This window comes from Brachypodium distachyon, chromosome 4 (genome assembly GCF_000005505.3).
Source record: "Brachypodium distachyon strain Bd21 chromosome 4, Brachypodium_distachyon_v3.0, whole genome shotgun sequence".
Lineage (NCBI taxonomy): Eukaryota > Viridiplantae > Streptophyta > Magnoliopsida > Poales > Poaceae > Brachypodium > Brachypodium distachyon.
Window position 1 is genome coordinate 46,267,082 of NC_016134.3, and position 243,793 is coordinate 46,510,874.

The 243,793-nt window shown below is 46.9% G+C and overlaps 35 protein-coding genes, 2 long non-coding RNA genes, 1 other non-coding gene and 1 pseudogene across 64 annotated transcripts; 20 read left to right on the plus strand and 19 right to left on the minus strand.

The window, feature by feature from the left end:
- Nucleotides 1–12,295: 12,295 nt before the first annotated feature.
- Nucleotides 12,296–13,474, plus strand: LOC100829637. The gene has a single exon (XM_003576988.4). The coding sequence runs from the start codon at nt 12,450–12,452 to the stop codon at nt 13,161–13,163; it is 714 nt and encodes a 237-aa protein (XP_003577036.1). The 5' UTR covers nt 12,296–12,449; the 3' UTR covers nt 13,164–13,474.
- A 4,881-nt stretch (nt 13,475–18,355) lies between these two features.
- Nucleotides 18,356–19,227, plus strand: LOC100842698. Its single transcript, XM_003578848.4, has one exon. It carries the CDS (start codon nt 18,507–18,509, stop codon nt 18,924–18,926), a length of 420 nt encoding a protein of 139 aa, XP_003578896.1. The 5' UTR covers nt 18,356–18,506; the 3' UTR covers nt 18,927–19,227.
- A 2,045-nt stretch (nt 19,228–21,272) lies between these two features.
- LOC100842392 (phosphoinositide phosphatase SAC7) lies at nt 21,273–34,000 on the plus strand. Of its 4 annotated transcripts, none has more exons than XM_024463556.1 (19): nt 21,273–21,507; nt 24,224–24,597; nt 24,676–24,767; nt 24,987–25,044; nt 27,285–27,341; nt 27,441–27,474; nt 27,598–27,678; nt 27,819–27,925; nt 28,061–28,147; nt 28,287–28,364; nt 28,772–28,842; nt 28,924–29,022; nt 29,777–29,876; nt 30,979–31,087; nt 31,176–31,248; nt 31,768–31,861; nt 32,103–32,195; nt 32,450–32,516; nt 33,500–34,000. In XM_024463556.1, exons 2-19 carry the CDS (start codon nt 24,235–24,237, stop codon nt 33,628–33,630), a joined length of 1,794 nt encoding a protein of 597 aa, XP_024319324.1. In that variant the 5' UTR covers nt 21,273–21,507; nt 24,224–24,234; the 3' UTR covers nt 33,631–34,000. The 4 variants fall into 4 exon arrangements, with proteins under 4 accessions (XP_024319324.1, XP_003578895.1, XP_010238703.1 ...); XM_003578847.4 differs by lacking the exon at nt 21,273–21,507 and adding an exon at nt 22,747–22,903; XM_010240401.3 differs by lacking the exon at nt 21,273–21,507 and adding an exon at nt 22,968–23,313 and having other exon boundaries at nt 24,679–24,767.
- Nucleotides 34,001–34,487: 487 nt separating this feature from the next.
- On the minus strand, nt 34,488–37,483 carry LOC100829945 (pentatricopeptide repeat-containing protein At2g13600). Its single transcript, XM_010240403.3, has 3 exons — nt 35,241–37,483; nt 34,970–35,104; nt 34,488–34,879 (listed from the first exon to the last, which is right to left on the minus strand). The coding sequence occupies exon 1, from the start codon at nt 37,452–37,454 to the stop codon at nt 35,691–35,693; it is 1,764 nt and encodes a 587-aa protein (XP_010238705.1). The 5' UTR covers nt 37,455–37,483; the 3' UTR covers nt 34,488–34,879; nt 34,970–35,104; nt 35,241–35,690.
- An 877-nt stretch (nt 37,484–38,360) lies between these two features.
- On the plus strand, nt 38,361–42,983 carry LOC100843003 (ACT domain-containing protein ACR12; the record flags this gene model as incomplete). Its single annotated transcript, XM_024454666.1, has 10 exons — nt 38,361–38,626; nt 39,789–39,840; nt 40,270–40,383; nt 40,508–40,602; nt 40,980–41,058; nt 41,181–41,240; nt 41,435–41,490; nt 42,205–42,310; nt 42,388–42,456; nt 42,555–42,983. Coding segments are annotated over 10 exons (960 nt in total), but the record flags the coding sequence as incomplete, so codon positions are not given.
- A 1,565-nt stretch (nt 42,984–44,548) lies between these two features.
- LOC100843609 (pentatricopeptide repeat-containing protein At1g22960, mitochondrial) lies at nt 44,549–48,265 on the plus strand. Of its 10 annotated transcripts, none has more exons than XR_002959900.1 (3): nt 44,549–46,842; nt 46,914–47,030; nt 47,507–48,265. XR_002959900.1 is itself a non-coding variant. In XM_024454415.1 (3 exons), the coding sequence occupies exons 1-2, from the start codon at nt 45,221–45,223 to the stop codon at nt 46,801–46,803; spliced, it is 1,482 nt and encodes a 493-aa protein (XP_024310183.1). In that variant the 5' UTR covers nt 45,086–45,220; the 3' UTR covers nt 46,804–46,842; nt 46,941–47,398. The 10 variants fall into 10 exon arrangements, 4 of the variants coding, with proteins under 4 accessions (XP_014757280.1, XP_014757279.1, XP_014757281.1 ...); XR_002959901.1 differs by having other exon boundaries at nt 47,610–48,265; XR_001407362.2 differs by having other exon boundaries at nt 46,941–47,030.
- A 2,004-nt stretch (nt 48,266–50,269) lies between these two features.
- On the minus strand, nt 50,270–52,190 carry LOC100843916. Its single transcript, XM_003578852.4, has 4 exons — nt 51,786–52,190; nt 51,464–51,675; nt 51,109–51,376; nt 50,270–50,762 (listed from the first exon to the last, which is right to left on the minus strand). Exons 1-4 carry the CDS (start codon nt 52,176–52,178, stop codon nt 50,454–50,456), a joined length of 1,182 nt encoding a protein of 393 aa, XP_003578900.2. The 5' UTR covers nt 52,179–52,190; the 3' UTR covers nt 50,270–50,453.
- Nucleotides 52,191–52,767: 577 nt separating this feature from the next.
- LOC112268595 (wall-associated receptor kinase-like 10) lies at nt 52,768–57,147 on the minus strand. Its single transcript, XM_024454414.1, has 4 exons — nt 56,127–57,147; nt 54,702–55,259; nt 54,328–54,480; nt 52,768–54,234 (listed from the first exon to the last, which is right to left on the minus strand). Exons 1-4 carry the CDS (start codon nt 57,013–57,015, stop codon nt 53,003–53,005), a joined length of 2,832 nt encoding a protein of 943 aa, XP_024310182.1. The 5' UTR covers nt 57,016–57,147; the 3' UTR covers nt 52,768–53,002.
- A 1,209-nt stretch (nt 57,148–58,356) lies between these two features.
- Nucleotides 58,357–66,862, minus strand: LOC100830554 (wall-associated receptor kinase 4). Of its 2 annotated transcripts, XM_024463587.1 has the most exons (5): nt 65,841–66,862; nt 61,599–62,138; nt 59,910–60,068; nt 59,037–59,827; nt 58,357–58,934 (listed from the first exon to the last, which is right to left on the minus strand). In XM_024463587.1, exons 1-5 carry the CDS (start codon nt 66,787–66,789, stop codon nt 58,596–58,598), a joined length of 2,778 nt encoding a protein of 925 aa, XP_024319355.1. In that variant the 5' UTR covers nt 66,790–66,862; the 3' UTR covers nt 58,357–58,595. The 2 variants fall into 2 exon arrangements, with proteins under 2 accessions (XP_024319355.1, XP_024319354.1); XM_024463586.1 differs by having other exon boundaries at nt 58,357–59,827; nt 65,841–66,855.
- A 3,837-nt stretch (nt 66,863–70,699) lies between these two features.
- LOC100830864 (wall-associated receptor kinase 2) lies at nt 70,700–79,706 on the minus strand. 2 transcript variants are annotated; one of them, XM_010241207.3, is made up of 5 exons: nt 78,723–79,706; nt 73,961–74,497; nt 72,224–72,376; nt 71,351–72,141; nt 70,700–71,248 (listed from the first exon to the last, which is right to left on the minus strand). In XM_010241207.3, exons 1-5 carry the CDS (start codon nt 79,669–79,671, stop codon nt 70,910–70,912), a joined length of 2,769 nt encoding a protein of 922 aa, XP_010239509.1. In that variant the 5' UTR covers nt 79,672–79,706; the 3' UTR covers nt 70,700–70,909. The 2 variants fall into 2 exon arrangements, with proteins under 2 accessions (XP_010239509.1, XP_024319356.1); XM_024463588.1 differs by having other exon boundaries at nt 70,700–72,141.
- Nucleotides 79,707–83,117: 3,411 nt separating this feature from the next.
- LOC104584788 lies at nt 83,118–90,344 on the minus strand. The gene is made up of 5 exons (XM_014902426.2): nt 90,322–90,344; nt 89,765–89,985; nt 83,778–83,856; nt 83,518–83,633; nt 83,118–83,392 (listed from the first exon to the last, which is right to left on the minus strand). The coding sequence occupies exons 1-5, from the start codon at nt 90,342–90,344 to the stop codon at nt 83,361–83,363; spliced, it is 471 nt and encodes a 156-aa protein (XP_014757912.1). The 3' UTR covers nt 83,118–83,360.
- Nucleotides 85,100–86,437, plus strand: LOC100844217 (CEN-like protein 2). Its single transcript, XM_003578853.4, has 4 exons — nt 85,100–85,364; nt 85,465–85,526; nt 85,690–85,730; nt 85,817–86,437. The coding sequence occupies exons 1-4, from the start codon at nt 85,164–85,166 to the stop codon at nt 86,032–86,034; spliced, it is 522 nt and encodes a 173-aa protein (XP_003578901.1). The 5' UTR covers nt 85,100–85,163; the 3' UTR covers nt 86,035–86,437.
- Nucleotides 90,345–96,569: 6,225 nt separating the features above from the next.
- Nucleotides 96,570–102,947, minus strand: LOC100831171 (putative F-box/FBD/LRR-repeat protein At5g56810). Its single transcript, XM_003576992.4, has 5 exons — nt 102,739–102,947; nt 102,380–102,492; nt 97,373–98,197; nt 97,119–97,271; nt 96,570–97,023 (listed from the first exon to the last, which is right to left on the minus strand). The coding sequence occupies exons 1-5, from the start codon at nt 102,815–102,817 to the stop codon at nt 96,643–96,645; spliced, it is 1,551 nt and encodes a 516-aa protein (XP_003577040.1). The 5' UTR covers nt 102,818–102,947; the 3' UTR covers nt 96,570–96,642.
- A 1,218-nt stretch (nt 102,948–104,165) lies between these two features.
- Nucleotides 104,166–105,160, plus strand: LOC104585185 (annotated as a pseudogene).
- Nucleotides 105,161–108,761: 3,601 nt separating this feature from the next.
- LOC112268761 lies at nt 108,762–110,976 on the minus strand. 2 transcript variants are annotated; one of them, XR_002960203.1, is made up of 2 exons: nt 110,819–110,976; nt 108,762–110,250 (listed from the first exon to the last, which is right to left on the minus strand). It is a non-coding gene; the product is annotated as an uncharacterized LOC112268761 (long non-coding RNA). The 2 variants fall into 2 exon arrangements; XR_002960202.1 differs by having other exon boundaries at nt 110,426–110,976.
- Nucleotides 110,977–123,347: 12,371 nt separating this feature from the next.
- On the minus strand, nt 123,348–130,487 carry LOC112268705. Its single transcript, XM_024454667.1, has 5 exons — nt 130,345–130,487; nt 128,010–128,086; nt 125,396–126,294; nt 125,104–125,301; nt 123,348–123,488 (listed from the first exon to the last, which is right to left on the minus strand). The coding sequence occupies exons 1-5, from the start codon at nt 130,485–130,487 to the stop codon at nt 123,348–123,350; spliced, it is 1,458 nt and encodes a 485-aa protein (XP_024310435.1).
- Nucleotides 130,488–134,006: 3,519 nt separating this feature from the next.
- Nucleotides 134,007–137,118, minus strand: LOC100845134 (sialyltransferase-like protein 2). Its single transcript, XM_014902758.2, has 2 exons — nt 134,368–137,118; nt 134,007–134,333 (listed from the first exon to the last, which is right to left on the minus strand). Exon 1 carries the CDS (start codon nt 135,656–135,658, stop codon nt 134,435–134,437), a length of 1,224 nt encoding a protein of 407 aa, XP_014758244.1. The 5' UTR covers nt 135,659–137,118; the 3' UTR covers nt 134,007–134,333; nt 134,368–134,434.
- A 154-nt stretch (nt 137,119–137,272) lies between these two features.
- Nucleotides 137,273–138,675, minus strand: LOC100832074 (putative F-box protein At1g65770; the record flags this gene model as incomplete). The annotated part of the gene is given in 2 exon segments (XM_024454668.1): nt 137,273–138,014; nt 138,016–138,675. Coding segments are annotated over 2 exon segments (1,242 nt in total), but the record flags the coding sequence as incomplete, so codon positions are not given.
- A 460-nt stretch (nt 138,676–139,135) lies between these two features.
- On the minus strand, nt 139,136–143,792 carry LOC100832372 (probable purple acid phosphatase 20). 2 transcript variants are annotated; one of them, XM_003576996.3, is made up of 2 exons: nt 143,348–143,792; nt 139,136–140,526 (listed from the first exon to the last, which is right to left on the minus strand). In XM_003576996.3, the coding sequence occupies exons 1-2, from the start codon at nt 143,528–143,530 to the stop codon at nt 139,327–139,329; spliced, it is 1,383 nt and encodes a 460-aa protein (XP_003577044.2). In that variant the 5' UTR covers nt 143,531–143,792; the 3' UTR covers nt 139,136–139,326. The 2 variants fall into 2 exon arrangements, with proteins under 2 accessions (XP_003577044.2, XP_010238710.1); XM_010240408.2 differs by lacking the exon at nt 143,348–143,792 and adding an exon at nt 140,612–141,385.
- A 1,238-nt stretch (nt 143,793–145,030) lies between these two features.
- Nucleotides 145,031–146,427, minus strand: LOC100832688. The gene is made up of 2 exons (XM_010240410.3): nt 146,314–146,427; nt 145,031–146,005 (listed from the first exon to the last, which is right to left on the minus strand). The coding sequence occupies exons 1-2, from the start codon at nt 146,425–146,427 to the stop codon at nt 145,259–145,261; spliced, it is 861 nt and encodes a 286-aa protein (XP_010238712.2). The 3' UTR covers nt 145,031–145,258.
- Nucleotides 146,428–146,460: 33 nt separating this feature from the next.
- On the plus strand, nt 146,461–149,511 carry LOC100832996 (purple acid phosphatase 22). Of its 4 annotated transcripts, none has more exons than XM_010240411.3 (6): nt 146,461–146,622; nt 146,796–146,868; nt 146,999–147,242; nt 147,932–148,801; nt 148,896–148,984; nt 149,097–149,511. In XM_010240411.3, exons 1-6 carry the CDS (start codon nt 146,517–146,519, stop codon nt 149,311–149,313), a joined length of 1,599 nt encoding a protein of 532 aa, XP_010238713.1. In that variant the 5' UTR covers nt 146,461–146,516; the 3' UTR covers nt 149,314–149,511. The 4 variants fall into 4 exon arrangements, with proteins under 4 accessions (XP_010238713.1, XP_010238714.1, XP_003577046.1 ...); XM_010240412.3 differs by having other exon boundaries at nt 146,486–146,622; nt 146,995–147,242; XM_003576998.4 differs by having other exon boundaries at nt 146,486–146,622; nt 146,796–147,242.
- Nucleotides 149,512–149,608: 97 nt separating this feature from the next.
- On the plus strand, nt 149,609–153,007 carry LOC100833312 (tetracycline resistance protein, class H). 2 transcript variants are annotated; one of them, XM_003576999.4, is made up of 14 exons: nt 149,609–149,928; nt 150,036–150,147; nt 150,240–150,352; nt 150,459–150,581; nt 150,686–150,870; nt 151,019–151,094; nt 151,180–151,266; nt 151,397–151,477; nt 151,561–151,593; nt 151,707–151,760; nt 151,922–151,963; nt 152,070–152,148; nt 152,235–152,305; nt 152,404–153,007. In XM_003576999.4, exons 1-14 carry the CDS (start codon nt 149,758–149,760, stop codon nt 152,530–152,532), a joined length of 1,356 nt encoding a protein of 451 aa, XP_003577047.1. In that variant the 5' UTR covers nt 149,609–149,757; the 3' UTR covers nt 152,533–153,007. The 2 variants fall into 2 exon arrangements, 1 of the variants encoding a protein (XP_003577047.1); XR_002966122.1 differs by lacking the exons at nt 151,707–151,760; nt 152,235–152,305; nt 152,404–153,007 and having other exon boundaries at nt 151,397–151,673.
- A 1,225-nt stretch (nt 153,008–154,232) lies between these two features.
- Nucleotides 154,233–157,519, plus strand: LOC100833620 (tetracycline resistance protein, class A). Its single transcript, XM_003577000.4, has 14 exons — nt 154,233–154,637; nt 154,740–154,851; nt 154,936–155,048; nt 155,152–155,274; nt 155,374–155,549; nt 155,644–155,719; nt 155,806–155,892; nt 155,977–156,057; nt 156,141–156,173; nt 156,272–156,325; nt 156,465–156,506; nt 156,627–156,705; nt 156,787–156,857; nt 156,972–157,519. The coding sequence occupies exons 1-14, from the start codon at nt 154,425–154,427 to the stop codon at nt 157,092–157,094; spliced, it is 1,383 nt and encodes a 460-aa protein (XP_003577048.1). The 5' UTR covers nt 154,233–154,424; the 3' UTR covers nt 157,095–157,519.
- A 7,674-nt stretch (nt 157,520–165,193) lies between these two features.
- LOC100833929 (cytochrome P450 94C1-like) lies at nt 165,194–166,959 on the plus strand. Its single transcript, XM_024455288.1, has one exon. The coding sequence runs from the start codon at nt 165,225–165,227 to the stop codon at nt 165,867–165,869; it is 645 nt and encodes a 214-aa protein (XP_024311056.1). The 5' UTR covers nt 165,194–165,224; the 3' UTR covers nt 165,870–166,959.
- Nucleotides 165,876–166,858, plus strand: LOC112268706 (cytochrome P450 94C1-like). Its single transcript, XM_024454669.1, has 2 exons — nt 165,876–166,775; nt 166,832–166,858. Exons 1-2 carry the CDS (start codon nt 165,876–165,878, stop codon nt 166,856–166,858), a joined length of 927 nt encoding a protein of 308 aa, XP_024310437.1.
- A 2,331-nt stretch (nt 166,960–169,290) lies between the features above and the next one.
- LOC100845441 (cytochrome P450 94C1) lies at nt 169,291–171,199 on the plus strand. Its single transcript, XM_003578857.3, has one exon. It carries the CDS (start codon nt 169,399–169,401, stop codon nt 170,953–170,955), a length of 1,557 nt encoding a protein of 518 aa, XP_003578905.1. The 5' UTR covers nt 169,291–169,398; the 3' UTR covers nt 170,956–171,199.
- A 10,290-nt stretch (nt 171,200–181,489) lies between these two features.
- Nucleotides 181,490–182,767, minus strand: LOC112268707. Its single transcript, XM_024454670.1, has one exon. It carries the CDS (start codon nt 182,765–182,767, stop codon nt 181,490–181,492), a length of 1,278 nt encoding a protein of 425 aa, XP_024310438.1.
- A 1,899-nt stretch (nt 182,768–184,666) lies between these two features.
- Nucleotides 184,667–186,442, plus strand: LOC100845740 (protein BUD31 homolog 3). 2 transcript variants are annotated; one of them, XM_003578858.3, is made up of 4 exons: nt 184,667–184,794; nt 185,294–185,397; nt 185,506–185,693; nt 186,091–186,442. In XM_003578858.3, the coding sequence occupies exons 2-4, from the start codon at nt 185,304–185,306 to the stop codon at nt 186,244–186,246; spliced, it is 438 nt and encodes a 145-aa protein (XP_003578906.1). In that variant the 5' UTR covers nt 184,667–184,794; nt 185,294–185,303; the 3' UTR covers nt 186,247–186,442. The 2 variants fall into 2 exon arrangements, with proteins under 2 accessions (XP_003578906.1, XP_010238716.1); XM_010240414.3 differs by having other exon boundaries at nt 184,708–184,848.
- A 250-nt stretch (nt 186,443–186,692) lies between these two features.
- Nucleotides 186,693–190,658, minus strand: LOC100846354 (IQ domain-containing protein IQM3). The gene is made up of 9 exons (XM_003578860.4): nt 190,228–190,658; nt 189,810–189,924; nt 189,603–189,668; nt 189,272–189,360; nt 189,025–189,112; nt 188,112–188,258; nt 187,895–187,987; nt 187,566–187,667; nt 186,693–187,472 (listed from the first exon to the last, which is right to left on the minus strand). Exons 1-9 carry the CDS (start codon nt 190,428–190,430, stop codon nt 186,948–186,950), a joined length of 1,428 nt encoding a protein of 475 aa, XP_003578908.1. The 5' UTR covers nt 190,431–190,658; the 3' UTR covers nt 186,693–186,947.
- A 4,685-nt stretch (nt 190,659–195,343) lies between these two features.
- On the plus strand, nt 195,344–196,734 carry LOC100821155. Its single transcript, XM_003578863.3, has 2 exons — nt 195,344–195,647; nt 195,744–196,734. The coding sequence occupies exons 1-2, from the start codon at nt 195,416–195,418 to the stop codon at nt 196,514–196,516; spliced, it is 1,005 nt and encodes a 334-aa protein (XP_003578911.1). The 5' UTR covers nt 195,344–195,415; the 3' UTR covers nt 196,517–196,734.
- Nucleotides 196,735–196,896: 162 nt separating this feature from the next.
- Nucleotides 196,897–203,795, minus strand: LOC100820853 (protein DA1-related 1). Of its 3 annotated transcripts, none has more exons than XM_010240418.3 (12): nt 203,410–203,795; nt 202,980–203,133; nt 201,850–201,937; nt 201,050–201,284; nt 200,114–200,234; nt 199,959–200,042; nt 199,249–199,368; nt 198,934–199,146; nt 198,783–198,845; nt 198,554–198,669; nt 198,121–198,179; nt 196,897–197,478 (listed from the first exon to the last, which is right to left on the minus strand). In XM_010240418.3, the coding sequence occupies exons 2-12, from the start codon at nt 203,097–203,099 to the stop codon at nt 197,159–197,161; spliced, it is 1,539 nt and encodes a 512-aa protein (XP_010238720.1). In that variant the 5' UTR covers nt 203,100–203,133; nt 203,410–203,795; the 3' UTR covers nt 196,897–197,158. The 3 variants fall into 3 exon arrangements, with proteins under 3 accessions (XP_010238720.1, XP_010238719.1, XP_010238718.1); XM_010240417.3 differs by having other exon boundaries at nt 203,348–203,795; XM_010240416.3 differs by having other exon boundaries at nt 203,227–203,795.
- Nucleotides 203,796–205,084: 1,289 nt separating this feature from the next.
- On the plus strand, nt 205,085–206,489 carry LOC100846659. Its single transcript, XM_003578861.4, has 2 exons — nt 205,085–205,435; nt 205,511–206,489. The coding sequence occupies exons 1-2, from the start codon at nt 205,171–205,173 to the stop codon at nt 206,278–206,280; spliced, it is 1,035 nt and encodes a 344-aa protein (XP_003578909.1). The 5' UTR covers nt 205,085–205,170; the 3' UTR covers nt 206,281–206,489.
- A 2,725-nt stretch (nt 206,490–209,214) lies between these two features.
- On the minus strand, nt 209,215–209,799 carry LOC112268708 (putative F-box protein At3g16210). The gene has a single exon (XM_024454671.1). The coding sequence runs from the start codon at nt 209,797–209,799 to the stop codon at nt 209,215–209,217; it is 585 nt and encodes a 194-aa protein (XP_024310439.1).
- A 543-nt stretch (nt 209,800–210,342) lies between these two features.
- LOC100835149 lies at nt 210,343–213,979 on the plus strand. Of its 4 annotated transcripts, none has more exons than XR_002966149.1 (6): nt 210,343–210,550; nt 212,020–212,098; nt 212,222–212,517; nt 212,813–213,122; nt 213,204–213,281; nt 213,356–213,979. It is a non-coding gene; the product is annotated as an uncharacterized LOC100835149 (long non-coding RNA). The 4 variants fall into 4 exon arrangements; XR_002966148.1 differs by having other exon boundaries at nt 212,029–212,098; XR_002966151.1 differs by lacking the exon at nt 210,343–210,550 and adding an exon at nt 210,577–210,703 and having other exon boundaries at nt 212,029–212,098.
- Nucleotides 213,980–221,655: 7,676 nt separating this feature from the next.
- LOC100835458 (serine/threonine-protein kinase D6PKL2) lies at nt 221,656–226,070 on the minus strand. Its single transcript, XM_010240419.3, has 2 exons — nt 225,489–226,070; nt 221,656–223,059 (listed from the first exon to the last, which is right to left on the minus strand). Exons 1-2 carry the CDS (start codon nt 226,001–226,003, stop codon nt 222,093–222,095), a joined length of 1,482 nt encoding a protein of 493 aa, XP_010238721.2. The 5' UTR covers nt 226,004–226,070; the 3' UTR covers nt 221,656–222,092.
- A 2,614-nt stretch (nt 226,071–228,684) lies between these two features.
- Nucleotides 228,685–231,495, minus strand: LOC104581336 (probable glycosyltransferase 3). The gene has a single exon (XM_010240420.3). The coding sequence runs from the start codon at nt 230,381–230,383 to the stop codon at nt 229,007–229,009; it is 1,377 nt and encodes a 458-aa protein (XP_010238722.1). The 5' UTR covers nt 230,384–231,495; the 3' UTR covers nt 228,685–229,006.
- Nucleotides 231,496–231,576: 81 nt separating this feature from the next.
- Nucleotides 231,577–231,649, plus strand: TRNAA-AGC. The gene has a single exon. It is a non-coding gene; the product is annotated as a tRNA-Ala (tRNA).
- A 311-nt stretch (nt 231,650–231,960) lies between these two features.
- LOC100821454 (RING-H2 finger protein ATL67) lies at nt 231,961–235,153 on the plus strand. Its single transcript, XM_003578864.4, has 2 exons — nt 231,961–232,681; nt 234,481–235,153. Exons 1-2 carry the CDS (start codon nt 232,350–232,352, stop codon nt 234,884–234,886), a joined length of 738 nt encoding a protein of 245 aa, XP_003578912.1. The 5' UTR covers nt 231,961–232,349; the 3' UTR covers nt 234,887–235,153.
- A 647-nt stretch (nt 235,154–235,800) lies between these two features.
- On the plus strand, nt 235,801–237,056 carry LOC100821764 (stress-response A/B barrel domain-containing protein At5g22580). Its single transcript, XM_003578865.4, has 2 exons — nt 235,801–236,125; nt 236,606–237,056. Exons 1-2 carry the CDS (start codon nt 236,007–236,009, stop codon nt 236,820–236,822), a joined length of 336 nt encoding a protein of 111 aa, XP_003578913.1. The 5' UTR covers nt 235,801–236,006; the 3' UTR covers nt 236,823–237,056.
- Nucleotides 237,057–243,793: the final 6,737 nt, after the last annotated feature.

Consider the following 243,793-nt stretch of genomic DNA (forward strand, 5'->3'; position numbering starts at 1 on the left):
CAGGACGATGATGCACGGCGGCGGAGGGGTGGGGAGCAGGCCGGGGAGAAGCGCCGCGGCGGCCATGGCCATCGCTCGCTCAACGGACGCCATCGACGGAAGATCTAGCTTCTTGATCGAAAGAAATGTAGTGCTCGTAGCCAGGTGGTCGAATTCTCGACCGATCTTCGGTGAACGAAGGGATCGATCGATCTGATGGGCCGTGGGAATTGAGGTGGCTGCATATTTATATGTTTCCCGGTCGCTCCGAGGGAGTACGACGGCGCCGGTGACCCCGTGCTGGACTCGGAGTCGGAGACGCCAACGCGGAGCGCGCGGGGTATCGGTTGAAGCCTAGCCGTGTTAACTGCCGCAAGTCCGAAATGGATTCCATGCGCTACTCCGCCTACGGCCCGTGAGCATGGCGGTGCCGATCTTGGCGAGCAGCGGACAAAGTAAACTCTGAATCTCAAGCTAATGCATGCGGACAAAGTAAAATATGATCTTTGCAGAAACAAACACGCGAGTAAACACTTTTACTATTGTAAGATTGCAGTGTTTAGATGGAGAACGGTATTCAGTAGAAACATCACAAGAAACTTGCTGCGATTTCAGCAACTGTATGTGTGCAGTGTGCTCCTGAGTTCTGAAACTGCAGAACAACTGCAGCAACAGTTCTACAGACAGGAACTCTGTACTCCCTCCAAAACAGTGACAATTATTTAGGAACGGAGGAGTATTACTCTAACACAGAAACCTTAGTAACTTTTACACATTTCCGTACATATAGAGCTCTCCCTCTAATTGTATTACTCTACACAGAAAATGTAAGAACTGTCCCTGAAAATCCTAGACCGAATTCTTTTGAGACTTACGACAAAGTAATACACAACTCAACTAGCCCAGATGTGATAATAGATAGTTCATTAGTGTCACAATAATATGTCATGACAGACACCTCTCAAGGAATACAAATGCCAAACACAATGTTCGACAGACAATGATAATAGATACAGGTCCAAGCCATCATACGGCTCAGTCCTTATACCTTTGCTCCTATCGGTATGCTCGGGATTGTGCTAGCTGCTGCTGTACAATCTCCAAGTACCTCTGCCGGACATATGGGGGCAGCATCTGTGGTTCTACTCGGGGAGCTGTTGTATACTGTCTTGTTTGGAGGATTTGCTGTGGCCGCTACATCAATGTCTGTCGTGGAACTAAATAAACAGAATATACCTACCCTTGTGTGGGGAAGTTTCTGGACCACTGAGGTTAAGACATCTATCGTTATCTGCTTGGTGATCTCTGTTGCAGTGCTTGCAACATGGAGCTTCATATTCCCCTACCCAAAGGTAGTTCCAGTTCTTTTGCAGTTGCTACATGGAGTAGTTTCATACATAAGTGCATGTTACCACATCATCATGCCACTCCAATGACAGATTGGTCATGTTTTGTTCACACTGATCATACATCATATGGTTCAAATTTGATACTATTAAACACCCACATCAGTTTATTATGGTTCATGAACGATTCATCAGGTGGCTCATTGCTAGCGTTTCCCTTTTGTAAACTTGGTCTAATTTGCAACTAAAAGCCATTGTAGAACCCTTGGATTACCAAGGGTGTCTAGTAATAAATGTTATAGATTTTGTATTCTAACATATCCATGCTGGACCACCATGTATTCGACACTGAGCTTTCCCACCAACTTTCTAGATCAAGTTGCGATAATCATACTCTTCTTCGCAGTTTCTCAGATTCTGGCTGCCTGCAAGAGAAGGACAAGTGAAGTTGATTGCTCAGGCTGCATTGGAGAAAGCAAAGAAAGCCGCAAAGATTGAGATAAAAGCTGCCATGGATGCCGAGTAAGCAGCCGTTGCTGCTGAAAATGACCTACAGGCTGCACAAGTCTTCCTCAATAGGACTATTGCAGCAGAGGAAGAAGCTAAGGATCAAACAGAAACTGCTAAGAATTTTGCAAATGGTGCATTGAAGCATGCGTTGGCTGCTCAACGATCTTGCTTCGCTGCAGCAGGCCATGTATCATCTGCCGAGGAAGCATCGGTTAGAGCTTGGCTCGAGCCCCAAGAGCCCCAAACTCGCTTGGATGTATACGAGTACTTTCTTTTGCGCTGGACTTGGACAGTTGGACCTCCACAGAGGAACCATGCATGGGTTTGGATTGCCCTTTGTTGCAACAAATAGATGTTTGACATATGTACGTATAATACCTATGCATATTTACAAGAAATTAAGTGGTGCATATTACAAGTATAAATTGATGCTCTCTGCCTTCACTTGTGTGGGAAGAACCACGCTGCCCTCAATCTATCGCCGATATGCAAACTATCAGACGGAATGAGATGACACGTGTTGTCCCTTAAGTCGTACACACCGCAGCTTGTAGGAGAAGAAGCTGCTTTTAGCGGTACGGTTGGATAACACACATGTTGACCACGAATAATTCTCAGGAAGTATATGTGATTTCCTCGCAAATAGTCGGCATGAGCAGACGCAGGAACGGCCTTTGAGTAATTAATTATCACTAACGAATAGTGCCTAATCACCCAAGTTTGTCACTCGGCACCACCGAGACATCTCCAAATCTGTCTGGAATACTTGGAACTCGGTTGTTTTGACAATCACCTCAGGGGTTTCCCACATGGTCATACTGAAATCATCGTCGACGCAGCATCGGGCGACCATCAACAACAATCCACCGGAAACCACAAGGTATCGCTGGTCTGCGTTCCTGATGCCGCCGTCAGCAATCACTTGCTTGGGAGGAGAAACCCTTGGCTCCCCGGTGCTTCTGTCCACGCTAACCTCATGTTCAAAGAGTTGTCCCTGACCGCAGACAGCGTAAACCTTTCCTTGGTGGACGGCTATACTGAAGTAAACGACTGGATCGTGTGGAGTGCTTGTCCATGTTGACACCGACCATGAGGATGAACCCGGCCGGCAGCACGCGATGAACATAGGATCGGGGGATCCGTCGGCGATTCTCGCGACGATAAGGTCACTCGAGCATACAATGAAATTCCAAACGGCAGTGCAGGGTGGTAGCTTCATTATGGCTCCTGAGAGAGGTTTTTTTATCAGGAACTGGAGCTTAAGCGCATCGACTCCACCGACGCGCCGTGTGGCATGTCTATAGTGTAATAACCAATTGTCGGAGCAGCCAAGGCACAAGGGTATTTCTTGGGAGTCGAACGGGAGCCGGTGCAGCTCGCCGCCGGGGAAGGGCTGGAAGGTGCCCTCGAAAAAGTTGAGCCACGGTAGCGCCCGGGGCAATGCTGGGGACTGCTCCTGTGAAGCGTGGTGCCATTGGCGGCAGACGGAGCCGAAGCGGACGCGGTCGGTGAGTGAAGACATGCGGACGAGGACGAGGCCCGCGAGATCCGACGGGAGGTCTGGCCATGGCGACGGAGTAACTTGTGTTGTTGTTCGCGGCGGCGGCGGAGGAGTATCTTGTGTTGTTGCTGTTGGCGGCGGCAAAGTCGGGTGTTAAATTTGGACTATGGCGATCTAAACTCTGTTGCCAACCGATCGATCCTGGTCGATCAGAAGTTTGAAATTTGAAATTTATATATGGGCCATGAGTAACTCCTCGTCTCCTAATCCTGGTCGGCCGGATATGGCCAAATCGGTTCAAAGTCAGGAGCGATATTAATCACGGCGTATTTATCCTACCCGTTTATCAGTACCGTGTTTGTCCTGGAATCCTGGCTCCGCCACTTCAGCGAAGCGATCATTAGTAAGTGCTACTCCAGTTATAACATTATAATGCCAAACACGAGAACAAATGTCAGACCTAAACCACATTACATACTCTGTAACTAAAACGCGCGGGGAGATACAATTACAACTTCAATCCCCCGATCAGAAGTTCAGAATACAACCAGCACCTAGTTCTGAAGCTTGACAGCTAGCATCGATCCAAGAACAAATCGATCGATGAATGCTGTACTACGTCTTACAAATTAAGATCGATGAGTGAGTGCACACGATCAAGCGGCTACGACCTAGTGTGCTTGCACGAACGCCGGCACGGGAAGAACGCCGGCGCGGCGAGGGAAGAAGGCCGGCATGGGCAGCATGCTCGGCTCCGGCGAGGCCACGAAGCTCGGCCCAGAGAACACGGGTTGCGCGCGCGCCGTCGTCGCGATCATCTTCTTCGACGTGGTCTCGTCCTCTTGCGCCTTCTTATCGACGGCCGTCTTCTTCTGCTCCTCCTGCCCGGCGTCAGGATCAGGCTGTGCTGCTGCCCGGGGCTTCTTGTGCGCGTCCCAGCGGTCGGCGGAGTCCGCGCGGCTGGGCGGCCTCTTGTTGCTGTCGTCGTACATCGTTGAGGAGGAGGACGTGCTGCTCGTGATGGGCTTCTTCTTCTTCTTCTTCTTCTTCTTCTTCTTCTTCTTCTTCTTCTTCTTCTTCTTCTTCTTCTTCTTCTTCTTCTTCTTCTTGATGTCCCAGCGCTCGACGGAGTCCGCGCGGCCTGGGCTTGAGCTGCCGCACGAAGACGAGGCTGGGCTCCCAGGCTTCTTGCCGTCGTTCTTGTGCGCGTCCCACCTCTCGGTGGCGTCGGCGCGGCCGGGCTTTGGAAACTTGGGGTTAGAAGCCGCCGGCAGGATGATGATGCACGGCTTGATGATAGGGGTCGGGAGCAGGCCGGGGAGAAGCGCCGCGGCGGCCATGGCCATCGCTCGCTCGCTCAACCGACGCCATTGATCGAAGATCTTCTTGGTGGATGCAAAAGCAAGACAAGCGGGCGGGGATGAGACGGACGGTGGCCGGGGAACGATCGAACAGATGATGGATTTGATGGGGCTGTAGGAACTGAGTCGGGTCCATATTTATTTGCTCGCCGCTCTCGGAGAGCGAGCAGAGCAAGGGCTGCGTACTGCGTTCATCTGCCTGCCGCAACTCCGATATGTGCTCCATTTCGGAATCAGGTAAAGGCGGCCATTAGATTTTTTAAGTCCGAATCCGTCCGACGGCCGTGCGGGGCTGGCAAATAGCGGCATCAGAAACAGTGCTCGGTTTGGGCTAACTGCACGCTCTCGGTCTCGGTTCGACTTGAGAAGCAAGAATTACTAATTACTGAACGCGTTTCGTTGAACGAGAAGTGGCCCGCAATGGCATGCGAGGCGAGGTGACAGCTTTGCACGTTTCACTGAAGAATTTTTCTGCAACGAGAACTTTCAGAGGATGCCCAATGTCTCTCAGTTTTACTGAACTTTTCTTCACTGAAGAATTTTTCTGCCGCTTCAGTTGCCGGTGTGCCATCTTACAGTTTCTGTGGTACAAAGGGGGTTTCCTCTCACCGCAAGACGCCGTGCCGGAGCGGCTTGGCGGCCTCGAGCCGGCCCGCGGCAAAGGCATGGCTTGGCAGCGTGAGACCCGCCGGAGACGCGCCGTGGCAATGGCATGGCTCGGCGGTGGTGTGCCACAGCGCTGCCATGGTGCGTCGAGGCGGTGTCGTTCCAGGACGCGACGGAGGCATGGCTTAGCGAAGCCATGGCATGGCTCGGCGGGGGCGTGTCGTGGCAATGGCGCGTCATGGCAATTGTGTGTCATGTCGTGGTGGTGACGCGGCACGGCGGTGTCGTGCCGAGAAGCGGCGAAGGCAAGACTGGGCAAAGTGAAGGCATGGCGATGACACGGTTCAGCGTTCATATGACGGGACCACCGAGAAAAGGCATGAAGATTTAATGCGAAAAGATGGGACTACCCCGGGGCTGTCTGTGGCGCCTGGTGGCAAAACCATAACTTGCCTAGGGCAAAATTGTAACTTCACAACAAGACCATCGAGGGATTGAATTTTTTTAGAAAAAATATTGTTCATTGAATTTGTCCGGGGTCCGATCTCTTTGCCAACGTCTGTCCTTGGCGCATCTTGGGCGACCGAGTACTCATCCGGTAGTGCCAAAATTTCACCATCCAGACCCATGCCTGCCGACAGTTTCTTTGCCAAGGAATCAAGAGAAGATCGTGATTGCGAAATAATTACAGGGATGTTCCTGCGAGATCAAAAGTTTCCAGGTACCTTCCAATAAAAAGAGATACATTTCCAGGTGTTTGTGGAGGGCGCAATTATTTTAGATGCTTGGGGTGGTTAATTAGCATCAAAGCCTGTTGATCAACTTATTACGAAAAAATGTATGAATGATTTTTTATATGTGAAAATAAATCATGGCACCTTTCATGTGCCACTGAATTGATGAAATGCAAAAAAAGAAAGTTTACCGGGACTCATTGCCTGAGAAATAAGAATTTGTCGGTCGATGACATGAGCTGTCAGGTTGACTTTGAGATTCACATAGCGGTCTTTATAATATATTTTGTTGTGCTTTTGATGTAGATGGACGGTCTGAATTATCGACTAAGAAATGGTATATACATTCGAGGGAGCGTAACTATCCAGTATTAAAGTTTAGGGACTGAATTTCTATACGATTATTGCCGGAACTAATTTAGAACGGCTAACATTGGAGGGACCAAAAATGATTTTTTATAAAATACTTTAAGGAAATTCAAATACGTGCATACTGCATACGCTGCTATCTGTTATCCAAATTGGAATAATAGATCGGACTTATAGATTGCACAAGCACATCAAAACTCAAAAGGAACTTATTGCAATTTCAAAAACTCTATGCGTGCTTTTGTTTTCTGAAATTGCAGAACAGCTCGAGGTACTAGTTCGACAGTACACATAAACTTCCTGAAACGAGAGATTGTTGCACATTTCAGTACATAATGAGCTTTTCCCCCTCTAGCAAAAACTTTGGATTACTCTACATAAAACAAGTGCTAGTTAACATTAAAATTGTCAAACGCGAGAACAAATATCAGATCTAAACCAGATTACAGACTCTGTAACTAAAAAGCGGGGAGATACAACTTCAACTTCAATCCCCTGATCAGAAGTTCAGGATACAACCAACACCTAGTTCTGAATCTTGACAGCATCCAAGAACAATTCGATCGATGAATGCTATTGCTACCTATTACAAGGGAGTTAGTGCACGCGACGCGATCAAGCAGCTACCTAGCGTGCTTGGACGAACGCCGGCAAGGGAAGAACGCCGGCGCGGCGAGGGAAGAGGCCGGCATGGGCAGCATGCTCGGCTCCGGCGAGGCCACGAAGCTCGGGCCAGAGAACACGGGAGGCGTGCGCGCTGCCGTCGCAATCATCTTCTTCGACGTTGTCTCGTCCTCTGGCGCCTCCTTGTCGACGATCGTCTTCTTCTGCTCCTCCTGCTCGCCGTCAGGCTGTGCTGCTGGCCGGGGCTTCTTGAGCGCGTCCCAGCGATCAGCGGAGCTGGCGCGGCTGGGCGGCCTCTTGTTCCTGTCCCACATCTCGCACGACGGCACCCGTCCGGGGTTCTTGCTGCTGCTGCTGCTTGCCAGAGTTGAAGACGAAGAAGACAAAGTGCTGCTGCTCCCGGGGATCTTCTTCTTGTTGATGTCCCAGCGGTCGACGGAGTCGGCGCGGCCTGGGCTTGAACTGCCGAACGACGATGCAACGCTCCTGGGTTTCGTCGTCTTGTCGTCCTTCTTGTGCGCGTCCCACCTCTCGGCGGCGTCGGCGCGGCCGGGCTTAGGAAACTTGGGGTTGGAAGCCGCGGGCAGGATGATGACGCACGGCGACGGCGTGATCATCGAAGGAGGGGTTGGGAGCAGAGCGGGGAGGAGCGCCGCGGTAGCCTTGGCCATGGCTCGCTCGACTGAGAACGCCATCGATGTTGATCTTCTTGATTCGTGAAATGCGAAAACCTAGCGAGTAGAGGTGTTTGATCTCCGGGGAACGAACGAAGAGATGCCGATTTGATGGGGCTGTGGGAATTGAGTTGGGTGCATATTTATTTGCTCTTGCTGCCGCACGCCCATGAGCTAGAGGCCGTCTCGGACTAGGAGGATTGCCACCGACGTTCCATGGAATCCGAAATGAGCCCCAATTCGTTCGGATTACCTTGATTCAATTCCTTCGGCAGTTGCGTACTTGCTTGGATTTGGAAGACGAAAACGGTGGGAAGACGTACGGGGAGAAGGCGCTTACGCCGCTGGACCAAATAGAAATAGGAAGGCGCAGAGGCCGGGCCAACTATTGGGCCCGATAGAGCGGAGATATATGGGCCTCAGGCCCATGGGAAGTAAGTGTTTGTTCAACAAAAATAAATTAGGACGCTGTTCGCTCAACAAATTAATGCGGTGTTCGTGTTTGTTCAATGAACCAATCGATGAATATACGATAATGTGAAGTGAACCAATCGATGAATATACAATATATGATGGCATGTGGCATCTTACTATCGAACTTTGAGGCATGTACGTCATCGAGATGTATATACGGAGTAGATGATGTGAAGTGAAGAGGGCCGCGATGGATGATGAACACCTCAAGTTATTAGCAAAAGCCTAAAAAAATTCACATGGATTATAATTAGCTAGCATACATATATAGATGCATCGATCAACATATCTAAACTGAGTCACGGCTACAAGTGTCGGAGGCCCGTCATCAGTGATGACGGGAAGAAGTTGCACAATGTCATTGTGTGTCGTGAAAAGGCGCCGCGGCGACGAGACTCTCCCGCTCCACGTGTCCATCGACAGGTTGTGGCGCCTGCTGGGCATTCGCGGCGACGGCGGCGCTGGAGAGCCACAACACCATCCGAAGGAAGAGCCTGATGCCGCCGTCCGAGCAGGAGCTCGTGGATTACGACAGCAAGAGCAGTGGCTGCCAAGGCGGCGAGGCCAGCGACGCCTCTGACTACGTCATAAAGAACGGTACATGGGAAGGAATGACATGCATATATATGCTAGGCCACCGCTACGTCACCCGTCGACTTGGGCATGCAGGCGTTCGAGCGGGTCATGCTCTACGACAAGTTCCAACCGCTGCAAGCAGTTACGCATGGGCCCGTAGTGGTTCCCATCGCCATCGGAAACAATGCCACCAGCTTGGAGGACTATGCCTATGCCGCCGGCTTGTACCTGAGGCCACGTCGAAGTGACATTGATTACGAGATGCTGCTCATTGGCTGCGGCTAGGGGTGGAGCCATAAATTCGGCACCCGGGGGGCTTGGGGGGGGCGGCCAACTTAGATTACTGGAAGTTGAGGAATTCTTGGGGAGAAGGCTGGGAGAGAAAGGTTACGTGATGTTGTCGCGCTACTCGGACAAGCTCGAGGCTAACCTGGGTGGGGGTGCCAGATTTAAAGAACTAGATGACGATGTCCCACACATTGTTGCGGGAATTTTCAGTTAACATGAGTAAAATTGAGTAGCAACGAAAGAGTATTCAAAATTGGAAGCACATAACGAAATTGTATGAAATATTCTTTACTTCACGGATGTTTAAAACTAACAAAATTTAATGGGAACAAAATGTGACAAAATGGAGTAAATAAGAGAAGATCTCTGCATGTAGAGGATTGGAGGAGGCTTACATGTGGGGCCCGATATTAAGAAAAACTGCAAACAGGCTTAACTCGTTAATTTAGGCTCATTGGTACATACTGACTATAAAACTGTGATTTTTTGGACAAATTAGCAAAAGAGGTGGCTCCCTGAGAAGATGGCCCCGAAAAGTGTGGTTTCGTGAAATTTACTACTGTATCTAAGTCGTTTGATTTTTAGTAAGAGATAGGTCGATTGCTCGGTCGTTGGATCTAAATTGTGTTTTAAGATTTGAAAGGAAGATGAAAAAGGACAGGGTGTATATGGCACTTAGATATTAATTCGATGGTTGTGATACGTCGACTGAGATTTAAGTTTTTTTTTCTTAAAATTCAAGCGACCTAGATACATGCAACCACAGTTTAACGTGTACCAACTGCTTATGTGTGTACTGCCGATGGTGTCCCACTGCCAAGTGCCGACTAGGAACTACGAGTAATCAAAATGGATTGCGTCAGGTGCTGCTGCTACGTACATACTCCCTCCGTTCACTAAAACCACGACAAGTGTTTAGAAACGGAGGGAGTAGAAACTCAAATTCTGCAAACTTGCAAGCAAACAGTATTACAATATCTCATCGAAATTGGCACCAAACTCAACTGAAGAATGGAACAAATGAATATAGAACGTCAATTACAAATCTAGCTACAATTAGATCAGCTGGCGCATGGTAATGCTGCGATACTGCGATTCGTACAGGATGAACATACCGCAAAGTACTAGTATTACAAGCGTTGGGCGCACGAGATCAAGCGGCTAGCTAAGCTAGTGTAACTGCAGGATCGACATCGACGGCAGGTCATGAATCTTGCCGGCGGCGCGGCGAGACAAGAAGGTCGGCATGGGAAGCATGCTGGGCTCCGGGGAGGCGACGAAGAAGCTCGGCCCAGAGAAGAGCACGCGACGATCCACGAACCACGGCGCCGCCGTCTCTTCCATCTCCATCAACATCGTCTCGTCCTCCTCCTCCTCCTCCTCCTCCTCGCTCATCTGCTGGGCCTGGGCCTGGTCCCCCGTGCGGCTCTCGGCGTCCGAAACCGCGTCGCGGGCGGTCGGCTTCTTGTGCGCGTCCCAGCGGTCCGCCGACGACGCGCGGCTGTCGCCGGAGATCGACATCGAAGAAGGCGACGCGCTGCCGCTTCTGCTGCTGCTATTGCTGCCGGGGATGACCTTCTTCTTCTTGTTGATGTCCCAGCGCTGGCAGGAGTCGGCGCGGGCGGGGCTGGTGCTGCCGCACGAAGACGATGCAGGGCTCCTGGGGCGGTTCTTGTGCGCGTCCCACCTCTCGGCGGAGTCGGCGCGGCCGGGATTAGGATGCTTGCGGTTAGAAGCCGGCGGCGGGAGGATGACGATGCACGGAGTGATCATCGCGCTCCTCGGCGGGGTGGGGAGCAGGCCGGGGAGAAACGCCGCGGCAGCCATGGCCATAGCTCGATGCTCAGCCGACGCCATCGATCCAAGATCTCTTCTGGATCCAAGAAATGGAAACGATAGGGCTCGCTGGCGCGGGGGAGAAGAGGTGCTCTGGAAGTATCGTACGATCGCCGCCTTGCCGGGGACGAGGGGATGATCTGATGGGCTCTCAGTATTTATTGCCTTTCCACCCCGATCAGAAATGGGACGGCGAGTCCGACTCGAACAATGCCATCTCCCTCCCGCCGGACTCGGAAGCGATCGTTGCAGCAGAGAGCAACGGCCGCGACTCCGAGATGTTGTTCGTTTCGGATTCAGGATTCTCTGCTTCATGCTTGTTCGGTTTGGAAGAAGAGGACAGTGAAAAGACGCAAAGGGAGAAGGCGGTTAATTTCGGAGCGCAGAACCGAACGGGCCTTGGCCCAAGAACAGACGGGCCGGGAGAGAGCGAGGGGCCGGTGACATGGGCCTCGGGACAACTAGAAACGTTTAGGGTCTTCTCGTTCTGAATTTGAAGTAAAACGAGTTTCCCTCAAAAAAAAAAGGAAAACGAGTGTTCATCGTCTTTAGCCAAAAGAAAAACACAAACATACAGGATTATGATTGCTTGGTGGATTTAAGCTTCAGAAACAATTTCGATAGTACAGTACGGTAGATGTGATAGGCGATCTGCTAATTGACCAGTGAGATAAAAAGAAATGTATATGCGATGCTGACACAGCTGATTAAATCGTACTCCAGTACCCAGTAAGAACCAAACTTGGTGCCCTGCTTTTTTTTTGGGTCCATTAAAACCATGTACTAGTAAGGAAAGGAATTTGCAATCACGGGACGAAAGAAGATGACGTTATGCATGATGACACATCGACACGACTCACGACTACGGCTCGACTCTGGTTGATTGGTTTTGTTTGGTGAGGTCATGAGAAAATTGAGAAGAAGTGCTGCACACTCTCATCGTAAACTGCGGGGATTCACACACAGGTTCAGGACATGGCCGCTGCTTGGCGCGCGGAAGCGTCTGTAGGCTGCGGGACAAAGCGCCGGAGAAGATTTCCTTTTTCTATATATATAAACCTGCCGTTAATCTCAAGGCTGTGTGCCAAGTGCCAACTGCTTTAATCATCGGTAAAATCGTCTTCCACAAAACTAAGACATCTGCAAAGTTGTCACTTAGAAGACTCTCGGTTAAATAATCGGTAATGATGGTGGTTCTTGATGTGGAACCGAAAAGTTGTTACCTAATTACAAGGCTCTCAGTTAAATGAACTACGTGTTGTATGCAAAATTCCAATGAAAAATTATGTATAATTTAGATGGAGCCTGAAATCTCCCGTCGCAAGAAAAAGGATCCTTGAACCACCAAAGGAAAGGAAAAGAAGACGAGAAAATGACCCGTACGCAGATACGCTCACGCTCCTCGCAATCGCGACGCAACAAGTCAACAACCCTTCCGAACAAACAGAAGCACAACTCCTTTTCAAACTCCCAAACAGAAAGCCCCCACGCCACACGCCGCCGACCACCGAGGAAAGGAAACGTTCCCTCCCCATCCAAACCTTCCGCCGCTGCAACATCCCCGCCCCTATATGGCTGCCGCCGCCGCCGCACGCGGCCTCGCCGGCGACCCGCCGGGATCGACCCTCCGCCGCGTCGGCAACGACGACTGCGGCGCGTACGACCGCGACGACTCCCTCAAGGAGAACACCAACCCCAAGTGCGCCATCGCCGTCAAGAGCAGCCACCCCGCCGGCGGCGGCGGCAACTCGCAGCGGTTCTCCGGCAACCTGAAGCCGACGGCGGCGCCCATCATCGGCGTCTCCGGGAAGTTCTCCGTCGGCGGCGGGGGCCAGGGGTGCGCCCGGCGGCAGCGCCCGCCCGCCATGTTCCCCAGGAAGGCCAGGACCGGCGGCGGCGGGCGCAACCCGAAGCCGGCGGTGCCCGAGCCCGGGTCGCCCAAGGTCTCCTGCATCGGGAAGGTCCTCTCCGCCTCCGGCCGCGAGCGGGGGGCGCCGCCGCCGAAGGAGAAGACGAGCGCTGCCGCGGGCAGCGGCGGCTGCGGCTGCTGGGGAGGCGGGTTCTCGATCCGCCGCAGCCGCTCCAGGAAGAGCGCCGTGGAGAGCGTCGACTGGTCTCCGGCCCCGGGTCTCCCGCGGGCGTACGTGGCCCGTCGGAGTGAGGCGGAGGCGCCGCCGTCGCCGGCGCTGGGAGGGATGAGGCGGTTCGCGTCGGGGCGGCGCGGTGCGGATTGGGCGGCTGGGATGGAGGAGGGCGGACGCGTGGCGAGATCTGGGCCGTTGTAGTTCGTTGCGGTGAACACGAGAAGATAGCTTGAAGCACATGGATGGCAGTTTGGTTTGGCGTGGCTTTCTCTATCTGTTGGTTGTTGCTGTGCTTTCGGGGGTAGCTGTGGCGTGTACATGATCAAATTAGGTCTCCAAATTACCTTGCGATATTTTAGTTTAGTTCGGTAGAATTTACTCTGTTTCGTTATGATTGTTTTTGGCTTTGTTTCCGGTACTGTAAAGTTTCAACCTGACGAGTTTTAAAGTGCTTGAGTACTGGACGGCTCGAGCCTAGGCTTGTTAAGATTCGCATTTTGGTTATACTCTAATGCTTAGATTAATTTAAAAGTAACACCTGGTTGACGGTTTCGATCTTCGTTGCGTGAAGCAAACCTAGTTTGCAAATCATATTGAAAAAGCTTTGTTGCGGATTGCGCTAGGCCGGCTATATATGCTGATTAATTGCTCCCGACTGTACGGTGCTCTCCGTAGACGTATACGTTGCTAGTTTTTGTCATTAAAAAATGCACCATTGACACAAAGTATGAATCTGCCATCTTATGAAACTTTGAATTCAAATCAAACCCATAGCTCGAAAAAAAAAACATAGACCGATTCAATTTCGAATTAGAGTATGAATTTGACCCACCATTGAAACATACACTATATCTATCCCATTTTTTTCTCATGTTTCAAATTAGAATTTGCAATTGCGCTGCATCGAAACATACACTATATAGTGTCAACGCCATGGTTTATTTTTCAAAAAACAAATGCGATTTAGCTTTGAGAGCAACGGGTAGCTTGTGTTGTGACCGGGGTAGATACATTGTCAATTTGCCATTCTATATCTTGAGAACGTGTCCTGCTCCGTCCACAAATAAGTGTACATCTAGTTTTGTCTTAAGTCAAACTTTTTAAGGTTTGACCAACATTTTAGAAAAAAGTAGCAATACACATGACATCAAATTGTTATATTATGAAACTACTCCATTTCAAAACGGATCTAATGATGCTAGTTTGGTGTCATAAGTATTGCTACGTTTTCCAATAAAGTCGTTCAACTTTTAATATCTTTGACTTAGTACAAATCTAAAAGTACATTTATTTGCGGACGGAGGGAGTATTTCGTTTTTTAAAGTAAGATCGTCCACCGGTATAGGTACTCTACGAGGAACTCTTTGACTGGAGTGTTACACAGAATGTGTTGCCATTCATATCTGTCGGCGAGGTTCGCCGAAAATGTGTTGTTCCACGCATGAATTGCTAAATCGATGATTTTTTTTTTGCTGTATGTACATACTGTGCCCACAAGTCTTTTTTTTTTTTTGCTGTATGATTGTTTTTTTTTCACAAGTCACGAGTACTATTAACATTGTTGCTTGAATGAATTCCATAGCACATCTCAGGTTCCTTTTTTTTAGATCAGGCACGTCTCAGTTTCCATAAAAGCTGCTTTCGCCATAGCACATCTCAGTTTCCTTTTTTTTTTAGATCAGGCACGTCTCAGTTTCAGGCGCTGGTACAGCAAACATACATAGGGCCCATTATAGCTATGGCCGAAAGAAGGCCGCCCTCTCAGACCAGCCCATTTCGTTCTCAGCTCGTTGGACCTGTGTGGCCGACTTGCAAAAGAAAAGAAGAAAAAACGTTAGCTAGGTTGCCTTCGCCTCCCTCAAACCCTCACCACCGGCCACGCATTTCTGCGAGTTTCCTTAATTAATTTTACCGACATAAATTTGCCTGGTCGTGCATGCTAGCCAGTCCACTAGCAATGCATATGAAACACACGCGATCTGAAAAATACAGAAACAAGAATCCAAACAGAAGGATCCATATACCCATGAGGACGGTGCACGGTCGATTAATTCGGAAAGATGGAAAACGAGACGCACCACGCGTGCCGAGATCGAAAGAACATGACACCAGACGACACTGATTCCCGTCCACTTTACACGGACAGAATCTCTCTCTGTCGTTTCACCCAAATCTCTGTTCTTCGTCGACGTACGACTGCCCCGGGCGGGGGCCAAGTTGTTGCATTGCCTGCCCGAGAGGTAACGTCGATCGGGACCTTTTGTGTACTCTTGTCGTGATAAACAAAAGAAGCCAGTACTAGCATGCATACTGTAATGTCAGTGAGTCGACAATCGTAACCATCCAATCAATTTTTTTAATCTATCAAATCTACATTAATTTTACATGAATCTCAATGATTGAATCAAAAAGTTATGATCATCGACTAAGAGATAGTTAATTCTCAGTCGTCTCAGAAATAGCAAAACCGTACCGTAATATCCAGCATCAATCGCCTAGGGAGACTAATATAACTGTACTTTACGACCTTTTAGGATGGATGGATAGCCCACAATTTGCCCAATAGATCAACAGAGTCATGTACTCTATTGCCCAATCGTCTGGATCTGTATTAAGTAGTTGCACGATCAGAGTAAAAAAACAGGCCACGATTTTCTTGTTCGAAGCAAGCTAGTAGCACGCACGCGCGAGAATCTATGTGGGCGCATACGGCCAAGCGCGACCTCTGGACCGACGGAGCGCGCACGTCGTGGTCCGGCCGTCGTAGCGCTAGCTCTCGACGATGGCGACGTGCGTGATAGTGGCGCCTCTGCATAGTCTTTGCGGCGGTGCCGCCCCGCTAGATCTCTCCAACGATCGAACCATCCAGCGCCGGCGGCTTTGGTCATGCATATATTCGTACGTGAGCGGCTGCGTCACGGCCAAGGCACACCGGCCCGCCGGCCGGCCGTCTCTGTCCCGGCAAGGAATTAAAAACAGGGTTCTCCGGTTCTGCATGCACGCGTGCGCCGGCTAAATTTTAAAAGGCGTTCAACACGGGTAGGGAACCGGATTAACACGAAAGGCGAATTGAATTTGGGTCCTATGCATGCACCAGTCACCGGCTAGGTACCGACCATGCGCCGTCTACAACTGCTTGGCTCGGTGGTAGGGGTTGATTTTTACTGGCTAGCTAGCTAGGAATGTATGGTCATTAGCCATTCATTGGTAATCTTCTCCTTGGATAGTCCACTCCACTAAGGGACTCTTTTCTGACTTAATTAATCATGCAATGGCATATTGCCTAGGTTTCCAAGAAAGAAAAAACATGTATGCTGGCTATCGCCTTGACCAAGTCTGTTTTTGCCAACGAGATTTACATATAGGGATTTTTGTGAAATAAAAAAAAGGTCTTATGGCATATATAGGGACCTAGCTAGATTGCCTTTGTATCATCCCAGTCCTTTTTTTTTTGAAGAAACTTTTTTTTTCATTTTTTTTAAGAAACATCCCAGTCCTTATGAGTTATGACAAACAAGAAACACGGTGTTGTGGTGGCTATAGCCTATAAACGACGTACGTGCTTACTTAATTTGGAGGGCACAAGTACTGCGATTAATTACCCACTTCCTAAAGGGTTTGAATTGGTCCTCTAGATAGTTTTGACTGGCCTAGCTAGTTAGTGCACGATCACTTTATTGTCCTGCCTGTGATGATAACAAAATCCCTGTGTGTTAGCTGCAAAAAGGGTCACATAATACATAGTGCGCATGCACGCGCACTAGCTAGCTAAAGAGATAGAGAAGAAGTGTAAACAAAGGAAAGAGCAAGAAAGATGACAGAAAGGAGGATCCTAGTGGGGTTTCAGAATGTGCTGATGGCTACTGCTTGATGTGATCGATGGGAGGGAGGAGAGAGAGATCGACCGTGACACACACGCGCTTTTGTTTCCTTGCTCTAGATTCAACCTAGCTAGCTCGATCTCTGCTTACGTCGTGCCAACGAGAAAAACGGCTCATGCATACATGCATATCCTCGTTACTCTACTCCTCTTCAACGTTTCCAACCGTACGTTACTGTGTTGTGTAGTCTTTTGGATGCACGTTTTCTTAGATGATACGATTAATTGATGCAGAGGCCAGGGATCATTTCCTCTTTTCGACATTTTTTAGATGAAAAGGGCCTCGCCCCTGTTCCACTTATCTCATACAAATGAAACATGGTTCTGTCTTCAGCGTTTTACACAGAAGATATGTTAATTTCATGCATGCGTAAATTAACCAAATAACTTGCACACGTGTAAGGGTTGATATTTAATTTGCACACACATATTGCTGATTAAACTTGTACTCTTTATTTACTTTCATAAAAATTCGATGAAGTACCAAACTTGTATATATCGCTATAATGGTATAGATATTGTTGAATGTTATGGTGATCAACCAATTTCCCACCTCAAACAAAAAGACCGTGTGAAAAACACGCGTAACACACGACAAAGATGCACGGTGGGATCTACAGGGGAAACTACTAATTAAAGGCAAAAACTTTGTTGGTGTGCAATGCAATGTTTTCATGGGTTGGTTGTTATCATTACTTGTTAGTGCCTAATGGAGGGGGGTTGTTTTCGGCCTGTCCGCCATACTTACCACCAGTATACACGCACTATATGTTTCCATGTTATTTCATGTTTCAGCTGCAAAGTCTAGTTGGCAACATGCAAACGATTCTTAGCTCCACCAGACTCTAGCACAATCACACAAATGGAGTAGGCATGCCCCCAAAATGTTGGTCGGGCCCCATATGCACCCTAATGTTTTGTGATCTCATCCTTACATGTATACAACTAACTATACATGCTTGGTATGTTATTGCAGAGTGCCGACTTCAGTTAGTTCCCTCGTATAAGCTCTTAAATCAATAAAATTTGGTTGTGTGCATCATTTTGATTCAGAAGTCGGGAGTTTCAACCTCTTTTTCGAAAGAAAAAAAGTTAGTTCCCTCGTAGCAAAGCATGCCCCCATTTTAATTTGCCCCATAAATCTAGTTTTGTCATTTGCAATTCAAATTAAAAGCATGAGTTGATTGACTCTTCCATACAAATTGTCGTTCGAGATCCAAGTCCTAATAACCAAAGGAAGTGCCAACCGCGGTCAAGGACTCAAGGGACAGCATGGAACAAAATAAAAAGAGCAGCTAACAGGTGGCATGCTTGCTTTTATGTATCTTAGGAGGGCAGTCCTTCACTTCACTTAGCTAGGTAGGCCAGTGCTGTTTTCAAAATAAGAATAAAGAATTTGTCAAAAGAAGAAGAAGAAGAATACAAAAAGGCCAGTGGCATTTCCTGAAATAAGCTCTTAAATATTTGGACATTCTCTACAAACACTTCTTTAAATAGAGCACCACACTCGTCTGTCCAACCCCCCACTTACACAGACACACACTCATAACACAGAGGCGCACTTGCACTTGCGAATTGCAATCGTTCCACTGCGCGTGCCTCCGGAGCCTCGTAGCTCATCACCAGTCATATTCTCGCAGCTCTCAGCTCATCGCGGGCTGGCCATGGGGAACTGCCTTGTGATCCAAGACAGGAAGGAGATCAAGGTCATGAGCATCGTCGACGAGGAGATCCTCAAGGCGCTGCCGCCGCCAATAAGCTTCCCCTCAAAGGGCGCCGTGTTCCCGCCGTCGTCCCACGGCTTCTCCGGCACCGGCTCCGATGACGCTGCCGAGAAGAAGGCGCCTTCTGCTGCTGCCGCCGATGTCCCGGGCGCCATGGTGAGGGTAAAGCTGGTGATCAGCAAGCAGGAGCTGCGGAGGATGCTGGGCAAGGACGACCAGGCCAGCTTGTCCCTGGACGACATGATGGCTCTCATGAGAAGAAGAGCAGAGCAGGAAGAGCAGGAGAGCAGTTGCTGCAGAGGGTGGCGCCCTGCCTTGCATAGCATACCTGAAGGCAGCGTGATTTGTTCTACTAGCTAGCTAGCACATGGAATTAAACTATTTTGGGAGCTAGCTAGCTGGAATAAGTGCACATATATATGTGTGGATCCTTAATAAGCATGAGAAAGATGCATGTTTATGTATAGATTACATGTGGATAGATAGAGCGAAGATGGACCCTGCCGCCGGTAGATTTGCTAGGAGTTTTGAGATAGGGATTCTCTTCATCTTGTCTTTTGTTGGTTGCATGCGTGCATGTAAGACGAGGTAAAGATAGTCCTGGAAATCAAACAAGATCTTATACATGGAACACTCGTGATTGTCAAGCTTAATTTTCTTTGCCATGTGGACTAAAAGTGGAGATGATCTAAATAATTTGCTACTACTTGTTTGAGTTTTGTTTATCCTTTTTTTTTAAGGGCAAAGACGGTCAATTCCCGTCATTCGATTAGATAGAAAAAGAGTTCTGTACAAGGCGCCCTAAGCAAGGGCACTGAGATACAAAAGGGAGGAGTAAAAGAAGTAAAAAAGGAAGGCAAAAGCCTAATCTCCCGGGTCGTTATAGCACGCCCGTATGCTGCCCTGGATATCCTCCCAAATAAGATGGGCCACATCGATGGCCGGCAGCGCGCGATGTTCGATGAAGATCGATCATCTTAATTACATGTACTTCATCGATGGTGCAATCGACATGAGTAACTAGTTTGCTGTTCTTTATTTATTTTAAAAAGAACTTGCATGTAAGTGGTGGGATTAATTATACACAAACTCATACTTGCTATTATTTAAGTCAACTTGTACCAATCAAGTGCACCAGACTCATTTCCTAAACAATCTTTATCTATTATTTAAGTCAACTTGTTTTGCAATTTAATTAGAAAATGTTGAGGAAAAACAAACCTTAAAATATGTCCGCAACCTAGCGAAGCTTGCTGGTACTCTAGAGCACCAGCGGCTGAAATGGCTACCACAAGCTAGACACACTTTGCCCCAATACACACAGATGAGAAGATCCATCTAGAGAAGCCGCCCCACTTGGTCTCGACATCACTCAACACCCAATGATCCGACGACCCATATTCTTCGACATAAGGACCACAGAAGCACCAATCGCAACAACGCTTTTCCAAGCTCACGCAAAGACAAGCAACAATGTTCCTCTCCATTGTGCCCTCTACAAGTCAGCTTTGATTTTGAAAGCATTCCTCGCAAAGAGAAAGTTGCAAAGGCTCGCGCGCACCACTATAATCGCTGAAGAGTGTGCAACACAAGTCATCCTCCAGAGTCGTTGTTATCGTCGTCCCATTGACGATGCTACACCTCTAACTTCATCACAACGGCGAAACGGTGCATAAAAGACCCAACCAATATGCAGGATAACGACAACGGAGCCCATCTCTATACATAGATGACTGAACCAAAAATAAATTTTATGGGACATGGCCTCGAAGTCATAGAGGCTTGCGTGAGGGTGAGGCCCCTCCCTAAATTGTTAAAACTTCGGTGAAACTAGAATAAAAACATTATTGGTTATAAATTGTTCGGTCCGGTTCACAAACAAAGCGAAAATATTAATGAAACTTGCAAATCTTATAGTGAAACTGAAGTAAAAATCTATAGATAAAATTTAAAATATTCAAATTTCATTTTTATTATACTAAAATTTCAGACAACCCCCCCGCCCCCCCTATCAAGGCTAAAAAAGTTGAGCGAGAATTGAATGCACGATCACACACTTGGTTTCAGCTCTTTTCTGTGTTCTTATTTTTCTGCAGGGAAAGCTGAGACCAATTAAGCTTGGGTAGGGCCACGGTGGAGGCGTGGTATGTGCGTGTTCTAGAGATTTGAGTGGAGGGATTAACAATAATAAGAGTGTATAGTAGTACTTTGCAAGAGGACTGAATCAAGAAAGATATTTTCCACGCTCCAATTAACGAGTCCTTGCATGTCATCGACAAAATCTGGTCGTGATCATACATGGATGATGGTGGATGATTCTATCCATCTATTTCATCCGTCCACTAATTAGGTCAGTGAAGGTCTGAAGGCGACATCGAGTCAACACCATGTTGTTAGTGCTTCAGTTTTTTTTTAGAGCAAGTTCGTGCTTTAGTTGGTCCTTAAGCAACGGAGAAGATGTTGGGCTGAGCTGGGCCGTCTAGTACAATCCGTCTTGAACCATCCGCCAAGGCATATCGAATTACTATTATTTTAAGCGGGCTTAGCCCATCTGCCACAGTTCGATGTAGCCCAATTTTATCCCCTAGTTTCCTCCAGCCCATGTATTGCGCCACTAAGCCTGGGCCTGCCGACAAAAAATAAAGGCCCTACGGAGAAAGAGATCGTGCTCGTGCGTGCGTGCCAATTGCCATGCTGCCAGCGCAGAGCCCATCCGCCTCAAATCTCGATTCTTCAGCCTCAGAACTCGGAAAGACTCCGTCTCCGTTCCGTTCGGCAACGTCGGCCGGCTGCTGCCCCGCTCAGCTCTCAGCTCAGGCGACCACGCCGGCGGATCCGGACTGTGTCAGATCGTGAACTCTATCCCATCCGTCTTCGCGCCTTCTAGGGGACAGGCAGAGGCGCCACAGCTGCCCGACCAATTCAATCCATCCACCCCGAGGTACGCCGGGCGAATCCCTCCTGATGCTGACACCTTAGCTTCGCTGTGCTTGTGCTTGGATCAGATGGGGATTCCGACGAGTTGGAACAGGGTTGGGTGCCGGCGCGGATGCCGCAGTGGTTTAGTTCCACCAAAAGCTCAGGATAGTCCCCGCGTGCGCGCGTCCGGAAGTCGCGATCCATTACGAGCCGCGCGCCTTTTCGTTTCCGTGAACAGCTCAGGATGTAGAATGGGGATTGATTTTTCGTACTGTACTATTTCACAGTATATATCATTTGCTAGCTATCGGTTGATTGTCAGCTTGCCTGATCCTGATCCAAAATTGACCTATAGGGTCAGACAGAGAACCAGATTACTCGTTATTGACGGAGGACGGACAAATTTTGATGTAGGACGAATTCCTATCCTAACTTCATGAGTTAATATAGATGTTACATTTAATATTTTTCTAAGTTTACAAAATATGTTTTAATAAATTTGGTTTTTTCAGACTTTTTATGATGCATTTTTTTATTGTTACATATTATGATATATCGTTTACTGATATTTATGTTAATTATTAATTTTCATCATATTATATGTGAAATCAATCATAATTGAAAGATCGTAATACAGATATCTATAACATAGAATATACAACAATTATTATGATTTGCAAACAGTTCTTCGGTGGGATGAACAGATGATCAACAACTCAAATCTATCGTCTACACAATTTGAAACATAGTCACGTGAGTCTGTCAAAATCAGAACTCATAAAACAATAATACACCACGTGGGCATGATTATCATATCAAATGTAATTAAATAAGATGATTTCTCTATCAATTTTCATTAAGCAAGAAATACGAGTAAATGTATAACAGTTAAGACACCAATGAGCAATGATACATGGACATCAACAATAGATAGCCAAAATAACTAAGAGCGCAGACGTCGCGTCTCCCGAAGAACCTGTCTTTGCAGGTTATATTGTTGTCGATTGCGCAAAGTCACGTTGGAACGCCACACACACCATCTCACACGGTCGTTGAAGACTGGCTGCCGAGTGCAGGCGACAATTGACCCGTGTCATTGCCTCCTACGACGTCTTTCTCAGACCCTGTTCAAATGCATAGCTTGGCAAGTCGTCGATTCAGAGTTAAATTAATCGAAATTTTGCAGATTTATTTTATATAAAAACACAAATGCAAAATTTAAAAGACCAAACAAATGTACATCTAGTAAGCAGTAAGGATTTAATCATTTGTCTTAGAATTAATCCTGTCTCCTTGCCGAGCGACCCTCGCACCGCGGATCGGACCTCGCTGACTTTGGGTGGCAAGCGCCGCCACTCATCACGCTGCCGAGCGCCCGAGCCCCCTAGCTCGTCTTCCTCCGAGCGCCTCCACCGCAGGTTACTCTCCCCTTCGATTCTCTCGCTCCCGACCGTTTCTCCTCCCATCACCCCACGAACGGATTCCGCCCTTTAGATCCCCGTTTCATAATCTTCCCCAATTCGTAACTGAGGCAAAAATCAAGGTAGGGCGGCCGCCCTACCTTGCCCTACTGGGTCCTCCGCCCGTGTTCCTCATGGCCCGAGATCTCCAGTACTAGCGGTCGGTCTGCCTAGGTGCTCAATGACTGCAGGCTGCCTCCTTTCCACGCTTCCACCATCTGTGAATCGCCGTTTGAATAGCAGGGTTCAAGGCAGTAGATCTCTTCCTCTGCAGCTGAATTGTGTTTCCCCCATTGCCTCCAAAGCGATTTTGACCTGGGGCATGGATCGCAGCTTGTTCAGCCGTCGTACAGTTGTCCATGCCCAAGGTCCAGTTTATTTAGCACTAAAGGTTCTGACATTCTGTTGTTATGGATTATTTACTACCTCTGCTCCAAAACTGATTATGTTTAGAAAGCACACAGTCAAAGTTCTCTATCTTGGACAACTAACTAGTAAAACAACTGTATATGTTGGCTAGATAGAACTCGTGTCATTAGATTTTCATGAAAATACTTAAGCATAATCGTTTATGAATATTTGCTTATATATTCATCCAAAATTAATAATCAAAGTTGCATACTGAGTACTGTGAATAGTAAATTACATCATCTATTTTGGAAGGGAGGGAGTATTTTAGCAGAAAGCTTTAGTTCCGTAAACACCATTGTGACCTTTTCTCTTCTGCACACCACCCACAATTATTTTGTTGTTCCAAAATTCAATCAGACTCCTGACTTCCCATTCCTCCATCAAATTTAAACTTAACATGTTAGATGGTGTGGAAAAATCTGTTAATTATGATATATCAAGCATACTTTGCTAGTCATATTGATGGGGAAAATTTACTTTGAGGAGATTTTAGGTAGAGACAAAGCAGCAGATACAAAAAGAAGAGGAGCATGAAAGGAAATGGAAGAGAGTGGAACAAATTGTATTTAGGCTAATATGTCGACGCTTGCATTTCTTTTATTCTTTTAGTTGAAATCAATTTAATGAATAGATGACATCAGGATTATCTAATTTGAGACGAACAATATTTTTTGGTGGTGTTTAGTGCAGAAGTAGTTACACCGTGTTTTAGTGTAACCCCATGATTTGTGGTTGTTTTCTTAATGTATCCTCATTATTTTAAGGGTATGATCACATTGTAGAGCATTGCATTTATCAACCTTGTTATTTGTATACATATTGTTGTTCACTAGACTTGCCGTTGGTGGTACTTTTCATTTATTTCAGGGTTCCCTATCATGGATGCGGCAAATGATGCAAACCCGTCATCTAAACTCCACACAAGACTGAGACTCTGGGAGTTTACTGACCGTTATATATTTGAACCAATTGATGGCCTTGCTGACTTGTATTTGTCAGTTAACCGGTCCAGTGGATCAATGAATTTAGTAGATGAGTTGCCACCACGTAGCCCCTCCACGAATCCTAAAGTTCGCACAGTGTACGGTGTGATAGGTGCGCTGAAACTTGCAGTTGGATCGTATTTTTTGGTGATCACCGACCGTGATTGTGTGGGATCCTACTTGGGACATGCAATTTTTAAAGTGACTGGACTAAAAGTTCTCCCATGCAATGACTCACTGAACACATCTGCTGAGCAGGTTTAACGATGCTTATTTGCTACAGTTATATTATTTTCATCTGTATTACATTTAAACATCCTAGTAAACTGTTGACAGAAGAAAATGGAATCAGAAATTTCGGAACTCATGGATGCTGCAGAGAGGACTATAGGCCTCTACTTCTCCTACGATATCAACTTAACACTTAAGTGAGTATTTTACTGCCAAAACATTGTCACCGACGCTCTGTGTCTTACAGTGGAATCACTTAGCTTTCTTCTGCAAAGATGATTAGTGTCCTGGCATTTTCTCTTTCTTCATGATTATAATCCAGACATGCTATGTTTCATTTTATTTTTCAAACAGATTTACTTTTGTTCTATGTTTTTACTGTAATTGACATTATATCTTTGTCCCTGCTATTCCAGTTCGCAGAGGCTATATGATCTAGGTGACGAGTTCAAATCACGTCCTCTTTGGAGACAGGTTTGCCTCCTTCACATTCCTTGTTTTTTTGAGGGATGCTTCCTTCACATTCCTAGTTCTAGAGTTTGCTTACACATGGAAGACCTGATCTGTTTTTCACTCTTTCTTATAATATGTGAGCCTTTGTTGCTTATCCGTTAATTCTAGATGTGTATAATTTTTTTTTCTCGAACACGCCGAGCGGCATGTCATTTTCATTAAGAAGAAAGCGCAAGAAGCGCGAGTACAAACAAAGGCAACAAAAGGTGAGACCCAACGGGCTCAAAAGAAGAAAAAAGAGAGAACGGAAAAAAGGCAAAGCCACTATACAGGGAGGAGGGGGGGGGGGAGAGCCTAAATCCGGAGGTCGCGCATGGAGGGGGAGGTGATTTAGTGCGCGTGCACCAGCGGCACGCCACAGATCAGCCTCCACAAGGATGTCCTCGACGAGCCGAGAGACCACCGGTCTAGTGCCTTCAAAGATGCAACCGTTCCGAAGCTTCCAAAGGCGCCAAAGGGAGAGAGTGAGGAGTGAATGTGCAGCCTTTACTTTACCCCTGAGCCTCCAGGCGCCCGCCGCAAGCCAAGTCTCCAGGGACTCCGAGGGGGACGGGAGGCAGCAAAGGGCATTCGCCTTGGAGAAGACCTCATGGAGAACCGACTTCGAAAAGGGGCAGTCCATAAGGAGGTGCGACATGGTCTCCGGAGCTTGGTCGCACAAAGGGCAGCGAGCGCAGAAGGGGAGGTTACGCCACTCCAAGCGATCTGCTGTCCAGCAGCGGTTGGCGCGGGCAAGCCAGAGCCAAATGCGACATTTCAGAGGTGCCCAGCACCTCCAAATCTGAGTCCACGTCGGGGAGACAGGACGATCTTCGAAAAAGTGAAGATAGGCAGACTGCGCAGAATAGGTGCCGGAAGGCGACCAATTCCAGCGGAGCACGTCCTCCTGACCCGGGGTGAGAGCCCTGGCAGCGAGGGAATCGGCAAGACTCAGGAATTCCGCCACACCCTGGGCATTAAGAGGGCCCGAGATGTCTTGGATCCAAGCAATCCCAAGAAGACCGTCCCCACCGTGCGCCGTCTGGTGATCCGGCGGTGAACAGCGGCAAACACGACCGGGGCCAGCGACTCAATTGAACGACCGTCGATCCAACGATCAGTCCAAAAGAGAGTAGAACGACCATCGCCAACGACCGAGGTGCAAGCCTGGCGAAAGAGGTCAAGGACAAGCAGGCTAAAACGGATGCGGAAGGAGGCCCAAGGCTTGGAGGGCTCAGAACGTTGCAACCAAGGCCAATGGAGCTGGAGGGCGGTGCTCACCAGATTTGCATTCCGTACACCCAGCCCGCCAAGGCGGGTAGGCAAGCAAACCTTGTCCCAAGCCATGGCGCAGTGACCACGTTGCGCATCCGAACGACCTTTCCAAAAGAAATTCCGTTGCTTTTTATTGATGGCATCGCCAAACCACTTAGGTGTGTCAATGGCCAACAAAGTGTGCACCGGAACCGCCGAGAGCACCGATTTAACAAGAACCAGGCAACCACCACGAGAAAGCATCCCAGCTCTCCAGCCCGCAAGCTTGCGGTCCATCTTGTCAAGGATAGGCTGGAGATCCTGACGACGGAGCTTGGAGATGGAAAGGGGAGCGTGAGAATGCTGCTTTCTGCCTGTCTCACCTTCAGCTATCAGTATTCAGTATACACATCTGATGTAGAATTAGGAAGATGGACCTAAAACTGAACTACATTTAATTCAGACTTCCAAATTTATTATATATCGATCAATTGATTCTGATGTTTATAAATAATTGGACAAATTAATAACCTTACTTTCATGCATGGAAATGGACGTCCAGCAACTTGTATCTACACAATTTGTCACGTGAATACCTGGACTTAGAAGTTTGCCACTCTATGATTTGCAAGCTGATCAAAGTAATTGCTGTATCACTAATCTCTGAAATTCTTAGTATGGACTCATTTAAAATGTTATGGTGCAGGACAAAAAAAGAAGGACTCACATCACAAATGAAATTTACTTCAGCTTTCTAAAATAGACAATGAAACTTTGCATAATAGCTTTTTTTTTACCTTTTTAATATAAACTCTAGCGCACACTCCAGCAAAATGTAATCTGTGAACGGCTTCACAGTGCTTATGAACTGCTTGTACTAAACTTGTGATATTTTGAACATGATGAAATAAAACTCGTTTGCTTCTGTAACTATGTATGCACAGATCAATGAACATTACTCTTTTCAGGCAGAACCAAGATTTTTATGGAATAGCTACTTGTTGGAACCTCTAATTGAAAACAAAGTAAGACCAGTTTTGCCATTTGCTTGTTTTTCAGTTTCAAAAGAGTTAGGAACTGAAATATCTGTGGAGTATTTGATTGATGCCTTTTTCCCTTGACAGCTGGACCAGTACTTATTACCAGTCATTCAAGGCAGTATCCTTCTCTTATCTTGGCATTTACACCGTGTCACTGCCAGATATATAAGATGATATATTTTTATTCGAAACTCGAACCTTTCCCGATAATGTGAGTTGCTGTGACTTAACTAAATGCCAGGTTTTCAGAACATACATGCAGAAGTTGGGTCAGAGAAAGTAGATGTTACACTGATTGCACGTAGGTGCACGGGGAGGATAGGTGAGATTTATTGCTACTGATATACATTTTAATACATGTAATCAGTTCATACTTATAATGTCCTATCCAAATTTGTTGGTCTTCAGAACCCAATGCCCTATGATCAAATAGTATTTCATGAGGTTATTTTTTAACTGAAGGTACTCGTATGTGGAGACGGGGAGCTGATCCAGAGGGTTATGCGGCAAATTTTGTTGAATCAGAGCAAATAGTGCAATCAAAAGGGTATACAGCATCATATGTACAAGTAAGTTTGTTCAGACATTTACAAACAATCTTTCTATTTACCGTTCCTTTAATTTGTGTGCTATAGTCTTCATCAGTTGGTTGTTAAATAATTTATCTGACCACCTTCAAATATCTTGAATTATATGTTGTGTAGGTTCGAGGTTCGATGCCATTCTTGTGGGAGCAGATCGTTGATTTGACATACAAACCTAGCTTCGATGTTGTTAGACAAGAGGAAGCGGTGAACTTTCTCAACTTATGCTTTGTTCTGTGACCTTGTTGGTGTACAACACTATGTCTTTCAATGATCTTGTTAATGTGCAATGCAAGCTACGTCTTTCCTGTTAATTTGTCTTGGGTCTCTTTTCCTTGTTCTTCAGCCTCATGTACTTGAGCGGCACTTCAATGACTTGCAAAAGAAATATGGAGCGATATTGGCTGTTGATCTTGTCAATACGGTATGCACTGTGCTCTTGGACTTCTATCTTAATCTAGTGTTTTGCCCAAACCAAGAGGCATTTGCTTCAGAAAATGCCATCGCATGTTGGTTCTGCTCGTCTTTAAGGTGTATAGGTTACAAAATCAGAACAAATCCACCACTTTAAGGATTTGTCATTATGCATACTTGCATGTTATTTCTTTGTTTGACACATTTTATTCTTTGACATAGAATTAAATTATTCCTTCCAGCTTATGTTGCATAGCTTCACTTTGTTTAATACTTGATGAAATGATTACTGACCGATGTCTTTGGGACAGAGCATGACTTTCATATTCTTTTCTAACCATACCAGCTTGTTGACTTTATGCTATTTTCCTGATGTTCATCCTGTACCTCTCTTAATGCCTATATGGCTATATGCAGCATGGTGGTGAAGGGCGCCTCCGTGAAAGATATGCAAAATCTATCGAACCTATTCTCAGTGAAGATATAAGGCAATGATTTCTTTTGCTGTTTGTACCCATATCCAATCGTGTCTTAGTAGATACGTGTGTATCTAAGTTTGTCTCTTTCAGATATGTGCATTTTGACTTCCATCGTATTTGTGGTCATATTCACTTCGAGCACCTTTCTCAGCTGTATGATCAAATTGAGGATTATTTGAAGAAACACAGGTATATTGCTAGAAGATACAATATTTTGTGTTCCATGACATACTAATAATTTTGTACATTGTATTTTGATTTTACTTTTCTTCCATTGCATCTAGTTCTTTTATTTTCCTGCAATCAGGCAATGACTTAACCATTGAGAGGCTCTATGCTCCTCACCCCTTCCTTGAAAATTGGACAAATATTAAAGCATGATTTTAGGGTTGATATGGTCTCTTTCCTCCTTGAGCTGTTTCAAGGCACTACTCATATTGCTTTTATGTACTTCCTAGCTCACTGGTAGGTGTTATTAAGTTCCCAGCACTCACTTTTAAAAATGCGTAAGCTATTTGTGGTGCTTGATTCTTGGTTGTATAATATAAAAAGTGACACAATCATACCCATAAATCCACAATCTTTCTTTTTCTACTTAACTTCGAAGGTTTGAGTATTGGTTGCAGCCTTCGAGGCACTAGTGCGCATTAGAGAGCTATTCCGTGGATGTTATATTTGGAAGAAAAAAGAAGAGTTCCTAGCAGCGTAGGAAAAATGAAGTGCATATAATCTTTTGTGTTAGCCATACTCTTAGTATTGTCTTGTATAGTATTGTCTTGTATAGCTGTTTGAGATATCTCCGTCTTAAGAAAAGGAATGAAAAAGAAAGAAAATCTGAGATCCGATGTACCATGTTTCCTCATGCTTTATCATCAGAGGTTCTTATACCTTTGGATGGTATAATTTCCTTCTCATGGGTATTGCTAATATTGTTGTGGTAAAGGTACTTCCTATTGAATGATAAAGGCGAGAAGATTCAGGAGCAGGTTGGCACTGTCAGAACAAATTGTATTGATTGTTTAGATCGTACCAATGTAACTCAGGTACATGATTCCAACTTCCAAGTACAGATTTATATATTTATCATATACTCCCTCCGTTCCTAAATACTTGTCGCTGTTTTAGTGCAAACTTGCACTAAAACAGCGACAAGTATTTAGGAACGGAGGGAGTAGATCTCAATTTTAACAGTAGGTGTTGGTACCCAGTAACACTCCTATTAATTAGTTTCTCTTGACTGCAGCATTATAGTCACATGCACTTTAGTTTCTCGAACAACTTCTATTTCTCAATGCGTAGGATCAAGGATATTGACAGGATTCAGGAGAGGTGGGGGGTAGGAATAGGAAACTTTTGAACCATTTAGCCAAACAGGGTTTTATGCAGAACTCAAGCAAATTGGTTTTGCACAATCTAATGCTCAAAAGTTTAGTATTTGCTAAGTGCATGGTGTACCAACATCCTTTATCTAGGTAGAGGCAATTCTACGGTTGTAGGCAAGCAATGCAATTCTAGAAATGTAGAAGCACAAACTAAAGACGAGAGAGATAAGCACACAAGGAGACAATAATCCTTTTCTTTGGGTGATCGGCTTCTTTGCCGGTTTTCCCTTGTCCACATTGAGGAATCTCAAAAGAATTGACCTGGCTAAGGCTGCGCTTCCTCCACCACAGAGGTGGCGAGGATTAGGATGGTTCTTCCAATCAAGCCATCTATTTTCCTAAACAGTTTAATTACTTACCTAGGGTACAAATTAATTGTTTGATATACTACCTATTAGCTAGGTAGATTATACTGGGATTTATACCCATAATTAGGAGATACCTCTTTACAAAGAGGCCACTGTTATCATATTAATATTTCCATTTCTATTTCCAATTCTGACGGTCTAACCAACAAGTTTCCAACAAGTTGCTAGACAATCCCTTATCCCTGCCATTGTGGAGCACCTAATTCCATGACAGCGTCACACTGCTTGGCTCATGGACTACTAGTCCATTATATGTACTTTTATCTTGATCGATCCTTCTGTGATGAACCATTAGTCCATTACTAGTGCTCTCTATTAGGCTTTATTTTTCTTCCTCAGCTGAACTTCAGTTCTTCACCTGAACTTTGTTGATAATCTTTAAAATAACAAAACAGAGCATGATCGGGAGAAGAATTCTGGAAAGCCAACTTCAACGAGTAGGGGTTTTTGGTGTTAACGATACTATAAGCAAGTATCCAGCTTTTGATGCAAGCTACAAAGTTTGTGAGTATTATGTGTTTTTACTGACCTCGGTTCTTCTCATTTAGTCATTTCTTTATTTATATCTCTGAATGAAAAAATTGTTTTCTAGTGTGGGCCAATCATGGAGATGCAATAAGTATTCAGTACTCTGGAACTCCTGCTTTGAAGGGAGATTTTGTTCGGTAATTCCCTATAGACTGATATTTGCATCTTATTGTTACGTGCATTACATTTACATGTATTCCTAACCTTAGTTCCCCCCTTTTAGAAATACTAGGAACTACGGAGTACTTTGCATTTTCATCACAAAAAGGACTAGTAATTTCCACCTTGATTATGTTCACAGCTGAACCACTGTTACAACAAATCTCCATACCTGTTTCACCATGATAACGGGCAACTGTAAAGATATTTTGTACTGGTCTGTAGTGCAAACTATCCATCATTGTGAAGTAGGGCCAACTCTCCGTCGCCACAACAATGGAATACCCTTTTAGAGTCTCTTTGTTACTGTCAACCTATTAGTAAAACAGGGCCCGCGAGAGACTGATAGTGTTTTGTTAAGTGATATGCTTCTGTTTTCGGCACTCTTCTACTTAATTCATGCTCTTGATTTTTTGCACTTTGATTTTGTGATTGAACATAGTGGTGATAAATAGTGTGTTCTCTATATTTACATTTGTTTTATTTTGGTCTATAAGGTACGGGAAGCGAAGTGCCCAGGGAATTTTAAATGATCTCCAGTATTCACTTGCTAGATACTACTTGAACAACTTTGCAGATGGGACAAAGCAGGTATACAGCTGACTTTGTATGCATGCGAGACTAATGTGGCTTTGACTGTACCCAAATAAATTCAGGGCTGAAACTTTAGAAAGGGCCTGGTTGACCAAACAAAGCATCCTCTATAATTTTTCATTTTGCTACAGTTTACAGTTTCAATAACATGCAGGCATCATTTGTTGAGCCATCTTCCAATAAAAAAACCAAACAAGTTTGCTGGTGCGTCATTATGTATTTATTTTTGTCTTCACAGGATGCCATGGATCTTCTTCAAGGGCGTTACATCACATCTGTTAGTCGGGACATCGCAGCTCCAAGCAAAGCAGGATCTCTAGAGAATTATGCGGTGAGTACAATTTTGCAATAGCTTGCTGCTCTTACATATGGAGTTATCAGAATGTGAACTTGTTTATTGGAAATGCCCTAGTATTGATCAGCTTTGGATTATTAATGCATTTCCCTGATATGCACATGAATGCAGACACTTGGTACTAACTTTAATATATAGTTATGCATGGGAAATAGCTGGACTTTCTGAAATGGGTTTCATGTCTTTCCCAACAAAACGAATGTCTCACTCGTGTGATTCACCCTTTACAGTCCGCTCGTCTTGCTTTTGCGTTGGTTTCGGGAGCATTTATGTTCATGATGATGTCTCTAAGACAAGGTAAGATTTCCGACTCTGCTGAAACAAACATACTTAGGTGTTTTCAATAAATCATGCCCGTTAGTGCTCTCTAAGATTGCTTGCATTCTGTCAAGGAGTAACTTTATATGTCTGTTTTTCTGTTTACTCACCAATGTTTACTTACGAAAACCCTACTGGTTGCAAAGGTCAGCGCTCAAGGTTTGCCACTAAAATCAAACAATCAATTTTCCCATAAATTTCCCTAACATATACCTCTCAGTACAAGTCTCGGTGGCTTAATATTTTGTTCGCACTAGTAATGACGAGTATGCTCAGTATTCATTTGCAATAGACCGAAATCCAGTTTGGGCAAGTTTCATCCAGTCCTTCTTTCGTTGCACCGGATTATTAGTAGAGTCGTGCTATTACTGCAAACCCGTATGCTCAATTAGCTCAAGTACTGCCTCCAACTGTGCCATTTGTAAATGCTTTTTGCAGACGGTCTTGAATATTCTAGACATTTGTGGATGGCCTTGAAAGTTTTAGACAGTTTACCATTATAACCATCCTTGATTTAACTAGTGAAGATATTGCAGGCCAATGTAAAAGCACACATTTTCCTGTGTAAAAACCATTAACTCGGAGCACTATGATTTGCTATATTAGCCCCTCTCCCTTGTTTTTTTTCGTGCAAGCCTGAAGCCACAAATGAGAAGATTTTCCCATCAAATTTTGCAGTACCATAGTTCATTCCCACATATATATGTGGGCATGTTTTCAGATTTTTTTGAAACTTGAAAATACATTTTTGCATTGTTTTGATAAAGGGAGTACCAGAATTCCGTAGCCAAAAATCCCCTCTGCTAAAGCATTCTCTGTATGTTTTGTATCACAGTTATAGCTATCTTATCTATGTTAATTGCATTCTGTAACTGAATTCTGCTGGTTGATTGCAATAAAAGTGTTACGTTTATTCATGGAAAATGCATACAGATAATAACCCTACTGCAATATCTTTGCAGCTCGGAATGATGGTCGCCATTTGTTGCTGTCAGTTCTGTGGGCTGGTCTTTGTATTGGCATCACACACTTTGTTAGAACCAATGGCCGGGTGTTCACAAACCGACCTCGTATTTATCAGTCACGCCATTGATGGAAGCAAATGTACAATTTTGAGTGCCAAGTGCGCTGCCTGATAGATTATGATCATTCATCAAACAATGGCAGCACCTATTTCTAATTATTGCCCTTTCTTTTCTCATGAATATCATGTTTCATATTTGTTGTTCCTTTATGTTCATAATGGATTGTCGGTCAGTAATCAGCTGTTGCTAGTTGCTGCAATCACTTCCAATATTCAGACATGAGCTGATATTTACAGCATATCTTGTTATGCTGAAGCTGAGTTAGCTGACCTGTTGCAAATACATTATTTCTTCTTTGACCAGCCCTTGTATATTGTGTAATAATAATGAAACATTGTAAAATTGTGTACAGTACAAAGTGCCATCCTTCACGTTTCATATTCTGTCTGTGTATGTTGAGCTAGCTTATAAATACATGAGAATGTATGGCTTAGCACTTCTCATGGATCTTCTACGTGTGCATATGCCTATTCATGCACTTTTTCCAACATCCACTTATTAAGAAGCCTTTCCTGCCTTTGTTGGCGAGTGCGGCTGTGGAAGTCTTCTGCCAGTGGTGTTTTGCCGGCATAACTCCCATGCCAGCAGAGCAGTGAATCCAGCTCCAGGTTCACTGTGCTTCCAGCTTCGCCCACATCGACTCATTTGAGTCCTGGACTGCCTCAGAGAGGCCAGGTTGTATTGCTGCCAGCAGCACAGCTGCAGAGGCATCCACGGATGGAGATTGCTGTGCGCAGCAACCGCATGCAGTCCAGCAATGGCGTCGGCAGGCTATCTTTCAGTAAACTTTAAAGGTTTGCTATTCTTCTTTTCTTAACAAGAAGTTAAGAAAATTAAACTTTAAAGGATTTTTTCACCCTGTACATATCACAATCATCAAGCTCTTTTCCAGAAACTGACCAACAAGAGTCAAACGGTGTATCATGTACTGGCTTTTAACAGAGACAATAAAACCAGTGCTATGTACAACAATACACAGGACAATTTTCGTCCAATGTAGGTAAGGAGGGTGAAAGAAAAACATATGAGCATGTGGGCATTCTCTGTGCGTACTAGTTAGGGAAAATCCAACAAAATTATCGAATGTTGTCGCTTGAAAGGGCACTATGAGATGGTATTCTTTTAGAAGACATGAGCTCCCATTCTCACTGGGGAAGATGGCCAGACCCAGATTTTTGCTGATAACATTCAGATATGTCAGACCTCACAAAGATGGAATGCGCATACAGCATCAATCACGTCGGGTTCCTTCATGAGCTGCAACATTGTTCATGATTGAGTTCTCGTATATTTTTAGGAAAGAAACCTAGCCCTTGACAAAATGTTTGAAGAAGTTAGCTGAATTACCTGCCGGTTACTACACTGTGACCAAGCTGTCCACTGGAACGCCTTCCTCATGATAAACACTTTGTTTCTTGTCAGAGCAAGCGTAATAGTGCATGCCTCCCTCCACCCACAGGTAACCAGGGCAACATTCTGCAACTGCAACATAAACAAAATCAGTGAAACAGCTTTGATCATAGACATTGCAGTCACAAGTCACAGCTACATCATTCAGTAAATCTATCTGAGCAAAAGGTTGTGCATAAATACTCTTGTGAGACATACTATCACTCACTTGTTCGTCAGGAAAATTGACTTGTTTGGTGGCATGCTGAAGCGGTGAGTAGGGAGGGCCCAAAAATGGGACAAATCATACTGGTCCTGCTGAGGTTTCAGGATGGCAATGGGGCGGGTCTGGACGGGTCGGCCAGATCCATATCCATGGATCGAAAACCCGCTCCATATCCGCGATCCATGGGCTGGATATCCATGGATATCCACATTTTGACTATCCATTGCCATCTTGACTGAGGTTTGCTGTCTCAAGTGCAGCACAATAAAAAAATTAGGCTCCAAAGTCCCTTTTGCTGCATCATGCCACAAAAACTGGAACACTTCGCCATTTCAAGGATGCTGAAGCTGAAGGCAAAGCAGCAAACCTTGCCTGGCATGCTTCCTACAGCAGTCTTGTTGCAGTGATGTTTTGAAAGACAGTATGCCGCCCTCAGCACAGTGCAAGCTGGTTTTAGACAGGACCCACCACAATCCTCATATGATCAAAAAGCTTGTCCAACATGCCGTATATCTCATTTGCCTCACAGTGGGACGTGTCATCAGCAGTGAACATGTGTTTTGCACTCCGCACCTCGATCCAACTGTAAGCTTGGTCCTTCCTCAGACCCTTCCCCTTCATGAGGGTCCTGACACGGCGGGCATCATCCCACTGACCTGCCGCTGCATAAATGTTTGACAACATGACATAACGACCACTGTTCCCAGGCTCCAACTGGAAGAGGGACTCCGCCACTTTCTCTGCAATCTCGATATTACCGTGAACACGGCATGCACCAAGGAGCGCTCCCCATGACCCAGTTGTACCTGGACCAATCCTGGATGACAGGTCTTTGATGAGCTCGCTTGCTTCTTCCAGCTGATGGTTCCGACCAAGAGCATCTACGAATGAGGCATAGTGTTCAGCCCTTGGTTCAACACCATGGTACTGCATTGATTCAAGGATCCGACGGCCATCAGAGACTAGACCAGCATGACTGCAAGCCGTCAGGACAGCAAGGAAAGTAACATAGGTTGGCTGTACTTCAGCTTCAAGCATCCTCTGGAACACGGCAAGCGACTGTTTTCCCTGGCCATTGTGTGAGAACCCTGTCACCATGGAGTTCCAAGAGATAAAGTCCCTCTCACGCATCCGTTCGAATATTACCATGGCCGTCACCATGTCACCGCACTTGGAGTACATGTCAATGAGGGCGTTGTGGATGAAAATGTTGAAAGGGTCTGTACCGATGCAGTGGCGTAAGATGAAGCCATGCACCTCCTTCCCTCGTGTAACAAGCCCGAGCTTGGCACATGCGCCCAGATATGACACCAGAGCGAACGGCGTTGGTGCCATCCCCTTGCCCAGCATCTGTCGAAAAAGTTCCAGAGCAGCATCCTCCTCCCCATTCTGCTCGTGCCCAGAGATGAGTGCCGTCCATGCAATCGTGTCCTGGTCCGGCATCATGTCAAATACCCGCATTGCTTCATCGAGGTTCTTCGCACGGCAGTACCCTGCTATCATTGATGTCCAAGAGACCGTGTCCCGGATGCTCATCTGATTGAACAACATTCTGGCGTCCTCCATCCTCCCAGCCTTGCTGTAGGCGTCCACCATTGCATTGGCCATAATGACCGTCATCTCCATCCCCGACACCACTACCGCGGCATGCATCTCTCGGAGCGGTCTTACAGCCCCGATCCCAGCACACGCGCTCGCGATGCTGACCACCGCAAAACGGTCGACGGCCACCACCGGCCCCAAGCACCTGTCCCTGGCCAACCGGGCGAACACGCGGAGCGCCTCCGCTTGCCGTCCGTGCCGCGCGAGGGCCGAGATGACGGTGTTGTAGGAGACGACGTTGCGGGAGGAACCGGGCATTGCGTCGAGCAGGCGCAGGGCGTCCGGGAGCGTGGCCGAGCCGCGGGAGAGCGCCGCGAGGAGGTTGTTGTAGGAGTGCGCATTCCTGTGTGGCAGGTCTTCGAAGGCCGCTCGGGAGGCGGCCGGGGATGGGAGCGTGGCGTAGAGCTCGACGAGGCGGTTGGAGAGGAGGGTGTGGTGGGTGAGCGCCGTCTTGACGAGGAGCGCGTGCGCTGCGCGACCGAGGTAGCGGAAATCGCGCGAGGAGATGGCGCGCTCGATGAGAGGGAGAACCGTCGCGACGCTGACGCCCGCGGCGGCAGCGGCAGGAGGTGGAGCCGGGGGCCATGGCGGCGGGTGCACGGCGCGCCGCCGCATGCCGGAAGCAGTTGAGCAGCGGGCAAGGCCGGGCCGCCGGCCCATATGGTACCCATGCTGCCCAATGACAGCTAGTCCTTCCCGGGCCACGAGTGAAACGGGTAACACGATAAAGCTGTGGCCTGTGGCCCGTAAAATTCGAGGGCTGGGAAACTCGCGACTTGGGTCGGAGACTCGACAGGAAGGCCCATTTACAGCCTATTAGACAGACGTCCTGCAGCATCTCTTTTGCGGCAAACAGCAGCACGCCAATGGTTTGTTGTTGTTTTGTCTCCAGAAGAATCATCATCCGGCTCAATCAGTGATCATCCGTGGTTGGTCAAGAGTTCTTTAGACGATCCGTCCCCTCGGAGCTCGATAAGCATACTTAATACAATACAAATGAAGGGGCCAAGCCGTTTGCACACGCAATCCCTATCCCTACTATTTTGGTGAATCGGAAAAGGCTATGGGTCGATCGGTTTTGCAAATGGAAAGCGCTCGATTATTAGAAGTAGAAAACGAAAAATGTGACCCGATCTGTGTCTTCGATATGGTCTACGCACGTCTCGATGGAGTAGCATTATTTTTACCGGAAGCAGTAGAAAATACGAGCTGCTAAATCTGGGTGGACTGGCTCCAACTACGCCTGCTGCTTGTCTGCTGGTGTGTCGCGGTCGGTTTGAGCGATTGCAAGCCGTCAAAGCGTCCCAAAGGTCAGCATCAATCCAAGGCGATGTTTGCCTCCCGTAGCACGCACCGCGACGACGACACGAGTAAGTTCGATGACGTAGCACGGCAGCCGCACTAGCGTAGAAGTTTGGCAATTGGCACGGCTGCCGGGGCCGGGCCAAAGGCAGAAGCGGCCTGAGCTGGGTACGTTTTGTGGCGCAAGAAAACAATAACCCGATCCAAGTGGGCGCGTGAAAAAGAATCCCACGTCCCACTCATCGCCACGCCCGCCGCCCGCCATTCTTTTTTCTCTTTCTCCCTTCCCTCCCCCCCTCCTTCCCTTCTCACCAAACCGCGGCTGCGAGTGAGCCTGCCCAGTCCAGTCGACACGCCGACGCCATGGCGCTCGCCACCTCCCACCACAGCATCCACCTCGCCCGCCCCGCCGCCGCCGCCGCCGTACCCTCTCGCCTGACGCAGCTGGGATTCCTCCGCGTCGGCGCCTCCCGATCTCCCACGAGGTGAGACCGCGCGATCTGCTCTGTCTTCCTGTACTCCGATCCTATCCATGCTCTGCTATCTGTTTGTCTGATTCGGCTCGAATCTACGACGCGAGCGGCTGCCGCTTCTGAATGAGGGCGGAGTTGAGTGCTGCCACCCGGTTTGGGGACTTGGAACGGGATTCGGTTGATTGATTGATTGATGAATCCCGTTTTTCGTCGCTGCGGCTCCACTTTTTTCTTTCTCTCGGTTTGACTTGGCACCGGGGATGCCGCTTTGGGGGCATGGATTGCTGCGTTTTCATTAATCGGGCTTTAGATTTGTTGCCTCAAATGGACGATGCCCTTGGGATGTGCGGTTCGGCGTCCGTCTCCGTTTCGCGCGCTGGTCACTTGCTCGTTGGATTGGTTCGCTCAGGTTAGGGCTTAGGGGAGGAACGGATGCTTTCGTTGACTACAGGGTAGTTCCGGCGGCTGTTCCTAGATGAGTACATGCTACTGTACCTGACTGGTTCGTGAATCTGCAATCATCATGTAACTTTCAGGTGCTGTCGGATTAGACTAGACATGATTTTGATGTGCTGTATGTATTTTAACAGTTACTGAAGCATCGTTTCATTGTTCATGTTCAAGTATTCAGGTCTGTTACATATCTACATCTGGTGTCACTAAATTCATCTGTGAACGGGGAGATACGAGGGGATATCCAATTGGAAGTTTTAGCAGGATATTAGGCGCCATTGGATTCAAGTGACAATAAAACCTACTTTTGTGCCTCCTATCGAGAGAAATTTTATGCCATAGCTTGCAGCTTTTTATCCACATCGTATTATTAACACAAAAGTAGAAAATGCAACTAAATTTCTGCTCTCATTTCTTATTAGATGTAAATGAATAAATGGCGGGAGATGACCAATTTCACGGCATAATGGACTTCCGATCATGTGTCTTTTTTTCCTCTCTAATGAACATTTCTTCATTTTAAGATTCTATGTGCTCATCAGTCATCACTACAGTCAACCGAGCGGCAATTTTCAAATAAATCATGATACCGTTCCGAGTTTATGACGCTTTTAATTATTTGGTCATATTGACTATGAAGCCACTGTCCTCTGCAGTATGTCAGTGTTCTGTCCTAAAAACTTTCTATGTGCTAATACCTTCAATCTTGCTATCTTTATAGGATTGTTTGCCAATCTATCAACTCAGCTAACGTGTTGGGAGCTTCTTCGACGGTATGTCTGCATACTTACGTCTCTCATATAACCACAATTTGTGGAACATATCGAATGTGGCACCATATTATGTTCTTCAGCCCTTCTATTTTGCATAAGAAAACATGTGCCTGAGACTCGTGTTTCTGGGCAATTAAATCTGGATCTAGAACTCAGTCTACCAATTAGATCTCACTGCACAATTTATGCGCCTGAGGGCTGATGTGAATCAAATTAGTCCTCGGATCTCAGGTGTCAAAATAGGACTGAATATGTCAGTAGGTGTTTAACATTTCACTAATTCAATGTATGGATATACTCAAATGATTAGGTTTTGTATTTTAAAGTGCTTCTTGTCCATCGTTTTTTTTACATGGTGACTTCTAATATTTGAACACCTCCATGTGATAACTTCTATCTTGCATTTTAATAATAATAATTATATTGCAGATAGCTGATGATGCAGTTCCCCAACCAGTTGTCCTGATAGATCAAGACTCAGACCGTGATGCAACCATCGTTCAGCTGAGTTTTGGAGATCGTTTGGGGGCACTACTTGACACGGTATGCATTTTCTTATGCCTCAATGCCTTTTTTCTGGTCTTTCTTAAGATATACTTTTATGATCTATAAGTTATAGTTTTGTTTTATCTGTAAATTATTTTGTCCTGGTGTTCACTGTTTGCAGATGAAGGCACTCAAGGACCTGGGCCTTGATGTGACGAAAGGAAGTGTGGCAACTGATTCGTCTGTCACACAAACAAAGTTCCACATCATGCGATTGTGGGTGCATGCAACTTTCCGTTTGGTGCATTTTCTTATACATCGTTTAGTTGTTTGTTTGCACTTGGAGAAGTAAAAGACTAAAGAGGGTATTCGTACCCGTGATGATCACTTTTTGAATGCCACACTTTGCTCAACTGTGCAATGCCCACATATTATTACTGATATTTGTATCTAGCTGCCTTGTGATCCTCTCTGAGCTTACCATTAAACACATTACAGATGCATTCATTGGATCCATGCTTCAGTACTTTTCAGTTTCAGACACACATTAGTTTTTCAAAATATTTCTTAGAAATTGCACTTGGTGATTATCGTGCGAAAATGGTTATAGTGATCTGGTCATGTTCTGACTGGTTTTCTGTTTTCATATCCAGGGGGCGTAAGGTTGAGGACCCTGACATGTTAGAAACAATACGTCTGACCATCATTAACAACCTTCTGCAGTATCACCCTGTATGTTTCAGAGTTCAAATCCTTTAATTGTGTTTTGGAGTTTGGGTGTAGGTAATTTTAGACCTGTTATCATTTAATTGAATTAAAGTAAATAATACATTGTTCTTGCAATATGCATATAGGAATCAAGTGAGAAGCTAGCCATGGGTGAATTTTTTGGAATAAAACCCCCTGAGAAGAAGGTGAGTTCTGTAGATGTTCTCATCCTGCTAGTTCAGCACCTATGCTGATCATACTTCTGCTAGCATATTTAGTCTTAGAGATGTGTTTTCCTCAGGTGTTAGCTTAGCACACTGGATACCTTAAAACAGTTATGCTGTTATTTTTTTGTTCCTATAACTTTAGCAGTTAATCGATTATTCGTTCTTTATGGCAGGTTGATGTTGATGTTGCAACACATGTAATTGTTGAAGATGATGGACCAAAAAGAAGGTTTGACACTGATAGCTTCTAATGATTGTTTGCTCTTTGTTTATGATGATTTCAGGAATGGTGACCACTTAGTTGTCATGCTATTTGGCACAAGATGACGTTCCATATAAGTTAGTTCTATGGTATCCGCATGTATGGTTTTATGTGAGCCACACTATACCTATACACTGGGCAAGCTAAATTCACCTGCATATAATTGCTATCATACATATTGGACATACAATGGCATCCCATCTATGTTCAAGGTTTCCACATGTGTGATTGTATGTGTACCATAGCAGTATTCCTACACATTGGACAAACTAAATCTCTAGCAATCATCCGCTAATGCTGCCGAACTAAGATCCACTTAATTGTTACCTGGTGTCATACTGGAGGGTTTTGTTTGTATGGGCATGAACTGAACTTTCTCGAGGCCTAACAAGCTTGTTGAGTAATTGAAATTTTGAATCTCGGACATCCTCCAAGTTTACACAGATATACTAAGAATTGACATTTGTCTTCTGTCAAGGCATGTGCCTCTTCAGTACATGTAGGCCGTGCGTCTCTCATAGGTCACCTAAACTAACTGGTCTGGTCAACTCCATACATTAGAAAATATGTATTTTTCTTGGTAAGAATCACATCTAATATAACTGAGTTATCTGTTTCTCTTTCTTTCACCGTACAGTGTGCATCATATACTCCTCATTGATGTTAGTTGAACATGTGCAGCATGCTTTACATAGAGACAGCTGATCGGCCAGGCCTACTCTTGGAAGTAATCAAGATTATTGCTGACGTAAACATTGATGTGGAGTCAGCTGAAATTGATACTGAGGTATTGCCGGTTTCTATCCCTTTGTTATGGTAGTCACCGAAGACCCCTTCTTAATTCATGTCTGATGTCTTACTCAGGGCCTGGTTGCCAAGGACAAGTTCCATGTGAGTTACAGAGGTGCAAAACTAAACAGCTCGTTATCTCAGGTATTCCAACAACTAGATTAGTGGTTTTTAGTTACCTTTGATCACCTCAGCAGCATGGCACCTCATGTCTCTTGAGTCTTGACAGTTCCATTTTACAGGTGCTGGTTAATTGCTTACGCTATTACCTCCGGAGGCCCGAGACCGACGAAGACAGCTATTGATTCTTGTGGAGTGCATGGGCTCCAAATTACAGACCAAGAACTCCAGCTCGTCTCGAGTTCCTGTCTATTAGCCCTATTATTTCTGTTGTAAGAAAAAATGTGGCACACCTGTTCCCAAAATACATTTAAACTGGGCTCTGCGATGCAGTTCGATGTTTTGTGGTCGGACCTGGGAGCTTCAGTGGCCGTTACCCCCATTGATTTCCTACAGTAGAGAAATCACATTGAGAAGGTCTTAACGTGTTGGGTGTGGTGTGTAAGTTCACAGTCTGATCCATGTGCATGTAAAATACCAGGATACGTACGTGTTGGATGCTTTCGTCTTTGTTATACACAAGAATTTGCAGCAACATGTGTCGTTTATCTGATCCAGAGCTCCTCTGCACGCTTTAATTTTTCTTTTTTTTGAGAAAACGCAAAGATGCATATAAGAAAGAGAGTTATGTACAAGTCCAAGAGGGCAACGTCCAGAGATTATAACGCGACACAACTAGGTGCTCGCTGGGAGCTGCTTTAATTTCGTTTAGAAAGTGTGGTTGCAAGGTTTTAAATAATGTTCTGCAAAACAAATTGCTCATATGTGCGGGGTATACTCTACGTGCTCGCAAATTAATGTTGAGTTTATTTGTGGTCTGTAAAAAAGAGAGTGATGATGGGATCAAACAGTAGCTATGTATGCACTAATTTTTGTCTTTTTTTACACGTACTAATTTTGTTTTGTACTAGTATATAACTAAAAAAGGAATGTTGTGCTCCTCCAATATTTGGTTCAAAAAAAAGGTTGAGGTATGATTTTCAATATCAGTTTTGGAAATATTTGTGCCCCAACTGAAATTCAGTTTTCTTTTCTGCGGGATGACCAAATTTTTTTGCTTGAAAAAGACTGAGATCTAACCAAAATTTGAGGGATTTTTGAAATATTTAAATTTATTTGAAGTGATGTATTACTAAAATGGTTGAAATGTCTTGCGTAAACACAATTATTTCGCCATCCATTGAAATGACTGAAACTTCTGAAATTTCAGTAATTTTTGTTGTTGAAAGTGAGAATCTCCTACAATGCAACGTTGGTTCCTCTTGCGAACCATGCTAACTCATTTTTATCGCCATCGTCTCCCCTACACCTTCAATTCACAAGGGTGTTTCCCTTCCTCTTTCTCGCCTTAGATGTAGAAGTTGCGGGTCTGGATTATGGATGCCTCTTGGCCTGCCTCGACGCGGTGCCCATTACTTGTTCGGCACCATGTGTGAGCTCGCCGATGTTGGTCGCTATCTTCGCCGTCGCTATAGATTGTTGGTCAAAGCCCTACCTCACCTCTTACTTCCCCTTTCTCCCCGTTCCCTTCTTGTCCCTCTCCCCCTCGAGGCAGCGATGAAGCTCCTCACGCTCCAGTCTAACTGGCGAGAATCGGTCACGTGCTAAGACCTTTCTCGACACATTTATTTCAAAGTTTTAGGGTTTCTCAAACCTTTTAAAAAAAACACATGATATTTTCTACCTCTATTCGGCATTAGTGGTGAAACCATCCCTATCTTATGTTGCTACGAGACCGAACACCAGAATTAACATTTGGATACAATTTGTTAGACCATGTTGCTCAAATTAAGAGGCTATAATAACCAAATTTGTCACGGAGAGGACACATATTTGTAGCACTCGACCTTATATATTTTCGTACTCGCTTCATGTTAGAAATCTCCTATAATTTAAGTGCTACGTTTTGGATCTAGAAGACTTGCAAGCAAGTGTAGCTCGAGTTAAACTGCAAAGGTGCTACTACTCCTCTATTAGAAGTGTGATTGTCTGAGCCGGTACATGTACGAATCTCTATTCATTATAGTAATGGACAATTTTCCTTAATACAATCCCATTCCCGGAAGAGTCCATCCAAAGTTCAGTTATTACGAACACACCCTCCCAAACTCGTATGCAAAAGAGAGAGGCCACGCAGCCCTCTTACGAACCGCATCGAACTCCTTTTCGCCGCCGCCGCAGCCATTCATGGCGGGGCGCCGCCGGGGAGGATTCGAACATTAACCCATGCTATTCTCCACCCTGCCCTGCAAATCCCAAGCTCCTGCGGCCGCCGCCGCCGCCGTAGCAACTATCTCCAGCCCCCGACTCTCGTCCTCGTCGCCGGCGCTTATCCCTCCGCCGCATCACGACGACAACCCATTCGCGCCACTCCTCACTTCCGATCCCCCTCTGCCGGATCCGCTCCGTCGGGTTCTCGCCACGGGCGACGTCCACGTCGCGCTTCGCGGCCTCCCGGGCCTCGCGCGCCAGCTGTTCCGGTGGGCGGAGGGCACCCCGCACGGCTTCCCGCGCTCCGCCTCCGCATTCGCCGCCGTCCTATTCCCGCTCGCCGAGGCTGGCCACAACCGCGCCGTCTATCCCGTCTCCCTCCGCGCTCTCCACCTCGGACTGCTCCTCCCCCTCGTCTCTCTCATCCTCACCTATCCACTCTCCCCCACCTCCCACCAGCTCCTCAACAGTCTCTTACGCATGTCCACCAAGTTCTCGGCTGAATGCCAAGCTCAGAAATCCGTGCCCGCCAGCTGTTCGACGCAATGCCTTTCAGCCTTCCAAGAGATGGCGCGTCATGGCGTGGCCCCTTTCGTCAAGGAGTGCAACTGTGTACTCCGTGTGCTGCGTGATGCGGCCAGGTGGGATGACATGCGTGCTGTGTATTCAGATATGCTCCAACTTGGGGTTGAGCCGAGCATTTTCACATACAATACATTGCTGGATTCTTTCTGTAAGGCAGGGAGGATGGATCAGGCTGTCGCGCTGCTCAAGGATATGGAGGCCCGAGCGGCTGGGTGCTTGCCGAATGATGTTACGTACAATGTTGTGATTAATGGCTTGGCCAGGAAAGGTGAACTGGAGAAGGCGGCTCAGCTGGTTGATATAATGCGGCTGTCCAAGAAAGCATCAGCCTTCACGTATAATCCACTTATCACTGGGCTCTTAGCAAGGGATTTTGTTGAAAAGGCTGGAGCTTTGCTGTTGGAGATGGAGAATGAGGGCATTGTGCCAACAGTGGTGACATACAATACATTGATTGATGGGCTGTTTAAAACAGGAAATGCGGAGGCGGCACAGGTGAAATTTGATGAAATGAGAGCAAAGGGTTTGCTGCCAGATTTGATTACATACAATTCTCTAATAAATGGATATTGTAAGGCAGGGAATTTAAAGCAGGCACTTTGTTTGTTTGGTGATTTGAAGCGTGCAGGGTTAGGACCAACAGTTTTGACATATAACATCCTTATAGATGGTTATTGTAGATTAGGTGATTTAGAGGGGGCTAGGAGACTCAAGGAGGAGATGACAGAGGAGGACTGCCTGCCTGATGTTTGTACATATACTATTCTTATGAATGGTTCATGTATGGTGAGGAACCTTGCTATGGTAAGGATCTTCTTTGATGAAATGCTGAGCAAAGGATTAGAGCCAGATTGCTTTGCTTACAACACGAGGATTTCCGCAGAGCTGACTATAGGTGCTATTACCAATGCTTTTCAGCTGAGGGAGGAGATGATGCTAAGAGGAATTTCTTCTGATACAGTTACATATAATGTACTTATTGATGGATTGTGTAAGACTGGTAGCCTGAAAGATGCATATGTGTTGTGGATGAAGATGGTCACTGATGGTTTACGGCTTGACTGTGTCACATACACTTGCTTGATTCATGCACATTGTGAGAGGGGGCGCCTAATAGAAGCAAAGAATATTTTTGATGGCATGGTTGCAAGTGGTTTGTCACCCTCAGTTGTGACCTATACTATTTTTATTCACACATATTGTAGAAGGGGAAATCTTTATTTGGCATATGGTTGGTTTCGGAAGATGCTGGAGGAAGGAGTGGAACCCAATGAAGTAACATATAATGTTCTCATGCATGCACTTTGCAGGATGGGGAGAACTGAATCGGCTTATCAACATTTTCATGAGATGCTGGAGAGGGGATTGGTGCCAAACAAATACACATACACTCTGTTGATAGATGGGAGCTGTAAAGAAGGTAACTGGGTGCATGCTATAAGGTTGTACTGTGAAATGCATCAGAAAGGTATTCATCCAGACCATTGCACACATAATGCCTTGTTTAAGGGATTTGGAGAAGGCCACATGTATGATGCAGTTCAATATCTGGAGAATGTTGTTTTGGGTACATAGGTCGGTCTTCAAGAAAGGATTATCTTGGCGGAAAATCCTGTAAGAATTCCCCCCTATATGTGTATTTTCTTCATCAGTTGTTATGTATTTAATTATGCTTTTTTTTCCAGCATATCTTGATTTTTGTTTTCAATCAGGAGATGGCAGATTGAACTTGGGGCAACAGTCTCTTGATAATGGATCTGGATGCTTGCCAAACAGATACTTAAGCACAATTGCACAAACAGGTCCTTCTCTTGCTGCATGTACTTCGTGACAGTTTTCCCTTGGTCATATTGAGGTCATGGGGATACCATTCTGCCCCCATTAATTTCTTTAGATAAGGCTTAATGGGTATCTCGTGACTGTGCATCCCAAATACCTACTATCTCAAAAGTGAATGGCTATGGGTCTTTTGGACTGGGCTTTCAACAATAACATATAGCGTTTCTCTTGGTAAGAACCTACCAAGAATTTTGTAAAATGAATAATCCTTGTACCACATATTCACAGACAATTTTGCCATAGACATCTGGCACATAGGTTGACTTGTCAGATATGTAACAGCGTTCCCATTCTTTGCATAATTAAATGGAGTTTTTCTTCTTAATGATAACTATGGTGGGTGAAGTGGAATTCTGTCTCAACTTTCAATTCCCAACTGTCGTGGCCAAAATGGGTCTACTTATTAGACTAAACTACAGTGGAATTACTTGTGTTTCAGTTAATTGGCCAAACCACATAAGCATTTGGTGTTTCAGTTATTTGTCCTCTAAAGCCACTGCACACTTCCCTAAACCACTGGTGGATTTCGGAATGCTAGCCAGGAGGGGACTGCTGAACGATGGCAACTGTGTTCTGCTCATTACATGATGAAACCGTCGATCATCTTTTGGTCCGCTGTGGAATCAATAACATAATCTGGGGCGGAATTGCTGCCTTGGAAAGGTCTACAAGCCTGCACTCCAAGGCTATGGTGTGGCTCAGTCCTCGGTGGATTTAGTCCAGAAAAAATGATTTGCAGAAGAAGCAGGAGGGGATTTGACTTCTTCGTCCTGATGATAGCCTGGGCAATTTTGAAGAAAATGAACTTCACAGTGAACAAAGCCTGGTCATTCAGCAGCTAAGGATGACATTCAGGATTAATGCGCTGGGTGGTGTGAGGTGACTGAGGTCGGTTCTAGGGATGATCAATAGCTTCTTCTCAGTGACCGGGTAGAAATTATTTAGGCGAGTAATTCCCTAGCTAGCCATGCTTTTGTACAGTTTACCTTTTGTTTGTTTATTGTTTCTTTCCATGGCTTGCTTCAATCCAAATCTGGCGGATTGTTGCTAGGTTTGGTGCCGAAGTTGTAAGTGTTGTTTCCCCTAATCCCATGACATGCCGGCCTATTGCATGTTCTCTAAAAGAAGTTGTAGGTGTTATTTGTGGTATGATCTACTGCACCTGAATTATATCTCTTGGAAGACTCAAATAGTCAAATTCTATCCAACTTCTACTCCTGCAACATTCCGAAGGATAACTGCGTCCGTAAACCTGGGGTCATCCATGCTGTTGGTAAGTTGCATCCATGTTCTGTTTCTCCTGAAGTACTACTGAAAAATGATTTTATTTCATAGTGAGAATTTTTTCATTTGATCTGATCTTATCATATTCATGTTTGGTACACCATACACATATATATTATCAATCTATGGAGTAATCTACTCCCTCCGTTCCTTTTCTAGCTATATCGTAAGTCAAACTTCATAAATTTTGACCAAGTTTATAGAGAAATGTACTAATATCTACAACATCAAATAAGTATACTATGAAGATATATATCATGACGGATTTAATAAAACTAATTTAGAGTCGTAGATGTTGGTAGATTTTTCTATAAACTTAGTTGAACTGAACTTTTAAGAAGTTTGACTTAGGAGTTAGGGAAAAAAAAAGCTAGAACATCTTATAAAAGGGAACGGAGAGAGTATTTCTGAAGGCCATGTCCTGTTTCTCCTACTCCCACACTTGAAGGTCGAATAGATCTGATGTGTTAAAGGCTTATATCAGTTTTTTGTGGAATTGCTGTAATTGTGTTATGGTTTTATATTTCTATATTAATTTGATACTGTATGCACGGATGCACCCTCTTAGGTTGACTGTACATGATCTTAGCTACGTTAAATTTGTTTGAATTATGCGTTTACATCGTTTCGAATAAAAAATAACAATTCGTCTAAATTAAACTAGAGAAGAGTTATAGGTAAAATGCGCACCTTCATTATTAGAAGTGATGTATATTTAACAGTTATACATGTGCCTCATGGGCAACCTAGGCTGGTATGAAATTTCAAAATTATATTCCTAGTTTCATCCTTGAACTTTTGGAAACTTATGTTCTCATTTTCCCCCAAAATTTTAGAGTTTGTGTAGAAACCTTGTTTTCCAGTGAAACCTTTAACACGGTTTTTTTTCCTTCAGACTTTGTTCCGTCATCCATGTGCTTTAATTGCATTTTGAAAAAAAAAATCATTGGCTAGTATTTATCTTACTATTATTTATGTTCCTGTTTGTAGATAATTCCTGATCTCTTGCATAAGTATGGCAAGCATATGAATTCCAGGCTGGTTTATTTATTTATTTATTACTCCTGCTGTAGCAGCAAAACATGATTTTAATAGCAGATGAAGCATTTGTATCCCGATGTTCTTATGCAGACATGGTAAACGAGTAAAAAAGTGAGAAACTGTGTCTTGATGATGGATTATTACAGTTTATTTTGTTATCCATAGTAACATACCTCTTTGTTTTGTAGGTTCAAATTTCTACCTATTTTTTTTTATACGTGAATATATTTGAAAAACTATAACAGAGGGTTTAAAAAACCAATAAGGGTATCAGTTTTTGTTGCTACTGGATAGGATTATTTGCCTGACTTTTTTGCCTGAAGCTCAGAAGTACTCCCTCCGATCCTAAATTGTTGTTGAAATATTACATGTGTTTAAACACTTTTTAAGAATAGATATATCCATATTTGGGCAAATTTGAGTCAAGAATTTAGGATCAGAGGGAGTATTATTGTAAGATTGTGTATATGAATGTTAAGATGTTAATTATATGATGTTTGTTAGAACAATAACGCTGCACGTATTGTTTCCTAGATGATATCAAACCACATCTTTAATCCTTGCAATGAAAACCAGTGTGGATGAGACTGCATATAAGTCATGTATTTGCCGGTCATATTTTGGCATCCATACATGTACTTTATCCTGACGTGCCTTCAGGTTTCTCATATGGTCTTTGGTCTGTTTTCTCTTCTAACAAAAAGAAGGAATGCTATATTGCTATGCTCATCTGGGCTTTTTGTGATGTTGTCTAGACCATAACTGGAGATAATCAGAACATCCCTTTTTCATCGGATTTTTAAGAAGTTTCCTTGATGCCATCTACAAGAGGTGGCATTATATGCGCTCTTTATATCCACTATTTTTTGACTCATGATTCATGAAACAATCAAAGTAAGGGATAAGTAAAATACAATAGTTTAAAGTCAGCAGGTGAAATTATGGTCTATCATAGTATCATCTGTTGAATTGGTTCCAATTTGGTGCCCAAGGTATAAAACTTAGGGAAAACACTTTGAAACATCTGCAGTGCTCAGCAGTTCTAAGGTGAGTCTTCACTGTCATACACCGGAGGCCTCTTCCCCTACCAAGAGTGCCTTGATGATTTTGTCGGTCCATCCATCTACCAGCATGAACATATGTCCACCTTCTGGTACTTCATGATACTGGATCCATGGGAGCTTCTTGGAGATGTACCGCTGCAGCTCAACCAGCACCAACTTATCTTCGTATCCTTGCCAGATATGTACAGAACCCTCATTTGTAGGAAATGGATTGGTAATATTCATTGGATCAAACTCCCAATTTCCGAAAGCAACAAGTAGATCACGATGTATTGATTCATAAATCCCTTGCTGCCTTGATTTATTCTGAAAAGGAAGGCCAAAATAATGTTATGCCTGCAAATCTGAATAAGCTTGAGATTAAGTTTGAATGTACTTATTCCTTTATATAGTACTCCCTCCGTCCAACAAAAGATGTCTCAAGTTTGTCAAAATTTGAATGTATCTAGACATGACTTAGTGTATAGATGCATTCAAATTTAGTCAAAGTTGAGACATCCTTTGTTGGACGGAGGGAGTATCTATTTCCTCAAATTGCATGTGTATTATTTGTCGCTATGTACCAACTCCTTTGGATCTGAGTGTTGCATTTACATATCTCTGATTTAAGTGGTCAGTGACATAATTGAGGCATAATTGTGATTTAATTTACCTCAATGATTCTTGGCATTGCCATCATTTTCTGAATGACCTCCACATCATGCTTGCTAAATATTTCAGGATGATGCATAGCTGCTGCAGAAGAAGGGAACCATTTCTGGGTCATCCACAGGTACAGCAAGTAAGGCGCATTGTGTGCGATCCGAAGTGTCCTCTGCTCTGGTACAATCAGCTTCTTGAAGGCTTGCCTGGACACCTCTGCTGGGAAAGAAGGCCACCAGTAGTTGATAACTGGCACAACTAGCGCAGCTCCTGCGAGCCTGCACTGACAGCAGATATGGAGCTTTACAACTCTGAAAATTTACCGATTTTATTAACATGCATATGGCTGTAGTTTCTGTTCTTGCCTGTGAGGTATATATTGGAGGCATCCCCAAACTGAGTATCCTCCCATTGATACCCCCAGGACATAGAACTTCTCTCCAAGGTCCAGCTTGTCGGCGAGCTCCTCTATATCCAGTGCCTCACTCTTGACATTCCTACCAGGGTTTGGGTCACTTTCCCCATACCCTGCTCTATCAAATGCAACTAGGTAAATTCCCAGGTCGTCCACGAGCTCCTGAATTATAGCAAAGAAAGAAACCCTTTAAGTAAAATAAGGAAGAAACAAACCAAGTGTCCACTTTTCAGTAGATTTCAATCTAATTGTACTGAGCTCTCTGCCTTTACCTTTGAGACAGGTGAGGGGAAGTCCTTGGTGCTATCAAATGCATGGACTGTGATAATCTTGTACTTGGCCTTGTCCCTCTGCACTCCGTCTTCCCGGTACGCAAGGTACCTTCCATCCCTGAGCTTGATCCTGGGAGATGTCACGGGAGGTCCACCCGCCGAGCCGCACAGTTTTGGAGGCGGTGGCCGGAGAATTGCCTGGAAGGCCCAGCCAAGCAGCACCACCGGAAGGACGACGAGCAATCTTGGAGCCATTTCTCCCAGATCCCAGTACAGTGCTTTCAGGTAAGAGATGTCTATTGTGAAAGTATCTTTGTGTGGCGGGGCAAACCTGACCTGCAATGTGGGCAAACCTGACCTCAATCCACTCCACCGGTAGTGTCTGCCCATCATTGCACGGACGCACGCCCTGGGTTGCTTTCTTTATTGTGGAGCCATTAACTTTTTGGACCCATCACTTCATTAAGCAAACAGTTATCACCTCCACATTTTCTAAGTAGACCCAGATGAGAATTGTTGCACCGAACGTTTTCATCCTGGTGGGTGACGAGGTGCTCTCGGGGATTTCGTCTGTTGCTCTGAACGTTTTCATCCTGGTGGGTGACGAGTAGCTCCAATTTTATTCCTTGTTTGTTGGTGGTGGAGCCGAGTCTTTGATCGATCGAGTTCGCCGGGAGTAAGCCGCATCACGTTCTGGAGCTGTTAACATGACAACATGTTGGGCTCCTTGCTTAATGGAGTCATTCGATGGAAAACAGGGTTCCATCCTCTGTGTTCTGACTTTTTTTTTTGTCGAAAACTAGTCATGCCAGGTGCTGATGCTTTGTAAAGTTTGAAGTTCCAGCAACATACAATATTGTCTTGACAAATTAAATTAGAATATCACGCCTCAATCAATCAGAAACCTAGTGGTATTTGGATCCATTGGTAATAGGTGGTCTAGAAGACTAGAATTAGTAGCGAACATACTGAAAACAGTACAGAAAATACCATACTGCAATTAGGTTATCACAAGGGCATAACCATAGATGATAGAAGTAAACACACAAAATATTCTGCAAATATACTGTAAAAAAGCTTTACAGATATGCGGGAACATATAAGAAGCGATGTTACATACTCTCCTCTAAATGGAACAACATAACACAATTCTCCAAAGAAAATATGGCAGACTAAAATGCGTCGTATATATATAGCAAGTAGCCTTGCATATATGGTTAACGTGGCAAACTCGCGAAATCTTGCTCCAAACTGTACCTTCCAGATATGCATGGAAGTGTTAAATCAACATTCTTGACAAAATTGGTCTGTTCATGGGAGCTACTGGCATCTGGGCACAGAACAGGCTCAATCTCCCCACCCTTCCTGGGGACAATTTGGCTCCTTCTTAACCTTGTAGTTCTAAGGATTTGCAACCTCACTTCTACTTCTTTCATGGTAGGTCTCTTCCCTCCTTTGGTTCTCAAGCATGCTTCTGCCACTGAGGCAATCTCATCGATTTCTTGTTGGTTTGCTTCCTCAACGACTTGGGGATCTATTATTTCCATGATAACTCCTTGCTCAAGTCCCTCCAAAAAGTAATGAGACAAACTTTGTTTTTTATCTTGGCTGTTAATAAAAATTGGCTTCTTTCTTGTAAGGAGCTCCACAAGTATTACCCCAAAACTATAAACATCACTCTTTTCGGTTAGTTCACCAGTGTGGTAGTATTCCGGGTCCAAGTAACCAAATGTGCCTTGTACAATTGTCACCACACGAGTCTCATCAAGTGATAGAGATCTCGAAGCGCCAAAATCAGAGACCTTTGTAGTGAAGTTTCCGTCTAGGAGTACATTGGAAGACTTGACGTCTCTATGAAAAATTGGTATTGCGGCAGCCGAATGTAGATAAGCAAGAGCACTCGCAGCTTCCGATGCAATTCGTATGCGATCATCCCATGAAAGCAAGCATTTGACACTTAGATCGCTGTGAAGAAGATCATATAAAGTGCCATTCGAGATGAATTCATAGACCAACAAAGGAACCTCTACCTCGAGACAACAACCAAAAAGCTTCACCACATTGCGATGGATGATTTGGGTTAGGATGGCAACCTCGTTGATGAACTGGTCTATCTCAACTTGCTCCACCATTTTGGACCTTTCAATGGCAACTACACGTTGATCAGATAGGATACCTTTGTAAACCGTGCCGTGTCCTCCGCAACCAAGAACACGAGTGACATCAAAATTATCGGTTGCCTTGTCTAATTCCTCCAAAGAGAATATCTTTGTTTTATCCGTGACACTTTCGTCTAAGATTAGTTGTTCCAAGAGTAGGCCTTGGTTTTTCTTGAAGTGTGCCTTTCGAACTCTCTTTTGTAGACCTCTTTTCCACTTGTTCACGGTTGCAATTGCCCCCAATGCAAGAATTGTTGCTACAAGACCACAACCAATTCCAATTGCAATACCTACACATCCAAGGGAGAAGCCGTAATTACAAAAGAACTATCGCATTTTGCAAAATGTAACCATATTAGCTAAGGTAACTTGGTATGACTTACCGAGAATAAGATTGCGTCTCTTAGCTGACGTCACACATTTCCCTTTCATTGGATTGAACTCTTCTCCATGAGTGCAACCTTTGCAACTATGCCCACCAGGGTAATTTTGGCATGTACCATTGCAAATATTTGGTAGTAAGCACTCGTTGATATCTATAGATAATAAAGAAAGTGAGGATCATATTTTTTGGGTAGCTAGGAAACGTTGTATACTAGTATTCCTCTGTTTCTAAACTAGATGATGCCCTGCGTGTTGTGTCAAAAATTTTAGTTAACAATACGTGAGTGAAATGGAGTAGCAACAAAGAGTATTCAAAATTGAAAACATATAATGAAATTGTATGATAGCCAAGTTGCATCGCGTGCGTATATACCTGTGCATCCGTCTGGTGTGTATGGATTTCCTTCGTAACCTTCAGAGCACTTGCAACGGTAGCCAAGCTGCATCGCGCTATTCACACGGGTGACATTAAGACAGCCGCTGTTGGCACTGCGGCAGGCATATGTGTCACTGAGCTCTTTGTTCATCGCCACAGGACATGTGATGTTGGTGACCGCCCACCACATCTTCATATTGTCTTCTTCGATGAGATCCAAGAGGTCTTCCAGAGGGTGGTCAGTTTCTTCCGTAATTCCCTCTTCTGCATCAAAATGTAGTTCAACCTCTGTATTGTCGTCGTATGATCCCGAGCTGTCCAGGCCCCTCATAAAGCTGTCCAGGCCCCTCATCTTTATGCTCAGGTAGCCTTCGTTCACCGAGATATTGGCTACTAGATATTGTACCCCTCGATCAAGAATTGTAACGTTTCTAGTACAGTTAAGTCGAAACTTTTCAAGAGCGTAGCAACCTTGTTCAATCCCGAACGGGAAGGGAATTCTTGTGTTCCCACATGATCTCTTGCATTTTCTTCGTTTTGGATTGGGGTCGTAACCTGCTCTAGGTAGATTGACATTGAAAGTAAGATTAGGATTTATGGTAACAAGCAATGCATACTTGAAAACTTGAAGAAAATTATTGAGCTCTCCATGATACCTACACATACATATTTTCCAGGAAATATACTAGTATGCAAATTCTTCATGGCAAAGCAAGATTCTAGAGACTAGAATTTTGCCGTGAACTTAAAATATGATTATTTGCAAAACATAAAAGAGACAATAGACACATAGGAGTAAGATCACAACACAGTAAAGCAGCGAATATACCGGCTGTCGGATCTAGCTCCGAGATTTGCGCCAACCCCTTTATTCCCCTGTACTCCCCACACGTGATGTCCTATGTGCGCATGGATCTCAAAGCAACATCGGACGGCATGGAGGGTACCGGTACCGATATATAAGAGATTACCCACAATACAGTATGGCTGCATTCTTTTCGGCTTCCAGGACCAGTTCTCCTAAAATCTGTCCTCACCTAGCTTATTGGAGAAGCCGCCTCTCAGATTTAGGAGTGAATTCCATTTTTTACCCCCTCTTTCAAATTTTTTGACACAGTCTACCCCATTTAAGGAAATTTCCAAAATTATACCCCATTTAACCAAACCTTTGCCACTAATTACCCTTTTTAGCAAATTTCCCCAAATCCCACGTTTTATGACAGGCATGGCCCACTTTTCAGGCCTAGCTGGCGTGCCACGCTGGCCTTCGGGGTCGAACCGGCCCGGTTCGTGCGGTTCGGGTCGGACGCTGGTTGGGTCCTGGGTCCCTGACCAAGTTCTTTTTTGTGTGTGTATGGAAACGGGCAGGGTAACACATATGGATCCCTGTTTATGTGAGAGAGAAAGGATCGATGGACTAACCTCCAGTGCAGCCGTCAGAGATGTATGGATTCCCTATGTATTGGCAAGAACACCAGTAGCCTCCTCCAGGTAAAGGTAATCCATCTTGGCAGTTGCTATTATTGCTGCATGCATATGTCGATGATTTCAGTCGAGCGCTTTCACAACTTGGTTGGTCCATCACAGCCAAGTCGAAATATACCCCTTCTGCAAAGTTTTCGCCTGACAGGAAAAGCTTCACTCCAGAGGGGAGCTCATCTGGTTTAGGTAAGGTGCTACTGATGCCATCACGGAGGCGGCCAATTCTGATCGCAAGGGCTCGCTGCCTCTCTTTCAAACTGATGATGCAGCAGGCCACCCCGTTGCAGCTCATGACGTTGTTATCCGTCATGCCGATCTTCTCCATGGTCTCCTTATCGTCCGAGCAAACGGTGATGCAGGAACCGATGATGTCGTCGGTGCCATGATCGAACAAGTAGGCGTCCACGCCACAGCCAACGACGTACAGAAAGGTTGATTCGTCGAGAGTAAGGCCCTTGACAGGGGTCTCCCATGACACATTATAGGTGTCCACGCCTGGTCTCATGTCGAAGCTGAGGTCGACGGAGACCTGAGCGTAGTTGTAGCCTAGATCCTGGATCAGAGCAGTAGTACTAGTAATGTTGGTGTTGCCCAGAAAGAGCTTGTGGTTGTGGCTGCAGGTGAGCTCGAAGCCTTGCCGGAAGCAGCCCGGCCCTATCCCGAAGGGATACACGATGTCGACTTGTCCGCATCGGGACGGGCAGCGGGCCAGCTCGGCAGCGGAAGGGACATGCAAGATCCCACCACTTCCTGCGGTGGCCGAGGCCGATGCTCGCGGGGCAACAGCAGCAGCTGCCAGGAACAAGAGCAGGAAGGAGATGGAGCTCATGGTGTGTTGCTCCGGCCGGCCACTTCGTCAGCTAGCCAGCTAGTTAGATTTTGCCCGTGGTTTGCTTTTGGTTCAGTTGCTAGCAGCTAGCACAACTCTCCGCTCATATTCACAATGACTATATATAAAATCGGTTTTGATATTGAAGACTCGTCCTGTTTTTTAATTGGAAATCAGTCGACGTTTTTGGCCATTGAATTTTAATCCAACGATAACATGTAGATGTAGAAGAGGAGAGCGTGAAGACGATGACGTTCAGATCTTGATTCAACGGTTCTGATGTGTCGACTGGGATTTAAGCTTTTTTCTTAAAAAACAAACGCATACGCACGCACGTCCACTGGCTGGTATCAAACCACTAATTCTCAGTTGCGTCGTCGGCACGGTTGCTGTTGAGTGCAGCCTGAGTGCCTGAGTCGTCGACGCGTGGAATATAAAAAAGCCTACTCCTTTCAATTCATATTATCTGTCTCAAATTTGCCCAAATATGATGTATCTATGTTTAAAAAACGTCTAGATACATGTAATATTTCGCCGAGTGATATGGGTCAGAAGGAGTAGCTTGCTTTTACCTGGTCGTACGTGGTCATCGACCGGCGTTCGCGACCCGCGCGTAGACCGTGTTCAACTCGTCGCCGGCCCTGTTGCTGTTGGGGTGCATGCACAACCTTGCAGGCTTGTCGCTGGCTGCAAGGAAACCCTTCTTTTTCCGAGATCCCACAAGAACCGCCCTCCTTTTTAAAAAAAATAATTAACCATGGGTCTGCTAAACTACCTTTATTCGCGTGCAATCTTGATGGCGAGAGTGCTAATTGCAACACAGACGTCACACAGTTGAGGAGATTTTTTTTTCCTTTCGGAAAAGTAACGGACTAACGGTGGGGAGCCCTGGACTTGTCGCTTGCGTCCTGAAGCTGAGCTGGGTCTTCTTGTCTTATTCTTTTGTTGAGAATCAATTGGGCCTTCTCCTTATCTTGTTGGGCTGCCCATGGATCATTTTTGGAGTAGAAAATCCAGGGACCTGCACATGGATCATGGGGATTGCTTTCTGGAGAAGTAGAACATGTGTGTGTTCTAAAAAAAGAGTAGAATATGTGTGTAGCACAGACATACACATATGGGCTGGGACTTTCCCTCAAAAATAGAAAAAAATAGGCTGAGACTTCTGAAAAGATTTTTAAAAGATCGTTAGGTATCAATCCACTAATAATTCTCGATCAGTCGCAGGCCCCGTCCGGTTTCTATGCAGTGCAACCTGGGTGCCTGAGTCGTCCCTGATGTCTCAGTAAATCAAAAATGCTTATATTAGTATTCCGAACCACTAGTAATGGGTGGGCTGGATTGAATAACGAAATTAATTAGTGGAAAACACTACTAAATACCTTACAAGTAAACAGCTAAAATGTATAGTCTATATATGTACCGTCAATAAGTTTACAAATGTACTGTAGGAATATATAAGAAGTGCCGCTACAGATGACATACACACTCATTTAAATGCACAACATAACACAAAAACTAACTTGTATGAATCATAGGAAGTAATTGATCCTCTTGTTGCATACATGGTCTGACGATGGTCAGCGGGGCAAACTGGCGAATTCTTGCTCCAAACTGTACATTCCAGACATGCATGAAGATGGTACATCAATGGTACCTGTATAGTTGGTATGTGCATCAGAGCTATTGGTATCTGGGCACAAAAAAGGTTCAATCTCTCCACCCTTCCTTGAAGCAAGTTGGTTCCTTCTTAGCCTGGTAGTTCTAAGGATTTGCAACCTCATTTCTACTTCTTTCATGGTAGGCCTTTCTCCTCCTTTGGTTCTCAAGCATGCTTCCGCCACTGAGGCAATATCATCAATTTCTTCCTGGTTTGCCTCTTCCACAACTTGCAAATCCATTATTTCCATCAGACCTCCCTGCACAAGTCTCTCCACAAAGTAATGAGACAAACTTTGTTTTGTACCTACATTATTAATAAAAATTGGCTTCTTTCTTGTCAAGAGTTCCACAAGTATTACCCCAAAACTATAAACATCACTTTTCTCCGTTAGTTGGCCAGTGTGGTAATACTCAGGATCTAAGTAACCAAATGTGCCTTGAACAATTGTCACCACATGAGTCTCATCAAGTGACAGAGATCTCGAAGCTCCAAAGTCAGAAACCTTCGTAGTGAAATTTCCATCTAGGAGCACATTGGAGGACTTGACATCTCTATGGAAAATTGGTATCGCAGCAGCTGAGTGGAGATAAGCAAGAGCACCTGCAGCTTCTACTGCAATCCGGATGCGATCATCGCATGAAAGCAAGCATTTGACACCGAGATCGTTGTGAAGAAGATCGTACAATGTGCCATTTGAGATGAACTCATAAACTAGCAAGGGGACCTCAGCCTCGAGACAACAACCAAAAAGCTTCACCACATTGCGATGGATGATTTGCGAGAGAATGGCAACCTCGTTGATGAATTGGTCTATCTCAACTTGCTCCACCATTTTGGACTTCTTGATGGCCACTACATGTTGATCAGATAGAATCCCCTTGTAGACCGTGCCATGCCCTCCACGACCAAGAACACGAGTGGCATCGAAGTTGTCGGTTGCCTTGTCTAATTCGTCCAAAGAGAAAATCTTTGTTTTATCTGTGGCGCCTTTGTCCAAGATTAGTTGTTCCAAAAGTAGTCCTTGATTCTTCTTAAAGTGTGCCCTTCGAACTCTCTTTTGTATGCCTGTCTTCCACCTGTTGACGAGTGCATTTGTACCTAGTGCAAGTATTGTTGCAACAAGGCCACAACCAATTCCGATTGCAATAGCTATACATTCAAGTGAAGCCGTAGTTACGAAAGGATTATGCAATTTTATGAATTGTAATAACTTTAGTAAGATATGACTTACCTACAATAAAATGTCGGTTGCGTCTCTTAGTTGACATCACACATTTCCCTTTTGTTGGATCAAACTCTTTTCCGTGAGCGCAACCATGGCAGCTATAGCCTCCAGGGTAATTTTGGCATGTGCCTTTGCAAATATTTGGCATTGTGCACTCATCAACATCTGGAAATTATACGGAAGTGAGGATAATATATCTATCCTTATTCTAGGTAATTAACTTTCATGCCTTAGTAATGTTTTGCAAGTTTGGGTCACACTTTGGAACGACGTATGTGGGACATCGTATAAGATTAATCATATATCATGATATATACCTAGCAGGCAGAGGCCTCAAATTAATGCTTGTATAGGGGCTGTGGACCCATGTGGTTGCGAGCCCCACCCTTTGCAAATCTTTGTCTTGCAGAAATATATTGTTGTCAAATATATATTTACGTAGTATCTATAAAATTATTTGAAGTGGCATGACTCATTTGGGAGTTTTTGAGTCATAACCCAGATGGTGCCATGTCCCCGTTGGATATCACAGGTTGTTCGATGGCAACTCAACAGTTCTCAAATTCTCTTCATTTAGTATCTATGTAAATACTAAATATCAGAAAAACTACACTTATCTGATATAACTATATAAAAAAACTACACTTTCGAAGAACTCTTTGCAGAATCGGAATGTTTTCACAATAGTTACCTAAAAACATTTAGTAGAACTACACTTTCTAATTTTGCCTGAAAAGTATAGGTAAATACAGATATAGATAAATATATGTACCAGAATTGAAAAGTATAGGTAAAATAAAGATACTTCGTTGTACTTTTGGCAAAGGAAGTGTAATTTTGGGGTATTTACTCAATGTAATACATACTCCATCGAAGCTCTAGATGAAGCAAAAAAAGTATGTTAGTACAAGCTCTAGCCCTGCCCTGTTCTTCAGAGACGGATAAAAATGGTATTGGTCCAGAACCCCTCGCATTTCATTAACTCTTTCACACTCTCAGATTAATCTATATATATGCTGCTATGCAGTCATGCAATATATAACAATAAGAACAGTAACCGTCATAGTACCAAACTAAATGGCATACACTTTGAATTTACTTGTGCTAGCTAAATGCACGTGGGTTGCTACAATTTATTTTTATTATTTTGCACAAGGTGCTTCAATATAATGCGCTCTTGTCTTCTGTTTCCAAATTTTGTGCCGAACAACAATTATCTCAAAAAATATACATCAATCCAGTCAGTTTTAGTAAAAATACCGTAATGCATATCTACCATATTGAATGGGTGCAATTACATTCATATTATAACAATATAGGGAATATTCTTAGTGGAGGGAACATACGACCACCAACTTCAGATATTTATAGGAAGTAAAGATATATTAAGGTATGAATCCAATAGAACAACATGTAAAATATTTTGTCACAAATATATTATATTAAAGAAGATTTTGAACTTCTAAACGAATATACGTCCATTTATTATTAGTATGTTGTGTTATATGACAAATACATGCATATTGCAAATGCATAATCGAACAAGTTCAGATTTTGCTTCACTTGTACCACGATCGGGACAATTCTCATGCATTGTGCCACCGAATAAAGACCAGTTTCCTCTGCACGTACCTTTCAATGGGGCACTACTGCAGCAATTTTGAACTGAAAGGCACAAGAAGTTAATTTACATACCTGTGCATCCATGTGGCGTATATGGATTTCCTTCATAGCCTTCAGAGCACTTGCAACGATAGCCAAGCTGCATCACGCTATTCACGCGCGTGACATTAAGACAGTAGCTGTTGGCGCGGCAGGCATAAATGTCAATGTACTCCTTGCTCATGACCATTGGACATGTGAAGTTCTCAACAGCCCACCACATCTTCATATCGTCTTCTTTGATTAGATCGAAGAGGTCTTGAAGAGGGTAGTCATATTCTTCCGTCATCGTCCCATTTTCAGCCAGGGTCGTAGCTACCTCTAGTTCGTCATTGGAGTTCGAGATGTCCAAGAACTTTGTCTTTCTGACACTGAGATACCCTTCATTCATTGAGACATTGTCTACAAGATATTGTACCCCCCGATCCAGAACTGTGATATTTTTTTCTGTACAGTTAAGTCGGAACTTTTCAAGAGCGTAGCAACCTTCTTCAATACCGAAAGGAAAGAGAATTCTCGTATGCCCACATGATCTCTTGCAATTTTTTCTTTTTGGATTGGGCTGGTAACCAACTACAGGTAAATTAATTAACAGACAAAAAAGAAATATGATTAGGAGCATGAATGAGAGTTTAAAATGGGGAATGCTATATATACAAATAATAGTTTAAAAAATGTATCTACAATTAGATTGGATACACAATATGCCACAGGACACCATTATTTTCCAGCTTTTGCCAAAAAACACTACCGGATAGCGTGTTTGTCCAATATCATTACAATTCCGTGGTCACACACGCCTGGTCTAAAACGGAAATTTGCTACAACACAATTCCGTGTGTACTCTCAAACCTCGAAGTGTTAAGTGGACGTTTTCCTAGATCTATATATTTCAATTATAGATGTAGGGGAGAAAATTAACTCCATCAAAAATCTATCATCAAATGGCTATGCCTAAGCCAAACAGTTGGAAGAAATGTAAAGAAAAGTGAAAAGAAAAGTCAAAGAGGTTGAACAGTTGAAGACAGAGCCCACATGACATTCAACAACTGCAGAAACTGAGCACTATTGCTGAAAACTCAAATCGAAGAATTTCAGTTTTCAATCTGGTACTTCAGCCAAGTTCATTTTCAAGTCTCTAAAAGTCATGAATTAACAAAGCCTTAATAATGAGAATGGCCCGGTTGAAACAATGGCCTCAGCTAGTTTAGGAGGAGGTTGTGTTAAGGCTAGCTACTTCTGCTCCACGTGTCTCGATTCTGTTGATGTGGCGTCAATGTAGAAAATCTTATACAGTCTTTCAGAAATTGGGAATCACAAAGAACAATTCATTATGAAATACTACATATAAAAAATATGGAATATTAGTAAATTAAATAGGCAAAAAATGTAAAATTTAGAGAATATAGAAAAATTCAAGAAAACCTAAACAATAAAAAAAATGTAAATTGGGGGGAAATCAAAAAATTAGCAAAACGTTAAGTCATTTACATGAATAATTTTGGAAACATCCATGAATTACCAGGTGCCCCCTTAATTTCTTTTTAATTATAGGGCATATAATTTGTTTAATCAAGACAAGCCTTTGACGAGCAATTACAACATTAATAACCAATTGATGTGAGAAAATTTGGTACATAATGACATTCTTTACAAGATACTTACTAATTAGAATAAATATCACAAAACCCCTATAATCTCACAAACTTTAATGCAAAACTACACCTTTTGGAATTTTTATCACATAACCCGTATTCATGGACCGAAGTTTAGTGGAAAACCTCTAATCTCGTCGGCAGCGCGGCTAACAGCAAACTGACAATGGGTCCCACTTGTCGTCCTCAGAAACGAAAATTGGGTTAGGTTAACGCGGTTCAGTCCGATTCTCGGCCGGTTATGTGCCGATTTGGGTGGGCCTGAGGCAGGTATAAGTAGAGAAATATGGCATGTGGTAGGTTAGATATGAGAGAAAGAGGTGGCCCTTGGTCACTACCTTCCCTCCATATAAGCTTCTGGCCCGCCCGAATTGGCCAAAAAACGAACCTGCAGATCGCACTCATTAATCTAAGCCATTTCTTGTTTCCGAGGCTGACAGGTGGGACCCAGTGTCAGTTTCACTGTTAGCCGTGTCGACAACGAGATCAGGGGTTTTCCTCTACACTTTGGTCTACAAATAGGGGTTATGTGATAAAAACCAAAAGGTGTAGTTTTTGTGTTACAGTTCGTCAGATTATATGGGTTTTTGTGATATTTGCCCAATTGATTATTGTTATTTTGCATCACATGAACCACATACTTCTGGAGTAGCTATTCGCCAAAGACTTGTCTTACTTAAGGAAATTAAAAATATAAAATAAATGGAGGGAGTACAATGGAGAGGCTAGATAAACTATATTAAGTCGACAACACTAAGACTAGGGGCAGGGGCAATATATTCCTGAGAAGACATTTTTTAATATTCAGAATATATGTGTTTCTTCTAATCTATTTTTATTTTTCCGAAAGAAATGATTTTTACTGTTTTCCTATTACATTATATGAGTTTTCTAATTTTTTTTATTTTTTTTCCAACTTTGCATACTGAGTAGGTGGGTAAAATTGTCTACATGCAGGGCCATGTCAGCAAAATCACACGTGGCACACGCGCAAGCCAATAAAACCACTGATGAAACCAAATTATATTAAGGTGTGTAAAATAGGTGAACATTTTACATAATCTATGACTATAATTTAGATGGCTTGTAGGGTTTGGGGAATGAAAAGTGAACTGTTGTCATAAGGGCAACTCCAGCGACGCGACCCAAACGGACCGCTTTTTGCGTCTGTTTTGGTCCGTTTTGGTCGCGGGATGGACAGAAAAAGGCCCAGTCCGGACTTCGTCCATTTGGATCAGGTTGTGCGTGGACGTAAATTGGGAATAAAACATAGTATTTTTGGGATGAACACAACATGAACCCTAATTTCCTCATTCCAAACATGAACACAACATGACATTAAACATAGAATAGATGCTTTTCATCGTCCTCGTACACCAGGGGTCATCGGGAGGGGAAACAGGAGTACATTAATTATACGAGGGTGGGTTGTGAACCATTTTGGAAAACTAATAAACTAATTCCCAATGTTGTGCACGTTCGACGAGAAGGAGGAAGGAGGAGACGCTGACGGATCCATATCGCCGGCGGGGAAGCTAGGGTTTTGGGGATGTGGTGGGGTGGGGAAATGGGGCCGACTCAGTCCCACTAAAAAAATGGGGGTGGGTTGTTGGGTCGCTAGCAAGTGTCCCTTGAAATGCGAAAGGGTTTGACCTAGCCAGATGAGCAGACCGTGCGGTGGTCCGTTTCCCCGTCCGTGGAGACGCAAACCTGACTCAGATTTGGGGCCGGAATGCGTCTCGGCGGACCAAAATATGGACCGCGGTGCAAATGGGCCGCCCCGCTGGGGACGCGTTTTGTCCGTTTCGGCCCGAACGGACCGCGCCGGCCCAAATGCGTCGCCCTGCTGGAGTTGCCCTACTTCATGTTATAGTTGAAACAGTTTGGACTTCAGGCTTGAAAACTGAACTTTTGCTTCTTCTTTTTTCGCGCAAAAAAGAGTAAATTTCATAGAACCATAGGTTTTGAGGCAGGCTTCTCAACAAGCCGCCACTTTTGCTAATTTGTCCGCAAAACCACACGTTTTGTGTTCAATTGTCTTACTTCACCCAAAACAACGGTTTAAGCGCAGTTGACTGTATTTCTTACTTGTGGGTCTCGCATGTCAGATGCCACGTCTTTTTCATCGGACCCCTTGCCTTTTTCGTTTTTTTCCCTCACCCTCTCATCTTCTTCTAGCATATAAGAAAACAGCCCCAGGAAAGAAAGCCGTCTGTGCGCGCGGTGGAGGCCTCCTCCGACCAGGGACGATGAGCGGGCGGCCGGCGGCCGGTGGCGTAGCGGAGTGGCAGCAGGGGGCTCGCTCCGACGCAGCTTTCTTTCCCGGGCATGGGGGTTGTTTTTCTCCGTGCTAGAAGAAGAGAGGATGAGGAAAAAAACAAAAGGTCAAGGGGTCCAATGAAAAAACGTGACATCTGATATGCAGGACCCACATGTAAGAAATACCGTTAACTGCGTTTAAACCGTTGTTTTGGGTGAAGTGAGACAATTGGACACAAAACGTGTGATTTTGCGGACAAATTAGCAAAAGTGGGGGCTCATTGAGAAGCCGACATTAAACCTATGATTCTGTGAAATTTATTAAAAAAAACCGCTGGAGTGTAGGGATTGAAAAATAGACCTGTGCATCCATCCACGGTGTAAGGATTGCCTTGGTTTCTGCACCAACAACTGTAGCCTCCTCCAGATTGTCTATCGACGCATGTGCTTTTGTTGTTGCAGGCATAGCTTGATCTATTCATTTGGGCACTTGCACAGCTCCGTTGGTCCGTCATAGCAACCTCGAAGTGCTGACCCTTTTTTGTACCGTTTATCCGATTGGAGTAAAGATCACTCATCTGAAACTTGTACTCTTGTGATAAGAAAACCTTCACTTTGGAGAGGACTCGATCATCTGATTGTGCCATGGTATTGCCACTGCCATCACGGAGGCGGCCAATTCTGAGCGCAAGGGCTCGCCGGTCCCGTTTCAAACCAATACTGCAACAGCCCTTCCCGTTGCACCCCATGCTCGAGTCCACAGGATCGCCCAGCGCGTCGGCGTCATCCTTCTCCATGGCCTCTCTGTCGTCCAAGCAAATACTCATACAAAAACCGATGATATCGTTGGTGTCATGATCGAACAAGTAGGCGTCCACGCCACAGCCAACAACGTACAGGAAGCTCCGTCCGGAGATTGTAACTCCCTCGATAGGGTCCTCCGGCCAAGACAGGTTATAGGTGTCCATACCTGGTCTCATGTCGATGCTGAGATCAACGGAGGCCTCAACAAACTTGTAGTATAGATACTGGATCTGAGCATTACTGTTGCCTAGAAAGAGCTTGTTGTTGTGGCAGGTGAGCTCGAAGCCTTGCCGGAAGCAGCCCGGCCCTACCCCGAAAGGATACATGATGTCGACGTCCCCGCATCGGGAGGGGCAGTGGGCCAGGTCGGCAGCGGTAGGGATATGCATGAGCCCACCCCCGCCAACGGCGGCAACTCCGGAGGCTGCCGCAGCCGACGATCGCGATGCCGCAGCTGCCATTGCCAAGCACAGGAGCAGCAGCGGCAGAAAGGACTTGGATCTCATCGTGGCTAGCTGTTTTCTTCTTGCTCGTGGCTCTCTTTTCCAGTGTCTGTGGCGGGAATTCAGTGTTACTTATACATGCAGACGGAAAGGTATTTACCTGCAGCTTCTGGCATGCACGGCTCCGTTCAGTCATGAGTTAATAAATGTAGGAAGTCGGCCCATGCAGTAACCCCGTTCAGATCTTACTGTGTCATCCCTGCCCGGACGGCCGGGGTCGTCGGCAAACGCGACCGGCGGTCGTCGCTGCCGGACCGCAGCGGTCGACTGTGCAGCCTGGCTGATCGACGGCCACAAGGAATTAAATGGGGTGTTTAATTCCCTCTTCTGGTTGATTATAACGTCGTGGCTGAGTGACGAGTCGTGGAAGTCGAATTACCCTGTTCTGCAGGCAAATTAGCCTTGCCAGCGACAGTACTTATTGCAGACATTCATGGCCAGGCATTGTTAGCTGGTCGCTGGTCAGATCAGGGATTCCTTTTCCACATGAAGAATAACTGACTGTCTTGTTTTTCTGCGTGGAATTGTGGAAAGACCTGCATTGGCATTGGCGGATAACCGGCTCTCAGGCACATTGCCTGCCACGTTCAGGCATCTCACCCAGCTCAGCGTCATCACCCTGTACAACAACTCGCTTGAGGGGCCCCTTCCGGAGGAGCTGTTCGAGATCAAGAATTTGACAGTGATCAACATCTCGCACAACCGGTTCAACGGCAGTGTTGTCCCTCTTCTGGGATCGAGCTCCCTCGCTGTGCTGGTGCTCACGGACAACAGCTTCTCTGTCTCTGCCTCTCTGGCATCATCCCAACAGCAGTTGCACGGTCGAGGAATATGGTCCGCCTCCAGCTGGCTGGCAACCGGCTCGCCGGTGCAATCCCGGCTGAGTTGGGCAACCTGACGCAGCTCAAGATGCTTGACCTCTCATCCAACAACCTCTCCGGTGATATACCGGAAGAGCTCTCCAACTGCTTGCAGTTCGGCCCGCTACGTCAGAACTCTCATCCAACAACCTCTCCGGTGATATACCGGAAGAGCTCTCCGACTGCTTGCAGCTCGGCCCGTTACGTCAGAACTTTAGCTTATCGCTCACTGTAAAAAAAACGGATTTGCTTGGTATCAGAGTAAATTAGATTAAATTGTTCCTCCAGGTAATCTATTATTGTCGCATGCATATGTTGATGATTTCAGCTGAGCGCTTTCACAATTGTTCCGTCATAACCAAGTCGAAATCCACCCCACCGCTTGTCCCTGGTTCCTCCTGAGTCCTGACCCGAGGAATAGCCCATCGGAGACGAGTAATATTCTGACAAGAAAAGCTTAACTATAGGTAAGGCTGGTCCATCACAGTCAAGTCGAAATATACCCCGCCTGCAGTCTCTGGTTCCACCAGACCCGAGGCATCACCCATCGGAGACAAGTATTCGCCTGACAGGAAAAGCTTCACTTGAGAGGGAAGCTCATCTGGTTTAGGTAAGGTGCCACTGATGCCATTACGGAGGCGGCCAATTCTGGTCGCAAGGGCTCGTCGCCTCTCTTTCAAACTGATAACAGCTACGTTGTTATCCGTCACTAGCATGGTCGGGAAAGATCTTAAACGTCATTATTTTGTATTGCTATACGGCTTACATTTAGGCCGTTAGAAAAACATGATTAATCAAACCCCATTATATTTAGAAAAGCAGAATTAATCGATCACAACCCCTAGATGTACGGAAGTACATTTGTCAAATTTGTTGTCAATTTGAGATAATCTTTTATATGTATGTGAATTTATATTGAACTCAAGAACTGAGGTTGGATCACGATTAATTGATTGTAGGTGATATTAGCTTAGTATTTGTAATTAAAATTCAGATCGCCCTCCATTTGCTGGTCTTGACCAAACAGTTGATCACGCGTGATATATGTCTAAACAAAATTATGTTCACATGCAGAATTGGTAGATCGGTTGTCTGTACTGATAGCCGTGTGTATACCAAAATATATTAGTATGTGGGGTTTTCGTGATAATAAATTATAATGCAAAATTAAGGTTTTACATGATTATTCTATCGATACTCATTAAAGTATAGATCATTTGAGCTATTTTTTTGAGAAACACCTATTGGTGTGGTGGTGGAGTTATGGGTGCATTACTCCATCCACCAAGTTTAAATCATGGTGCTCACAATATACTTTAGGGGTTTTTCCTACAGTCTTCCCTCAAAAAAATGGTTTATTGCTTCTTTGTAGCAATATTTGATAAGATCGTGTTTGGTTCGCTAGCGGATCATTCAGTCATACATGATGTTATTAGTTAGTAGCCAGGCTTAAAATTTAAGGCCAAGTTCCATGCAATCATTTTTCTTAGAATTAATATACATACGATCTGAAACCACGTAAAAAATAAAATATTGTGTCATATTCAAAACATGATATACTTCTGAACTTCTAGTTGCAGTGTGATTAGTTTATTTTAGTTTTCTCAATGTACCTTTTTTTAGCTCTAACTATATAGCGATGCATTCTGCGAACTTTACTTGAGTATATATGTGTAGTGCGGTCTACTAATTTTGCGTTTGTAATAACCAATAATGCTTGTGCTATAGCACATACAAATGACACACATGCCTGTCATTTATTTGTTGTGATTTTGAACTAATACAACTATACATACATACATACATACATACATACATACATACATACATACATACATACATATATATATATATATATATATATATATATATATATATATTATAGGTGTATTTTCCGGCTCAAAGAAAAGACGCATCATATTAGTCCTAGATGGTCTTCGTCCCTTCTTAGAATTTGATGGTTCGTTTAATACATGTCGTCCGGGACTCGGTTTCACTTTTCTTTTATACTCCCTCCGTCCCGTATTAAGTTATCTAAATTTGCCCAAATATGAATGCATTTATACCCAAAAAACGTCTAGCTAGATACATGTAATATTTCGTCACTTAATATGAGACGGAGGGAGTACCAAAAGTTAACTATTCTCTCCGATCCATATTACTTGTCGAAATATTACATGTATCTATACGGTTTTCAAACATAGATACATTCATATTTGGAGAAATTTGAGACACATCAGTAATAGGGATCGTTTCTGTTTGAGAGGCCACGCGTCACATGTCTTTTTACCGACGTGTTTCACATTTTTTTATTAACAAAAGCCAAAGCTAACGACCTAACGTACCATGCTGTTTGGGCTGGGTTGGACTCAGCTGGTCATTCGCGACTACTTCAGCCGTGTGGCCTTGCCGTGATGCGCGTGGTCACCCGCGATCAACCTAATTTGATTCGGGTTTTTTTAAGCCACGATCAACGAAGCGTAGCAGCGTAACATCTATGTACGGAGTAACGTTTTTTGTGGCTCTTATATCTCAGATCCAACGGACATAATAATTTTGATGACGTGGATCAACGTGATACCTCCCCTCGGTACCCCTCATAATGATTTTAGTATATAATAGATGCCCATCTTCTCCGTGGTCGCTTTATCGTCCGAGCACGCGATGATGCAGGAACCGATGATGTCGTCGGTGCCGTGATGGAACAAGTAGGCGTCCATGTACGCCACAGCCAACGACGTACAGGGCCTTGACAGGGGTCTCCCATGACACATTATAGTTAGTTCCGGCTGCTGCTAGTTAGATTTTCCGCTCATCTTCGTAATGACTGTATATGTAATATAAGCGCACCTTCTAGTTCTTTAGGTATCAACCCACTAATTCTCGATCAGTCGTCGGCCTGGCCGGTACGGTTGGTTGCTATGAAGTGCAGCTGAGTGCCTGAGGCGTCCGACTCGTCCCTGACGAGTCTCGGTAAATCAAATGCCTGGGGGGTGAATAACAAACTTACTGGAACAAAATAGCTTACTACCGTCAGGTACCTCGAGGGTGTATGAATCAAAGATAAACATAGGGTACCACTAAACAGCTAAAATAATTTACATATGTACCGTCACAAAGTTTACAAATGTATCGTAGGAATACATAAGAAGTACAACTACATGAGATACGTACTCATTTAACTTGCGCAATATATATAACACCAAAACTAACATGTATGCACCGATCATAGCAAGTAATCGATCCTGTTGTTGCATATATGGTCAGCGGGGCAGGCTGGCGAATTCTTGCTCCAAACTGTAAATTCCAGAGATGCATGAAGATGGTACGTCGACGGTACCGGCAGAGTTGGTACGTGCATCAGAGCTATTGATATCTGAGCACGGAAAAGGCTCAATCGCTCCACCCTTCTTTCGGGCAAGTTGGTTCCTCTTTAGCCTAGTAGTTCTAAGGTTTTGCAACCTCATTTCTACTTCTTTCATGGTAGGCCTTTCTCCTCCTTTGGTTTTCAAGCATCCTTCCGCCACTGAGGCAATATCATCAATTTCTTCCTGGTTTGCCTCTTCCACAACTTGCAAATCCATTATTTCCATAAGAACTCCCTGCACAAGACTCTCCACAAAGTAATGAGACAAGCTCTGTTTTGCACCTACATTATTAATAAAAATTGGCTTCTTTCTTGTCAGGAGCTCCACGAGTATTACCCCAAAACTATAAACGTCACTCTTCTCCGTTAGTTGGCCAGTGTGGTAGTACTCGGGATCTAAGTAACCAAATGTGCCTTGAACAATTGTCACCACATGAGTCTCATCAAGTGACAGAGATCTCGAAGCTCCAAAGTCAGAAACCTTCGTAGTGAAATTTCCATCTAGGAGCACATTGGAAGACTTGACATCTCTATGGAAAATTGGTATCGCAGCAGCTGAGTGGAGATAAGCAAGAGCACCTGCAGCTTCTACTGCAATCCGGATGCGATCGTCCCATGAAAGCAAGCATTTGACACCGAGATCGTTGTGAAGAAGATCGTACAATGTGCCATTTGAGATGAACTCATAAACTAGCAAGGGGACCTCAGCCTCGAGACAACAACCAAAAAGCTTCACCACATTGCGATGGATGATTTGCGAGAGAATGGCAACCTCGTTGATGAATTGGTCTATCTCAACTTGCTCCACCATTTTGGACTTCTTGATGGCCACTACACGTTGATCAGATAGAATCCCCTTGTAGACCGTGCCATGCCCTCCACGACCAAGAACACGAGTGGCATCGAAGTTGTCGGTTGCCTTGTCTAATTCGTCCAAAGAGAAAATCTTTGTTTTATCCGTGGCGCCTTCGTCCAAGATTAGTTGTTCCAAAAGTAGTCCTTGATTCTTCTTAAAGTGTGCCCTTCGAACTCTCTTTTGTATGCTTGTCTTCCACCTGTTGACGAGTGCATTTGTACCTAGTGCAAGTATTGTTGCAACAAGGCCACAACCAATTCCAATTGCAATACCTATGCATTCAAGTGAAGCCGTAGTTACGAAAGGATTATGCAATTTTATAAATTGTAATAACTTTAGTAAGATATGACTTACCTACAATAAGGTTGCGTCTCTTAGCTGACATCACACATTTCCCTTTTGTTGGATCAAACTCTTTTCCGTGAGCGCAACCTTTACAACTATACCATCCAGGATGGTTTTCGCATGTGCCTTTGCAAATATTTGGAATTGCACACTCATCAACATCTGTAAATTAATATGGAAGTGAGGATGATATACGATCAATGGCGGATATACTCGTATGATTTTTGCTGGGGTGGCGTAACTTTTCCGCACGGCCGCAAATACAATTGACTAACTTGATTGGTAAATTGAGAACCACGTGAAAACTACAGAATTGCAAAACTGAAAAGGGGTGGGTAGCTCTCAAGGGGTGACCTCTGCGTCAGTGCCGTTCCGACTCCACGACCTGGGAACGTGAAGAATCGATTGTGAGACAAGTTCACCTTGTGATGCTGCTACTGGACCGTGTATCTTGTTTGGGCTGGCCCTTAGTAGTTTTTCTTTCTTTTCTTGATATTCTATGATATTATATACTGTTTGAGCTGAATTGGTGGGCCTCCTTCCACCCTGTTGGATTCGCCCCCTGTATGTCGATCCATGAAGCCTTGCTCTCTCTTTCATTTAATATTTGTTATATCATTAAAAATTTCTATATGACAAATTTGTCTATACAGGACGACATTATTGTTATTTAACCGACAATCTCCATCTCTTATGCATGTTATCTTCTAATGTACTTGTGGGTTTTGTTTCTGGGCATTACTCCAGCGGAAAGTAGACATGCCTATGATTATGGCCACATGTACTCAAGTGGAGTGAGCTCTCAAGGAGATTTTTATCCACAATGGGTGGCAGCATAATCTTCGGCTAAAAGCTCCTTAGTGCTTTTCTTGTTCGTTGTATTAAGATTTTTACTTTTTCTTATCGTTCGGTTTTGTTGGGCCGTGTGCATCTTGCTATGCAGAGGCCGGGTGCAAACTTGTTTGATGTATCTTCTTGATGCGATTTTTAAGTTCAATAAAATCTCCTTTTATCTAAAAAAAACATAAACTTTTAAATTTGCCAATAACTATCTTAGAACTATTGGAGATGTCTTTCCTAGTAGTACATGTTATAATGACGTTGACAAACGTACATGCTTATTGCAAATGCAGAGTTAAACAAGATAAATATGAGTTCAAATTTTATTTCAGTTGCACCACGATCGACACAATTACCAACATACCACCGAATAACACGCTGATTTCCTCTGTATATACCGCTAATTGTGGTTCTACCGCAGTAACTGCAAGGCACAACAAGTATGTATATGTATGTACTGTTTTTTCCCCCAAGCCCCCGCGTCGCCTAACCTAGGGCGGCGCCCCCAAGCCGCCGGCTCCTCCCCTCCCCTCTTGCTATGCAGAGGCCGTGTGCAAACTTGTTTGATGTATCTTCTTGATGCGATTTTTAAGTTCAATAAAATCTCCTTTTATCTAAAAAAAACATAACAATTAAATTTGCCAATAACTATCTTACAACTATTGGAGATGTCTTTACTAGTAGTACATGTTATAATGACGTTGACAAACATACATGCTTATTGCAAATGCAGAGTTAAACAAGATAGATATGAGTTCAAATTTTATTTCAGTTGCACCACGATCGACACAATCACCGACCTACCGCTGAATAACACACTGATTTCCTCTGTACCGCTAATTGTGGTTCTACCGCGGCAATTTTTAACTGCAAGGCACAACAAGTATATGTATGTACTGTACGTACCTGTGCATCCATTTGGTGTGTATGGATTTCCTACATAGCCTTGAGAACACTTGCAACGGTAGCCAAGCTGCATCGTGTCATTCACACGGATGACATTTAGGCAGTCACTGTTGTTGCTGCGGCAGGCATAGCTGTGACTTAACTGTTTTGCCATCGGACAGGTCATGTTTTCGACAGCCCACAACATCTTCATATCATCTTCTTTGGTTACATCGAATAGATCTAACAGTGGACGGTCAGATTCTTTCATCGTTGTCCCATTTTTTCGTATGGCAACTGTCTCTTCTTCTTCTTCGTAGTCATAGGAGGTCAAGCTGTCTATGAACTTTGACTTTCTAACATTTAGATAGCCCTCGTTCACAAAGATATTCGCCACAAGATATCGTACTCTGCGATCGAGAAATGTGACGTTTCTTGTACAGTTAAGTCGGAACTTTTCAAGAGCGTAGCAACCTTTTTCAATACCGAAAGGAAAGGGAATGCTCGTGTTCCCACATGATATCTTGCAATTTTTCCCTTTGGGATTGGGCTGGTAAACTGCTCCAAGTAGATTGACAACCACATAAGAAATAAGTTAGGAGAATGCATACTTTAAAATGGGAATTGCTATATATATATATATAGAAACAGTCAGAGAAAAATTATATAGAAATGGATACGGTACACAATTAATGTGTGTGTATGTTTTTCATCACTGGTGTAATGTTTGCTATAGAACTATAAAGAAATAATGTGCTGTAAATTTTAATGGAGTACCCGTGATAGTAACGGCGCGGTTACATGAAACAACTGATTAATTCAAAATGTTTCACTAGTTTAGGAGAGGAAGATAACTTGAATCAGAACCAAGCTTGCTTGAGGTAGTTAGTCGGTGTTTGTGTCTCACCAGGCGGATTATGCGTTAACTGGTACTTCCTCCGTTCTATAAAGATTGGCACGGTTTTGAACTAGCTCTAGTGCAAAGTCGTGCCAATCTTTATGGAGCGGAGGGAGTACGTCAATAGTGAGATGTCAGTGATGACTCAGAATCTGATCTTCTACTCCGTATGTATAGTACGGGTCCATATAAGGGTGTTGCTAGGGATAAAAATCTGCCCCACAAAGGGGGGACGGCAAAGTCTAAAGCCAAGACGTCCGAAGAAATGCAGTACAAGAATAAAAGGAAAAGTCAATAAAAGAAAAGACAAAGCCCAAAAGGCATTCTAGCCCATTAGTGGGAAGAAGACACATCGTCCTTCCACCAAAACTAAAATGCCTCCAATTTACCTTTCCTAGCCTCCATGACAAAATTAATTGGGACATGTGTACATGATCTTGTTCCTACAAACACCCCTAGGGTCATTTTGTAATCCATAACTCAGATTAGCAAAGAGCACACACTTAAACCAAAGCTTCTTGAGGAAACTTTTGCTAGAGAGTGTAAGACTGAAAATGGACCCTTTTATTTTTCTCAAGTTAGAAACTCATTTATTTTTTTACCAAAGTAAAGGAACTCATTTTGATTAGCAAGGAGGAGAAATAAATACCTCCATTCAAAGACGTTGGCTCAAGTCCAAATCAATCCAAATGATTCTCCATTTTGGAAGGACGTGCGCTACGAGGGCTAATTAAGCAGGATCTTCTTGGGGAGAGGAGTGTTTGAGTTGCATAGTGGCGCATAAACACAATTTTGGGAGGATACATGGCTAGGAGATAGGCATCTCAACAAACAATATCGCGGGGTTGGATGCGGCTCCCATAGCCCGCATTATCACCGGCCTTACGTCACCTGAGCTCATTCTGATAATGGGTAATTTTACTATATTGTGCATACGAGGCATTCCATTGTGGCGAAAATTTTCAGAATGGTACCCCAAACATTACTTCTTGCTGTTGGGTTTGCCCAAAGATCAATCACATGAAGACGCACAAGAACCCGACAATCACCGGATTATGGCCAAAGGCACCTGTGGATCGACTTATCTCTATTAAGATGGATGACGAATAAGATGGATTTTGGTGGAAGCTAACGTCTTTTGCTACTTACTCGGTACTAAAGTACCCCCATCACATATTAAGTGACTCAAATTTAACCAAATATGGATGTATCTATGCCCAAAAAGCGTCTAGAGACATGTAATATTTCGTCAATTAATATGGTACGGAGGGAGTATGTTGATTATTGGGTCAACACGTGGGGGGGGGTGGTGGTGGTGCCCATCAAGAAAATAATTTGGAAACTCAAAGTCCCTCTCAAAATTAAGATAGTAGCTTTGCAGACGGGCTTGTTTGGCTTGGCGGTTTTGCTTGATTTCTCAAAGGTGGGGCCCACCTATCGGATGCCACGTCGGCCCCAACCTAACCCGACCCGTTAGCCTGTGATTAAACCCTTCATCCTCCTTCTCACTCCCGCAAGTTTTCAGGGCCGACGTGGCGTCTGACAGGTGGGCCCCACCTGTAAGGATTCAAGTAAAACCACATGCATACACAACCGGTTTCGGGTTGGCCGAGACAACTTGACTCAAAAAGTGTGGTTATGTGGACGGATTTTCGTTAACTGTGGTTTAGCGACACGACTGCCCAAAAAAGTGTGGTTTTGTGAAATTTACTCTTTTATTTTATTCAAGAGTAAACTTCAGAAAACCACAAATTTTGGGGCAAGAAGTGGTCGAGAGCGGATGAGGGGGAGGCCGTCAGGGAGGAGAGCGCATGGCGATGGAGGGCGGCGACGTGATGACTCGCGGCGGTCAGGGAACGGATGGCGGAGGAGGTGGACGGCTTAGGCGCCGGTGGGGTTACGATGGCGATCTGCATGGAGGAGCGAGCCGATCAAGGGGCTGAGCCGCTCAGGGTGGAGGGAAGCTTGTAGAGCCCGGCTTAACGGGCTATCGTTTCGGGTTTGTCCGACGTGTCACCTGACAGGTGGGCGCGGTATGTAAGAAAAACTATCAAATTGCCTAAACTCGTTATCTTGTGCTTGTTGTTACAATGTGACTGAAAAACTGTGGTTTTCGTGACAAATCAGCAAAAGTGGGGGCTGCATAAGAAGATTGCCCTGAAATGTGAGGTTTTGTGAAATTTACTCTTTTAAAAACTTAATGTTGTGATGATTGTCGCGTCCATCAATCGATGTAGAGCCGAGAAAGATGACGTGGCATCTTAGTGGTGGCCCGGGTTGTCGAAAACTCTATCAAGCAGCTAATTATCGAGATTAGGGTTTTCTGAGACCAGTTGCCCAAAAAAATGTGCTTTTGTGAGACAGCTGCCACAAAAATTGTGGTTCCATAAAATTTACTCCAAAATGAATGACAAGAGAGCCTAGTCTCTGAAACAGAGCAAGGGAAACAGACAGAGAAAAGAATGTGCGACGAAGTGCAGGTCCAAAAACACTACCATTTCCGCAACATAGGAGCCTAGTTAATTTGCAATTCGTTGAGATCCTACGTAAGCAATTGCCAATTTGTTTGATTGCTGGCATCACCATGATGTCGCAGTGACATCATCAAATGCAAATCCGTTTACCTATCCCTTCGGTCCTAACGATTAGCGTCACGGCGTCCATATCGGCACCGTTCTACCCGATTAGCCTCAAAAGTTTTTGTATCGGCACCATTTTAGATAGGTATGTTTGTTTAAATCTAAGTAGTTCTAGTCGAAATCATCTATACGATCAAGGGACTCCGTACAATCATCTTTCATAGTATCCTCAAATTAATATGGGCCCTTCATTTCTTTGCACCGGATGGCTGATCTCAACTGGTACTCCAACTTGAGTAAGATGAAGTACCGTGTGAAAAAGCTACGGAGTAATCTGAATTTAGGGGTAAAAACGTAATTTCAAAGGCAATTAGCCAGAATGCTCATAACGCTGTTCATACATCCAGTACCTAGGTTAGATCGAGGCTGCTACATAGAGATTCGACTTGATCCTAGTTAACAGTTCACAGAAGGTGCCGCCGGCGACCATGTTCTGCCTGCAACGGAGGGTCAGGTTTTCAGTTAGTTAGCTCTAGGCATGAATTAATGATTGCCAGGCCACGGTTCGACCAAGCTGCGGCGATCGACGCAGTCACACGGTCATGAACAGGGTATGCATCCCAGAGCCAGATCTCTCTGGAGCTCCACGCATCTCACACAGCGGCCGGGGCGGCAAGGTGGACGCGCACACACGGGGCCAGCGAACAATAGGGTGCACCTGCGATAGAGCGCGCATGCGAGGAACATCTTCAACAGCGGCGGCGTGAATGAGATGAAGATGTGGCCGGCGGCGGCGAGCGATTCTGTTACCCTTTCAGTTGAACGGTCAGATTTGACTGGTACTACGATTTCGTCGGCAATTAGATGTAAACACGAGAGAGAATGACTAAACTACCCTTTCAATTGAACGGTCAGATTTGACTGGTACTCCCATCTACTCCAAGGGAGTACCAGGGTACCGTAAAAATTCCCTAAATAATTTGGACAAATAACTATTTTTCTTTTTTACCGGCGAATCGTTTTTGTTTGGCCGTAATCCTTGCCAATTGGAGGCTGAGCAAGGGGTTTTATATAAAATTGTGTTCAAGCGATGGGTTTGATTTATTCTCAGCCGTACGATAACTTTAAATCAATATAATTTCTGCTACTTTAATTAGATATTAGATTAAGCTACCTATTCTTGCAGGAAAAACATCTACCTAAGCACCTAAATTAATCAGATCAGTTTTTTTTATGTAGAGTACGTCTTTTGGAAAACAAACACATTCTGTTTTTGTGGAACAGGGAGCGGGGAAAGTGAGATGACCTGGAATGCAGCCATCTGCAGTGTAAGGATTATTGCGGCCTTGGTTTTGGCACCAACACGAGTAGCCTCCTCCATGTGGGCTATCTTCGCAGGTACTTCCTCTGCTGCATGCGTAACTTGATTTTTCCATTTGGGCGCTTTTACAATTCGGTTGGTCCGTGAAAGCTGTAAGGAAGATCGCCCCTTCTTGGATCCCGTGTATTCGACTCGAGTAAAGATCACGCGTCTGAAACCAGTACTCTTCTGACAAGAAAAGTTTCACTTTACGGAGCAGTTGATGATGTGCTTGCGCTTTGCCATCACGGAGGCGGCCGATTCTCAGAGCAAGGGCTCGCCGGTTCTGTTTCAAGGCAATGCTGCAGCAGCCCTGCCCATTGCACATCATACTCGAGGGCGCAGAATCTCCCGCGAGCGCATCATCGTCCTTCTCCATGGCCTCCCTGTCTTCCAGGCAAACGCTCATGCAAAAACCGATGAGATGGTTGGTGTCGTGGTCGAACAAGTAGGCGTCCACGCCACACCCAACCACGTACAGAGAGTTATATCTGTAGAGAGTAAGGCCCTTGACAGGGGATTCCCACGACACGTAATAGGCGTCCCCACCTGGTCTCATGTCGACGCTGAGCTCAACGAAGGAGGCCTCAACATAGTCGTAGTGTAGCTCCTGTATCTGAGTAGTACTGTTGCCTAGAAAGAGCTTGTTGTTGTGGCAGGTGAGCTCGAAGCCTTGCCGGAAGCAGCCCGGCCCTATCCCGAAAGGGTACACGATGTGAACATCCCCACAACCGGGGGGGCAGCGGGCCAGCTCGGCAGCGGTAGGGACATGCAAGATCCCACCCCCGCCAACGGCGGCGACTCCGGAGGCCGCCGCCGCCGCCGCCGATCGCGGCGCAGCAGCTGCCATTGCCAAGCACACGAGCAGCGGCGGCAGAAAGGACTTGGATCTCATCGTGGCTGTTTTCTTCTTGCTGCTGGCTCTCCTTTTTTTTAGTGCCTGTGGCGGGAATTCAGTGTTACTTATACATGCAGACGGAAAGGTATTTACCTGCAGCTGCTGGCATGCACGGCTCCGGTCAGTCATGAGTTAAATGAAGGAAGTCGACCCATGCAGTAACCCCGTTCAGATCTTACTGTGTCATCCCTGCCCGGACGGCCGGGGTCATCAGGCATACACGACCGGCGGCCGTCGCTGCCGGACTGCAGCGGTCGAGTACTGTGCAGCCAGGCTGATCGATAGAGCCACAAGGAATTAAACGGGGTGTTTCCCTCTTCTGGTTGATTAACGACGTCGTGGCTGAGTGACCAGTCGTGGAAGTCGAATTACCCTGTTCTGCAGGCAAATTAACCTTGCCAGCGACAGTACTTATTGCAGACATTCATGGCCAGGCGTTGTTAGCTGGTCACTTGGTCAGATCAGGGATTCCTTTTCCACATGAAGAATAACTGACCGTCTTGTTTTTCTGCGTGGAAAGACCTAAAGGGCGTGTTCTTCACGTCCAGTTAGTGGTAGATGGGATACGCGAGGCTCTGTTACACCGTTCCAGAGAGTTTGTTTCCCCCCGTTTAGTAGTGATTTGAGATCAGTACGTGCTTGTAAGCTCTGAACCCCTCTTCCTTTTCGTCTCTTTTATCTGTTTTTAATGTGTTCTCCTCGGTCGATTATCTCGACCTCCTTTGGCAACAAATGACACCCGATGACCATTTCGTAAATAAAATTTTGGCAATAAACTAACTTAAAGCGGAAACTTTTTTGGCAATAAACTAACTTAAAACCGGTTAAGTTGCTACATCGTTCGACTCTTCAGTTTCTCACGTGTAGTAACTTTTATTTTTGAGGGGTTCACGCGTAGTAACTTGTTCCTTTTTTTTTGTAGGGAATGTAGTAACTTGTTCCTGTACGTATACACAGAGACACGGGCCGGACGAGGAAAAAGAATAGGCCAGCAACAAACAAAAAAAAGGAACAGACGACATAAATTGGATCAGTGCAAAGGCGAACAGGCAGGCAACAAGAAGGCCGATCCACAAGACCGCAAAAAAGCCCAGTAGAAACAAAGGGAACCCAGGCCCGCAGCCCACGACTCACGAATCTAGCTTTAGAGAGGAAACGGCCTAGCTGTGAAAGAGACGACTGAGCTCTAAGACGACTGAGCTCTAAGATCCTCTAAAAAAAAAAGCTCTAAGATAATCTCCGATTCTCAACAAAAAAAAAAGATAATCTCCTATAAAACGTCACGAGTTTTTTTTTCTTTTTGATAGTACAGGAAGTAACTCGATTATTATTGACGAGTTTTGGTCTCCCCTCTTCGTACCGAGTTGCAGGGTAACAAGTTGTCAGAGACGCTGTTACACAGTCGTCCTGAGATGTTCGAACTCTTGGCCATGACTCAGATCAGTGGACGTAAACAGTGGTAAAGAACAGAGGCGTGCGCGTGGTTGATATCAGAAAATTCAGAACCACATCATCATGCGAAGTTACCACGTACTACTACACCCTCCTCCATGAATGACTGCATAGCCGAGTCTTTTAGCCTGCAAGTAGTGTTAGTGCAAGTAGAACTAGACACGGAGAAGACTAGTCCAAAGCTAACCTTTTTGTTTTGAGAATATTTTAAAGCTAATAACTGGGAGAAGAGATTTCCGGAGAAAGGTGCGCATAAACTTGAAAGATGTGCTTGAGCAATACTAAAAAGTACCCAAGGAGAACTGGACCAGATTCTAGATCCTCTAAACCCTAACTCCAAACTCTAGTTTTTTTTCCTGTGTTTTTCTTTGTTCGGTTTTTCGGCCCGGAGTCACTTCTTCCGCAGTCGAATTCTTTCGACCGTTTTTGGTAATAAATAACCTGACGATGGTCGTTTCGTCGAAAGAGAAAGGAAGAACTGGACCAGACGAAGAATCCTCGTTGTTGTCATGGACCCAAATACGGTCCAGAACAATAGGCTTCTTTATTATACACAGGAGACCCAGAACTCGAAAAAAATTGTACAGTAAAACGATGTAAACTGGCATGACTATGCTACGAACTATGCTACGGAGTACACAGGAACAACTTTCGCACACGTTCTTTAATGAGCGATGAAAATGCATTTGAACCAGCTCTGAACCTGGACAAACAGCCTCTCTGTAGTAACCTGGAGACTTCGATTCTGAAAGATTATTTAATGAACGATGAAAATGCATTTGACATTTCTACTAGCAGTTGGCTTGCCGACAAGTGGGGTGAAAAAAAATTATTTTCATGACTCTTGGCCATTGACCATCACAACCATGAACTAAATTCACACGGAACTAACCCCCCAGTGGCCGTTGTCAACCCAGGCAGTAACAACTTAGTGATATCTTGTATGCTCGGATGCTGACTCACACTCAATCAAGAGGTGACACATTGACCCATGGAGATTCTATGGAACATGATATCCTCCCGCTGTAGTCTCACTGTCATCATCTGAGTATCTCATTGCCTCCCCAAATTGGCCCACAATGATCCTCCACCAATGTGCATTCATGTGTTACTTACCACTCTCCATGTTGAGCGCTTGACGATTGGCGGGCGGCTTCTTTTTGCTGAAGCGATCCAAAGGTGTCGGGTAACGGTTATGACAGCAAACAGAAAACATCTCCATCTGCATGGAGGCAAAAAAGTGGTTATTGCGTCGAAGGAATACACAAAACTCACTTCTGAAGTAGAATGGTCATAAGCATTTTTGTCCATTATAAGTTCATGGTCTTGTAGAAAGCAACTAGCAAATTAAGTTCTGAGACAACCAGACTTGTACCTACAGATGACCTTGCAAGATAAGTACCGTTTCAAATAGGCCAAATGGCACTGCTTGAAGGAGACTAGGGTTTTAAAAAGGTGATTCAGACATGGATTTGCATGTGAGAATTAGAGGGGATGAGAGATAGCAAATACAAGAGACATTTCTTCTTCATTAGTTCAACAGAAAACACATGGCATCCTTATAAAGTGGATGCTTATCTGCTTATGCCCTTGACATTTCTCAACACAATTTGACTCTTAGGTAGACCTTTCCTCACATAATTGGACTTTCTTACCAAAAGAATAATACAATCGATTTCCTAATATACTTTTCCATAATATCTCTTGGACTCTTTCCTATTCTGTTCCTCCAATTCTTTTGTTAAAGACGTCTCCTTCCTTTCCCCAGGCTCTTGGACTCCTTGTGCGCAATCTTCTCTTCGCCTACTTGGACTCCACAAGCTCCAATCGCAACTTGTACAAGCTGCTGCCTGCTGCTGTCCTTTTCCAATACGTGAGTCAGCATACCAAACGAGAAATGTACGTGATAGGCCTATAGCTTTTCATAGGGGCCTAGTATTGCTTTTTCGTTGCACATCAAATGGTATGCTGAAGCATGCAGATTTTACCCATTTTTCTAGTAACTTCATTTTTAACAAAGGACAGTGCAAAGTTCTGAGATCAGTGGAAATGAAATAATTAGATGTAAAAGAAAAACCAAAATCACTAAACATGATACATCTGCCACAAAACCAGATCCTGTTGGGATTTCATGGAGACACACTGGTTACCATTGGTTGGAATAGCTACTAGATTCCACTACTTCACCTAGGTGTCAAGCAACTATCATGGCATCAGAATGGAGCAGAAAAATGTCACACACTGTACTTGACCCCACTACTTCTACCTGCACAAATGTCAAGCAGGCATGATGGCACTAGACCAGAACATAGTAATGCATAAAGCTGTACTTGGCTCCACTACTTATGGAAATATAGAAAAATATTTTTTAATGCCTCAATCAAGATGAACCTGTGACAATTTTATCGTTGAAATGACATCTCAGCACTAGACAGCACCCTACACAAATAAGTGGTGGCGGCATAGCATTCCATTCCTTTATTCTCTTCCACGGTGTGTTCCGTATACTCCAAAGAAGAGAATAAACAGATAATAATGGTAATGCAGACGGTATCACAGTTTGAGGAAAGATTCTAATTCTGACAGCAATTAAACTCAACAACAACTCCCTTTTTCCTTAACAGAAAAGGAATCAGTTAAATGAGGCTTACCTAAACAAACGACGCTGCCCAGAAGAACATTTAAGGGTGAAGAGGCTTCCACGTGGACAGTGCAGCACGTTTCTGTCCACTAGATAACATAAAAATATAGTAATACTTAGAAAACAGGGGGATAAGAATATCAGAAAGCCAGCACTTAAATTTCTGCAAGTAAACATCAAATGAAGTATGCACAAATGAATTGATAGTTTAGGAAAGCATCATTCCAAAATGTTTTATTCCCTTTCTTTTTCATTTGCTCCACGAGGGCATACTTCCTTAGTTGCTACGAATAATTACGCCTGGATATGCTTTAAGAACTAAGGTGTTTTTTTGTGTGCTCTCCAGAAGATTTTGCTGCCATGTCACTGTAATTTTTTTGGAATTTCTCATATGTTTTCCTTTGGAAAACTACAGAAATAATGATCCCAACAAAATGAAAATGTGCAAAACTAAGCATCAAAATCTGCAGGATACATTGTCATGTAGACACTACAGATGGGAGGACTGGCACTTTTTCCTAGCTAATATAAGATAGTTCAGTAACATAATCTTCAGAGACCCACTTGCATGAAGGTGTCTTATGTTTCCTAAAGAAATAACATGGAGGTAGTGATCTGCAATATCTTTTCAGAGGACTATATGGTGGGAAACCATCAACTTGTTTCATTTCAACCAAGACAAAAGATAATATACTCCCTCCATTTCACAAAGGTTGGCGTATTTTGCTTCGTTAAGACAAGGCTTTGAGCAATGATAACTCTATTAATATGTGTTTTTCCATACATGAAATTTATATCAGTAGATTCGCCTTTAAAAGTTCTTGTGAATAATCATGATTTCGTATCATAAAAGTTACATATTAATAGAGTAATTCTTGATCAAAGCCTTGTCTTAACGAACCAAAATATGCCAACCATTGTGAAATGGAGGGAGTATTTATCTAATAAATGTCCGTATCAATAACAAAAACAAAACTGAAAGAGGTATGCTAACAATGAAGATCAAAGAATTGTGCACCTTTGTATTTTTTATCATTCATATCTGATTCTGGTGAAAAAAGTGTTATTACCCCTAGAACTTGGAAGAAGATACATGAAATATTAATTGCATAGGTTCTATGCGCAACTGTTAGAGAAGAAACAAGACCATTGGTTGGCTGTCTTGGAAAAAGTGGTTAGATCCTTTCTGTGGCCTTTTCAGTTCTTTCCACGCATACCCAACTAAAAAGGGACACATACCACTCATGTCTCACATTTGCATTTGAGCTTACACATGAAGCAGGATTCTTGAAGCTATAAATAGAGCCGCGTACTCTAGCAATGGCCAATAAGCAGCCCAAGGCACAACCAGTCAGAGCATTCACTGTGCAAGATACAAATATTTGCCAAATCAACTATGTCTAGGTCTGTGGAGCCTCTTATTGTTGGTCGGGTGATTGGAGAAGTTCTCGACACATTTAACCCGTGTGTGAAGATGGTAACGACCTATAACTCCAATAAGCTTGTCTTCAACGGCCATGAGCTCTACCCATCAGCAGTTGCATCTAAACCAAGAGTAGAGGTCCAAGGGGGTGACTTGCGATCTTTATTCACATTGGTAGAGTGCACTGAACTCAATTATGGAACTCCATATTCAACTTCTAGTACTTTTTTACTTGCTTTGTCTTCCCTAATGGCCATAACTATTCATAATTCAGGTTATGACGGACCCAGATGTGCCAGGACCAAGTGACCCATACCAAAGGGAGCACCTTCACTGGTAATCTTCTGCACAGTTATTTCCAATGGATGCTTACTGATCAACTAAATATTAGTATGTGTTGCTAAGCAAGATAGCAACACAGCTTGCATTTATAAAAATGTGTAATTTCCTGAGCACTTTTATTGGGAGTCATTTTATCATGCCGTTTACACTTACACAGGATTGTTACTGATATACCTGGGACAACTGATGCTTCTTTCGGTAGGTCCTTCCTCTGAGATTCGAATTGGTCTATTCCATGTTCTCCATTTTTGAACAAATAACCATATATACCTTTTGAATTGCAGGACGGGAGGTAATAAGCTATGAGAGCCCAAAGCCCAACATTGGCATCCACAGGTTCATTTTTGTGCTCTTCAAGCAGAAGCGAAGGCAGACTGTAACTGCACCTTCCTTCAGGGATCATTTCAACACCCGTCAGTTTGCTGAGCAGAATGACCTCGGCCTCCCTGTGGCTGCTGTCTACTTCAATTGTCAGAGAGAAACTGCTGCCAGGAGGCGCTGAAGATTCCAATTCATGTTGTCCCAGTTATAACAAATAAAGGCCTTTGGAGTTACGATCTTGTTTCTGAAGTCAATGCTCCTCTGCTACATTACTAGCTTGTGAACCTACGCATCTTTACTACATTATTTGCTCATAGATCTACAAAGAATCAAATGCATTTTGCAGATTGTATTGACTAGATTGTTTTGTAAGCAGTAAGATCGCCCATCATGTTGACGAATGCCTGTATACTGGTGGTCCATGCTTATGGTTCCAAGTCGTGTATAAGCCAGTTGTCACTGAAACCAGGTCAGGTAGACAACCCCAACTGGCAAAAGGTTTTATCTACCGTATGTCGCTTGTCAGCTCCATGTTGCACGCACCTTTTCTGATATGCAATCTCCTGTAACCGGACTTTGTTAGATATTGTTCTTTCACCTAGTAGAACAATGTAGGGCCTGCTAACTGTATTTCACTGCCCCTATAATCTAATAGACATGATATAGAATGGAGATATCCAATAGATATGATATAAAATGGAGATATCCAGCGTATCTAGATGGTTACCCACTAGAAATGCTAGAAGCATGTAGTGGGTTTTCCACCTATTTTGCCTTCAGAATGTCCTTACACCAAACAACAAAAACAACCATTTCATATGCATACATGCACATTGCATAATAAATGACCCTTCTTTCCACCATCCTCTAGAATTATTGTACACATTAATTATTTGCAACACACTAACCAATCGTCTGCCACTACAACATAATCCCAACAATTATACTTGTGTTATTTGCTCTGTGTACTGTTGGGAGGTTGGACCTCCCAATAGTATTTGCTGGTTGGGAGTGGGAGGGAATAATCTCTGAATGAAAACACCTCACAAACAGAAGAAGAAACTGGACTATGAGGCATACGCTACCACCCATGACTATGCTTTGACTGAAAACTAACATCTCCAGCTCAGATTCAAGCAAACATTGTTGTTTTATTACTTAATTATTTTGGCCCGCCTAACTAGGCTCAGTGCACAGTTCAGGGCCTAACCATATAACCTGGTTATTTTATTACTTAATTGTTTTGGCATATTGAAAAATCCTAACCTTACCATGTGGGAGGCGTTTTACCAGTCTGACAGTATGGATCAATCCTGACCTAGCACATGTTGAAGGAGCCATTAGAGCAACCAGTTAATTTCAATTACTACTGTCTATGGGGCATGGGCCAATTCATCCTGAACCCAATTGACAAAAGATGATCAGGTTGACCTCAGCCTATGCATGTTTTATGGTCTGCAACTTTCAGTGGCTTCGGTGCAGATTACAGACTTAAAGGAAGGAAGTATATCAGCACGGAACATTTGCACAAAATGATACACTGAACACCTTATTGAAAACTAAGGAGGTAAAAAAGTGCAGGAAATAAAATGAGGAACAAAATTAACATAGAAAAGAATAATTGCCTGTAGGATTTACTTATCAAAATCAACTAAGCCGAAAGTCTCACACAGCTATGAGGTACAATAAAATACGCAGTAGAATTGCTCGTAGGATTTACATATCAACATTTTGATTACATAAGCTAAATATCTTCACATCTAAAAGAAGAAAATATGATCTGCCTACATTTCCAGATTTGTCTTACTTATAAACATCTACAATTTGAGCCCATCAAACAAGTGATGTGCATGTGCTCCACTCGCTCTTGAGAAAAGTTCTAGGTTAAACAAATACTCCCTCCATCCAGAAATAAGTGACTTGGATTTGTATAGATTCTTATACAAATCCAAGTCACTTATTTCCGGACGGAGGGAGGAGTAAACGTGGCGTTTCCAATCTCAGTCATATTTACTAAATAAGTGGCTAAAGGTTTCGATCAATGATGAAGCCAACACTAAAGAAAATCAGGAAATGTTATCCTAGGTGAGCATTTAAACTTTTTATGAGGGTCACATCAATGCGAATCATAAAATTCAATAAGATAATATTGCAGGAATCAAGCCTCGATAAGTTGGTGGGAGCCATGGTTGTTCATCCAATTGTGAAGATTCAGTTCTTCGACTCGGATGTGGGTGATTTCTCCTTCTCATTTGAAAAGATACCTAGTTCATCCCAAGTATTCTCTTTTCTCAATAAGATAATCTTTGCAAGTGTCAAAATTGAATTGTACAAATATATCTACAAAAAGGTTTCAGTTAAGAAAATTAGACATGCCAAGTTTCACCCTATCAGCAATGGTAGTTGGCTGTGACATGGCACATCACTTTTTAGTATGTACTTACTATGTAAAAGCGCCGATGAATCGCAAAACATTCTTTTAACTTGCAATCAAGCTTGGGCCATGCCGATAAAGGAAAGCACAAAATATGAATCTCACAAAATTTTATGGAGTGGCAAAGCTTGTTCAGCTGGTATGGCGGTTTATCTCAAATCACACACAACATATTCTTTTTTCTCGAACCCGCACCTAAGTGCGTGCCATTTTCATTAGAAGAAGCGCCAAGAAGGCGAAAATACAAAGCCAAGGGCCAAAAAAAAAAGATTAAAAGGCAAAGGCCTCCCAGAAGGTGCCACAACCCAGGGAAGCAACAAGAAAAGAAAGGTAAATACTGAAAAGCTGTACACTAGGCTACACCGGCGGGAAGCTAGTCGCCGGGGTGGGGGGGGGGGGTGCATCTACATGCACTCTGGAACTCAAATTTTGATCCAAAATGAGGAGTCCTACAAGGCTAAAAGAGGCACGCCCAATTCTTGCATGGAACTGAACTCCAATTTTCTGACTAACCTACAGGGTCGTCCAAGTTTTATTGACTGCATCCATAGCAGCAAGTATTGTGGATACAAATAAAATTACTATTGACAGTATGAGACACAGATGATATTTCAGGTGCCCATGATCAGAGTTTGCACTTTGCAATGTTTGCCTGTTCTGTTAGATGCCAGCAAAAGATCAATATGCACAAAGGCTACAAGGAGATTTACGCATAGGTCACGTGGAAACATAATGATAAGGATCCCACAGGTCATATACTCATATTCTAGCAGCTTGTCTTTTGTCGTATACATTCTTTTCAGCGTTAGTGCATGAATAATCAACAACTATATATCTCTAAAGGGTATAACTGTTCGCTCAACTATACTGGTCCCTTTCTTCTTTGTGATCTCTATCTCTATAATATCCCTATCCCACATCTTATCTCTATCCCCAAATCCAAAAAAAAAAACTGGATTAGACTAAACCCACCAATCATTTCCCATTCCCATCAGCCTTCAGTACAACCGGCACGACACCTAGATGTATATATTCCTTTTGTATGCCAGACTCACAGTTCAAGAAACAACGTTTTTCATGATTCAACGTTTGTCTCTATCTGGTATTGTGCATAATTCCCTTCAGAGAAACATCTACAACACCACAGCTGTGAACTTTAGGGATTCCAATTTCTGTACAGCATCACGCACATAGCCACCTCACCTAGAACAGATCAGTGGTAAGCTAGTAGCTAACGACATTTCACAATATTTTATGAAACGTAGAAAAATATTTTTATTTAATTTTGGTCGCTGGACTGAGCTGAGATAGAGCCACAGTAAAACAAGCACAGCCCGCAATATGTTCCAGAGAACAGGAAATTTGCTAAACCAGCGTCCTAGGTTAAGCACGAAACAGGAGCAGGCAGCGGAAGCGAAGCGAGAGGAACTAATTTCGGGGCTCGAATCCGAACAGAGGGGAGCCAGGGAATCCTCACCAGCGACCTCGTGTCGGCGGTCATACGGCAAAGCTGCGTCTTCGAAGCCGGTGCCTGGGATTGGAATGTTGGATGGAGGCGTCACCGGGGATCCCGCCGCCAGCGCGAGGTCACCGCCGCCGCAAAGGCTAGTCGCCGAGCAGCCCCCGAGGATGAGGGAACCAAACCCATTTCGTATAGCTTGGGCTGAGGCCCGGTCTAATCGACTGGGCCCGTCTTCCCTTTCCAATTTCTTGGGCAGTCATACATGGCCCAAAGGCCCAAGGCCAGCTTTCCCTACCCCTTCGGGCCTCTCTCTCCTTTTTTCCCTTCCTTCGGCTTGCGGCTTCGGGACTCCATTTCGGTTTTCGGAGACGCGCCAATGGACGATCGTCTTCGGCGAGGGACAACCGGAGAACGCGTTCTTCGACTCCGAGTCCGAGGCCGGGACGTTGTCTCGTGTCTCTGCACATAAATATGCACCCAACCCAATTCTCCACAGCCCATCAAAGTTCAGAGATCATCTGCCCGTTCTCCACCGGCCGCCTCCTCCACGCTTGTGTTGCGTTGCATTGCACCCATCAAGAAAGATAATCGCCATGGCGTCCGTCGAGCGGGCGCTGTCCAAGGCTGCCAAGGCGCTTCTCCCCGGCCTGCTCCAAACCCCTCCGGTGAGCACGCCGTCGCCGTGCATCATCATCCTGCCGGCGGCTTCCAACCCCGGCCGCGCCGACGTCGTCGAGAGGTGGGACGCGCACAAGAACAATGACCGGCCCAGGAGCCCTGCGTCGTCGTGCGGCAGCACCAGCCCAGGCCGTGCCGACTCCTGCGAGCGCTGGGACATGAACAAGATCAAGAAGATCAACCCAATCAGCAGCAGCAGCACATCATCTTCTTCGACGTCGAGCCGGGGAAGCAGCATGATCTCCGGAGAGAGGTACAAGAGGCCGCCCAGCCGGGCGTTGGGACGCGCACAAGAACCCACGCGACGCACTTCTGACGCCGAGAGCCAGACGGGCGAAGAGGCGACCAGCAAGGAGGAGGACGAGACAACGAAGATGGAAGAGACGCTTCCCGTGTTCTCTGGCCCAACGTTCGTTGCATCGCCGGAGCCGAGCATGCTTCCCATGCCGGCCTTCTTCGCTCGCCGCGCCGGCATCAATCCTCTGCCGGCGTTCAATTCGTGCAAGCACACTAGTTACCCGCTTGTTCGGATTTATCTTGTACGCGCTACCATGCGCCTGATCTAATTGTATTCGACGCGCTATTATTCAATTGTTCAATTGAGTTGATGCTTTGTTCTGTATCGATCTTAACTTTCAACAAACATCTGGTCGCGTTTGCCATTTCTGGAAGTGTTTTTACTCGTCCGAAATTCCAGGTCCAATAACTACCGGTTTTTACCACTGTTTGATTGCAAATTTGCAGCATTTGAGTTTTGTATGTAGTTGCCGCACCTGAAATGGTCAAGAACATTTATCTTGAATCGGGTACAGAGATTTCGCTCAAGTATTAGAATGGTCAAGAGCATTTATTTTCAATCACATAAATTTTTTTTTTTCTGAAAATACACATCAATACTAAAACAAACAATTTGTCAACACATCTCTATTTTCACAAAAAAAATCATGAAAACTAATTGGTTGTTCAGGTAAAATTGTTCATTCATTCATTCTAAAAGTTATATTTGTTTATAATAATATTCAGCTTAAATGAAGAAAGAGAAAGAAAAAGGAGAGAATAAGAAATTTCTCAGAAATCGAATTCATGACCTGTCATCTAGATTTCTTCTTTGGAGAAACATTTTCCATCTTCTTTAAAGGCAAACCGTCACGGCTGATTCTATTACACGGCAAAATATATCCATAAGAAAATCAGTGGGCTCAGCCAGCCTCACACACACACACATGATGGGATAACTGTATCGGAAATTTTATATGCAACTTGTGTGTTGTTTTTGAGTGTTTTTTTTGTTGGATCTGGGTCATGCCTTTTTACTTGTTTACGTCAGCCTTTATCATGTAATTCACCAAATGTTTTTAGTTTGGCGGAGCTGTCGTCGTGTTGTTATGCAAGGTCGGCAATGACAGTTATTCTTGGCATGTTTCATGATGCTTCGAATGAACTTTTTGCTAACTGGTTTTCCACTAAGTGATTCATATTTCGTTAGCTCACAATATACTGTTTCTTGTGCTACATATTGCAGATGAAAGGCTTAATGATATTGTTGGAGGTGCAAATTGTGTCGCCCCAGAGGCTCTACAGCGATCATACAATATAGAAGCAGACATTTGGAGTATAGGTGTAACCCATGTTTTAGGTGGTCAGTTTGTGGCACGCCTTGTGTTAGCTGTTCTGATTACGTCTGCTGGATCATGTGTTCAGGTACCGTCTACGATGTATGAAAGTTCCCGTTGCTGCCATTCAGCGTACATGTTTCTAATTTATAGACTACTGTTAGAACATCTCCACTCGGTCTCCCATATTGCGTCCGGCGCTAGGCCATATGGGGGGTGAAGGCGCACCCTTTTCGTTTGAGGCCCAGCCGCGACCCCCAAACGGCAGCTCCAAAAAATACAATTCAAAGTTTTGCCTCCATTTCACAGGCCGGCTCAAATCACCAAATCGTCCAAATTCATCACAAGTCTCGACGAACAAAATAACATCAAATTTAAATAAAATAGTGGGTGTCTGATAATCCTTTTATCGTATCACAGAGGATTACTTTTGAAGTCAGTGTACGTCTTCTTGGTGGCTTGATGGCGTTGGGATATACTATAGCAGCTATACTGAAGAGAAGCAGTCGTGTGTTTTCTGATGGCAAGGCTACTGTTAAAATTGACTGGCTGGAGCAACTTAGCCGAAGGTATATACAGGTGAGCATGTCTTTTCTGTTTTATTGCTGTGGTTTGTGTCACTAAACTTACTATGATCTGTCTATGCCCACATGTTGACTACTAAAGTCATTATTCTCCCGGCAACTTGAAATGCAAACTTTCCCACCTTGGTTTTTATCATTTAGGTGCAAGGTAGAGATAGACTTTATGTCAAATTTGTAGCAGAGCAGTTAGGTTTGGGTGGTTCTTATATCCCGCGCACATATATTGAACAAATTCAGCTGGAGAAACTGACGAATGATGTTATGGTATGTGCTTTGCTAATTATACAGTTCAATATTCACCTTCTCGCTATATTGCTTAGTTCTGTGGTGGTATCTGACAAGATGATGTTCAGGCATTACCCAGATGATTTGAAGACAAAGCTCAGCATTGATGATGAGCTGGTTTCAAGTCCGAAGGAAGCTTTTTCCCGGGCTTCTGCTGATAGGAGTACAAACTCATGAAAAGGTTTCTTTATCTCATTTCTGTTCCCAGTTTAATCTCCTGTAGTTGAGTGATTTTTTTTTTTGTGAAAAGGATCTCCAATCTATTAATAATCATCGACAGTAGTACAAAGAGTTCTACAAGTAATAAAAATTACAAATAGATTATTGGACCACCTAGCGACAGCAACAAGCACTGGAACGAGTTGAAGACGGACCACCGTCTTTGCCCCTCCATCACCGGAGCCAGGTAGAGCTTTCCAAAGTTGTGCTTGTGTTAGTAGACGGTGGGGTAGTCGTCGTGCCAAGACCCAAAGAACCAGCGCACCAGAGGAGCAACCATCGCCAAAGATGAGAACCATAGATCGGAAGAGCCAGACCTGAAACCACAAGAACAAACACGAACGCCGACCGAAACCCAAGAGATTCGCCGGAAACCCGAAAAGCCTGCTGGATCCCAAGGGATTCGCCGGGAACCTAAAAAGCCGACCGGATCCGAAGGGATTCGCCGGGCACACAACTACACACGCCCTCCACTAGCGCTAGGTGCACCAACGGTGCGAGGACAGGACGGGGGAGACCTTATTCTGGTTAAAAGATGTCGCTGCCTCCTCAGCATCTTGAAGAAGACATAGAAAAACACTAAAAAACAAGAAACGAGAAGTCCTTCCTCCAGCGAGCGGCCGGGATCCGCCGTGCCTCCGAGGCCAAGGAAGCCATCGGAGGCGGGACGGGCCGGCGGCACCGCCGGCGGAGGGGAGTCTTGGAGCCAAGCCGCCGCCGCCTTCTGAGATCGCTTCCGCCTGGGGCCTAGGTTACCGCTTCGCAGGTAGCTCTCTAATGTCTTCGGACCCAATCGGTTCTATGCAATTGAGTGATTTGTTGAAGCCATTGAAATCTGAATGAGGTTAACTGACTTTCTCTTGTGGATCTTCTAGTGGGCTATCTCATCCAACCCATTAAGGCAATGCAGGAAGGGCGGTCTTTGGGATAGGCCACGTCACCACGAGCTACTGTTCCCTCCCTGGTTTCATGTGTGACATCAAATTCCTTCTAGCCCCTTTAAGGGCATCTCCAAGTGAAGCCCCCAAATCCTCCCCATTTGTCCAAATCTGTCCATACGAGGATCCATGAGCAAAATACATAACCCAATAATAACTTCAATTTGTTCAAAAGTTGTACGTCCTTCCCATTTCTTTTTCAAATTTGGGGAGAGAACATGAGCTCCCTGGACTCTGCGTGGCCCACCTGTCTCGCATCTATTCTCTTCCCCTACCCTTCTTTCTCTGTCCCGTTCGCCTTTTCTGTTGCCTTCCCCAATCCCGCTTCCGGCGGCTCCCTCTCCCGCTAGCCACGGGAGCACCAAGCCCGGCCGCGTAGCTCCCTGTTGCCGCGCTCGTCGGCCTCCTCCCGCGTCTGCCTCGTCGCCGTGCCCACCACCGCTCCTCGTCCTCCTCCTCCTCTCCTCCGGTCACCGGATCTGTCACCGCCTCCACCTCTGCACCCGTCGTCGGATCTTCCACCGCCTCCTCTTCTTCTCCCGTCACCAGATCCGCCGCCTGGATTCGCCGGATCTGCCGGCTGGCAGCGTCGATTTGCTGGAAGGGCGCCCCCGTGTAGCTCCCGTACAGGTCTACCACCATTCTCATGTCCATGACGGCGTCGCGCCCAACGTCGTGGTCCTCGTCGTCGAGGAGAAGGTGGGTGGTCCGCCGACTTGATGCGCTTGCGGGCGACGGCGACCTGCTCGAAGAGGTAGAGGAGGTGGATGCCGGTTGTGTGTCAGGGTCGGAGACGAGGAGCTCGACGAGGCTAAGCTACCTGAGCTGCGCCGGCGCGGCGTGCGCACCACGATGCGCAGCTCCTGCTGCGGCGATGATACGGACTCCACCGCCTTATGCCTCGGTGCGTACGCATCCATCTCATTCCTCAGCATGGCCACCGCCGGCCATGGACAGCGTGCTTGCCAGTGTTACTTGCGATGATTCGTCCACCCCTTCTGATTTTTTCTGCTACTATTTCTCTTTTAAAATGTCCAATTCTTCTCACTGTTACTTGGGATTCAAGATTGTGTTGCTATGTTGATAGTGCCTTCTCCCGAAGATGGTGTTTTGATATATTGACAAATCGGCAGTCATGGATATGAACATGCTTGTTGGACGCAAAAAAATGATCACCAGCTGCCTAAAGTGCAATGCATTTTCTTGATTGTTCCAAATTTTAGTACGTTTTTTATTTATAGTGACCCCAGAACATGTGGATCGATGGTTCTCGTTATTTGAATTGGTGTTCAAATTCTGTATATAGTTGCAAAATGTAATAAAAAATGAAAAAAAATGAAATGGACAAATGAGGAGGAAAAATGGGGATTCACATTGGACAACATGTCATTTTGTTCATCCCCATTTGTCTAAAAAGCCCCCAAATGGACAAATGGGGAGAACAAATGGGGCCTCACCTTGGAGATGCCCCGGGACTCTCTCCAGCTCTGATACGTGGTCCCACGACGTTGCGTGTGAGACTTTGAGTACACGTTTGCAGGCGCAGCGGGAGGAAGCGCGCGGTGGCAAAGCTTGTAATTGTTCGACTCGGACGAGTCACCCGCTGCTACTGTTGCCGTTGGGGGCTTCCTCGCGCTAGGGTTTTCTGTCCCGCGCCGCCGTAGGATCATCTCCCCCGCCGCGCTCGGTCGGCTCCCTCGCGCTAGGGTTTCTCTTCCGCGCCGCCGCCGGATCATCTCCATGACACCCCCCGTCGCTCCCGCCGCCGGTCCCGTTTTGCCTCCCGTCAAACCCCCCGGGCCTTCTACATGGTTGGCAGGGCTTCTGATGGAGGGTGTTGATGCGGCTGGTGGCAGCGGTGGCGTCCATGCGCACCAGAGGTCTCTGCTAGCTCTTTCTCATCCTTCTCATTCTCTCTATTCTCTGTTGGGTGGTGGTGCAGAACTGCAGATTTTTTTTCTTCGAATGAGGGTACAGCCTTGGTCAAGCAAGCAGAAGATTATCTGCTAATATTAAGAAGGTGCTGATATTTGCTTCAGTAATTGCATCATTTGTTACCCTTTTGTTTGTGGTTAATCAATCTGTGCAGACAATTTAATTAACATCGAAGTATCATATGTTCCAGTTCCAAATATCTTTCGTGTATGCGATTTTTATGTTTCTGCACATTGACATTTGGTTAACCTAATTGCTTGATGCACTTTGTGTCATCGTCGGGCGCACACACTTCGGGCCGTCCGATGCATCGCGGGCGAAGACGACCGCACCATGGAATCCTACCGCAGCGCAGCCTTTCGGACAGGACCGGACGCACGTTTTGGGGCGGGGCCCAGCTGTCAGCATCCTTATTTTTGCCTGGCGTTTCAAACCTCGGGTGACGTGCTGGTCGTCTTCGTCTTCCTTTTCCCCCTTCTCTCCTCCGCGCAGGCGATTCGGCGAACACTGCCGCCGCGGCGAACGAGTAGATGCACGCGGGAGGCGCGTGTCGCGTGGTACCCCGAACTTTATTCTCAATGTACATTAAAATTAAATGGAAATAGCCATGATGACCGATGATATCCGCCCTTTTCCTCCTCTTAAGACATAAACATTGCACTAGCATGGCACTGCCTGCAAGGCTCCCGAACAGTTAATTTATCTGTAGATGGAACTTTATTCTCAATGTATGTTCTGACAGCCAAGAGCGCTCTGTGGGCTTCCTTGAAAAGAGCAGCTTCCAAGATATGACAATTTTTTTGCTTACCTTCACCACACCTATAGCCAAACATGGTGTCCAACGTAAGACACTCAAGTGACACCGCATTATTTAGAATATAAGAGGCTAGTTCAACCAAGCACTTTGCAGAGCTGAAACCACAGATCTTCACGCTCCGGAGACAGCCATGGTGGCGTGCAGGAATTTGTCTCAGTTGTGAATCCTCAAAAACGGATTGATACAACATATGTCGCTGAGACACCTGACCATGAAAATGATAAGATGATTCAATTGAAAGTACCAGACTAATCAGATAGCTTTGCATTATTAAATGAATGAACAGAGCCAGCGCCTTACAGCTAATACTAAAGTCTCCAAGGAAGGAGACGCGTCAAGGAAAGAAACCAGGGAGTAGCAGTCATATGGACGCGAAACATGTGTTAACAGCAACTTGATGGTCAGGTGCTTAAGGTAGAGGAACTTGGTAGGCAGCGTTGGTGCATCAACCACCTACACAAAAAATGTCATGTGTCAGATACATTACACCAGGCATGAACAATGCAATCTGTAGATATCACTAGCAAAGAACACCACCAATCTGTAGAGAATACCTCACTCTGTGAAATTATGACAAGAGTTTCAAGTTTCGGCATACTGGATGGCAGCTTGCCACGAGCATCACCGATAAAATTTGAACGATCCATGGCTAGTTTCTTCACTTGCAATGTTTCCACATGTGAAAAGTTCAACCTGTGTCCGGCAAGGTTAAGACTAGAGAGATTTGGAGCTTTGCTTTCTATCACTCGAAGTCTATAGCAACCAATAACCCTAAGGCTGCTGAACCGCTGTAGGGAACAAGGTATCTTTAGGCAAATAATCTCCTCACAGCATTCCAGCACCAGTTGTTCCAAAGCAAGAGAGTTGCAAAGCAGGCACTCTAACTCATCCCATGTAATCCTCACATCATTCAAATGCAGACTCGTTAGACTTCTCAAGGAGCCAAGTTCAACAGTGGGATGGAGGGCAACATTATGAAGTTGAAGATACTGAAGTGAGTTTCGAACCCCATCTGATAAAAGTGAGCATGGGAAGTTGTATATTCTTTTTGTTGTGGGCAACCAGAGGGTAAGTTTTTCAATGCCTGGTTTAAGAGCAATCTGAAGCCAACTGTCAAAATAACGAGAACCATCAAAACCGCACATGTTACTGTAGTCAAGATTGAACGTTTTCACGCCAATCCCTGAGTGCTTCCTAAGAATGCGGCCAACTTTGTGATGGAAATTCTCTCCACGTCCATTTATCTTCAAGCCAATCGTATCCTCATTGAAGATGAGATTTGGATGAAATCTCCAGGAATGTAAAAATGCACGAGATGCACAAGCAGCACGAGCAGCATCACGCATTGGCATCAAGCAATGTATGAGAAACAATATTTCCTGCACAAATAAGCATTGGATAAAACGTCAACATTGAAATTGTAAAGCCATTACTTCAACTGAAGAAGGAAAAAACAGCACAAGCACATGGAATAACATTGTAACCCAGGTAGCTCTCCGCACGATGGTACATGGTGCATTGCGTTATATAGGTACATAGTGTGGCAGAACATAACATATGCAAAGTCATGCAACACAGTTGTTAACAGCTAGCCCACTAACTCGGTAGAACCCAATCCACCCAACAGCCCATAAAAGCAACACCCTACCCCTCTCCTATTTATTTTTTCCTCTGATACTCTACATAACTCCGCCTATGTTGCCTCAACATAGCCGGTCCCAAGCCCGAGTAAAGGAGGAGGGTTGTGATAGGCTTGGCGAGCCAACATAAAAAACCCAGCCACTCTTATGGAGATGAAACCCAAAAGAATTTCGTTGGGGCGTAACCCTCTTAGCGACGCGCCATACCGGAACCCGGGTGTGGTGTCAAATGGGCAAGGGCTGGGCCGTCACCCCCTAGGTGGCGCGCCGTATCTTGATCTGGATACGGTGACAAGTGAGCAAGGATCGGGTCGTCGCATCCTTAGTGGCGCGCTACATCGACGCCCGGATGTAGTGGAAAATGAGCAAGGGTCTTCGCATTTGACTCGACGAGTGCGAAGGGTAAGGAAGCTAGCCGAGCCTAGGAGGATCCGCTTAGGTAGCTGGAACGTAGGGTCCTTGACAGGTAAGCTTCGGGAGCTAGTTGATACAGCGGTGAGGAGAGGTGTGGATATCCTTTGCGTCCAAGAAACCAAATGGAGGGGACAGAAGGCGAAGGAGGTGGAGGATACTGGCTTCAAGCTATGGTACACGGGGACGGCTACAAACAAAAATGGGGTAGGCATCTTGATCAACAAGAGCCTCAAGTCTGGAGTGGTAAACGTCAAGAGGTGTGGGGACCGGATTATCCTGGTTAAGCTGGTATTTGGGGACTTAGTTCTCAATGTTATCAGTGCATATGCCCCGCAAGTAGGCCACAATGAGAACACCAAGAGGGAGTTCCGGGAAGGCCTCGAGGACTTGGTTAGGAGTGTACCGAGTGGCGAGAAGCTCTTCATAGGAGGAGACCTCAATGGCCACGTGGGTACATCTAACACAGGTTTTGAGGGGGTGCATGGCGGCTTTGGCTATGGCATTAGGAACCAAGAAGGAGAAGATGTCTTAAGCTTTGCTCTAGCCTACGACATGATCGTAGCTAACACCCTCTTTAAAAAGAAAGAATCACATCTAGTGACTTTTAGTAGTGGTCAACACTGTAGCCAGATTGATTTCATCCTCTCGAGAAGAGAAGACAGAGGTGCGTGCCTAGATTGCAAGGTGATACCTGGGGAGAGTGTTGTCCATCAGCATAAGCTTGTGGTGGCTGATTTCCGCTTTCGGATTCGTGTCCAGCGGGATAAGCGTGCCAAAGTCGCTAGAACAAAGTGGTGGAAGCTCAATGGGGAGGTTGCTCAGGCGTTTAAGGAGAGGGTTATTAAGGAGGGCCCTTGGGAGGAAGAGGGTGATGCGGACAGTATGTGGATGAAGATGGCGACTTGCATTCGTAAGGTGGCCTCAGAGGAGTTTGGAGTGTCAAGGGGAAGTAGAAGAGAAGTTAAAGACACCTGGTGGTGGAATGATGATGTCCAAAAGGCTATTAAAGAGAAGAAGGATTGTTTCCGACACCTATACTTGAATAGGAGTGCAGACAACATAGAGAAGTACAGGATGGCGAAGAAGGCCGCAAAGCGAGCTGTGAGTGAAGCACGGGGTCGGGCGTATGAGGACCTCTACCAACGTTTAGACACGAAGGAAGGCGAAAGGGACATCTATAAGATGGCCAAGATTCGAGAGAGGAAGACGAGGGATGTTGACCAAGTCAAATGCATCAAGGACGGAGCCGGCCAACTCCTGGTGAAGGACGAGGCGATTAAGCATAGATGGCGGGAGTACTTCGACAAGCTATTCAATGGGGAGACAGAGAGCTCTACCATTGAACTCGACGACTCCTTTGATGATACCAGTAGGCGTTTTGTGCGGCGAATCCAAGAGTCTGAGGTCAAGGAAGCTTTAAAAAGGATGAAAGGAGGAAAGGCAATGGGCCCTGATTGCATCCCCATTGAGGTGTAGAGAGACCTCGGAGACATAGCGATAGTATGGCTAACTAAGCTTTTCAACCTCATTTTTCAGGCAAACAAGATGCCAGAAGAATGGAGACGGAGTTTATTAGTACCAATCTTCAAGAACAAGGGGGATGTTCAGAGTTGTACTAATTACCGTGGAATTAAGCTGATGAGCCATACAATGAAGCTATGGGAGAGAGTCATTGAGCACCGCTTAAGACGAATGACAAGCGTGACCAAAAATCAGTTTGGTTTCATGCCTGGGAGGTCGACCATGGAAGCCATTTTCTTGGTACGACAGCTTATGGAGAGATACAAGGAGCAAAAGAAGGACCTGCATATGGTGTTCATTGACTTGGAGAAGGCCTACGATAAGATACCGCGAAATGTCATGTGGTGGGCCTTAGAGAAACACAAAGTCCCAGCAAAGTACATTACCCTCATCAAGGACATGTACGATAATGTTGTGACAAGTGTTCGAACAAGTGATGGCGACACTGATGACTTCCCGATTAAAATAGGACTGCACCAGGGGTCAGCTTTGAGCCCTTATCTTTTTGATTTGGTGATGGATGAGGTCACAAGGGATATACAAGGAGATATCCCATGGTGTATGCTCTTTGCAGATGATGTGGTGCTAGTCGATGATAGTCGGACGGGGGTCAATAGGAAGTTAGAGCTTTGGAGACAAACCTTGGAATTCAAAGGTTTTAGACTTAGTAGAACTAAAACCGAGTACATGAAGTGCGGTTTCAGTACTACTACGCCCGAGGAGGAGGAGGAGGAGGTTAGCCTTGATGGGCAGGTAGTGCCTCAGAAGGACACCTTTCGATATTTGGGGTCGATGCTGCAAAAGGATGGGGACATCGATGAAGATGTGAACCATCGAATCAAAGCCGGATGGATGAAGTGGCGCCAAGCTTCTGGCATTCTTTGTGACAAAAGAGTGCCACAAAAGCTAAAAGGCAAGTTCTATAGGACGGCGATTCGACCCGCAATATTGTATGGCGCTGAGTGTTGGCCGACTAAAAGGCGACATGTTCAACAGTTAGGTGTGGCGGAGATGCGCATGTTGAGGTGGATGTGTGGCCACACAAGGAGGGACCGCGTCCGGAATGATGATATTCGAGACAGAGTTGGGGTAGCACCGATTGCAGAGAAGCTTGTTCAGCATCGTTTAAGATGGTTTGGGCATATCCAGCGCAGGCCTCTAGAGGCTCCAGTGCATAGCGGACGGCTAAAGCGTGCTGGAAATGTCAAGAGAGGTCGGGGTAGACCAAACTTGACATGGGAGGAGTCCGTAAAGAGAGATCTGAAGGGCTGGAATATCACCAAAGAACTAGCCATGAACAGGGCTGCATGGAAGCTTGCTATCCATGTGCCAGAACCATGAGTTGGTTGCGAGTTTTTATGGGTTTCACCTCTAGCCTACCCCAACTTGTTTGGGACTAAAGGCTTTGTTGTTGTTGTTGTTGTTGTTGTTGTTGTTGTTGTTGTCGTCTGATACTCTACATCTCCGTATTGACCACACATACCCGTATCAGATACGCATCCGATACAGGATAAGTGGACATCCATGCCGCATAGAATATGCGAACGAATGACCAAACCGACTTGGTTGCAGCACAACACTAGCGACAGACAGATAGCACAAATCAATAATCCTTGAGTTCATGGCCTAGTTTGACTGTATATAAAAATAACCTCTGGCCATCATTTTTCCCCCTACAATAGTTCAGTAATACTCATAGTTAGGAATCATAAAGGTTAGCGAGTGCTTTTAAATAAGAATCCAATTGTACCAATTCTGATCACATAGCTCACATATTATTAGACAAATTGTACGTCAAATTGTGAGTTTGGATAGGCAAAGCACACCTTTTTTTTAAATGAAGGCTGGGAGTATAACTGCTAAAAAATCCATATATGCTAAGTTATCTACATAGTACTAAAGCACCTACACTTATACATGCATAAAATTCTAGAGAGACGTGTTGGACATTTTACCAGCCTTTAGAGTTAAAGGCATCGGTACTACCTCAGGAAGGTCTGGGATTGAACTTCTCATTATTTTGGCAGCTTGAGATTTTCCATCGCCACCTTGTTGACAGGGTGATCCCTTTCTTCTACCCCTTGATGTATTAAGTCCACCTACAACAGGAAAGAAAGAAAATTGGTAAGCCCATACCCGAGACATCCTCCCAAAAATTACTTTTTTTTCCCCATGAGGAACCTAGGCAGGGCGTTACCCGCCTGAAATTCCCCGTCGCTTACTCGTACGAAAACAATTACTCCTATAAAAGTTTGGAGATCGACAAGAGAAACAAAAAACGTAAAGAAAACATCGACAGAAGCAAACGTTGAGAGCGAGCGGGCTGTTAGGAAGAAGAGGCTTACACCGGGCTCGGATTTGCAAGCGACGCCGCTGCCGGTCGCGCTGCAAGGACATGAGGCGGTTCAGCGCAAACATCCCCATGCGTAGTATACGACGATGCCAAGAAATCACTTCCGAGTTCAGAGCCGGCGGCGGCGGAGGGTGGGGCTCTCTACTCCCGCGGAGACAGGATTTCCCCACTCAGCCAAACCCTAGCTGTAGTTGTGGGCTTGTGGGTGGTGTTTCGGGGCGGCGTGAGGGATTACAAACAGATGGCCATCGGGCCGGACCGGCCGGCTAGGGTTAAACGGGCCTGATCCGGACAGGGCCCGGAGAAGCCCGACTCTAAAGGTGCCTGGCCGGCCCGAAATCTCCTCCTCCTTCAGGCCCAGACGCTTCACCGAGGCCGGTCAGGGCCTGTCACGGCATGGCCCACCTCTCAACCTGGCCGGCAAGCCGTGCCGGCCAGCAAAACCCCAGCCTGGGTACGGCACACGAGCCCAGTCGGGCCGGCTCGGGCCCGTTTAGCACGGTGGGCCTCATAGCCAGCAATAGCCCAGGTACAGCCCAAGTAACTTTTCCGATCAGCTAAGTGAACAAAAATGTAGTGCATTAAACGTTTCTATGAACATTTGGTTGCTCGAGTGGTTAGGAGACGGAGGTCGTGGGTTCAAGTCTCCTTCTCTGCACATGTTTTGTGGCTGTGCTATTTCCTAGACTAAGGCTGTGTTTGGATGGTGTCATCAAGTAGAACGTACTTCCTCTGTCCAGCTTTTTGGGGCGTTTTATTTGAAGCCTGTAGTCCACTTATACGAGGCGCCTAAGTATTTTACCACAAAATTTATGGAAAGGTGTGCTACCAGCTCACATGCATGCCTCTATTAAATGCTTCCCTATCTTACCTGCAGCAGTGTGATTGGCTTTAGAGCTACATGCAAGGCTAGCTTGGCTGTTCAGAACTCCTTGGTACCTATGAGAAAATTAGCACACCCCATATACATGCACGAAGGGGGTACAGGTGGTTCCCAAAAAGGCATATTCCTGTCAGATGCCCTTCCCTTTTCCTACTTTCTCTGCCTTTCGCTACAGCGGACGGCGACGGGCGACGCTGCAGCAACCGAATCCACTGTGCTCCGCAGAGGCCCGCGCCTTGTCCGTCCAGAGCGCGGCCAGCTCGCCGCGCACCGGCTCCGACTCCACGAATGCGAGGCACCCACGCGGCTTGCAGGCCTCCAACACGTCGCCGCCACCGTCTTCGCGGACGGGCGCCCGATGTCGGCCCTGCCGGGGCCCCCCTCGGCGACCTGGCTCGCCCTGGATCGCTCTGCTGGAGCCAGGAAGGAAGGGAGGTCGTGGACGCGGGGCGGTGCTGTGATTCGCGGGAGTTGGACCTCGGCCCAAGGGTCTGCGGCCGCGGCGGCGATGGCCGCGGCGACGCCATCGTGAGGTGATGGAGCAGGGGCGGATTAGCGACGGCAAGGGGACAGGGGAGGAGTGGCGCGAGGGTGCGGACCAGCGGTGTGCCGAGGGCGATGAAGCCGAGGGGAAGAACCATTCCATTCCTGTCTGTTCCGCGAACCAACCAAAATTCAAAGTGATTCTATTTTTTCCAACCAAACACTGTGATGGAACCGTTCCCTTTCATTCCATTTTTATTCCATTCTATCCCGTTCTGGAACCAAACACAGCCTAAAAAAGGCTGGTGGGGTGTGTCCTAGAGAAAGAGCTGGTGGGTTTTCTCGACCAAGAGTTCGAGCCGGACCACCCTGATTCAATCAAGAAGGCTGATCTCGAAGGGTCTCCGCATCTGAGGGAGGATTCTTTCAGCATCAGGTGCGCTGTAACCGTCGTGAAGATCAGCAGCAAAAGGAGTAGAGGTGGTAAGTTTGTCGATGTGCCTCAAAGCAACCTGCATTTGCATCTCGGCGGCCTCCTGAAGAGTCGGGATGGAGCCTGCGTGACTTTTATGTTGCGGGGGAGAAGTTCTTGCCTCAGAGGTCAATCCTCGAGGCCTGGTCGCCGGTCTTCAAGGCGAAGCTCTCGTCCAGTGACACGAAGGAGACTACAGTTATCGGCGGTTCTCATTCTGTTGTTGAAGTTCGTGACATGGAACCTAACGTGTTCAAGTCCTTGCTCCACTTCATATACACCGACATGGTGCTTGTTTTGCCAGAGATGGCTCGCAGGAAGAAGAAAGGCGAGCCGCGTGGGGATGTGCTGATGGCTGGACATCTGCTTGCCAAAGCGGACAGGTAGGACGTCAAGAGGCTATAGCTGGCATGCGAGAAAAAGTTGTGCAACCACGTTGGCGCCGACATGGTGGCGACCAGCTTGGCTTTAGCTAAGCGGCATGGTTGCCAGGGTCTCAAGGAGGCTTGCTTTGAGTTCCCTGCTTCTCCTCCCAATTTGGAGGCCATGGTGGCGAGTGATGGCTACTGAAAGGGCATTTCGATCCCTAAGTGTTTTGGTGTTAATGACAACATGACACGTGGACTAACCGTTTGTTGGAGTGTTTCAGATTTGAGATCAAATGGCACAAGACGGTTCGTTGCCCTCAAAGAAAGGAAAGAAGCGTAGCGGTGCTTAGCGGCTTTTTATTTATATTGAGTCGTAGGAACTCCGTACTATAAAGAGGGAGTCCACATGAGAAGGTAATGGGTGAATCAACTTCACGTACACAAACGTATTTTTGCACCCACATAAAGCCAACCCATGAGAGAGAGAACCTATTTTTGTGTGAGAACTTTGTTGGAGGTACAACCTCTCTGGGTCCAGGGGGTGGTACAACCGCCACAAGGTCCGGGGGGTGGAACTTCCTCCCCTGTACCGGCCTAGTACCTCCAGGGCGTGAAAACGCTACTGACTAGGGTAGACCCCGGCCGGAACAAGGCCGGTTGTACCGGTTGGAGGTACAACCTCCCAAGTATCGGTCAAGGTCTACCCTGGCCCGAAATGCCTCCAACGGTTAGAAATTTCCCCATACTTATACCCCTTCGTCCCCAATGGTTCTCACCCTCGAAAATCAGCCAAGAACAAGCTCTCTCTCCCCCAAGAACATAAGAACTTCATTTCCCTTGATCTCCCTCCATAGTTCCCCCTTTTGATTCATCTTTTGAGGATTGGAGGAGAAGATCAAGATCTAGGGTTTCACCAAGTCAAAAATTTGATTTCCCTTTGTTTCCATTGTGGATTTTGTTATTCTTGGGATTTTGGGATCCATAGCCGGAAAATGTCTCCTCAAGGCCACTAATCTTGTGAGGTGGTGCTTGTGGATTCAGGAAGGAGCCTCCAATTGAGTTGTGGAGACGTGCCCTTCTCCTCGGATTGGGAACTTCTAATTAAGTTGTGGAGAAAGCCCTGGTCAAGTTTGTAAGGGTTGTCATTCGCCCTCAAGGAAGCCACTAGTGGAACTCACCTCGCCTTTGTGATGTTGTGAGAGCTCATCCCACCTTTGTGGTGTGGTGAGGTCGAGAATAGAGTGAGCCTTTGTGGCGCCTCTACCTTTGTGGTAGAGCACTCCTCCAAACGGAGACGTACACCGACCCCAATAGGTGGAACTCTGGTGAAATCTTCGTCTCCCCGTGTGGTATCATTCTTGCCCCTTTACTTATTTGCTAAGCTTAATTGTTTATCTTGTGCTTCGGCTAGTGCTTCGGCTATTGCAGCATACTAGGGGTGTTCATCATTTAGACATTTTAGTGAACCCATGTATTGATGCTTGTATCCTTAAAAGTAAAAAGGAAAGGTAAAATTTGTTAGTCGCCTATTCACCCCCCCTCTAGTCGACCATACCGATCTTTCAGCTACAAGGCTACAAACACATGAAAAGGAGCCGCCTGTAACGACCCTAAAATTAATTAAGCTTAAGTATATTTAATTAAGCTTGATTAATGCCATTGACTAATTAAGGTTAAGGATGTTGTCATTTATGCATTGTTGAATTTGAATAAGAACTAAACCTTTTTTTAAGGTGTCGTGAGCTCTAACCTTGGATCTTGGTAAAACAACTCCCTTAAATAGTTATCCAATTGTCTTGAAGAATTTTTGCACAAGCTCGGATTATTATAAAATGAGTCCGTGCAAATTCTCAAAAAAATTGGAGTTGTTTCGGACCTCCAAATAATTAATACAAATTCTGGACATAAACAAATAGAAAGAAAGAAAAGGAAATAAGAAATATCTCCCATGCCTGTGGGCCCAGCCCAACACCCCACCGTCGACCTTTGGACTTTTGGCCCAGCCATTGACCGAACTTTTTTTTACCCTTGTAGATGACTCGTGGGACCCACTCGTCAGCCTCCCCACCGACACTTCGGTCTCTTCCCTTCTTCTGTGCGTGCGTCACCCCCTCGGTCCTCCCCCGTCCTCTTCTCTTGAATTTTTTGTGCCAGTGGTCCCCTCGCCAACGTTTTTGTCAATAATGACCTCTTTCGAAAACTATTGACAAAACTAGCCTGGGGAAAGTCCAGAAAGTGACGCGTGGATTTTCCTACAATGATATTGACGGAATGTACTGTACCAGTCGCGCGCAATGTTTGTGCATTTGCTTGGAAAATCGCTTTTGCCCCTCCCTCCCTCCCGCCAATGTCATTGAAGAAAAGGCCTTTCGTCAGAGTAAGTTCTGAAAGGAACCAGATTTGTCAAAAAAAAAAAAAAAAGACATTGTCTGGAGGCCGCTGCCGTAAAAATTTCTCTTCTCTTCTGTGCACCGCGTCATGCCCACGACCTCCGCCTGGTCAGCGCTCGCGTCTTGTCGCCGTCGCCTCCCCGGCACTGCAGCCACACCGCCGCCCGTCCTCGCCCTTATCCCCTCCCTCCTCATCCTCCCCCAAGCCAGCGCCGTGCCTCCTCTGCCCCTGCTCTTTCTCTCTTTCTCCCCCGCCCGAAGCTCCCTTCCTCTCCCTTTTTCTGCACCAAGCAACGCCGCCTCCTTCGATTCTTCTCTAGAGAGCTCGTCTCGTCCGTCCCGACTAGACCCTCCGCCCCGACTCCTCCTTCCACCCTCCTAGCTAGCTAGAACAAGAAAAAAATCAATACACCAAAAGATGAGCCGCAGGCCCGCAAGAGCCACTTAGTCCATCGAGTACTTTGCAGTATGTTCGTATCCTGTATGCGCCTGATCTAATTGTAACTGACATACCTCCACTAAGCAAGACACATTCAAATCTTGAAACTTGAGACATCTTTTGTTGGAGAAAGGGGCAGTATATTCATTTGATCGATTGTCCAATTAAGTTGACGATACATCCTCTATCGATCTTAATATTAAATCAACCCGTGGTCGCGTTGCAAAGGTACCAATCAGGATGGAAAGCATTGTTATAAACAACATATGCCATTTCTAACAGCCTTCTGTCCCATCCGTAAGATGCCACATCTAACTTGGTTACTGACTCGTTTGCAGCAAGAGGGAGAAAACGAAAATTCGCATAACTGACCGTAGAAGCGTTTGATTGCGAGTTAGCAGCATTTGAGTTTGTGTACTCGTAGTAACAACACCTGACATAATTGGCAGAGTTCTGAACTTCATTCAATAAACCGAATGGTATTGAACAAGACTCATGGGGTGTTGCGACGCCTGGAACTTTGAAGAGTGTCACTTTTATTCAGTTTATCTAGCTCGTATGGAAGTTTGCCCGTGGTGATTTCTGTTATGGTTTCAGTTAGCAGTTCAAAGTTCGGGCCTGTGTCCTGACTGTGTTTTAATTTCTGTTTTGAACAGCTGTCGAACTGTGGACCGACGCGGTTTCTTAAATGAAATCGGGAGCACGGGTCCTTTCTCTAAAAGAACCCGAATGGTATTTACAGTAGGCCAGTTAATAGTAAATGGTTCAGAATCTAAACAAAACAAAAAACACTCCCAAAAATCGAGATCAGACCACGCATCTATTCCTCCCAAAACGCATCAGTCCATTTGGACAAATGGCACCACCATCCTACTCTCAGGAGTGAGTCTACTAAAACTGCGTGATGATGATAGATTACACACAGGGTACATCTCACATACCAGAACAAATTCTCATGCATAAACGAATTACAAATCAGATTAGATCACAGCCAATTACCGTGCATAACTCGCAGATCACAGATAAATTACAAAGTACATGGCCACATAATATGATCCTATCCATTAATACAAATGTGAATCTGTTAATCTGAAATTTTATAACCTGCTTACAAACAGTTCTTGTGCAATGCGCATCCTCTTGATAATTGCATCATACTCCCTCCAATCCATAATAAGTGTCGGGGATTCAGTACAAGATTACTAAATCCCCCAACCACACTTATTATGGATCGGATGGAGTATCTCTTAGATAAGACTGCTAGTAGATGCCGAAATGCCAACTTGGTGCATTCCTCGCCGCAATAATTAGATCATCTTGCATTTCTTTCTTCTTCATATAAAATTACAACCCCGAGAGGCTGCAGAACCGGCGCATTTCCTGGGTGATAGTGATGGCAGTGATGGTCTGCTTCTCGATGGCGATAGCCTCTGTTTAATTATTCTGCAAAGAAACATATCAAAATGTCACTAAAAAACTGAGAAGAAAAGCAGTGGTAAATTCAGCAGCAAGCATGTTCTAGTCATCGTGCCATATTTCCTAAAAACAGCCACAGAACAGAGCCACTACATTATGAGTTACTAGTCAATATAATGGGCTATGGTCAGGGAGTTCAGGAATGGTTCACCTACAGCCAGAAACAAACGACGGGTATGTACACCCGTGCAATTTGTAGAAGTGCTGAGCAAAGGAAAGATACTGCCAAGACCACTACACGTCATGCTAAAAACGTCCCATGCAATTCCATGGTACTCCTGTCTCAATCCAGGCAGAAAGAGACTCAACTGATTTTGTGAAAAAAGATTCACACACAGAACCGGAGACCAATGAGTTGATTGCAAATGGCAAGTGGCCTAATTACAGAAATAATTCACATAACTGACCGTAGGTAGTGTTTACTGGAGTAGTTTGTACAACTGTTTGATTGCAAATTTGCAGCATTTGAGTTTTTATGTAGCAGCAGCACCTGATACATTGGCAGAGTTCTGAACTTTATTTGATAAATTGACTGGTATTTACAATTGTGAAGAATGAAGATCCTTTCAATGTTACCGTACTTCTCAATATTCTGAAGATAATCACAACTGGGAAGAGTTGCAACAGCTAGTTATAAACAACTAAAAACAAAAATGTCGTTGCTCGAAGACAGTTATGGGTGATCGTCACTATAGACAGGCATTAGCGCAGATGTCAGCGATATAACTCACCTCTGATGGGCACAAGCAGGCCCATCAGTGGTGGTTGCCTGCCGAGAGCCCTAATAAGTCATCACCGACAAGCGAACCGGCAACCTATCAGTAGTGTGAGGATTAGCCAAACCTTGGTGAACACACTACCGACGACTGTTAGTATTTCACTTATCATCCGACATCATCAAGCTAGGCATCTCTGCCTTTCTCAAGCCCAGATTGACGAGATTGTTGGCCGCTCATGAGGCATCACTGTGTCTCCCTGCTTGCTCCTCTCGATCTGGCGGGTTAAGAGCAAGGAAATGTGTCAAAGGATCACAAAATAATTAATTAAAAGAAAACATCTCAGATCTCAGTCAAAGATACTAAACAATAAATATTGGACAATTGCAAATGCACAGTTTTAATATTCAAGATCATTAGTAATGCTTAAGTTGAGAGAAGAATGAACAAACCTCTGTTAGTACTTGGCTTCCTATTTTGTCATCCAAGATACTCAGCACGGCGTCATGCCTTTTTCAAGCCGAGATCATTTATTAGTTACTCCTACCATAATACAAAAAATAGAACATTTGCTTCTTTATCTGTTGAATCATTAGTGTTGCTCTCGTGAATCATGGTTTCGTATTACTATGGCACACTCTCTCTCCTCTCAGCATTGCTTCTTTATCTATTGATGATGAAAAGTAGACACTGACAGCCGCAATATGTTGAAACAATAAAAAATTGTGCGAAAGGAAATTGGTTAACCAGCGTCCTAGGTTAAGCACGACAGTCAGCCCAAGTGAAGCGAGATGAAATTATTTCGGCTCTCGAATCCGAACTGAAGGGAGCCGGGAAATCCTCACCAGCAACCTCTCGTGCCAGCGGGAGCGATGGGAGATCATACGGCGAAGCGGCGTCTTCGAAGGCGGTGCCTGGGGTTGGATGGAGGAGGCGTCATCGTGGAGCCCGCCGCCGGCGCGAGGTCACCGCCGCCGAGCAGCCCCCGAGGATGAAGGTTTCGTTTAGCTTGGGCTGAGGCCCGATCCTTCGAGCGAGCCCGTCTTACACTCCCAATCTCTTGGGCTGTCATGCATGGCCCAAGGCCTAAGTCCCTGCTTTCCCTACCCCTTTCGGCCCAGCACCTCATGAATCCCCGCGCCGTTCTCCCTTTTCTCTTCCGTTTTCGTTTTTCCATTCGGCTTGTGGCGGTGCCTGATTACTTGCACGAATCCATTCCCTGCTCCATCTCGGGACAACGCGTTCTTCTTCGACTCATCCGAGTCCGAGACCGCGACGGTGCCCCTCCCGTGTCTCCGCACATAAATATGAACCCCAGCAGCATGATCTCCGGCGAGAGGTACAAGCGTCCGCCCAGCCGCGCGTCGTCCGCCGAGCGCTGGGACGAGCACAAGAAGCCACGCGATGCAGTTTCTGACGCCGAGAGCCAGACGGGCGACCAGCCGATCAGCAACGACAAGGACAAGGAGCAGCAGCTGGAGGACGAGACAACTGCGATGGAAGAGACGGCGCCCGCCCGCACGCAACCCGTGTTCTCCGGGCCAAGTTTCGTCGCCTCGCCGGAGCCGAACATGCTGCCCATGCCCTCCTTCTTCGCTCGCCGGGCCGGCATGATTCCTCTGCCGGCGTTCGCGCAAGCACACTAAGTTAGCCGCTTGATCACGCGCGTGCACCCAACGCTTGTAGTATTACTCTGCATTGCAGTATGTTCGGATTAATCTTGTACTCGTACGCGCTGCCATGCGCCTGATCTGATTTGTAATTGACATACTATTCATTTATTATTCAATTGTTCAGTTGAGTTGATGCCTTATCTGATTGTAATTGACATACTATTCATTTATTATTCAATTGTTCAATTGAGTTGATGCCTTGTTCTGTATCGATCTTAAATTTTAAACGAACATCTGGTCGCGTTGCCATTTCTGAAGTGTTTTGCCTCGTCCGAAAGATTCCGGGTCCAATATCTACTGCTCTCTCCGTCCAGACTCAAATTTTCCTAAATATGTATATATCTATACTTAAAAAAAATCTAGGTACATATAATATTTCGTCACTTAATATGGGAGGAAGGGAGTAGTAGTTTTTACCACTGTTTGATTGCAAATTTGCAGCATTTGAGCTTTGTATGTAGTTGCAGCACCTGAAATGGTCAAGAACATTTATCCTTAATCATGTGAACATAAAATATGTAGTTCACTTAATTTTGTTTTTATGTAGTTGCAGCACCTGAAATATCATAAAATGGTCAAGAACAATAACAAAACGTATACTGGATCGGCAATAAAGATCGTTGATAAAAATCCTTGAACAAACAATTGACATGAACATAAGCAACAAAGATCCTTGATAAAAATTAAACTGAAAACTCCATCATGATCCTCAATAAAATTAAAATAAAAAGATGGATCCTTCGCATCTTGACGTTCCTCCAGTTATTCTATGACGAAACACCATCCCTGCACAAGCTGGACTAATCTCGTAGGTTTTGAAAAAGCCATACGGTCGAGCCACCCACCTCAAACAGCGGGAATCTAATATCGTTGAAAACACCGTGACCGGGACACACCCCTTGCAAAAGCATGTTGTGAAACCCATTGTACCGTCCATGAACCAACAAGAAAAAAAACTCAAAAACACCAAATGATGAGCCGCGAGAACCATTGAGTAAACGGAGTAGGCCATGACGCCTACACCAAGACGATGACGAAATGAGGACACCTATCTTTTGGATGACGTCAACTCCACCATCAAGATGCACCGCCCAAAACACACAAGCCTAACAAGAAAAATAGCAAAAATAAATACCAAATGGTTGATCCATGGTTCTTCATCTCTTAACGCCAAATCGTTTACAGAGACGAGTGGATCAGCCGGGTTTTTTTTGTTTTTGACAAGTCACTTGTAATCCGACCTTTAGATGGAGGAATGTTGTGAACATCTCGGCTCGTGGCCGAATCGGTCAATCAGTACAAGTAGCCTCGTTTGCTGATTAAGTTAAGGTGTGTTTGGTTGGTGGTTCAAGGTGCGCTGGTCGGAGCCAACCTATTTTTACTAGGCCGCCCCCATTCACCTGAGTGTTTGGTTGTTTGTGTGGAGCAAACCTGATTTTGCGTTTTGTTGTGTGAGTTTTGAGTTCGACTGAGCGATTCGACCCACTTTTCGTGTTTGGTTGGTTGGCCATACTGAATCATAGAATATGGGCAAGTACAGGCTAAGCAAAATTCATTTGAACTGTTTCAAGATTGGATGGGAATGAACATGGTGCCTGAATTTGCAGTTTTGCACACGCGCAGACAGAACTCCGAAGCATCAAGCATCAATCCAAACGAAAAGAGGAGCAGAGCACGGCCCTCTCCTTCGAATGCGGGAGCGGCGCCCCTAGCCCCTCCCCCGCGCCCTGCCGAGCCCCCGCCTCTCGCTGCAGCTCCGTGTTCCTCGCCGCCCGCACAGCCGTCGCCCCGCGCCACCTATCGCAGTCCGCCTCGCAGGGCGCCGCCACCGCCGCCCCTGCGCCCTGAAAGCCAATCCGAAATGGACTCCAGTTCGGAGACGCGGCAGGGGATAACGCGCTCTCCGACTCCGAGGCCGCGAAGGCGTCTCATGCCTCCACACATAAATACGCAGGCTGGCAACCCAATTCTCCCCCTCCACACCCCATTACATCATCTGCGGTCTGCCCCTTCTCCACCGCCTAGCTCCTCCACGCTTTGCGTTGCATTGCATCGATCGAGAAGGTCATCGCCATGGCGTCCGTCGAGCGAGCGATGTCCAAGGCTTCCGCCGCGCTTCTCCCAGGTCTGCTCCCGACGCCTCCGATGAGCACGCCGGTGCCGTGCATCATCATCCTGCCGGCGGCTTCCAACCCCAAGTTTCCCAAGCCCGGCCGCGCCGACGCCGCCGAGAGGTGGGACGCGCTCAAGAACCGCCCCAGGAGCCCTGCCTCGTCTTGCGGCAGCACCAGCCCGGGCCGCGCCGACTCCTGCGAGCGCTGGGACATCAACAAGATCAAGAAGAACCCCATCAGCAGCATCACGTCATCTTCTTCGACGTCGAGCCGTGGAAGCAGCACGATCTCCGGCGAGAGGTACAAGCGTCCGCCCAGCCGCGCGTCTTCCGCCGAGCGCTGGGACGCGCACAAGAAGCCCCGCGACGCACTCTCCGACGCCGAGAGCCAGCCGATCAGCAACGACAAGGACGAGACAGCGGTGATGGAAGACACGGCGCGCCGCACGGATCTGGTCTTCTCTGGACCAACCTTCCTCGCCTCGCCGGAGCCGAGCATGCTGCCCATGCCGGCCTTCTTCGCTCGCCGCGCCGGCATGCTTCCTCTGCCCGCGTTTGCGCAAGCACACTAGTTAATTAGCCGCTTGATCACGCGCGTGCACCAAACGCCTGTAGCATTACTTTGCATTGCAGTACGTTCAGATTAATCTTGTACGCGCTACCACGCGCCTGATCTGATTGTAATTGACAAACTATTCATTTATTCTATTGTTCTGTATCAAACTTGGTTTTCAACTAACATCTGGTCGCGTTGCCATTTCTGGAAGTGTCTTGCCTCGTCTGAAATTCCAGGTCCAATAACTACCGGGTTTTTACCACCGTTTGAGTTTTTGTATGTAGTTGCAACACCTGAAATGGTAAGAACATTTATCTTGAATCACTAAAAAAGTTAAAATGGTCAGTAACATTTTTTTTTCAATCACGTAAATATTTTTCTGATGATACACATCAATGTTAAAACAATTTGTGAACACATCTATTTTCACACAAAAAAAATGTTCAGAAAAATGATTTGTTCTTCAGATAAAAAAAATCATTCAAAAAATTATAAAAGTCATAATTATTTATAATAATATTCAGCTTCAATAGTAAAAGAGAAAAGAGAAGGAAACAAGAAATTTCCCCTTGATATTGAACTCATGGCCAGCCTTCTAGATTTCTTCTTTGGAGAATAATTTTCTACTTTCTTCGTCCGGAAAATATGTGACGTGCATTTTCTTTTAAGGAAAATCATCCGGGCTGACTTTATTACACAACAAATATAGTTACATCCATGTTTATATCCATAAGAAAATCAGTGGGCTCAACCAGCCCCGCGCGCGCGCACACATGATGCCCACCCACCTTACTAGCCAGAACATGAGTAGGTCTATTGCCTCCCCCAGACCATGCTCAAAACTTACATCTTTGGAAGCTACGACTAAGGAAAAACCAGTCTTTGTAAAAATAGGCGTTGTTGATCATTACCCGGTTGCATCCCATCGTATGGACGAATGTTCTCAACATCTCGGCTCTAGCCCGAATCGATCAACCGGTACAAGTAGCCTCGTTTGCAGATTAACTTAGTGCGGTGGTTCACGGCGCTCTTGTCGGGGCCAATCTATATTTATTGGCCGCGTTCGGGTTCAGTGGTTTGAGTTCGACTGAGTCGGTTCAACCCAATTTCCGTGTTTGGTTGGTTGAGCACGGTGAGTCATACAATACCGGTCGAGTACAGACTAAAGATGAAGGATGAATGCAAAATTCCTTTGAACCGTTTCAAGATTGGACGGGAAATGGACATGGTGCCTGAATTTGCACACGCGCACACAGAACTCAGAAGCATCGATCCAAACGAAACAGAGGAGCAGAGCGCGGCCCCTCCTTGACCTCCGAGTGCGAGAGCGCCGACGCCCACTGCCACTGCCACGGCACCCACGACGGCGTCCCTCTCCGCGCCCAGCGCGTTGCGACCCTCCGCCGCTCCCCCGCCTCTCGCTGCAGCTCCGCGTTCCTCGCTGCGGCCGCCGCCGCCTCTGCGCCCTGAAAGCCAATCCGAAATGGGCTCCAGTTCGGAGACGCGGCAGGGGAACAAAGGCTTGGGCGCGCGAGAGATAACGCATTCTCCTTCTCCGACTCCGAGGCCGCGACGGCGTCTCTCATGCCTCCGCACATAAATATGCAGCCAGCCCAATTCTCCACCTCCACACCCCATCACATCATCCGCTCGTTCTCCACCAGTCCACCGCCTAGCTCCTCCCGATCAAGAAAGATCATCCATGGCGTCCGTCGAGCGAGCGATGGCCAAGGCTGCCGCCGCCCTTCTCCCCGGCCTGCTCCGGACCCCTCCTCCGATGAGCACGCCGGCGCCGTGCATCATCATCCTGCCGGCGGCTTCCAACCCCAAGTTTCCTAAACCCGGCCGCGCCGACGCCGTCGAGAGGTGGGACGCGCTCAAGAACCGCCCCGGGAGTCCAGCGTCTTCGTGCGGCAGCACCAGCCCGGGCCGCGCCGACTCCTGCGAGCGCTGGGACATGAACAAGATCAAGAAGAACCCCATCAGCAGCAGCAGCAGCAACAGCAAGTCGTCTTCTTCTTCTTCGATGTCGATCTCCGGCGAGAGGTACAAGAGGCCGCCCAGCCGCGCGTCCTCCGCGGACCGCTGGGACGCTCACAAGAAGCCCCGCGACCGCGATGCAGTTTCTGACGCCGAGAGCCGGACCAGCGAGGACAAGGAACAGCAGAAGAACGAGACGACGAAGATTGAAGAGACGGCACCCCGCACGCATCTGGTGTTCTCTGGACCAACCTTCGTGGCATCGCCGGAGCCGAGCATGCTGCCCAAGCCGGCCTTCTTCGCTCGCCGCTCCGGCATGACTCTAGTCGCTTAACTGATCGCGTGCACCCAACGCTTGTAATAGGACTAGTTAGTATCTGCACTCTGCAGTATGTTCAAATCTTGTAAGCATTACCCTGAGCCTGCTGTAATTGTAGTGGACACGTACTATTCATTTGTTCAATTGTTCAGTTGAGTTGATGCCTTGTTCTGTATATCGATCATAATTTTCAACTGACATCATCTGGTTTCGGAAGAAACATTCTTGCAAAGGTATACTAATGGAAATGGCATTGCTGCCAGGTTTTGATGTGAAAGAGATATTGTAATCAGCACGTGTCATTTCTAACAGACTTCTGCCGGCCTCATCCCTAATCAAGAATCCAGGTCGAATTATGGACTCGCTACTGACCGTACGTAGTGTTTGGTCTGTAACTACATTACTTTGTACTACTGTTTAATTGCAAATTGCAGCATTTGAGTTTGCACGTAGTAGTTCCCAAATACATTAACTAGTTCCCAATCGGCAGATTTCTTAACTTGATTTGATAATTCGAATGGTGTTGGAGAATTAATGAAGATATCCATTCAAGGAATATTCAGGCACGACACTGAACTTTGCGATATTCTGAAGACAGTTACTTACAGGCATTGGTGCAGAAATCAGCATTCAGCAGTGTACAACTCACCTCCTGGATGCCCGCAAGCCCGTCAGTGGTGACTACCCGTCGAGAACCCATGGCATCGATCACTAATAGGTGAACGGGCAGATTCCTCGATCAATGGTGGACACACTGCCGGCTTCTGTTCTACTCTAACAAGGGAGTTACAATCATCACTTACGTCCCAACGAGACCACGCATCAGTTGTGAAAACTTATTGAACAATGGTTCGGATGGATCATCACCACCGACAGGCCAATATAGATAAACAGGGTTCAACTAAAATTTATCCAAGACTAGCAGAACACTGGTGCGGTGCTACGGACTAAACAGAAAAGAGAATGTTGTATTATCTAGCATCAAATAAATCATACTTACTCACATCTCAAATCTCTGTTTTGTGTCTTCAAATGGTAGTGTGGTTTGAACTTGAAGGCGATGGACTGTTGGCACCGATTGAGATCTTTATATGACTAAAGGCATAAATTGACTTTTCTAAAAGTTAAGCGGATACAAAATTAGCATGTTCATAAATTATCACAGATTCTAACACAAGCTGATAAGCTTGGATAGACGGCCACAAAATTGTGGTGTTCTTGAGTTTCAAAAATTAACAACCATAATTCATACTCACTTCTCTTTCGATGTGATTGCATTTGCTTTAGGAACACTCTAGTTTTTGTTTGCCGAAGACTTTTTTTTTCCTCTCTGTTTTGAGGAAAAACCATAAATTTTCCTTCAAAATCCGAATGAGAAAACACTCTCTCGCCCACTCGTTATTTTCACTCTGTGTTGGCTAATCCGGCCTTACTAAACCCCCCATGGGTGATGATAAAAACATTTTTTCGCCTCGCCTTACCACTTTTCCTTCTCTTTCTAAGCTAATGAAGCATCCACTTATTGTGCTATATCACTGTGATCCAATCCAACTAGATATATTCGGGTTGATACGTTGTGATCCAACTTGATCCATTTGGGGCTAAAACGTCTTTCACCCCCAACAGATGAAAATAACTTATTTAGCCGGCCTTTAAGACGTTCCATTTGAGTTGCAACTTATCTAGCTAGCGGATATTGATCTGATTTGCAAAAAATTTAGCTTGCCTTTAAGGCTTTAGATTTGTTTTGCAACTTATTTAGAGTTTATCTAGCATTAGTTTAGAGGTTTCCATTTGTTTTTTTTTAACTAGCACTCATTAACTATTTTCCATGTGTGTGTATACGCACGTTTTTCCTCCCAAAAGAGAAGAAGATAACATACTTGACAGAGATACATACCTCGTATGCCTATATATATTCTACCCATCTCGCCAAATAATCATAACCCGGTACTTAGCTTCTTCCTCGGTGCAAAAGTCCAAGCTTTCTCTTGACAACCAAAGCAGCCAGCCATGGCATTCGTCCATCTCGCCGGCCTCGCGCTCCTCCTCCTCCTCCAAGTAGCCGCCCAAGGTATGCACTTACTTACATATAATGCATGACGATCATCATCTTGATATCATACCACTGCATCCGACTCTAATTAGTTCAATTCTTGCACAGGAGGAGCCATGGCCACCGACGTGAGCGGCGAGTACGTGCCGGTGCCGAGAGTGGCGTACCGGAACCTGTCTTCGTCTCTGATGGCGGGGTCGACGCCGTTCGAGACGTGCAAGGACTGCAAGTGCTGCCAGCCGCCGGCGCCGGGCGTGAGCAGCAATAAGTTCAACACGACTGGACAGACTTGCGTCAACACCAAGTGCTGCTACAAGATCAACTGCAACCTCCCGGGAAAGCCATTCGGCACCTGTGCCTTCACCCCAATCAAGTGCGGGTGCTCCTCCGACAACGACTGCCCCGCCAAACAGTCTTCATCGCTAAAGCTCCAGGAACTTACTTGAATTCCTATCTGATTTAGATCATATATGTTGATTGATTGATTGATTGATCTCATCGAATCTGATCGATCAATGTACACAGGCACACAGCTAGCTGCGTACATATGTTGATCGATGCATCTACATACTTTATATGCTGGTAGCTACTAATAATTGATCCGAAATTTTCGATGCTTTTGCTTGAGGTGTTGATCGTCGATCGCGGCTCTCTTGATGGTTCATTGAACAGACAGCAAATTCATTGAACAGACAAACGCTTACTTTCCATGGGCCTGAGGCAAGCCCATGTATCCCCGCTCTATCGGGCCCAATAGTTCGCCCGGCCACTGCGCCTTCCTATTTCTATTTGGTCCTCTCAAAAGAAAAAAATCTATTTGGTCCAGCGGCGAAAGCGCCTTCTCCCTGTACGTCTTCCCATCGTTTCCGTGTTCCAAGCGAAGCAAGTACGGAAGGTCGGTGATGGAGACAGCAACTGCCGAAGGAATTGAATCAAGGTAATCCGAACGAATTGGGGTTCATTTCGGATTACATGGAACGTCGGTGGCAATCCTCCTAGTCCGAGACGGCCTCTAGCTCATGGGCGTGCGGCAGCAAGAGCAAATAAATACGCACCCAACTCAATTCATTCCCACAGCCCCATCAAATCGACATCTCTTCGTTCGTTCCCCGGCGATCAAGAAGCACCTCTCCTCGCCGCGCGAACGCTAGGCTTTTTGCTTTTCACCAATCAACAAGATCAAGATCGATGGCGTTCTCAGTCGAGCGAGCCATGGCCAAGGCTGCCGCGGCGCTCCTCCCCGCTCTGCTCCCAACCCCTGCTTCGATGATCACGCCGTCGCCGTGCATCATCATCCTGCCCGCCGCTTCCAACCCCAAGTTTCCCAAGCCCGGCCGCGCCGACGCCGCCGAGAGGTGGGACGCGCACAAGAAACCTGGAGGCAGCCCGGCGTCGTCGTGCGGCAGCACAAGCTCAGGCCGCGCGGACTCCGTCGAGCGCTGGGACATCAACAAGAAGAGACATAGCCCCATCAGCAGCAGCAGCAGCAGTTCGTCTTCAACTCAGGCAAGCAGCAGCAAGAACCCCGGCCGGGCGCCGTCGTGCGAGAGGTGGGACAGCAGCAAGAGGCCGCCCAGCCGCGCCAACTCCGCCGAGCGCTGGGACGCGCACAAGAAGCCCCGAGCAGCAGCACAGGCCGATCAGGAGGAGATCGTCGACAAGGAGGACGCCGACGAGGCAACGTCGAATAAGATGATGGCGAAGGTGGCGCGCACGCAGCCCGTGTTCTCTGGGCCGAGCTTCGTCGCCTCGCCGGAGCCCGGCATGCTGCCGATGCCGGCCTTCTTCCCTCGCCGCGCCGGCATGATTCCTCGGCCGGCGTTCGTGCAGGCACAGTAGTTTGTAATAGGTAGTAGTACGTAGCATTCATAGATATCGAAGTGTGCTTTAATGCTGTCAAGCCTCAGAAATGTGAGCCTACGTTGTGTTCTGAACTTCAGAGAACAATTGTACAGGGAATCAGGGACTGGAGTTCAGGAGTTGTATCTCGCCTTTTTAATTACAGAGTCTGTGATATGGTGAGGCTGTAAAAGATGGATGTTTGTCTCCAAAGCAGAAAAATATATATGTGAAAATTATTCTGAATTACTTGCGCAGATTCTTGATGAACAATTTGTACCTCACATACCTTTGACTTCTAAGAGTAACATTCAAGATTCTTGACCTTAACGTACACTTACAAGTCAGTACGTACTGATACACATACTATCTTCCTCACTGCCTCACTGGAGCATTACAACCAACACATAAGCATTTAAGAGGCGTCATAAATTTAAATGCATATTTTGCCTGGATTCAAGTTTTCATAACATGAATTCTTGATTTCACAACATTTATGTGTGATAGAAATCCATGGAAACCAAGAAACCCATTGAAAGACATTTTTTAACATATGAAGTTCTTGTTTTCACCAAACCATCAATTTATAATCTAAAAACGTGCATGGACAATTTATGGTCCGTTTCATCAATTCGGAGTGTAGAGGAAAAAGAAGAAGAGAAGAACAAGAGGAGAAACACACGGACAAAGATGCAGATCATTTGGTCAGCACAAATCATGCATTTAGCATTATTAGTTGTCACATTTTTCATTACTTAATGCACACTTCTTTCAAATGGTGCCATTTCTTCATTTAGAATCTAGCTTTTTTTTTCCGACTTTTATCAATTCAGTGGCACATGAAAGGTGCCATGATTTATTTTCGCAGATAAGTAAATCATTTATACATTTTTCACAATAAGTTGATCAGCACGCTTTGATGCTAATTAACCACCCCAAGCATCTAAAATAACTGCGCCCTACACAATCACCTGGAAATGTATCTTTTTTCTTTTCTTTGAAGATACCTGAAAACTTCTGATCTCTGACCGACATATTTCCCCTGCAATTACTGTGCAATCACGCTCTTGTCTTGATTCCTTGGCAAAGAAACTGTACGATGGCACACGAGCAACTGAAACGGCAGAAAAAATCTTCAGTGAAGAAAAGTGCACTAAAACTGGGAGACAGTAGGCATCGCCTGAAACTTTCCGTTCCAGAAAAATTCTTCAGTGAAACGTCCCAAGCTGTCGCCTCGCGTCGCATGCCATTGTCGGCCACTATTCATCGATGGAATGCCATTGATTCTTGCTTCTCAAGTCAAACCGAGACCGAGAGGAGCACAGGCTGCTGCTTCTGATGCCGCAATTTGCCAGCCCCGCGCGCGCGGCCGTCGGACGGATTCGGACTTCGGAGGTTACCAAATTTACTCCTAGTCTCCTAGTAGTGATTACTTGCATTACCTGATTCCGAAATGGAGCACATAGCGGAGTTGCGCTTGCGGCAGGCAGATGAACGCAGCCAGCCCTTCCTCTCCGAGTACGCCTCGGCCTCTCGTGCGGGCCGAGAGCGGCCAACAAATAAATATGGACCAACATAGTTCCTGCAGCCCCATCAAATCCATCATCTGTTCGATCGTTCCCCGGCGGCCACCGTCTGGCTCATCCCCGCGCGCTTGCATCCACCAAGAAGATCTTCGATCAATGGCGTCGGTTGAACGAGCCATGGCCAAGGCTGCCGCCGCGCTTCTCCCCGGCCTGCTCCAAACCCCTCCTCCGATGAGCACGCCGGCGCCGTGCATCATCATCCTGCCGGCGGCTTCCAACCCCAAGTTTCCTAAGCCCGGCCGCGCCGACGCCGTCGAGAGGTGGGACGCGCACAAGAACGACGGGAAGAAGCCCGGCAGCCCGGCATCGTCTTCGTGCGGCAGCACGAGCACAGGCCGCGCGGACTCCGTCGAGCGCTGGGACATCAACAAGAAGAAGAAGCCCATCACGAGCAGCACGTCATCTTCTTCGTCGTCCTCCTCATCTATTCGGGACGACAGCAACAAGAGGCCGCCCAGCCGCGCGTCGTCCGCCGACCTCTGGGACGCGCACAAGAAGCCACGGGCAGCAGCACAGCCTGACGGCGAGCAGGAGGAGCAGAAGAAGACGATCGTCGTCGACAAGGAGGCGCCAAAGGACAAGACAACGTTGAAGAAGATGATTCCGACGGAAGCGCGCTCGGATCCCGTGTTCTCTGGGCCAAGCTTCGTCGCCTCGCCGGAGCCGGGCATGCTGCCTATGCCGGCCTTCTTCCCTCGCCGCGCCGGCGTTCTTCCCTTGCCGGCGTTCGTGCAGGCACAGTAGGTAGCCGCTTGATCGCTTGCACTCAACAACCTATCTGGTTTGTAATAGGTAGCAGGATCGAACTGTTCTTGGCTAGATGCTGTCAAGCTTCAGAACTGTATGTTGGTTGTGTTCTGAATGTCTGAACAGGGGATTGGATAGAAGTTGTATCTCCCCTCTTTTTAGTTGCAGAGTCTGTAATCTGGTTTCGATAACATGATACTCCTATTTGTTCTCGTGTTTGGCATTTGTAAAGTTAACTAGCACTTGTTCTCTGTAGAGTGTAGGGTAATGCAAAGTTTTTGCCAGAGGGGAAAAAGCTCATTACGTACTGAAATCTGGAACGATCTCTCATTTCAAGAAGTTTCGGATGGGCGATCGAGCGGGCTAGTCCGAATGGGCTCCGATTTGGGGACGCTGCAACCGCGTTCTCCGAGGCCGCGACGGCGTCTCATGCCTGCGGAGCGGCCAACAAATAATGCAGCCCAAACTCAATTCTCACTGAAGGCATATCCGGCAGAGGAGACAATCACAATAGCTGTTGCGCAAATGCTGACTCACTAGAGCTAGAGCTCTGACGGAGGCAGCAGGGAGGTGCAGCCAGAGCAGGAGCCACGAAGTGGTGTTCTGGAGGAAGAACCAGATGGCTAACTGGGTCAAAAATGGGATGCTGCACACGGACATTTATGGTAGCAAGACAGGCCAAGAATATGTTGTTCCCTAGCAACATATGGGCATGGCCTATCCCTAACAATGATTCCAGCATACAACAAGCATTTCTGAAGACTATAAGGATGAAATTTCCTTGCAGAGGAAACTCACTGCAGGGCTTTACAAAGTGGACAAACGAAAATTCTAGAATGAATAAGGAAGCATCTTCTGTTCACTATATGAGATGGGAGTGAGCTAATGATAGAGCCAATTTGGGTCGTATAAGCATTGAAAGTATACAATCTCTGCTGCTTAGTATATATCTAACTTTTGTCAAAAATATTCAGGGGGTCAAAATAAAAATAAACAGTGCAAAAGGCAATTGAAAATGTAAGCTTAACCAAATCACTTGGAGCACATTACATAGGTTGATCAAGTACAATAACATCGACAATTGATTGTCACAAAGACCATTCCAGAATTAATCTAGAGTGCAACTCACAAACCAAGCTCACAAGCTGCAGTGCAGAGGCAAAACAACATAAAACATGGCAACACATCAGTTCAAAGTACCAAGCAAACTACTGAAACCAGACCAAATATGGAATAGATGGGAAAGGATGATCTTGTCAATCCGCAGCACAGATCGCAGATGTAAGGATGAGAATCATGTCAATGGACCATTTTGGCTGCCCTCCATCGCTGCATAGGAAGTAAATTGAAACAAAGCGCTGCATCAGTATCGCAGCATGCACGCAAGTGTAGATTCGTTAATGAGTAATGACTCAAAGAAAGCACAACACATGCTGACAGGAGCAACAAAACTAGCAAAGAAGTTGCTGAACAGAATTTAAGTGGAACCGAATAATTTGTGTCAAACCCAAAGGCCAATGATATTCAGTTGAGAGTTGAGACACCTAGATTCCGCTAATCTAGAAACCCTATTTTTTTCACAGATGCAAAACAAAAGAGTACTATAATCAAGGTTACCAACTTAAGGAAGCCTGCATAAAAGTTTCATAAACTTTATCGCCCCCTAATATTCAGTTTTTGTTTTGCTAAAAACATTAGGACTGTGCACACAGATTCAGCAGTAATATAGCATATTTAGCTAATAACTAGGATATATACACAAATTTAGCACTAGCAGCTGGGCTTTAGATTTCGGCAAAAGTTGGATAAAGAATGATACCCTCGTTGGCTCGTTGAACATAGGAGCATGCCAATTATGCATGTAAAACATATACTCACCAGAGCTGAGATCCAAAGTGAATTCCACAGAAGAATGTGCCCCCAAGATGTTGCGTACTTTAGCACGTAGATCGTTCCTTGACGGGATCCCACGTGGCAGAAGACTCACTGATAATGTTTTAAGCATTGGGGCACTTCTGCTTATCAGTCTCAAGAACTCAAAATCATGATTGCCGAATTCGAAACCACTTATTTCCACTTCTTCCAGAGCAGGCAAGGAGATTTCTTGGGTTCTCCAGCCCGTAAGAGGCTCGCAAGGACAATTTGGTTCGCATGCTCTTTCCACCTAAGATAAATAAATAAATAAATAGATAAATAAACAAATGTTAATTACTGCACAATGTTTCATTGAGATACATAAGCAGAAGGGAACAGAGAATTACCCTTGGTCTCCATATAACGACCTTAAGCCTCTTCACATCAGTACGAATCGGTCGCATCCCAAGGATAAGTGACACAAATGCTCCAAAAGCATGCCCCGTTGTTCTAAGACATATCTCCAAAACAGAGAATTCAGTGACCATGTGTTTCTGTATCTCCTGCACAAGGCTGGCTGCTTCCGGGAAAATATATCTCGAGGCCTGTAAAATAATGTGGCATGACATACATCATTCATAAAAATTCAATTTAGTGAGCAATCTAGTAAATTGAGGAGGAGGATGATAGGAGACATACATTGCAGGCCTGAATTGTCAGCGAAGGGGGCTGTCCCTCGCCCGGTGCCTTCAGCAACGTCACTTTCTCCAGGTTCCAGAGACCAAACCCATTAGTCCCCCGTGCATATAGGCAGCTCCACGAGAGCTTCTCCACATTTGGTACCGAGACAGAGATGTTTGCGTTTTCAAAGGCAAACATGGCCACGAACAATACCTTGAGCTCGGGGGCATCGATATCTATAAGTTCTCCCCACGCCGTCGTCACGGCCACGATGAGCTCCAGCAGCGACGTCGAGTGGACCCTCAGGTCGTCGCCGAGCACAATGGTGGGCGCCCAGATAGTGAACGACCGCAGGCGCTGGCAGCGGCGGAGGAAGGCTTCGGCGTCGGTGACATTGCTGCCTGTGAGAGATAGTGTTTTGAGCGCAGAGAAGTGCTCTTCACCATCAGTCGGCTCAAGGGTTATGAAGCTGTCAAAGTGTACCACGATGGACTTTGCACGGTGGAAGCATGGCAAGTTAATTTCGGCGCAGACTCTTGCTAGGCTTGATGGCACTGTGAAGATGAACTCCTCCGGCTCAAGCCGTGCCGCGGCACGCAACAGCGAGTTGAGATGGCCGGCAGTGTTGGCGATGTCCCCTGGCTGCTCCGGGATGCGGATTTCGAGAAGGGAGACATTGGGGGAGAAGCGGCTAAGCACTTCTTCGAGCAATTCAAATGGGATGTCATGGAAGACGAGCTTGCGGAGGCCGGTCCAGAGGCTGCGCCACCGGCGGGAGAGGAGGCTGGTGCCTGCGGCTGTGGCAGCACAACCCAGGCATGCAAGAACCACGAGGAGTAAGTCATCAGGAAGGGTGCTTATGCGGTCGGCATCTGCCCCCAGCTCTGGCATGAACTCCATCCAATGGCCTATTTGATCTGCAGGATTTCAAAACACAATAATAGAAAAAGCATAAAAATTGAATGTCATGTCATATTGAATCATGCAGGAATTCAAAACACATAAATTTGTAATATAAACAATTTGATTGTACATGAACTTACTTGAAGAATTATATATATGCTAGCCATAGTTTCCATAGAAACAAAGAAAATTTTCCTTTCGAATTGCATGGGAAGTAGTTCCTAAGAAAAATACCTATGGCTTCAAATCTACAAATAATATGAGTAGTATAGGAAAAAAAATCCTTAGGAACAGAATCCTCCAAACTGGCTAATTCGGGTTGTACGATTTCTAGAGGTTTTTACATGAATACAAACCTTAAGAATTTTTTACTATGTGTAGCATTTGTTTCACAGGAACAAAGATGCTAGATTCCTAAGTATTATGCCCAAATTGACCTAATCCCTCTTAGCATTAGATGAGACTTCATGGAAAACTCCTAAGGATTGAAGTGTGCATGACATCTCAATTCTCTACTTTTCATATTCATATGGTTTCAAAGTCCTATAAATCGAATAAGTCCTAAATGTTGCAAATTCCTACCAATCAATGCAAAGAGAACGAACTCTATTCGAACCAAGCAATCCCCTCCTCGACTTGTTAATAATTACTTTAGAAAGAAAATGTTGATGAGCGACAAATTAGGAGGACTCAGACTTTTGTTTGGAGACTTCTTCAAAATGGAGCAGGTAGAATTTCTAAACAAATCTCTAAAACCTACATCAGATGTGGTGGATTAGAAGATGAAATTCATTTATTCCTCGTTTGTCCTTTTGCCAAAGCAGCTTCACTCCTCCACTCTTGATATTATAGATGCTTTCTCTCAATGCGGTCATCACCATGCTTGTATTCAGAACATCTTTATCTTGCTTGGTGCATTTGGAAGTCCTAGAATAACCATGTCTTTAACAAAAAACTTTCCTCTCCCTTTCAAATATTTCCAAATGCTAGAAGTTTTTTGGCAGGTTTCAAGCTTGAACAGGATGCAGGTACTGACTCCAATCTTAGAGATGACTCCAAACCAGGACAGAATGAAGGAATCTCCCTAATCTCCACATCCCAGATCACTCATTTGCAGGGATTCAACATCTATTCTGATGCAGCTTGGAAGGATCCAAAAAATGAAGATGGAGTTGCTCCTGCAGGTATTGACTCTCTAGGTCCTGATCTCAAATGGAAGGCACAAATTCAAGCAATCTCTTGCCTTGTTTCTTCTCTTTTGTAGGCTGAAGCATTAGGTGCTCTGCTAGCTACTGAAATCCTATCTCACCTCAATCAACAGGAAGCTAAGAAGATTACTGACAACCAAAACCTGGCTTTGGCTTGTCAACATTCATATGTTCAGAACTCCCCAGGTCACTGGTGCATAAGGAATTGACTCATTCAAAACACTGAAGACCACTCAAGACTTAATACTAAGGTTGTTTTGACTCCTAGAGACAATAACACCTTAGCTCATGACCTTGCCAGAAAAGCTAGAATGGACAATATCAGCTATCCCAAGGTCTCTTGTAGTAATAGCACTCACAGGATGTCAAGTTGCTCGTTGGGGCAAATATGTAATCTTTCTACCCTTGACAAGTTCAGGCTTACATCTGTACTCTGTTGTTAATGAATAAGTTCCCCCCTTTACAAGAACAAAGTGAAGAAGAAAGGAGGGGGAGGGGGGGGTTGTGGTGTGGGTGCTCACCAACGGTGATCTCGACGAGGAAGCACTGGGACGTGACGGTGGCCCAAAACTTGACACGAACAGTGGTAGCAATGGATCTGAGAGGCGGATAGGGAGAGGGGTTTAGTGTTAGAGAGAGAGAGGGGGGGGGAAGAGCATGGTGCGGAGGAGCCAGACTTACACGACGACCGTGAAGAGGTGGTGATGAACTCGACGAGCGGAGAAAGCGACGGGGCAGTGCGGCGTCGATGGCAGAGTGCCTAACTAGTCGGGGTACGGTGATGGCAGATCTGGGAAGAAGAGAGTGAGTTGGCGTGCGACGGTGCGAGAGAAGATAGACATGTACGTCCAAGTGTCCAACCGTATTCTGGAATTTAGTGCATTAATATTTATTGATATCCTCAAGTATCGAACAATTTTGGTGACTAATAAATTATTGGTTTTCTAAACGGACGGTCTAGTTTTGTACAGGCCAGGAGGCTAGAATCTTTTTCTTGTGTTTTCTTGATGCAACCATGAGATCAAATTGGGGTGCCAAATTGTCAGATTGGCTTTTGACACCGGTGTGCACCGCTCCACGTGTAGGCGGTGCCAAATCAGAGAAAATGAGAACCAGAGGTTGCTAATGAGAAAGCAATAAACAAATAAATGACTTGGGTCAAGAAGAGTGCTAGTCAAAAAGAGCACTCAATAGAGTTTTTTTTTTTAATCTTTGTTGCTGACACAGGTATGTAGGACCCAACAATGGAGAATTTAGCACCGTCTGTGTTGAAGAGAAATAAGAAAATTTGGTAACGGTGCTAAATGATGTCAGGGTGACAAATTTAGCTTTGGCACATGGATAATGCCCTAGGGTGCTCCCATTATCTCAAAATAAACTTTTTGTATATTTTCAAACTGAAGTGGAAAGTAAAGTTTGAGAAGTTGTAACTTTCCAGATCTTAAGTTATGCAACCATTTCGAGAAGCCTGCCAGCTGTGCTGCGGTCCGCGGACGCGCAAGCGGCGATAGATCGATCGGGCCAGGCCGGGCCGGCTAACGCGCCCAACTCGGGGGAACTGAAAGCGTAAGCCAGCGCGTATGGCCCGGTAGTCTAAAGTCCGATTGGCCGGATGTTGGCGCCTCGGACCACTAAATTGGATTTTGACTGGGCCGGGCTCACAGCTCACTGCTCGAGTGCGCGGGTGACATCGTTGCGCCGCAGCTCGCTGGATCGCGGTCAACTATTGAATTCTTTCGTTTTAGACCGTGCTGCAAAGTGCACGGTAAAGAACGATCCTGTCTTCACGAGGGATATTTTTTTTAGAGCGAAAGGCCCCCGCCCCGTTCCACTTTCATTGAAAATGAAACAACCATCCTTGCAGTGTTTGCTCAGATCACCGCATATTGCAGAGGAAAAACCATTCAACACCCGAACAGGGTCCCAGCATACTACCGCGGACACACCAGCTATTACAAAAACTTTCTAGTAAAGGCAGCCCAGCAAAACACAAAAACGTCGGCCAAAGTACAGATAACAGAAAACACAGAAGGTAGCAGGCGCTCCAGCAGTTCAGCCGATCAATCGACGAGTGCACAATGCTTGAGGCGTTCCCGGACCTGCCAAGAGTGTTCTCCTTTTCTTCAGCAGGGCAGGATCTGGGGAGCTTCCGAGATCTTGTTCTCCAGGAGATTTAAAAAGGCTTCCATGGCAGCAACTTTCTTTTTCGGACAGAGGATCGACCAGCGCCTCAACAAGCGAAACGAGGGATATATATATGCATGCATCTTCAAGAACGATCGACGGGCATGAGCTACTGATCCGTAATTAACCGCCCTGCTTGCTTGAGTCCATCTTCAAGAAAGATGCACATGCTGATGCATGCATATAAGTAGTCAACGAATAAGCGAGTGCCATTTTAACACTGCATGTTTAACGGAACCAAGTGCTGGATCGAAAAATAACTTGGGGCTTAATCTTTCATGCAGCATTTCTAGTACTCTGGTCAGATCAGATAGATGTCCCATCATATTGCAATATCACCACAAAACCACCGTGAAACTTTACTTCTACTTAGGCTGATCTTCCTAGTTAGCCTGCCACCACAAGTCGTCAAATAAACAAGCTTTGCATGTCATGCAGAACCTATTTCTAGCAAAGCACTGCTACTACATTATGCTGGTACTAACTAACGAAGCTAGCTAGTACTAATCACAAAAGTCATCGGGCGCGGCATCTCCATTCATGCATGCATGCGATGCGAGCATACTTCACTTGGTCTGCAGCTTGCCGGACTTGGACGCCGCCGCGGACGCCTTGACGCCTGCCGAGCCCGGCGGCAGAAGCTGGGAAGAGGAGGAAGCGGCCATGTGATGCTGCTGCTGCTGCTTCTTGAGCTTGAGCTCGGCGAGCAGCTGCTTGTTCTCCTGGTCCAGCTGCTGCGCCTTCCTCCGTAGCCGCTCGTTCTCCTCCATGATGCACAGGTTCTGCAGGTACAGGTTCGAGTTCACCCGATCCATCGTTCCTCTTCTTCCTACACGCACACCTGCAGAAAAACACACGCCAAATGTTAGCAACTTTGCCACAGAATTTGACAAAACATTGAGGAATGTGTATGTGTTCACCTCTCTCTGTCTCTGAGTCTCTGAGCTGCTGAAATGGCTGGGCTTGCAAAGCAGAGAGAGGCAGGGACAGAAAGGAGAGAGCAGGAGATCGAAGGAAGAACTCGTTGTGATTGGGGACGAAGGATATCTATGCGAGGGTGGGGTATTTATATTAGGAGCACGAGTGCACGACCACGGATCGGCCGGTTGACTGTGCAAGTGGGTGTCCAGTGTTGTTGTTCTCCTTGCAGCTCTGCGGGCGCCCTGTTCAAGCTGCTGAGCTGAGCTAGAAGTACTCCTAATGGAGGACCGGTGGTGGTTACCTGTCAAAAATTGAAGAAAGTGTGATGATGGCCGTGGATCGATGACGCAGTTCAGGCTTCTCGGCCCAAAGATACGCACGCAATCATTTTATTCCTCTCGCCCTTGCCTTGCGCTACCTGGAGTAGCTAGCTAGCTAGAGTAGCTCCCGCCCCGGCCGGGCCGGCCGGCAAAAGTTCCAACATCTCTCTGTCGGTCAGAGATGGTCAACCATATGCAGTTATGGCGATGCATTACTAGTACTCTGTGGCTGCAATTTGTTTGGAACCGTGCTAATCTTTCTTTTTTTGCGGGGAGAACTGTGTGTTAATCAGGTGACATTGTCCACAGTCAGATAATGAAGCAACTTTGCTTAATCCAGATAAGTAAGCTCGAGACGATTTAGGCCATGATCAAGCCGGGGTTGTGCCACACCCACACCTCTCTGCGATCCTTCTGTTTTTCTGCCTCAGGGGATCTTCTTCTCATCGCCTCTGGCAACACAACAAACAAAGAATTGAGTGCCACTTCTCTGAAGTGTTGTTTATACACTGTTTTAGACACTCTTGGGATAAGTGTTAGTATCTCTGCTATGCACGGGAAGTAATCCGGCTTATTAGGTTGCTCACCAAAGTCAAAGTCAAGGGGAAGAATATTTAACACGTTTTACTGCACTTTACTCCGGCACTCGAGTAGTGCTGCATGCAGTGCAACTAGCAGTGCAACAAGTCTTCCTATCAAATCGAACTACATCAGCTGATCTTTACACAGATATTCTTATGGTTCCAATGCATCAACATGATGATGAGCAGCATTCAAGGATGTCCAACTTTGCTAGCTGGTCTTCGTTGCTTTCAACTGCTCTGTCACTCTATGTACTCCATCTATTGCCAAGAGCAACCATCCATCTACTAGTACTACATGATCTATGGATAGTTGTAGAGGATTCAAAGCTCCGTCATCATGGCGTGTCACTTCACTTCAAGGTTCGATTTTGATGTGAAGCGTCGTGTATAGTGTAAATTTTCTAACATCTTGACCGGTTAGTACTCAAAGCTGGAGGAAATTTAATGTTCTTGATGCAGTAGGTGAGTTTTCTTTTTGAATGAGCTTGTTTTATCTGTTATTTTCAGTAACATTTTCAAGCTCCAAAATCAACAAAGGCCTCTTGTATCTGTTATGATCAGGTGTCGTGTTCAGAGTTCAGACTACTGTTTTGATCCCTTCAAACTATTTTTCAGACTTCAGACGAAATTTATCCATTGACCGGTGAGGATATATCTTGGATCTGAAATTTCCTGCTACTCCGTAGTACTTCCAAAGAGGGGACAGTCTTTCCAAAACACTCTAGATCCTGCACAGATACGTTGCTGAAACTGACCCAGTTTCTTTGCATGAATCTAGCTGCAACAGTATTATGACCCTGTTTCTTTGCATGAATCTAGCTGCAGCAGTTCTCCATTTCCCTTTCAGATATATCGATATATCTGCAGAACGATCTTTGGATCCATGGTTTGGATTCTTTGCCTGATCTCTGATGTGATAGGTTGACATTGGAACCCAGCTGCAGATCTGTCTAGCTCTTGCATTGCTTGGCTCTGCCTGCATCACCGGCCATGATGACAGAGCAGAACTGAAGCTGCTTGTCAGGCACAGCCTGTTCTTCCTTCCTTCCATCCCCTCTTTCCTGCGAAGGCCATGCATTTGGCAAGAGGATGATGATCATGGCAAGGCAGCAGTTGCCCAGCATCCATCCATCCCTGTGAAATGTCATTGAGAAGACTGGCTGGAGCAGTTGTGCTGCTGCTACTCCTCCTACAGTACTAATTTTGCCAGGGGCAGTTTGGACGTCAATGTTGGACATTATTGGGATGGCATTGGGAGCAGGGAATATGACCTCAGCTGTGCCTCACATACTCTCTGCAGGCTGGAGTTTGAGGTGGGGGAATTTATGGGCGTTACTGCTGGATTTGCACAAAATTGGTTAGGATTTATGTGAGTTGTCACGGCCACCGCAGGAACAGTGAAAGCCTTGAGAATGATGGCTTCTCTCCTTCATACATCCGCGGTTTGACCTGGGCTTGGACTTGGCTTCTCCGAAGTTTAGCCGTGGGAATTATCATGTGCATTCGACAACTGACAAAGTCATAGTAAAATCAAGCTTAGCTTAGCTTGGTGTGATAGACTGCTACAGTAGTATACTACATTTTCCCAAAAGGATAGATAACGAGAAAGTAGTAGAGCTCATGCAACAGAGGCAGCAGTGCTCTGAGAGCTACGAGTACATCAGTGAGTCATCAGTGCAAAATTTTAGTGCACCAGCAGGACTGTACTTACTGTAATTTGAGTCCCTGTCCAATGGCAGGTTGTACATAGAACTTTATTCCAACAGTAACTGAAAATGGCAAAGCTCCTGCTGATTGTTAAAAAATAAAGTGTGTAGCAACTGAAACAATCTCTCTGATAGCACCACATTGGGCTTAACAGATACTCCTAGAGATTGTCTTCCTTTGCTTGTTGTAAATGGTTAACATTTTCAACGGTTGGTCAGCAGCTGCAAGATTAGGGCAGAAGAATGTGCTGGCCCACGTGCCTGGATAGATTAGCGTCTTTTTCTATCTGTACGGATTTTTTTGTCTTTCATTAGTATATTGTAGCAGGTGATCCACCCACTGTTCACCTCTTAAAAAACAAAAACAATAGAGTATTATCCATTCAAGAGTCGGCGGCAACAGAAGCAGAAACAAGATAGGCCACCAAACTGAATAATTCACTGTCCTGTCTGAAGCAGAGTGTAAACAAACTTTCCTTAATTGATGTCACAACTAACTAACAGGGCACCTTCCAGTTATACATCGATATATACATCCAAGCCATGTATCTATACATGCTACAAATCCATGACAGCATCCCAGAAAAGTTCTAAAAAAAATTGAGCTATCCGATCATTTGAGCTGCACTACTACAAGCAAGCACTTGTAATTCCCAATCATTTGAGCTGTCTGATCCAAAACTGAGCCTACATTCCAGCTTACAATTTACAAAATCCTATCTTGGGTAAATTTACATTTTCATCAGTCAAGCCATAGACTTATGCACACAACAAAAGCAAAAAAGAATACTCACACAAACAAGTGGTTACAAATTCCAATCATCTGATGTTCTGAATCTTCTGATCACAAAACGGAGCTACAATTCCTGCTTATAAAATTTGCAAAATCATGTCTTGACTAAATCGACATTTCCATCAGTCAAGCCCTACAAATGTTACACACAGAGTAAAAAAAATACCCATACAACAAAGCGCTTACAAATCCCAATCATCTGAACTTCTGATCACAAAACTGAGCTACACTCTGCTCACAAATTCCAGCGAGACTTTGCCCCTCTCTAATGTACAATTCCATCTCGACTAAATTGGCATTTGCCTCAATCAAGTGTAACAACTAAATTGGCATTTGCCTCAATCAAGTGTAACAACTAAATTGGCATTTGCCTCAATCAAGTGTACAACAACAAATTACAACATCGCATGGTTAATTAGCCTCATGTAGTCATGTTCCTCACCAGTACAGCCTGACCGGCGGCACGGTGAACCCATGTGCCTCGTCGAGGAACGGCACCGTCTCCGGCCGGTCCTGGAGGTCACCGTAGAACTCGTACTCGGCCTCGTAGTCGTGCAAATCGAGCTCCTTCTTCTGGTTGGTGTGGTAATGGTGCTTGGCCCCCGGCGGCTTCCCGAACCCGAACAGGCTCACCTCCTCGCACAGCCCGAGCGCCATTACCACCGCTTGCAGCCCCGACGAGTAGTGGAAGTACCTCTCGTCGTGCTTCTTCGCCCAGCCGCCCGCCGCCGCAGCGGCGGACGAGGAGGACGAGGTTACGAAGCGGCGGAGCGAGTAGTACTTGGCAATGCGGGCGGCGAGGGCGTCGAGGCGGGGGTCGGTGAGGATGAGCCGGAAAGGATTGGCGCCGGCGGTGGCGTTGCAGATGAGGGCGTCGAGGAGGTGGGCCGGCTGGCAGACGTACATGGCCATGGGCACGGCGGCGCCATAGGGGTGGCAGCCGCAGCCGGGGGCGGTGGCGGCGGCATGGGAGGCGCAGAGGTGGAGGATGTTGGAGTTGGCGAAGGAGAGGGATGTCCTGGCGCCGACGTCGGGGCCGAAGCCGGCGATGCGGGCGTTGTTGAGGCGGATGACGAGCCCGTGCGCGTCGATCTGGGCCCCGCGGCCCGAGCCCAGGAGGACGCCGCTGTTGCCCACGACGGCGCAGGTCGGGGCTTTCGTGGTCCGTGGGCCGAGGAGAGCGCTGGTGAATGGGAGGTCGGTCATGACGGCGGCCACATTGCCGGCTCCGGCGCGGCGGAGGCGGCGGTGGGAGAGGAGGAAGGAGCGGAGGGAGGCGCGGAAGGCGGCGAGGAGGGAGTCGTCGGAGGGGAGCGCGCCGGCGGGGACGCGGGCGCGGGAGATTGTCCTGGGCCGCGGCGGGCCCCCAGGGGTTTGCGGGAGGCGGAGGTAGAGGAGGCGGTAGCGGCCGCCGAGGCTGGGGAAGGTGGAGATGGAGCCGTTGGCGAAGAGCGCGGCCGCGTCGGCGAGGAGCTGCGAGTACCCCGCGCTTTCCGCCGCGGCGAGGCGGCGGAGGAGCGGGTCGCCGGCCGCGGGCTTGGCGGCGTGAATTGGCGGCGGCGGCGGGGGCGGGGGCTGGAGGGGCGTGCGGCGACGCAAGGAGAGAGATAAGAGGGAGAGAAGCACGAGGGCCAGGGCCGGCGGGAGGTGGCGGCGCTTCATCTCCGGCGGGGCGGGCGGCGAGATCCGGCAGCCATTAGTAGGCGTGGGTGAGAGAGAGCGTCAGTGGGGTGGGGGAGAAGAAGCAGGGGAGGACGCGGGCACGCAGCAGCTGGGGCCGAGCGGTGAGAAGGGAATCGGGTAGTTTGGACGAGGTGACCGACTCGTGGGGCCTGGAGCGGGGATGGGGTCGACGTGTCATTGGGTGGGTGGTTAGTTTGATGGTTTGGTTAGTTAGGTGGACGGTTGCTGTAGGAGCAGTTTGGCCACGGTGCACTCAAAACGTTACAAAAGTAGACAGAGTGGGAGGGAGTCGATTAGATTAGCAGAACGGAACCGACCAATGGAAAGGGATTAAAGGGTAAGTGTACATACTCCAACATGCATTGTGATCAATCGACGTAATTAAGAGGGCTCTTATTCCTTACCTTCGGTTGGTTTAAAAGGGGTAAGCAACTTGAACAATCCAAGAACTTGTCTTGGGTGCGCTGGAAAGATGGTTATAGATGACTATGCAACTTGAACAAGCCGTTGCCTGCCAAGCTTACGGTGTGTCTGTTGCTATCTGGAAGAGCAAAATGCATGTCTAGTCACTGAAATTGAGTAGAATATGCAATTTGGTCATAATTCTTAGAAAACGCTTATATAGGTTGTCCAACTAAAAATTACGGTGCAGTATGATTCCATACGGCGAAGAGAGATGTAGATGTCTTTGGCTTTCTGGCAGGCGTGGGCCACAAACTGACATCTTTAACTTTGTATACCATTGTACGTAGGCTCACGAATCATGTGAATGTGGTTTAAGATACAACTCATTGTAATCCGTATTGCATTGTTTTGTCGTCCACGTAGATGACGTGGAGAATTCGACTTTGTGGGTTAGGATCTTGGAGAGAGAGAAAAATCGTTCTCGACTCGCAGACTTAAAATCAGACTGACAGGTACTTTAACGTAGTGTAATAGGTAAAAAGTAGCTTCGGCAGTAAGGAAAAGACATGTAAAGAGGCTCAGCCAATCCCCAAGAAAAGCAAGAAAAGTTAGCAAACAACCTATCGATAGGATTAATTCTAACAGAATAAACACCTTAAGAAAGTTTCCGGATGGAAAATCTCGTTGTTCAGCTCTCCAGTGCTTCGGAAAAACAGCGCTGCTATACGTACGATGTTACTGAATGATACTATGATGCCATCCTTTTTTTGCACGCAACAGAGGCAAAGCACCGACCGCACTATTTTAGTGTCAGATAGCTTCGGTCAGTTAACGCAAAAGAATTACAAACACCTCGTTGGTTTTTGCAGCTACTATGTTTTCAGTGAAGCAATCCGATATTCCGATGGAGTAACTCAACTTCTAAATATATGATCTGCTGCAATCGTACAAGTTTGAAAGATAAAACATTGTAAAGGTAGTAGATCATTTCCATGCTACTATAGAAGTCAAACCTTGTATAGGATGTGGTATTCTAAAAGAAGTGCAGATTAACGCAAGGGACAGTGACATTATTAGATAAAAGGACAATTTCTAATTCCAGACCGACATTTGCGTTTGACCTTATAACCCTTTTCACCTCTTAAATTAGAGGTATCCTACTGTGCATATGAAGCAATGAAACAGTCATTGTAAATCATATCTTTTAAATAGTATGAAGTGTTGGACGAATGTGGACTGAATACTCAGAAATATTTCTTCAGCAACAAAGATAAGCAAGCAATCATACAGGATCGGTTTACATATGAACAAACCAAGCAAAGATAAGTATGACAGGGAAATTCCATACCTATCTGTGGATCTTAGTAAAACATGGAGTGATCCATACGGGAATTGGCCAATTTAACCAGTGTTGAGGAGAGACTACATCATTGGCATGTTTATCCTCCAAACAATATATTCCAACATCCCGGCGCTTATCCTTCCCATCATATAGCCAATACTCCTCATCATCAGTAAAATATACATGGTTTGGCAGCAGCATTGGGTAATCCTTTGTCGAAATACAACATGTATAGTTATGCCCCATGAACAATGCATCATCCCCCAAGGTATGCATATCGACGATTTCTTGCTTGTCAAAATCGACTTTGTATATTTCAATACCAGTTGTTTCCAGATCATGAAGCTCACCACGTGAGCAACTCGTCAACCTCCATATTTGCAACACCTCGCCAGACGAGGTCCGGGAAATGTAAGTGTTATGTGCGATGAATGGTGACGTGTCTTTGAAAATTACATCAAGGGTGGCGCAAGAACCTTCAATCGTGTAGCGATGGATCCCTCCAAGCAAACTCATCGCGTAGAATGCCCCTTCGTGAAATATGCAATCAGAGTACTCTGAAGATTGGACCGAGGAGGTGACCCAATGCCCACTTATTGTCGCCCACCCTCGCAAACGAGAGCTGCCTATAGGGATTGTGAATCATCATAGCGATGCAATCCCCCTGCGAAGGATCGCAGGATAACACGACCTTGAGATACAGAGCATCCCGGAGCTCGTCCACAGCATGGTCATGCGGCTCCTCAGTTTCCCTTATAGGAGTAGAGTCGTAGAAATAAAGGTCATACCTTTCGAGTTCCCCGGCCTGATTAAAGACGGGGTTTACCTGCTCGACGGTAGCCACGGGCGGCAACGCGACCTGCTCGCCCGTGACGGGGTTGAGGAGGAGGAGCTCGGAGCGGCCGTCGGCGGTGACGAGCCACCCGTGCGACGAACCGACGATGTTGCGCTCCCCGATGGGAGGGTCCGGGAGACGCATCTTGTAAGTATTTTTGTCGGCGAGGCTGAAGAGCTCGGCGGTGGTGTAGAGGAGGCAGGGGGTTTGGGACCGCTTGTAGACGCCGAGGCGGCGGATGGCGCGGGCGGCGGCGCACCAGGTGGTGCAGACAACGGCGGACTGAAAGAGATCCGGGAACTCTAGCTCACCGAGAACGTTGGCAAGGAGATCCGCCGGCAGGCTGGACCAGTCGGGGTCGGGCCGCGGTGACTCCTTCAACGGGCAGAGATTTGGACAGACAGGGGAGGGGATTTAGCTACGCGCTCCTTGGAAATAAAGGACGGCGATGAGCTCGTATCGCCGCTTATGCCCTAGTTTCCCCCGGAGTAGGAGCGGAATTGTCGGCGGCTTCGATTTGGGGACGAGACGGCCAGCGACCTCGGAAGGGAAGACAGAGGGAGTCGTGGGCTGTGGCGCCGGTTGCAATCCGAGTAGGAAACCAGGCCTCTACGCAGCAAGTCCTTATGGGCCTTCCAGTCCAGTCATCCGAGACCCTTTTTGTTTGATCTCCTGTTTCAGATTTTGGTGCTTTTATCAATCTCAAAAACATTTCTCTTATTTACATATGAAACTGAGAAGCACTTCCGGACGTGTTTTTCATGTTTCTAAACAGAAAAAATGGTTTTGAAATTGCTAGAAGCATCAAAAACTGAAACAGAAGGCCAAACAAACATGGCCTGAAACGGCGGGCTGGATTTCAGGGCCTTTTTCAAACGCATTAAACCAATATTTTTTTGAGGGCACGCATTAAACCAATAAAGATGGTGCGGGTATTTACATGAGAGACGGAGATCAACAAGAATTACAGTCTAGCCAGCTAGCAAGTAGCAACCAGCGACAATACAGCAATATATATCACCGTGTTTAATTAGCCTCAATCCAGAGCTACTACAGCAAATTCGATCATTTCTTCTTACAAGCCGGGTTGGACGCGAGGCTGGTAATCCAGACCTGGTCAGCCACCACAGGCTGGTCATCGTCGTTCCGGTGCCACGCCCACAGCGCGTGCGTCGCGTTCACCACCTGCAGCCTGCCATGCCCGAAGCTCGCCTCCCGGAACGCCGACGCCTTGGGCTGCGGCTCCACGAAGTCCTCCGCGAGCCCTTCCCTGTTCCCTCCGTCGCCGATCGTCACGTACACCGGCGCGCAGGGGTCCTCCTCGCCGTCGCCGCCGCCGTGGACGCGCGCGAACCGCTCGTAGGCGTGCACGTGGCCGGCGAACACCGCGTCCACGCGCGCCCCGTAGAGCAGGTCCTCCATGGCAGCTCTCATGGCGTCCCCTTCCCCCTGGTGCGCCTCGTTGCTGTTGTACCACGGCGCGTGCACCAGCGCCACCACGAACGCCGGCGCCGCCTTGCCGTTGCCATTGCCACGGTTGTGGATCCCTGCGAGGTCACGCTGCAGCCAGTCGTGCTGCGGCGACCCGGTGCCGAAGTCGGCGTAGGAGCCCAGCATGATGACGTGCACGGCGCCGCCGGCCACATCGAAGGAGTAGTAGAGGTTCGACCCCGAAGCCGGAGCCGAGGACCCGGCGCCGGAGACGTCGAACGGCATCCGCCAACGCGCGTTGTAGGCTATGAATGGTGTCCGCTCGACGACGGGGATCTTCTCGATCTCGTGGTTGCCCTGGGTCACCATCCATGGCCTCGAGCTCGCCAGCGGCTCCACGAGCCGGCCGAACGAGTCCCACCGCGGCTGCCACGTGTCGGCGTACGAGAGGTCCCCCGGGAACAGCAGCATGTCGTAGTCGGCGGCGGCGATGTGGGCCAGCGTCGAGTTGGTCCACTCCGTCTGGCCCAGGTCGCCGGCGATGACGAAGGTGAAGGGGAGGCTTGACGGTGGCGTCCGGAAGGAGAGCTCGCGTGATGATGGGCCTGAGCCGCCGCACCGGTAGTAGTACGTCGTGCTGGGCTTCAGTGGCCCGATGACGGCTTCGTGGATGTTGCCGGAGTGGTAGAGGACGTAGGAGTAAGTGGTGGTGGTTCCGGTCGCCGAGGACGTGTACTGACCTGAAGTTGTGCCGTAGTCGACTGTTGCCGGCGCGTCGTCGTCGGTGATCCATGTCACCCTCATCTTGTCAGGGCCGACCGCTGACACGTGCACCTGGAAATTATACCAAAACATGGGCAATGAAACAGCTAAACTGATGCAAATCCTTTTCAAATCTACTGAAATTCATAAGACAAACCGTAATGTTTCAGAACCGTTGTTAATTTCCCAATTGTTCCAGCTGAAAATCATTTAAAGATGTGCTGATGTTTGCTTAGCAGTGAGAAAAACATTTCCTACAAGTTTCAACCACATCAAGGGTGATGTTAAATGAGTCTGAATAAAGAGAAGCACATTTTTCAGAGGAGGAGAAGCTTGTGGTCATATGTTGTTTGTCTTGTCTTCAGTTAGTACACTACAATCCATGCATGTCCTATCGACCAAACTTCGCAATGGTTGGCATATGTTTAGTTCTACAGAAAATGGCAAACATATAACTCCACGGGACTGTATAACTGAAGCGTCCAAGACTTATCTGCTATGCTGCAAATGGACCGGACAGAACACATAGGGGCTGTTGGAAAGATTTGAACGGTACATATACTTCAGAGGCAAAAAGGGAAGAAGCATCACTGAATTCCACATTTGGAGGTTTTAGTTAGAATTTCTCTTGCAGTTTGTGACTGAAGGCAGTGGAAGGAAATCCAACGCCACCACTAACATTTGGGGGCTGTTTGGATCGTTACCAAAACTGGCCTTACCAATAAATTGGTCATGCCCATGATTTTTGGTCCCTGTTTGGTCCGTTACCTATTTTGGCTCGCCTTGCCAACCTCGGGCGCGCCCTCGTGCATTTCTCGCCAACGTGGCGAAGGCGCGGAAATTGTTCGCCAACAAATTGATGACCAAATCACACGCGAGTTTCTCCTCGATGTATAAAGCTGTGCTTCAGATCCGTAGCCGTCACCGGCCGCGGTGTGAGCGAGCGCTGCTCCGGCGGCCAACCGTCTACCTTTCTTCCTCGTCTCTCCAAGGATTCAAGCCGCACGGATCGCTGCTCCGGCAGCCACCCGTCGACCTTTCTTCCCCGTCTCTCCAAGGATTCAAGCCGCACGGATCGCTGCTCCGGCAGCCACCCGTCGACCTTTCTTCCCCGTCTCTCCAAGGATTCAAGCCGCACTCCTGGGTCAGAGCTCAAGATTCCCCTCGGACATACCTTGCTCTCCTTTTCCTGTGGTGTGATTTGCTTGCTGTTGATTCTTTTAGGTAGGAATCTACTTCAATGTCAGTCCTATTTGCTAGATCTAAAGTATCTAGTACCAACTCGCTAATTGTTCATCTTCATAGATCACATGTATGCCACTCCTTCAAGTAATACAGTACAGTGCTTGATTGATTGATATATTTTCTTTGCCATTTGTCCTGATTGCAAGCACAATACAGTGAGTTCGTTAGCATATGAACTTGATTTTGTATCATGGCTAGATGTGATGTCTGAATATTTACAGGCTAATGTATGTATCGATGTTCTGAAGTTCTAGCAGCACTTGCTTGCAATGGTATTATTGAGCCAGTATGTACGTGTCTTATTTAATTTTGTTTTTTTATACTTGTGTTATGTGATATATGACAGTGTAATATTGACTATGATGTTCAAATTCTTTAACTAAACCAATTTCCAAATATTTGGCAAGTTATTTGGCTTGAAACCAAATGAAAGCCAATGATTTTGCCAAAATTTTGACTTCATTGTGGCTACAATCCAAACACCCACATCTTGTCAATATTTTGCCCATGCCTTTGATTTGGTCATGCCAATATTTTGGTAGGGCTAAATGGGGCACAATCCAAACAGCCCCTTGGTACGAGTCCCGACTCTTCAGCAAGATTTCTTTCTATATCTGAAAGTTCGAATGCGGCAAATGCGCGGCAAATGTGCATCAATTTCAGAACGATACTCCTCGCTAACATTTTTTTTTTGAGAAAATCCTTGCTAACATTAGCAATTTGCATTTGGCTGTCTGTGAAAAATGATGCTGTTTGATCCCCCCCGTATCAGTAAACAAAAGGGACCATTGATTGGGTTTTCTGTTTCAGACTTTACAAGAACGGATGGACGGTGGATCTACTACTATTTCCCATCTCTACTACACTAGCATTACATTTAATGCAAGTGTGAACATTTGAAAGCGTGTTTTATGATTGTAGCGTAGGTGTCCTTGCCAAACAGTAGAGCACTCGGACGATAGTCTGTCTTCACACACTGGCCAAACAGAAGTTTGGCAATCAAGCACTCGTATCCATTTTCGGTTTCCAATAGGAAAAGAGGCAAGACATCATGAGGTACGGCTGAAGATTGTCATCATCAATTCCAGCACTAAAAGTTCTAATCAAAATGCTGATGATCAATTGCACCCCAAGATCGAGCGAACATTAAACTACTCCGTAAAAGATATAGCCGATTAGTAGGAGTACCAACAAATAAAATACTACTCCCTACTAATCATGGGCTCCTAGGCCAAACCGCGCGTATGCCGACATCGATCGTCAGAAACGATAAACAAGAGAGCGATCCAAGTATCCAACCAAATTCTTCGTTTGCAGGTATCCTAGGGACAAACAAGGCATGATTCCTTCCTACTTTCGCACTTTCCGAGTATTATAATCCATGGTCACGAGGAACGGCAAGCGGCGGTCAGGAAAGCAGGCGGTTGGACTGACTCATGTGGCGAACACTCAATCGAAACTCCCCAAAAAAAAAGGAGAGGGAAAAGCAGGCGGTTCGACTGGTGTGACATAATGATATTCCTAGAATTTGGACTGTAAAAATGGCTTCGATGATCACGCCGTCCGTGTCGATCGTTTTCAGAATCTGAGTTCACTGAAGAAATCTTGGGCCAAAACCGAAACAGCATCTCTGATGGTGCGTACGTACCTGCTGCGGCGTCTGGCCGTCGGCGTCGGCGTCCCGGCGCAGAAGGGGGAGCGTCGCCTTCGCCGCCGGCCGCACGTACGGCGACGTCACGGCGAGGCACGCCGCCGGGACCATGGCCACGACGAGCACGAGGAGGGCCAAGAGCGCCATCTTCTTCTTCTTCTTCCCCATTGGCATCGCCATGGCGATCTTTCGACGACGACGAAGATGAGGGGACTGAACAGAGCAGGGGAGATGTGAAGGCGGTCCGTGAGGACGGGCGAGTATATAATACGACCGGGGTGGCTGGCCGGCTGGCTGCTCGGGGGGCGGCAATAACGGCGGGCGGCCGTGGATGGACTGGAATTTATTGAACGGATCGACGAATGAAGCCAGTTTTGGACGATGCAGGTAGGAATCTGACCGTGCTGAGTCAATTTTGGGCGACCAGTGTCGCAAGGGTGTTCCGGTTTGTTTGATCGCCGGGCCCGTGGGGATGCCAAAAAATGCGATGCGAGGCCGTGTTCTTCGGTTGGGCGGTTCGCGCGTGTTCGGGGTCGCCGGTGACGTGGCGTTGTGGCGAGGGCGGCGGTTCGCTGTAGTTGTAGTAGCAACGCGCACGTATTGCTACGTGATTTCTCCGATTCTAAATTGTTATCGAAATAATATATGTATTTGATTTTTTTTAAGAATAGATACATTCATATTTAGACAAATTTGAGTCAAGAATTTAGAATGGGAGGGGCTACATGCATGGCCCTGTCATACATCGTCGGCTGCAGAGAATATCTGCATCGACAACAGCGGCATATGCCCGTCTCGTAGCAGAGTTTTACAAGCTGTGTGTTCCTCGCTGGCTGGCTGCCTCTGGTTGCCAAACGAGAATAATGAGATGCGGGTAGCCAGAACCAAATTTATCTAAACTAGATAAGACAGGAAATTATTTGCTTGTCATTTAGCACAGCCAGGTCCATAGCCTAATTACCACTGACAATTAAAGCAGGATATTTTACCACTGCAAAATGAAAATACGTCCTTAATTTCCATGCTACTGTAGAGGCATATAAAACAACCCCTGTTCTGGCCGCCTCTAATATCTTCGACATAGTATCAAATTTCTTGAAGAATGTAGAATAAACACTGAATTATTTCATCGGCAACAAAGATAATGAAGATGCCATAACGTACCAGTTCAAAAATTGATAAGCAACAAAACAAAAGTAGCTACTACGTGTAATACCTCATACCTATCCGTGGATCTTAGTAAAACATGGAGTGATCCAAACGGGAACTGGCTGATTTAACCAGTGTTGAGGAGAGACCACATCATTGACATGTTTATCCTCCAAACTATATGTTCAACACTCCGGCGATTATCCTTCCTATCATATAGCCGGTACCCATCATCCTCAGTAAAATATACATGGTTTGGCAGCAGCATTGGGCAATCCTTTGTGGAAACACAACATGTATAGTTATGCCCGATGAACAATGCATCATCCCCCAAGGTACGCATACCCGCGATTTTTTGCTTGTCAAAATCGACCTTGTATATTTGAATACAAGCTGTTTCCCGATTGCCGTTCGTCATCCTCCATATTTGCAACACGTCGCCTGTCGAGCTCCGGGAAATGTAGTTACGTGCGACGAACGGTGACACGTCTTTCAAGATCACATCGCGCGTGGCGCAAGAACCTTCGATGGTGTGTCGATGGATCCCACCGCGGGAGTTCATGGCGTAGAACGCGCCTTCATGAAATATGCAGTCAGAGTACTGCGAATCATGGAACGAGGTCGTGGCCCAATGCCACATCTCGTCGCCCACCCTCGCGAATGAGAGCTGCCGGTGAAAGGGGTTGCGAAGGGTCGCAGGATAACACGACCTTGAGATACAGGGCGTCCCGGAGCTCGTGCACGGCATAGCCTTGCGGCTCATCGGCTCCTTGATCTGGGGAGAGCGGCGTCGTAGAAGTAAAGGTGGTACCTGAGTTCCCCGGCGTGGTTGAAGACGGGGGTCACCTGCTCGACGGTGGACACGGGCGGCAGATCGATCTGGTCGCCGGTGGCCGGGTTGAGGAGGAGGAGCTCGGAGCGGGCGTCGGCGGTGACGAGCCACCCGTGCGAGGAGCCGACGATGTTGCGCTCCTCGATGGGAGGGTCCGGGAGACGCACTGCCTTGTAGGTGGTTTTGTCGGCGAGGCTGAAGAGCTCGGCGGCGCGGGTGCCGGCGGCGGCGGCGGCGGTGTAGAAGAGGCAGGGGGATTGGGAGCGGTTGTAGATGCCGAGGCGGAGGAGGGCGCGGGCGGCGGCGCGCCAGGTGGTGCAGGCGGCGGCGGCGGAGCGGAAGAGGTCCGGGAACTCGAGCTCGCCGAGGACGGTGGCGAGCACGTCGGCCGGCAGGTCGGACCAGCTGGGGTCAGCCATCGGTGGTTCCTGGATTGGGTCGGCACTCGGCACACCATGCCACCGTCGTATAAGATTGGGAGGCGGCTTGTGTGGTCGGCGCAGAACCGGCCAGCGGCGGTGAAGAGGAGAAGGCGAATCGAGTCGTGGGCCGTGGGCCGTGGGCCTGTTGACGCAATTGCAATCAGAGCAGGAAACCAGGCCTGTATTTGTTGTCCTGCGACGTGCCGACTTCCAGTATAATACGGACGTACCGATGCAAGTGGGTCGTGACAACTAATTGACCCATCAAAGATTCAAAATTGTGTGCTTGGATAAAAATCGTCTACGAACAGAAAGTATGATACTACCCATTCATGTACGGAGTAAAGAACTTCCCTGTCAGAGTCTTTTCTGCATTTACCCGCAAAAAAAAAGAGTCTTCTGCATTTTGGGCACATTCTTCCGTACGTATTTTGGATGTAGTCGTTTTCCTTTACTTCAGTGAGCTAAATTATATATTTCAGATGTATAAGTACAACATTCTTTGTGAAACTGTTACAAATCAAACAACCTACTGTATTTAGCAAAGAGAAAACACATACAGTTGTCCACATTAATTCCTTTGAAGCAAGATTGTGTAACACGATTGCTTGCCACCTCAATGATTTTTCAGCCTCCCAAACAGCATCTAGTAATATTCCGGTATCCATCACCATCGACCTCCGCTCCTCCGTTGCCACGGAAGCTGAGACAAAGCAAGAAAAGAAGCAAAGGAAAAGAAAAGCAATTGCATAATCTTGCCGCAATGGGAGCCCCAGCCTACCTATCCCCTCGCTTCCTCCCCCTCCACCACACCGCCCACAGCCTCATCTCCGGCGAACCCAACAGCCGCCCACGGCTGCACATGTCAGGTACGGCAAGCCCGCAAGCAACCGCCCATGGGCTGGGGCTGGGCATGGCATCTCTCTCAGGATATGCTTACGATGCTCTCTCTCTGTCTGCAAAAAAAAGTCTTCGTCTGTTAATACAATTTTAAACGTAATGGCGCGCGATTACGTGTACCCAATCCTGTTTCCTCTGCCAGGTCCTCTCGCGCTTAAATCCGGGTCCAGTCCTAACGATGTCGACGAGCAGCCCCTGCCTTCGCGACGACACGCGTAAGAAGCAGAGCAACAACAAGAGGCAGCTCGTAATCGCCTTTCTCCTCCGCGCGCTGCTGCTCATGTGCGTGGCGTTCCGGCTGGCCGCGTCGCTGACCCGCGCTTTGTACACCGTGGCCGTAGGCAGCGTCGGGCTCCTCTTCGCGGCGGCCAACGCGGCGTGCCTCCGGTGCATCGACGGGCGGAGGAGCGTGACGGGGACGGCGTGCGGAGATTTTGTGGTGGCCGCCATGGCGCACTCGTGGAGGGTCCTGCTTCAGGGGATCACCTCGCTGGTGTTCCTCTGCGCTCACGCCGATGAGTATGTCCGGCCGCCGCCCAGCCCGCTCGTGCTCGTGCCGCACGACAAGCCGGCGGCGCATCCTCAGCAGGTAAAAAACTATCTGCAGTGTTTCGTTCTGGACTCTGAAGTTGCGTTTGCTGCAGAGTTGTTTGATTCTTGAGCTGTTCCTTTTCGTTTTGCCAGAGAAATGTTCGTATATATCTGCATTAGTTGTTACTACACGTTTCTTCAGAGAAATTCAGTGGCAGAAAGAGAAAAGGTTCCACGTTTAGCTGCTCAGTTTGAGGTTTCAGTTAGCTGCTTAATTTGAGGTTTCAGTTAGCTTCTTCTGTATTTGAGTTTCAGTTAGTCCTTGGAATTGACTTCAATGCAAATCTTATTTTACAACGTTTCTACTGAATAAGAAAGCACTTCTTGATTTCTTGACATCTGCAAAAAGATGTTAATTATGTGCAAATTTGTACGGAGTAATCAATCCTATCTACTCCCAACTAGTCAACTGTACCTACTGTACAAAGAAAGTGGCATCATCAGTACGAAAAGTAGTTGCATTTAACAAGACAAAATGTCATCTGAAGAATGCAATTTTTTTAATGGGGAACTCACATTTCAAAGAAAATTGTATTATTTTCTATACGTACGAACTAAAGTCTACTTGGTGAGTCGTGTTACTAGGAAAACATTGTTTTGTCAATTTCTCAGGCACCTGAGAAAAAAAATACCAAATAGATCTGTTAATTCTCATCATGGTATATTTCACATGGCAACAACCATCAGGTGCACATTTCGATCGTCGGAACAAACCACATGAGGATCTCCTGGGTGACCGACGACCGGAGCGCGCCATCCGTGGTACACTACGGCACCTCCCGGAGCAACTACACATCATCGGCAACAGGCTCCCACACAACGTACCGCTACTTCCTCTACAAGTCCGGCGCGATCCACCACGCCACGATCGGGCCCCTCTCCCCCGGCACGGTCTACTACTACCGCTGCGGCGACGCCGGCGACGAGTTCACCCTCCGGACCCCTCCATCATCCCTCCCCATCGAGCTCGTCGTCATCGGCGACCTCGGCCAAACCGAGTGGACGGCATCGACTCTATCCCACATCGCTGCTGCCGACCACGACATGCTGCTGCTCCCAGGTGACCTGTCGTACGCGGACACGTGGCAGCCGCTGTGGGACTCGTTCGGGCGGCTCGTGCAGCCGACCGCGAGCTCACGGCCGTGGATGGTCACGGAAGGGAACCATGAGATTGAGACTCTCCCCATCGTTGAGTTTGCGCCGTTTGTCGCTTACAATGCGCGGTGGCGGATGCCGTATGAGGAGAGCGGGTCGGCGTCTAACCTGTATTACTCCTTTGATGTGGCTGGGGGTGAAGTTCATGTTGTGATGTTGGGGTCTTATGTGGGGTTTGAGGAAGGGTCGGAGCAGTATGTGTGGCTGGAGAAGGACCTGCTTGCCCGGGTGGATCGCCGGAGGACGCCGTGGGTTGTGGTGTTGCTGCATGCGCCGTGGTATAATACTAATCAGGCGCATCAGGGTGAAGGGGAGAAGATGAGGGTTGCCATGGAGAGGCTCCTCTATGAGGCTCGTGTCGATGTCGTCTTCTCCGGCCACGTCCACGCCTACGAGCGCTTCGTAAGTGATCAAGCATTGCAAGTAGTATGTGTTCTTGCTCTGTTAGTGAACTACGAGACGAACTGATTTGATTTGTTGTTGGTTGGTGAACTAGACGAGGATCTACGACAACGAGGCCGACAGCCGGGGGCCGATGTACATCACCATCGGCGACGGCGGCAACCGAGAAGGCCTTGCAAGCAAGTATGTGATCGCTTACAACATCGATCTGCTGTTGATTAATTTCCATGTAGGGTTGTCGCTTAGGGAGAATTCTGATGTATTAATTGTGTGGATTCCTGTCTGTTTGTTGAAGGTTCATCAAGGATCATAAGTCGGCTCACCTGTCGGTGTTCCGAGAAGCGAGCTTCGGCCACGGGCGGCTGAGGATCGTCAACGAGACGAGCGCCGTCTGGACTTGGCACCGCAACGACGATGAGCACGCCACTGTACGGGACGAGGTCTGGCTCGAGAGCTTGGCGAGTCCGAAGCCAGCCATGGTAACCGTCGTTCGCCGCGGCGATGAGTTGTAGGATATGGATATCCATGTATCTCCCGGTCTCCCCACCGCTGTTTTGTGGAATCATCGTGCTTTAGATGGGCCTGTTAGAATTGCGTCCCGAAATTTCTGTTTCATTGGATTGTTCGCTGCTCAGGTCAAGAACATTCGGCTTTTCACATTGTAAAACTAGAATATCTCAACAGCAACAAAATTAGTATTTTTTCCGATACTAAATTCTTGTCATGGTTTCGGTTCGAATTTAGAACCCGAGGGAGTACTGTCCTTGAACTCGCATCAAAAAGGGGTGGACGTGGTGTCTTTTTTTTTCGGGTAACCATCTGTTGTGGATTTTCAATCCATTTTATTCCACATCAAGTTTCGTGACGAACATGGCCGCTTAACTTAACCACACGTGCGGCCGGTGAACTCATTTGGAGCCAAGCTAGCGTAATTCAGCAGCAGATAACAGCAGAGCATGGTGGGAGACGTGAGGATGCTGAGGCACCTGCTGGTGGGGCTGATGTCGCACTGGGCGGCGGAGGAGATGGCGGTGCCGGTGCTCGTCGACGTCACCACCGCCGCGCTCTGCCCCGAGACTACCTCCTCCTGCCCGGAGGCCATCTACCTCACCGGCTTCCAGGAAACCGTATATTCCCTCCCCTCTGTTTTCCTCTCGTCGCTGTAATTGTGATCGGAGAGCTAGCTAAATTCAGTGAACACGGTTTGTTCATTGGTGGAGTGCTGCATATGCAGGTGGGGGGCATTTTCAGGGCGGTGGGGTTCACTCTCATGGGCCAGCTCTCTGACGAGTACGGCCGGAAGCCTCTCCTCCTCCTCGCCGCCGGCGCCTCCGTCTTCCCATGCTGTCCGTAAACAAACCTGCCGGTGCAGCTTTTGGATCAAATCGCACCCATAAATAAAACAGTTAATACTCCACTTAATTGCTTTGTGTTGCAGGCGTGCTTGCTCTGAGCAGCACCAAAGCCGCCGTGTACGCCTACCTCGTCCTGCGCACCCTCTGCTTCATGATCGGCAAAGGCACCGTCTCCTGCCTCGCGCTGGCCTACACGGTCAGTCCTGTGATCCATCGACAGCGATTCGCTAAAACCTGATCACCAATATCACTATGTATACAATTTTTGACACTTCGTATTCTGCTGAATCTCAAATCAACAGGCGGATGTGGTTGAACCATCGAAGCGAGCCTTCGCGTTCGGCTGCGTGACCGGGATCAACTCCGCTTCGCGCGCCCTCGGGAACGTCCTCTCCAGGTTCCTGCCCGAGCGCTGGGTTTTTAAGGTCCTGTCAGACTGTCAGTCATACTAAAACTTCTTTGCAGTTCATCCTTTTTTTCCCTTTGCTTGATCGGTCTGAATTCTGTCTAGTGATGGATTGACATACAGGTCTCGCTTGTTCTGCTGATCTGCTCTGTGCTCTACATGAAGATCTTTCTGGTCGAGACGCTTCAGAAAGCCGCTCCCTCTGCCTCTGGCTCGTGCCAGCGTCTGTCCGTGCCGTCTTTGGTCCTTGGGTTACCGCGGCAGCGTTGGGAGTCTATCAAGGAAAACATTCGCATGATCAAAACGAAGTAAGGATTGTGTTATATATGCAGTGCTATTTTAGTTTAACCTGTGGTTCAGTGATTTTGTGTTCACGCTTCTGGATTTGCACCATGACCTGACACTTCTGTAATTCCACAGTTTTTATTGAACTTTCCCATGTTGCTGTTTTTCTAGTGACACACTAAGGCGAATCACATACGTTTCTTTCTTCTACGAGTTGGGCATGGAAGGCATTAGCGATGTCCTACTGGTAATTCTATGTTTCACCTCTATTTATGATATGGTATTAAAAAAGAATATAGGCATTTTATTCCTTATCTCCCTTTTTTTTGCAGTATTACCTGAAGCTAGTATTTGGTTTTGACAAGAATCAGTTCTCTGAAATTCGAATGGTGGTTGGAATTGGTTCAATATTTTCTCAGGTAGGAGTACTACTTTAAGAGTTTATTAGAATTCTAAAGGGCAACCTTCAGGTCCTTGCCCAATTGACTAAATGCAATTTGTAATAATGCTTTTTTAGGTAAATAATAATGTTTTTTTTTCAAACTGTAGATTTTGCTGCTCCCAGTTATCATACATGCAATGGCCGAAAAGGGAGTCTTATGCATTTCAATACTTGCATCAATTGCTTATGTGAGTAAACCAAATTTATTTCCATTAATGTCAGCTACAACATTACAAAATTTAGAACACGATGATTCGGAAATGCAATTCAGGCTTTGCTGTACGGTCTGGCTTGGAGTTGGTGGGTACGTATCTGGGCACAGATTTACCTCATTTCAGTTGTCCAGAAAGTGCTGCAGGGACTGATGCTGGCACTGACCACAAGGTTTGTCTATTTAATCTCACGTTAATCTCGCAGGTTCCATATTTCGCTTCTTCACTGGGTATCATCTATGTTTTGGTCAAACCGTCTGTAAGTAATTTTCTTGTGCTTTCAACTATGCATTAAAAGTAAATAAACATGGAAAGCATCAAATGTACAAATTTCACAGCCACATTCAGAAGAAAAAAAAATCGTCCATTGCAATAAATTTCGTGCAGTTATTTTATATTACTTTTTTGAACTTTCTGCAGACTTATGCAATGATTTCTAGGGAAGTAGTCTCAGCTAACCAGGTATTATAAACCAATGATTCTTTTTTTGCCTCCATCTCTCCAAAACTCTGTAGCTAATAGTGTTATTTTCCCTGTTTGTGATACATAACTGCTTTGAGTTTTGCAGGGAAAAGCACAAGGATTCGTTTCTACTGTGCAATGCACAGCTATATTATTCGCGCCATCTTTTATGAGCCCTTTGACCTGTAAGCCAGCAGTTCTCTACCATCTTACATCTTCTGAACAACTGTTTGTCTGTTTGATCTCCTCCTTTTCTGCTACTGGGTTGCAGCCTATTTCATTTCAGAAGAAGCTCCCTTCAACTGCAAAGGTTTCAGTTTCCTCGTTGCAGGCTTCTTCTTGGTTAGTCCTCTTCCTCTGCGGTCTAAAAAAGTAGGCGTATCACTGAAATCTGTACAGTATCTGTAAACTACATATCTGAACGAAAAATATTCGTACAGGTCATATCATTAGGCTTTGCTTGGATGCTTGATCCAGAAAGCAAGAACAGATGCACTGGAATTGCAGTGTCAGACGACCAGCTTGATCAGGAAGCAGTGCAAGCGCCGCTATTAGCGGCACAACAATGACGAAAGTAAATGAATTGTGCATCGATCTGAAGGTGACTGTGTTATGCACACAAAATTGGCATCAGATCAAGAGTGATGATCTCCCATGCCTAATTGCCTACCTCTTTCTCTCTTCCTTAACTCCTGGCTTCTTAACCCCGTTGGCGGTTTTCCTTCAAATTTTTTGTTGAAATTCAGTTTTCTCTTTTCCATGTAGTTTTCATATAACTTGTTTGTACGGTTTTACGCCACCATTCCGTGGAGAAATGATCAGACAATTGAGTATTTTACCAGCTTGGCGGGTGATGTTCCAAGTGCTGAACCAAAACCATGCCATGTCGGCACTAATACCGCTTCGCGGGAGGCAGGAACCAGTGAACCACTATTTGTCCAGTTTCAGTAGTTGGGGGACGAGAAATATATAACAAAGGTTGAGAGATCATTATGTGTTTTTTGATAATGCGGGGGATGAAAAATATAATTTTCTCTTCTTTTATTGCACGGGGATGTGTTTTCGACTTGTACAAGTTCATTTCAACAACAATGTACGTTCTACACAATAGTTTACTTTCAATTTATGCCAATTAAAAAGGATGAGCTCAGATGAGATACGTATCATCCGAGCCGCACTTTAAATCATAATACAGTTTCATTTTTTTTCATCAGGCAGTTGTGTACAGAGAGAATATCTCATAATCACACATCGTCTCCTAATTAATGATATTGAACGCCTTCTAATTGCTTCACGATTTAAACTGCATTTATCACAAATATTTATTTGCATGCGACAACACAATATGAGTGAGCATCTAAAAATATATTACTCCGTATATGAGTTGCTTTGTCATGATGTCAACACTTCTCGATGGGTTGGCAAATACGTCAAACTTCTCGTTTGACATCATCAACTATTTTGGTCCTAAAAACGTTGAAAATCTAATTCCCTAGATCATTTGAATTTTGATACGTAATCATCTGTCAGGTAACGTCAATCTATCACGCATTGACCGGAGGGAATACAGAAAGGCAAACTTATGAATTGTGTGAAATGATCAAACCAAGTGTGGACGTTGCTATCAGCCTATCACGACTCAGAGCGAGAGTCCATATGTATATCATTATTGAGAAGACCTAAACCAGGATTGGATGCTCCAAATTCCTGGTTGGGCCAAAACAAGCAAAAAGAAAAGAGACACTACTGTTTGTTACTTGGACGCAACCGCCTCCTCTGCCAATCATATGCCATTTGGCAATTGCCACGCCGGCAGGGGAAAAAGCCTATTCAACTGGAGTAGTATATGTTTCCATACATATCTGCATCGATTTCTTAAGGCATACTCCAATACTGTATGTTGGAAGATATACGGGCTTCCCCTAAATATATATATATATATATATATATATGGGCAGCAATCAAAATTACCGGTCGGCTAACCAAAACCATGGGCAGCATAGAACGCTAGGAAAAAAAAAAGATCCTCTAAAAAAGAGCGGTAAAATCATTGTAAAAAAAAACTGAAAAGAACAATTGAACAAGGACGCATGATCGGCGTTGCCGCTGGCTGTCACTTTAGTACGACAAGGCAGACAACAGCGACAGGAACGCTACAAAAATGGCACCAGTCGTGCAGCCATGAACAGGCCCAGAAAGTGATCCGAATAATCTGCTTTTCGGGTGCAACTGGGTCGAGAATTCAAGTGCGCAAGACAGTGACAACGCGGTTCTTTTATCATTATTATTTCTCCTCTATCCATCACAAGCCCTCATGAACCTGGCCGCCTAACCACTCCCCACCAATGGTTAACTAGGAGCCGTGATTCGGCGATGCAAGCAAAAGGAGATCGGAGGCTATTTTACTTACTTAAGGTTCGCAGCAGCAGCAGCAGCAGCAGAGCAGAGCAGGACGGCGATCATGGTGGGAGAATCGGAGGGGAAGCTGGTGTTCATGGGAGAATTGAGGGTGCTGAAGCCATTGGGGCACCTGCTGATGGGGCTTGTGCTGTACTGGGTCGCCGAGGAGATGACGGTGCCAGTGCTCGTCGATGTCACCACCGCCGCGCTCTGCCCCGGCGACGGCACCTCCTCCTGCCCGGAAGCCATCTACCTCACCGGCCTCCACCAAACGGTATATATACCCCTCTGTTTTGTCATTGCAATTGTGAAGAAAACACATTCAGATCAGAATGAAGTGTACCTCTGTTCATTTTGGTTGAGTGCATATATGCAGGTGGGAGGGATTTTCAGGGCGGTGGGATTCACTCTCATGGGGCAGCTCGCTGACGAGTACGGCCGGAAGCCTCTCCTCCTCGTCGCCGCTGGCGCCTCCATTATCCCATTCAGTAACTACACTGTTCATTTCTTCAGAAAAGTCACACAAATTAACAGTTAACCTGTCCTAAGTCTCGTGTGCTTGTTGCTTTCAGGTGTGCTTGCTCTGAGCAGCACCAAGGTCGCCGTGTACGCGTACCTTGTTCTGCGTACATTCTCCTTCATGATCGGCCAAGGCACCATAACCTGCCTCGCATTGGCGTACACGGTACATAATACACAGCTATGCTGGTTGCCAAAAAAAATACTATCTCAGCATCACCCTCTGTCAAAAGTTTAAAATTTTGACATTTTCTTCTATGAATCGTTAGGCTGATTTGGTTGAACCGTCTAAGCGAGCGTTTGCATTTGGCTGCATGACCGGTATCCTGTCGGCTTCACACTCCCTGGGAAATGTCTTCTCCAGGTTCCTGCCCGAGCAGTGGATTTTTCAGGTAGTTGTCAGTTGTTTCTGAAACTTCTTGGGGTTCATCGGCATTGGTGGCTCGTGTTAATTTCCTTTGCTGACTTGAATTCAGTCTTACGATTGACAGGTCTCGGTTCTTCTGTTGATCTGTTCTGTGCTCTACATGAAAATGTGTCTGGTCGAGACACTTCAGAAAGCTCCCTCTAGTTCGTGTCGGCGTTCGTCATTGTCGTCTTTGATTGTCGGTTTACCGCGGCAACGTTGGGAGTCTATCAAGGAGAATATTAGCATGATCAAAATGAAGTAAGCAAATGAACATGTCATGGGCGTTTTCTTCTGAATTAGCTGCTAATGTATTTTTATTTTGTTGAATTTTCCTGTGTTGTTATTTTGTCAGTGACACATTCAGGCGAATTACGTATATTTCCTTCTTCTATGAGTTGGGCATGATTGGCATTAGCGATGTCCTGCTGGTAATTCTATGTTACATAGTACTGTATATCCTAATTTATGGAAGTGTTCAAAAAACATATATGCAGTATTACCTTTTTTTTTGCAGTATTACCTGAAGCTAGTATTTGGTTTTGACAAGAATCAGTTCTCTGAGATTCTAATGGTGGTTGGAATTGGTTCAATCTTTTCTCAGGTACTACTTTAGAATTTAGAACTTCAGGGGTGTTGGGTGTTCCATCTTATAAACTGCAGTTTGTAATAATTTTCCAAACTGCAGATTTTCGTACTCCCAGTTCTTATCCATGCAATTGGCGAAAAAGGAGTCTTATGCATTTCAATACTTGCATCGGTTGCATATGTGAGTGTACCAATTTATTTTCATTAACATGAAATGCGGCAATATAAAATTTAGCTCAATGATTTCTGAAAATATTTCTTCAGGCTTTGCTGTACGGTTTGGCATGGAGTTGGTGGGTATGTATTGGAACAATTTACCTCAATTCATTGACGTCCAGAAAATGCTGCTATGCTTAATGATGTTACTGACTACAAATATCACATTAATCTTGCAGGTTCCATACTTTGCTTCATCACTGGGTGTCATCTATGTCCTGGTCAAACCGGCTGTAAGTATTTGTTCTGTGTTTGCACCTGTATTTAAAAATAAATGACGTCAAATGTACAAATGTTTCAGAAGTAAATTCAGAAAAAAATATTCTTTGTGCGTCCATAAACTTATTTAGATTTTTTTTTAAACTTCTGCAGACTTATGCAATTATCTCTAGGGAAGTTATCTCAGCTGACCAGGTATACTTAACCAATGAGACATATTTTGCCTCTATCTGTAAATATAAACCTGGTAATTAATAGTCATATTTTCCTTGTTGCTGATTGATGTCTAATACACAATTGTTTTCACCTTTGCAGGGAAAGGCACAGGGATTCAATGCAACAGTTAAATCCGCAGCTATACTGATGGCACCACTGTTCATGAGTCCCCTAACCTGTAAGCAAGCAAATATCTCCCTCTTCCAAATATTCAGAAAATTATGGTTTGAGCTCCTCCTTATCTGCTTCTCGGTTGCAGCCTACTTTATTTCAGATGAAGCACCCTTCAACTGCAAAGGTTTCAGTTTCCTTATCGCGGGTTTCTTCTTGGTCAGTCCTGTTCCTCACAATTTCTAAAAATGGACCTGTTCCTCTTGAGTAGTATGTTCAGAGAAATTGGTAAATTATCTGGAACTACATGTCTGAACTTAAGTATTTCTGCAGGCAATATCCTTGTACTTTGCTTGGATGCTTGATCCGGAAAGCAAGGACAAATGTACCGGAGTTGCAGCGTCCGGCCAGCTTGATCAGGAAGCAGTGCAAGCACCACTGCTGGCTCAACCATGACGAAGGCCTAAGGAATTGTACATCTGAAGAAAGTTTGTTTGCAATTCCAGGTGCTAAATAGAAAAGCCTGCAGCAATGGCCAGCGTGACTCCGTTAGCTCCAGATTAGTAGTGATGATCTCCCCTGCCTGCCTCTTCCTTAATCCTAGGTATTTACCCCTGTTGTCGGTTTTTTGACACTTCATGTTCTGAATGATTTCATTCTAGTTTTATTCAGTTTCTCCTTGCCAGCTAGTAGATTTTATACCTGGTTTGTACAGTTTTTACTCTGTCTTAGCTTGCACAGAGATTACAGGGGGTCACTATTGACCTTAGTATATTACCATGTGTGTAATTAATTATTCTGAACCCAATGTACAAAATTGTAATGTACGCAATTTTTGTAAGATATGATTGAGTATAACAGATTGCAATGTACAATGAGAACAGAAGCGTCTTCGCAAAACAAAAAACAGTGGTTAAAATGCTTACAAAATCTCATGTGGCAAATTATGTGGATTTGTCTACTGGAAGCTGGGGAGGAGCCTCTGTTAAAAAAACAGAGAAAATCAACCTTTGTCCTGATTAGCACAACTCGTAGATCAGAATCTCTGCCGTCCATTTGAAGCTTGCACCGTTGCACGGTACCAAACTTCTGAATTTTAAACACTGTGTCATAAATGGCTAAATTTACGGTCTAACAAAAATCAAGCATATATCATAAGATAGAGACACTGCCTCGTTTTTTTGGAACAGGAACCTAGAGTCTAGACTCTAGAGTCATCGGCGTTTCCCGCCAAAATATAAAAAAACTTCCTCGGCATTGCGCTGGTGAATGTTTCTGCGAAAAACTTCTCCGTAATCTCGCTATTACATAGGCCCGTTTATGGCCCGTGTTTGTTGCTTGGGCCTTGAGCGAACACTGGTCTGGGCCGCATCCCTCCCCCTAAGAATAATTTACGATAATACCCTTGAAAAACTAGATGCGCAAGAGGCCGAGAGCGCAAGAAAGCATCGGAGCGTCGAAATCGCTGGGGAGTGGGGAGTCTGCGTCGTGTGGAACAGTGGTACTCCAGGTCTTTTCTTGCTGAGTTATTTCCTTCTCCTGTGACGTTGCCACTGCTGGTGAGTTTGAGTTGCGTACCTGTAGTTTACCACGTGGTACTGAACTCCTTCAGACAGTGTGAATGGTCGGAATTCCTGTTAGAGCACGTTGCCAAAATCAGGGGCAGGTTTAGAAGTTCAATGGCGTGTCTCCTCTGTGACATGACAGCCTGACTAGTTAACCACTCAGTTAGAGCGAGCTAGTCATCGCCTCGAGGGCCTACGTAAACCCTGACGCCTCAAACTGCTGAAATCTCATGTTCTCCGACATAACGAGCAACTGATGGAACAAAAGGGAGCATGTTAAAACTCCTTGTGATTTCTTTACTTGCTTGCTTGGCTCCTCGTGCACAACTCCTTCGGGTGGTTGACGCAACGCAGCCAGTTTCTTTTTCCAGAACAATATTTTAGCTTCTGCTCTTTTGACTCTTCTTCCATATATAGCCTGCAAAAATCCTTGTTTAAATTTTCTTTGCCCGGCCTCTTGGACCCCAACCGATGAGCCGGTCGTGATCGATGACGCTTCTGCAAATACTACCAAAATGTAGTCTGTGGGGTTCTGAATTTTGAGACGCTGGTGGTTACTTTCAGTCTCATCAATTTACGATGAATCAGTTTCTCCTTGCCCGGTCGGGAGAAGAATACTTCCGGCCGCACTGGAAGAAGAATTGATCCGGTTAACTGGAAATTCCCATTGGGCAAGCTACCGAATGGAGAAAGGCATATGTTAGCTGCTTTTAAAACGTGCTGAAATTAAAGAAGAATGGTTCCCAGTTAGTGATCTCATCTGAACTTCAGTTCTTCAAAATTCTTTCTCGCAGCGCCGTTTTTTCGCCGCCCTGTCCTGTTTGCAAAGTTCAAACCCCTCCTTGTGGCTGAACACGTTGCCTTAATGCCTTCCGTCTCCACTTATACTACTATGTACCAATATATATACAGCTCAGTGATCAGTCACATCATCACTTACGTAAACTGCTAAAATTTGATCCTGCTCCGGCCGGGTAACTGGTGGGGTTAGATAAGCACGCACAACGGGTCGCATCACCTATGAAAACGGAACACTTGTATCTGATCCTTAATTAGCCGACGTGTTGCTCGTGGAACGTGCGTAATCACCTTGATGACTTGATGTATATGTTCCGGAAGATGAGATCGATCGATGCCCAAAGAAAGCGACGGTTCTACTAGTTTGATACTCCTCCGGCCAGTTTTTTCAAACTAAATAGGGTCAGAAAAGTTGACATGTCTCGCGCTTTCCAACATATTGCAAGAATTTCGTCAGCAATCTCGCATGTGTAGCTGAAGAAACCAATTATATACTCGAGAGAGAGAAGGAGAGAAAAGTTGAAGAACCAATTAAGGCAGCGCCAAAAGGAGCCGCCCAGGCGAGCAAGCCGAGCACAGCAATGCCAAATGCATGCACGGCGCCGTCGCAATGGTTTACCAGCAGATCTAGTCCGACTTGTGCTAGTATTCCGGCCTGTGGCCTGTGCTAATAACAATCCATGGGATCGCATAAGTGAAGGCCTACCTCGCGGCATACGAGGTTAGCGACTCTTTCAAACAAACATAAGTGAAGGTCTATACCGCTTATCGTGCTAGCAGCTCCACTGGAGTCTGGAGCATCATACAATCCACGTCATGTCAATTATACACCCTCCGTCCCAGAACAAGTGACTACAAATCCATGTCACTTGTTTTTGGGACGGAAAAATATGATACATCTTCGTTCCTCAGTATTAAATGAAATGTTTTAATTTTGTTTTAAGTCAAAAAAATTGACATGTCTCACGCTTGATCAAGTTTGTAGATAAATATACCGCTACCTTACTATTAAAAATTATGTTGTTTTGGTTGTCATCCACCGAAACATTTTATATTTAGTATATTTAGGAACGTATGCAACGCAAACTTGCAAACTACCCGCGTGGATCTAAAATGTGCGGTGCAGACCAAAACTGGGAATAAAAAAAAACACTCATTCAAACACGTTTTCACGTGAGTGATCAAAGTTTGATCAAGTCTATACAAAAGCATACTATCTAGTTTACAAATTTGCACCGAACGAAGGCTTCCATTGGATGCGTCTTACATATAAAAAAGAGTAAATTTCAGAGAACTACAATTTTTGGGCAGTCATTCACCGAGGCCCTGTTTTTTCTTATCTATCCGCAGAACAACACATTTTTGGTCAAACCGTATCAACTAGCCCAAAACACAGGCTTAAACCCGTTTGACAGGATTCCTAACAGGTGGGCCCTGCTTGTCAGGTGCCACCTGAAATTGTGGGTTACCAGGAGGAGAAGGGGGGCCATGGGAGTTAAATGTAGGGTACCGGCCGGGTCGGGTCCGACGTGACACCTGACAAGTGGGGCCCACTATAAGGAATCCCATCAAACGGGTTTAAACCCGCGTTTTCGGCTAGTTGAAGCAATTTGACCGAAAATGTGTAGTTCTACGGGCAAATTAGCAAAAGTTGCGGCTCCTGAGATGACTATCTAATAAACTTTGGTTACTTAAAATTTACTCTATAAATTTTTTCTTACAGTGTATTCAACACGGTAAAAAAAGAAATAGTAACCAGCATTTCCACTTTACAGTCTCGTACTAACTTCGTGCTAGTGGGGGCGGGGAGATTCGATGGCCGACAGACGGCGCGCACGAGCTCGATCTGCTCTGTTCACCGACGGCGACCCATCCATCCCAGCGCCGTCGGCCACGCGCCCACGCCGCGCAAGCGCAAGCCAAGGCCACGAATCCATCCGTCCTGACGCAGACATGTCATGCCCTGGCGGCGAAGACCACAACCGGGCCGTCTTGCAAAGAGAGATACTGTCTGAATCTGTCATTCTGATATCCTCCCCCTCTGCTTGCTTTGACCGTTCCGTGCCCAACTCAACTGCCAGCCCCAGCCCCGCCGTTAACTCTCTCCGCCGCACGAGTAAAATATGCGCTTCCTGGATGCTGGAGATCGATCTATCGACGTGAATCTGATATTCTGATGTATCTGTCGTATTCTGAAGATCGATCTGTCGATGTGAAGAGAAAGGGAGGACAGTACGTACGGTCGAATCTCGTGTCAGGAAACAACAACAGGCGCTCTGAACGCTGAAGTACTGCTGCTGGATATTCAACCGGTGACCAACTGACCACGACAGTACTACGAACTACGATGTGCTTTTGCTTCGAGACACACAACTTGTCGGCCAAACACATGTAGAGGAGTAAGATGTATCTACCTCGTGTTAGCCGATCGATCGGGCGTGCAGGATCAAGGACACAGCCAACTCGTCTGTTACAAACTTTTTGTTAAAAAGAACTTAACACACTAACATCGTGCCAAAAGAGGAATGGTGCCACATTAAAAAATGTAAAAAAAAAATGATACATCGCGCCGTCGAAAGGTGCTGTTTGTTTTCTTCTTTCCCATCGACAAATCATCTCTGTGTGTTCTTACTGCTGCGCGGCCGTGTGCAGTGTTCCTGCAGCTTTTGGGCATGCTCCTACTACTACTAGCCTGTACTTTGTACTAGTACTCCAGTAATTTAGTACTAGTACTTCCACGGACAACACATGGCCGTACTAGTTAATTAATCAAAGACAAGAGGGTTAGACTGCATCGATTCCACTGATTAAAAGACTGATTAACGAGGGACATGTGTCGTCGTCACATCTGACTCTCCAGCGTACTCAAATAATACTCCTCCCATACGACGGAGTCGTCGTTCAAAATTGTTGTCACAAATAAAAAAGACCACCTGGCCGACGACCCCGTATAATGGTTAACTTATGTAGTCCACGCAAATTTCCACGAGCTTAACTGATGAAGTCTAAAGAAATCCTTACAAAAATTCAGAAAAATAACACATCTATGTCTATAGTACTACCATTTTTTTTAATTCTAGTGTTTGGTGGACGAAGGAGAAAATTCCATATTTGTCATTCAAATTTTGTCCATATGTTTCTTGTTCCAAATTTGCCACTCAAATTTTTCATGGGGTACAAATATGTTACTACCATTAGCTGACCGCTAGTTGACCGTTAAGTAAAGGATGGAAAGACAATTTTGCCCCCAGTAGTATGTTAATTTCCTTTACAACAAAGTACTCATTTAGAGAACATATAAATTTCAGATTTTTAAGATGCCAGTAACACACTGTTTCGGAGTAAGTTTTAGCAAAAAATTGAAACGAGTAATAATGATATTGGCATGAAAATTTCAGCAGCACGCACTTTCCTTGATTTTACTTAACAACACAAAATTCATAATGCTATGCCTCAGCCTGTTGATAAATTGTTCCGGTCTTTAGTTTTTCATTTCATTCTCGGTATGTCTCGGTATTGAAATTGGAGAAAATTAAAGGAATATTAAGCAACGGCTGGACGTCATAACTGTCAGATCTACGAGAGAATTAAAGGAGTATTTAAGCACTTCAGCTTGGTTGCTTCAACCTGTGGACCCAGGGTATTTTGGTCGATATGAAAAGACGGGCAATTGTCCATCTCTTAACGGTACACTAGCGGTCAACTAGCGATAGTGGCATATTTGTACCTCATGCAAAATTTGAGTGGCAAATTTGGAACAAGAAAATTTTGAGTGCCATTTGGGCATTTGGGCAAAATTTGAGTGGGAAAAATGGAATTCTCTCTGGATGAAAGCAGTCAAATGAATTCAGAAATGGTATATAGCTGCCGGCTTAGTCCACTTGGGGTGAATCCGTGATATAGCACCCCTTTTTCCATCCAGAATTAATGGTTTCAATTTATTTTTTTACTCCAAGTTTCATAGTATAAGACGTGTTAGTCTTGGTGAAGACAAAACTTGATAAAAATTGATCTTGTGCTGCCAATCATTTATAAAATTTAAATCGTTAGTAAGTTTTTTTTTTCAAAACGAATTAATCTAGTGCTGCCAATTCCATATTATACCATTTAAATTACTTCTCGGACCCTTTGAGCCGTGCCGTGCTAGTAGCTTTAGCTAGCTGGCTGGCAACAATCAAACAGTAGAAGGTGCAAAACGTGCAGATTGTTGGCAGCCGATCAGCGGCCGTGGCGGCGCGTGCATGCCCCCACGTCCAGACTTGCATCAGGGGTTTTACATGCTCTAGCTCCACGCTTTGAAGACGTGCGCACTTCATATATGTCAAGGTGCCATTACATAAAACGTGATCGATCGGTTCTTGCTCAGCACACAGGAACAAATAATTAATGCTACGGCGTAAGGTGGTATACGACGAGTCTAATTGTACAGCTATACGAAACCGATAGCTTTTCTACAAGTATTTGGTCTCTCGGCTGTACAATGTTGTCTCTTTGTTGGGACGGAATTAATGGATGAATGCACTACCCGTACAAGAGATTGCAAACTCATCGCCACCCTTTTTGTTTAGCTACAAATCTTGGTGTGATTTGGAATTGTGGGGTAGCTAACAGCTAGTTTGAAAGCGTTACAGTGTCTTTCGGCTCCTCGTCTTTTTCTGCGAGAAATTAATCAGCTTCTTTTCTAGCCGAAAAGGCCATGAAACCAGCAGCAAATCTGTTCTGCATGCAGCCAATATTTCATTTATCCGCGTGCGCGTGGCCGAGGCGTGAGCACTTTGGACAATCGAACAGGGGGCAACAAACTTTCACGGCATTCATGCATGCAAAGCTTTGCTTCTGAAACGTACTTCGAAAAGTAGATAACCCAAAAATGTTCAATGTCGATCAACTTAAGCCATGGATCGATGGCAGCTAATCATCGATCACGTGTGTTTAGCAACGGTTCCTTTATAAAAAGAGAGCCTTTTCTGATCCGGCGATTGCTGTGTGGATAATTAAGGTTGTCTGTCCTTTTTTTTACATGGGTTCTTTGGTTAACCTTTTTTTTAAATGTTTGGTAATCGATGGAATTAAACGCAAGTTTTCATTGGGTTTTTTTATCTTGAAGCGGTCTAAATAGACAGTGCGATGAAATAAATTACTCCGTTTTCTACCACTAAATTCATAAGCATATTTCGAGATTTAGAAGAACATTAAATAAATTATATCAACAAGTGTGTGGTAACTTTAGCGAAGGTTCTAAGTGTTTAATTAATGACATATGCGAGAACGACAAGGCTACGGTTCCAACAAACTAGGGTTCCGGTGTTTCCTATAGAAAAAATTAGAGATTCGGCCGTTACTATATATCTTGGCGTATTGGATAGCTATATTAATTATTCGTTCACACAACAAGATTTTGCATATGAACAAAGGGTACATCACTTGTTTGTCGTGACGCGCCAAACTCTGGTGTTGAACGTTTCACGAGCATCATTGCGTCATTCCAAATTTAGCGTATCGGCGAATACGTCAAAATGTGCCTTTTTCCGTACCTTGGCTCCCCGAATACGACATTATATAGTTTCTCGGACAATTGTACGGATGCACGGTAATGCATGAAGATAACCAAATTTATCACATCCTTATTGTGCTGAATATTTTTATTTTTCTTTCCAAAAATTTCAATAATATACCCCTTTTTTTATGAAATTAATGAACGTCACTATATATATGCAAGTGGCGTGTCTGTATAATTTCAAATGAGCACCATAACTATGACATATAGACAGTAATTTCCTGGCATGCAACAAAGAGAGGAAAAGGAAGAAGAAAAACGTGGGTAAAAACTAATTGATGAGCTGAAAGGTGGGTGCATTGAAACCCAGCTGTGATACAGCAGTGGTACAGATATATCACTAGTATACAATGTTTGTACGTCATGCGACAGATATACACACGCCTAAAAATCTCGATAAATGTTGATCAATCAAGCAAAGCTAGCGTGCCGCCGCAGCGGCATTACGGCACGAGTCCCATGCATGCTTTTTTGCCCCCTCCATGGTGCACTCACGTTCTATATAGCCACTCGCCCCCGGTTAACCCTCCTCACTGCACGCAGGCACATCTCAATCTCTCTTCTTCCAACTCCTATACACATCGTCCAGTAGATCTCCGGCTAGCCATAAACATCGAGTAGCAGCAAAGTTCAAAGATCAAAGACCAGATCTCGACTGATCCATCCATGGAAGCCGCCGCCGCCATGGGGAATTTGTTGTTGTCGTGGGATTTAGCATCAGCAAGGTGGCTCGTGGGCGTTGTTTACTTGGTCGTGTCCGTGTGCTTGCTGGCGACGGCCGTGGCGCTGCAGGTGGCCCGTAGGTGGCCGTGGTGCGGCTGCAAGGTGTGCCGGGCCTACATGTCGGGGTCCTGGGCCCGGGACTTCGCCAGCGTGTCCGACTGGTACGCGCACCTGCTGCGGCGCTCGCCGACGACGCGCACGCTGCGCGTCCACGTCCTTGGCTGCACCGTGACGGCCGACCCAGGCAACGTCGAGTACATGCTCCGGACCGGCTTCGACAACTTCCCGAAAGGGAAAGGCGTGTCGGCGATCCTCAGCGACCTCCTCGGGGGCGGCATCTTCAACGTGGACGGCGACGCCTGGCGCCACCAGCGGAAGATGGCGTCCTTCCAGCTCGGGAGCGTCGCCGTGCGCAGCTACGCGTTCCGGATCGTGTCACGGGAGGTGGATGCCAGGCTCATGCCGCTCCTGGCGCGCGCCGGCGATGTCGGCATGGTCGTCGACCTCCAGGACGTGTTCCGGCGCTTCGCGTTCGACACGATTTGTAAGATCTCGTTCGGGCTCGACCCTGGGTGCCTCGACCTCTAAATGCCGATGTCCGACGCCGCCGCGGCGTTCGACACGGCAACAAGGCTCTCTGCCGTGCGCGGCATGGCCGTGTCGCCGCTGCTGTGGAAGATGAAGCGGCTCCTGAGCGTTGGCGGCGAGGGGGAACTCAAGAAGGCCATCAAGGTCGTCCACGAGCTCGCCAACGCCATGATCCGCGAGCGCCGCAGCCTGGGCGTCGACAACAAGAGCCCCGACCTGCTGTCCCGCTTCATGTCCGCCGGCTCTGGCACAAACACAAACGCCATGGATCACGACAACGAGGACAAGTTCCTCCGTGACATCGTGGTCAGCTTCCTCATCGCGGGGCGCGACACAATCTCCTCGGGGCTCACCACGCTCTTCATGCTCCTCTCCAAGCACCGCGCCGCCGGGGCCGCCATGCGCGCCGAGGCCACCAAAGCATCGGACGCCAACGCCATGACCTACGAAGAACTCAAAGCCTTACACTACACGCACGCCGCGGTGCACGAGAGCCTGCGTCTCTTCCCGCCCGTGCAGTTCGACTCCAAGTTCTGCGCGGCCGCCGACGTGCTGCCCGACGGCACGTACGTGGACGCCGGCTCGCGTGTCATGTACCACCCGTACGCCATGGGCAGGATGCCGAGCATCTGGGGCGACGACTGCGAGGAGTTCAGGCCGGAGCGGTGGCTCACGGGCGCTGGGGCCACGTTCGAGCCCGTGAGTTTTTTCAAGTACCCGGTGTTCCAGGCCGGGCTCCGGGTTTGCCTTGGCAAGGAGCTCGCGATCATGGAGATGAAGGCGGTCTGCGTGGCCGTGCTGAGGGCGTTCGACGTGAAGGTTGTCGGGGAGAGGGCTGTCCGTGAATGTGCGCCGGTGTTCGCGCCGGGGCTCTCCGCGTCCATCCAGGGCGGGCTTCCGGTGAAGGTGAGCCGCGTTTAGTGGGGAAAAAGCTTAGCGTTACTGCTTGTCGTGTGCTGCAGCTAGCTGTTGAGAGAGAGTGTGAGTGAGTGAGTTGTGTGTGAGAGAGAGAGAGAGAATAAATGTGTAAGGATGTTACTCCATGATTGCCGTGGTTTTGATGGGAGAAACTGAACATTTGATCGGCTAATTGGTTGCAGTTCAGTTTTCTGTCGCCTGGAATTTTCGTAAATCCAATCGCTTATTAGAGGACAGAAAGGAAAGAACGAGTCGCACGGAGAGGGGGTGATCCAGTAGACGTGGACGCGAATGAGAGGGATGAAAGAAGTTTCAAGAACACTGAAGGGTTGCTGAACCTTTTTTTTTCTGCAAGGAGTTTCAGCATCATCGAAATCAGACTACTCCGTACAAGAACTTTTACTAGTATTAAAGTTCAAGCCACCATTCGTCCAACTAAGAAAAAAAACTTTTGATGGTTTCGGTGAAAAAGTCACGGATTGTCGAGTGCATCGGTGACATGTGGGGCTCCCGAACCCGCGCCTACAGTACGCGGCGAGCCGTAAATGCCTAACCAGGATACGGTAGCAGGCCAGGCCAGTCGCAGGCCTCACGTACTGGCTGCTCACGGTGTAGCCCAGCTGGCTGGGTCCTCAAAACAAACATGTGCGTGCCAAGAAATAACCGCACGTGCATGCGCGCTCGTACCCAGCCTGACATGAGGGGTCATAACCTGTGCATGGACCTTAGCATGAGTATAGCTCTGCTGACTGCTGCTGGCTGACCCGCTCGCAGCGAATTAAGTACAGTGGCTGGCCAGTTATCAGACACGGTACAGGCGCGCTCCAGGAGTCGTTTTCCCTGCTCGGTCTAGTACGGACCGGATCAATTCACGGGTCAGTCAAACGGGCGACACGGACAACGGTGGATTGCTACCCGGCCAGTACCCACGGTACGGCCGGGCGAGCGCCGGCACCGTACGAATGGTCGCAAGCAGAACCACGTAGTCCCTACGAATGGAAAACTCGAAAAAGATCAATGGAAACGGGTGCTGCACATGTTGTTTATGCGTGCCGGTGCCGCTGCTCATTCGACGGCGTTTGCCTGTTGTGTGGCGGCGAGAGGGTCTACGTAACTCCCAGAGGAGGTCATGCATCAAATCGACCCGAGGGAGACGCTGGGGCATGCAGGTGTTTGAACGCTAGCTGGTGTACCGTGTACCGTGTCTACGTAACCCACATCAGCAACCATTTCAGAACAAAAACAACACATTATGCCAGACTCCTCCAAATATAGAAGCTAGCTGGTGTACCGTGTACGGCCGCCGCGGGATCTCTTTCTCACGCTGTATGAAAAACTTTTACTGTGGGCGTGATTGATGGCTGGAATGGTCGTTGATGCCCACGTATAGCGGCCACAGATCTCTAAGAATTCTACCTTTTCCGGTTCCTAAAAAAAATAAAGTAACATCATCCCTTAATTTGCATTGTTTCCTAAAAAACTCACTCGAACTTTAAAACAAGAAAATGGCCCCGAGACTTTCCGGCATGATGGTATACTCTCGCGCACGTACTCGGCAACGCTATGGTGGTTTGTCTGTGTGCCAGAAGTGGGCGAGTGTAGGGGGAAAGGAAGAATTCAAGTACAAGATAGAGAATGTGATAGGTGGAGAGAAGACATCGAAAATTCTTGCATAGGCACCGGAAACAGTTCATGGGAGTTCTGTTAGCACCATTTCGATGTGACTGGGAAATAGAAGTCCTAAGTATGTTTAGTGTTTATTTCTCTGGATGATACATCGTAGGACATTTACTAACTTAGAAGAGAGGAATGAGAAAAAGAAGTTTCTCTTTTCCACCTGTGTGCATCGATGCAGAGACTAGCAGAGTCCACTTTTTTTTTAAAAAAAAAGTTTGACTTTCTGTTAGAAAAACCTTGTGGTAAGTCAAATTTAAAGAAACAATGTAATAATGTGTAGAACAACAAATAAATATACTATGAACATATAAATACTGACAACTTTGATAAAAACTGCTTTACAGTAGTAGATGCAGTTGATTTTCTATAAATTTGATCAAAACCAAAAGAATTTTGCTTAAACCAAAGCTAAAACATCTTACCCATAAAAGCGAGAGAGGGAGTGTCCATATATTCCTAATAATCACAAATTACATCTCGTGACCAAGAAAGGAAAAAAGGGGGTCGGGCATTTCCAAAAATAAAAGGCGAACCCCCTTCAGATTTAGAAGAGAAAGAAGGAGCACGTTTCGGCCGAAAAAAAAAGGATATGGACACGAGCAGGAATGGAAAAAGATTGAGCTAAACGCGGGCCCAACTGCCACAAATACTAACCCCCCGCATATACCCCCTGTGCTAATAAAACGACGAGGCATGAGCTGTGTACACGCAAAAGAACCAACAGGCCGCTAGCTGCTGCTAAGCCCGAAAACGTTTTTTTTAAGCGATTCCCGCACGTGGCCCATGTGCTTCTTCTCCCGTCCACCCACATTATATATAGACACCCCCCCTCCTTGACTCTCCCCACACACCCCCAGCTCACATTTTCCTCCTTTCTCCCTTCCCCCTCTCGACACCGCTCGATATTTCTCCTTCTTCTTCGATCGAGCTAGCAATGGCGGACGCCATGGAGTTGCTGCCATGGGGCGCGCGGCTGGCCGGGCTGGGCTTCTTCTCCGCGTCCTTCTCCCTGCTGGCTCTCGCGCTGGTGCTCCTCGTGGCGCGCCGCTGGCCATGGTGTAGCTGCCATGTCTGCCGCGCGTACCTGACGGGCTCCTGGGCCAAGGACTTCACCAACCTCGGCGACTGGTACGCGCACTTGCTCCGGGCGTCGCCCACGGGCACCGTGCACGTCCATGTCCTGGGATGCACGGTCACGGCGAACCCGGGCAACGTGGAGTACATGCTCCGGACGCGCTTCGACAACTTCCCGAAAGGGAAGCAGTTCGCGGCGCTCCTGGGCGACCTCCTCGGCGGCGGCATCTTCAACGTCGACGGCGACGCCTGGCGCCACCAGCGCAAGATGGCGAGCCTCGAGCTCGGCAGCGTCTCCGTGAGATCCTACGCGTACAAGATCGTGGCGCAGGAGGTGGAGACCAGGCTGTTGCCGGTCCTTGCCGATGCCGCTGACAAGGGCAAGGTCGTGGACTTGCAGGACGTGTTCCGGCGGTTCGCGTTCGACACGATCTGTAAGATCTCGTTCGGGCTCGACCCCGGGTGTCTCGACCTTGACATGCCCATGTCCGACCTCGCGGAGTCCTTCGATGCCGCGTCCAGGCTCTCTGCCATGCGCGGCGCGGCCGCGTCGCCGCTCGTGTGGAAGCTCAAGCGGTTCCTGAATGTTGGGTCCGAGAGGGAGCTCAGGAAGGCTATCAGGCTCGTGGATGATCTCGCTGCGGCTATGATTTTGCAGAGGAGGAAGCTGGGGTTCGAGAACAGCCATGACCTGCTGTCCCGGTTCATGGCGTCCGCGGATGCCGGCGCCGGCGCCATGGACGACAAGTACCTCCGTGACATCGTCGTCAGCTTCCTCCTCGCCGGGCGCGACACCGTGGCGTCCGCGCTCACCACGCTCTTCATCCACCTCTCATCCAACCCCGAGGTCGCCGCTGCCATCCGCGCCGAGGCCGGCGCCGGAGACGAAGACGACAACAAGCCAAGCTCCTACGAGCACCTCAAGGGACTGCAGTACACGCACGCGGTGCTCTACGAGAACATGCGGCTCTTCCCTCCGGTCCAGTTCGACTCCAAGTTCTGCGCGGCCGCCGACGTGCTGCCGGACGGCACCTACGTGGCGGCCGAGTCGCGGGTCATGTACCACCCGTACGCCATGGGCCGGATGCCCAGCATCTGGGGCGCCGACTGCGAGGCCTTCCGGCCGGCCCGCTGGCTCACGGGCCCAGGCGGCTCCTTCGCGCCGCCGAGCCTGTACAAGTACCCGGTGTTCCAGGCCGGGCTCCGGGTCTGCCTCGGCAAGGAGCTCGCCATCACGGAGATGAAAACCGTCTGCGTGGCTATGGTGCGGTCGTTCGACGTCGAGGTCCTCGGGGAGAATGGCCGCGCCGGATGCAAGCCCAAGTTCGTGCCCGGGCTCACCGCCTCCATCAGCGGCGGGCTCCCGGCGAGGATCAAGCGCGCTCCGGCTCCGGCTCCGGCTTCAGACAGATTTTAGACTATCTTTCTGTATCGACTAACTAGAAATGCGGCAGCAATGTACATAAAGAAAGAGGAGAAATCAGTAGGAAATTTCAGTTTTTTCTGATAAGAAAATCAAGAATTCCATCTATACTTTTTCACCGTGCTTTTAGTTTCCAAGTTTTGTGCGGATTTGTGCTGAAATTTCGTGTTGGCGCGATATGAACCCGCAAATCATGTTTAGGCAATCGGAGAAGATAGCATGTTTATTTCGTGATCAAGAATAGTAATGACCTTTCTAAACATTAGTCAAGGATCCACTGATGGAAATATTCCAATCCCCACCCGCACGTGGCGCTTACTTATTTCTTCACGTCTAATTAGAGCGAAGAATCGTCGCACGAATTGAAGTTGAGCTCACCGACTTTTATTTTATACTAGTAACTCTTCATTCAAATATACTAGTAACTGTATATACGTACAACAAAAGTACGAACTGATACATGAAAAAATATTGGTGAAAAAATCTGTTCAAATGTCTGGAACAACTTTCTAAAATTGCTTGGATTGCTGCATATTTAAGGTTAGGAAGTGCAAACAAATACTCACTCCGTCCGGAAATAAGTGATTCGAATTTGTCAAGATTTGTATGTATCTAGACGTGTTTTAATGTTCTTAATACCTTGATGAAATCTGTTTAAAATTGTTCCAAATTTTTGGTCATTTTGGTGAGAGCCAAAATATTTCTGTTTCCGATATTTTTAAAATCATGATCTAACCATAAACTCCCTGAAATTTTCTGAAGTGTCAAATAACAACTCTGGTCCTTTGGATCAACATCGACCATTCTCGTCTCAAATACATAATCCAAAATGTAAAATTATGTCAAACATTTCACTAAAACTGGACTGAATTGCATGCAACGACTAAAACTGCATGCACCAAACTAATGAACACAAAAGTTTAAGTTAATAGAGAAAGAAGGGCAACCTGCATCTTCAACATGAATGCCTCAGGAGAGTGCAATCTTGACCCTAATGATCTAACAAATTAAGAACTTCGAAATTTCAGACAAACTAAGAATTAAACGATGACAGCTGCCCGGCAGGTGTAGTTTCGCGCCATGTTTGGGGAAGGAAACAATACTAAAAAAGAGAGACCACTTTTAGTTTCAGCTCTCCTTTTGTAGATAACTAATTGAAGATTTTAAATGTTTTCCACGGTGTCTGCATCATGCCATCGGTGCCACAGAAATTGCATATAGCAGGAAATTTCCGTGGAGCGCCGACAAGTGGAGTGGACGTACGACGAAGGTACGTAGCACGCGAGCTGTCTTGCGTGTCTGCACTTCGCTGTTGCACAGACGACGACGGCGACAAGGACGGTTTCCTGCACCCTGTGCCTGTCTCTCCCAACAAAGTTCAGCCCACATGGTGTGGAGTATTGCTTGTACTTGTACAGTAGATAATGCTGAATTTTCTGTCGCTATGAAACGGATTTCGCCGTCAGCGTCTCCAGAAAGGTCCAGCTCAAGAGCTAGCTGTTGCTCGCCGGAAAATAGAAAATGTCCGGCCGGCGAGTAGCTCTCCAGAAATACCAAACAAAATGCACAAGGAAACGTGATGGAAAAAGAAATCCCGTTCCCTGATCGATCCGGCTACATGCATTCTGAAGATGTCGACGCTACTGCTATTTTCGTGCTTGGTTCCGACAAAACGCAGCCTGATGGAATGATTGGAATCAGAGAAACACACCAATATTTTTAGCCCCCTTGTCTGAACCAAATTGCTGTTGTTCCTTGTTGGTGTTCTTGTAGCATTTGGTGAGCTTAGCTGCACGGCTGCACGCCTGCAGGAGTGCTGGAGGGGGAGCTTGTCTGCTTCGGTGCCCCATCGTGTGAAGCAAATCAGGAATGCGGTTCGGTTGGCACTTGGCAACAACTTCATTTGAGGCAAGTCGAAAGTCGAGGAGGCATGGTACCATGCTTGGAGAGATTTGGTCATTTTGCTCTTCCCATCCATGCCTCCCTCTGGACGTCGCTTCCGTGGCCCACTAGTACTACTGCAATTCCATTATTATTTATTTAAAAAAATGGAGGAAGACAACTGCAATTCCAAGTTCAATTTCAACATCTGCACATGCGGGGTTTTTATTTTATGTTTCTGGTCGTAACGAGATGGAGGTCCTCCTGTTTATTCTCTGCGTCTGAGGTGCCTGCACAAGATGAACACATGCTTTGTTTTTTCTGGCCAGAATGCGTGCACCTGGACGGATACGAGAGCGGCCGGCCGGATGCACGCACGCAATATATGGCTCATGTTCGAGATGAAGTTGTTCTTCTGCCGGTTGGTAGCTTCTGAACTCGAAAATAAAACCAGCAGGGAGTAGCCAATCCTGTTTCTAGAAAACCAGTGGCAAGTATAGTACCGACGAAGAGCGATCCAGATGCATGGGATCAGCATGTGCGGCTGATGTTCTTCGGTATAGCCAGGAGAATACTCTAGTGCTATTTCTGTGGATCAAGTTAGAGAGATTTCTTTGATCTGATCTACTCGGTCTTTGGAACGGGATGGGCTTCTGATCTGCTCGATCCTTGAGAGGCGGGAATTGGGGATGGGCAGGGGACCAGCCGGAGGAGATGGATCCATCATTGGTCGGCCGCTTTCTTGGGTGTGTTAATTTTCTGGACACGATGTCATAAGACGGTGTGATTACTGGTTAATTAGACCACAGTTGTTAGTCAGGCATCCAGGCTTAATTAAGCAGAGAGACCGTACTCATCTCGAGCATTGTATATGCAGACAAACTTGGCAGCTATGCATGCACGTACGTTTCCAAACTCGCTGTTCGTATGCCCATTGCACGCGTGCGATATATACATATCCATGTTTCGCCGCCGCTCTCCAGGTTTCTCACTTTCTCTCTGTGCTGTGAGATGAAAAATTGACGGTGCAATCGGAAGGCTGTCTTTTCATACAATTTGAGCATTCATTCACTCTGTTCCGAGGAAATACTGAAAAGGTACAAATGGATCCTGCATATCTCACTTGTGCATGAATCTCTGAGTTTTGTACTTCCTCCGTTTCTAAATAATTGTCACTGTTTTAGTGCAAATAGTGCAAGTTTGCACTAAAACAACGACAAGTATTTAGGAACGGAGGGAGTACTCCGTATTTAAACTTGAAGCAAATTATTTGAACTTGCAAGTCTATTGGTTAGACAGAAAAGTTTACCGTGCAATCCGGGCCAAAAGCCAACTGTCCAAACTGTACGTACGTCTTTTTTTTTTGGCAAACCGGTACGTACGTACCTAAGTTTACAGTAAAGTATATGCTATGCTGGCTATGAGTCAGCCGCGTGATTTCTAAGCAAATCTCAATCATCCAAAATTTAAAGCACAATTCGGCAGCGAAGTAATCAATCTGTAAATAAATTATAAATACGGAGTATCAAACGATTTTGGGCACAACAAAACCGCATAATTTAATCCTACGTGGCGACATGTCGACGAGATCATCACCTACCGATCGAGCTGGCCGACAAAGGTCGCTACTGGATACGGGTATCCAGTAGCTACCCTTGTACGGTACATACACGCGTTTGTGCCAGCACAGGTGCAGTCACGCACGCACGCGGCAGCTAGGCACCGCCAGTCGGCACTCTCATCTGCTGCAGCAGTGCTGTCGTGCTGATGCTGCTACTTACTACAGTAGTTGGCCCTGCCCGGCACAAGTAAAAAATGTGGTTCGGTACTTCGGTTGGCCACTATTTAGGAGTAGTACGTACTACTGTACTCCACAGCTCCTTTGGGCAAGTCGAAAGTTGGAGCATGCTTCGGCAGGATTTCATTTTGCTCTTTGCGTTCAGTATGGCAGTACTCCCAAGTCCCATCCCACTGCGTGCAGGTATCGTTGTCCCGCGATTTCATATGTTGATCCTGCTTTCTGTATAACTTTCATATTTTGACCATTAATTGTTGTATTATTATTTTTCTACGTGTGTTGTTTGACTGTTTTTTTTAACTCTTTTGATTCCATGCCATATTGGTATACTCCTTCTGTTCCGGTTTAAGGTTTGCACGGGATTTTATGCGGAACTTTGGCGAACGATATTACTTTGGTAATACGACGTTATTGTGACACAAAAGAGATATCTACGTATTAGTATTGAAAAACTCTATGAATAGTATAACATTTATATACATAGAACTTTTTTGTCTAATTGTTTGTCAAAGTTCGGTGCAAAATTCAATACTGGCCTTATAAATCCGGATGTAGAGAGTATAATTCACCGATATTGGATTACGTCCGATATATGTATGTATCCATCGTATTTGTAATTTAAAATGGAAGACATGAGATTTTTTGTAGCTAAGAGCAACCCCAGGAGATTCCCTAAATTTAAGCCCCAAATTCTTATATGGTGACCCCCTATAAAAGATTCTTCCCGTAAAATTGTGTTTTCTCCCGCAGGCTCCCTATCTCACTCCCTATATTTCACTCTTCTTGTATTTTATTCAACGCTTTTCTAAACTTTCGTGCTTCAAACGACTTATTCATATTATTTAAATCGGGTCATTTTATTTTATAGCACTTAAATAAACTATATAATGTGGAGTACTATAATGATTATAATTTAATTAACATAGTTTTTTAATTAGCGGTGTGTCTCTTACAAACTTTTCTACAGAAGGAAAGTATTATCCACGTGAATCAGCAACAAAACACACATCCGTCAATCTGCATCTACGTCTCTACTACTACTACTACTACTTGAATTGCTCTCCCGTCGATTTCTACATGAAGAAAGATCCACATGCACCAACGACTGTTCGAAAACTCGAGTCAGCTCCCGGGACCTAGGGATGCTTGTATCTTGGTTGATCGATTCGGCATTGTCCCGTCCACTGTCTCCTCAGGCTTTTAGTATACCGGCAATTACACCGTTGCCCGCCCACCTTGGCCCACCATGTGCTTGCATTTAACGTTGTACTGCACACGATCAGGCTTTTAGTATACAACTGATGACCACAATCGACCGCCGCTGCCACCGGCAAGGCCAACGGCTGCCTCTCCCCATCCCCAACACCGCGCTGTCTCTTCGACTGCCTCAACCAACACCGCTGCATCGTTCGTTGCCGCTGCGCCAGCCTCGACGTGACTCGGCCACTGCCTTCCCCATCTCCTATCCAACAGCTCGACGTCGGCTCGCTTAGATCCGGAGGCGCCCCACTACTTCATGCTGCTAGTTGGCGTGCCGGCTCCACCAGCTCCACCAGTGGTTTGTTCGGTTTGTTCTTAGGAAGCCAAAAGAGAAGTTAACATGACATATTTGGACTCGGTGTTTCCTTTTATAGGTTCAACCGAAGGTAACATCAAATGAACCGATTTGTAGGACGTAACATTAAATTAACGATTTGTAGGACTCCTATATCTCATATCTAATGGGTGGAAATAATTGGGGTGATGTGTAGCAACGTGGAGGCATCCCTCGGTACCCCTCATATTATCAGTAATTATAATATAATGGGCCTTAAACCAATTTAATGTTTTATTTTATCTTATCAAATATACTTCTGTCATTTAATCGATCTCATCGGTACCCCTCATATTATCAGTAATTATAACATATTCGGCCTTAAACCCCTTTAATGTTTTTTTTATCTCATCAAATATTCCTCTCTCATTAAATCGATCTAGTGTTAATCGATTATAGGTCTCTAGAAAACGTAAGTGCAAAGCATATAAATGCAAGATTTTGTTTAATATAAATTGTGATGGAGTGGGACTCAATTTATTTGCAGCAACCAAACGTGACATATCTCTTTTTCTCCGTGCCGTGAGATTTGGTTTCCTTTTAGCAGCCACGTCACTTGTTTTCAACTAACGTGTGTTTCTACGGTGAATTCATTTGTACACAAAATTAAACTTCACTTGAGAGATCGGTGTACCAGTTGTTTTCACTAATAGATCGTTTACGTCAAGTTATATTAGCAAGTAGGATTGTCATGATAATAAATCATAAGATGACTTTAAAGTTTTATATTCTATCAATACTTAGATTAAAATTTAGATCACGAGCTAGTCCTTTATTTTTATTTGTTTTTGAGTTTGTAGAGATACTTATTAGTATGTTTGTGACCATCGGAAGATCCTTTTGCTTTGCACTTTCTCATCTGATTAATCCATGCACGCCTGTGTATTTAACATAGATTTGATTCTTTGGAAATACAAAAAAAAAACCAGCAGCAAGGAGGATTGGAGGGGCTAATGGCGGCTTGTAATTAAGCCACACGACCAGGCAAGAGAAACAAACGTGACGGGCACAAAGGAGTACTTCCATCCGGTTAGGCAATTCTCAGATTGTTTTGTAATCCATCAATTAATACTAATGGAATATTTTGGCCTACGTGGGCTTTGTTAAACCAACTTAGCGTGGCATATTAGATTTAGGTGGGCTTTAAATCAATTTGATGTCTCATGCTAGCCCATTAAGTATTACCCTCGTTATTAGATCTAGATCGTTAAATATGAGATCCAAGGGTCCAAACAATTCGGGTAACGTGGATCAACGTGGTGCTTCTCTCGGTATCCTTCACATTGTTTTTATAGATAGATGGAGAGAACGGGGATTGCGTGCGCGGCCTGGACAGACACTGGCTCATGTTCTGAGGATGCTGGTGTGTTCTGCTTGCCGGAACAACATCTTTTAAATGCTCTGGAACGCACTGTCCAAGCAAGAGCCGGCCTCACGCACGCGCGCTTGTTTCCATTTTTGTAAGATCAACTTGGAGAGATCAATCTCCTGGAAAAGAAAACTTGGATAGATCAATCTGATCTGATCCGATTTGATCCTGGAGTGATATGCATGCATGATGGGCTGGCTGGGGCCAACGAGAGATTATTTTTTTCAGCGGTTCTTGGGGGTGTGATTTTCACAACACCATGCCGTGATGCAGCTATTGACCGGTTGACAAATTAGAAATCAAGTGGCGACAGTGCAACCGATATTGACCGGTTAACAAACCATATAATATCACGCATTTTCCTACGTAATTGCTCATCACGCAGCATTCTGATCGATATCATCGTTCAAGTCATCTCAATTAATGATATCAGAACGCATACATGCATGCTGGGCCGTAAGATTTGCATGCATGCATATGGTTTTTCTTTAGTCGTCACTCAACTTGCTGAAAAGTCTGAAACGTTTTCTTATCGATCTTTGCATATTTTTATCCCCTAATTGTTACAATCGAGCGCCACTGTACTATTTTAAGGCTAAAACCATGACACGTTATCACACCAAATCACTTTGCCAAGTTAGCATCACTTTTCTGGTTTTAACAATCGAGGGACGAAAACTATACGAAGATATATATCATAACAAATTCAAAAAAAAACTAATTTAGAGTATATTTTTTGACAGATTATTTTATAAACTTTGTCAAACTTTGAAAAGTTTGAATTAGAACAAATGCAAATCATCTTATATTTTAGGAACTCACAAAGTACTATTCCCTCCGTTCCAAAATAAGTGACGTGGATTTGCATAAATTTCTATATAAATCGACGTCACTTATTTTGGGACGGAGGAAACAGTTTATTTAAGTAGCATGCATCAGACGTTCTTCAACTATTTCAGTTTTTCCGCAAGTCCCCAAAAGTAATTCAAAAACCATCGTATATGTTTTTTTTTCGAGAAGGAGGATAACCACCGGCTCTGCATGGACTGATGCACACAACCACCGTATATGTTCCATGAAGATCCGATTCGATTTAGGCCTAAAACAAGTTATGAACTTGAACGGGGCGTTAAATATGCTTTAAGACTACGATTTTCAAACCTCCAAGACATGTGCAGTGTACAGAACATCCGAGACAGTTTGGGGACTCAAAGTGAGCAATTATCCTTTCCTCTTCTTTGACGGGGACGACAATCGGCAAGGATAAGGTACTACAGTAACCGATCCATAATATGGACCTATCGGTCGAGTTGGCCGACAACGATGATACGCACGGGGCCTTTGCGGAAACGCGGCCGGGACAGCGAGCTCTAGCATGACGACGCACTGATATATATTTACGAATCCATAATAGTTTTACGAATCAGAATTTGACCCCAAAAACTATATCGTGACGACGCACTGATATATATATTTTGTCGCTCTAGCATGTAGTTAACACACCCATAATCGATGATCGATCATTCGTGTCGTACGTGCTAGCTTAGGTTATTAGTGGTCATCATCAATATAAATCGACAAAGGGCCTTCATACATGCAAATTAAATACTGAGTACCAGTTACTCCCTCCTCCGTTACAAATTAACTGACCGAACTGACCGAGGAAGTACTAGCCAGTTTGATGCTGAGTGTGCTACAATATATGCATGCATGTCGGCCGAACGTATGGTCGGCAAACAAACGTGAGTCGACATATGCGCATGCAGGTACACTCACATGCATTGTGCCACACGGTAGCTAGTTAACGTTACCTGCACAGGCGCCGCCTTTCGGAAACACGGCAGCGACACGGCACGCACGGCGCCGCTGCGGTACGCCGTCCTATTCGTCGCACGTAGTACGGTCGGAATTAAGGCTCTGTCGACGATAGTATACGAGACGCTGGCGATGGGTCTCAGGGGTTCGTTTGAAAATAAATTAACCGATCGGGGAGTTAATTAATTAATTAACCACCGCAAAAAACTTGAATTAATAATGACAAAAGAAAGTGTGACACGTGTCGTTAAATCATGCGCGCTTTTGAGTTTTGACGGTTTGCCGGCGCGCGGCCGGGCTGCTTGACACCTGGTGGGATTAATTTAGCAGTTCTGCTAACCTTCCGTTAAAATAAAAGAGACAAGTCAAATCGAACCATGTATAGAAACCAAGTGCATGCATTTGCAGTGCACTTGCTCAATTGTAAAATCTTTCCCATTCCAGTAGTACGTGTTTGGCCGGTGATGCGCCGCCCCTCGATCAGCCCGCAAGATGACAACACGGAAGTCAAACCATGCATATAACCAATTTCGATCGATCGGTGATTAGAGTAAGTATTCTAAATATCTTCGATGTCATTGTCGTTATAAAAGCACATGCACCGGTGCGTTTCCGGTGATCGAGCTAGTCCGTTGCTGCTGGCTCACTAATAAGCTTTTCGGTATCAAAACGAATTTACGATGGAAAACGTGCAGGTTTTCGGCTAGCTAGTCAGCCGCGTACACATTGCATATTTGCATGCATGCTCCCTTCTAGTCCGAGCGAGAGGGGAAAAATCTCCCCCGATCGAGAGAATCCTCTGTACCGGTACAAGCTTCTGGCGCCTGGTTAATTAGAAAAATAGAATGGAGACGTTTTAATCCCGTCTTTAATTACCCTGCCTGCCTAATTGCCTATCGATCGGAATTTAGCCGCGACTTCGCAGTGTAAAGCTGTAACATCTTGACTGAAACTTCTTGTGCGTATTGGAGTACAGTACGTACAAGGCTGATCATAATCAACGCATTAATTCCCTCAGCAGCTAGCATATACTCCATAGAACCCTGTCCGTGGACTTACCAGAGCGTGTGAGTGCGTGCGCAGCAGCTAGCGCTAATTAATTTTAACGTCGCACGCAGGCCGGGCCGGGCATACAGACAGCCGAGAAGGACGATGTGTTCAATTGATGATTAATTTAAAGGAGAAAGTAGACGATCGACAACGTCATTATGCAGCTGGTTCGAAATTAACATCAATCGTAGTCGATCAGCGTCGACTACGTACGGCAAAAACGAACGGGCCTGATCTGTGGCCGGCAGCCGGGTACGTGTTCATGCCAGACGCCATGCATGCCGGCAGCGGCCATCATTGTGAAAAGGCCGCCCGGCGACGTGCGTGTACGACGCGGCGTCCGGATCGATCGGTCCATCGTGGCAGGTGTATACTGTGTCTTTGCTGTACACTAGAAAAGATTTCGAATATTTTACTGTAGTACAGTACTCCGTACTATTTTCATGTGTCTTTGGAGATCGGTCGCACCGTAAACACCTTTTCGTTTAGCGCTGCACGAGATACCTTCCTTGTCCCAGATCAGACAACCACTTTTTTTTTGAGGGAGAGAGGAAGATCAGGCAACCACTTTATGCTGAACGACCACGATGGGCCAAAAACACGCGTGGAGAGGTTTCAGCCGATTTAAGACAAGCCCAGTTTGAAAAGACCTCTGGATCGGCCCATCAGAAACCGGAATTGTAAAGACGGAAGCGTCTCTTACCATTTGGTCCACTACAGGCCCGGTTGGTCGAATGGAATTCCAATGAAACAACACCCGGAAGAAAAAAAGGCCCATCTAAGAAGTGGGAAAAACAAAGAGTTGAACGAACCTGTAAAGTACGAAACACACCCATCTTCACTCTGTTTCCCAGATCTACAAAGTTATTGGAATGCACAAAATTCTTCTACCATCAAAGGATTGACAAAATGAAAATTTTCAATTCTGTAACATGGTAAAGCCAAAATGACCAAATTTTGTGGCCTCCCTCATGAGCAGGGACTAGTTATTTGGTACATTCTTGACACAGTTAATGAGATTCTAAATCAATCGTTTCTCGGATAATTCTCCCATCCAGCAAGGCGTGAAAGGAAAAGACGCTTCGATAAACGCCTCGATGCCCATGTAATCGTCATAGCCCTCACGATAGCCCCTTGGGTATACTTTGCCTAAGTATTGAACTCTCGAGCTATCGAAATGATAGGCCATCCCTCCTGTCAACGTGTCGCTCAAGAAGACAACATCTTTGAAGGGATGGAATCCAAGGAAGGTAACATAGACAGAGCTCCACCGGTTTTCCTCCTCCTCCGGTGCTTCATCATCGTAGTCTCCACTAGAACAGTCATTATAATTAGCATCTTCTAAGAACCAGGGGTCATCAACTTGTTGAAGATGGTCATGTCGCTGCATCACATGACTAAGGTCAACACAATGCTTCAACGCCCACTCATGTCGTCCACCCGCAGATTCATCGAGGGCCCAAACCCGAAGCTTGTAGGGCCAATCTACCGACGCACAACGCACCTCGTTCTCCGATTTCCCCAGATGAAGCTCTGGACGCTTGCGGCTGTTCCCGATGCCTACGGGCGGCCTGATCACTCGGTACTTACCAGTCGACGGTGATATCTTGTAGAAGAAATGGTTCTGGCAATGGACATAGAGTGCTCCGCGCAGGTAGACACCATAGTGCTTCTCTCCGTGTGTAGCATGTAGCATATGATGAGCAACGGTGCCAGCGGAATCGCCCCCTTCTCGGGTAAACGGCCTCTCCTCCCAATGACCCGTTCTTGACGAATAGACATACAAGATGAATGTAGACGTTGGCCATTGCGATTGCTCCGATACTGGGCCTAACTCGGTCTTGTGGGGGATATGGGGGATCAAGAAAACCTCGTAGTGAGGCGCGACGCTCGGGTCGAAGACGAGATACTTGACCCCGGCTTTGTAGAAGGCCCTCATTTGGTTTGCGCGTAGTGTGGGCAGCAGGGGCAGGCGCGCCCACTGTCGCGTGGCGGGGTTCACCACGCAGCCGTCGTCGAGCAAGACGAGGCCGTTGCAGTGGTCGTCGACGCATGACGTGAGGTTGCCGGAGATTGTAGCTGGACCAACCAAGGGGTAGAAGAATTCTGAGACTTTGAGAGCGTTGAAGTTGATGAAGATCCCGCCGAGAGAGTGCGGGAGGAGGTCCGCGCGCAGGAGACGGCGGTCGTCGATGATGGCTCGTAGGCCCTTGCAGACGCAGCGTAACGCGGCGAGGCTGCGCGGCGAGAGGCGGCGTAGGACTTCCACGAGCACGTCTTCAGGCAGCAGAGTATCCATCCCCTTTCGGTTCCTTGGTCACACGCACGTACGTAGGGCAATCGATTATCAGGAGCAAATTGCTCTGTGCTGTTGGAGTACTGGGTTCGTTCTTTCGTTGGGGTGGGTGGATGCTTATAGTTGTTGCTTCTTCGAATTGGACCAGGACTCGGATTGCGATCGGCGTGAGGCCGGACGGCCAGAAGAGATTACGGATGCCAGTTCCGGTTCGGACAACATTAAACAAGGTCCGACATTGTTTAATGTTGAAGCAAATGGGCCGTGGCCGTGTGCACTGAGTCGCTCGTTATCTGGGCTGGCAGGAAGTAAGAAAGCTGCAAATTAGAGATACACAAGGCGCATCCGTGGCTGGGTTGGCCCATGTTGCAGGCCCGAATGGTGGAAATACTGGGCCACGGGGTAGGCAGGTGGGAGTTTCAAATGAATCCACAGAGAGTATATAGTACTTAAAAAAACTTCGGTCTGTTTCTCTCTCTAAAAAAAGGGATTTTCTATAAAAAAAACTATGGGAAAAATCATTGGCCGAGGAGGACCAAGCAGTGTCATTGTTAAGAACTGTGCTTGCGATTAACCTTCTGTGGTTACAATTACATTGGTTTTTGCCTCACAAATTATGGGGTGTTTTATTGATTTTTCTTCGGAAGAACCGACGAGGCACTACAACTTTTTTGCTAAGAAAATTTTCTAAATTAAGATTCGGAAAATGTAAATGCATGCCGTCCGTCAACTCGCCTTACGCGCGTACGCGTCGCTTGCTGTTCGATGGCGATCTCACAGTCCTCAAATTTTTTGAGCCTCTCATCTTACCTCCTCCTCCTTCTCTTTCCTCCTCTCAGGCTCTCTCCTCACCATCAAATGGCTGTTCCATTCTCCTCTCGTCCTCCTTGTCTCCTCGTTAGATCCAACGGCGCCGGTGATGCAGCAACGACGGTGACGCCGGCGGCCGCGAAGCAGGAGGAGGAAGTGGCGCCCACGCATAGGCCGGACGCACGGCGGACGCTGGCGGGACTGCTCGTCTTCATCTTCCTCGTCGTGGCCTTCCTCTACCTCGAAGACATGGTCGTCAAGTCCCAACCCCTCGCCATCGCCGGGGCCGGGGCGTGCTGCTGGGTTTCCCCGACCTCCACCTCCTCCAAGAGACCGGCTGCCCGACGAGGCTGTCAGCGCTCATGCCAAATCCCAGCAAGAGGACGAGAGGAGGACGGTTGTGTCGATGCCTAACAAGGAAAGACGAAGAGGTTGGCGGTGAACAAGCAGAAGCACCAGCAAGCCGAGCCGGTCTGCCTCCTTGACGCGCCGCCCAAGCCGAGCACACCAAGCAGCAACATGGCGGAAGCGGTGTAGGTTCCATGGGTGCCAGACTGCCAGAGGCGGCGTGCATTCGACGTGTACCGCCGGTGTTGGACCTATGACATCGAGGACGAGCAGGCGCTGATGTTACGATGACTCAGAGTGCGAGTTCTTGACGGAGCAAGGCACCTGGATGCGCAGCGGCGGCCGCGACGGCTCGTAAATCTTGGCTGACGTGAGCATATATCATCGAGGGGGCTTTTCTCACAATGGATTCGGTGGGCTCTCGTCTTGCCGAACCGATTGTGAAGGAAGTGGCAGAAAAAGGGTACGGTAGTTAGGTAAGCTGCCGCACGGCTGGCGCATAGTCGGGTCCAAAAAATATAAAGTAGACGTTTTTTTTCTCGTTGAAAGAAAGCTTGAAAGCATGGCGGAAATGGTCGGGATGGATGGAGTCCTGTCCCATCACTCATAGAAAGAGGGCTCCCATTGGGCCGTGGGCCAGTTATCCACAGCATAACTCGTGAGAGAAGGCCCAACACAGTAGGCCTTTATTATTCGATCGGCCCAAATAAATAATGGCCCGTTTCTGTTTCCTCGTCCGTTTTGTTCCATCTTTTCCCAATTCCTCCGACCACTGCCCACTTCCTCGGTTCCTCCCCTTCTTCTGCCCCCAACCCCCGCCGGGCGCCGCCGACCCCCTCCTGGTGCATTCCCGCTGCGGATCCGAAGAACCCGTGAGTGAGCCTGCTAGTTTCTTCTTCGTTCAGAACAAGTTACAAGCGTGCATGGTGATTTTTTGTCTCTGTTCCCGTTGGTTCTAGCTAAGTAAACGTTGAAGATTAACCTAGGGTTCTTCGTTGGAGTTTGATCTGCCGCGAGGGATAGCTAAATGTAGTCGGACTGAAGACCTCATCTTGGTAGCAGGGGAAGATTAACAGCATTAGGCTTATTTCGTTGCAGTTTTATTGCCCCACCCTGAAGTATCTACTGCTGTTCAGTTGGCGGCTCTAGCACTTGGTTCTCATTTCCTAGCTTCAGTTCTTATCTGTGATGTGTGATGAAATCCTTGTGCCGGAAAACACTGTAACAGAGTAATTTCGGGTGTTCTGAAGAGCGAAGACTAAATTTGTTAAAAATTGAAATCCGCTGTTGAGTCTCTGTAGCACTCCTCCCCCCAATCTCTTTCTACTATGCAGTCTGCAGAACTGTAATTTTCTTGTCTCATTACTGCAGAAGAAGCATCATGCCCAAGGTAAAGACGAGTGGTGTCAAGTATCCTGATGGGTGGGAGGTCATAGAGCCCACCCTCTCAGAGCTCCACTCAAAGATGAGGGAAGGTGAGTTTGGTTGGCCATTAGCAGTATCATCTGTAGTCTATGTACTGTTGAGACATCAAAGGTAAAATAATGTGCATTGTTGTGGTTGTCATGAATGTGGCGGTGCAGCTGAGAACGATCCGCACGATGGCAAGCGGAAGTGTGAGGCGTTATGGCCCATCTTCAAGATCAATCACCAGAGGAGCCGATACCTGTATGACCTCTACTACAACAGGAAGGAGATCTCCCGGGAGCTGTATGAGTTCTGCCTTGATCAGGGCCATGCTGACCGTAACCTCATCGCCAAGTGGAAGAAGGTATGCATATTCTCCCCATAAGGAGATGCCCATGTGCAACGTTAATTTGTCCTTTAAGCACATCTGAACAAATACTATAAAAGGATGGAACGTTCCTCTGTGGCTGGCGATTAATGTGGTTGCAGTAACAATCCGATTTAACTAAGTCTATGATAATTGTTGTAGCACAGCAGACCTTGTGTCATTTTCCTTATGTCATTTTATGTCTATGATAATTGTTGCAGTGCACCACATCTTATGTCATTTTCATTTCATCAGTTCACTTGATGTTGCGTACATGATGTTGACTTGTCTATTTTTCCTATATGTAGAAAAAGTGTCACTGTGTGCATGTTGATCTTGATATTGTTTAACTTGCGCAGCTAACTGACGTCGAATTTATATTGGATCATTGCAGCCAGGCTATGAACGTCTTTGCTGCCTGCACTGCATCCAGACACGAGATCATAACTTCGCAACCACCTGTGCCTGTAGGGTTCCTAAGCATCTGAGGGAGGAACAGGTCATAGAATGTGTTCACTGTGGATGCAAGGGCTGCGCTAGTGGTGACTGAGCACGGTGTGTTCAGACTTCAGACACTACCAAGGTGAAGTTAAGGTCGATAGGGTAAACTGGTGATATCAGCGATCTACTTTGTCAAAATGTGTAGCGTGTTTTCTACTCTGTCAGTTCGATAAGCCACATGTGCTTGTAAGACGCTGCTTTTGGTAATGCAAAGAATTTGAGTTTGCACTCCCAGTTTTTATTTATGTGCTTTTGGTATAATTTGTGTGCTCTCTTAGTAGCTTGCTAGTGACTTTGACTGATTGGTCGCTATTGATGGTGACTACTGACAGTTGTGATTTATGATTTATTTGTTCATATTGCCAACGAGGCAATACAGTGACAAATCTTCAAATGCACCTCTTTCCAGTGGAATTTTTGATGAATTCGATCGTGCCTGTAGTTCCCTGAATATCTCTTGATTGTAGTAATCAAACATATTACCATACTACTAGCTGCAAGAGATCCTGATTATGATACAGGAAATAATGTGCCGAACCTTTGGTCTGTAGCAATTACATTCGGCATGCACACACAAAAAAATCATCTGACTTCAAGCAACCTGGGAACTGACATAATCCTCATAAAATCATGTACAAATGGGTTCATGGAATGTGGGAAAGGCAGCAAGCATCAGCCAAATGTCTGTCCTTTGCAGCACAGACCAAACATGATAGATGCAAAACTACAATGATTTAGTTGCAAAGGTTTCTAGCTAGAGGCCTGCATTGGCAAGAGTGGCGACGTTGGCAAGGTGGGTGAGAGGCACGCTGGCACCCTCCACGAGGCAGAAGGAGTCGATGCTCTTGGTGAGAGGTTTACCATCTCCAGTGCTTGCATTCTGAGCTCCATTGGATAATCCTTCACACAGCCAATTCTTGGGCCAACTCCAGTGCTCCATTTCAGGGACAGCCTGTGGCCAAGCTGATAGGATTTTGACTTGCTCTTGGAATTCACCCTCTCAAGAATTGCTTCCTGCGAGACACCAGTATCTCTAGGGCTTTGCAGGCCACCTGATAAGGTTCTTTGGTAGGTCGGCCTAGCTTGCTCTAGACGAACATTGTCGCCATCAGCATCTTTAGCTTGTGAAGATGGATCAGATGCCTTGCTTTCTTCTACCATGTTTGGAGGGGTAATCAATTGTGGAGGATTGGATGCCATGAAAGCAGCGGCAGCGCTCTGTGTGCTATCAGGCACTGGATCTTCATAAGAGTCTTCCCTGGCAGATGAACGCACCTGAATATGCAAAAGCAAGCTCAGTATGTGAAACCATCTTACATTTCATAACATAGGAGTGTTTAGATTGTGATGGACCAAAACTAAGCATACCTCAACTTCTTTGAGATCAACTCCATTCTCTTCTAGGAAGCTCATGAAGTTGCTGAGGTTCTCTGCACTTGGTTTGTAGTGGCCACTATATGCCCAGATGGACTGAAATCATATCAGACAATCAGAGGATCAGATTAGCATAGTGTAACTTTTCCTAGTGCAGCCATTGAGGAGGTGCAATAACACAGCGTGATGGAAGTATCAGATGATTCGTCAATATTTTGGGAGAAAGATGCAGGATTAAGAAACAACTCAGGAACTCATAACAGCAAAGGAAAATCCATGTGTAAATAGTACCATATTAATAGGGCAGAGTTTCACAAAAATACCTTGATAGCTCCATTTTCTGCAGTAAACCTTCCAGCAGCTATGGTAGTACCTCCTGCTAAAAAGCTGGAGTGCTGGAATACACCTTTTTCTTTCTGAAAATCAAAATAAGCGTACGAGTAAAGCAATTTAGGGATGCAAAACTTCCAAAATAAGGTACTCCATACAGCATTGGTGAGCAGCAATGGAAGTAAACTCTTGTAAGAGTTGGCAAACTACCTTGCCAGCATAAAGTTTCTTTGCTGTGCTCATAACAAAAATCCATTTCGTCCCTTTAGGACCGTGGCTTGTATCAAGTGGTTCTCCAGACATTTTATTGATAATACTTCCCTCTGTAATGATGTATTCATAGTACTCACGTTCTTGCTGCAAAACATCAGACGACAGTTAGAACTATCTGGTAGGCCTAGCCGCTGCATAACATTGAAGTCATGCATAGTATCTTCGTCTAAATATGTTCACGTAATTTTTTTATGTTAACTTTTCTGAACACATGGGCTTACTGCAGTTAAGATGAACATTTGAGGAAAAGTCTTCTATGGAAGTAGGCCAAGGGCCTTCTAGAACCTCATAAGTGTTAACAAGAAGTCATGATCTGGAACTTTTAGCTGTTAAATATAGCTGTATGTAACGATGATTTATTAGCAATAGAATTTAAGACATAATATGTCAAATGCAGCGGTTCCAGAGACCAGGGGCATTGCACAGCCCTCATGTAGCCACCTGCAGGGCCTAATCCCTGTCGTGGTTAGGTTCTGTATAGTCATTTAAGATTATGATTTCAACTTCGTTGCAAGTCATATCCTTTTTTGGGGGAATTTCTCTTTGCCCAGGAAACAAACCTCTCTCTCCCCTAAGGCCCTAACTAAGTAGATATCCTTACCAACTAAATAAACTAAGTGGCATTTATGTCTTTTGTCAAGTGATCACGACATTGTTAACGTGAAAAAACATATTCTAGCAGCTCAGCATGAGAGCCACAATGTTAGTGCCTTAGAGGCATTTAGTCATCACCAGGGCTTGACAAGAAATTTGGGGGTTGAATAAATTTAGTACTCTGTACTACTTTTAAGCCCGAACGTAGATCTCCTCAGAATGTTTTCAGCACGGATAGTAGTAAATATTATCTTACCGGGCCAAGATACATTATGCATTCCTTCTTCAACCGAGCCCTTGGACATTCCGGAAGATCTATGTCTTTTCCCTCGCCAATATCAAGCCTGCATATGCAAAAATAGAAGACTGAGTTGCTTCACTCCCTGAAATTCATATTACACCAATGCCACATTTAACAAACTTATAGGAAAATGACAAAGATATACATACAGATTTCATAACATAATCTGCAATCAAATATGCAAATCCAGATATGTCCTTACCAGTAGAAGAACGGCTGGCCGGCCTGGCTCTTGCACCAGACATCATAGTAAAAATGCAGGTTGTGCCCATATCTATGTCTTGGGTCAATCTAAAACAGCAGATGAAATTTCAGAATTTTTGCAAATAGAAGTCCAAGTCAACAGATCACTGCAGAAACTTCCATGATCGATGTCCACACCAAACTAAAAGTCAAAGTCAGCTGGTACTGGATAGCAGCAGATTCGTTTCACACACATTTGAGAACATATGAGCAATATCCAAAGCGAATGCGATACAATACTACAGTACTAAAATAAAAATATTAAAAGACAGCAGTTGGTTTGTACTCACAGCCTCGATCCAGTGCTGGAAAGCTAGCTTCAGTGCCTTGGCATCCTTGGATAAACCTTGACCCACCTGCATCAAGCCAAGAAACATGGCGTAAGTTAAATTCCAAGCAAAAAGGATCGCTTTCCGGGGCAAGAAAGGGCACGGAGAGCTGTATTTATCGTGGCGGCAATTGAATTGATGAAGGGGGGAAGTTGTCGACTACCGGACCTTGGAGGCATTGAGGCTGACGCGGTTCCAGCGCGACGCGGCGGTCTCCGGCTCCGGGTCGTCGTAGAAGGAGACGGTGCTGTGGTTGAGCTGCGCGAACTCCAGCGCTTGCCACCTTCATTCACCAAATCGGTCACAACCACAGAACTGGTTAGTAATTTCACATCACACCACCCGTGACCCATCAAGGCCCAATCAGACATTGCCGACACCATTAACATCTCTCACGGGGGCCAGCAAGAAGCCAGCCAAGAACCAAGAAAAGCGGAGCAAACAGTAAAACGCGCCGAATCCCAGGGGAAAAGGGGGCGTTCGGCCGATTTTCTTTGCCAAAATTAAAAGACCAAACGGAACCGAAGGAAAAGAGAAAAAAAAAAAGCTTCTTTCTGAAGGATCTGGTGATTAATGGAATTATTACCAGAGCTCCTCGACGACGACGGCGGAGTCGGCGAGCTTGCGGCGGGTGCGGTAGCTCCGGTACACCTTCTGCACCCTGGTGGCCGCGCCATTCGCTCCGCCGCCGTCCGCCCCCTGCGACGGCGACGAAAGGTCGAGCACGCGGCCCAGCAGCCCGGCCACCGCCGCCGCCGCGGGAGGAGCCATCGCCGTCTCCACCTCCATCTCTCACGAGACCAGCAATACCAGCAGGAGAAATGGTTCTTCCCCGAAGCAGAATCTATCGGGAGGAGGAAGAGGCCTGCAGTGCGGGAGGAATTTAAGGCGGGTTTATGCGCTGGCGCTGCCTGTGGTCGCTGTAATCTAATTATCCTGTCGCGCTCTCCTCGCAGCAGACAAGTAAAAGTATGGAGATTTCCTTTCCTGCAAAGACGAAAGAGAAAGGAAAACAACGGGAATATAATGCTGCAAGTTACTCTCCCTACCTGCCGAGACTAGAGACCGAGTAGAGTAGGCGTGGCAGTTGGAAGAAGGATGAGCAGACATGTGGGCCCGCGGCGCAGCGAAAGGACGGACGGACGGGCTGGATGGATCCGTGGCTCCGATTGGGACGGATGGAGGGTTGACGTGGACCGCAGTGGTCAGTCGGGTCGTGCCGACGTCAGCAGGCGCCAGATTAAGGGTGCGAGACGTGACACGTTCGGTACGCACACCAAATTAGTTTCGTTGGTCTCGTGTTAACAAGAGAACGAACAGCGGCCGGGTCGTGTGTCTCGTGCATGAATGAACGAACCGGTCGGTCTCGGTCGGTCCTGCGTTTTGTCTTGGAGCGAACGTTTCTCCTTGAGTTAGATCTGCCTACGTATTGTACGTGTCTCCCTGGGAAAATTTAGGAGAATGCACAGACGGAACAAATTGCGAGTTTTTTTTAGTAAACAGTACACGCCACGGTGGTGGCCCCAGATGACTCGTGTGCCGACTTGGTCAACAAAATTGACGAAATGGCACGGTGTTTAGGTCTGGTTTGCCCACAGCTTTCTCGTCCGTGGACTTGCTGTGGTTACGGTCGGTCGGCACATGCCACGCCAAGACTGGCACGAGGCCGGGGTCTCTTTCCATGCGGGGCAGGTACACGTATTTATGCTCTCTATATATATGACTGTTCAAATAGCTGTAACTGCACGTCAAACACCGTGACTGATTCACCGGCGATCGACATAAACAATCTTGTATATGTCTCGCTCGCTCGTCCGGTCGCCGTCATGCATGGGGTCATGTGGAGAGCTAATTAAGCTAATTAATCGTAGATTGATCGATCGGCACAGCAGAATAATAGTCAGTCTTCGGTTTAATTTCATGGCGCAGATCATTCCTCCGCACCGACGGCGATACCGCAGCAAGCAAGCAGCAGCTTATCCGGTAGTAGCTAGGAGGATTTTTGCCTGCTCCTTTGCACGAGCTTAGCAAAGCGATCCCCAAAAGCCAAGTGCTTTCTCCGTCCAACGAAGCAAAAATTTTAACAAAATTAAGACATTTTTTATTGGACGAAAGGAATATATGGATCTATCGCTTCGATACACATGATCAATCAATTAGCTCGTGAAAATTGATAGCTATAGTTTTGGAATGGTGATCGAGGCAGACGTTTTCGTGGTTGGGGGTTTGTCCGGCTCCTTACCTGCTCTGATTTATTTATCCACAGAGAAAAGTAGTCACTGAACGCTGATGATATTTTTGGTCCCGCAAGCATGAACATGGGTAACCTAGTTTTCTTGTTCCTTCTTCTTACGGTAGCAGGGTAAGCTTTCTTCTTGTTTCTTTCTTCAACATTGATGGACCGGTAGCTAGCCTTTATGAAAAAGCACGAGGTTGTGCTACCCCGTACGTAAGACCATAAAATGAGAATCACGAGATATTTTTTTTTACAGCAAGAATCACGAGAGTTGCATTGCCTTTCTCCGAACCGAGGGCTTAGTACCTAACTTAACTTCCTGCGCTGCTTTCCCATCTAATTTTAGCTTTCAAAACTTGGTAATTTCACCAATTAACTTTCAAACCATTTTTGGTCGTGCATACCGGCCGGCCTGATGCCCGTACGTGCGTACGTGGTCCGTTCCATCCATTGTTTGCCATGTATGTGTATCAGCTTATACACATACATGATCAATGCACGGATGTCTATGGCTTCAGGGAGCTAGTACGTACGAAGCTATTATGTACCTGTCGGTAGACGACTTGACGTCTTGACGGTGTGTGTTTTGGATTCGCACAAGTCTATGTCCAAGGTTTCAGCTAGCCCTTGATGGCAGTGGTGCCGAAATGGTCCTGCCCGGCTAGCACGTAAAGGGTAAAGCTAGCTAGTGGCAAGTCCCCATCTCTCGCGCAGCATGAAACGAATGCTGTTTTTGTGCGTGCGTGTGTTTATTCTTCGACACATATCACACGGGATATCATCGAGGAGTCGGTGATGGCTCAGCCTCGTTTCTGCTTCTTTTTTCCCCCTTGTGCAGATCGTAGTACTGCGACTCCTGTCTGCTGTCTGCCATGTATAGCTGCCTAGATGGATCGAGACAGTGTGTTGTGTCCAGTTCATGTACTAGCGTGCATAGGCCCGGCCGTACGTACGTGCACGTTATCTGTATGAACCTTTTTTTGCAGATGCCGGTTAAGGCCAAAAGGCACGGGCTAAATTAGATTTTAGATATCGGATGGACCGAACTTGGAGCATGCAGGGGTCATATCTTTTCGTTTTGGCGAATATATAGATAGATGGTTAGTTGCATCTACGGAAAAACCGGAGGCATGCAGTATTACCGGTAAAGAATAGTTTGGCCAGGCACGTAACACGTTATTTTGGTGGTTATTGGCCCACGGGAATCTCGTCCAGTTAGTCTTTACCTGCTCCAATGGCATAGAAAATGGGTCGTCGCTGATGATATGGATCGGACTCCAAGGCATGAGCTGCGTAAGTTTAAAGTATATATTCCGTATGTTTATCTCTCCCGGAAGTTGTCGTTTTGGCACAGGACGAGAAGTCCATCAAGGAGCGTCCAACTTGCTGCATTTTTCTTAGCTGGCACGAGCTGCATGCACGCACGTACCAAAAGACCTTATTACCACCGGCCGTTATGGACGGATGTACACTCTCCGTTTCATATTAAATAATACTCCTACCCGATCCATAATTCTTGTCTCAAATTTGTCTAAAAGGATGTATCTATTCTTAAAAAATATTTCAACAAGAAAAATGAAACGGAGAAAGTAAAATATTATATGTATATAAACGTGGTTTCTGGTATAGACGAGTCACTTTATATGCAACGGATGGTGTATTACATTTTTCTCGCGGGTAATTGATGTACATCGCAGACACACGTATAAGTTGGACCACGTGAGAAACACGAGACCAATGAAGACACGCGCGAAGAGAGCACTGTACGTACAATTTTGCCAGAACGGCCGTCGACAGTGCATCGATTCATCGCGAAGCTAATTAGACGCATCGCACTGTCCGTGGTAGGGGCCCCACGTTAATTAGTCACTCTGACCCACTGTATTATTTCCAGCCATGACAAGATGTTTTGTCCACTGTGCATCTACCTACCCAGGTACCACCTTTCGAACATTATTCTGGCTTTTCCGGTGAGATGTTGCATAAAAGAAAAGATGTTTCCATAAAACAAAAGGAGATGTTTCAAAGAAAAATTTGGGAGATCCAGGAGATGTTTGAGAATCCGGCTCTGATTGTTGCTTTTTTTTAGGGGGGGCTCTGATTATTGCTGTGATCAAAATGCGTGACACGAACGCCCGAAAGTATTCTTCCGGGAAGATAGGGATAACAATCTGGCCCATACCCTTCACTCAGAATTGGATGGGCCGATCTTCTGGACCGGGCCGTCCAGATTACGTACAGATTCTAAACGGGCCGGCTGTATTTACAGGTGAAGCTAAAGAAGTTTTCACTGGGCGTCCCCAGGTTATCCGGCCCACCTTATATTTACAACTGACGCGCTACTTTGAGGACTCGGAATATTTGGTACTCCACGAAAATAGTTACTTCCACTAAAAAAAAAACGAAAATAGATGCAACTCTTTTGTCTGACACTTAGCGGAGTAAATTACATATTTTCATATTTTTGCGCACTTTATGTTAACAAAATAGTCGCAACTCAAATCTTTTTTGTTCATGAAACTCGTTTGACTGAAAAAGAAACTAGTCTGTGTTTCTATGGCGGAGTATTTCTCAGGCAATTGAGAATCACCAAGAGAGTAATTATTGTGTCTCTGGCGAAGACGTCGACCAAAAATTGCGCATCACGAGACTGGATGTTGAACAAAAATTTCTTAATACTACCTGCCCCAGCGGGCGCCTGCATATCTTGTCCTCACGTGCAAGCATTCCAGTTGACCTCCCAAGATGATCGAACCAATGAACGAAAAGGAGATCGAGTAATATAAGACCATGCGAGATAAATAAGATAATATTGTAAGCATGGACGGGGGACGCGTACACTCGGCCGGCTCGCTTCGTCAAGCAGGAGCTGTTAAGCTTAATTAAGCACATGCATGCATTAGCCTCTTTCTGTGAAGGTTAAGTCTTGACCAGGGCGGAAAACCTGCGACGCTATTGTTAATATTTTTTCGGGAAGAAAGGATCTATATATATACCTGAATACCTCAGCAAGACGACAATTACAGCCGTTCTCGTTTAGGTTCAGCATCGTCTGGACCGAATCTTCACTTATTGCTACTGAATTAATGCATGAGGATGAGGATCTGATCGATCATTTTTCCTTGAACGGATACTTCACTTATCGGAATTTCAAGATTAATCAGCATGGAATTAATATACAAGATCATCCACATACGCATGCATGCATGCATGCATGGACGGCTCCATGCATGCACGTACGCAAGGGTGCTCTACATTTTTTTGCCGCTTGAAGCGATCGACAGGCAGCTAGCTAGCATGGCACGTTACGTACGTCCCGGGGAAGATATTACAACTGGCCGGCCGGCGTTGACGAGCACCACGCACGAAGCAAAGCTTAACTCTAATTATATCTAGCTAGATCCTCCGTTCGATCCCCGGCCTATAAATCCCCATGGAACAATGCACACAAACGTATACCATCTCGAGTCTCGGCCGATCAACCATCCGATCGACCCGCAGCTAGCTAGCAAAAACAACACTCGAGCTGAGCGCAATAATGGCGAGGCGCGTGGGAGTCGTGGTGGTGCTGCTGCTGGCCTTGGCGGTGCTGGCCACGGCGCAGCCCGGCAGCAGGCCTCCCAAGGCCCAGGGCCCGAAGCCCAAGCCCACGAAGGTCAAGTGCGACGGGCGCAAGCTGTACCCGGCCTGCCCCAAGGGCGAGGTGGAGTGCCCCGCCTACTGCCCCGACTCCTGCTACGCCGACTGCAACGCCTGCAAGCCCGTCTGCGGTACACATACATCCCCTGCTATAAACTCCATCTACTACAACAATAGTTACAATTAATGTCAATGAAGCAATGACCCGTGGCAATGTGTGCGTGCAGTGTGCAACGTGCCGGGCGCGTGCGGCGACCCAAAGTTCATCGGCGGCGACGGCAACGCCTTCTACTTCCACGGCAAGACGGGCGGCGACTTCTGCGTCGTCTCCGACAGGGACCTCCACATCAACGCGCACTTCATCGGCAAGAGCGGCGCACCCGGCATGACCCGCGACTTCACCTGGATCCAGGCCATCGGCGTGCTCTTCGACGGCCACCACAGCCTCTACCTCGGCGCCAGGAAGACCGGCGCCTGGGAAGACGATGTCGACCGCCTGGAGATCACCCTCGACGGCGAGCCCGTCCACCTCCCAGCTGCCGCTGCCGCCAAGTGGACCTCTGCCCGTGTCCCGGCGCTGTCCGTCACGCGCACCAAGGCCGCCAATGGCGTGCTCGTCGCCGTCCAAGGGAAGTTCAGCGTCAGGGCCAATGTTGTGCCGATCACGGCGGAGGAGTCCAGGGTGCACCGCTATGGGGTCACCTCCGACGACTGCCTGGCGCACCTCGAGCTGGCCTTCAAGTTCGAGGCTCTCACCGATGATGTTCATGGCGTCGTTGGGCAGACGTACCGCCCTGACTATGTGAACAGTTTCGATGTCCGGGCGTCCATGCCCACCATGGGTGGGGACGCTAGCTTTGCGGCGTCTAGCTTGTTTGCCGCTGACTGCGCCGTTGCGCGCTTCGGGTCTGCTGGCGCCGGCGTTGTGATGCCGTCGGAGCTCGCTGCTGTTACCTGCGCCAGTGGCATGGACGGCAAAGGGGTGGTGTGCAAGAAGTAAAAGGGAGAAAGAATTAATACTTGGCCGCGCATGGTTGCCAAGTAGTACACAGTAATAAGCATACGTTGCCATCAGATGACGTGTTGGGATTAATATGATTATGTATCGTTCTCTTCAGTTAATTATCATGTAATGTTCTGTATTTTTTTCGAAAAGGAGTAGATCATGTAATGTTCTGTTGCATCAAATAAATTTGGCGTGCCGCGTTCTGTTCGTCCGATTCACCGTGTTCTGTTCGTCCGATTCGGGCATTTCTAAAATAGGCTTTTCAGTCGATTTTCTGTTTCTCTAACTTGTTGTGGGCTCACTCTTTAGGCTTATGACCAAAGACTTAGCTAGAGTATCTAGAAAGCTAACTAACAGACAAAAAAATATGGATATGTGCATAAGCAGATGTGTATATTCCCGTTCCTTGTTAACTTTAATACCATTGTTTCCATTTCCATCTTTGATGTCCATATACAAGAGATTGGGTCAGGCTAGCCATCTCAATGCATCTAATATACTGTACTTAGCCCTTCCAAAAAATTTAACTGAAAAAGACCCCTTGTACAATTTGTGCACTCCAAAATTCCTTTCCTTTTCTTCCTGTAAATGGACTCTCAATGAAATCCCTATATGACTTCCGCCTAAAGGTGGATCTCAAAATGGCCAGGTCCCTGTCAGCCAGATGTGCTCAAGGGTGCGCTTTAGACCGTACTGAAGAACGGCCTGGTTCCCGGATCTGAAACCATTTCCATAGGCCACCGAGGTATCCGACTCGATCTGGTGCTTGAAAAAATCGCCGAGCTTTCGCTCGAACTGCGATCTCCCACCCTTTTTTGACGAAATGGATGATGAAGAGGACGAAGACGTCGACGCGGCATTACTGCTTGACCCTGCCATGATCTCTGACTCGATCCACATGTGAGCAAGAACTTGACATATGCCCTCTTCTATTTCGGGACTAAGCGTGCGGTATCCTGTGAATACATATTTATTAGCATGAACTCATGTTTCTATTAGAGATGAGATACTTAAATGAAAGTACCAACTTTACAAAAAAAAAAGGACAGTACCAAGCTGATGCATAGTCTTTCTTGGTTGATATATTGTTCATTGTTTTGTTATTGCCAATATACTTATGTCTATTGACTGTCTAAGTCAGGATTACCAACAATTGGCTCAAAGTCATTGAAACTAAGATCACTCGGCAAGCCCGTAAAACCTATGAGTATTTCTGTTGCTAATTCTCTTATCGGGAGACAAATCCATGAGGCAGTCTCAGGCAGAATGTAAGATCCTGGCCTGGCAGGAAAAAAAATTTCATTCCTCAACCGGCATTGGTACAAGCTTTCCAACTTCTAGGCAGAACATTGCTGCTTCTAGTATTGAGCCATGACCTTTAGTCTTTTCAGTAACCAAAGTCCTAGCAGGTTCATTACTAAATGTGCTTTCATTTTTCTGCAACAGTGCAATTTTAGTACCAGCTCAATGACTGTCACTAACCTGTTCTAGCGAGAACAAAGGTATTTCCCTTATAAGTCCCCTTTCTACTATCCGACTTTCAGTATACTATGAATCACGCTATATTATGAACAACAAAAACAATAATTCAGTACAACCTTTAAGTCGCAACCACGCATGCATCATCTCATGAGCTAAAATTGAACCAGTCAACAATCTGCAAGAACAAGAACACGTTAGAAGTTCACAAAGTCATAGCAATATGTTCAGGGTTCATCATGTTCCAACACAAAAGAGGCAAATGATAACATGAAGAATTATTAAATTAACAGGAGAAGATACAGCGATGAGGCACGCAGACCAGAATGTCTTTAAATAATCCAGACATTTGTATTTTAGCCCGGAACATCTTCAAACAATCCATGCATTCTTTTTTTTTGCCATACGTGGATAGAATGATATTCTGAATTAGTTAAAGCGGATTTGTTTTGTATCTGTTCTTATTATTTTTCTATTGGAACCTGCCAATTCTGGAATTGTTATTCTTATGAAAAAATTCTGACATTATGAAACAGAATAGTAATGCTTCACCTCGGGAGACCATATAGAATGAGAATTGCAGTCACTTCACATCGCCGTGTCAACCTATACGGCTCTGTTATCATTTCCATAATTTTGTTTCCCGTCATTCTTGGTCTCCTCAATATCTGAAAGAAATATTATTACCAGTAAGAAGCCAGCAGATCAACAGATGTGGAGTAGAACTTGGACCTAAATGATGACCAAAACATTTGTATCTTGTGCTTGGAACAATTCTCACCGTGCTGACAGTCTGTTCTTCCGATAAGCACAAACCTCTTGTTTCTGGAAGATGGTGATGACCCTAGTTTCCACAGAAAACAAAAGAATTAGAATTAGTACAGTGGAAACGGAAAAACTATGATTTTTTCAGTTAAGCATGATCAACATACAGTCTTCTCTCCTTCCATAGCTTCATTTAAAGCCTGTCTTTCTACCAGAAGCAGAGGGACTTGCTGTTCCACTTTCATATTTAGACCTTCGTAAAATTCCTGTATTTCAAGATAAAGAGGCTGGCATTCGGTTGTATCCATCACTGCGGAGTCAAGGCACTCCAGGCAGAGCTTACGACCATCATCTAGCAATACATATCTTGATTCCCTTGGCTGATAAGTAAATGAACCATATTGGGATGAAATGATCCAAATTTGGCAAGCAGCATTATCTAACATCGGAATTCTAAAACCAAACATGATAAATAAACATACCTCCATTCTTTCACAACTACAACATCTTGGAGTACCATCCACCTCATGTGATGGACAGTATTTTTGTAACCAGAATGGATGTGCCCTATATTCAATAAGGCCATTCATATTTGTAGGAATCTGAACAAGAAGGAACCATAAGATTGGTACATATTAAAACCAAAAACAGAAGCAAGCTGTAAACATAAATAAAAAACTTCCCCAGTATATCTAGAATTTTATTGCTATCTACTCCCTCCAATCCATAATAAGTATCTAGCATTTAGTACAAAGTTAGTACAACATTTTACTAAATCCCCGACACTTATTATGGATCGGAGGGAGTACATGATTCCAGACATATACTATTGCAATCAGGGGCGGACCCAGCCGGGTGTTCGGGTGGGGCCCGCCCCACCCAATAATTTTTAAAATTCCTTTTTACTAGTAGAAATAATTGGGAAAAATAGAAAAAAAATTAGAGCTGCAGTGTATTAGCCCCACCCAATATTAAAAATAGAGTATTTACCCCACCCAATATTACAAAGTTCGGTCCGCCACTGATTGCAATAACAAATGAGGAAGGCTTCACATGACTCAACAACCACATAATCTTTTTGGAGGTAGACTTAACGTTTGAGTATTTTTAGAACATGTTGCACAAAATATAGAACAAAGAGAACCCTCTTATATGCACAAAAGATAAGAACAGAGTAATGAAGGATTCTTACAAATTGCTTGCAGACATCACATTTTGGGTGAAAACGCTCCTTGTAGCAAGTTTTATGGTATGGATGATTTCCCGACATAGAGAACTGCATGATTTTGTTTTAAGGTCAATATACTGATCAATGCTTAATAAGTAAACAAAATTACAAATGGCTACCTCATAATCATATATTGGTTGACTACAAGCATGGCAACAAAAGCATTCGGGATGCCAAACAGCTCCCATACAACTAAGAAAACGCCCATGGCCAATCTCACTATGACATCCAGCACATGTCCTGAGTAAGGAAGTGCATACCACATTAAAAAAAAAATAGTCAGTACAGAAAATTCGCATATTTCATTCATGCTTATCATCCTGGAGTGTTCTGCATTGTTACAACATCCTCCTGACATGCTTTAAATATCAAATCATACAAATTTTCTTGTTCTCATCTTTTTGACAGTGTTGGCACAGTTCGCACACCCAAGGCACTTCTTGTAAGGTTATAACACACCTTATGGTACATTCAACACTTCAATGCTTACATGCAACGGTTTATCCAATAACAGCAGCAACATTAAAGTCCGATAAGTTTCTTTCCTTAAATTTATGTTGGAACTCTAAATTTCAAACCACAGCTTGCAATATTTTATAAGGGACATTTTGAAGTAATATACAGAGGATGGAATGTTTTGTATAAACTAAGAACACAGTTTTATAAGCCAGACAAATACTGCTCAATTGCGTACCATCAGCTGTACAGACTTGTTTTGGAAACAATTCTGGGAGATGGCCTTTGAACTCTTTTAGTGGATGTGCAAACTAAAATTGAAATTTTATCCCACTAAGATATACGTGTGAAGCTCTTAACAGAATATGATATCCAGGGCATGAATTACCAGCATCAACATAACATGTGCAATAGAAACTTAGAATTAAAAAAACACTGGCATGCTGCTTGCATGGTTCTAGAATTTCACTTCTAGTACTTCCTTTCTGGCGGATTCTCATAGCAATTCAATGATGTGGCACTTTACATCAATGAGCTCAAAATAGCACGTCCAAATAAAGTAATATCTTGGCATACTAAAGTAATGCATTCATACAAACCTGAATCCAGAAGAAAACATAAATGGTGAATGCTGAATTGAATTGCCACCGTTGGCAATGCCATTTTCACGAGCACGAGGGTGTGAGCTATTTTCACGGGCATGAGGGGGTGAGCTATTATCACGAGCATGAGGGGGTGAGCCATTGTCCCGAGCACAAGGGGGTGATTCAACATTCAAGCTTTCATGAATAGCTCTTGCAAGTTGCTCATCCTCATCTAAATGCAGATCCTTTCCTAAAAGGAAAAAACAAATGAAAACAAAAGGTATTACAAATTAACATGCATGGAAGCCATTGATCATTCGAAATGTTCAAGTGTAATGGCATGGATGACACAAAAATGCAATGAGATGGAATAGATCGACAGGAAGCTCCAAACAAACATAACATTTTTGTGCAATAGTATTCTGACTATGTCCTCAGTTACAAACCAAACACTAGTACATCAATATATGCAAATGTTTAGCTAGGAAATTCAATTATATTACATCTAAAGCAGTAAAATTTGAAACCTCCAACCCGTCTTCAGAAACAATCTTGCTTATATCGATCAAGTGGTTGTCATAACAAAATAATAACCCCATGCATGTTGCTCTTGTGCCATTGGCTCCGTTTATGTTCTAATGTTTGGATTTTACTTGCATCCAGAATCCAATTACATCTAAGGAAGTATTTCCACTCAAAATAAGGATGATATACGAGCCTTAAGAGGACAGCCCCAGGTGATGAAGCAGCAGAGGATTTTCAACTTTCTTAGACAATGAGCATTTCAGCAGCAGGAGTAATAGATCAGTACTAACCTGTTCCCTTTGACTTCCTTTGTTCTTCTGATAGAGAAAGTGCTATAGCACGGTCAATGTCCTCATTGTCAAATTCTGAAAGAACATCCTATATTGAATGTGAAAGTTGGATCAGCTACGTATTAAAAAAAACATGTACCTTATTCCTTTTCGTAAATTTCAAATACCACTGTGACGGTACATAAGCTAGTTATATTCTGAAGCCATTAGTGGCATTCTCAAACTATAAATTAGAGGAATAGTTGCATTAAAATTGCCTGGTCCATATATTTATCAATACATTTCAGTCAACGGCACATGGCAAATATTTAATACTCCGTATCATAAGCGATGTATTTTTGGACAAGGGGCATTACAATGAACCACCAATGTACTAAAACTGCAGGTATACCCCCAAAAAATAAATCCCGCAGATTTCCTCTACTAACTTTACAATAGCAATCAGGGTAATGAATTTCCTATCAAATGCATCATGTTTCTTCTTGTTGTTTTGTGTGAGACGCCAAAATGCAGCGCATTTCACAGTGTGCACGTGGCCGCGTGGCCTCAACCACATGGTGAGCGTCAGAAGGTTGCAAGATGCGTTTGTTGTGGAAAGTGCATAAGGTGGGGACCACCGCCTTGATCTCACACCACATCTCAGGGAACCAGTTGATCGAGATCAAAACAGCCATCAACAGCAATGCCAGCAAGTCGACAGGAACTGATGTGACTATCATGGATGCGCCACCCTTTGCAATCTGTCAAAGGCATCGATCCACACATACTGCTTGTGTTACTAGCAAGGTTTAAGGTTGTGAAGGAAGAGCTGTACTTTTTGTTGCCATATAGTGGTATGCATGGCAGTTGCAACTTTGCGGGAGAGAATCGGTATTTTTGCGTAGACATAATTGCCGCTTTCAACCAAAACTTCATATAAATATATAGATGCACCATAGTTGGGAAACTGTGGTTGCGCATATACTATATAACAAATAACAAACAGAGCGAGCAGCAAAGCAAACTAATACATGGGTGCAATCCGAGCTTCCCTGAAGGTCATCTCATACGCGGCTTTTCAATTCCTAGTTAAATAGAATGACATCGTTTCAGGACCTTGCAGCACTACTGAACCTCATTGAAGTACTTACAGTCACAACAGTGGAACTGGAGGGTTCATTCCATACTGCCTCCTCTGCCGGTCTGCTTTGGCGTTGCCCTTCCGAGATTTTGTAGGTTGAGCCTCTAAAAATTTTGGTCAGCCAACCCATATTGTTCCAAATGGCAATGAATAAACAGCTTTATCTGCGACAAATCAATCATATTAGGACACAGAAAAACGATATCGCAAGAAATACCAGGAGACGGAATCGATGGCGAAGCATGGTAAATAGGTACCAAGGCTAGTTAAATCACTGCTCCGTAAACCATGTTATGATGTAAATTGTGCAACTGTTTAAATGCCCTCGACCTAGCTAAGACATGGTGGATAGGCATCACACCAGGATTGCTCACGCACCCAGTCAAACTGTGATGAAAGGGTACTCGATCCGTAAGGCTGAGGGTTTCTATTGCCACTACCTACAGCTTCCCTACTGGAGCCTCCATCTTCCCAAATCTATGGACGCCCTAACGATCCCCATCCACCAACTGCCGCAGGGAGAGAGTACCCTCCCGCTATCTCCCTTTCTCTGTGCCTCCCCGCGCCACCACTTTCCCCTCGACCCCGCGCCGCCGCTTTCGTGCCGCACGCCGTGTGCTGGCTCTGGAGATGGAGGAGGCGCCGGATCTGGCTCCCTACGGGGGGAGACCAGGGGTTGGAGGAGAAAGGGACTAGGTCGCGTTGGGGTGGGAGGGGGAAGTCGAGCTCTGGCCGGTGAGGGAGGCCAGCCGGCGGTAGCGAGGAGGCGGGGGCGGGCGTCCGGTAGGGGGATGCTGGGAAGGAGAGGCTGGCGGGTGGGGACAGAGAGCGGTATCCCTGCGGGACAGACGTTGATGACGGATTTGACGGTAGCGTGTTACCGATGGTAAAATCGTTTGGGAGGAGCGGCCGGGGAAAAAAAAATAGTCTACACTAATAATGCCTCCACAGTGGCCGTCCGATCTAGGCTTGGGTGCTTCTTGGCCGTGCGATTTTCTCAGCAGTTGCGTGCGCAGCGTGAATCCGTGCATGTATGCACGTGGCAAGACTTGGGCAAGAAATTAACAGCCCGTTTGGTAACCATCATTTCATTTCATTTGGTAGAAATGAAATGAAATCAATTTTTGATTGGATTTCACTTGGTTGAATTTGAATTCATTGTTAAAAATTATGTTTGTCTACCACATGTAGAGTGAGAGACAATTCCAAAGAAATGGTGATTTTTGGAGAGGAATTGGGATTACTTATAGTACAATTTCATGAAATTTGAGATTGAATTCCCGTGATCAATTCCGTGCCAAGCAAATAAGTTCGTTTCTGGAATTCAAAATGATTCCTTAATTCTAAGCTCAAATGATGGGTACCAATGGAAAGCTGTAAGAGTCAATGGTAAAATACTCGATCGATCCTCTGCGTCTTTCCCTCGAAAACCTTTCCTTCAGGTGCAAGCATTCTTCCGTTTGACTTTGACCTCAGAATGATCGAACTAACACACAATGAATAGGACAAGAAGAGAGCATAAGACTCCACGAGATATCGTAATTAATCAAGGACGGGGGACGGCTTGGGCTCGGATGGGATAACTTCGCTTGTTAGACTGCTAAGCACATGCACTGGCCTCTTTTCTTGAAGAGATGGCCACCTGCAGCCTGCAGAATTAAGCGTGGCATCTCGTAAACCTCTGGCCCCGGAAACCCTGCGACGCCAAACTTTTCAATACCTCGGCGTTAAGCGTACAACAACACTCGTAGTACTTCGTCCGTTCCATAATTTTTGTCTCAAATTTGCTAAAAAATGGATGTATTTATTTAAAAAAAAGTTTAAATATATATAAAATTTCGACAAGAATTATGTAATGGAGGGAGCAGCTAGCAGTGCATCGATCGTACTACCATCTGCGCATGTACGCATTGATTCATGCACGTACGCAAGGTATATTTTTGCCGCTTCAAGCTAGCAGCAGCCACGTTACGTTCCTGGCAAGATATACACTGGGCCGCGTGCAGATCCCCATCATTCATGCATGCACGTACGTGTATACGTACGAAGCTAGGCAGGTCACAGCTCTCCATCGGCCACCTATAAATACCATACTCCCATGCATACAAACGTACCAATCATACATACATCAGCATCAAAACACAGCTAACAAAGACTGAGCTAGCTAAGCTTTGTGAGCAGGAGTTGTTGTTAACTTGGCAATGGCGAGGGTGGGAGCCGTGCTGCTTCCCCTGGCCTTCGCGGCGCTCATCCTTCTCGCCGCCGCGCAGTCCGACAAGCCTGATCAGACGCCCAAGGAGAGGCCACCCAAGGCCCAGGGCCCGAAGCCCAAGCCCAAGCCCATGAGAGTCAAGTGCAACGAGAAGCGCAAGGTGAACCCCTTCTGCTTCAACCGCAACATGGACTGCCCGGCCTACTGCCCCCAGTCCTGCTACGCCGACTGCGACGCCTGCAAGCCCGTCTGCGGTACTTACTCCATCCATGGCTTCTGGTGATTTTTGATCATGAGCTTCTGGTGATTTGATTTGTGCTTGATTACAGTGTGCAGCATGCCGGGGGCGTGCGGCGACCCACGGTTCATCGGCGGCGACGGCAACGCCTTCTACTTCCACGGCAAGAAAGACGCCGACTTCTGCGTCGTCTCCGACAGGGACCTCCACATCAACGCGCACTTCATCGGCAAGAGCGGCGCGCCCGGCATGTCCCGTGACTTCACCTGGATCCAGGCTATCGGTGTCCTCTTCGACGGCCACAGCCTCTACGTCGGCGCCAGGAAGACCGGCTCCTGGGACGACGACGTCGACCACCTGGAGATCACCCTCGACGGCGAGCCCGTGGATCTCCAGGACGATGCCAAGTGGACGTCCGGCCTCGTCCCGGCCCTGTCCGTGACCCGGACCAAGGCCGCCAATGGCGTGCTCGTCGCCGTTGACGGCAAATTCAGTGTCAGGGCCAACGCCGTGCCGATCACCGAGGAAGAGTCCAGGGTGCACCGCTACGGGGTCACCGCCGACGACTGCCTCGCGCACCTCGAGCTGGCGTTCAAGTTTGAAGCTCTCACCGACGACGTGCACGGCGTCGTAGGGCAGACTTACCGCTCCGATTACGTGAACGCTTTCGACGTCAGGGCATCCATGCCCACCATGGGAGGGGATGCCAGCTTCACCACGTCCGGCATGTTCGCCGCCGACTGCGCTGTGACGCGCTTCGGACCTGGCCGTGGCAAGGATGCTGCTGCCTTGATGTCGGAGCTCGCTAGTGTCTCCTGCGCCAGCGGCATGCACGGCCAAGGGGTGGTGTGCAAGAAGTGAAGAGACGGGTGTTCAGTTGTGTTTGGCAGGATATATGCTATCAGCGTCGCTGCCAAGCACAGCAACAATAAGTGCTGCCGTCAAATGACGTGGTGAAATATGCATGGTTGTGCACACTACTCAATAATGTATGACGACCATCTTCAATTAGTATGTTGTATTATGTTGCATCAACATTAAATAAATGTGAGATTTATGAACATTGTTTATCTCGACTGCGTGTTGGGATTAAAAATATCATATTTTTAAAATGAAATTTGCATCAAACAATCCGGTAGTATTTGAAATTCTCATGCGTATCTAGACTATTGGCGGAGCCAGTATTCCGTTAAACTTGAAACCGTTGCTTGAAATCACTTAAATTACCAAATAAGTCCCGGACAATATATTCAAACCACCAAGATTAAGAAAAGAAAAAAAAATGACACGCCTCGAATCACGGCCCCGGGCTTGTTTCCGCTCCTAATCTCCACGATTCATTGATGCGTTCAGTTGTTGTGAAATTATGTTACACATGCAGCCTTGCACCCCTCTATTGTTAGAGATATCTTTTTTTTTACTACATTGTAAGGAATTTAATTTCGTTTCATATTAGAGAATGGAGGGAAGGAAGCTGCTGATTTATGTTTTGGTGCGTACCAAAAACAAGGTGTAGAAGATGACGATGTAGCAGCAATTTCTGTTTCTATTCTTGATTTGCTTGGGAGCTGCCTTTTTCTCTCATCTTTTGATTTACAGCATCAGGATATGAAGGCTTATGGGTGCAGTCGTGACTCTACATCTCCACCACAATATCAAGAGGCGGTTCTCTGCTTTTGTTTAGTTTGGCGTCGTATCAGGTGAATCCACCTGAGTTGGTGTATCCCTGCATCCGTCACATCTCAATCGGAGAATTCACATCCAACGCAAGTACTCCCGATCATGGTAAATTTGCATTAAAACGCCCGCAGCCCCTCTAAACTAGTCGTGTTAATTTGCCAAACACCCCTCAGCCAGGCTTACGTCTCCCAATTCCAATCTGTTCGCTAGTCTCTCTCCAATCTCCATCCCTCTAGGACTCCGACGATCGATCGCCGACGCTTATTCTGGGCGAATTAAGCGGACCACCGATGAAAGCATTCCAAGGGAGCCGTGCTGGCATCAAATTCGCATGGGAAGAATGTGCTGTCAATTTTTCTTGATGGCGTCCACAAACCTGCGAGCCATAGAGATTTCGGCAATACGGACAGGTCTTTCAGATTCTGCAGGCAATCGATCAAGAGGACACCTGCATCCTTCTTCATCTGAATTGATTGTTTGCTAAATTTGATGGCATAAAGATCAGTACGGTATGAACTATGATGACCGATCCGCGACTGAACTGATTTTTGTTACCCCATTTATTCAGTTTGGAGAGCGAAGGAGAGAGTCAACAGCTAGCAAAATTCAGAATGTGTGATTGCACAAGCGTTGGGATATGCCCGCAAACTCATGCTCGTTCGGTGCCAGTACTGTTAGTTTTGGAAGCCTCATCTCGCAACATGTCCTTGACTCCTTGTTTATCAACGAACGGAAGAAATTCTGAAACAGGAGCACGAATGCACCATATATCACACTACAACTTCTTCTTTTTTCAATGAACTTCAATGTAACGTGATACTATAGCCTGATCAATCACGGTTTGTTTTATTTGCTGAATTTTTTTGCATTACATTGCAAGTAGTGGCAGAAGCTTGCACCTGAGAGAAAATTTTTATACCATTCAGAAATCTCTAAGGAGCAACAACTTGCAACTGAAGAAGTGTATGTGTTAACAACTTTCTCAACAGTGAGCTCATTGATTCATCAGTTCGGGTTGGCAGGTGTTAATACTTAATAGCACCTGTAGTTTATCAGGTGCAGAAAGTTGTAAAATAAATAAATTACAGGAACACCTCAAATTAGAGAAGCACATCAAACTGCATTCAGTAACAAGAACAAGGAAAAAACAAAAACCAATTCTTTCTGAAATTTTCGGTCACCAACAGCTTGAAATTCCAGTTCACCACTTACATAACATTCACATTGCAAAGCTATACATGGGCACACAAACACAAGAAGAAGAACTTCAGTACATGGTGGGACATAGGCAGAGGCACAACCAAGACTCGCACGTTGTAGAAAGTCAGGATGTGGCAGAGGTCGCCGGGATGGTAGGTAGCCTCTAGGCCCCCCAGGGATCTGCAGGTTGGCGTCTCTGCTGGTCTGCTTGGTGCTGGATCGTCGGAGCCTCGCAGGTCACCAACGTGGTTTCCTTGTCGCCAGGATCGCGTTACAGGAAACCCAACGAGGGTCTCCACCGCAACCATCGTTGGAGATGTGGTCGCCTGCTAGTGCTTCGGCACATGCAGGCTCACTGCTCGTTGCTGTTGTTGGCCACCGTGTCGGCGATCGATCGTCGGAGCCCTAGAAGGATGGAGATTGGAGGGAGACTAGCGCACAGGTTGGAATTGGGAGACGTGCGCCTGACTGAGGGATGTTTGGCAAATTAACATGACAAGCTTAGAGGGGCTGCGGGCGTTTTAATGCAAATTTACCACGATCCGTAGTACTTACGTTGGATGTGGATTCTTCGGCTGAGATGTGACGGATGCAGGGATGCACCAACTCAGGTGGATTCACCTGATACGACACCGTTTAGTTTTGAATGGCGAAAGCTGATTTGTTATCCAGTTTTTTAGGCAGACTTTTGTTTTGCTTAATTGGATGTATGGTGAAAAACTGACCTTTGGCGAATAAAAAAACAGCTTGATAGTAATTAAACACTGCCATGAACTAAATAATTGGACTAGCCAATATGTACATGTGAATACATGCAAGTTTAAAAGAATATGGACTAATTAATGTTACAAACATTCATCCACATGAGCAGGGAGTACTAGTTATCTGTACATTCTTGACACAGCTAATGAGATTCTAAGTCAACCCTTTCTCGGATAATTCTCCCATCCAGCAAGGCGTGAAAGGAAAAGACCCTTCGATAAACTTCTTAATGCCCATGTAAACATCATAGCCCTCCGATACTGGGCCTAACTCGGTCTTGTGGGGGATATGGGGGATCAAGAAAACCTCGTAGTGAGGGGCGACGCTGGGGTCGAAGGCGAGATACCTGACCCCGGCTTTGTAGAAGGCGGCCCTCATTTGGTTTGCGCGTAGTGTGGGCAGGGGCGGCAGGCGTGCCCATTGTCGCGTGGCGGGGTTAACCACGCAGCCGTCGTCGAGCAAGACGAGGCCGTTGCAGTGGTCATCGACGCGTGACGTGAGGTTGCCGGAGTTTGCAGCTGGGCCGACCAAGGGATAGAAGAATTCGGAGACTTCCAGAGCGTTGAAGTTGATGAAGATCCCGCCTAGCGAGTGAGGAAGGAGGTCCGCTCGCAGCAGACGGCGGTCGTCGACGATATCTCGCAGGCCCTTGCAGACGCAGCGTAACGCCGCAAGGCTCCGCGGCGAGAGGCGGCCTAGGACCTCCGCCAGAACGTCTTCAGGCAGCAGAGCATCCATCCCTTGTTCGGTTCCTTGGTCGACAGCAATCGATCAGGGGCAAATTGCTCTTGTGCTATTGGAGTACTGGGTTCGTTCTTTCGTTGGGTGGGTGTGGGCGCTTATATATACGGACTAGTTCTTGCTTCTTCGAATTGGGATCGGCCTGACGTAAGGAGGACGAGAAGGGCTAGATTACCGATGCCAGTTCCAATTCGGACAACATTAAACGAGGACCAACATTGTTTTTTCTTTTAGTTGAAGCAAATGGGCCGTGGCCGTCTGCACTGCGGCGCTCGTTTTCTGGGCTGCCAATCTGAGCCTTGCGATGAAAATAAGGGGCTGGCAGGAATTAAGAAAGCTGCAAATTCGAGATACACATGGCCCATGCCCATCCGTCGGTTTAATTAGACATCAACATTCGCTCAAAAAAAAAGTTTAGACATCAACATTTCCCTCAAAAAAATAAAATAGACATCAACATACCGAACTCATAAGTAGGCTTATTAATTATATTTCTCAAAAAAAGTACAGTTATTACATGTAATTATTTGCGAACCGGAGAATCTCGGGAGCTCCAGGTTGGGCGCGGTTTTGAGCGCCGCAAGAGTGCAAGACGCCGCGGCGCCACCCGGACCCAGCCTGGCAACCCGTCCCTCGCCAGTGGCCACCGCGCGGGCTTTCTCTCTCTCCCTCCCTCTCTCTCGATCCTTTACTCATAGCAGCGCAGTGTTCGTTCGGCCATCCTAGCCACCAAGACGACCCTCCGCAGGTATGGTTCAACCCCCCCCTGCATCTTCCACTGCTCGAATGTCTGGCGATTTGCACTGCGATTAAGAGCTTCCATTGCTCCTATCGATCGTTTGGGTTTTGGTGTATGAGAGAGACACGAGACGCTCCAAGTGAGATTACGCGCGCTTGTAGGGTGAGTATGCGATTCCTGTCCTCTTCGCACAGCTTTAGTTTTGGAACCGCCTGCGCTCTCCCTCTCCCTCTCCCTCTCGGCCAGCCACCAAGTCGATCCTCTGCGCGCGCGCTCGCTCCTCGCCGATCCCCGCACCCAGACGGATTTTGAGGTACAGAACTGAGTGTAATTTCCGTGTAATTTTGGGAGATTTTGGTGGGGGAATGGGGAGCAGCGCACGGGTGGATTCCGTGGTCATGGTACAGTCAATTCGAATTTTAGTGGGGGGTTTTGGATCGATTTTGGTGGGATTTGGGCGGGGGAGAGGGGAGGGATGCTTTGATTCCATGGTTCTGCATTCAGTGGCCGATCGTCGTGACCATCTCCTACTCCATTCCCCGAGATCCTCTGCTTCCTCGGTGTTAGCTAGGTCTTCGCCTCCGTCAACTTTAGCACCCGCGGCAGCGATAGGGATCTTTGTTCCCCCATATCTGGAGAACAACAGCGCCTGCCTTCCAGAGCATAGCTGCAACTAGTGCTTCATCTTCTAGCTGTTCGTTAGTGCGTGTGTTCTTTATTTCGTGTGTAATTAATCTCTGTATTATTTGGTCAGTTTACAAGACATCTGTAAAATGTTGGAGCACACTCATTAATTTCAGATGCGTTTAGAGATTTCTATGCAAGTATGTGTACATAAGGTAGTTCAGTCAGGTGGTGCTTGTCTAAGCTTTAGAAGATGCTTATGGGGGCATTTGGCCATAAATAGGCAAAATCTGCTGGCTATTATTTTAAACACACACTTGTCTGAGGGGAGAGACCTGTGTTGGCAAAAGGTGAGAAGGGCTATACTGTGAAAAGCATGTATCCCATTTCTGCGTTCAGCTTTGTTTCCCATTTCAGAGACCTGTGTTGGCTCTGTTTCTTGTCTTAAAAACCTCCTTGTAGACTATATATGGCTTTGTTAATAAAGCTGGGGGGAAACCCTTCTTTCAGAAAAAAAAAAAGAGATGCGTTTAGAGATATGTGTATTAGAGGTAATTTTTGACACACCATTTTTACCTACTGGGTGTAGTTCTATTCTAAAAAGGGGTAGATATAACTCTTTTCACTTTGATACATGTTTAATTCACTGTTGGTTTTGGCCATTGGATGTAGTTATAAGAATTTTTTGATGTAACCATCTTTGTTTATGTGTATGTTCAATTTATTTATTTTTGCCTATTGGGTGTAGTTCTAGTATTGGCAGATGTATCTATTTTTTACTTCCCTGCATCTTTAACCATTAGCTATTAGATTTCTTTAGTTATAATTCTGACAAGTATTCCCTATTATCTGAGGGAGGGCAGGTTTCAGAACAAGGCACTATACAGAATTTTCAGCTTCGCCACATCCAGTTGTCTTGATCACAAGGAACGAGTAAGCACTTTTAGTCATGTTTGTCTTAGTCAAGTCTTCTTTTATTTGTATTAGCACAGGTCTAAGCTGTATGATTTTAGTTGATTCTCAATAGCTGTCTCTTCTCATTATCATTGATTGTAGGAACAATGGGGACTGTAACCTTGGTTCTTATGTTAGTATCAGTTCTTGTGATATCACCAACAGCTGGGGAGATGTCCTGTGATCCGGTACATATGGCATCCAAGGTTGTAGATACCTGTAACAACATAGAAGTATCGACCGACTGCTTTAGACAATCGAGACAATTGCGAAACTGCGATGTCTGCGAGCTGTCAGTCAGCAGCAAGACGTAATCGACGGGGGATATACTTGGGGTTTTCTTCTTGATATGCACAAGTCATGCCAGGCAAAGGCACTCCCACTAAACAAAAAGCCAGGTAAATGTTAGTCCCTCTGATAAGGCTTTCCACCATGATGCATATGTTCAAAGAATAAATCGTAGGACCCAATGTATAGATTCATTCAGAAAAATTGCTCGAATGCTATGACCAGTGCAAGATATCCTGGTAGTACCCAATAATAAGCTATACTAGTAAAAAGCTTCTCTGCCCCTCAATTGCAGCAGTGCGATCTTTCCTTTCTCCCCATCTCTCTTACTTTTCATTAGAGTAGCACAGTTTGCTTCGGTTCATACACCAAGTCTGTTTTACCAACTGTCTTTTTTTTTGACAGATTCCTTTTCACCAAAGTTACCATCCGCTGATGAAAATGTGGTTACAAGTTCCCATATGTTGTCTGATGTGACCAAGGTCATGGTACTAAGTCTTCGGGGTCCTACTGGATGTCAAAGCACTTTAGGGTCCTACTAATTGGCATTTGTTCCTTTTTGAACAGCAGCAAAGGCGAACACAATCAAAAAAGATTAAAGATATTGTTGTGGACGGACTTGAGATAGTTGGCTCAATTTTAGGAGCAGTAGCTGGAATAGTGGTCCTGTGGAAGAAGTTTCGACAGCAAAGTGGGAGCACCGCGGAAAGTAACGGTAACTATTCAATATTAGGTTTTAGTCCATACTAATAGATGTTTCGGTTAATTACAGTATTTTGTGCAAATAACGTTCCAGAAATGCTGCACACAACCCGGAATCCAGAGCCCCGTGCCGGTGGTGCCCCAACACAGCGTGAAGCGCATGGATTTGTTGGTAAGAAATCATACTATCAGCTCCTTTCAATGTTTTATGGTAATGAGGTAATATTTTCCCTTTGATGTCTCTAGATACTGAAGTGAGACATTCCTGTAACTATCGAATGACAAGACGAACACCTACTGGAGAAGCCGCGCTCAAGGATGAGAAGCCAAATCAGAGGCTACACAAGACCTGCCTGAAGCCAAAGTTGAAGCTTATGAAGAAGCAAAAGGTGAATTGTTGTGATGAGCATCTCTTCAGCCGCTGCCCCCAGAGGCTCGAAATCTTCCACTTTGATGGCTGCTGCGAGCAGCAGGAGGAAGCAGTGGTTGGTGATGATGGGTACTGTATGCCAGCTCCTAGTCCTTGATCGCCGCAAGTATCGTATCCATAGTGCTCTCTCCGTGCTTTCTCTCCTCCTTTCTTGTTTCCACGCTATACTGGTATTCTCACTCTACTTGTAGGCTCCTAGCTAACCCAGCTAATAATAAACTAGCCAGCTTGCTTTCCTTGATTTGCAGGAGTGAGCAGTACACACTCACACATGTGGTTGTACTTGTGTTTCTCTGGCTGTAACATCTTGTGTTTTAGTTTTTCTGTACAAGTGCAATAGCAGCTCAAGTGGTTGTTTTCTATACATATTAAATTCTGGTAGCTTCAGGAGAAACATGATAGACATAATGCAGGTTCACACATGTTACAGACAGAAAAGACCTTGTTTTCCATGTCTAAGCTTAAGAAATAATGTTATATTGTCAGTTTGAACTGATATCTACATCTACAAATAGTAGAGCATCCATCTTTGTCAACTACATGATGGTTCAGCCATAGTCTGTAAAAAATAGCTTTGTCAAACTGAACCTCAATGCTGCCTAGTTGACTGAACTCGTTTGTAGCCAAACGCTGCTGGATATCTGTAATTCTAGGCCGCGTTATGCTTCTGTGCGATGAGATGAAATGTTTATAAACTGGGCAGTGAACATTATAGTGTTTGACACAAAAAATACTTAAAAAGTATCTCTCATGCGCGGGGGGAAATAAAATGCAGGCGTGCCAGTGTGCCTAAATACACAAATAAGATATAGGAAAATATGCATTTTATTAATTTCACTTAGAGAAACAAATTACAATTTCCCTTGATGGAGTGCGCTCCGTGACCTGCCAGCGCGGCCAATATGACTTGGGCGATTGTGGTGTCTTGGTTCACGGGGTCTCGTAAAGCTCCCGCTTAATTACTCCCGTGGATTGAACCGCGAGACACCTCCGATTAAACTGCTGCAAGTCTTCGAGTCTCTCGTCTTCTCCATGTGCTTGGTGTAGACGGTGGTGGTGCAGAGGTGAAGGCGAGCGGTGGAGTAGTTTGCCCACCACTTCGGCGATGCTGAGCCATAGCGCTCCGGCTTGTCATGTCCGATGATGAAAGTGTCTATAGCCTCGTCGGCTTAGACAGGTAGGTGGCCTTCGCCTTGTCGGTGCCGAGCCTGGTGATGTCCGCCTTACCGGTGTCGGACGGGATGACTTGCTAGCACCTCGTCGGTGCAAGCAAGTAATGTGTTACCTCATCGGAGAGGACTAGTCGGTGCAGTACAGCTTCGCCTCGTTGGAGGTTGGACGATGTCGAGGATGATTGTTGGTGGTGTAGACTGCGATGTGCCATGGTGGACTCCATGTATGGCGGTGTCACGATGTGCACCACATAGAGGGCCACCACGAGTGGCGGAGTCTAGCATACATGATGCTAAGTTGGTGAAGAGTGCCCCACGATGGGCACCGTGTAAGGTGGCGTCTCGAGGGACACCACGTAGAAGCCGCCGTGAGCGGCGGCGTCTAACACGATACCATGTCGATGAAGAAGGCGCCAACCCAGGTGCCACACATGGCGGCATGAAGAGAAATATGCCTGCAAGCTACGAATCACAGTCCGCGGTGACATGTTGTCGTCATCCCCGGCGACCTTCGCAAGCCAGTGGTTGACTTCCCGGCATTGAGGATGCATGCCGGTGGCCGGCAATCCTGTGCCAAAGCCTGGGACGAGAGTTTCGTGCATATATGTGCACAAAACAAGGCGACCCTTTACCTGCATAGAAAATCATTAGGTTCTCAAGTTACAACTTACGTTAAATGTCCAAAGTAGGACGCACGCAGGAAGAGCTCGACGCCCACGGCAGCGATGGCGGCAGCCATGCAGCGTCCAGGTCCAGTGGCGTTCATGGACGGCCTGTCGGCGCCGTTGCACTCCTAGCGGGTGGCAGCACACCATCTTGAACTCGCGTGAGTTCCAGTAGTGGTGTTGCGGCTGTCAGGCAGCGAACACGGTGGACAGGCACCGTGTCATCAAGCTTCAGGTGCAGATGCGGCTGCAGTACGTAGCTGCAGCTTGCAGCCATGTCCCTGGCAAGGCATCGAAGTCCTTGATGGCCAGAAAGGCTGCCATCGATCCACCAGGACATCACCGTGTAGACGAGCTGCATCTAAGAGAGAGAAAAATAGACACAGGAGATTAGTGCTAAACACACAACTGTACTAGATCGAAGCCATCTCGATCCCTTGCTGTGGTGCTTTGGCATGCACGATGGATTTGTCATATGTATAATGTGCGCTGGACGAAGATCAAGTGCATGTGGAATCACCAAGCCGGAGCAGAGCGTCGCTCCTGCAGGCCACCACCGCCTTGGGCGCGTTCTTGTCGCTGCCAAGCACCTGGCCGGCTGGCCCTCGCCATGGGCGCCGCCGTCGGGTCGCGCTTCCCCTGCTTCTCTCGTGTTGTAAAAAGAAAGATAGGAAAGAGATATCGATATACCAGCTTGCAAGGGAGATATGAATGCCGATGGCATGTCTAGATCGTCACTGGAACTCGGAAGCCCGCGTGTAGGGAGATCGAGAGCTGCGCGGCCGGCGCGCGCCGTGCGTTGACTCTTGCCTAGGGCATCATCGTGCTCCTCCATTAGCCTCGTGTACGTGCGGCTTACCTTAAGCGCCGCATCTCGCGGCCCTCCCTAGGGCGCTGCTGCCCTGCTGACCTTTTTCCTGGAGGTCGCTCCTCTCCACGTTCGTCGTAGCTCTGGTCCTTATATAGCAGGAGATAGGCGGTAAGGTTTCAAGGGAAAAGGCGATGCCTGCCGTCAATAGCATTTTGGAAATCACTGATATTTTGTGATCAGCTGCCAATCTCTCCGATACTTGCCGATCCTTGCATATAATTTCCTTCCATAAGCAGCAATCGCATCCTTCGCGCGCACGTTAGGCCATGCAGCATTTCCAAACTCCAAACATACAGCTCACATACGTACTGTGATACATATGCATGCATATGGTGCTTGGTTAATTAGCTCACTTCTTCTGTTTGGGCCAAAAAGACTGTACTGTACACGTATCCATGCTATGCTTTGAATTGAAATACAACTGTGGGCACGTACGTAGTACTGCTCCATGCACTTGTCACATATTTGATTATGTGATATGATCATCATTTTTTTAATTCACTAAGAGAAATTCTGGAACAAAATCTCGTCAGACAAATGCCCCCTCACCAAGTTAAGTTCGAGTGCGTAGCAAGTCGTACTTAACTTGGTGAAGATAATCCGACTAACCATTTTGACGCAAATGCTTAATTGCTGGCTTGATTTAACTGAACCGTCTCGGTCGGTCATATGCAAGTTGGCATGGGTAAGGCCTTCCACGTTTTCTCCTGTTGAGGTAATTTGTTGGGCCACATAGCAACTACGGCGCCAGCCAACAAAATAACCTTAGTCTTCTCCATCACGCGGCGAAATACCATGCCACGGTTTTTGGACGAATTTTATCAATCTAGCCGCAATCGCATAACTGTCGCGATGCCAACCGACTAGATCGAAGGGTTTCACAGATTCACGCTGGCCGCACTGGCGCGTTGCACTGCTCCCATAAGAAATGTTCTAGTGTAGAAGAAGTGTCGGAAGGCCCTCGGCAACTTACTTTGGAGTGGATGATGTTATGCCGAAATACTCATCGGTGTGTCGATATACACTGGAATGCTGTCAGTGAACTTGATGAAAAGAGGGTGGTGTTGCCCCCTGTATTGTTGTTGAAGATGAGGTGCCGAGAAGCCATCGACAATGTTGCCGCGGGCGCAAGGAAGTTATTGACCCCGGGCTCTTGGTGTGCATGGTTGTAGAGAATTGGATGCCGGAAAGCCATTGGCGGTGACATGGACGCAGTGATGCTGTAGTCAGAGGCAGATGTAACTTTGGAGTAGGTTCCACGGGTGCACCAAAATGAAGATGCTAGCCTTGGAGCAGGTTCCACATGTGCACCAGAATGAAGATGCTGCCTGCACCAAGGGTGAGAAAACATATGCATGCACGATGGTAGTGGCTGCACTAAGGGTGAGAAAACATATGCAAGCATGTTAATGATATTATGTAATAAAAATGTGCATTAGTTTTTTTTATGCGTATGTTGGCCCTTTAGCTAAGCACCAGCCATATGTGTGACATTAGAAAAGGCTGCCCAATGACTTGCTTGTTGAGGGGTGATAGACAGCCACCCTCGTCCTTCTTCCGGTGGATCCCTTGTGCTTCGGGCCATCGGACTTGCTGTTGTGATTTTCTCCATTTGTGAGGAGTGCTTTTCTTGAACTTTCTTTTGCGTTTCCCTCTTTGAGGGTTTCTTCAACTTGTTGATCTTGATTTGTTTTTTTTTTGTGACTGCTTGCTTGCACTTTCTCGAGAAATACTTCTTTGCTTGGTTGGGGGATCCACCTTCAGAATTCGGAAGGCAGCCATCCATCTTTGTGGATTAGGCAACCCTCGTAGACATTTTGGCTTGTGGAGACACACCCGGGGGCGTCAGAAGCTACACACCATGCCCCTCTTCTGAAGGGTCAGGTAGCCTTCTCTGCTCCTTTTCCTATAGTTTATCCCAGGGCACGTTGCCCCTGAGAACTCGAGACACGTCAGGAGACATGAGGTGTGTGGGACCTCAATGCATTGAAGTATCCCAAATATTTTTCTCCACATCATTTGGAAGCACACACTTGGTACGTGTCATGTGTTGTGGGCACAGTTTTTACTTGTTTTCCTCCTTTGGCCAAGTCTCGGGGCGGCATAATCACCAAGCATTAGCTGGTGCGATGCGGGAGAGGCCTGTTTTTGTATATGGAATTGCTTCCAGTTTATGCAAAGAGGTGGGAATGATGCAATGCATGTTAGTAGAGATTTTAAATTTTTTTTGCAAAAGTGAAGGCCGTAGTAGATATAGCTCTTCTTGTGGAACCTGCACTTGGTGAAGATTTCACCTCAATTAACCGAGGGAAAGGCGATATCACCGAAAGCATGATGGTGAAAGGAAAGCATCCCCATGAAGCCTCGCTATATATCGACGGCATGGCCATGGCAGTGACTGGCGACTGCCACCATAAACACATGATGACACATGAAGTGTTGATATTGTGCGCTGATGGCCGAGAGGCTCCGCTGATGAGCTCACCGATTGATGTCTGGCGAGCATGTTGGGCCTTGAGAGTGTCGATGTAGACGGTGGCAGTTTGCCACTGTATGCGTGAGTGCACCATGGACTGACTTGCCACCAAGTGTACGAGTGCACATGCCGATAGTCCTGGCGTTTGTAGCAAACTGATTGAAGATGCGGGACGTGTGGGGCAGTATATATATGCCACTGGCCGTTACGCGTGCCCGCATATATGGCCCTGAAGCTGGGGGTCAGTCGTGATCTAGCTAGCTAGATGCACATGTGCATGCTTAACCCGGCCGGCCGGCGGACATGCGGATAGAAAGTTGGAGCTCGTCGACGACGCATCCACGATGAGTGCGGGCCTGATATGAGAAGCTTCCCGCCGAGTGCCCGATCATGTCCTATCCCGTGGCTTGGGAATAACCCTGATCCCATCATGGACCGGATGCTGGATTGCTGGACGTGGTAGAGGCATCCGAAGGATGATCTGGCTTCCATAGCCAGTTTAGATGCATGCATGCATGCACGAGCACACAGCTCATGCATGTGTACCAAACATGCATGTGTGTATAGGTTTGTCCTGAAAATGAAATCGAGGCAGACTCGGTGTTGTCGATGCGGTCTTGGCGAACAACGAGCCTCGTGTTCGTGCCAGATGTGAGCAACGGCGCGCGGGCTAGCTATGCATTGGCGAGCTAGCACCAGCACGTGGATGACATCTTCCGCTTAGAAAGAAGCGGAGACAAGCGCTTTTGCTCGTCCTTCTCAACAGCTCGGGAACAAGCTACTCGATGTCGTCGTCCCCGCTGTGTGCTGCAGCGAGCTGGGAGTGACATGCATGTATCCCCGTCGTAGCCTGAGTATGTTACATGCGAGAGGGCTGTTGGAGCCCCCTGGTTGGAGCTCGGGGTGGATGTCCACGGCTGGGGCAGATCCCGCCGGCAGAGAACTCCACGGATGAATGAATGACGATCGTTCTCGAGCACAACAGGAAGCAACATCTGGCCGCTTCCTGTTGAGCGAGCCTGATGCATGTCGTTGTCACCATCGGCAAGAGCGACGGGCCGAAGATGCATGTAACCTTCAGCACCCTACTGAGCGGGGAGGATGCCTGCAGCCATGGAGACCGACGAACCAGCAGTGTCTCTGGCGGCACCTTTCGTGGTGGATGCACTGCGAGCATGGCGAGTCGACTAATCAGCCACTGGTGTGGCCCATGGTGATCAGCCTAGCTGACGATGTGAAGACCACGAGCCATGCCGTGTGGCGTGTTGACGACACCTCCGCCGGTAAGCGGGAGCTCACCTAGAGCGGGAGTAGCCAACGTCACGGCCGAGGTGCTGACGGAGCAGCCGAACATGCCGATACACTCGGCCATTACGGAGCCTAGCCCACATAACGCGGGAGCTCTTTTAGATAGAGCATTGGAGCATGCAGCAAGCTAGCATGAACGTCCATGTAGCTCTTGGATGAAGAAATCGAAGCAGGCGTACGCGTTGCCGTGATCTACTGCAAGGCAGTTAATGCGTTGATTATGACCAGCCCTGTACGTACTGTGTACTACTACAAGGTGGATCAGTCGATATGTTTTACAGCTTTACACTGCCAAGGTAATCGTCTCGGCTAAATTCCGATCGATAGGCAATTATTAAGCAGGCAGGGTAATTAAAGACGGGATTAAAACGTCTCCGTTAATTTTATTTTTCTAATTAACCAGAGGCGCCAGAAGCTTGCACATTTATCCTTTGCATACCGCCCCTTGTTACGGCATCACGAGTACATAGGGCGTGACACTGTTCATCCGGTGTTAAATCGAGGACCATGCATGGATCATACGGGTGGCCCTTTTACTGTTATGCCGTGACTAATTAACTTGCCACGGCAGCAGTTAATTCTGTTTATTCCTGTTAATTAATCGTGTGATCACTCCCTCCTGTTTGCCCTTTCGCAGTACATGTACACCCGTCGTGTAATGCTAGTCGGTGTGCCCGTGCGTGCAGATCGTTCCACGGTCCGCCCGGAAAGTAAATTCTAGCTCCGTTCACTCTTCATCTCTGTGCTTCTTCATTGCGTATACGAATCCCTTTTCCCCCATCGTTTCACCGTGAAAATCCGCTGCTTGATGCTGGTGTGGTGGAGATCTTTCCGCTATACTTGCTACTAGTTTTTTTTCTCTGGAAAAACGTACTACAATTTAGAATCGGAGGGAGACTTCACTGTACTTACCATGGGTGGTTGGTTGACCTTGCATTCGATTGCACACGCCCTGCATGATCATTAGAAACCGCAGTCCGTGCAGCGGCTAGCATCAAAGCACTTTGCCTTCTTTTACAACAGGACAGGACAGCCTTTGCCTTTTTGCACCCCAGCCGCAGTTACTAGCCCACCGTTCTTTCTTTCGCAGGACCAGCTGCAGCCTGCAGCGTCGATCTTTGCAGGATCACCCACCCGCACGCACGCACGCCGTTTGCCGGCTTTGCCTCGGTGGATAATCAAAGGCCGACTCTGCAGGACGCGCACGAGCGGCGCGGACGGTAAAGCGATCGAAGGCAAAATGAAAGGAAATGAAAGGAAAGCAGCGGCCGGGGCGGGCAGAATTCCCGGGGCAATGATCGACCGATCCCCCCGCCGCGCTGGCTCGTGTCCCCCGGCCTTAATCGGCTGCCACCCAAAAGCTAGCCCTGACGGACCCGATCATGGAGTACCGTTATTAGCTCGACTACTGTCCCTGCCGTCCCATCATTCGTTTCCATCTTTTGCACCCACGAACTCCATACACTTACACAATCTATCGCTATTCCATGCAGTGATCGCCTGCGAATTCTTCGAGTTCTAGTCAACCATCTTAGGTTTAAAGTTAACTCTGACGATAGAGAACAGCGTGAAGGAAATGGATTGGAACTAGAGCAGATATTTCAACTGCTTGTGCACTGTGCAATAGATAGACGCCCTCCTGACCTTAAATTAACCAGAACCTGAACAAAAACATCGCTCAAAATACAAACTCTGCAGCTCTGTTACTACTGGAAGTTACTACTAATTGCTTTATGTGCCGTGGTAATAATACAGCGGACAGGTACATCAGGAGGAACTAGTGGTACAAGAAACGAACATCAATAAGTTATTCTTGCAACCGTGTGTGTGTGCGCGCGCGCCCACACAAGACAGACTGACAGTCAAGCACGCCCGCAGCCGGCAACTATTTGATCAGATCGACGCGGCGACATCGCACAACACCACCTGCCTCGTGCGCGCCATTCATAGCTGTTCCAACCCCACCACCACGTGCAAAAGTCCTCACTCCAGACTCCAGAGGTGTCGTCAGAGACAATGGCTTCTCCATCCTCTGCTTAAAATTCTCTCCGGCTTCTTCTGCTAGTAGTACTCCACGGGCGTGCCAGGGCAGGTACTATCATCGTCATCCTCCGACAAGTCCTCGCCGGCTCCGACAACGCCGGGGCCACGACCATCCTTCCGGCCAGCAGCTGCGGCGCCAACCACGAACGGCGGCGGCACATACGGCGGCGTGGCACACCTCAGCAGAGCCCAGTTAACCCCATTAAAGAACGGGTGCCGCTTGATCGCCGCGGCACCAACGGTAGCCCCGAGCCTTCTCGCCGGGTCCTTGGCGAGCAGCCCCGCAACAAGATCCTTGGCCGCCGACGACACGGACGGCGCCTCTCTGTCCTTGTTGTTGGGGAACTCGAGCGCCCGGGCCACGATGTTGGCCAGGGTCATCTCGTTGTCGTGGCCCTTGAAGGGGGTGACGCCGTAGAGGAGCTCGTAGACGAAGATGCCCAGCGTCCACCAGTCCACGCTGCTGCCGTGCCCTTCCCCGGAGACGATCTCCGGGGCGAGGTACTCGTGGGTGCCCACGAAGGACATCGAGCGCAGGTCCACCGGCTCCGCCACGAACTCCAGGTCCAGCGCCCCCGTCGGAAAGCTGCTGCTTTTACTCTTGTTTCTCCCGCTGCTGCCGCCGTTGTTGGAAAAGGAAGAGGATGATGTTGTGGCCTTCTTGGTGTTGCGGCGGCGGCCATGGCGGTTGCGGTTGGGGAAGAGGGTGAAGCAGGAGACGGAGGGGACGATGCAGGAAGGGAGGATGCAGGATGAGGATGAAGAGTGGGAGCCGCCGGCGCCGGAGGAGAAGGAGAGCGCTTGGTCGGAGATGACGTGGGCCGGGGTGGGCGCTGTGGGGTCGCATTTCAGGGAGAGGTCGAAGTCGGTGAGCATGATGTGGCCGTCGGCGCGGACCAGCACGTTCTCCGGCTTCAGGTCCCGGTACACGATGTCCATCATGTGGATGTACTCCAACGCCGCCACCACCTCCGCCACGTAGAACCTGCGATGCAAACACCACAGAATGCCCCCCAAATTAACTTACCATCTTGTTCAATTATCAACTGTACAAAAAGGCAGCAAGGAATTGCACAAGTACTCCAGGAATGCACGAATTAAAGCATGCAGGCGCATCCATTGACTTTACTCACATGCGATCGATTTGCACTTATCTTAATCTTACGATGATGTGCCAAGGATCTACAGGGGGTTGGTTCAGTTGTGTGTCCGAACCTGGCGCGGCTGGCACACGGTGGCCGGCACTGTGGCGCTCCAGTACCAAAGCAGAAAAGTCACAGGGGCTAGGGAGACAAGAGGAGACAGGAGCACTCGAATTAGTGCATCATTGATGTTGGGGGACTCGCACGTTATTAGGGAGGGGCTTTTAACTAAGTTTTGAGTGGCAAGCAAGCGTCTCGTGTCACGCATGTGTGCCATCATTTGACACTAATTCCTCCTCTGGTTAACTGCACTAATTAATCCTTTTCCATGAAGATCTCCATCTCCACCCGGGTCTGTCTGTCGGGCAACGCACCCATTCAATGGTGGTTAAGGGCCGTGCCGGCCGTGCGTGCGTGCGTGTGTTTCAGAGCTCCGATTCTTTGGCACCCACTCACATGGGGGTATATTTTAAAAGCCATGTTCCTCGCCCGGTTCCGGCGCCGTGGCACGGGGGTGTGGCTCGTGCGTGCACTGCCTCGACGGCAATGGCTGCCGCACGAGCTGTTGTTCATGGCCAACACTGTTGGTCGCGTGCAGGGTACCACACTAGCACCAAAATTCGCTAAAGAGAGTGCAACGGAGAACTGCCCAAATTATTGATCCTACTACTACTCCGTACTACCACTGCTCCGTAGAAGAAACATAAAAGAGGATCGATTCTATACAGACGGGCTTCTCTTAAATGAGGCGCACGTGTGCGTACAGTGGAGCCGAACGCACATACATCCACGCTACGTTTTCGTCTCTCATCCGTGAATTCATGCGTGCATGGGGTTTGGGTTTGGCTATACTACTGCTGCTGCTGCTGCTGTATTTTCTTCTGTGTTCTGCACTCAAAGGTTTTAGCAAATTCTGAAGCTATACATATGGCTCTGAATCGTGAACTCTCATAGCTTGTGATCCGTACGTGAATTCTCGTTGAGCCTGTAGGTTGAGCTGTCAGTAGTAAAAACTACAAGTCAATGCTATGGCCGGATGGTGCATTGCTCCTTGACTAAACGTATAGAGCCACATGGCGGTGTAATGGAGCAAACGTATAGCCAATAATTCCCCCCCATCTGTACTGCACAGTTTAGTAAAGCTCGTATTTTTGGCCTCCTAATAAATCACGGAAAAAGATCTTACAACTCCGTAGTAGTTTTCTACTCCTACTACGAGGCAGCAAGCATGTTAATTATGTAAACTACTAGTAAAAGAGAATATATCGACGAGCACAGCTTTACTTCCATGTGGGACAGGGCCTTGCTGGTCACCACCATCCATCCACATGCAAACACTTCCTCCTGACTGACGAGTCGGTCATCGGAAGGCTGATGATTCCCATGGGCGTGCAACAAACAGTTCAGAGGTCAGAGCAGAGCATGGCTCTGAATCAGGGCTCTGAACCAAAGCAAACTGTGGCTTCAACAGCGACGAGAGATCTCTCGCTGTCGCTGGGCAGATGGGCCCAGCGGCACACACGTGCCTGGACGACGGCCATGAATCCCCGTCTCTCATTCCTATCCATGACCACATGGATACAAGGAACAAACAGGACGGAGATATAGATGATTTCTATTGATTCTGATTGGTTCCACGGCTCGGTTTTGCATCGCTGATGCGTCACCATCGTGCGCCTTTAAGGAAGCTCCGTGTTGTCTGCCGGCCGGTTTTGGGGCTGAAACGACGGTTCCGAAAATGGCAGCGATAATAGGTCAGGATGAACTAGACATGTACTGCTGCTACTGCATAATTTAGTTTGGTTTGATTTTGGGCCAGACAGGTAGTAGTAGTAGGAGCACTCCATATGAATTGGACAGATGCATCCCCAACCGAAGACACATGGGGCCACAGCCGAACCATGCGCAGGAGGGGACTTGGCTCTGTGTCGTCCACTAGATCCTTAAAAACTGAACTAGTGCGCCTAAACTATATACAAAAGGGGGAACAAACAACCAGTAGAAGTACACGGATCGCAGAGAACGCAGGGAAACCGGCCACATTCTTCGCCGGAAAAGGCTACGATCACTAGCAACTGACTCGACCGCTCACGCCCCCGAATCTGATCGAAAATGGCAAGCGTAGCAGAACGCGTGTGTTTCTGAATTTTGCAGAGGCTGGGGGTTGATTGAGTTGCTTTCTTTGTGTGGAGACAGAACAGAGACGTGTGTTGCTCTGAAATGAAATCTCTTGTTTCCCGCGGCGTGAATGGAGGTTTGTTGGCGGGCGTACCTGACGGCGGCCTCGGAGAAGCGGCGGTGGGGCTGGCGCTGGCGGAGGACGTGGAGGTCGCCGCCGGGGCAGAACTCGGTGAGGAGGCAGGACCAGCGCTCCCCTTCCGCGACGCCGTAGAGGCGCGGCAGGAAAGGGTGGTCGACGGCCTCGAGGATCTCGCGCTCCGTGCGAGCCCGGCCTTCCTTGTTCCGGCCCTGCAGCTCCTTCCTGTCCATCACCTTGGCCGCCACCAGCGCCACGGATTCCTTGCCGTTGCCGTTGCCCTTGACCTCGGCCAGGTACACGCTGCCGATGTCGCCCGCGCCGAGCCGGCGCACGAAGCGGATGTCGGAGAGCTGCACGGTGCCGAGGCGCGGGGCGGAGTTGGCGGCGGGGATTGGGCCGGAGGAGGAGGTGGAGCAGGAGGCGGTGGCGGTGGAGACGGTGGAGGCGGAGCGGGAGCGCTCCGAGGAGCCGAAGCTCAGGCTCTGCAGCTCGTCCGCCGCCATGTCGGCCTCCCCGTCCGGAGGCATTGGTGGAGTCCGGGGGGGGGGGGGGTGGAAGGAAATGGAGGATGGATTTGCGGCAGAGGGCGGAGACAGCGGGAGGAAGAAGAAGAGGAGGAGCCTCGGTTGATGTGTGCGGGTTTTTAATTTGAAGATGTTGGTAGAGGAGGAGGGGGGTTGGTTCCGTTCCGTTCGTTGACCGGACGCCGATGGGCCGGCCCGGAAACCCGCGTACGGTTCGGGCCAGCCAGCCTACATTAACGTGGCTGCTTCTTTTGTTTTGATATATATTTCCGTATCCCGTTCTGGTTTTTGGATTTCCCGGGGGACACGCAGGCCCTGTTCTCCGGGCGGTGACATGTTTTCTTCTGCTGCTGCTGCTGCTGCACGACGACGCACGCACCAAGAGTCCACTACACAGATGATCGATGCACGCAGGCAGCAGGGCATCATGGAACATTCTGAATTTGATTTCAGGACGATTCCATCAGATCCTTGCAAAGATCGATCGCCATCCGTGGCACATTTGAGATTGCTGGTCGATTCGCATATGTGCAGGGAAAGCATTGTGGGGAAGATCTTTCCATGTATCCACGGAAGGAAAATTGCTTCCCTTTGCCGTCAGAGGGTTTCGACCCAGCCCGGCAGCGATCTCGCGCGGCTCGAGAAAAGGGATTACGGTACGGAGTAGTGCTTGACAACGTCGTTGGTTCCTTGATCCTCGCTGGATTCCTTCCCTTGGGCACTCGAATACATCAAATCAGCAATGACCGGGCCGGCGCCGCAGTAGTACACAGCAAGGGCAAGTCTTTTCCCCTCCGGCCTACCTCCAGCTAGCTAATTAATCGCCTACGTACTGGGTGCTAATTCCTGGGTTGGACATTTGCGTTTGTAATCGCACATCACGGGTACCAGTGGCACGTACTGGTAGGCTGGCTTGCTATACGATACGCCTATGTACGGCCGGGCTAGCTAGGCGATTGACTGACTGACAGGAGAGGAAGCAAGCAGCAATCCCCGCAGATTTTTGAAACGGATTCCAGCCCGATCGACGGACGAGACGATCCGGTAGATGGATGGACCAGCTAGCTGCTAAACGTCGACGTGTGTTTTGTTCGTACTGCTAGTGCGCCGCAGCAGAGTGTAGCTTTCGTTTCGTTTTTCTGTGGCCCCTTGTCTGTGTGGGGGCTCCTCCGGCCGGGCGCGACGAGACGAGAAGCGAAGCCGGTTCTTCTTGCAGTGCCCCGCCTTTTCCGCGGATGAGGGTTCTGAACGAGTCCTCTGGGACCAGAATTTGGAGCGACCTCCTCCTGTGAGCGACCTGTCTCCTCCGGGCGACCGGGTTCCGCTTGGCGGTACTCTGTATGATGATAGAGGAAGGTCGACCGGGGTTTTAATTTGTGCGAGAGACAATGCGTTTCACGCTTTTTTTTTTCAGGGGATTCTGATTTATCAGGGACAGGAAACATCGTCGAGTCGTAGGACCCTTCCGCTGCTCTTTGTTCCGGCCAGGAACTGGAAGGGACGGACGGCGGGACCTTTGCTGCCGCCGTGACAAAGATGCTTTTTGCCAGTAGTTTTCACGATCATGCTACTTCGTTGTTACTCCATTTCTTCCTGTCTGCCATATTTGTCGACGCAAGAAGATTCAGGGCACCTCTCCGGAAAATAAAATAAAAAGGGAAGCTTCAGGGCTCGAGCTGCAGTAGCAGGCTGGCAAACATCCCGTCGTCGGCTATGTGGTTACTCTCTTTTTTTTTTAGAGAGGAGTGGGGTTACAGGTTACAGTACTCATTTGTGAGCCCCAGTACACGTACAGAAAAAAATTCCATTGGGAGAAATTACAGGCCCAGAAAAGGCAGAGCAGCTCGGAGGAAAGCCCACAGCGTGCAGATCGGCAACAATGCTATATCCAAGGGGCCGTTCCTACCGAGCCCAAGGGAACAAGGGGACCGGCGAGGGCACAAATTGCCGAATCATCACACACGAGGCCCAAGTTTCGATTGTAAGGTCTTCTTTTTTTTCCCCTCTATTCTATAAACTGCCTGTTTGTCTTAAATGGAGTCATTGATGCCATACAATTTGAATAATAGCGTAAAGTGTGTGTTTTGTGAGATTATTTCTCACAGAAATAAACAACACACGGGTTGGCGGTCGGTGACATATCCGTCAACAGCGAGACGTCTGTGGTGATTTCGTCTATATCAAGAGTTGCCGGTTCCGTCTCACAAAGATGCTCATTGGGTAGGACGAGGTGATCTTCTTTTCTCCTCTTTGAGGGAGTTGACTCAGAGGACGGAGGCCTCTCCTCCGGCAAGGAACTCTGCCTCCGCCAGGCAGGAGGGGAGAGGGCAGCGGCGTCGTGGATCGGGCGGCTGGTGGGTGCGGTGGGAGGAAGGTGGCCGGATCAACAGCGGCAAAGATGGGGAAGACAGCGATCGTGCACTCGAGGGAGGCGATGGCGGGAACTTCAGCGTGACATGTGTGCACGGCTCGGATTTGTTTGGGAGCCGTCGCGCTCCAAATGTTTAGTACTTGGGTCCAAAATTTAGAGCTGTCCGAAAAACTTTGCATGACTAATTCGAGAGAAACAGTGTTTTTGTTTTTGCGCTCTCATCCACTAAAAATCAGTTTTTTGGAGTGCCGTGTCATTCTTTGCAAATTATGCTTGGCTTGGTTGAGCGGATCAAAGCATCCAGCCAGCAAAAGAAATCCAACCTCTCTACTCGAGGTAGTTACAAAATTTCAGAACTCGCGTGAAAACAAAATCCAGGCTTCAGAACTTTCTGTTCCGTCTCTGTCCTGGTGCCAAAAAACAACAGAAACGAACAAAACAGCAGCAACTTTCACTTGCTGCCGCAAACTCTATTTCTCCTGTATGCCTCTCAATTAAATTTCACACTATGAGTGTTCAATTCGAAACAGAAAAAGATGTGTGATCGTATTGTTCCACTGAACAGCCTAACATGGAATCCACCCAGTCCCAGCAGCATCATGTTGATCTCGGCGCCCATGTTTTGAGCGAATTCTTCAAAGCCATGTCTTGACCTTGGGGCCCATGTCGAGGGCGTCGAAGGGGGTCGCCGTCCGGTTCACCGGCACCGGCTTCACCTTGGGGCTAGCCAGCGAGCGGTGCCGGAACCCATAAATCCTGAGCACCTGGTTATCGGCGAAGTTGAAGGCGCGCTCCATGGCGGCGAGGCAGACGTCCTTGGGGTAATCCCCGTAGCTGCCGCAGGGCTTGCATCCGACGAAGTGTGTGACGAAGGGCCAGCGCTCGTCGCCGAGGCCCGGGTGGTGCTTCTCCATCATCTCCTCGTACCTGTCCACCAGCCCGGCCCAGAACCCGTGCAGGTAGAACTTGTCCTCCACGTACACCTTGTCCATCCACCGCTGCTTGTCAGCGAGAAGAAGATGGATCAGGGCCGACTGGTCGTCGGCCTCGAAGGCGGGCCGGCCCGTGAGGCTGGCCGTGAGCACTTTCCCGGCGGCTTCCCGGACCTGGCCCTTGGGGCCCATGGGCGCCCAGGCGTCTAGCAGCTCGAGCGACCACTGGCAGTTCCGGAGCAGGAAGCTGCCCGTGTTGAGCGCCACCCAGGAGCGCTGCTTGTGGAGGAGATCATGGTAGCCGTGGATCACGAGGTTGCTCCCGTCGTAGCGGGCGAGGGGGAGCTCGAAGGCCATGTCGGTGAAGAGCGCGTCCGAGTCCATCCACCAGACCCATTCCGTCTCCGGGTGGGAGAGCATGAGGCGGCGGAGCAATGGCAGCTTGGACCAGTACCCGGAGAGCTCCCGGTCCAGGTGCGCCATGCTGTGGACGAGCTCGATGCCGTGGATGCGGCAGTAGTCGATCTTGTTCTTGGTGGATTTCAGCAGGAAGTGGTCGCCGGCGGGGTCGTCGCAGGGGCCTGGGGAGGACCCGGTGACCAGCAGGATACGGGGCTTGCCGCGCGCGTCGCGGGCAGGGAACCCCGGGTGCCGGGCTTGCCATTGCCGGCGCTTCGCGTTCCACCGCGTGATCTTTGGGCCCAGCGTGTAGTTCTTGATTGTTGTCGTGCTCTCCGTGGCCGCGCCATTGAGGGTTGTTGTTGTGGAGTTGTCGGGGGAGAGATCGATGTTGTCGTCTTCGTCGGCGGCGTCGGAGCGGATCTCGCGGAGGAGGCGGTCGATGTCCTCGGCGACCTGGGCGGCGTCGGCGGCCGCGGCGTCTCCGCTGGTGCTGCCGGCGCCGGAGAAGGAGAGGAGGTTGACGCCTACGGTGCCGCGGAGGACGAGGATGGTGATGAAGCCGCAGATGAGCGTGATCTTGACGTTGCCGATGGTCTTCTGCATCTGCTTGCTGCTGCCGCCACGGGCCGCCACCCCCGGTCTCCCGGCTGGCCGCCCCAGCCCGCCCGACACCGCCATCGCCAAGCTCTCGATCCTCGCGGCACGGCTTCGTGTCGTGCCCCTGGAGCTAGCGCGCGCGCCGAGGGCTTTAAGTGCTTGTGCTGTGCGTGGAGACGAGGACCGAGGGTTTTGTTTGGGTTCGGGGGATCGACCGACGGGAGTAGGACGTCGTGCCGTTGAGTGGGCGGCGACGCGCGCGTCCGTTTTGGTGTGGGAAGGAAGTCAGCGGGCGCGCGAGTTCCGGGGAATATGAAATTGCGAGATCGGCAGAGTACGGCAGTCTGAACTGCGATTCCCTTCCTTTGTTGAGCGCGCGCGCTCCATTAATTAGAATAACCTCACGTAGTCGCTGAGAGGTGATCGATCTTGAGCAGATTAAATTTTAGGGAGGGATCCATCACATTCGCATGTGCGTGGGAAAGAGAACGTTCCGTTCCGGCCGGCGTTCTGGCTGAACCTGCTGGGCAGCTGGGGTGTCTGTGGGCGACATTTGGCAACAGAAGCCAGGAAAGGGAGCGGAGCAGGAGGAGTCGGTGGGTTTCGTGGATTCCGTTTTGACTCTGGACTGGGTTTGAGTTAGCCCCTCTCATGCGCGGAGCCAAGACAGTCCGGCGTCCACGTCTAAATCGCACGCATGCACTCCTCATTTCAGATTGAGGGTGTCACGCATTGCACACTTTGTGAACTACACTGTGGTATAAACTGGGTAACCACTCTCCGTCGTGCAGCATCTGTTGGACGCCTCGCCGACGACAACGTACCGTGTGTCATTTTTTATCTTCTCTTGAAAGCAGAGTGTTTCATGTTACTGATGTGGTCTACACTGATTGAATCTGGCAACCAGGATACGATGGACGTCTCGTGCACTGGTACGTGGAAATTCTCGATTCGGCATGGTTGCGGCAGTGTTAACATACGTATATCACCTTGGCTTGAGCAAACTTATCTTGGGCTTTTTCTTTGTGTGTTCAAAAAAAGCGGTGAACTAGGAATGAACGGTGGGCTGCTTTTCGGTTTCCTCGCGACGAATTCATAGCAGCAATGTGGTTGTAATATCCGAGGCCCAAAAAAACATGATCAATAGACTTCTGGCCATGGGCTTATGGGTCTCGGAACAAGAACAATGGGCTGGTCACATAGGCCTACGTCAAAAAAAAAAGGAGCAGCGTGGAACCCGGATTTATTAGGAAAGAAGACAGAAAGAACATCACGGGGATGTAGCTCAGATGGTAGAGCGCTCGCTTAGCATGCGAGAGGCACGGGGATCGATACCCCGCATCTCCATTTTCTTTTTTATCTACCACAGCCTTTTGGGGCCAGTTTCCCTTTTCTTCTCCATCACTCATTCACTCGTCGTCTGGATTCCCTTTTCGTTTCTTGCTCCTTTTCTTTTCCTCGCTGACTATTTTCCCTTGGCTGGCTGACTCGCTCGCAAAGCGTGCCTATCCGGTAGCCTGCTACTCTCCCCGGCCGGCCGCTGCGTGTCCAAGTTGACATCGCATCTTTTCCCCCCCTTTCACGTTCCGTCGCGTCGAAACCCACATATTTTTGTGTGGTCAATCCATGCAATCCACCCATGGAGTACATCCTATATCTATCTACCTGTAATAAACCTGATGCGGTGCGCGTCCGCTGGTGTCACGTAATAACGTACTACTGCTATGGCTGCGTGACTGCGTCCGTTTTGTGCTTGTAGCCTTCAAGGCCACCGAGCAAGGAAGGGCGGACGGGCGGCTGCCGTTGGAAGGCATCGCGTGCTTCTCCGGCCCCTGCTGCCGCTTCAATTCTAGGCTTCAGATAGGATCCACGCGACACGCAACGAAGGCCAAAACGAGGAGTCGAGTTGAGTGCGAATCACACGCAGATACCACAAATACACACAGCCCCAACTGACACAGCCCCACTAGAGAGAGGGAGAGGAGAGGAGGAGCCGAGGAGAAGAAGAAGGGGGGAAGGGGAGAGAGAGGAGGAGGAGGGCGCGGGGATGGCGTCGGGGGTGTCGACGAGCATGGTGCTGACGCTGCTGGGCTTCTGCGTCAGCGTCCTCTTCATCGTCTTCGTCTGCTCCAGGCTCGTCTGCGCGCTCGTGCGCCGCCGCCGCCGCCGCTCCCGCGCCACGCCGCTCCCGCCGGGCTTCCCGCCGCTCGCCGCCAACTACTTCTTCGCCGTCCAGGTCGACCGCCTCGGGGGCGCCCAGCCCGCCCCCGCGGGGCTCGACTCCGCCGCCGTCGCCGCCTTCCCCACCCGCGCCTACTCCTCCTCCGCCGCCGGCGCCTCAACGCCTTCCTCCTCCGCCTCCTCCGACGCCGCACCGCAGTAAGTGCCCCTCCCACTCCTCCGCTCCTCTCCTCTACCGATCGCGATCCGCTGCCTTGCCGCTGGCCTGGCGATTGGCGATCCCCAATCTGTTCTGCCTCTGCGGTTTCCTTGCGTGCCGTCTAAACTTGGAATCTACCGTCTGGTGCTTTGATTATACCATACTACCAGTAGCCATTTTAGTGAGCCAGTCCCAGTTCACGGTCAAATAAATTTGGTTGTTCCATCGGTCGGTACATCGGCCGGGGATTGCAGCGGCATCTGCACTTTCAACTGAACTCTGGGGCTCGATCGCGCGTGGTTTAATCGAATTAGGTCACTGATTTGGTTTGGGGGCAAACCGACGTTGCAATTAGGGGCTTGTAGTTGCGAGGGCGCACTCAGTCAGACGAGTGAGTGGCGCCAGCCGTTAGAGGGATCTCGCTCACATCACATTATTGCAAGCCGACGATTAGAGATTTAATAACGTAGCTTATGTCATTGTCTCCGTCTAGTTGGATTCCCTTTGGATACTAGCGCTGTGTCTGTGTGCACTGGATCCTCACATACATGAGAAATGCTTTTGTTTAGAGTGAACCTATGGTTCAGGGTGGGACTGGGAAATGACATGGTTCAGTTAGAAACGTTGAGCCTGAGAAATTCTTTTGTTCGGAGTTCTTCTCTTGTATATGGTTCTGGGGGTGGGACTGGTAAATGATATGGTTCAGTTTCAAATGTTCAATCAGTATACGTGAGAAATGCTTTCTTTATGTTTGGTTCTGGAGGCGGGACTGGGAATGGCATGGTTCAGTTTGGAGGGTTCCACGTTGCTACCTAATATATGAGTTTTTGTTTTCATCATGCGGCAATGCATGCTTTGATTGATTTTTAATAACTGAACTACAAACATATTACCTTTTTTATTTCTCCAACATTTTCCATGTTAATCTTTGGCAAGTCCGTACTTCCTTTTAATTAGTTTCTAATGCGGGTATTTGATCATGTCAAATGTATAGCCACAGCTCACAGATGAATGTTATGGAATTTTCTTGAAAAAGCTGAGTTGGGAGGTGGATCCTTTGTAGTAGTAATTAATCTGTCCTTGAGGATGTTGATAGATCTTTTAGTACCAAAGAAAATGTCCTTGAAGGTGTTGGCACCTAAGATAAATTATGCGGCCGTTTTAGTACCAAAGTCTTGATTACTGTGTTTAGCTGGAGATTGACTATTGAAACATGAGGTCCCCGAGCTTTCATTGTTACTGGACAGATAAGACAATTCAATTGATAACAACAAATTGGATACAAATATCAAACTGTTTCTTGAATAAGATCGCAGTGAGGGTAATGGGGCACTACAATCAAGTAGGCATAGTACCCACTTGTGCTCATTGAGAGGCAAGCAAGGACTACTGTTCTGATGTACTTCACTGTAGTCAAACAAGTTCTTGGTTGGATGCGTATCATATACTAAATGGGGCTGGAACGTATTGCGTATTGTGTGTTCGGTATCATGGAACATAGTTTCAGAATTTGGTACTGTAGACATTACACAATCTGTCCAGATTCCTCAGTGAAGTACTACACACCTTTTTTTTTATCTACACCGCAAACGGTTTATCAGTTTTCTGGCTTGGCTTTTTAAATTTTATTGCTGTGCTCAGGTTAACTATTCTTTACATAATAAGTCCGTTAAGTATGGAAGAACAACAGTTTTCCAGTCTGAGGCATTCTGGGTTTTCCACGTCAGAACTATTCTGATGTTCCTTTAGCAGTTATCTCTGATTACACTACTCAACTGTTTGTCTTCTTCAATGGCAGGTGTGTCGTCTGTCTTGCAGAATACGAAGATAAAGATCTACTCCGAACTCTTCCGTATTGCGGCCACAATTTCCATGTGGCCTGCATAGATGTTTGGCTAAAGCAACACACAACATGCCCAGTCTGCAGAATTTCACTGTCTGACTATCCTGATAGTAAGCACACCGTGCCTCCTCTACCAAGTGCTGCGATGACACCTCCGTATTCCCCTGAAGCATCAAGATCAGATCCGTGCCATTGCCTATTTGTCGGCACAGGGCATTCGGCAAGATCATCAGATGTTCTCCGCAATGAACCCGACCAGGCGAATCAGACGGTGCCCGGCCCGTCCCTGGATGGGCCAAACAACTTGTCACTGTCTGAGGTTACCTCTCCTGGCGAGAATAACAATGACACAGTAAAATAGCACATGCAGACTCCTCTTGTTCCACAGGTCGTGATCTACCCAGCTAGGACTCTGCAAGTTGCTGCTTGGAGTTTCTGTCCTGCGGACTGTCTGTCTGCACGGTACGATAAACAACCTGTAAACTTAGAAACATCTGCACATGTGGAGGTGTTGCCTGTTATAGGTTAGTTTCTGCGGGTTCTCTGTAAATATGAGAAATCGTCCGGGTTTCTTGTCAAAAACCAAATCTATTTGATAATCACAAACAAAACAGTTCGTTGCATCCAACAGGTCACCCGTTCTGTGGTAACCCACTGTTGTTGGCAACAACAAGAACAGTGCATCTGCCAGTAGTACCTGTAATTGTCCTCAGCAAACAGGATGTGTGTAGAGCATCTTTGATTTTGTTGAGACATACATTATGTTTCTACTGGAGACGAGCATGATGCGTCTCACTGATGCATCCATGCTAGAATCCATAAATTAACTGCATCAAGATCAGCCGACATCGCCGCGTGGCACACGTGATTAGCAATCTCCATCAAGGTTAGGTGCCACCTCTGTTTAGCGTCTACCTGAAATCTCTTCTTCTTCTTCTGGAAACTAAGATCCACTTGGAACAACTGTCTATTCTTCGGCAAGTCACTTGGTCAAGTGACCCAATTGATCTGAAGCATGGGAGCACGCCATCTACATCATCAAGGCAAAGGCTAAGCAACTCCGATCCCAGATCACGAGATCAAGCTCCAGACTGATGATATCTCTTGTGAAAGCAGATCCTGGTGGGTCCCACACGCCGATGATGCCGATGTCGGTCGGACCGGGTCCGAGCATGGCTCATTCTAGATCTAACAGTGTGCTCACTGCAGCAGCAACAGCAGCATGGTTTGCCTCCCCCATCCTGTGCTGAAATGATTCAACCAAGTGTACTGCCTACAAGAGAGGGAAAAATAAAAAGAGAGCCTATCAAGCTTTACAGTGAGTGATTCCTGTCGGTGGTGGTGGCCCTCACCGGAGCAGAGCAGAGCATTGAGCTCTCTTCACCGCCTTTATAACGGCGAGCGCCGTGGCTGTGATGATGCAAAGAGAAAAAAGGCAGGAGCCCGCCGGAGCGGAAGGAGAAAGCTTGACTGACTAAGCCATGGGGGAGTTCAAGCACCTGTGCCTGGTCAGGTTCAAGGAGGGCGTCGTGGTGGACAACATCATTCAGGAGCTCTCCAAGCTCGCAACAGAGCTCGACACCGTCAAGTATTTCGGATGGTACGCATCCATCCGTCCGTTCGTTCCTTCTTCTCTGCATTTTTTTTTGTTGCAAGGCAGTGCACGTTTTGTTTTTTGAACAAGTTAAACCGAAAAAAAAACCCGTTTTAAACCTGTGACCAAGAACTTAGGTAAAGCATGCATGCAACAATGGGATGAATTTTAGGTACTGAATATCATTGTCCATTCACAGATATGGCTGGTCTTTGAGTGCTAAGGTGTACCTACTAGGCTACTAGCAAGATTTAAATCCTCGTGCTCAAAAAGTACAGCGTGTTCATTTGCTTGAATGTGGGCGTCGCGGTACTAGAGGGTAAAAACAGAACTTGCAGTCGGTAAACAAAAAAACAAAGTATTGTTCATGCATTCAGATATGTAGAACGTTTGTTATTTAATTAGCAGTTGGGTCACACAGAATGGACGGCTTGGTTTAAACTGCATCCTCCTCCTACGTGTGCTCTTTGTGTTGTGTGTTGGCAGGGGAAAGGACGTGCTGGAGCAGGAGGCGCTGACGCAGGGCTTCACCCACGTCTTCTCCATGAGCTTCGCCACCGCCGGCGACCTGGCGGCGTGCATGGCCCACGAGAAGCACGCCGCCTTCGCCGCCACCTTCATGGCCGCCCTCGACAAGGTCGTCGTCATGGACTTCCCCTTCGTCACCGTCAAGCCGGCGCCGGAGCCGGAGCCGGCGACCTAATATATCCACCTAGATCCAGTAGCATCATCACATATCTGCCTTCTCTATCTCACATCGTGCTGCTATATCATGCACCTAAAGGCTAAAGCCGCCGCCGCCTCTATCTCATCTCCTTTCTCTGCTTGTCCTGCTACATGCTTCAGTGTTGAGCTGCTGGTGTAAGTGTAAACGTCTCGAAAATGGTTGTCTGGTTGATTATCGTTGAATAAATTCCGCCGATTTTCTTTTCTTTTAGTTATTATTTCGGTCTTTATGATCGATATCTGTAACTGCTCGGCCGTGCATAAGCTTTTGGAAAGAGCTGTTAAATGGCTGCTGCCTTGCGCACAAAAAGTCGGTGTGGTGCTCAATTGCTCATCACATCTCTCGAGAGATCAAATTTTAGGTCGAAACAAGTGGTTTCCCAAATTAAGAAGCCCTGCACGGCTGCACCATTGCGTAACATTGGTGGTATAGTTGCATTTGCATCTATGCTCCACTCGACTCGGTTCAGTCTTCTGGAGACATCTTTCAGTCCAAGTTCAGTTCTTCATGACCTTGTGGAACTTCACGGCCAAGAGCTACCAACAAACCAATTTGGGTAACTTAAGAGGATCGATAGTGATTTAACTTGGTCTGTGAAAAATCCATAGCAGTACTAAATGGCTAATATAAAAAGCGCACAATAATTTTTTGGAGAACAAAAGCACACGATAATAGATGAGAAATAAAATAACAGCGCCAAAATACAGAGGAATACTGTCCCGGGCAGGGCCCGAAAACGCACGGGTCTTGTGCTCCGAAGCGGACCAACCCAGGCCCGCTACGGTGAGTGCTCTGTGAATCCTCTAGAAGAGAAGTGGAGAGCCCGAACCCCTTGAAACAAAGGAACCCTAAGCTACCAATCAGCAACGGCAGCGCGCGGCGGAGGGGTCAGGACTCGAGAGGGTGGAGGGGACGCGACGGCGCCCTAGATTGAGATTTTTTTTGAGAGATCAAACGGGGGGGGGGGGGGGGGGGAGGGAATCCCCACCTGAATATCATTACTCAAATGGAATGTGTTACATGGGTCAAACCCGCGAAGAGAGGTAGTCACGCCACGCAGTGGCCGCTACCCGAAGATCGACTTTCCTGAGTCGATGGGACCATAAAGTAAAGTCAGCGAGAATGTTCCTAACGATTACATGAGGCGGTAGCGATACATGCCGGAAGACCACACTGTTTCTGGCATCCCAGATTTTCCAGAGAACAATGATTACAACAGCAGACCACAACATCGGTGAGGCGGCAGCAGAACGCGGGGGTGAAAGCCAGGGCGCTGCTAGCGGCGAGGGAGGGTTGAAGCCGAGGAGATCCCAGACCACTACGCTTGCCCGGCAGTGGTAGAACAGGTGAGCGTTTGTCTCGGGGTGGCCATTGCATCTTGGACAGACATCATCGGAGATGATCGTCTTATGGCATAAGTTCCACCTTGTGTTCAGGCGATCCTGGTGAAACAGCCAGGCAAAGATTTTGATCTTGAGAGGCACATGGCACTTCCAAATCGCATCAGCCGATGGGTCCGACTCCCCCGACAAGAGCATTAGGTATGCTCCCTGCGTGGAGAAAGGTTGCCCGGAGAGCAGCAGCCTCGAGTCGTCGACATCATTCAGCGCTAAATCCTGCAAGAGAGAACGAAGCGAAGCGAGCTCCTCCTTCGAGCCGGCTGTTAGTCTGTTCTGCAAACCCAAATCTAGTCCATTACACATTACAACACTAACACGAGCGTAAGGCGATATGCAATGAGAGAATAATCCAGGGAAGGTGGTGGAGAGTAGTTCAGAGAGGAGCCACCGGTCAAGCCAGAAGAAGCAGGACTTGCCATTCCCGACTCAGACCGAAGTGATCTCTCGAAGGATGGGCAGATGCTGTTTGATGATGCGTTTGAGGTGTGACAAAGAGGCTGTGGTAGATTCCAGATCATCTCCGAAATCCCTAAGTAACCATGTTTTCCAAGGTAGACTATTCTCATGCAGGAATATGAATGCAACTTCAAAAGTAAGCAGCAATTTTGAATCTACAAGTTTTTGACACTGAGATCACCACGAGTTTTTGGTTTTGAAAGCGCGTCCCAAGCAACCAAACACTGTGAACCGTTGCATGTATCTTCCTGAGTCCAGAAGAAAGCACGGCGTTTCTTATCGAGCTGTTCTGTTGTAGCCATATTCAGATCGAAGAAGGACATGCAGTAAGTCGGCAGGCTATCGAGTACGGCAGAGACTAGGACCAGTCTCCCACCCTTGGACAAAAGTTTTGCACGCCAACCAGCTAAGTAAGAACTACACCTATCGATGAGGGGTTTAAAAGCCGCACTGTGGAGCTTCTTAGGTGATAGCGGCAACCCTAAGTAAGTTTGGGGGAAGGACGCGATCGAGCACTGCAGGGCCGTGGCCATGGCCAGGGCGTCAGTCTCAGGCACATTCATAGGGATGAAAGTGGTTTTATGGTAGTTGATTGCGAGGCCAGTTGCTTCTGAGAAGCGGTGAAGGATCTCCTTGATTTTTAGGGCAGCCGGTAAGGAGGCTTTAGCGAGTATGAGCGTATCATCGGCGTACTGTATAACAGCAGCCGACAGATCGTTGCAGATGGGGTGTGTAATGAGGCCGGTCTGGAGTTCTGCCCTGATCATACGTTGCAACAGGTCGGCAACAATGATAAAGAGATAGGGTGAGAGAGGGTCGCCCTGGCGAAGCCCATTCCTGCATGTGATCCATGGACCTGGAACTCCGTTAAGAAGGATAGCCGTTCTCCCTGTCTGTAGGATATCCTTGATCCACTGACACCAGATGAGGGGGAGACTGCGGTGGAGGAGGATTTGTAGTAGTGAGTCCCAACAGAAAGAGTCAAAAGCTTTACGAAAGTCAAGTTTGAGGACGATGGTAGGCATTCTCCGTTTATGATAGCAGCATAGGAGGTCTACGGCGTAGACGAAATTCTCAGCTATGCTCCTACCTAAAATAAAGCCTGTTTGGTCGTCGTCCACAAGGGATGTAATCATGGGTTTTAAACGATTCGTCAGGAGCTTGGCAACGGCCTTCATAGGCCCATTTTGGAGTGAGATAGGCCGAAAGGCGTCTGGGGACCTGCCGCTATCTTTCTTGGGCAGCAAAGCAATGTAGGCACGGTTGATCCTTGATAAATCGGAAATTCTATTGAAAAAACTAGTCATGAAGGCTTTGATCTTGGGCTTTACTGTCGCCCAGGCACGCCTGTAGAAGCCCGGCCCAAACCCATCAGGGCCCAGGCTCGCGTTCTGGTTAGCCGAGAGGAAGGCCGTGGCGATTTCGTCATTAGTGAAAGGGGCGGCAAGGCTCCGGAGGCCTGCAGTGGGCGCGGGATACAGAGTATGTAGGCCGAAGGCCCAGTGAGGCTGGTGGGCCGTGCCAAGGAGGTTGGTGAGAAATCGTGAAGGATTTTTTATTTTTGTCCATGGGAGGTGAATTCCACGCCGTCACATTCCAGCGTAGTGATTTTGTTCTTGCGCATACGCTGGGATGCAGCAACATGGAAGTATTTCGTGTTCTCATCGCCTTCAACAGCAAAACAGACTTTGCCGTGCCGTTTCCAGTGCGACACTTTTGCCCAAATGGCCCGTTGCAGCAAGGAGATAGCGAGTCTACGGAGCGCTTGCTCCATGGGAGACAGTAGTCTGTGTTCCTCACGTTTATCTAGGAGAGCGATGACAATTTTGCAGTTGATTTCCATCTGCGCGTGAGGGAGGTGTTTTTTCCGCCAGGTCTTAAGGGTGGTGCGCGTCCTCTTGGTGGTGGAGACAAGGTCAGCCTTTGCATCCGATTGGGCGGATGTGCCCCAGAGCGGACGGATAAGGCCCAGGAAGTCAGGATGCGCGGCCCAACTATTATCAAACCTAAAAATGGATGGACGGGGAATGGAGGACGAGATGGTGACAACTAAAGGCACGTGGTCAGAAGTGAACCTAGTTAGGGAGGTAAGAGATGAGTTTGGGAAGAGGGCGTCCCATGCGAGATTGAAGAACACGCGGTCAATCCGCTCAAGGGTTGGTTGTTCACGTGCATTTGACCAGGTGTAAAGGCGGTCGAGTAGGGGGAGCTCGAGCAATGCAATGTCATCAAGGCAGTCGTTGAAGGCATTGGCTTCAGCAGAGCGGTATGCGTTGTTATTTTTATCTAGGGGGGATCTAATGAGGTTGAAATCGCCGGGCGCAAGCCATGGGGTGGAATCAGGCGGTTTTATGTTGCGGAGCTCACGGAGGAAGTCAGGTTTTGAGGCGTGGTCAGCAGGCGCGTAGATGTTGGAGATAACCAGGTCAGTTGGCGAGTTCAGGCAGGTGCATTTGGAGCTAAGTGAGAAGGAGCCGTTGGTTGACCCTGATAGGGAGATGACTGAGGAGTTGACCGCGGTCAGGATCCCACCCGCAATGCCATCTGCAGGGAGGAAATCCCAGGCGTCAAGAAAGTGAGGTAAAAAGGAGCGAAGTTTTTGGGTTGTTATTGTACTTAGTTTCGTTTCTTGGAGCAAGAGGAGGTGAGGCTTTAGGGAAAGTAGCTCGGAGAGAACGTCTTCACATTTCTGTGGGTCACCAAGCCCACGCACATTCCAGGAACACAGGGAAATCGTTGTACTCATGACGTAACAAAGTTGCACCAAACACATAGTAAAACAAGGTGGACGTACAATGAGATACAGTGGGGGAAGAAAGAGTAAAGGAAAACTACTAAGCGGTAAGAGAACAATAGTAGTGGTCTTAGCCTAGGCGGAGGGGGGATATAGGCGCAGCTTACATCACACACGCTGCGGACGCGATCTACTATGTAACTAGGGGGCATCATTTAGGCACAACAGGCACCTCAAGCTCTTTGAGAGCAGCGACATCGGACGTGGAGGCACCACAGGCCACCGCTAGCTCAGAGGCCTGGTCAAGCGTCAGGGGCGGTGCGTCATCATCAGCAAGCCTGGTTGCCATCACCGCCGCAGCCAAGGCTTTGGTGGCCTTGGCCATAGCAATGTCGTTGCGGACGGCCTTAGCAAGGACCGCCTTAGCGGTCATGTCCACAAACTGGGGGCCTGCTGCGACGAGGCCCGTCCTTGGGCTTAGACAGCCTCGACGCCTTCATGGCAGAGTCAACAGCCCACTTGTTGTGGGCACGGTTCTTCCAGGCCACAGACTCGTGTGTGTCGACATCGTGGTCGTCAAGTGCCCAGGATGCCGTGAAGGCGAACGGCGCTGGGGGCGAGGCAGCCAGCATCGGCTCGACCTTGGGCCAGGAGGCGGCAGCATCGCGTCCCCCCCGGACAGCTCCTCGTCGGAGGAAATGTCGATGGGGTGACACGGTGTGCCAAGCCCGGCCGGGGTCCTCATCGCGGGCTCGTCGTCGTCAGCCACGTCGTCGTCAGAGGAGACGAAGACGGGACTGAAAGGAGAGGCAACCACAGGGCGGAACGTCGGGGCTGGAAGGGCAGGAGGGGCAGCATGGCAACGCGGCAGGAAGTTTGGGTGGTGCATGCAAGAGCCAAGGTCGAGGTATCTAACCTCCCAAGTCTGGACAGCTCGAAGCTGCACACAAAAGATCTCGTGCGTGGGAGGGAGGAGAATGGGGAGTGAGTCAGGTATTTTGGGGGAGCTGCAGAAGACGTAGCCATTGACTACGGAGAGGTCAAGTCCACGGAAGCAGCTTGGGTCAACAAAGCACAGCTTGCCCAAGGAGCGCATCATGCTGGCTACTGCCCCCATGGACCTGGCTCTAGGCAGGATGAGGGATGTCTCTACATCTAAGATATATGGGAACACGGCATTGGAGGCATTCATGGCCTCGTCTGGGAGCATAAGGCTTAGGGTGTTGTGTGAGGAGTGGAAGGGGGAGAACGCGACAGTGTTGTTGTGTTCATCCTGGGATTCGAACACAAGGGCACATGTGCCCACGTTCGAGGCAGCAAAGTCATAGGCAGGCTTGTAGCTACCAACTAGGAGTGATCTCCTAATGGTGCGGAAGGGTGCGGGGTCAGGATTCTCGAGGAAAGCAAAGGCAATGCGGGAGTCATCCAGCTGGAGTTTAGTTGGGATTTCGAGTTCCGGCAGGACGGCGGTGGGTGCGGGGTGCCAGGAAGTGGAGGACTGCGGAGCTAGCATGGTGTGTATGGGCAAGGGGCGGAGAGGTGGTGAAGCTGCGAGACCGTCCCCCCATGGTGAAGGACATAGGGCCGGAGCGTTCAGTAGGGCCGGAGAAGTTGAAGTCGATGGATGACGAGTTCATGCTGTCAGAAAATAGGTAAGCGGGTGTTAGAACAAGTTAAGGCAAGAACAGCCGAGGGGAGTGCGTGTCTTACACTGGCGCCGACGGTGTCCAACCCCCTTGCAGCGAGCATACCGGATGGGGTCTCTACAGTCTTCGACCAGGTGATCAGTGGCAAGGCACCGAAAGCAGGCTTTGTGGGCGAGGGGAGTGGATGCAGTGAGCAGTGTTGGGCTTGGCCGTTTTATAGGGGGGGCGGACGTAGTTGGTGGGCTGAGTAAAGCCTCCAAATAAGTTTTTGTGGGAAGGGGGGAGGCCAGGGATGGGCGCGCCACCCTACTAAGAGTTGACGGGCCTGGTAGCCTAATGGGCGCCAGCGAGATTGAGTCCACTGGTGCAGGTCGAGCGCAACGGCTGGGCGAGCTGTCAGTGACCAGGATCTCTAGGCTGCTTCGGGCCGGGACGCTGGAGTCAATGCAGGCAGTAGGTGCATCGACCGGGGGCACAAGGACATTCATAACGACCAGAGGGGAAGGGGAGGATAGGCTTTGATCAATGCCAAATCTCAGAGATCCGGTGCCGCGCGGATTCGCGGGAGGGGACAGGGCTTGGAAGTCCACAGTTGGGCTCACCGGACTGACCAGGAACTCTGTGGCATCAGGCAGACGGTCAGGCAAAGGTTCGGGCAGAGCAAGGAGCCCCCGGGGGCGCCAGGCAAAACCCGGAGGGCATGGGTCATGT

What these genes read in the sequence shown, in the direction of transcription:
- LOC104581336 (XM_010240420.3), bottom strand. Translation starts at nt 230,383, where the DNA reads ATGGCGGTGTCGGGCGGGCTGGGGCGGCCAGCCGGGAGACCGGGGGTG.
- LOC100820853 (XM_010240418.3), bottom strand. Translation starts at nt 203,099, where the DNA reads ATGGGTTGGCTGACCAAAATTTTTAGAGGCTCAACCTACAAAATCTCG. An exon ending in ATGTTTTCTTCTGGATTCAG is followed by an intron (nt 200,235 to 201,049) that starts GTTTGTATGAAT and finishes TTCCTTACTCAG; the next exon opens with GACATGTGCTGGATGTCATA. An exon ending in ATTCTATATGGTCTCCCGAG is followed by an intron (nt 198,180 to 198,553) that starts GTGAAGCATTAC and finishes TTGTTCTTGCAG; the next exon opens with ATTGTTGACTGGTTCAATTT.
- LOC100842698 (XM_003578848.4), top strand. Translation starts at nt 18,507, where the DNA reads ATGGGGAACTGCCTTGTGATCCAAGACAGGAAGGAGATCAAGGTCATG.
- LOC112268705 (XM_024454667.1), bottom strand. Translation starts at nt 130,487, where the DNA reads ATGGATCGGGTGAACTCGAACCTGTACCTGCAGAACCTGTGCATCATG. An exon ending in CTCAAGAAGCAGCAGCAGCA is followed by an intron (nt 128,087 to 130,344) that starts GCATCACATGGC and finishes TCCGCCTCTCAG; the next exon opens with ATCCATTGCTACCACTGTTC. An exon ending in TGACAATTCAGGCCTGCAAT is followed by an intron (nt 125,302 to 125,395) that starts GTATGTCTCCTA and finishes ATTATTTTACAG; the next exon opens with GCCTCGAGATATATTTTCCC.
- LOC100833312 (XM_003576999.4), top strand. Translation starts at nt 149,758, where the DNA reads ATGGTGGGAGACGTGAGGATGCTGAGGCACCTGCTGGTGGGGCTGATG. An exon ending in TACTTGCATCAATTGCTTAT is followed by an intron (nt 151,478 to 151,560) that starts GTGAGTAAACCA and finishes AATGCAATTCAG; the next exon opens with GCTTTGCTGTACGGTCTGGC. An exon ending in AAGTAGTCTCAGCTAACCAG is followed by an intron (nt 151,964 to 152,069) that starts GTATTATAAACC and finishes TGAGTTTTGCAG; the next exon opens with GGAAAAGCACAAGGATTCGT.
- LOC112268595 (XM_024454414.1), bottom strand. Translation starts at nt 57,015, where the DNA reads ATGAGCTCCATCTCCTTCCTGCTCTTGTTCCTGGCAGCTGCTGCTGTT. An exon ending in CTCTGACGGCTGCACTGGAG is followed by an intron (nt 55,260 to 56,126) that starts GTTAGTCCATCG and finishes TACCTAGAGCAG; the next exon opens with GTTACGACCCCAATCCAAAA. An exon ending in GAGACGCAATCTTATTCTCG is followed by an intron (nt 54,235 to 54,327) that starts GTAAGTCATACC and finishes TTGGATGTGTAG; the next exon opens with GTATTGCAATTGGAATTGGT.
- LOC112268707 (XM_024454670.1), bottom strand. Translation starts at nt 182,767, where the DNA reads ATGGATACTCTGCTGCCTGAAGACGTGCTCGTGGAAGTCCTACGCCGC.
- LOC100844217 (XM_003578853.4), top strand. Translation starts at nt 85,164, where the DNA reads ATGTCTAGGTCTGTGGAGCCTCTTATTGTTGGTCGGGTGATTGGAGAA. An exon ending in TGCGATCTTTATTCACATTG is followed by an intron (nt 85,365 to 85,464) that starts GTAGAGTGCACT and finishes TTCATAATTCAG; the next exon opens with GTTATGACGGACCCAGATGT. An exon ending in CAAAGGGAGCACCTTCACTG is followed by an intron (nt 85,527 to 85,689) that starts GTAATCTTCTGC and finishes ACACTTACACAG; the next exon opens with GATTGTTACTGATATACCTG.
- LOC100845441 (XM_003578857.3), top strand. Translation starts at nt 169,399, where the DNA reads ATGGCGGACGCCATGGAGTTGCTGCCATGGGGCGCGCGGCTGGCCGGG.
- LOC100821155 (XM_003578863.3), top strand. Translation starts at nt 195,416, where the DNA reads ATGGCGAGGCGCGTGGGAGTCGTGGTGGTGCTGCTGCTGGCCTTGGCG. An exon ending in CGCCTGCAAGCCCGTCTGCG is followed by an intron (nt 195,648 to 195,743) that starts GTACACATACAT and finishes GTGTGCGTGCAG; the next exon opens with TGTGCAACGTGCCGGGCGCG.
- LOC100842392 (XM_010240400.3), top strand. Translation starts at nt 23,127, where the DNA reads ATGACTGCAGGCTGCCTCCTTTCCACGCTTCCACCATCTGTGAATCGC. An exon ending in GATATCAACTTAACACTTAA is followed by an intron (nt 24,768 to 24,986) that starts GTGAGTATTTTA and finishes CTGCTATTCCAG; the next exon opens with TTCGCAGAGGCTATATGATC. An exon ending in ATTCTCAGTGAAGATATAAG is followed by an intron (nt 28,843 to 28,923) that starts GCAATGATTTCT and finishes TGTCTCTTTCAG; the next exon opens with ATATGTGCATTTTGACTTCC.
- LOC100832996 (XM_010240411.3), top strand. Translation starts at nt 146,517, where the DNA reads ATGGGAGCCCCAGCCTACCTATCCCCTCGCTTCCTCCCCCTCCACCAC. An exon ending in CTGCCTTCGCGACGACACGC is followed by an intron (nt 146,869 to 146,998) that starts GTAAGAAGCAGA and finishes GGCCGTAGGCAG; the next exon opens with CGTCGGGCTCCTCTTCGCGG. An exon ending in CGAGAAGGCCTTGCAAGCAA is followed by an intron (nt 148,985 to 149,096) that starts GTATGTGATCGC and finishes TGTTTGTTGAAG; the next exon opens with GTTCATCAAGGATCATAAGT.
- LOC104584788 (XM_014902426.2), bottom strand. Translation starts at nt 90,344, where the DNA reads ATGGCGATTATCTTTCTTGATGG. An exon ending in CCGCCGACACGAGGTCGCTG is followed by an intron (nt 83,857 to 89,764) that starts GTGAGGATTCCC and finishes TATGTTATCTAG; the next exon opens with TGGACAGAAACGTGCTGCAC. An exon ending in CAACGATAAAATTGTCACAG is followed by an intron (nt 83,393 to 83,517) that starts GTTCATCTTGAT and finishes ACATTTGTGCAG; the next exon opens with GTAGAAGTAGTGGGGTCAAG.
- LOC100843916 (XM_003578852.4), bottom strand. Translation starts at nt 52,178, where the DNA reads ATGATGGGCAGACACTACCGGTGGAGTGGATTGAGGTCAGGTTTGCCC. An exon ending in TCCCCTCACCTGTCTCAAAG is followed by an intron (nt 51,676 to 51,785) that starts GTAAAGGCAGAG and finishes GCTATAATTCAG; the next exon opens with GAGCTCGTGGACGACCTGGG. An exon ending in CTCCAATATATACCTCACAG is followed by an intron (nt 51,377 to 51,463) that starts GCAAGAACAGAA and finishes CTGTCAGTGCAG; the next exon opens with GCTCGCAGGAGCTGCGCTAG.
- LOC100821454 (XM_003578864.4), top strand. Translation starts at nt 232,350, where the DNA reads ATGGCGTCGGGGGTGTCGACGAGCATGGTGCTGACGCTGCTGGGCTTC. An exon ending in TCCTCCGACGCCGCACCGCA is followed by an intron (nt 232,682 to 234,480) that starts GTAAGTGCCCCT and finishes CTTCAATGGCAG; the next exon opens with GTGTGTCGTCTGTCTTGCAG.
- LOC100835458 (XM_010240419.3), bottom strand. Translation starts at nt 226,003, where the DNA reads ATGCCTCCGGACGGGGAGGCCGACATGGCGGCGGACGAGCTGCAGAGC. An exon ending in TTCTCCGAGGCCGCCGTCAG is followed by an intron (nt 223,060 to 225,488) that starts GTACGCCCGCCA and finishes TTTGCATCGCAG; the next exon opens with GTTCTACGTGGCGGAGGTGG.
- LOC100845134 (XM_014902758.2), bottom strand. Translation starts at nt 135,658, where the DNA reads ATGAAGCGCCGCCACCTCCCGCCGGCCCTGGCCCTCGTGCTTCTCTCC.
- LOC112268708 (XM_024454671.1), bottom strand. Translation starts at nt 209,799, where the DNA reads ATGGATGCTCTGCTGCCTGAAGACGTTCTGGCGGAGGTCCTAGGCCGC.
- LOC100833620 (XM_003577000.4), top strand. Translation starts at nt 154,425, where the DNA reads ATGGTGGGAGAATCGGAGGGGAAGCTGGTGTTCATGGGAGAATTGAGG. An exon ending in GTTCATGAGTCCCCTAACCT is followed by an intron (nt 156,706 to 156,786) that starts GTAAGCAAGCAA and finishes TCTCGGTTGCAG; the next exon opens with CCTACTTTATTTCAGATGAA. An exon ending in TTATCGCGGGTTTCTTCTTG is followed by an intron (nt 156,858 to 156,971) that starts GTCAGTCCTGTT and finishes GTATTTCTGCAG; the next exon opens with GCAATATCCTTGTACTTTGC.
- LOC100829637 (XM_003576988.4), top strand. Translation starts at nt 12,450, where the DNA reads ATGGCTGCCGCCGCCGCCGCACGCGGCCTCGCCGGCGACCCGCCGGGA.
- LOC100832688 (XM_010240410.3), bottom strand. Translation starts at nt 146,427, where the DNA reads ATGGTGATGGATACCGGAATATTACTAGATGCTGTTTGGGAGGCTGAA. An exon ending in AGGAATTAATGTGGACAACT is followed by an intron (nt 146,006 to 146,313) that starts GTATGTGTTTTC and finishes TGGGTCAATTAG; the next exon opens with TTGTCACGACCCACTTGCAT.
- LOC100846354 (XM_003578860.4), bottom strand. Translation starts at nt 190,430, where the DNA reads ATGGAGGTGGAGACGGCGATGGCTCCTCCCGCGGCGGCGGCGGTGGCC. An exon ending in GTCGTCGTCGAGGAGCTCTG is followed by an intron (nt 189,925 to 190,227) that starts GTAATAATTCCA and finishes TGGTGAATGAAG; the next exon opens with GTGGCAAGCGCTGGAGTTCG. An exon ending in GGCCAGCCGTTCTTCTACTG is followed by an intron (nt 189,113 to 189,271) that starts GTAAGGACATAT and finishes TTGCATATGCAG; the next exon opens with GCTTGATATTGGCGAGGGAA.
- LOC100831171 (XM_003576992.4), bottom strand. Translation starts at nt 102,817, where the DNA reads ATGGGGATGTTTGCGCTGAACCGCCTCATGTCCTTGCAGCGCGACCGG. An exon ending in CAATCCCAGACCTTCCTGAG is followed by an intron (nt 98,198 to 102,379) that starts GTAGTACCGATG and finishes TTATTTGTGCAG; the next exon opens with GAAATATTGTTTCTCATACA. An exon ending in TGGAGACTTTAGTATTAGCT is followed by an intron (nt 97,024 to 97,118) that starts GTAAGGCGCTGG and finishes TTTCATGGTCAG; the next exon opens with GTGTCTCAGCGACATATGTT.
- LOC100830864 (XM_024463588.1), bottom strand. Translation starts at nt 79,671, where the DNA reads ATGAGATCCAAGTCCTTTCTGCCGCCGCTGCTCGTGTGCTTGGCAATG. An exon ending in CACACCAAATGGATGCACAG is followed by an intron (nt 72,377 to 73,960) that starts GTACGTACAGTA and finishes ATTAATTTACAG; the next exon opens with ATGTTGATGAGTGTGCAATT. An exon ending in GAGACGCAACCTTATTGTAG is followed by an intron (nt 72,142 to 72,223) that starts GTAAGTCATATC and finishes TTGAATGCATAG; the next exon opens with GTATTGCAATTGGAATTGGT.
- LOC100821764 (XM_003578865.4), top strand. Translation starts at nt 236,007, where the DNA reads ATGGGGGAGTTCAAGCACCTGTGCCTGGTCAGGTTCAAGGAGGGCGTC. An exon ending in ACCGTCAAGTATTTCGGATG is followed by an intron (nt 236,126 to 236,605) that starts GTACGCATCCAT and finishes GTGTGTTGGCAG; the next exon opens with GGGAAAGGACGTGCTGGAGC.
- LOC100846659 (XM_003578861.4), top strand. Translation starts at nt 205,171, where the DNA reads ATGGCGAGGGTGGGAGCCGTGCTGCTTCCCCTGGCCTTCGCGGCGCTC. An exon ending in CGCCTGCAAGCCCGTCTGCG is followed by an intron (nt 205,436 to 205,510) that starts GTACTTACTCCA and finishes GCTTGATTACAG; the next exon opens with TGTGCAGCATGCCGGGGGCG.
- LOC100830554 (XM_024463586.1), bottom strand. Translation starts at nt 66,789, where the DNA reads ATGAGATCCAAGTCCTTTCTGCCGCTGCTGCTCCTGTGCTTGGCAATG. An exon ending in TACGCCACATGGATGCACAG is followed by an intron (nt 60,069 to 61,598) that starts GTATGTAAATTA and finishes TATAATTTCCAG; the next exon opens with ATGTTGATGAGTGCACAATG. An exon ending in CAACCGACATTTTATTGTAG is followed by an intron (nt 59,828 to 59,909) that starts GTAAGTCATATC and finishes TTGAATGTATAG; the next exon opens with CTATTGCAATCGGAATTGGT.
- LOC100833929 (XM_024455288.1), top strand. Translation starts at nt 165,225, where the DNA reads ATGGAAGCCGCCGCCGCCATGGGGAATTTGTTGTTGTCGTGGGATTTA.
- LOC100832372 (XM_003576996.3), bottom strand. Translation starts at nt 143,530, where the DNA reads ATGGCGATGCCAATGGGGAAGAAGAAGAAGAAGATGGCGCTCTTGGCC. An exon ending in ACGGCCAGACGCCGCAGCAG is followed by an intron (nt 140,527 to 143,347) that starts GTACGTACGCAC and finishes TATAATTTCCAG; the next exon opens with GTGCACGTGTCAGCGGTCGG.
- LOC100845740 (XM_003578858.3), top strand. Translation starts at nt 185,304, where the DNA reads ATGCCCAAGGTAAAGACGAGTGGTGTCAAGTATCCTGATGGGTGGGAG. An exon ending in CCACTCAAAGATGAGGGAAG is followed by an intron (nt 185,398 to 185,505) that starts GTGAGTTTGGTT and finishes GTGGCGGTGCAG; the next exon opens with CTGAGAACGATCCGCACGAT. An exon ending in TCATCGCCAAGTGGAAGAAG is followed by an intron (nt 185,694 to 186,090) that starts GTATGCATATTC and finishes GGATCATTGCAG; the next exon opens with CCAGGCTATGAACGTCTTTG.
- LOC100829945 (XM_010240403.3), bottom strand. Translation starts at nt 37,454, where the DNA reads ATGCGGCGGCGCGCCGTGCACCCGCCGCCATGGCCCCCGGCTCCACCT.
- LOC100843609 (XM_014901794.2), top strand. Translation starts at nt 44,659, where the DNA reads ATGCTATTCTCCACCCTGCCCTGCAAATCCCAAGCTCCTGCGGCCGCC.
- LOC112268706 (XM_024454669.1), top strand. Translation starts at nt 165,876, where the DNA reads ATGTCCGACGCCGCCGCGGCGTTCGACACGGCAACAAGGCTCTCTGCC. An exon ending in AGGGCGGGCTTCCGGTGAAG is followed by an intron (nt 166,776 to 166,831) that starts GTGAGCCGCGTT and finishes CGTGTGCTGCAG; the next exon opens with CTAGCTGTTGAGAGAGAGTG.